The sequence below is a fragment of the Microchirus variegatus genome (genome assembly GCF_963457635.1).
Source record: "Microchirus variegatus genome assembly, chromosome: 2".
Classification (NCBI taxonomy): Eukaryota; Metazoa; Chordata; class Actinopteri; order Pleuronectiformes; family Soleidae; genus Microchirus; species Microchirus variegatus.
This window is the reverse complement of record NC_139803.1, coordinates 40,079,069-40,367,426: the sequence shown is the minus strand read 5'-3', so window position 1 is coordinate 40,367,426 and position 288,358 is coordinate 40,079,069. Positions and strand designations below refer to the sequence as shown.

The following is a 288,358-nucleotide window of genomic DNA, read 5'->3' as shown; positions in this document are numbered from 1 at the left end:
ATCTTAACGTTAAATTTTGGATGGACAGACTAGCACAGACAGGTGACCTCAGGTTTTTTCAACAACATAACTAATGTTTTTGTAGCGCTAGCAATATTAGCCTGTAACACACCCAGTGTGTGGCAAACACACCAAAACCCAAAAGGTTTATGTGACGGATAAAACATTTACAAAAGTCATTCAACAACTACATAACTAATGTTTTTTTGTAACGCTAGCAACATTAGCCTGTTAGCTTTCAGAAAAAGTGCACATACGTAACTAGAAGGTCACAAACAAAATTATGGTTGCGTTCAAAAAATTTCCGTTAATAAATTTAACGTTAAATTTTGGACGGACAGACTAGCACAGACAGGTGGTTTTTCCGACAACAAAACTAATGTTTTTGTAGTGCTAGCAACACTAGCCTGTAAGCTTTCCGAAAAAGTGTACTGATATACCTGTATTTTGTATTTTTTGGGAAGGTTACGAACAAAAAGTCGATCGAGTTCGGACGTCCATTTCCGTTTATAAATCTAACGTTACATTTTGGACAGACAGATGATCTGAGGTATCTGCGAAGCTCCGCCCATGTCAATGCATATTTTATTATGTACGGTGTGAGAAGTGGTTGCCAAGGTTACTATAACCTTTCCATGTATGTGTTTAGCGCAGCAGCCAATAGGTGGCGCTGTCTCCTTCTGAGCTGCCCTGGTCAAATTGGTCTCCTGTCACTGGTAAAAATTTCACCAAAGCTCAACAGCTGTTTTCACTCAAATCACTCGATTTACTGTACATCACGATGATAGTCTAATAGCCACCAGGGGGCGACGCTGTGCTCTATTTTAGTTATAGCGTTATAAAAAGTTTTCCTGAGGAGTTAATGATCTCGATCGCTTGTTTCAGCTCTTTTTCAATTGAACGTGACGTCAATTTTGTAAATTATGTTCCCGTTTTGAGGAAAATAGACAGTCGCTAGCGCCGAAAATCTCAAAGCTTCAAAACTACGTCTTCCTTTTTTTTATATCTGGTTTTATGTAAATTTGGACTTGACATGTAAATTGTCTTTCTTGAGTTTGTTCTTTTTCATACAGAGCGAGTGACAAAAGCCCAGGAGGAAAACAAAGCCTTCATAGTACTGTGGATTTCTATTATCTGTCCTTGAAGAGCGGCAGCAAAAACGGAGTAAAGCTGCTTCAAACCAGTTCTGATACGAGACGCAGACGCTGTCCCGCGTATGAACTTGAGCAGGCGAGCGTGGCGGAAGTCTGAAAGGTCACATAAAGGTCGGGCAAACAGTAAAAACGAGTTATATATATAACGCTTAAACGGACAGGTTTCCCATTACGATGATCCATGTCTGTAATGACAAGGCTCTTGGTTCGTCACAAAAGAACATATAAAACAGCGGTTGAACCGGTTTCCGTCTTAAATCCAGCTGCAGAGAGAGAGCGGAGCGTGACGCGGCGGCGGCGGCGGCGGCGGCGATTACCGCGCGTCTGCTGATTGAACGGTGGGCAGGAGGGAAAGTCTGTGCAGCTCGTTCAAAAGGCTTTTTATCAATATTGAGCAGCGGCCAACAGGTGAGTGCTCGCCTCTGAATGAGAACTGATTGCTGTACTTGTGCCATCAGCGGACGCTGCCAAGTAGGCAGACACATCTGATTGCCAGGAAAAGCTATAAATATGAAAAGCGGCAGACACACACAGGAGGTTTAACAGGTAGAGGCGATGTTAGCTTGCGGTGGCGCGTTGATAAATGCACCTTTAACGACGCGTCGTGTCCCATTTGCTAATGGCTGGGAAACGAGTGGCGTCGTGTTTTTTCGGCGTCATTGAGTCGAAAAATTTTCAAATTAGTAGCGGGAGAGTCATCCGTGGACATTTGAGTCGTGATGTTTTATAGGAAAACAAATTGGTTGCTTAATTAGCATCAGAGTGAAGTGAAGAGACAAAGGGAGTTGTTTTGCAAGCCCTAAAACGCAAGATTTCTCAATGCCACACTTGGGTTAGGCTAACCTAACCCACAAATTATGTGTTACACGTGTTACAGCGCCACATACAGGCCTGGCACGTACACTACAGCAGGGGTCAGCAAGTAATTGTGGCCGAGGGCCAATCTTTTTGTAAGCAAGTGAAAATTTGGGCCAAAACATGGTCTCTTCATCAGGCTAAGAGTCTTAAAACGTCTGCAGTCAGAAACAAAAACTACATCGGCTGCCTTAAACTAACAATAATGTGGACATTGTCTTTAATCACCAACTTGTTAGGAAAACAAATCGTTAGCCTAATAGCATAGTTGCCTGAACTCTTTCGGAAAACAAGAAAAAACTAATTTAGCAAGCACATTGGTAAAGTTAGGCAGATATCACAATTACCAAACAAGTAACTTTGGCAATTATGCTATTAGGCTAACGAAAAGCATGTGAGATTTGGCCTAGGTGCCTCTGCACGTGCCACAGTTCCTATAATTAGCTAATACCCAGAAATAATAGAATACACTGAAGACTAAAACAACAGTGTCAAAAATGTGACAAAATCCAGGCTGGTATATTATTTTGGGATGGATTTTATGCTCTGTCAACTTAAACAATTGGATATTTTAATGTTTTTGAATGGTAGGAAGACTTGAAGTGGTGCTCGACATGCTAACAAATAGCTAGCTGCTAAACCACAAACTGCAGAATCACTGCCTGATTTGCTAAGTCAGAGGTAAACAGGAACAACCAGTGTTTATGGGGCGGAGCTTTGAAACAAGGCACTGGGATTGATCAATTATGCTAGTTTAGCTAATGCTAGCATTTGACAAACTAGCCTGAGATTTAAGGTTCATTTACACTTAAGTATTCAAGTAAAGGAAAAATCAACAATTTTCTCATGATGCTCTCTCGACCCCAGAAGACCTTACTGGGTATGAAAAGTGACATCTAGTGGTGAGAGTGTAGATTGCAACAAACAGAGGACTCCACTCACCTCTGTCTTTCCCAAGCACATCAGGGAGCTACGGCAGCGTCCACCAGTTTGCACCGAGGCTACAACAAAACAAACAATTAACATTTTAAAGCAATTCTACGCTAATGTTAGCATCTTAACGGTGAGTATTTTCAATTTCTGCCAATAAACCCTCCTCAATGTTATGGACTGGACCCAGAAATATTTTCTCATCACTCTTCTACAAGCTTTGCTGCTTATTGAGCGAGGACACTGTTGTGTTGTGTTGAATTTCCCTCGGTTCCTGTGTTCTCTCATGTTTTATCCTGCGTTCATGCAGCACTTAATGGCCACTCAAAGCATTTAACACACACACACACACACACACACACACACGCATTCATCTCACAGAGTGATGCCACAGTGATGGAGGAGGGGATTTGGAGTTCAGTGTCATGCCCAAGGACACGCTGACCTGGGATTAAACCACTGACCTGAACCTTCAGTCGCTGAACCACTCGACCTCTGCTTGCCTTTTATTTCATGACACGCATCGATTTCTTTAACGACAACAACGTACAGATTAATCCAGAAGTAATCCCCGTCAAATGTCTTTAACCAGCCGCTGGAAATCTAAAGTGGTGTGGTGATCTGCAGAGACGCTGCCCCCTGCTGGTATTCAATCAGTGCGTTCACATGCATGTTAAAAGTCGAACTAAGACAATTATTCAGTTTTCACAATGTCATGTGAGCATGGATGTCAGAGAGTCGGACTAACGTACATTGGATAATGTGATTCATAGTCTGACTACTCCTGCATGTACACACTTAGTCGGACTTAGTCATCGTCTATTTTGTCCTGTGTCAACAGGAAACACGCGCTAGTCGATACATGATTAGCTTAAAGAGAGATACAGCGATACACGGCCAATAAATAAAGCAATTTTCCCTTGCATGTATACATCGACAAGTTGTCTGATTGCATAGTCAGACTACGGCCTTAGCTTAATTAAACTGTTTTTTAATACATTTATTTATGCTCATCTCACTTTTGTCTATTTAGCAACAGCGCTTCTGAAAGCCGGTGATTGTGGGCTTAAAAAAACTAGCAAACCTGCTCTAAAACAAATGAATTCATTTTAAAAACAAACAGTCAAAACAAAATAAACATACATTGGATAATGTGATTCATAGTCTGAATACTCCTGCACGTACACACTTAGTCGGACTTAGTCACCGTCCATTTCGCCGTTTGTTTTTCTGTGACGTACAGGTCAACAGGAAACACGCGCTAGTCAATACCTGCTAGCCAATACCTGCTAGCTTAAAGAGCTACCTACGGAGGTGGAGTCAGAGATACACGGCTAATAAATAAAACAATTTTCCCTTGCATGAATATGTATCGACAAGTTGTCTGATTGCATAGTCAGACTACGGCCTTAGCATGATTAAGACGTTTTTGCTCATCTCACTGTTGTCCATTTAGCAACAGCAGTGCTGAAAGCCAACGAGCGTAAAAAGCTAATCAAAATTAGCAAACCTGCTCTGAAAACTATTAAAACAAACTCATTTTAAAAACAAAAAGTCTAAACTATGATAACCTTGGAAGGGACATTAAATGAATCTCTTAACATGGTGAACAGAAGTGTGCTCCAGTGTTTGACCTCAGCCTGAACTCTCCTCTCACATCATTCTCCATCACATCTTTAACTCGTCGCACAGTTAAGTGACTTCATCATCAGAGCTGTTTTTCCAGCTGCAGGCGACAGATGTGACCGCAGCCTGAGGTCCGGTCGACGCCGTCTCACCGGGGTCGCGGCGGATCAGAGTGAAAAACGGACGCCGGGAAAAACCAAACGACCCCCCCCCCTTCCCCCCCGAGTTCAACAGTGACCTCACTTGTCCTCTGCCGTCACAGCAGCAGCAGCAGCAGCTGATCTGCTGCAGGCTCAGATCCATCTACGTCGTGGACGTGGCCGATCATACCCGTCTCCAATTACGTCCCATAAATGTCAGGCTGCCTCTTCAGCCTCGGGTTGGCGTTCGGGGGCCTCACAGGGCCACGCGTGTGTGAGCGGAATCGGCCCGCAGACATTTTCTAAGTCATTAAACGCGGCGTCTTTATCGGGGGAGCGAGGAGGCGGCGGCGGCGGCGGCGGCGGCGGCGGCGGCGGCGGCAGAAGGTCCTCCGTGACGGAGCGCGACAGAGCAATTAAAATCATCGTCAAAGAGGCCGCTGCTGCTAATTGACTCGTGATTAAAGCCGGAGCGGATTAATAACGCGACGGCAGCTCCGCGAGTGATGAACGCAAACCTACTGTAAACACACAGAGACACAGATGGAGGCCCTCGTCTCAGCGTTTTCGAGTGTCGGAATTTAACAACCCTCTTGATTTTGGTTCTCGCCCAATCACACGTGAAGTACGCGGGATTTTTTTTTTTTTACCGTCCCGCGGCACAAAATGGCCGTAATGTAAGCCAGCTGTGCACCGTGATGGATTTGCCGCCAGTAAAAGAGGCCAGATGCTAACACGTCTGGCCTCCGAACCCTGCTGGTCACCGACGGAATTTCACTCATTCGTCATTAAAGTGACACTTTAAGGGGACCGAATTACAGAAGAAGAAGACGGAAGATAAGTTTCCGTTTGGCAATTTCATAATAAACACTTTTGTTTTTCGATATTGGTTAAATTATCTGCGATGTATTTTCTACAAAAAAACTCATCCTGATGATCATGAGAACAGTGAGTGAAAAAAAAAATCAATATAAATGTGGACAGTGATGATTTTGAGAGAAAAATTATTGCTATAGGTATCAAATACCATAGGTGCAAAATCGCCAAAAAAACTGAACTTTCAATCCAAGATGGCAGCCTCCCTGTTGATTTTGGATCATAGTCATAATGTAATTTTTTCTCCGTCCCGACCTTCTACAGACGTGTAGCAATTTTCACGCATGTATGATAAACCTGCTGTTCAGGGTGAATTTGGAAAGTGGGCGGCGCATTTATATGCCCCTCCCACATCCAATTTTCGACGCACGTTCCTTGAACCACTTTCAGATGTAAAATTACACCAGGTCTGATGAGGTTGCTTAAATTCAAGTGTTTTGGGGCATGGGAAAGTGGCCAAAAAACGCTATTTATTTGACAAAATACTAAGAATAATAACGTTAAACCCTAAAAATGTCTATTTTTTTTTTTTTGCATGGTGTTTACAGTGGAAAATCCACAATTCTCTCTTAAACTGAAGCCCTTTTTAACCTAAATCTAACAGGAAATGTTATCATCACCTTAATTTACACATGTCTATTAAAAGTGTAAAATCCTAACAAAAATCGACTTACCTTTAAAAAGCAGATTACTCTGGGTAACAGATGGAAGGTGAGGACAGGAACATGCAGACGTCTACAGTGACAAATCTGTGAGTACAGAGCGACAGCTGCGCAGCTAATTAACTAATTAAACACAGGTGATGATGTTAGGGGCGGGGCCAGTAATCACAACAGTGATGATTTTAGGGGCGGGGCATGTAGAGGTGAGGGAAACACAGCTGCCTGAAATGAAAACACAGTTTTAGACAGTGAATTCCATCTTTTAGGATAAAAATAAATCATTTTTTAAATAGTAAGTAAAAAAAATGTATATGGTTTGATAAAGTAATATATATATTTAGAATTTGTTATTGTGACAAGTAAGTAAAAATTTCAGATAAAGCGTCAATTTTTGTCATTATTTAGCAAGAAGTTTGGCTTACATTCTCCAAATTTTGTCATACTATCAATTTTTAAAAATACATTTTAATATGTTAAAAATAAATAAATAAATATAAAATTAAATCAATCAATCAATCAATCAATCATTTAAACATAATAAATCATGTAAAATACTTTTTGTATTTTTGAGAGTGTAAGTCAAAATGCATTGTTATTCTGAGATAGCAAGTCATTATTTTGAGACGGAGACAGATCTTTTTAGATGCTATGTGCACACTTTGAGATACTGTGTCCAAATTTAGATCAAATAAGTCATAATTTTGAGAAAAGGAAGTCAAAAAAATTTGAGATAATATATTGTGATGGAAATTGGCTTCAACATAAGACACAAAAAAACACAAGGTAACTGTGACCAAAATGACAGTAAGAGCAGAAATGACTCAGATTCTCACACTAGTGTTTCACATCTTTCACAAACATCAGAATCCATTCAGTGATGAAGTGGAGCCTGTGCTTCACCTCATCACTTGCGTTCATCACTTCACAAATCACAGTTCAACTCTTTCACAGGCTCCAGATTCTCTGTCTCTTTATCTGCCGCTGACAACTGCTGCCATTCCGACAACTTCTCACGCCTTTATGTTCGCCGTGTGGTTTTCTCCTCAGAGCTGTGTTCCTCCTCACTCAGTCACATCCAATCTTCTTAGATGGATACCGCACGCCTGTAATGTCACTATTAGCGATGAAAGGAGCCGTTTTCTGAGAAGCACAAACGACAGCCATTAAGGCAGAAATGGGTTTTTAGAATTATGTGAGGATACTTGGAAGAAGAAGCTGAGAAATATACGCACTCAGGCAAACCTCAGTGGGAAACGATCTGGATTTAAAATGTTGGTCCAAAATTTGACAAAAACGTTATACTTTACTATGTCGTCCAAAATTTGACATTATTTAAAAAAAAAAATTTGGTCCAAAATTTAACAAAAACCTCATAGTATACTATGTCGTCCAAAATTTGAATTTTCTTTTGAAAAAAAAGGTCATACTATACTATGTCTTCCAAAATTTGTCAATTTTTTTGGAATAAAATGTCATACTATATTATGTCGTCCAAAATTTGACAATTTAAAAAAAATAAATAAAATTGGTCCAAATTTGACAAAAACGTCATACTATACCATGTCGTCCATAATTTGAAAAAAAATTTGAAAAAAAAATGTTGGTCCAAAATTTGTCAAAATGTCATACTATACAATGTTTGACAAAAACGTCATACTATACTATGTGGTCCAAAATTTGAAAAAATATTCCAAAAAAAATGCTAGTCCAAAATTTAACAAAAACATCATACTATACCATGTCGTCCAAAATGTGATTTTTTTTTTTTCCCAAAAAAAAAAGTTGATCCAGAATTTGACAAAAACAGACTATACTATGTTGTCAAAAAATATGATTTTTTAAAAAAAAAAACCTATGTGGTCCAAAATTTGACCAAAACGTCATACTATATCATGTCGTCCAAAATATTAAATTTTTTTCGAAAGAAAAAATGTTGGCCCAAAATTTGACAAAAATGTGTTTGACAAAAATGTCATACTATACTATGTCGTCCAAAATTTGAAAAACTTTTTGGTCCAAAATTTGACAAAAATGTCAAATGTCAGCTTATTATCAGTAAAACCCCAAAGAAATAAGTCAATGAATTCAATTTACAATTTTATTTTATTTTTTTATTTTTTAACCATGATTATCATTTTTGATATTTTGAGCAATGGAATAAATCAAACACGAAAACAAAACAAAACAAAACACTGGTTCCTCATTGTTGGATCTACAGCATCGAGCCAGAGGACGTTTCCTGTTTCCTGTGGACGCCGTCGGCCACGTCCACCAGCACCTGGACGGTCTGAGACAGACGACTCAGACCCTCGTCCTCCACGATGAGCTGAGGAGGACACATGGAGTCCTGGAAGGAGACGGAGGACAGAGTGAGCGGACGTATAAAAGACTCATAAAGAGGGGTCCATAAATGTGCAGCTTGAACAATAAAACCTCAGCGTTCTTATTGTCTTCACATTTCTAACCCTGTAAAGGTGTCTTTTGGTACTGAAACTAGAGTATAACATTTCATGCATTGTGGGAAATGTAGTTTATGGTCAACGCGCGCCTTAAAGCAGCATAGACCTATTTTAACACAGATTTTTAAGACTTAAATAATCACTCGCGGGCCACATCTGGCCCCCGGGCCTTGAGTTTGACACGTGCACTAGATTGTCCTTGTTGACCTTTGACACCCGGAGAAGGAAGACACTCGTCTACAATAACTGACATTCTCTTGTAAAGTCCCTGATTAAATCACTGTAATCAATGCTGCCGACTCTGCAGTGAAATGATTGGCTGCTAAAGTGCAGTAGATGACGTTGTCGTAAACAAACCTTGAAAATGGCTCGTCCTCGAACCTGATTGTGAATTAAACGCACTCACCTGCTCAGAAACCGCAACCAGGCTGCAGTTTAACGGCGGTAAACCTCCTGCTCGGAGCGCACGCGGGAGCTTTTGACGGAGGTTAAAGCACAGGAGGACACAGTGGATTTCACGTCAGGATATCTGCACAGCTGCTCGCGTTCACCACACGCCGATTGTTATCTTTTTAAATAATAAACGTGGCATTATTCTGTGTTTTTCCGCGTCAACAAATCATCCCTCTGGGACTGTGCGGGGGGTCAAACATTTGCAAAACCTGAAACCTCGTCGTTCCATTTGTAAAAAACCTGTACCAGTTTGAAAAACATGTTGTTTTTTCATTCTTTTAACAAAGCATAGATCTCTCTCAGGCTTTTCGGAGTTTATTTTTGATAGCAGGATTGGCCCCTTTGTGACTTATGTGGGGATAAACACGCACTGCAACAGTGGTTTCTTACTAACAGCGTTTTTATCATGGTACAAAACACACTTTCATCTAAAGCACAACAGGGTTTTTTGACTGAAGTCTCTTTAGAAAAGCACATTTGTTTTACTCTCGAGCTAAAGATACAGTTATGCTACCGTTTGCATTTTCGTACCATAACATGCATTTTTAACACTAAATTCTTGGGTTTCTTTATGATTAGTAATAAGTACATTAGCGTTTGACACACGTTTGTCATAAAAACTCAAAAGAGCGTTGTTTTGCCTGTTTAATTATTCACAATCAGGCAACAAAAAACGCCATGCTTGCTAACTAGCTTGACGAGGCATCATGGATGGAGAAGCTAGCTAGATTAAATCAACAAGCTAACTAACAGAAGTTAGCTCGCCAGCTAGCTAGTTCGCTAGCTAAAGATAGATTCTAGCAGTGCAAATGTCGAACATTAAACACAAATGACAAAAATAAAATCGAATTATTTCGTGAGCTATTTTAAATAAAACACTGTGTTTTAATTAAAATGCTCAAGATGGAGTTAAATGAGCATGTTTATGACGTAGATGTTGTGGTTAGCTAAGTGGTTAGCTCAGAATTGCATCATGATGATATCGTAATACATGATACGTGACAATATCTCACAGAATTTAAAAATAAAAGTGTTAATTTTGAAATACAATGACATAGTTCACAGTAAAACTAAAATGAATATATAATTTAAAAGCAGACATTAAAGAAATACCTCATTATAAGCTGATATCGAGTGGTGGGCCTCATGGAACCTCTGTTGTATTCAAAAACATTATAAGTGGATCATTTCTGTGAGCTCACAATTCATGAGTTGTGATATGTTTTGCTGATTATTATCAGAGATAGACCAATATCACAGTATATTAAAGAACCATCCACTGAAAAACAACTTCCAGACAACAATAGAACTCTGTACCAGAGAGTATTATTCCGATTTGGGAATCGACAAGACTAAAAAACACAGAATATGGCCACGTTTATTATTCTACCACATTTAGATATTTGTTTGTGTGTTTTTCCGTAAACGGCAGCTGCAGATACCCTGATCACTTCTCCAGTTCTTGGCCGACTGAGCAAAAGCAGGAGAGCAAAAGCAAGCAGACAAACGGCAAATGGTCAAAATTGCAGTTTTAATAAATTCTTTACAGCAGGAAGAAGAAGGAAAAAAAACCAAAAAAAACCTTTACATATATATATTTATATAAACTCAACCAAAAAAAAGTGGATTCTTAATTATACAAGAGTATCATATAAATATAAAACACAACAGTATTTCTGTTCCGCTAACATATTCAAGATATATAGCTCGGTCTAAGCCAGTGAATGGATTTACTGTGTGCTGCTTTGACAGTTTATAAAATATACATTTGACTTGAAACAGTATAAATTTCATCTCAAACAGCAGACTAATAAAAAAAAGACTCAAACACCGGACGGGAGTGTTTTTTGTTGTTGTTTTTTTTTTTACAGTGGACATTCTGAGCGCGGGACAGCAGAGACGTGGAAATGGACGGTGGACAAAAAAAAAGGACCGACGTAAATCAAGTTATAAAAGTATATTTCTTTCTTTTGAAATCTGGACAGACAAATGTGAAATAAATAATGACGTAACGCAACGTAATTCTCGTCAGAATCCAGCATTAACGTCAATCATATAAACGTTTTCTTGTATTTATTGAAATTATGTTACGCCACCATGTTGTAATTGTTGTAATTTGCTTTGGGACTCCATATTTATAAGACATTTCAGCGTATGCTCTGGGATTAACACAAATACAGAGACAATATTAGTGTTTGTTAATATCGTTCGTTAACCGCTGATGCAGAAAACTATTATTTTGCATTTAAATGTCTCAATTTATTGCTTTTAATTGCATTTATACGCTTAACGATTCGGTGAAATGAGCAGGATTATATAATCTGTAATCAATCATTTACTAATCCAAAACTTTCAAACGGACCGACGGTATTTTAACCCCCGAATAATTGAGTATTGATTACTACGCGAGTGCGTCCGATTTCACTGGTTTACAGACGCTTTAACTGGAAACAAATTAAAAAAATAAATTAAAAAAAGCAATAATTTAATAACCTGTTTACATTTATACAAACATGAACATGACACACACACACACACTCATTAGAAGGGTTTTGTACCGTCTAGTTTGGACACAGTGTGAGGGGTGGGGGGGTTTTTTGTGAAGCGACACTGCCCCCTGCTGCTCACATTACACATTGCAGACAGAGAGGACACAAAACAGTCTCTATAATAATAATAATAATAATAACAACAAAGTGGTCAGTCCCCGTTCAATAAAGAGGCACCGTGTCATTTATCTCACTGTCGGTGTGCGACAAATAAGATCTTTAAACGTCCGGGATCCATATTTCTAACTTTTCACATTCAGTCTCAGGCGAGGTCACCTGCTTACTCACGCAGACTGGAACACGACCTCTCCGTGAGAGAAGCTCTGGAGGCCACAAAGGAATCTCACTGGTTTGTTTAAAGCGTAGTGGGCGGAGCTAAAGGAACACTTGCTATTCTCAGCAGGAAAAGCAAACGTCAAGTCAGGAAAAGTCGGATCAATCACCGTTTGTTCATTCTGCTCCAAACGCAGATTCGACTCGTTTTGCGTTTGTTTAACGACGCTGCCACAAAGCCGGCGCTCGGCCATTACTCTGCGACCTGTAATCTGATTCAATCTGATCACAGAGGCAGAGGGCTGCAACAATTAATCGATTAACAAACAACCAACAAAATTAATCACCAACTGTTTCGGGAAGAGCGAACTTCTTCCGATAAGAAAAGTTCTATGGTTTCAGTCGGTGAAATTTGGGAGGATTTATTGTCAGAAATGGAAGCTAATACCGATATCTAGCTCATTTATACGCACAAGACGGAGATGAACTGACTGTGGGGGGCAGTATAGAGTCAATCGGTCAGGAAAATGAAGAAACAATTGTAAAAGATGTCGCCAGAGCTCGCAGAGTGAACTCTGTGGTTTTATTCCAGGGGCTGTCCTGCCGAGCGCGTTGTCAATAGTCGCAGCGCACATACGGAAATATCGAAAATAAAACGGCGCTAGCCACCGTTCTCGCTCATTAATGCGATAACTTACATTCATCGGTCTCACATTCCGCCGCAGTGAAATCCACTTGCGTTTCAGTCGATCACCGTAAAAAATAACCCCCCCCGCTTTAATGGTCGCTATGTTCGTCGATGCCTTTGTAGAACTTGGTGCTCCGCACTGCCCTCTAGAGGATGCATCCATACCAACGCAAAAGACGCACGGAGGTATGTAGGCTCGTGACGGAGATGACGTTTGGTACGGACGGACGTAAAATGGAGCGTAAATGGTCCTTAAGTTCTTTTAATGAGGGTCATGCTTTGAGGACGTCCGCCATCTTGTGCCACAGCCCGTGCAGACAAACGTCCATAATCTTTGCGAACTTCTTCAGCTAACCGACGACTCAACCTGCTTTGCAATGACGACATATTTTCTGCTAAACACAGGCCACTGTAGTTCCCTAATGGGTTTGCCGCAATCTGCAACCTCACCATTAGATGTCACTATTTACTACACAGTGGACCGCTCGAAGAAGAAAGGTCCAGTGTGTAGTGTGTAGTGATATTTAAACGTAAATATTGGTGCGTTTCCATTTGTAGTCCCAACTCGCAGACTTGGTGCAACCTCACATACCGCAAGTTCGCAATTTCAAGACAGCTGCCGCCACGAAAAACACTGCTACTTTGAACGTAGACACTTTTATCGCATCTGTTTCTCGTACACGCCTACTTCCTCAAAAGGTAAGGGATGTTAAAATACATAGTTGGTTGCAGCTCCACTGTTTACACAACACACCTACGAGTAACCTCATTTTCTATTATGAAACACCGACTCGTAAAAGTTCCTCTGGGGAGATGTTTGTCCCAGATCCTTCTTCTTCTGTTGTTCATATTTTGCAGTTAATCTACTGAGACGAGGGTGTTTCCTTAGCTCCGCCCACTCATGCCCCAACCAGAGAGATAAGTTTTGTGCCTCAAATGGTAACTCTGCATTCAGAGTTACGGTTTCACTGAGCGAAAAGGCTAAACTAGGCTAAGGCATCTCACTGTTCACCGCCTCCTCATCACTTTAGTGTTTTTTTTACTGCTCTAAATGAAGAGTTGTGTGTAGTGTTTTCTGTTAAAGGTGCTTGGCTGTGTGCTCTATATGGCTCTCTCTCTATATATATATATATATATACTGTATATATATACGACATCCAACCAGTGCTGCTGTGTCGTGTCGGCACAAGCCGCGTCTCAAATCAGGCTCCGCCTCCGCCTGAGGTCGCATTCGAAGGTCGTAGCTCGGACGTTCGATGTCAAAGTCGACGATAAAGACGAGCTATCATGCCTACGTGACATTCACGCTCTGTACAGTGTACGGCTACAGCTACGCGGCTAAGCTATAGCTATAGCTATGCTATGCTATGTGATCAGTGGTCACACGGTGGAGAAATTTTCGGTATAAGTACGAATCAAAGAGGTAAGAAAACCCTGATTCTGGATTCACCGCAGGCCGACAACAAAGCGTCAGGCTCCAAATCAACTGAAACGGCTAACAACAACAAAAATAAGCTAAATGGTCTTAAAACCATTGATTGTAAACATGAAGTGGGCGTCACCTCCTGCGACCCGGCTCCTATTGGACGACACCAGCTGTCAATCATTCATACATATTACGTGCTATTTTCCTCTTAAACATAAACATAGCTTAGAGAAAATTAGCATCACGTGCTATTGAAGAAGACCTGAAACTAGCGACTGAGACCATCAACGTCTCAGGAAAGTGGTTTATTATACAACTTTCATTATCCTCAACTGTACTGCCCCCTGGTGGCTATTTCTTGTTAGAGTTCCCTTTACTTTATTTACGTTGCGCGAAACATGCTACGTACAGCCGTAGCTCTGTTGCTAGGGCAACGACGGTTGACATCGACGGCACGCGACGCACAAACGGAGGCGGCCTCTGGAGTGAGACGCCGCGACACACTCGCTCTCGGGTCTTATTTAAATATCAGACGTGTGCTCACACACACACATTGTGACAGGTGTGTGTGTGTGTGTGTGTGTGTGTGTGTGTGTGTGTTTGTCCTCTAGGTGAGCAGGTAGCAGTAGAGGACGTAGAGCAGGGCCATGGCCGCACAGTAGAAGAACAGGAAATCTGAGGACAGCAGCGAGGACGAGGACGAGGACGAGGACGTGGGCGGAGAGGAGGACGATGAAGGCGAGGGGCGGCAAACGGAGCCGCCGTCCTCCGCCGTCTCACCCGCCTCGGCGGCTGCGGCGGCGGCGGCCGACAGGGCCGTCACACAGCGCAGCACAGCGGGCAGCTTACACAGAAGCACGTCAGAGCACACACACATGTCCATCTGGACGACACACACACAGAGAGAGAGAGAGAGAGAGGAGGGAAAATACATGGTTGTTAGAAGTGAGGAGACAAGAGAGCGACAACACAAGAGTGTAGAGTTACACAAAGCAGCGTGAGGGTTGGACTGAAATCTGAACTGTTTATCAGTCCGACCCTGACGGGGGGTGGGGACAAAACACCTGAGCTCAAAAGCACACGGAGAAAAACTCTGCTGCTGCTGCTGCTTTCATCTTTACAGAATAAATAAATAAATAAATAAGTAAATAAAAGAACATCACGCTCGAAGCGATAAAAGAGGAAAAACAAAGCGTGGTGAATTTTACCTCAGGGACGCCCAGCTTGCGGCAAGCGGCGACAAAGTTTTCCACGTTGAGTCGACACTTTGCCGAACTCAGTTTTGGCTGCAAAAAAAAAAACAACAACAAGAGAGTTTTACATAACGTCAACAACGACAGATTTGGAATAATCAACCCCGAGGGACAGTTTGAGGACAGGGTGTCAAACGTCCTCGCCCTGATTATATCAAACATGTTGTTTTTATGTGGTGGATTCAAAAGAAAACGGTAAATAGGGTGTTTAATGAACTGGCCTGAGCTGAGGTTTTCATGTTTTTCCTTAAAGAAAATTAAAAATGAAATCAAGACAGTATTATCATTTCTTCGTTCTTCATCTGGTCTGTGAGTGAGAATATGAAGCGACAGAAACATTATTTTAGAAGAAGAAGAAGCTTTGAACTTCTGCAGCGGGGAGTCGTGAAGAAGCTATTTTTAAACACTGTTGAAACAATGTTTTGATAATGAGGAGCAGTGCATCCACCGTTCCAGAGGGGGGCGCTGCGCTTCTGAGAGCGGGTGTGCTGATTATGTCACTTCCGGGTACTGGCCAATCACAAGACTCTGTCTTCTGGGTGAGAGGGTTGAGTCTGAAATATCGCGGCTGGGCAACAGTGTCAGAAAAGAGGATTTCTATCGGCTCGTTTACAGCAACTAGGAGGTTTTTGACCATAAAAACAAGTTAATGTATGCAAGTGGACCTCCATAACTAACATTTATGTGCGACAGGACCACTCTATGTGAGCTTTAAGAGATTCAAATTGTGATTGGGAACTTTGAACTGTGAAGGTTAGCATTGCACCCCTTGGTGGCACAGTTCCTGCTGGAACTTAATGGAAGAGAAGAAGACGTAGTTAACCTCAGTTTGATGCTAAATCAATCTCCTTCAGTGTCTACTGAGACTGAAGTGAGACAGTGCCACTCACCACTGCTGGAGAGGGAATGTGGATGATGGACACGGAGCGCGGTCGGATGTGATTGACCAGCTGACAGAGGAGGGTGCCGTCGGACAAAGCCTCGCCCAGATCCTCAGGCAGAGTCCTCTTCAGCCGGGACTCCAGAGTCTGAGGACGGGGGGGGGGGACACACAAAAAGAGTCAAACATGTACGTCCTCTGTCCTGCTATAAGTCCACGAACAGCACAGAAGACCTGTTTGGAGCTATTTAATTTAATAAAGAGACAAAGCTGATGAGGTCAACTGAGACTGGCTGATATACAGTACGATTTTATTGTCTATTGTGATTAAAAATGCATAATAATACAATAAATAATTGTGGTGAATTTCTATTATCAAGATACTCGTAAATCTTAAGCCTAAAAATTAGTAATATTTCACAAGACCAACTTCAAATTCAAAGTCAAAGTGCCACCAGGGGGCGCCAGTATTTTTCCAGTCATCCAGACCTCATGGTTTCTTTTGTTTTTCACTTTCAAATGTAATTTTAGAGACATTTGATTAGATTAGATTCATGTTTTAAAATGACAGCAACGCTACGATAAATCACATACCATATTATCTAATGCCTCCTCTAAAATATGTATTTATACTTGTTACTCACTGGCTGTACGACATCAAACAGCTATTTTTATTGTCTTAATGGTTAATATCGTTCTATATTGTATGTTCATAGATGTAAAAATGCAAGATTTTTGCTTCTATGGCACCTAATATGTATATATGTATATACGAATATATATATAAATGTATATGTATATGTATATATACACATACATATATACGTATATACACATATATATACACGCATACATATATATATACACACACATATATACATATATACACACATAAACATACATATATACACACATATATATCTATATATACATACATATAAATATATATATACACATCTATATAAATGCATACATATAAATATATATATATACACATCTATATATATGCATACATATAAATATGTATATATATATATACATCCATATAAATATGTAAGTATATGTAAGTATATACACATATATATACACACTTATATATATATACACACACACACACACACACACACACACATGCATATATACATATACAGATCATATATACATATACAGATACATATACATATACATATACATATACATATACATATACATATACATATACATATACATATACATATACATCTTATTTAATTAAGCGTGCGATACCTTGCGTAGTTGCGTGACGTCCGGCCTCTGCTCTTTCGGCGAGCGCAGCGTCGTGCGAGAGTCACACCTGCCGGATTCGCCCAGAGTGAAATTGGAGCCTGAAAAAGAAGCAGGAAGTAAAAACAGAGGTGAAGCCTTTACTGAAAGTGAGAACATGGGTATGTAGAGTGTGTAAAGTGTGTGTTTGAGCCGTGTTGTTTTTTTTTTTTATACCTGTGGGTTTGACGCTGCTGCGCGACGACGTGCGGAACAGGAAGCTGTTGGGTTTCTGGGCCTGACCGGGCGGAGGGGACGTCTTAGGAGAGGACGGGACGTCTGTGATAAAGGTCAACGTTAGCAACGCGGTCGTCATCAGCAAACAGCGAAGCTTACGTGAACAAAATCGTATTTAATTCTGTTGTAAATCAATGACCGTTCAGCTTAGCTCAGTTCAGGGGTTTTTTAAGTGTGATTACACAAGGTATACGGACACATGCACTGAATAAAAATCTACGCCTGATAAATATGTTTTGCACCTTTATTTCTCCAGTACACAGCTTTTCCCAAACAGGAAATGCCATTTTTTGCTGGTTGAAAACTACTCACTCTCTCTGCACCAAACCCCATAGAGAAAATCGGCGATTTTACCTCATACTTCACAGGAGTGATTGATTCATTCCACTGCTGCCTCCATAAGACTTTGGTGTTTGAATTCCTTCAAATGTCTTTACCCCATGTGACACAACCCCACAAACAAGGCAGCAGTAAACCAACAGTTCTTGTGTCCCCATGAGCTAAAAATCACTAAAATCTCTATGGACTTTGGTGCAGAAAACACAAACTTTGGTTTCTTGGTATAAACACCTCATGTATTTACACTTAAAAACCTGAAATATCACTTTAATGCAGCTGTGGTTCGTGTATATGTGTGTGTTGTACCTATTCTACTGCTGGAGCGTTGAATAAGCACTGAAGGAGAAGTTGTGCTCATCTGCTCTGCGCTCTGATAAAAACAAGAAAAAACATCTAAAACAACAACAAAACAACGACAGTAAAAACACAGTCAACAGTGACGACACGGAGGACAAAACTCACTGCACATCTCTGCCTCAGGCCTGAGTTGGTGCTGCTGTTCTCTGGTGAGGCACCACTAGGGGGAGACACACACCGAGTTTCATTCAAACATGTCCAACACAACTTCAAGTTCCCCCTTGATTTGAATAAACAAAAACCGAGGTGCTGCTGCTCATACTCACGCAGAGCTACTTCCTGCCTGTGGTGCCGCAGATATGTGACTTCCTGTTTTGGTTGATGACTTCAGCAAACTGCAAAAGTTAGGTTTTGACACGAAGAGCGTATAATTAGATAGAGACAGAGGCAGAAGGGGTGTCAATGTGATGTCTGTGTCCAATTTCTCTAAGAAGCCTATAAAATCAAGGCTTCATTTATTACGGTTTCATTTCAAATATCAACAGTTGTGAATTGATAGTCAAACCTGGCTTTCTCCCTCTGCTGCTGCTGCTGCAGACGCTCCCTCTCCTGCCAGATCTGCAGGGTTCCCGGCCTCCGCCGCTCCTCCAGCGTGGGACTGGAGGGGGACAAAGGAGCCGGGGAGGCCGAAGACGGTGGAACCATCTCCACGTGGAGGCTGGACCTGGAGACGAGACACAGAGAGTTCCACATTAGCACAACACTGAAAAATATCTGAGTGGTGAACATGTGGAATGTTGAAATGGATGTTTTTATTGTAATGGATTATATAAAGGTGGGAAATAATAAGCGAAGAAGAAAGTCAGCTCACTGTCAAAGTGCATCAGGGCAAATGGATCATTTCCTGAATTTCAAAAATTCATTAGAAATATTCCAAAAGAGGGTTGCAAATATTTTCAACGGATCCTTGTTCAGGGCGATGCCGACTATTATGATGGTAAATTTCAAGTCATTCAGAGATACTTTTTGTTTTTGAGAAGAAAGTCAGCTCACTGTCAAAGTGCATCAGGGCAAATGGATCAGTTCCTGAATTTCAAAAATTCATTAAAATTATTCCCTAAGAGATTTGCAAATATTTTCGACGGATCCTTGTTCAGGGCGATGCCGACTATTATGATGGTAAATTTCAAGTCATTCCAAGATACTTTTAGTTTTTTTGAAGAAAGTCAGCTCACTGTCAAAGTGCATCAGGGAAAATGGATAATTTCCTGAATTTCAAAAATTCATTAAAATTATTCCTTAGGAGGTTTGCAAATATTTTCGACGGATCCTTGTTCAGGGCGATGCCGACTATTATGATGGTAAATTTCAAGTCATTCCGAGATACTTTTTGTTTTTTTGAAGAAAGCCAGCTCACTGTCAAAGTGCATCAGGGAAAATGGATCATTTCCTGAATTTCAAAAATTCATTAAAATTATTCCTTAAGAGGTTTGCAAATATTTTCGACGGATCCTTGTTCAGGGCGATGCCGACTATTATGATGGTAAATTTCAAGTCATTCCGAGATACTTTTTGTTTTTTTGAAGAAAGTCAGCTCACTGTCAAAGTGCATCAGGGAAAATGGATCATTTCCTGAATTTCAAAAATTCATTAAAATTATTCCTTAAGAGGTTTGCAAATATTTTCGACGGATCCTTGTTCAGGGCGATGCCGACTATTATGATGGTAAATTTCAAGTCATTCCGAGATACTTTTTGTTTTTTTGAAGAAAGTCAGCTCACTGTCAAAGTGCATCAGGGAAAATGGATCATTTCCTGAATTTCAAAAATTCATTAAAATTATTCCTTAAGAGGTTTGCAAATATTTTCGACGGATCCTTGTTCAGGGCGATGCCGACTATTATGATGGTAAATTTCAAGTCATTCCGAGATACTTTTTGTTTTTTTGAAGAAAGCCAGCTCACTGTCAAAGTGCATCAGGGAAAATGGATCATTTCCTGAATTTCAAAAATTCATTAAAATTATTCCTTAGGAGGTTTGCAAATATTTTCGACGGATCCTTGTTCAGGGCGATGCCGACTATTATGATGGTAAATTTCAAGTCATTCCGAGATACTTTTTGTTTTTTTGAAGAAAGTCAGCTCACTGTCAAAGTGCATCAGGGAAAATGGATAATTTCCTGAATTTCAAAAATTCATTAAAATTATTCCTTAAGAGGTTTGCAAATATTTTCGACGGATCCTTGTTCAGGGCGATGCCGACTATTATGATGGTTAATTTTCAAGTCATTCCGAGATACTTTTTGTTTTTTTGAAGAAAGTCAGCTCACTGTCAAAGTGCATCAGGGAAAATGGATCATTTCCTGAATTTCAAAAATTCATTAAAATTATTCCTTAAGAGGTTTGCAAATATTTTCGACGGATCCTTGTTCAGGGCGATGCCGACTATTATGATGGTAAATTTCAAGTCATTCCGAGATACTTTTTGTTTTTTTGAAGAAAGTCAGCTCACTGTCAAAGTGCATCAGGGAAAATGGATCATTTCCTGAATTTCAAAAATTCATTAAAATTATTCCTTAAGAGGTTTGCAAATATTTTCGACGGATCCTTGTTCAGGGCGATGCCGACTATTATGATGGTAAATTTCAAGTCATTCCGAGATACTTTTTGTTTTTTTGAAGAAAGTCAGCTCACTGTCAAAGTGCATCAGGGAAAATGGATCATTTACTGAATTTCAAAAATTAATTATAAAATATTCCTTAAGAGGTTTGCAAATATTTTTAACGGATTATGCTAAGCTACATGAGGTGACGTAATGTTATTCTGGTAAGTTGCACACTAAAGACAGTAATGAGTCCTACATCTTGACTTCTGGACTGGATTATTATAACATGCACAATGTAGATTGATCTTAATATACAAAGTAAATGCGCGACCAGATTGTCGGAAAAGTTATACAGCACAAGTCAGACTTAACTACAAAGCTAGGTTTGTACTATAAACCATGTAAAAGTGTTGACTTTCTATTTTAAGTCTCCGTGCTCTATTTTCAGACGTCCCACAGGAAGAGCTGGAAGTGGTTTTGTCAGGAACATCCGTTTGTCCCGAGTGCCGTTTATGAAGCAGACGCGGCTGAATTAAATCCACTTAACAAACCTCAGTCATGAACAGTGGATGAGCCTTAATGAGGGCATGAGAGCTAAATAATGACAGTCATTTTGGCACGAGTACAGGTTAATAAAAGCCTCAAAGATCCAGGAACGACGAGGCGTTCGCCGTTTGTTGCTCCAGAAGCTGCGAACAATAGTCCTGAGGGTCCACATTTTAATATGCAGCCAACGGGACTCATGGGAAATTCACCCTGAAGAATGCGCTTATCTTAGTCGCGGGGCGGCGTGATACGAGCCGTGACCCCGAGTTTAGATGAAATACACCACCTTACAGAGATGTGAGTATTTAGCGTAGCGTGGGTCAGGCCGGTGTGTCAGCGCTGTTTCGAGATAACAAACGTCCACATTCATGAGGTTCGAGGGGGCCGGGCGGTGCAGGGTGAAGGGGAGGAAACACACACAGTGTACGCAAAGGGAACAGCGGCGTTATTGACTTTTCCCAGATCTTGTGAAGTGACCTTGTGAAGCACGGAGCCAAAGTAACAGTAAAAAAGTGATAAAGCCTCGTCTGTAAAAGCACACAGTTTCCATTCAGGGAAAACCAGCACAAGCAGGTCGAGTAGAGTCGGATAGAGACGGATCATTATCATTATTAACATAATTACTAGGTTTTAAAGGCTGCATTAAGTATATGTACTGCAACAAAAAAATTAAAGGAACACCCAAATAACACATACAAACTAAATATTTCAGCTGAAAACGTCTTCTAATAAAGATTTTTCTAATTCTTTGACATCAAAATAACATAAAATCCATCATTGAAATTACATTAAATTAGGTTAAAGCAAAAACTGGTTAATATGTTAACGTTTTTTTAAATCTAACACATTAAATAATACTAGATTTAACTAAATTACTAAATTAGTTGTCAACTATTTTGCTCATAATCTATTTTAGTGTTTCTTAAATGTGAATATTCTCTGGTTTCTTTGCTCCATATAACAAATAAATCCCTTAAAGTGAACAATTACAGTTTGCGGACAAAACAATGACATTTGAAAACATGGATATTTTCAACATTTAACGAAAACAGCCCTTTAAAAACTAAAAAAGTATCTATTAGGAAAATAGCCATTAGATGTTTTTACACAAAATGATTCAGGTCTAAGTGACGCTATTTTATTTTCACAGCTGCTGAGCTGTGGCTTTTCTGTCTGAGGGTTTTTCAGGAACGATATCCGGCAGGTCGCAAGGGTCAAACTCCCAGCTGACCAGACCTACTCTCTCATCCCCATTTCCTGTCTCCTCCTGCTCTGTGGCCCTCAAAATAAAGGCAGGATGCCAAAAAAAATCTGGACTAATTTGATCTAACTTCTAACAGAGTCTCTCTTTAAACTAAATGTAAACTTGCCATGGTACAAATAAAAAAAAACCTGTTTTACCTGCATGTTGTCGCGTCTTGTGTTTGGGACGTAGACGATGTCTCCTTCTGAGCCTGGGAATAAATAAATAAATAAATGACTCAATCGATGAGCTAACCCTGTTCTGAGGAAACAAGACGACAACAGTATGAATGACACGACGACAGGTACCAGAGGAGGTGAGGGCGGATCCATCCTGATCTCCTCCTCCTCTTCCTCCGTCACGCTGCTGTCGATGAAGTCCACCTGCTCAGCCTCGCCGTTCACTGTCCACGCAGGAGTTAGAGAGTTAAACGGAGACCATAAAATAATAATAAAATCTAAAAACACTGATGCTGAAGACTCTCCCTCGTACCTTTGATGGCTTGCAGAGGAGACGCGTCCTCCTCTTCCTCCTCCTCCAGGTTCCTCTGGTCTCTGCTGACCTCGGCCATGCGGAGGGAACGCTCCGAGAAGTCGTCTGCTGACTGAACACACACACATTCATTACACTCTGAATGCTTCTGTTGGATTGTTAACGGTAGACTGTACACTCTTAGAAATAAGGGTTCCAAAAGGGTTCTTCTACAAGGGCTGAGGTTCTACCTGGAACCATTTGCTTCTGAAAAACCCTTTCCCAAAGCCCTTGTAGAAGGACCCTTTTGGAACCCTTATTTTTCAAGGGTTCTTGGTAACACTAATGGTTCCAGTAAGAACCATTTTGATCCAGAGAACCCTTTAAGACCGCTTTCCTGAATACAGGGTTTTAAAAGGGTTCTTGGTGGAACCCTTTAAAAGGGTTCCTGGTGGAATCTTTATAAAAAAGTTTCTACCTGGAGCCAAAAAGGGTTCTTCTGTGAGGACAAGCCGAAGAACCTTATATGGTTCTGCTTAACACTTTTATTTCTAAGAGTGTAGGAGAACCCATTTTGGCTCCAGGTGGAACTTTGAACCCTTTTGGAGGGTTCCACCAATAACCCCTTTAAAACCCTTTATACAGGAAAGGGGTTTTAAAGGTTTCTTTAAGGGATCAAAATGGTTCTTACTGGAACCATTAGTGTTACCAAGAACCCTTGAAAAAACACTTTCTTTGGGAAAGGGTTTTTTAGAAGCAAATGGTTCCAGGTAGAACCTCAGCCCTTGTAAAAGAACCCTTTTGGAACCCTTATTTCTAAGAGTGTATGAGGACAAGCCGAAGAACCTGATATGGTTCTACTTAGCACTTGTATTTCTAAGAGTGTATTTAACTGCTGTATAATGCTTTTACAACTAAAACAAAAACCCTGAAAAACACAACAAAATACTAAAAAATTATGTTTTTTCAGATTTTGGTGGAGGTTAGACCCTTGTTTTTTGTTCTTCTGGACTTGTTTGCTTATTTTAACCATAAAAAGGACCAGAAAATGTTTTAGCCCATTTTCCCAGAATAACTTTCAACATCTGGAAGTTATATTTACAATTTACTGCAGGTTAAAATAGTGTATTAAACACTAAAGTTGTACATGAAATTTGAAATTTGAACAGTAGAACACATATTTAAAATCAAATTTGTTTGATTCTATGTCTCAATGTCCAAAAACAGGCCAAAACATTGGAAACTATGTACCGGCTTCCTGCAACAGCGCAAGTGAAATTACCGTAATAACCACAAGTTGGCGTTGACCTGCAACTTCTCAGCTTTTAGGAACCATTGGAATGTTTCCGATATCACAAACCATGGCGTAATTACCGTAAACTTTTCGTCTGTGATAAACACACAGTTAAAATGTATTAATTTATTGTAGCAGCAAAACTAGCGTGATTTTGTGAGCAGAGAACAGCGAAGCAGCTCTTGGGCAAAGAAAGATAATAATTGACAAAATGTTTCATCCAATCGCCTGCCAAATATCGTCTGAAAGCGAACGGCCCGTTTTACACCCAGAGCCTTTCACAGATGGTTCAGACCATCTGGTGTCAGGTTAGCACCTTACAGCGCAAACGCCGCCTCCCTCCCGCTAACTCTAACTCCGAGACGCTGTGAAATGTCTCACATTATTCTGTGTACACTTCTGACGACGTTGCTGTGGTTACGTTTGCAGCAGTTTTTATTTATGTTCAGCAGTTAGCAGCAGAATCATGTCATTTTCATGTGGTTTTTCCGTCTTTGTATGATGAGATCACGCTTATGTTACTGTGTTTTAGTTAGTGTGACATGATGCAGCGACTCTGTTGAGGTAATGACTTCAAAAAAAACATCTATAACTGGTTTGAATTAGTGCTGAACTGTTCACTTTAAATCATCTAATTGTGATTTTTCTGACAGATTTTGATTTGATTTGCGCTATAACTTTATAAGTGCAAATGTGTTTTATTTCCTCTTTTAGACATTTTTTGGTACAAACAATAACCTTGATAACCTCATTTCTATTTAAAATGTGAATTATGGTTATGTAAAGGATAGAAAATGGACTTAACTCTTAGAAAATAGAGCATTTAGGATGCTTTTTTTCCCCATTACTATATTACAACGTGTATACACCTGAGGAAAAAGTACTTAATTTATCATAATAAAGTTTGTAAAGCCTGAAAATGTGACCTATAAACACACACACACTGCCAGGATGTCCATATAAGGAGTTGTGTATTATTCCCACAGCATTTTTTACCAAGGGTTAACTGATTGTGAAAGGAATGGATTGTCACCGTGTGTGTGCGTGTGTGTGGTTTTTACCTCGTTCCCAGACCATCTTTTGCTGCCGCTGTCCACACTGTTGAACCCAGAGTCCAGTCCTCCAAACTGACTCGTGAACAGCTCGTGGTCTGACAAACTACAGGGACAATAAAAAAAATAAAAAAAGAGAGAAAACACTCAGTTTATCATCATATATCAGATATAATTTGTCTCTAGGGAACACGACCTACATCCACGGATCACTTCCTAAAAATCTGTGGTTTAGTTTGAACTGTGCTGCTCAGTGACGGACGAATTTGAACAAAAACATAACCTCTTTGTAGGCGGTAATGACTTAAACACACACGAGTAAAGGGAGACCATTATTCTAAAGGGCGGTGACTCGTGTTCGGACTGTACTCGTATCAGACCGTCAAATATTCTCTTATCTCTGTCCCTGGTTTCATGTTTTCATGAAAACAGCTCAGCTCATCGAGTCAATAAACTCTGCTTCCAGAAGCAGTTTCACGGCGTGAGTAAAGCGAGACGGCGTCACATTGTTTGGACAAAGCATAGAAGTGGATTCGTCTGCTAAAAACACACCTGGACATTCAGAAGCACTTTAAAATGTCATTTTAATCACAATAACAGAAGCATTTAAGCTGCTCTTCCTGCTGCTGTTCCTGCACCACGCAGCTCCAAGTTTCAGTAACGACAGCTTAAAAGAGGACCAACTCACCAGCTGTTGAAGCCCGTGGGTCTCAGGTGCCGCTCCAGGTCCTCCTGACTCCGCTTGCACGCCTCCATGTTGAGGTACTTGAAGATGTGGTATTTGCCCTTGGAGCAGATCTGCGCCGGCGGCATCTGCAGCGGGTTGTTGTCCAGCAGGATGCTCTGCAGGTGCCGCAGGTGGCGGTAGCACAGCGGCACGTGGGCGACGCGGTTGCAGGACACATCGAGCCGCACGAGGGGGAGCTCGGATATCTCTGCGCGGGGACACAAGGAGACGTTGTTTCCAAGGTTTCCATGGTAATTTAATCACAATTTTACTTTAGCCTCTACTTGGTCTTCATGTATGTAACTAGTGCTAAAGCACATTAACGCAATGGGGCGTTTCCATGACGGCTGACTGGAAAAGGATGTGCGTGACATCACGTTTATGTACCGCAGCACCGGAGTCCAGGTACGGTTTATCAGTTAGCTCCTTTAGCGCCGTTAGCATGTGCCTACAGCCGCGCATCACGTCCCGTCTTTTTTCGGTCAGTCGCCATGGAAACGCGACATGTGTTAACGCTGACGCCGCCAACGCCATTACCCGCCATTAATGTAACATTATTTGGCTCAGTCAAGCAAAAAAATTAGACCTGACTGAGGGAGCGTTTGTGTGTATACAACAGTAGCGCAGGGGCAGGTGGGGACAAGAAGTGTTTCTGCAAAAGCTAAAATTGAACCGTTATTTTTATTTATCGCTCTAAAACTAGTACTGGGCACGTTAACACGTTAACGCTGGTTAACGCCTTCAACGTTAGCGCATGACACGCTTCCATGACGACTGATCGGAAAAAGACGCGCGTGACGTCATGTTTACGTGACTCCCGATTGTTAAAAAAAGTCTCTAAAGTAACGCTAAACTTTGAAAACAGAGGCACACATACGCAGTACACAGGTACGCTGGTTTTTTAGTTTAATAAACAGACCGCTCCAGTTCAACTGTAGGCACGCTAACGGCGCTAAAGGAGCTAACAGAGCTAACTGGTAAACGGTGCCTGTACTCCGGTGCTGCGGCGCGTAAACATGGCGTCACACGGGTGTTTTTCCGGTCAGTCATCATGGAATTGTGTCATGCGTGAACACCGTTAAAACTAGTACGTACAGTATATGTTGTAAATCTTCAAGTTCTTATTCTTGCATTACAGTACCGTGGTATCTCGTGTGAGGAATCTAAAAATGTATAAAGTGAATTCTGAAACTGAATCTTGGCTTGAAAATAAGCGGTATACACAGTGAAAATCAAATTACAATAGATAGATTTTCTTGTTTTTCCTTCCTTCAGCCTTAGCTTAATAGCAGAAAATCAATATACTAGCTATAAATGGTCTGTAATGTTCCCTCAATTTGAAGCAGAAAACACAGAGAAAGAAGAACAACATCATTTCTAGTAAGAAGAGGCCACTGCAGTTCCCTGGTAAACTGGGGAAACTCAGCTTTGGGAATTAGGGTAATTGGACACTCCAAATTGATTGTCGGTGCGAGTGTGAGAGTGATTGGTTGTGGCCTTGTGATGGAATGGTGACCTGCACCCATGATTGAACGAATGGTACTTTAAATGTGAATATGTCCTGGTTTCTTCGCTCCTCTACGACAGTAAAGTGAAAAAAAAGAAGGCATTTCAGGACATGTGACATTATATAAATGTCACACTCACGAGAGCATTGCTCAGTTAGAGTGTATTAAAAACCTGTGAACGTGGCTCCATCGTTTGCTCTGCCACCCACTCGTTATTTCCATTTCCATTTCCTCCTAATGCTTTGGAGAATGAGCCTCTAATGGGGTGACATCCATTAAGTTAAGTCAGGAGCAGCTCAATGCTTGTACATGTAAGCGATCGATAGCTGAGAAAAATTATGCAATCGCCATCTAAGCTGAGGGGGCTACTGTAGTAACAGGAGGAGACGGACCGGGCAAGAGGTCACCGGGTTGATCGCACGCGAGCGTACCTTCGGGCAGAGCGGTGAGCTGGTTCCTCCTCAGGTTCAAGTCCCTGAGACACTCGAGCTGACCGAGCTCTGCAGGCAAACACTGCAGCTCGTTACAGCTCACGTCCTGACACACACAGAGAGAGAGAGAGAGAGAGTGAAAACACAGTGAAGCAGCAGCACTAATCTGAGAGCACTGACCTACTTTATTACATCCAGCAAAAATCATCAAAATCACAATATCTATATAACAGTGCGAGATCCAGCACCACAGTTATATGACAAAGTGACGTAAAAATGTTTTAATGTTGTCGACTCTTTCAAATGGTGAGTCATTCCATATAGCAACAGCGATATCTGTCAAAAAATAGTCGCAATATGATTTACGGAACGTTAAAATTAGAACTAGGGCTGCAACCAACTCATTATTTTCATTATTTCAAAGTACTTAACATGTCAGGAAAAGTCTCAAACAAATGTTACTTCAAGCCCAAGCACCATTAGCTGCGTTAGCTGTTAGCTCTGTTAGCTCTGTTAGCACCATTAGCTGCGTTAGCTCAGTTTGCTCTGTCAGCTCCGTTATCTGCGTTAGCGCCATTAGCTGCATTAGTGTTAGCTCAGTTAGCGCCGTTAGCGCCGGTTATCTCGCCTACAGTCGAACTGGAGGGGTCTAAATAACCAGCGTACCTGTGTACTGCGTATGTGTGCCTCTGTTTTTAAAGTTTAGCGTTACTTTAGAGACATCACGTCACGCTTGCGTTAGCGTTAGCGGCAGTTAACGTGCCCAGCACTATTAAAATATGTTTTAGAACTGTTCAAATTTCTAATTGAACACGCAAAATCTGCTGTTCATGCACAACTACAGTGGTCTTCCCTCTCAATAAAACTTCGTAAAACTTGTTAATACACTATTTAAACATGCAGTAAATTGTAAATAACTGCCTGATATTGAAAGTTATTCTAGGAAATTGGGCAAAAGCTTACTCACAGGACATTTCCTGGCCCTTTTATGGTTAAAATAAGCTAAATCTGAATAATAATAATCGCTTAATTAGTAATAGTCGCAGCCCTACGTAGCACAAAGAATAGCTAAAATGCAGCCTTTGCATTTTGCGAATTGCAGAGTTTCAAATTGAGATTTCAGTTTGAAAAAGATAAAAGACTTTCTGACTTTACTGGGAAAACAATAAAACTTGACTGGTGGAATGTGACTTTTCTTTCCCCTCCATCACCATAGTAATGTACTGTTGCTGAGAGACAGCGAGGTAGAGCACAGGGATGTACTGTTGCGAGTGTGTGAGTGTGCGTGTGTGTGAGAGTGTGTCTGAGTGTGTGTCGTACCAGCTGTCGGAGGTGTGTGAGGGAGTATATGGAGGCGGGCAGCGAAGACAGCTTGTTGTTGCTGACGATGAGAACTCGCAGGAGAGGAAGCTGAAACACCGACGGGGGTAAACTTGACAGGAGATTACGACTGCGGAGGGAAGCACACACACACACACACACACACACACAGTGACATCATCAAAGGTGTGTTCACCGACACACTCCTATTTAAATAGCATAAATAATCCCCATAAATTACAGTTTCATTTCTGCTCTACATGTGAAGTAAATTGGCCCGACAGTCTGCACTTGGCACATGCACGACAAGCCACCTGTAGGTTTTTTTTTTTTTTCTTCCTTTCTTTCCCGTGGTATCCTAGCAACAGTGAAATTATACCGTCGAGCACAGCACCGCTGAGTGTCAGTGTTGATGTAGAGGATTTTTTTTATGAAGTTCAAATTTAGTTTCCAAACAAGAGCCCGAGTTCCAAAAAAGGAGCAAAAGTCTGAGACGAGTTGCCGAGTGCTGACGTCTGCCTTTGTGGCGACTTTACCATTCAGGATTTATTCAGGTTCATTTCACACACACTCTTTCACCTGCCGTGCACCTATAACCTAAGATTCCAGCACTTAAGAATTCCTTTACTTAACTTAGACGATTCCATGTTGATTTAAAAGGGATTAATTGTCCACGACACACTGTAACCTTGACATTTTACGACCGAAATCTAGACAGTTCATGCTCGAGTGCAAACGAATGCTTGAGCCAAATTTGAAAGGATTTCCTCAAAACACTCTTGAGATATCGCTGAATATATCCTGAAAATCCCCTCACAGACACATTAGATTAAAAATCCCCACACATTTGACGCAAATGAATCGTGAAGAATAACGCAGGTAAAGTGTGAAAGCTGCTACATCTTTTACATGATTTTTGTTCTGTTTGACGTTATTTTTCTGCTTATGTGAACAGAAATTATGTCTGAGGGAACGTTTGTGTATAAACAGCAGCAAACAACAACACATTTTTAACCCCACAAACTGCTGAACAATCAGGTTTTTTGAGCAGCAGAATAAGAATTCACCTCTAAAACTTTTTTTGTGGACAGTTCTTTGTGTTTCCAGTCATGCTCCGACACGTTTGCGGTCTATTTTTGTAGCACATAGTTGCTGTGCTAATGACTTATTGTTGCCAGGCAACAAAAGAGCTAAATACCACTATATGTAGTGAGACCATTAAACGATGCAACTACTTTACCTGAGCTTTTATATCAAACTAGACTGAAAACAAACGTTGATTTACTGTACCACCACGAGCAGATTAGCTTAGCACAGGGACTTACCTGAGGTTGAGGTAGGTCAGGGCCTGGAGGTTTCCCAGGTTGGGCGACAGCGAACGCATCCCATTGTGGTAAAGGCTCAGCGTCTCCAGAGAGATGAACTGACAGAGATCCTCTGGGAGCTCACAGAGACGGTTCTTAGACAGATCTGAAAGAAACGTAAACAAACACGCACAATGAGCAAAAACTAGATTTACTCAGTGTTTGAATATGTGATTTTAAAAAGACACACAAAGAGTTTCAATCTTATTTAATGTCATTAAAATAGAATATTCAACAGGGACGGCTTGATACTAGGGGTGGGAATCACTACAGACACCACAATATATTATCACGATATTTAAGTCACGACATGATTTTATCACAATATTTAAATCGCAATACGATATTATTACGATATTTAAGTCACGACATTATCACGATATTTAAGTCACGACATTGTCACGATATTTAAGTCGCGACATTATCACGATATTTAATTCACGACATTATCACGATATTTAAGTCGCAACATTATCACACTATGTTAGTCGAGATACAACATGATCACGAAATATAAGTCACGACATCATCACGATATTTAATTCACGACATCATCACGATATTTAATTCACGACATCATCACAATATTTAAGTCACGGTATATTATCACATTTTTGCAAAATACTGAGTATTTGCGAAATCATATATTGCGATACATTGCTATTGGCACCATCTAGTGGACTGAAACGTCAATTGAATTTTTTTATGCTAATCAACAAAACATTTAATGTTTATTTGTAACATCAGTTAAACAAATTATATGCTTAAAAAAATCAATATTGGGCACCTCGAAAATTATATTATATTGCCCCGCAAAATATTGCAATATTCCACTGTATTGATCCCCCCCCACCCCTACTTGATACAACTTTTCTGTATCAGATACCGATATCACAATCTTGAGAATCTTCCGATACAGATATTAATCCAATAAAGTTGTGAAAAAGTGAAAAACATCTTCTGTACATCCTGCTGGAACAGGTGGTACAGACAAACCCCCATATATCATATTTCCTGTTACTGTCAATGAGCATATGGTGGCAACGTGAGAGCTTTGCCTAAAACGCAGATTAAATTAAGAATTTCACAAAAGAGACATCATCGTATTTGTTGTAAGAGAATCGCTGTCGTTTTGTCAACTCAAAGCTCCAGTTGAGCTGAAACAGTTGCATATTCCAGCTTTAAGATCATTTATTGCTAACTGGAATCATTGTCTCTGAGCAGCGAGCTCACACGGCTGAGACACAGTCTTGGAGAGACCAGCACTCGTACACTTTTGACCAAAGTGGGTGAGCGAGTCCCAAAATAGCCGCCCTTGGCTGCTTCTCACTTTTCTGTTTCCAGAGTTACAGTAAAGTGGGCCATTCCCATCCACGCTCAAGGACGCGGCGGGAAAACCACTTCAATCCCTAATGACAATCAAACATTCGGATTAACATTCCCGATCCAAGACTCCCAATCTCCTACACCATTGGTTCTCAAAGTGCGGCCCGGGGGCCAATGGTGGCCCTCAGAAACATTTCTGGCGGCCCGCAATGAATTACAGTTGATAGTTTTAATCCAGGAGCTACTAAGCTTGTTAAATGTTTATTGGACATTATTGGATACAGACCAATGAGTGTAAACAAAAATACTGGGTATTTACCTGGTTTCTATATATGGTGAATTTTAGTGTATTATTGGGTTATAAGCTGATAATAAGCAGGTAGCTACAGCCCCCAATTACTAGCTATTTACCCAGTAAATATATGGTAACAGAAATGTGTTCCTTGGTATTAACCTGTAATTAGAAGGTAAGAACAATGGCCAAAATACTGGGTAATTACCCAGTAAATTATAAAGCGTTATTATATTAACGCTTATATTACTTCATGCTAAACTGTAGAACTGCAATCTGGTCATTAAAATAATTACAAATGGGATTTCTTTCTGGGTTTTTTTTCCCTTTGGCGGCCCTCAGTCCAATGTTGGGTTCCAAAGACAAATTTTCACTTTGTGGACAATAAAGTATTCGTATTCGTATTCGTAAATTGGCCCTCAGGTATCAAAACTTTGAGAACCCCTGTCCTACACCTTCCACTTCAAAATACAACTTTTAACCACGAAGATACATAGAATAAAATGGGGGAAAAAAATTATATTTCCTGCTTTAACAGAGATTAACGCGAGAAAGTCATGACTAAAAGAAAGATTACTTTTCTGATTAAAGACATGCCACTACAGTTATCAATTAATATGTGGAGTATTTTCTTGATTAACCAATTGAGTAATTTGGTCAATAAAATGTCAATAAAAACACAATATATTGACATTTCCCAGAACTCAAAAACGCTGATATCCTCAAACAAATGAGCAAATTATGAAAATACTGTACATTATTGTTCTTTAAATGTAAATTTAAAACAAACTTCAAACTTTTAGAGCAGTTCCTCATATTTACCCATTTATTTAATGGGAAATGAGATGTTTTGGGGGTGTTTTTGGTGACTTATGTACTTGCCGTTGATGATTTATCAAGAAAAAAAACTAGTTAACTACGGAGGAAATATGGATTTAGCAAATTATTTTCTTCAACAAATCGATTGCTTTGCCAATGAAATATCAGAAGAATCCACATTTTTAGATTTTCTGCTCGAAATACGTCTTATTATTGGTGCCGTCAATGGGAAACTGAACTGCGGGCTCCTCCTCCTATAGCATGAGACTATAATCTGTGTCGTCCACATGCTTTTCCTCTGCTCATGCTCGGCGTTGACCTCATTCACATGACCTCTCCTCCACAGAGAAATCTGTATATTTAAACTCTGCAGCAGACCGATAGCAGAGACAATGAAGCCACAATAGGCTGCTTCTCTGTACTGGAGCGGCTGTGATTTCATATAAAAAGCACCATTAGTGAGCTGAGAGCTGAGCTTTAGCCAAGAGCAGGAGCAGGAACAGACAAAGGTCTGTCAATGGCAGACGGCCCGATGGCTGTTTATTGATTTGTGTAGGAAACAGCAGGGAGAGGAGGAAGAGGAGGAAGAGGAGGAAGAGGAGGAGGCAGTTCCTCTCTTTGTCAGAGCCTTTATGGGGGTCTTTTATTTTGGAAAAGCCTCAAGTACAAAGACATGTGGAAAATAATCTGGAATAATGGTTTGAGCGAGTGTCATAAAGTGACCATGATAATCATGTCACTCATTGTGGATTCAATAAAATGACAATATTAACTTCATCAGGGACGTAGTGAGTATTTTTGTGATAATTTATTCATTATTAAGTGTGAAGTGGCTGCTTTTTCTTTGTCTTGTATGACATGTTTAGGTTTGGGTTGGGATGGATTTGTTTTATATACATACATATACATACATATATATATATATATATACATACATATATATATATATATATATATATATATATATATATATATATACATACATACATATATATATATACATACATACATATACATACATATATATATATATACATACATACATATACATACATATATATATATATACATACATACATATACATACATATATATATATATACATACATATACATACATATATATATATATATATACATACATATATATATATATATATACATACATATATATATATATATATATATATATATATACATACATATACATACATATATATATATATATATACATACATACATATACATACATATATATATATATATATACATACATACATATACATACATATATATATATATATAAATACATATACATACATACATATATATATATATATAAATACATATACATACATATATATATATATATGTATATATATATATATATATATATATATATATATATACACACACACATATATATACGTATATACACATATATACATATACACACATATATACACATATAGATATATCACACACACGTACATATATATATATATATATATATATATATATATATATATATATATATATATATACACACATATATATTACTTTTTTAATAAAGCTTCAGCGTACAACGCATGGCAAATTAATTTTCAATTATGTGATCTAAAATTGTCCATAGATTAACTAATTAACCAACTAATTATAGTTGTATTATTTCAGAAGAAATATAGAAGTCATTAGCTGAGGAAAAAAACCTGAAACTGTCAGTTTTAGTCATAATCGACTCTAATAACTCAAAATGGTACTTTTCTACAATCCGTAGTGGTCAGGTATAGGTGAAGAAAGGTAATACATTAAAGAGGAATTATATATCGCTGTGTTGAAGAAAGCAGATGTATACACTGCACCGTTTATATAATGGTCCAAGAAAGAAACCAGAGCAAGTGTTTTATGTGTCTGCAGGAGCACTTAACATGGTTCTACTGTACTCTAACAACAGAGCTGCTGCTGCTGCTGCTGCTGCTGCTGCTGCTGCTGCTGCTGCTGCTGCTGCTGCTGCTGTACAGTAGAAGCAAAAGCCTCGTCTCTGTGTCTTCTCTGTCCCGTAGCTGGAGGGGGAGCTGTGTGAACAATAGGTGGGGGTGGAGATAGTAGTCTGTGTGTGTGTGTGTACGAGTGTGTATGTGTGTGTGTGTGTGTGTGTGTGTGTGTGTACTCTGGGGGATAGCGTGGTTGTCTAGTCTCCATATCCTCTGTTTTGCGAAAGAATATGCATACAAACGTGTAAGGAGCTCCTGTTTTGTGGATTGAAAGTTTATTTTCTAATGCATTAGTAAGACATACTGTATATATATATATATATATATATATATATTTATACACGTAATTTCCAAATCTATACATGCGAGCAAAGCCATTAACCAACTTCAGATCGACTCTTGGACTAAAATATTTACAGTACTTGACTGTAAGCACAACCATTAAAGGAGATATATGTAACATATGAACAGGAGTTCATCTGTATACAACATAGAATGTGGTTGCCAGAGCGGCACAAGTGGTGCTTTTCCACTACACAGTTCCAGCTCTAGTCGTTTTTTCTTTGCTTTTCCATCAGTGATGGTACCTAGTACTTTTTAGTACCTGTTCCAGCAAGGTTCCAAGCGAGTAAAATGTGACGTGGACAGACTGCCGGTTACTGATTGGTCAGAGTGTGGACACTGGAAGAGTCATGAGTGCGACATCCGACACAAGAATCAAACCACGGCGAACTCTAGATCAATTAAAAAGACTTTAAAACATCTTCATCTCCAACATTTAGCAAAGAAATGTCTAAAATCTGGCGTATTTAGCGACAGCACTGTCGAAAGCCGGCGATCGTGAGCCGAATCACAACCCCGTTCAGTCGTGTTTCAGTTCAGTGAACGAATCTTTTCTATTAAACTGAGTCTAATGATTCAGTACACCCCAAAAATAACTTGCTTTACAAGTCACAAGGTTGAGCGTGTCACGTATAAAACAACGCGTTTTCATGCACCCATGCTAGGATGACTCCGCCCACTTTGAGGGGGTACTATAGTGATGGAAAACGAGTAGAGTCGAGTTGTGCCGAGCTGAGTCGTGTTGGAACTGTATAGTGGAAAAGCGACATTAGTTCCAGTTGTGATCATAAGTCAGAATTTCCGAGTTCCTAGTTGGACGTTTCCACTGGAACGCCTCGTCAAGTTGGATTTCCAACATCTGAAGTAGAAGTAACCACACAAACCTTAACAGAGGTATCCCAGAGGCTTTTTCACATTAATTAAAGTCGTACTGTATGACGAGTAGCTAAAAATGTTCAGCCCGAGACACGTTCGAATACATGGTTTTTATCCGACATCGGGTCAGCCTGTTTTATTAGCTTTCGCGTGTCGGTAAAAGCCAGCAAAAATAAACGAGCAAATTTCGATTGTGAATAAAGTGGCTGCACCACTGCTATCGGTGGAGTTAGCATTCCACTTTAACATGTTCACGTTATCTCCGATGATAAAACACGACCGCATTCAATCCTTTTATTTTATATATAGAGCCTGTTTCATGTCGAAAGTGGCCCATATTTGGTCATCCAATACCCACATATCTATCCTAACAACATAAACAGCTTTCCCCCCCGTTTTGCCCACCCCCCCCCACCCCCCACGGGAGGGCATTTCTGCTAAAAACGTCCAGATTACCACAGCCAGAATGACGTGATCAACGCGAGCATCATCGCAAAAGCATGTGCTGTCGGACAGAAGCGGTCCAGTCTGCCAAGGTTCACGCAGCAGGAACCTGGCTGCAACCTTCAAACGGAACCGCTTCATGGTGCCCAGCCAACAATGTGAGCTGATGATGATGATGATGATGATGAGGAGGAGGATAATGAGGAGGAGTGATGGCAAGAAGTGAAACCTTCCTGTTTAAGAGTTGATACAGACACACAGCTGCTAAATGAGTCACTTACCAACTCTATTGTTTTTTTGTTCATTTTAGAATACGTGCAAATCAAATGATAATTGCTTTTAACACCTAAGCCTCAAAATGTCCGTCTGGACTTCTTTTTCCCGCTTATTTTAAAAGATCCGAAAATGTCCTGTGAGCTGCAACTAATGATTATTTTCATCATCGATTAATCTGTCCGTTATTTTTCGCGATTAATCAATGAATCGTTTGGTCCATAAAATGTCAGAAAATGTTCAAAAACGTTGATCAGTGATTCAGTTTTAATGATTTATTTGTTATGTGGAGCAAAGAAACTAAGAAAATATTCACATTTAAGAAGCTAAAACAATCAGAAATCTTGTTTTAATCATGAAATCGATTGATAATTGATTAATTGTTTCAGTTCTAGTTGCTTTTGCCCATTGTTCCAGAATAACGTTCAATATCTGGCAGCTATTTACAACTCACTGCTACTTAAGAAACACTGTAGTTGTACACGAACACCAGATTTTGCATGTTAAATTTGTGATATATTTAATGGGTCACATGTGTTACAGATCATCATCATTTTCTTTGTCTGTTTTCTTTGTTTTTTTATTCGTCTCAGATTAACGACCTCGCTCGTTCTGCCCGCTATTGTTCCGTTTAATTCTCGTCCTGTTGTTGTTGTTCTTCTTCTTCTTCTTCCTGTGTAATTTTGCCCGTCCGTGTCCTGTATTTACGCTTGTAATTTGTTTGTGCACACTTAAGTGGTAAATAAGAGGGCAAAAAAGTAAAAAGAACAAGCAACATACATCACGAATGCCTGTAGCACATGATTGCTAAGCTAGCCCCCGCTTTAAGGACTGACACATGACCTGTATTGATGCCATTAGTCTGTTATGATGACCACGCAGATATCATCCTGGAAAGAGTCTCCACACACAGGCCAGAACACGTATATATATCTTCATCTGTCATTGTCCCGCAACCGTCCAAACGTTTTTGAACGCGCTCGTGTCAAACTTGCCAGATTAGATCATCAGATTACAGAGTGCCGACTCCAGCGCTCGCTGCCTTACGTGCAGACGCTGCTCGACAGCTAATGGAAAACGCCTGCGATGAAATCACTGTTGCGATTCGGCCAGAAGTGCAACAGCAGACTTTTTTTAAAGAGGTTTAAAAACCAACAGCGGCAGCCGCCTGCACGACACATGTACGGTCGACTGTCTTTAATCCAACTTGCAACTGATTTTAAAGCTGCTGTGAGTCACCTTTGTCGTTCAAATGTGTCTTAAATGTGTTACTAATAAGCAACAAATTGACAAAAGGGAGAAGGGAGTTAGCCAACAGATGATATCACTGACCGCCGCTTTAATTGTGAAATCTAAAGGAAGTCAAACTAGTGGCGGGTCAAAATGTCGATTATGGTGATATATCGTCGTCCTTCCTCGTGCAATACGATAATCGATAAGCCAGGGCAAATATCGGTATTTTAAGAAACTATTTAAGGCACTCGAAAGTCACCTGAACGTTAAATGCTTCAATGCGCTTGACAGATATCGTGAAGTATTGCGATATGATTGTCTCGCAATATATTGATTATCACAGAATCGTCGTATCGCGATATTATTGGTATCATGGACCTTATCGTATCGTCTGTGATTCACGCCGCTAGTGCAAATTGCAGGATAACTCGTAACGATTTCGATACGACAATTCTGCGATAATAAAGTGCAACATAATCCTAAAAATCAATAATTTTGTCATTATCTTCTTCTTCGTCACATTAAACTCAATCCTGTGATGAGCGCCACCACATGGCTTCATGAGGTAGTGACGTTGGTGATAGATCTGTTTAGTGCACCATATTTCTTTACGGTAAAATATACGGTATAAAATATTTTGTCCCACTTTGTCGTCGATTTAAACTTATTCAATGTGAAATTTGTTCTTTCTTTGCCAGAGCTGCAACGCTCGCATGTCATCCGATCCATCCCAGTGAAATTTCAACACATCCAGCTTGATGAAGCCCATATGGACTGGATGAACGGTCCAAGAAAGAAAGAAAGAAAAAAGATCTTAAAAACATTAAGGACTGTTTCGTAAAAACTAAACACATCAAAAGTTACGAGGTTTACACGGCGCGACTGTGAGCAAACGGGAGTGTAAAACACGGAGGATTTCAAAGGATCAGCCTGTCCGAGCAGATCACTGCGTCTAATTAGAGGCCAAGCTGCGATGGAGCAGGATCTAACCGTCAGACGCTGACATCACTGCTGACCCGTTGACCTCGACAAGTTACAACACACCGCGATGAGGGGCTTTTATAACCCCCACCTTAGTCTTTCAACACAAAGAAAGCTCAATGTGTGCATCAAAGCGGGCAAAGAAAATCACAGTAAAAACAAGAATACACACAGGAACAGTGTCGTATTTCTGCTCATATGAGGCCTCGTGTGAGGGTTCCATTCACACTGACTGACATAATCTCAACAGTCTTCAATCTGGAGTTTTACAACAGCGGCTAACAAGTCTCCAAAGGTTTGTAGATCCTAAGGCCATTATGTATTGCTTTTTATTATCGATTCAACTACAGATTCTTTATTTGGTCCAGAAAAACGTCCAAAAAAGAGAAAATAGTACAATGGATTACAAGAGATTAGACAATTGATTTAGCTTCTTAATGTCAATACTTTCTGGGTTCTTTGATGCTTTTAAGAAGCAGAAATCAGAGAAGCTGTTTTAATTCATGCTTCCACATGAATCTCACTTTCTAAAGGAATTCTAGAAGATCTTAGAGCTCTTTGTGGAGCTCCGGATGTCACATGACCGGTCAAATACTCTCCCATTAACCCATCTCTGACTGTTTTATCCACCATCTTCACTTTTATGATGAAAACAGCCGGCAAAGAGACCAGTTTTCTGACATAATATTGCCCGATATGTGTGCGGTCAACTTTACACGTAACGTCCATGGGTTTCCCAGGGTGTCTGCGTCGTTACCTTGGTTGTGCGACGTCAACTTCCGGAGCACTAGTGCAGTGTCAGTGTCAATTAACACACTAATCTGTCTGCAAAACACAGTCGTGTTCTCGTTGTTGTTGAAGAAATCAGGTGTGGTTTTGGTGCATCTGCAGCGTCACATCATCATCGTAGAGTCACACACAGACACACACCAGTCAAGACACGCTGATAAACGAGTTCTCACACTGCGTTTCTCACACTAATCTGAGAACAGACATTCTCATTCACCCAGGTCATAGATGTCACAGGTGTGAATCTTCAAGAAACTCCTGATTCGATTCTGAATCCTCGCGTCCCGATTCGATTGATCGCGTTTTTCGATTCGGTACATAGAGCTGTGTTTTTGCGAGATTCGGTAGCTTTTATATGTGGAAAAAGGCAACGTAAGGACAAGCAAAATCCAAGACAAACATATATATATATGTTAAATAATATGATATTTATTTAAGCTAAACTTAGCTTAGGGTACGACACGCGATGGCTTAGTTGTCATCATAAAACCGAAGCCTTTGTTTTCTACTACGCTGTGAGGATGCAGGGCTTTTGAAACGAAACGGGCTACGCTAATCGAAAAAAGGAAGCAACGTCAAAGGTTTCTTGTTGGAAATTTGGAAAGAATTTAGAATCTCCGGAGGATAAGAATCACAATTTTCAAAACTAAATCCATTTGTTGAAACCTCTAATTCAATGAATCAGTAGTAACCACCTTTAGGGCCCATATACAGGAGAACAGGTTTAAGAGAATCTGCAAAATCTTTGTTAAGTATTGGCACAAAAATGGAATCCAAGACTTAAAAATCTCAAAAACGCCACCCTTGCTTGCATTTTCGTGCATACACTCAAATCCCAATTTTGGGAAAACAACCATGTCATAGCCCAACCTCCAACCTCTAACCTTTAACCTTTAACCTTTGACCCCTTAGCTCGACATCATTGTGTACAAGCTTAAGTGAATGCTCCACATTCTTATTCTCCATATATATGGCTTTTAAACTACAGCATTTAGATTCATTTTAGAGGGTTTCTTGAGTATGAAGTAGTTTCTTTTAATTACAGAAAGCCTTCAAGATCAAAAAAGAAAAAGGTTGTATGTATATATAAAGCTCTTCTTCCATGTGTGAAGCCCTAAATTCCTGGGATTGACCACAAACTTTCAGATGAGAGGTAAAACATCTTCAAGAAATCCAGTTGCTACTGATTTGGTGATTTTGGACGACAAGAGTCTGTTAAATCGCTCTAAACCCAAATCTGGACAGATTGATAGCGGTGACGATGATGCTATTGGATGTGCAGCGTCTCATGCAGGTGGACAAGCTCTGACACATCTGGAGCGGCATCCAAACTCGCATGTTTTCCGTTATAAAAGGCATCACTGACTGTTGCTATGTTTACTCCACCACCGTTCTTATACAGTCATGACTTTGACAAACAGCAGTGAAAGGAAAGTTGTGCTAACATAACCGAGAAAAGAAATCCCTTTAAATCCCTCTTAATTTTTTCCTCCTTTCTTATTGTTCTTAGTATTTTCCGCAACTAAGCAGCAACTAAGTGTTTATTTGGACAATGACTCATTTCTTCAAACCCGAAATCCTAATTTGGATGGGGTTATAATTTGGAAATATTCACATTTGACTCAATCGATTATCAAAATAGTTGATGATTAATTTAGTAATTGATTAAAGGTGCATTATGTAATAAATCTAAAGCAACTGGCCATAAAATCCTCCTAATATGTCACAGAGACTCAGGAATAATGTTCATATAACAAACTGAACTCACCAACAACAACAGTACAGACAAAATATTTGCATTAAAAAAAATATTTTGCAGACTGCAAATCATGTTTATGTTTTGAAATCATGTTTTGGCATGTGGCGCCACCTACCGCCGTCTACCAATCATTGCAGTCAGTAGAGTCTCTGCTGCCGAGCAACCACGGGTTGCCAGTTACGTCAGAAAACGAAACCTAAAAGACCTCGGTATTTTAAATTTGAATGTAGTAACTGTTTTTGGCCACATTCTTACATATGGCACCTTTAACCAAATAATCAGTGCAGCCCTACAAAATAAAGTGTATTTATCCATGAACATTTAAAGAAATAACCGACACAAGTGAAGCTTCAAGATGATGAGCAACAACTAGAAATCATTTTTTCCGAGGTTCCCCTGGCTGCACCTACAACCTGTTCGGTGTTGATTTACGGCCAGTGATGTTATTTTGAAGCCCAGAAATCTATTCCATGCTCCTTTAGCCAAGAGATTCAGCACTCCAGTTTAGTTTAACACTCGAGTGGAGGTAAAAAAGAGGGACCTCGGGCCTCCCTCTGTGCACCGAGTGCATCGCTCGCTGTGTTCACAAAGTGAAACTCTACACACAATCACATTCTGAAGGAAGAGGGGAGGGAGAGTCAGAGAGAGACAGAGTGAGTAATAGGGAGATAATACCGGTCAGGAGAACACGGACAATGGAGCTGAGGATCAGGAGGAGGAGGATAGAAAAACAAAGAGGCCGACCACGAGAATGCCAAGACAACAAAACCCCCCGAGAGGAGTGACTCGACAGAAAATGGGCGGCTCTCCACTCGCTTTAATTCACGGAGCTGAAAAAGGATTGCCGAGAAAAAAAGACTGACTCATAGGGGTGAAGGAGTGTCGACTGCCAACTGCAAAATCGGTCTAATATTTTCTGTAACGCGAATCGACAATTTTCAAAGTTTGACAAAGACCCTGCAGCCATAAACAACAATGAAGAAAAGCTGGATGTAAATACATCAAATGTCTATTTTCAAGCTTAGATTGGCCAACCTATTGTTTTTCTTTTTTGAGGATGACTCAATACCACGTTTTTGTGTGTCCTATACAATATAATCAACATCAAACATTCAATTTATACCTACATCAGGTTGATGCTCTTTTGTATCTGTAAAAACAACAAAAACCCGCCCAAAACGAAAGGATAATTGGCCAGTTTTCCGTCCCGATCTGGCCCTTCCAACAATCGTTGGTGTCGTGGGTGGATTAAAATGTTAAAAAATCGGTTACAAAGTTTGTTATTGTCTGTGGTTTCCCCCGTTTTTTTTGAAAAATCAAGTCAGATTTCAGACAGACGTAAGCTGTTCATAAGACATCGGTGCCAATGCAATTAGCATCTAGCTATGACTAGCTATTAAATTCTCCAGTTTCCAATTTTTTGATGGGAAAGGCGGAGCTGAGAAGGACATGAGGTATGTGGCAAACTGACAAGCATGACACCGGCTGTCAATCACACCATTGTCACGCCCCCAAAAGCTATAAATGGGACCGTGACTTGCAAAATGGACGTCACGCGGATGTTGAAGAAGATCTGAAACGTAAAGGATTTCAGGCACTTCGGCATGGGCTTCACTTTCTGAACCTGGAAACCATGTCTAATTATTTTAGGACCAGGGGTTAATGGTTGCTAATGTTGGCTGAATCTTGACAGACATTTTGTATCGGGTCCCCGTGACTTCCGCTTAACTTAACACAAACTAAATGCTAACACGCCATTAAAGAGTCAGCTTTTCCACAAGCTGAAACTCACATAACCTGGGTTTGTTTGTTGAGATTGTTTACTTTATGTTAACACATAATTAGCAAACAACAGCCTCTTTGTACAGCCATAGGAGGCCATGTTTGCGCATGAAATCATCAATAAAGTAAGCTACGACTGCTTCGCTTCGACAAGCTACACCTAATCCTTATCTTTGTTTATTTGAAGCCAAGAACAAGCACCCAAAGTCTGTCATTTGACCTGACACTGTTTGGGTTTATTTCACAACGTTGCCAACGACGACAGCGCGTCTGCTGCGAGACAGGATGTGGCGGGGCTGATTCTCGGTACTGTCTCGGTTACAGCAGCACTGCACTCAGACGTCGCTGAACACCGCAGCGGCGTCGAACTCCGAGAATCGGTTGCAATAACGGCGCCCGAGTAGATGAGCGAGTGAGTGATGGAGGTAAATATGCGGGTGGTGACGAAATACGGTCGGTGAATTCAAAATATGTGGAAGTTCTCTCAGTTCCAGGTTGGTTCTTCTTATTTAAAGTTCCAGGTCGTGACCTGTAGCGCCCCCTGTGGACCTCTGAGGATTCATCACAACACTGTGGTTCTGATTTGACCTAGTTTTTTCTCCCCAGTCACACACAAGGCTACTTCATTCAGTTCAGACTGCATCCAGGAATATTGGAGCTGCATGGTAAAGGAAACAGCAGCAGAAATCAAGGATTTTGTGTCAACATCCAGCAGTTCAGAAACATGTCTTTAAGAGTTACTATAAAATAAATTGTATGTTCTAATATTCTTCATTTTATTGCAAGGAATTGGACTTGACGATAGTTTCAAACATGTATGAGACAGTCAGAAAATGGAAGACATAAATTGCGATTTGCCCACAGCATCATTTGAAATTGCGATTCTGATTTGAAATTGCCTGAAATACTGCCACAAAAACAAAAACAATCTCTCAAAACTGACGAGGTTAGCATGCCTTTTTTATATATATTTTACAAAATAAACAAATACTTTAGCATTAATGCAGCGACAATTCTACAAGGATTTTTAAAATTAACAATTCAAAACCTTGAGTTCTCTGCGATAACACCCTTAAATGATGCAAAATGGATGAGTGAAAACACTGTGAATGAACTCGAGAAATAGACTCCGTAGACTATTAGGAAAGCGAGTAAGAAAACCTTGACATAAACAATCTTGATTCCAACACCGAAAGCATTACCGCTCAATGTCAGACTTTTGGTTACACTTTAAAGCGTAAAAGTAAACAAAGAAATATCCACACTTATGTTCAAATGAAAGATAGTACTAGCTCTTTTCACTCCGTCTTCCTACTCTATCCTTCACCTTTTTTTAGTATGCAAAGCTCAGTGTGTTCATGCAAAAAAAAAGGTGCAAATTCGACCGCGAGCACAGCTCAGTAATCCTGACGACAGCGAACTTATACAAACAACTTGTTAGGACTTGAAAAACACAAAAATTAACTATGCACAGTAGTAGTAGCACAACAAACAGAGTCTTGTCAATGTTAATATAACAGAGAAGAGAAATGTCAGCATTGATTCACGTCTGTGAGAAACAGAGAAGTAACGAATCTCTTTTTGTTTTAGTTATTTTTAACCTTTTGCTTTTCAAGAGGTAGTTGCAAGTAAGGCCTTACAGTTTATTTTATTACTATTTCCAAATCTTATCTTACATTTATCATCATCGCTCATATTTATCAGTCATTTATCTGCTGTAACTTGTATTGTGTTCTAACCTAAAGCACTTTTTTGTGTTTTGCAAGAGCACTTTTGACTTCAATAACTTCTGAGTGACTGTTGTTTTGGGGAAAGGGGATCTTTCATCATGTTTCCTGTTTCTCCATCACTCTGTCACTGTCTCAATTAGGGCAATAACGCCAAAAAGTTTACAGTAAATGCTTCTGGGACAACGGAAAAACCACTGCAACACTCATTAAAGCAACACTGGCCACTATAGCCACATGCTAGGTCCGTCAACATGCTTCTTAAGTCGTTTTTAAAGGAAAACGGCTGCTTTAAAGCAGACAAAGGGCCAATTCCAATTCCAATCTTAACCCTCAAGCTCAACCCTTAACAATCCGTTTGTCAGTCAAGTTATTAGGTTGTCAGTTAGTTATAAGATGATACTCATACAAATACCACAACCACGGACATATTCAGCTGACAGTTACCACACACCACGGCTTATTGAAAAGTAAATGATAGCAAACGATCGCTATTGACAAAAGATCGTAAAATAAAAATAAATGTTACGCAACAATGACGTCAGTAATCCATAATATGGGCCTAAACTAAGATAATACAATGGTTTTCATAATTTTTATATCTCTATTAAAGAAAATACTTAATTTGTAGCGTACTCGTTTCGCTGCTTTCGGCGTCATCTTTGTTATGTGAAAACACGCATTGCATTCTGGGTAGCCCTTGCTCCCAAGGGTGGTCTCGGAAAATCTCAATATTGAGGGCGATACAGCCCTTAAACTTGCCCCTCAACTTAATTTTTCTGAGAATCGGGACAGCACTTGCACTAGAGTGCAATCTCACATCTCACATTTATGAGATTGAGGGTTAAGATTGAGGGTTAAGATAGGAATTGGAATTCACCCAAAGTCCTTCTTCTACAAATGAAGAAGCGAAACATGAGCTTGCATTGGACGTCCGGCTCTCACAAAAGAAATTAATTCACAAATAAAAACAGCTTCTTCAAATAAGTTCTGACACAATAATAATGCAAGAGGAAGAACACTCTCCGCAGTGACTCGGTCAGCTGACGAATGGTTTCCAGGACAGGAAGGCTGTCAACTGTCCTCAACCAGACAGACATAACTTTATATCATCATTACTGCAGTTATAAAGGTGTAAAAGTGTGTGGAAAACGGATATATTCTGTTAAACGTTTTAACCTGAGACTCTGTACAACAACACTGGGAGCCATATGATGATGCTTCTTCTTGAATCAATTAGTCGTCAAGATGTCGCTCCAGAGAAATAGAAATGTCAGCACACATGGACACCAACACACACATTTACACACAAGCACAAACACACACACACACACACACACACACACACACATCCTGTAGCGATTAAGAGTTTGATTAAACCAAGTGTAGGTTATAGGGGTGGGCTAGAGTTATTGGAGTCGACTGTTCCAATAAAAACCACATGTGTGACGTGACATCACGACATCAACACACATTTACTCCATGACCATGAATACTTTCAATAAAAAATAATACAATTTACTATGCGGGGGGCATGAGTTTGTTTACCAATTTCTTTAGCGTTTAAGGCTGCAACTAGCAATTATTTTCATTGCGGATTGATCTGTTGTTGATTGTTGAGATTAGTCATCGGAAAATGTTGATCAGTGTTTCCCAAACGAAGATTAATCAGATTTACTTGTGTGTCTGTTACGTTGAGTAAAGAGACCAGATAATATTGACATTTAAAAAGCCAAAAACAATCGGTTTACTTATTAGCAAAAGCATTTACAACGATTAATAGATTTAGTAAACGATTATCCGACAGTAATTTTGTTTGTTTGTTTTCAACGTTTTTTCTTGAGATGCATAAAGCGTAAAGGGGATAAAAATACAACTAAGAGTCGATATCGGTATCAATATTGGCCAAAATCACTGGATCAGATACTGGAAAGGGAGGAACAAAGATCTCATAACAACATTCTAAAAAATCTCATGCGTCACCAGAAGCAAACAGTCAAAATATAAGAAATGGCGAGCACATTCATGTTTTGGTAACAGTTTAAAGACGTTTAAAGGATATTAAATGACTCTATTGGACTGACATTGGTAGGAGTAGATCTTCAAGGTTGTGACATCAGTATAGGACATTAAAAAAAGTGGTATTGCGCCATCTTCATCGTCTCTGATGGTTTTTCAGTTTGCGGTTAATATCCTGTATATGGCATTCTTGAACTTTTAGCCTTCCATCGTCTCCTCAATAAAAAAAAAGCTGATTAGATGACTAAAACATTAGTCACTGAATTCACCTTCTAATACCTCAGTAGGAACTGATTACCATCCATACCCAGACCTACTTCCACCCCTTCAATGAGGCCCCATGGCTTCTCTGCCCTGCACCTACTTCCTCAGCCAATCAGCCATCTGGACACCAAACACTGTGGAAGTTAATGTCTCTGCCGGGTTACATAAGGCACGGCCCCTGCTTCCATTATTCACCAGGCCGTCCACTGCACACCATTAGATTATTTGCACACACTCTTATAGTGTTACACTGTGTGTGTGTGTGTGTGTGTGTGTGGGGCCACAAACATGGAGGCAGGACAAAACCGTACTGAGGCCGATTAACTAATGGCTGCTGAGCCTGAAGGAGACAGCAGCTCCAAACACGACAAATAAAGAATGTGAGTGAAGTGGACGCCCTCGCATCCGTCTTGTCGGTCCAGATTATCAACTGTCGTAGTTCCAAAGCAAGTTTGTGCCAGTTAGCTTAGTAGAAATTGGGTAAAAAAATGTGTTGGGCCCGTAAACGCCATTAATGCATGTTAACGCATGACGCATTTCCATGACGACTGACTGGAAAAAGACGAGCATGACGTCATGCTTACATGCCATGGCAGCGGAGTCCAGGCAACGTTTACCAGTTAGCTATGTTAGCTTTTAGCGCTATAAATAACCATCGCACCTGTGTACTGCATATGTGTGCTTGTTTTTAAAGTTTAGCGTTACTTTAGAGACTAATTTTAACAATCGGGAGTCTCGTAAACATGAAGTCACACTTGTCTTTTTCCGGTCAGTCGTCATGGAAACGCATCATGCGATACAGTGCGTTGATGTTGACGCCGTTAAGGCGTGTCCAGCACTAGTCAAAATCAAACACAGGAATAAAATTTCAGATTAAATAGGGTGAAGGCGACATATTTTTGGAGTTACTAATCAGTAATTGTTGTGAATTGGGTAATCTGGATTACTGCACCTCCTTTGTGCTCTGTTTACGGCCTTGGGAAGATCTGGACAACGATGGCAGAGTTTGACCAATTACAAGAAAGTTCACAAAGAAAGGGCACCTCCTATTGGCTGTTCTGTTAAGCAGCTGCATGAACACATCCCTTCAGTGGAAAAGTCACTTTTCCAGCATAGGTAATGACCTAAATAGGTAAAAGAGTCAAGAAGACAGACGCAATAACACTCATGTCAATATGTTGTTCAAGTGGGAGGGGCTTAGGACACAGAGCCTCCATCCCAGAACAAGTGGACAATAGGAAAATTATAAAAACAACACCAGAAATCCATCAAGGCTTCCAGAACACTTTTACTTTCATTATAAAACATTGTTCCAGCGTGATAAATATGCACCAAGTGCCCATTTCAAGCTCATTTGTGCTTTATTTTTGGAATAAGTGGCAGCCCCCCCTCTGCTGCCCCCTGAGCTAGGACAGAGTCCCGTTCTCCACAACACTGATGTGGATAAACAGTTGGAGAGAGAGCGGAACTAAATAAAATTCGATGGTGGTCCGTGACCTCATGATTACAGAGAATGTGGACCCCAAGGCCAGACCGGCTGGTTTCTTAATGCCAGATTAGAAAGACAAAAAAACAAGACGAAACAAATCAACAAGCCAGATTTTTTCTTCCTGCCCATTTAAATTCACTTTTGCAAGTCAAATAACATGCATTTTATTCACATTTTAAGAAAACAAAGCTTCAGCTGTCACAAATAAACAACGTCCATCCTTGTAACCATGCTGCGGACCATCCAGCTGCCTGAAAGACCACAGACTGGACAGAAGTGCTTAAAGGATGTACTCCACTCTATTGAAAGCTTTGTCGGCAAGTGTAGGAAATAATGAGGCCATTTCTCACTTGATTTACAATGTCAGAACTTTTGTGTCTGGGGGACTTTATAGTCTCAATTAATAGTCTCGGGTCTTCTTTAAGGCAGAAGGTCGTCCATTTTTGTAAATTATGCACCAATTTGTTGTCAAACAGACCGTAAAGTACAGCCGACAATGAGGCGTGTGCTAGTGGGGAACTTTGTTTAAGATAGTACGAGTCAAAATCAAGTTTGTTATATAGTTTTTGACAAACTATAGCTTCAAAGATATTCGGATATTAGCTCCGGCAGACGGTTTAGCCTTCAAATGTCCACCGTTTTCAAAGCAATTAATCGCAATATTATCAAAATCGCAATACGGCCTACAGCAATTTTCAAATTGCAAGAGGCCAAAATGTGTGTCAAAATATCATTTTAGATTAATGATTGTCTTGATCTACACATATCTTAGTCTACAGGCTGAAGAGAACAGAAATGAGAAATAATTATCGTTAGCCTAATAGCATCATTGCCAAAGTCTTAAGTCAAACTTAACCAATGTGCTCGCTAAAAATTTGTTTTTTTCTTGTTTTCCCGAAAACGTTCATATATGATTTAGGCAACTATGCTATTAGGCTAACGTTATGTAAAAATTACCAATAGCAAATCATGTCGCAATTGCGATTAGATATTTATTCAAAATCGCTAAGCCCTACTTCAGATGGTGTGATTCACTTCTAGGCTGTTTATACTGAACTCAAATGGGTTTTTTCCAGGTTTGGCTTCAAACTCCGCCCACAAGTTTGAAGACGTATCCGAATTTCGGATTTAAAAAGGCGACGGCAGCCCTGGAGCCGAAACAGTAAACTACAAAAAAACTGGAGTTCACCAACAATGAGTATCGTAACAGCGGTGGTTGCCAGTGGCAAACAACTAGAGTCAGTATCCGAGGAACAATGACTATAGCAACGAACATGAGGTATTAACATGCACACACACACACACTCGCAGGCCATGTGTGTTATATTGTGTGTGTATGTGTGTGTGTGTTGGCAGACTGGTAGTGTTGCCCCACAGCCTCCGTGTCTCTCTGGTTACGTCCCCTTGGGGCCGTGGAGGGATTCCCCCCCCTCCCCACCACCAGCAGCTGCTGTGCACACAAGCAGGTTTTCAGACGGCGACACACACACACACACACACACACACACACACACACACACACACACTCTTGTACTTGCTGCATACTGAGGACTGAGTTGCTGATAAAGTGAGGACCAGCATTTCCACTTTATAAATCAACACAATTACAAATATCTACTTCATGAATGACATCTACAAAGAAAAAGGGCTGGAAAACCTTTTAGATTTTTTTTGGTCCAAAATTTGACAAAAACATCATACTATACTGCTGTCCAAAATTTGAAAAAAAAATATTCACCCAAAATGTTTGGTCCAAAATTCGACAAAAACGTCGTACTACACTATGTCATCCAAAAGTTCAAAACATTTTTGACCAAAAAATTTTGGCCCAAAATTTGACGAAAACGTCATACTATACTGTCGTCCAAAATTTGAAAAAAAAAAATTCACCCAAAATTTTTGGTCCAAAATTTGACAAAAAGTCATACTATACTGCTGTCCAAAATTTGAAAAAAAATATTCACCCAAAATGTTTGGTCCAAAATTCTACAAAAACGTCGTACTACACTATGTCATCCAAAAGTTCAAAACATTTTTGACCAAAAAATTTTGGCCCAAAATTTGACGAAAACGTCATACTATACTGTCGTCCAAAATTTGAAAAAAAAAATTCACCCAAAATTTTTGGTCCAAAATTTGACAAAAAAGTCATACTATACAATGTCATCCAAAAGTTGAAAAAAAAATTACCAAAAATTTTTGGTCCAAAATTTGACAAAAACATCATACTATACTATGTCGTCCAAAATTAGATTTTTTTTTTTTTTACCAATCGAGTATAGCATTTTATAGCAACCTAAGGAAGTGATTTCAATGAAAACATAGTGAGGACCAGCCAAAATGTCCTTACTTCGCAAAAATGACTTCACTTTGTTGGTTAAAAACCCTCACTGGTCCTCAGTATGCCGCAAGCACAAGAACACACACACACACACAGACATTAAACCTAAACACCCAGTCAATAAAAATGTGACTAAACACTCCCCGTGTATACACTGCCGATTCGTTTACACCCGACTGGACTTAATGAGCGAGGTCTGCTACATGCTAACGTAACAATAACGCAGGGAGGTCGCCTGTGCCACGAGAGAACGCCGTCTTTCATGAGCCGACGTTAACGACAACAACGTCCAGTTCATCGGTTCATGAAAGAGACCTTCCACTTTCACCAAGACCTCATCTTTTTTCATTATTATCATCATTTTCACTGACATTTACAACAAAGGGGGCTACTGTGCGACTAGACTCGGTAATAAAAGGCCCCGGCGTGAACAGGAGGTCGACTGGAAAGATGCAGAGCGTGAGGTGAAAAATAAGAACAAAGATGAAGAAAAAAAGAAGAAGTGAGGGTTTGTGTGAACAGGCGGACCACATCCGCTCAACACGGGAAACAGAACGTGGGGGGTGGTGACACACACACACACACACGCACACACATGCATTGCAGCGACCTGCACACACAACTTACTTAACGACACAAAACAGATGTAAACAACTGACACACCGAGATAAATCCATATGTTGAGCTCAGACTGCACACACTGTAGTTCTATTTCATCCTTACTGACCGCCAGAGGCGGTGCTTTAGCACTGGATGTCTCCATCTTGCGCATGCGCAGGTCGAGTGTTTATACCAACAAAGTCACCCATGACCCCTGATGACGCCGGCTAGCCTATATCTTCCGGTGACATCAGAGGATCTGTTCCTTTTCATCTTCTCGCTTTGCAGGTAGACGCATGTCAGCGAACTCTAGCTGAATTAAAGCGTTCATTGCCGCTCCGTCGCTGGTAGCCTTGTGACAATCTGTCGGAGCTGCGAGCTGCTCGCCCTCCAAGGGCTGCGACGAGCGGAGACGGGAGGTTCGTCGCGGTTCGCCGTGAACACCCCGTAATAGAAGTTGGATCAGCCAACGCTACAACTGGCTGAGTATACCAGGCGTCTTTCGCCTCCTTTGAGAATATGTCTTCTCTGTAAAATTAAGTCGGTGAAGGCGTTGTGCGCTCTCTCCCGACATTTCCGTGTGTTAATTACGGGCGCTAGCGGTTAGCATTGCCTGCTCGACCTAGCGTCTGTATAATCGGTACACAGCTGATAGTACCCGCTTTGTTGCGGTCATAATGTTGGTGAAGAAAGTGCATCTGTACTTCTCCTATATCTGTGAGTAATTGTACAACTTGTACCGTTTTTTATCTGTACTTTTCCATGTTATGAAGACAGCATTGCTTTAAGACACAGAGTCTGTGTAATCGCTACACAATTGGTCGTACCCGCCTTTCGTTGTAGTTGTATGTCGGTGAAGCCCCGACACCCGTACTTATGCTGTATCTATGAGTAACAGTACAACGTGTACTGCCTCTCTCCTTTTTTACTGTCAGGTGTCGGTGCAGGTAGCGTGTGTGCTCTCTCTTCGACATTTGTGATTTAATTACAGGCACTAGTGTCAGCACTGCTACTTAATCTAGTGTCTGCATAATCTGTACATTATACATGTCAGTGAAGCCAGTGTACTCGCTCCCTCTCCTGACATCTGTACTACTGTTATCCGTGAGTAACTGTACAGTGTGTACCGTTTCTCGCTTTGTTTTTTCATTCATGTGTTGGTAAAGACAGCGTGTCCGCTCTCTCTCCCGACATTGGGTTGTTGCGCTGGCGGTCAACATTGCTCGCTTGACCTAGCGTCTGCATAATCGCTACACCGCTGCTCGTACCCACCTCCAGTTGTAGCTTCATATGTCGGTGAAGCCAGCGTGCTCACTCCCTCCTGACATCTGTATTTCTGCTATATCCGTAGAAGCTTGACCTAGAGGCTGTGTAATCGGTACACAGCTGGTTGTACCCGGCCCACCTTTCGTGGTGGTTGTATGTTTGTGAAGCCAGCGTACTCGCTCCCTCTTCCAACTTTGTACTTCTGCTGTATCTATGAGTAACTGTACGGTGTGTACTGTCTCTCGTTTTTACTCTCCTGTGTCGGTGAAGACAGCGTGTGCTCTCTCTCTCCCGCCATTGTGATTTTAGTACAGGCGCTAATGTCAGCACTGCTTGCTTGACCTTGCGTATGTGTAATCGGTACATTATACATATGTCAGTGAAACCAGTGTATTCGCTCCCTCTCCTGACATCTGTACTACAGTTATCTGGGAGTAACTGTACAGTGAGTACTGCTTTTGCTGTGGGTTTTTACTGTGTTGATGATGATGATACACCGTTGGCTGTACTCCCCATTCTAGTCCCCTGTAGTAAGCAGACGTGTTCCACTAAGGCTAACTGCATTGGATACCTGTTTGTGAAGGCAGTGCGTTCGCTCCCTTTCCCATCGCAGGTGTATACTACTACCTCTAGTAACAGCCATATCTTGAGCTGTGTTGCTAGGCGGGATGGTTGTATTTGGCGCAGCAAGCCGACCTTTTGCTGGTGAAGGCAGTGCTCTCGCTCCCACTCCCAGCATAGGCAGGTGCTGTTGCCCTCCAGTTAGCAGAAGTGCGAAGAGCCCACTAAGGCTAACTGTATTTGTCTGTGCGACACCTGTTGGTGAAGGCAGTGCGCTCGCTCCCTCTCCCATCACAGGTGTATGCTACTAAACGTCAGTAACAGCCACATCTCGAGCTGCGTCTGCTCGGTGGCGACAGTCTGTATTGGCGCAGCAAGCTGGCCTTTGCCGGTGAAGGCAGTGTTCTCGCTCCCGCTCCCAGCATAGGCGGATGCTGGTGCCCTCATAGTTAGTGTGAAGAACCACTAATCCTAACTGTATTCGGCTGTGCGACACCTGTTGGTGAAGGCAGTGTGCTCGCTCCCTCTCCCATCACAGGTGTATACTACTTACCGTCAGTAACAGCCACATCGAGCTGTGTCTGCTCGGTGGTGACAGTCTGTACTGGCGCAGCAAGCTGACCTTTGCTGGTGATGGCAGTGTTCTCGCTCCCGCTCCCAGCATAGGCGGACGCCGTTGGCCTCATAGTTAGCGTGAAGAACCACTTACCCTAACTACAGCCGTGCGACACCTGTTGGTGAAGGCAGCGTTCTCGCTCCCTCTCCCAGCATCTGTTGCTTCTCCCACTCTACAGCCGCCGACTGGCACCATGCTTGGTGACCACTCCTGTGCGACCTGTATGGCCTCCCTGCAGCCGGAGGACGGTCATGATAGGTGCCCTCCGTGCCTTGGCCTCGAACACCTGAGGGAGGGGCTGTCGGAGGATCCGTGCATGAACTGCAGCTTCATGCCAACAGGGCAGTGCGGGTTGCCAGACTGGCTGAGGAACACCTGCTGGGTCATGTTCCGGAACCGGACCAGCTGACCCCAGCCCAGCGACTGCCACCAGCACAGCCTAATCGACCTCGGCTGCAGAGGCTGTGGGCGCGGGTCGAGGAGTCTAAACTGGCCTCCAGGGGGGACCAGCTGACTGAGGAGTTAAACTAGATGAAGACCCTCTTCATAGCCGTCCAGTTCTGGGATCGGTGCAGTGGATGCAGGTTTTTCCGCTTCCCCGCTGCCACGGTCGAACCGGAGGAAGATGTACTCTCCGTGGCGGCTTCAGCCACCGAGTTCACCAACAATGGGGCCAATGTGGTTCCCCAAGGTGCTGCCTCACACACCCTTGGGGTGAGCTCCCGCTCCCCAGCCAGCAGTGGCGGGTATAACTTCATGGGTGCCACCATTCGCATGGCCCCACAGGCTCAGCCGGCTCCCGCCAGTGCCTCTTCAGGCGTGAACCAGCCCAGCTCCCCCACTGTTTTGACTCGCCGCCAGTGGCTAGCTCAGGGGAGATTCAGTGGCTGATTATCGGCTTCTTTTTTCCAGCAGCAGCTCAGCTACTGGACTGTTTTCACCACAGGGCCCTTAGGTGATTCCACCTTAACCCCACAGGTACAAATTTCAGTTCCGACACCCCCAACCTACAGCCTGGTCAAATGACCATTATACGCGACCCGGCAGAAAAAAACCCTGTCACCATGGGGTTCTACTCAACTTACTTTCTCATGGAAAAGAAAGACGATGGACTCCGCCCTATCACTCAACTTGAGGGGACAACAGGTTCCTGAAGTTCACGAAGTTCCACATGCTCGTAATGCAGTGGTTCTGCGTACTGGCTTTTACAGGGGAATGGTTTACCTCTTATTCTTGAAGGACGCGTACTTTCACGTCCCCATAGCACCAGGCATTTTCTGCAGCCTGCTCTCAGGGCCGCCATTATCAGTCCAGGGTGCTCACTGCTCCCGTTCGGCCTCTCCCTTCACCACTGGTGCTGGCCAGGTGTGTGGCAGCAGCCCTCTTCCCCCTGCAGTCGCGGGGCATGAACATCCTCAGAGTGATTTTCACAATGAGCTGCCTGGTTCCCTCTCAGAGTACACTTTTCTAGGGGGGTGACTCCGGATGCTGTTGCCATGAGGGCCTGTCCATCACTTCGGCGTGTGGACGACATCCTCATCCTCCTTCTCCTCTTCAGAAGGGCCGCTGCTTGCGCTACACCCAGTATATGCGCCTCTTAGGCAAGCTAACAGCTGCCGCCACTGTGGCTCCCTTAGGCCCGCTGCCACTACGCCCCCTTCAGAGGTGGCCGAACAGTTTTCCACTTGTATGCCAAGTGGCACCAGCACAGGAAGCTTAGGCATCACAACGCTGCCTCCTTGGCCTCCTGCCTCCTCGGCCTGCTCTGGCCCCACGGAGGGTGAGATGGTTTCTTCTTCAGGGCATGCCCATGGGCGCCATTACATCCCTTCGGGAGACTGTCACACAGATGTATCCCTCACAGCTACGGGCAGTGCACATGGCACTGCAGCTCTTTCTTCAGTTCCTTCAGTAGAGGCATGTGCTAGTACGGTCAGACAATGTCTCAACCGTCTCTCTCTGACATAATTGCACACACTCTGATGTAGAGGTGGTATTTAATATCTGGGATGTTTTTTCGGAAGGGCAGAGGGGGATCTCTTTGCCACAGAGGAGTCGACGGCCCACTGCCCCCCTCTGGTTCTCCTTGACAGAGAAGGCCAGCCCTTCTCAGCCGCGAGGATGCTCTCGCACACGATCGCCCAGAAGCTCTTATCTATGCCTTCCCACAGAGCCGCTGATTCCTCAAACACTGCAGAGGGTCCTCCAGCATGGCCACAACCTGCTACTGGTGGCCCCCTTTTCTGGCCAGGGATGACATGTTTTCCTCTGCTGCACAGGCTCTGCTGCAGCTCATCGCGGCGTCTCCCCGACAGGTTGGATCTCCTGTCTCAGTTAGGGGGCCAGGTCTGGCATCCTGACCCTCATTGCCTCCAGCTCTGGGTCGGCTCCTGCAGGGCACGACCTCCGGGCAGAGTGTTCAGACACAGCCCAATGTACCACACTGAAAACTATGGAGCTTTCTACCCAAATGCAGTATGTGAACAGGTGTAAACTGTCTGCCCGGTGTTCCGAGGGGGGCGAGGGCCCCGTCTACTATACAACTACAACAATTCTGTAGTTCCTACAGCCACTCCCGAATGGCGGACGGGAGGGCTTATGTGGCGGGCTTTTCCTCTCGACACACTCAAGTTGATGACAACACCGTGGAGTGCCACAGACTCGTGTCCTTTTCCTTAAAGGAAAGCCTCAAGGCTACAACTACCAAGGGTACAGAGAATTCTGGCTTGGGGTCTGCCCCGGTGCTGCCCCCCCCCTTGAGTTGAAGACTGCCTTTCTCCTCACCATCACTTAGTAAGGAGTGCTGAGGAGCTACATGCTCTCTCTGTGAGGGACTCATGTCTGAGGTCGAACTCAGACTCAGATGGCTCAGGGGTCACTCTGTGGCCAAATACGGGCTTTTCCTCCTCAGGTTCTGTCATCGTCAAACCTTAATCCTGGCACAGTTTATCCTCCCAGCAGGGGAGGAAAGGTCATGACGGCCGTGCCCTGTCCAGACCTTAAGAGTCTATATAACTTCGACCGCGAGCTTGAGACGGTCAGAACAGCTGTTTCTCTACTACGGCGTACTAATAAGGCCGTGCTCCCTCCGAACAGTGACTCTCACACAGAATTATGGACATCATCACTCAGGTGTACAAACACGGTGGTTATCCCCTGCCATCCGGGGGAGGTGCCACTCTACTAGGGCTGTCACTACATCATGGGCGGCTCTGCGCGGCGTGCCCCTGGTGGGCATCACCAGCTACCCTCTCCAGATTCTATAGGGTGAATGTGCCGCCTCTACCCTTTACTCTCACTGAGGTACGTACTGGCATTCCTCGTGACTTTGTTGTTATGGTCATCCAGTGCTAAAGCACCGCCTCTGGCGGTCAGTAAGGATGAAATAGAACGAAAGTTACGTATGTAACTACGGTTCTATGAATCCTGGATGACCGCCAGAGCGTTCTGTCACTCGGAATCCTCGTGGTTTCGCGAGAAGATTCTGCAGGAACAGATCCTCTGATGTCACCGGAAGATATAGGCTAGCCGGCGTCATCAGGGGTCATGGGTGACTTTGTTGGTATAAACACTCGACCTGCGCATGCGCAAGATGGAGACATCCAGTGCTAAAGCACCGCCTCTGGCGGTCATCCAGGATTCATAGAACCGTAGTTACATACGTAACTTTCGTTTTTTCTTACACTTCCAAAAGGGGGCGGGGCTCTTCACTATCACTCTTCATAACCATATGCCATTATACGCTGCATGGTTTTGACCCATTAAGACCTGAGGCGCCCTCTAAAAAAAGACTCCCCTCAAAACCTCAAAGGCCTTGTTTGAAAACAACTTCATAAAAATCCCAGGGTTTTTTTTCCGAAAAGCCGTGCTTTATTCGTCAGCCACTGAAGCAGAGAAAACTCAAAAAGAAAGCTTGTTTTTTTTAAATAATTGATGTAATAATTTGTTTTTCAGACCAAAAACCACATAAGATGATGAGACAGGTGTATCAGAAGAAGACGCTCGGATCCTAGACAATAAAACAAACAACCTGCAGACGATTTATAATTTATTTTCCGACATCGTGGTGCCACATTGTCGCGTTTGTTTATCGTTTCCTGTTTACGCCTGTGCCCATGTGGAGACGCACGAAAACACAGCGTGATGAAAGACTGATTTATAGCAAACTTATGACACTAAAAAATCTTCTCTTACTAGAATTATATCAGTTATTTTATCATATATTCTTAAAATAGACTATTGACTATCAGACTAGCGTCTGAATACATCAACAAACTTGCTTTTAATGTTTCCATACCACCACAAATTATCTTAAAAAGTAATATTAAGACCAGATATCTGCTATTTTTACTGCTAAAATCGTGCATTTTATTGTATCTACCTTTATTTTTCTTTCATACTTTGCAGTGTACATGAAGTCTATGTTTAATTTTTGTAGTTTTTTGGCAGCAAAGATGTTTAGAAACCTCTTAAAGTCCTCAAGTCCCACACATTACCTTCTTAATCAACATAAATTATATGAAAATAAGGTTTATTGTGACATCCAATCAGTAAAAATAGCAGGTTTCGAGTGTTTTCTAGCCTCTTGTTCAACTACACGTTTAATCAGAAGACATTTTTTCAGATAACTCCATTTATCTGTATCATCAAATGTCATTTTAATCAAACGTAATAGTCAATAATGTGAAAAGCAGCCAATCAGACGTTGTGTGAACAAATGCGTGCGACTGTCGTTGAGATATCCGTCTTCACTCTAATCCCCAATCACGTTCTGGCGCTGGAATGAAAAGTCAAGGCTAATAATCGGCTTCATTAGGTTCCAACCTCTGAGGACCATGAATGTGTTTGTCGCTGCTCAATATGTAGCCACATATTTTCTCCTGCGGTCAAACTGACAACAACTACGACGTTAACGCCAAGTATCAGGGAACCACAATCGCGTGATATTTTAAGATGATTAAGTCACAGAGTTCCTGTAATCCCACTGCCAACAGCTGATTCAGATGAAGCGGTGATGTTCAGGTCTTTCCCACGCCGGAACCAAAGTATTCTCGGAGTTGTCGAAGCACCTCACAGCTGTGTTCCTCCACCACGTTTGACTTTCTTTGCCCCCAAAAATAAACTCAAAACCCTCAGCCGTAACGGACAAAACTGGAGCCAGGATGTTTCTCTCTCTTTTTTTTTTTTGGCCCATAATTTAAAGTCCGGCGAATCCAAGTTAACCACAGCTGTCGGGTTTTAACAACGGAGAGTTTCAGAGGCACCTATCAAGACTCCACTGAAGCAACAGCAAAAGTGACGTTTCCTAAAGAGTTGTAGGGAGAAACGCACGAGCGACTGCAGACAATGCTTTTCCGTGTTTTGACAGTAACACGAGGTCACAATCATCGGCGTAAAGTGTTAGTTCGCTGTAGTTTAATAAGACGCCGGCATAAATGTAGTCAACACCCTGCCCTGAGAACCTCACATTGGACAAAAATACATTTTAGCCACTTAAGAAAACCCTCACCTTAATAGATCTACACCAGCTTACTTGTACACCAACTTAAGAACATATACGCCACTTTATTTTGCCGTTAGACAGCCTTTTCCAACAGGAAATACACCAAAACCCATAGAGAAAATCACAGATTTTACACCACAGCATATACAGGAGATGCTAATCCATTGCTGCCTCCATTAGTAGCTTTAAAATATGATATATGTGAATTCTGTGCTTAAAAACTTGAATTTTGAACTCATTTGAATCCATATTAGTGACAGAAACGTACAAAACGAGGCAGCAGAAGCTCAGCATCCCCTGTTTCCCCATGAGCTAAAAACACTGATTTTGTCTATGGACTTTTGTATGAGATTTTCTTTTTTTTTGATAAATTGATAAATTGATGTAAAAAAAAAAAAAGGGGCCAAGAGTGTTAATAATAAATTATGATGAAATGTGATTTAATTAAAAAAAAAACATGACGGCACAGAAGAGGAGAAACCAGATAAAAGGTCTGGATGTTTGATCAAAGGCCAGAACCAGAACCAGAACCAGAACCAGGCCTGACTGTAAAAAACACTTTACAGGAACACGGCACATGGAAAGATCACTCGCCCTCACACACACACACACACCCTCCCTTCATTCATTCATTCATTATTCCTACAAGTCAGCTGCTGTGGTATATGAAGTGTGCGTGTGTGTGTGTGTGTGTGTGTGTGTGTGTGTGTGTGTGTGCGATCCCCCCCCCTCCAGCTCTGAACAAAAGCGTCTTGTCTCTCACATCCACAGGGGTCATATGAGACTGGAGGTCACTTTATTAACTCGGTGCCCATGCAACAACATTTCCATGACTCCTGGCTGCCACTGAACACACACACATGCACACACACTCACACACACACACACACACACATCAGAGCAGCCTTTGTTATTGTACAAAAGAAGAACTCAATATCTGAGAACTTACTGGAAAAGACTTCCCCGTCCGTATCAGACTCCTTTAATATCGAGGAGCTGATGTTTTAATTAACCTTTTTTCTACGTTTTCTGTGCAGGTCACACAGTCATTTATATTTAAGGGAAGTCACTGTGGGTCTGTTGTTGCAGCAGGAAAATTCTCAAGAACTTTATAATCTGGCACCAAAATACAGGTGTGGTGCACGTAACAATGTGTTGTTGAGATTTCCAAAAAAAAACTGATGTCATCCTACTGGTTTCTTTCATTTCAATGGTGTTGGCGTGACTCATTGAAAATGTGGTGCTGTGTGGTGTCACTGTTTCAATAGAGAGCTGCAGGGATCACATAACAGGCTGGCAACAAGCTAGCAGCAGCGGGGTCATTAAAGCTAGCATACGCAAGTTGGTTTTGAAACATTTTTGTTGACATTCTTCGGCAAAATTAAATAAAGTTGTCTAAAAAGTGTCTGTAGCTCTCGCAAATCATATATTTTTTAATCACATGACTGGGATTTTCATTTAAATTAAAGCCAAAAAATTGCCGCCAAAATTCACAGTTTCCACTAGCAACAACTTCCTGTGTTTACCTACCCTATCTTTGAAAGAATGGTATAACTTAATCACTTAATAATCTAGAAAATTTACTTTTTAAATCCATTTAAAACACAATATTTTAATAAATTAAGAGGAACGCTTTAAAAAGCCTCATAGGCTGCAATCAAAATAGTTATGTTGTCTGATTTTCCTAAAAATGAAAATTTCTGCTTTCTTTGCTCCATATAACAAAAAGTAAGCATTAAAACTGAATTATTTTGGTTTGTGAACAAAAACAAGACATTTGAGAACATCATCATTTCCAGACATTTCACTCTCATAACCGACTGATGAATCCATGATGGAAATAATAGTGAGTTGCAGCCCTAAAATGAATTAAAATTGCTGAAAAATGGGGAGGAAAGAGCTTGTGAGGAGTTCAGACCTGCTAATCTCTTTTAATCAAAATACAGTATATACAACAAAATTGTCACAGGGGAAAACATGGTGCAAACATCATGGCCGAGCTTCGTTTCCCTTCAATTGTGACCAAGTTTCTGGGAAACTCTCTCTAAGATGTGAGCCAAGGCTTCCTCCTCATGGAGTGAACTTTTGACCTTCCTGAGGGAAGCAGCAGCTCCAGTGGGAAGAAAAGGGGAAGCTGATTTAATCATACGGAGCCTCTTTTAACTACCGTATTTATATTTCCTATATTAAATAAGTAGATTTTACAGGGTCAGGCGTAGTTTTATTTGTCCAAAAAAGTGTTTCACACTTATAAAATAAGTTTAACGTCCTAGCATAACATTAAACTGTCCATATTAGTATGAATTTAATTAACTTCACATAATGTTAAAAAAAAACACTGTCTCTATAGGTTTGAGTGTTTTTTATGATAATTAAAACAAGTTTTCAAATTTTTCAGCTTCTTAAATGTGAATATTTGATGGTTTGAGAACCAGAACAGTTGAGAATGTCATCATTTCGCCATTTTCTTACATTTGATGGACCAAAACAACAAATTAACAGATGAATCATTTGTGATTTTTGATCGGCAAAGACCAAAAACAAACATCTGACGTGGTCGTACGAGTTATTGGAGGACTTATTGGAAACAACAGACAGACACACACAGAGCCACCGTTAAGCATCTAACTGATTGCAGCACAGATTCAGTAACATCCTGCCTGCTGTCAAACGTCTTGGCTAAAAACAACTGATCTCATTATAAATCAGCTCTGATAACAGGATGATGAGCTGCAGAAGAAGCACCAACACAGTGGACACTGCTTCACATCCAACCACTAAGCACGGAGAGTATTTTAAACTTTTAAATATCAACAAATGTCTGTTAGAGTCAAACCACGGTCCCGTGAGATCATACAACGTTGATTTAAGTCGATCAGATCAACACGACTCTCTATATAACTCAGCGTAGCCTCGTTTATCGCTAGCGCCGCCCTGGAAATTATACTACGGCTGGGAAATTTATACGGGAAAATGTTGCGATATTTTTTCCGTGGCGATATTATATCTCTTTTTAGTATCAAATCATTTTTTTACTGATGTTACGAAATAGACATTTAACTTTTTTGTGAATTAGCATAAAAATAATCAATATTGCATTAACATATGGCAATGTATCATTTCGCACTTACTCGAAGTATAACGCGATATTGTGATAATATCGTATTGTGACTTAAATACTGTGATATCATATTGTGTCTCCAGCGATTCCCACCCCCAATGTGTGATTTAAGATGTAGATATATCTACTGTTAGATACACAAAAACACAGATGTAGACATAGATAGATATCTATACTAATGGATATCTGTGCTAGGTTAACGCACGTTAGCGCACAATGCGTTTCCATGATGACTGACCGGAAAAAGACAAGCGTGACGTCATATTTACGTGCCGCAACACCAGAGTCCAGGCACCGTTAGCTGCATTAGCTCCTTTTAGCGTCGGTTAGCCTGCGTACCTGTGCCTCTGTTTTTAAAGTTTAGCGTTACTTTAGAGACTAATTTTAACAATCGGGAGTCACGTAAACATGACGTCATATGCGTCTTTTTCTGGTCAGTTGTCATGGAAACGCAACGTTGACGCCATTAACGCACATTAACACGCCTAGAACTACTATCGATACACATTTATAGATGTAAAGATTTGATATAAATACACATAATACGAGGATATAGATGTTGATAATATCAAAACGGATGCAGATACAGTTATTGATACACATATTTAGTTATATTGATGAGATGACGATGCAGACATGGATGTAGATCCAAATTCATGTAGACACAACTGTAGACATGGATATAGAAGATGTACAGATGTACAGTAGATGTACAGATCTGGATACAGCGATACATCAGAGCTTCACTGAGTTTCCTCAAACCTCTTTAAGGTTAATTTCTCATCTACTCCTGACAAGACTGTACCTGAAAACCACCGTGACGGGTCAGTGAATCAACCGCCACTGTCTCCATCTCACAAGTACACAGAGCTGAGTCAGCGTTTGACAGGAGTCGGCACTAACTACCAGGTTTCACTGTGAATCTGAAAGCTGCACATTACTCAAGACGCTACACACTCAACCGTACACATAGTTGCCGGTGCTGTGAAAACGTGTAATAAAGACGAAACGTCTACAACCGGAGCACAACCCAGGTATTAGAGCTGACTGAATAACAAGTGAGTCACGGTGAGGATGAGAGTGATGTCTGCAGAGAAGAGTGAAGGCAGAGGTTGATTCATACACCTTTGCAAATGTGTCTAAATTCTACTTCCTCGCTCGGAACAAACAACAATGACTTGTGAAAATCAAGTTCTGCGTGTGCTACTCCTACGACTATCTCGCGTTTTCCATTCAACCAAACAGTAAATATCATATTTCTACACAAGGAGCCAAAGACAAGCATGCTCCAAATGAAATATAGCATGAATGTGACAGCTTTTAAGTAATTATGTGATCAGATAACGACATAACTGACTGTTTTCAGCATCAAATGCCAACTTTTAAAGACTTTACTGACTCACTCAGGCAGCTGTGTTTGATGGTTACCCTGATAATGTTTCAGGACCGAAATTAAAACTTCGATCGCGTGATCTTGGCCAAAAGTAAACAGCCATTGTGATGTTTTGGATTATATTTAGACGTACGCAAGTACCGGGATCTCGGGTTCCTTCATTAAATATTCTTTTTAGCGAGACGATCCTGAAACTGAAGCGCACGTGAGAACACATGGGGTTGACTTCCTTCACAGTGTCGCTCTGGCATTATACCAATTTATTATTATTATTTTTTAATAATAGAGAAGAAGATAAACAGGGATTTATGCGATAGATCGCTTTTCGGCGGGCCAATTTAAACCTTTTGGCGGGCCAACTTTGGCCCACGGGCCACACTTTGGGCAAGCCCTGATTTAAGTGAGTCATTTGGAATTCGTCGACAGGATTTGGCATGCGTACTTCACATTACCATACCTCCTCGACCGTTTGCAATAGGTAGAAAATTTTAAAAACGGTACGATAGGACTCAGGACTTCCTGCGGGACGACCGTCCAATCACAGACAAGATTCACCAGGGCGTCACAGTATCGCAATTCCTAAAGGTGAAGTTTTTAAAGCCATAAAATCCAAATAAATCCAGGCGGCCTGAATGACAGAAAATAAGCTAATAAACACAACAACTGGCTGGTGACGATTGTTCCCTTCTTCAGAAGAGTAGTAAAGCTAAAGAGCTGTGCAGAAATTCAATGGTTCAAAGTCCAAAAAAATGTGAGTTTCTGTTGGTTTTCACAGTCACGTGACGACAAAGACTAACACTCCACAGCTGCGCGCTCTGCTCTGCTCTGACCAAAACCAAACCATGTCGCTGAAAGCTTCAAAAGGAACAAATCCGAGTTATTACAAGTCAATGTTTTTACAAAGGGATCTCTATCATCATGGACGACGTTGATCGATTAGTATCCGTGCCTGGAGCAGGATGAGGATTCTGCTGACACCACCGTGACTGAGGTTGTCGTGTCAGACTTTGACAAATCTCCTCCTGAACCGCAGAAGACAACCCACATGCTGACTCGGTGACACTCGTCATGATGATATACTGTATGAGCCACGCACCGCTAAGCCCCTGACTCCGACCTGCGCAGCTGTACGTATCCCCAGACTTGCCCCGGGAGTCTGGGGATACTGGATTACGCGTCTATCCAAAAGGGCATTACCGTGGGCACTGGACACAGTCATCACCTCCACAGTCATTAGGGTTGGGTTGCTCTAGAAGGCAGGTGTCAGGGTGTGTGTTTACGTGTGCTCAAGGCCTCGTCGTCCCACATGGGTCTAGACCTGGGCTTGTTATGAGCAGATGGTCATAGTTATCAAAACACGGGAAACAGGCAGCAGCAGCAGCAGCAGAGGGAGTTGGCTTTAACTGCTGCGTAGCCAGAGTGATTTCAGCAAACCTGGATGGAGTAATCCTCTGTCAGCAGCACGGCCACACCAAGGAAGTTCCCTTTAATCCACACCGTCACGCACACTGACTTGTCTATTTACGTTTCTCTGTTGCTGCCTTTGTCGATGACTATGTTTACACGGCTATGGAGACCAATAATCCGATGTTATTATGAATAAAAACATTTAGATTATGATGTTGCTGCTAATAGAAAACGATATTTATGTTCCTCTAATGATATTACGGAGAATTGTTAGCAAAAAAAGGTGGGGCAGCGTAGATCGTTTCAGCCATATTTGCACCAGTTTGGTACAATTATTTGCACTTTCATAGTCAAATATTGTGAAGGACACAAAACAAGTGATTCGTACTACACCAATTTTTTGGCTCTTTTTCATAATACAGTTCTAGCACAGCTCGACTCAACTTGAATGGCAAGGTTCCAAGCGGGTAGAGTCAAGTGAACGTGCTAGTGTTTGTTTGCAAAGAGTTAGCTAGCTCCCTCGTGTTGCTAGCAGATCTCTCGCGTGTAAAGTACAATCCAGGCCTCAATGTGTCCCTTTCGTCCTCTTTCTAGAATTTTATAGCGGGCTAAACTGTCTCACAAGACAGTTAGCTAGCTGGGGTTAGCTAGCTCCCCCATGTTGCTAGCAGACCTCTGTGGACACGCGTAAAGTAGTACGATCCAGGTCTCAATGTATCGCTTTAGTCCACACAAGCTAGCCAGATCGGGTTTGCCTATGCATTACAAACCCTACCATGGCTAGCTAAATTTCACTGCTAACACTTTGTAAAAATGCGAATCTTTTGATATTCCTCATTACCTTTGACAGCGGAAAACGCCCGCGTAAAGTCCGATCAAGGCCTCAATGTGTCCCTTTGGTTCTCTTTTTCACATTTCATAGCGGGCTAAACTGTCTCACAAGCTAGCTAGGTCGGGTAAGCTTTTACATTGAAAACCCTACCATGGCTAGCTAAATTTCACTGCTAACACTTGGTAAAACAGCTAATCATTGGTATCCCTCAATACTGTTGACAACAGAAACTGTGTATTAATTGTGTTACATACCAAACTGAACCAGTTTGCGGTAACAGGCCGATAGCAGCCAAATATATTACGCAATACGTTATGACGTCATAACAAAACAAACCCAAAACACCCCTGTGACGTGATATATTATAGGAATATATTGCGATAAAAATGTCATTTAAAGTTGTGCTGACTCGCAGGTGTCCTCCAACACTAGCTAAAACAAATATACAAAGGAAACGCTAGCTTATGAGACATTTTAAGGAAGTGGAACTCTTGTCTGTTTCTGACGGCTATTTCCTTATTTTATTTTTTTTAAGTTCACTTAGAGTCGACTAATAACTATCTTTAAAATGCTGGGTGGCTTTGTTTACAATGGAAAAAGTGAAACGCGTCACAACTCTGACACCCACTTTAACCAAACAGGGACTTGGGTTTTACAAAAATAACATTTTTTAAACTCGGCGCAAACTGCGTGATAACGGCGTCACTTTACTCAAATAGCACATTTTTAAACTCATTTATAAGTGGCGGAGCTGCGTTTAGATTACGTATACACTAGCCGAATTAAAAAGCAGGTCCTGGTGAATTTATAAACACCTCATTTTATATTTTAAAAGCCCCACGAGAGCAAGAGTCACCCGGATAACATTAAAGTATATGGTTTTTTTAATGGAGTCTGGTGAGACGTGGTCGGGGGGTTGAGGGGAGGATGCAGAAGAAGCAGGTGGCGATAAAACAAAAGGCGGTCGGTGTTGCACCCCCGAACAGCAGCTAGCTCGCCGCCGCCTGTAACTTAAAGAAATAACCGTGGAAGAAGAGACACCGACCTGCATGTGTAATGTCGGACAGGTCGTAGTTCCTGGCGCTGCGGGGGAACTCCTTGAGTTTGCGGTTGGACAAGTTGAGAGCCCCGCTGGCGGCAGCCTCCTCCAGCGCCTTCTCCACGCTCCGGCTGGCCGCGACAGTGGCCGGCAGCTGGGCTCCATCCCCAGCAGCCATCAAACGCACAGGTCGTCTGCCTCCTTCGACTACTTTGTTTGAGGCGTCCGCGCTGCGTTCATCGCCCGTAGATCCGCATACAACCTCCAAGCGGGCGTGACGTTAAACTTCAGCCGGGGGAAAGAAAAAAAAAAGTACACGCTTTAATCCCAGGAAGGCGAAGGTTTAAAAAAATAAAAAATAAATGAAAATAAATCAGTGAACGTGTCCAAACGTGGGTTGTGATTGCTTCCTCCACACAACGGGAGATGTTGCTTTCAGCAGAGAACGCGAGCGCTTCTAGCTGTCAATCGTACAGGAAGTCGCGTCAAGCTCGAACCTTTCGCAACGGGATTACAGGAAGAGGCTGACTTTCTTTCAGAGTAAAAGCATAAAAGTCAGCAAAAATATTAAATACAATTTTGTGGCCGAAAAATGGTGCTCATCAGAACACAGGTATCCAGGACAACACAGTTTTTTTTATATGCTGTTGGTTTGTGCAGTCCATTCATTTTCAATGGGCAACTTTTGCAATTTTTCATGGCTTTCTTCACCTCTGTAATTCAAAATGTTGAGATTTTTTTTTACCTTTTAACTTAATATGCAACATTTTTGTATTTCTAAATGTTCAAATAAGTTGAATTTTTATTACCTTTACTTTTGACTATCTTTGCTGCTAACTGGGGAGCTAGCTAACTGTCTTGTGAGACACTTTAGCCTGCTATAAAATTCCAGAAAGAGGACGAAAGGGACATATTGAGGCCTGGATTGTACTTTACGCATGTCCACAGAGGTCTGCTAGCAATATGGGGGAGCTAGCTAACCCTAACTAGCTAACTGTCTTGTGAGACACTTTAGCCCGCTATAAAATTCTAGAAAGTGGACGAAAGGGAGACATTGAGGTCTGGATCGTACTTTACGCGTGTCCACAGAGGTCTGCTAGCAACATGGGGGAGCTGGCTAACCCTAACTAGCTAGCTAGCTAACTGTCTTGCTGCTCTTTGCCGACTATATTTCCTGTTGTAGAACTAATAATAAAGTACTATCCTATCTCATCTAGTCTTAACAAAGAGATTGTGAATTTTTGAGGGGGTTAAAGTTGTATTGATTACAGGTCATTGGTCAATAAATAGGTTAATCCGATTGAGAACAACACTTCTTTACAGCCTTACGAGATTACAATTGAGTCAGACTATAAAAGCATTTTGAAAAATGTGAACCTTCGTTTAAATAGAAAACCATAGCCATAATAAATAAATTTTAGTTGTTTTTACGTGCTTGTGGATGATTTTAGCTGATTGTAAACACAGAGCATTGTGGGTGGCGTGGTGCGACTTTTATTTTGGTAGTCACAGCCGGAAGCGCGGTAGCGTTCTTTGTTACCTGCTTCTTGGTTTTTCAAAGGGGAGCAGCCAGCGAGAGGGGTGGGGGGGATGTGGGCGTGGCCAAAGTGGGAGTGTTTTTGACTGACACTGGAGGGGGCGGGGCCTCTGCTTGCATATTAATAATAAATGTACCTTGAATTTCAATGGAAACAAAACAAAATGCAAATAAGGGAAATACTGAGTCATTTTATGACAGAGTCATAATGTGTGTTTAATGAGGATTTAATTATCTGTATTTTATATTAAAATACTATTATATAGAGGGTTTTTTTGGGGGCTGATGTGTTATGTCGTAAAAAATTTAATAAATTAAAATTAAACCACAACAGGAAATATTTTTTTTATAAAAGAAGCTCATTATCTAATGAATCAAATCGTTAATCGCGCTTCTTCTTCATTACAGTCATAAACACGACAAGATTAAATTAACCCCGACATAATAAAGCAGTGTCTGCTGTCTGTAAATGTGTGTGTGTTCTTGTATTTGTTCCCTCTTGAGGACTATTTTAAAACCTAAAACCTAAAAACCTGGTCCTAGTGAGGCAGAACCTGGTTTCTGAGGAACGGGTTAAGTTAAGGACTATAGTGGTTATGGTTAAGGTTAAGGATAAGGCTTTGTTTGGTCCATACAGTGTCCTCAGAACAATAGCTGTGTGTGTGTGAGAGAGAGAGAACCTGGTATTCCTTATGTTGTGGGGACCTCATTTATTATGGGGACAAAAAAAAAATCAATGTAAATTACTACATTTTAAGGGTTCCCTTTGAAGTCTCTGGGGAATGAATGCAATGTCCTACGAAGTCTTGGAAACCAGTGTGTGTGTGTGTGTGTGTGTGTGTGTGTGTGTGTGTGTGTGTGTGTGTGTGTGTGTGTGTGTGTGTGTGTGTGTGTGTGTGTGTACATTCATATTATGTGCAAACGCAGCGTCAGCAGGGCAACATTGTCCCCCATGTGGTTTACAACCTTTATTCCTATTGCTCCGTTCTTTTCACGACCAGATGACTCCGAGTGCACACACACACACACACACACACACACACGCACGCACACACACTTTCTGCAGCCATTAGCGTCGTCCCCTCCTCTCCCTCCTTCATCCATCCTTCCCTTTAGCCCTCGTCTCCTCCCTTCCTCCCTCGCCAGCGTCCCATTGGACCATCTGTCAGAGTCCAGTGGTGCAGCTGGGACCTTAGCGAGTACATATACATATGTATATAAATATATATATATAAATACTCACTTTTAAAATCCATTAGCAGTCACTGTGCTCTGCTCATAAACAGGGTTAGTCGACTGTATTTCTGTCAGATTACGGTAATAATGAGATTATAATTCCTCCCCCTCACACACACACACACACACACACGTGCTGACGCTGCTGTTCTGCTGCAGTTTTCCAGGTTTCCTTTGTTTTGACTGCGTGTTATTAATCTACACACACACACACATAAAGTCTACAGAGGGTGATTATAAAAGGGGAAATAAATAAGAGTTGTTTTGTGTGTCATGTGTTAACGGGTGAATGAATGAATGAATGAATGAATGAATAAACAGCCGGGAGAAGGAGAGGAAAGAGATGGAAGATGTGTCTTAATAATACAATTAAAGACATTTAAGAAGACGTCAGGGAGATTTAAGTTTGATTTTGAGCATTTTTCACTTGCATTTCCTTTTATTTTGAAAATATTGGGAGATAGAGATTGTTTTTTCGTCGTTTGATCAGTTAATTCTGCTGTTAAAGACATTTTACTCACATAAATGACCCAATTTTGAACATTTTAACCCCAGGAATTCTCCGTTATGACGCCACAACTTTACCGATTTTGACAAATATCTGACGAGCTGAGCGTGTAAATATGATTGTATGATGATATGAAGAAGAAGAAGAGGCAAAAGCAGAAGAAGACAGTGATGAGACGTTATAATGACACTGAAGAAGAGTCTTTTTTCCCACTGAACCTTAAATGTTGTTTCAGCTTCAGCCTCAGCTTCAGCAGACATCAATGACATCACTGCTTCTCACGCTCTTTGTTCATCCCTCTCTTCCTCTGAGTTTTCCCTCTCTTCCTCTTCCGTCCTGCTCTTTCACCTCTGTGACCTGTACAAACACACACACATACATTTTCTCAGCGTTCAAATTCATATCACAACATATATTTGCATTAATGTGATGAGAAAACTCATTAACAGCATGTGAACGGCTGGGTTTTGGGATTCATTTACAACTTAGTTTTAAAAAGAATCCTGGAAATATGACTTTATTATGATACTTTTACTTTTATTCCACTAAAGAGAAAGTGAGGGTTGACTGAGGTAAAGGTCAGGAGGAGAGAGAGTGAGTGAGCGACTGCTGAAAGGACAGTTTGAGAGGAGAATGAATGGTATGTGATTTAGATATGTGACCAACCCACCACCAGCTGTGTGTGTGTGTGTAGGGTCTCACACACGCACACACACACACACACTGGAGCCTGTCAGTCATTAACACTGTGGTAAAATAGAATGTAAAGGAGACAGTTGTCTGAAATCTCACCCACTGCCCTGTAATAACATTCATGTATTTAACATGTATTCTTATATATTGATATATATATTTATTATTATTATTATACTGTGTGTGTGTGTATATGTATATATACAATCTTTGCTTCTTCTATTTTATTTTATATTATAATCTTTTTGAAAGTCTATGTTGTACTTTGTATTTTATTTTGAAAATAATGTGCTATATGTAGTAGCAGTAGTAGTAGTAGTAGTAACAGTAGTAGTAGTAGTAGCAGCAGTAGTAGTAGTAGTGGTAGTAATAGTAGTAGTAGTAGTAGTAGTAGCAGTAGCAGTAATAGTAGTAGTGGTAGTAGTAGCAGTAGTAGTAGTAGTAGCAGCAATAGTACTGTAGTTGTAATTGTAGTAATAGTAGTAGAAGTAGTGGTAGTAGCAGTAGCAGTAGCAGTAGTGGTAAAAGTAGTACTGTAGTGGTAGCAGTAGTAGTAGTAGTCGTAGTAGTAGTAGTAGCAGTAGCAGTAATAGTAATAGTAGTAGTAGTAGTGGTAGTAGCAGTAGTAGTAGTGGTAAAAGTAGTAGCAGTAGTAGTAGCAGTAGTAGTGGTAGCAGTAGTACTGTAGTTGGGGACCGTACCTATGTTCCCCGGGTTCTATGTTTCCCACTTTGTATGTGACAGGGGAACATAGGACCCTTTCTCTAACCCTAACCCTACCCTTTTTCAAAAAAAGGTTCCCATGTTCCCCTGTCACATACAAAGTGGGGAACATAGGACCTTTTTTGGGAAAAACGGAGAACATAGGACCCGGGGAACATAGGTACGACCCCCTGTACTGGGGGTCGTAGTACTGAAATGTACATGTATTTACGGTCACACTTGTTGCTTTTACTCACTGACGGCCGAATAAATTAAAAACATATAATTTCTACATAATTATTGGTTGCACAGATTGTTGTTTCATGTCTTTCATTTTAACCCAAACACCTTGTATGTGTTGCATGCAGCAGCTGAGGCTAATAAATCACACTCAGATTCCAGGGGAGAAAAACACCATCATAATACAGATTATACTGTTTTGTGCACCCAATAAATCTGTGAGATGAAATAACGTTAAATTACAACGTAAATGAAAAGCAGTCCATGCAGACATTCCTGTTTTTAACAGGTCTGCGGTCGTTTAACGAAGCTTCAGTGGGAGAAAATAAATACTTCAAAAGGAGCAAAGTGGGAGGTTTGATGTTCACGTTCACATCTTAAAAAACGTAAAAATCAAAGGGTTATTTTACAAATGCACTGATTCATCCTGTTTTCAAAGGTCGTCGGCTTACAGAAGTTTCACATTTCTGACATAAGAGGCTTTTATTTACATGTAAACAACGGCTGCAGACGAGGACTGTCTGTCAAAACATGTGTGCTGCAGATTTAAGACAGATAACAAGCAGCATGTGTTAGAATACAATGGCTCCTATTGCAAAATAAACCAGAATATGGTAAATAAAAGAAAAAGTAGTCAAATAATATGCAGGTATTTTGACTTATTAAAGATATGTAGTTCAGCCTGTGCTCCTGCAATTATTATTATTAATAATAATAATTGTTGTTTCCTGTCTTATTTTAACTCTGTCTATTTTACTGCTACTATAATAGAATTTCCCCAGAGTTGGATCAATAAAGTCTAATCTAATCTAATCTGATTGTATCTAATTTTATGAAGTGGAGTTTTTATCAAGAGCAAGGATTGCAGCAGAATTATGAGCAGACACTGACCCCGTGTGGCCAAAGTAAGAATTACAACTATATGGATGGAGAAAATCCATCCATATAATTATTTTTTAATAAGTTAAATGTATGAACATGAATACAGTGATTGTTTTGTTTTATTTTTGCCATGTAATATATAAATAATATTTGATACAATTAATACTTAAACTTTATCTTGTATTTTATTGTCTTTTAAAACTCGATTTATCCCATTATTTGTTTAAAAATAAATAAATAAAAATTAAAACACTATGTGTGAGTGGGAGAAAACGAAAGAGATGTATACGATTACACTCCTTTTTCATATAACAAGATTATAATTGATTATTGAATAAAAATATGCAGTAATACATGTAAATATATTGTATTAGGAAAATTAAAACAGAAAATGTAAAAGTATGTTTCCATTGATAGATAATTGAAATTAAAAGGGATGACATTTACAAACATAACATAAACTAAACTGAGTAGTATACTGTTTAAACGTGTATTAATAAAGTCATGATTAAATCACGGAATTTATAAAGAAAGTTCATTTTCAAGAATTATACATTTTAAATGAGAACAAACAAAACAAACGGAATTACTGTGTTAAATTCAGGTCATTTATTTAATTTAAATGTGACGAAAATAAAAGAAACATTGGGGATCGATAGTTTGAATGCGAGCACTACATTACCCATGATTCCTTTCAACGGAAATGTGCAACTTTTCCCGCATAGCGAAGTTTCTCGTCGCTGATTGGCTCTTGCTCTCTATTCAGTTTCCCCGGATAAAGATTAGCTATATATACGGGGACAGTGTAGGCGGGCGTTGTAGTCCAAGCTACTAGCAGTCGGTCCGCGGTTGTAAATCTTTTCGTTTCGGATCCGCAGCGGTGGGAGTTTATTACGCAGATTAAACATGGTGTGTATTTCGTGTTGTTTTAGCGATACATCGAGGGCAAATATACGTACGAGTTGTATGTTTGTCGCTGAGAAAATAACTGCCGCGTTTCATTCATTAGCTGTTAGCCGCTAGTGTTAGCTGTTTTATTAGCCTAGAAGCTAACGTTCGTAGCATTAGCTGCTAACTAGCTTTCTGGCTGTAGCTAGAGAAATGCTAACGGAGCGTTAAACTGTGTCCGCTGTTTATTCGTGGGTGATGTACACTTGTGACGGCTGTTGGCTCACGGGCAGTGTCGATGTTTTCCAGGCTGGTGGTAAAGCAGGAAAAGACTCGGGGAAGACCAAGACCAAGGCTATTTCGCGCTCCCAGAGAGCAGGACTGCAGGTTTGTGACTCCACGTTCATTCATTGACTGTTGGCGGCGCTCGCGCCTGTTAGCAGGGGGGTAACCCCGCTGGTGGCCGCCTCTCGCCGCCAGGCCACTCAACCCTTTGTTTCTCCGCGCCGAAGCCCCGCTCTAACCCCGCTCTCCTCTCGCCACAGTTCCCGGTGGGTCGTATCCACAGACACCTCAAGTCAAGAACCACCAGCCACGGCAGAGTGGGAGCCACCGCAGCCGTGTACAGCGCCGCCATCCTCGAATACCTTACCGCTGAGGTAACGCCGAACCGTAATTGTATTTTTTTCAGCGGGTTAAAACAAACCGTGACTCGTGAAAATGATGTTTAAAAAGTCTGGCTCAATTTCAGGTCCTGGAGTTGGCAGGAAACGCATCTAAGGATCTGAAGGTGAAGCGTATCACACCGCGCCACTTGCAGTTGGCCATCAGAGGAGACGAAGAGCTGGATTCACTCATCAAGGCAACCATTGCTGGAGGAGGTAAATAAAAACACGTTTGTGCTTTGAGGAGTTCAATATTTGTGCTGCTGTTATTCAGAAGTATCTGTATACGGAATACAGGGAATGCTTTATTTATATATACACAGTACTTGATTACAATGGCTAAATGTTTATGTTATGTTGTATTGTCAATATGAATAGTATGCATGTGAAATGATCTATAGTTTAAAATGTTATGTCAACCTCATGGTACTTACAGACTAAATGCATTCATTTTAAACAAGGCTAAGGCTAAAATAGATCTTGTAGTATTGGAAAAATGAGCTGGAGTTTTTTAAAAATGTACTTGTTGCACGAATTGGTGCTAAAATGGCTTGGAGGTAATGAATCTTTACTAACAGATGAGGGGGATAAAAGAATTACAAGGTGAAAATAGGCTGAAACACCTCCAGTATGGTTTGTAATCTGACAATGACTTATGTTATATTATTATATATCTATATTATTAATTTGGTCTATGAAAAGCACACGTAAACACTGGCATAGAAGTAAAGATATTCGGGTTTAAAGGTATTGAACGTGCATAACTTTTTGTTCAATTTGCAAAAGTAAAATCTCACTCAAACCAGTTTAGTTGAATATTGATATTTAGAGCTCATTGCAGCTCTAGTTGGCAAAATGCTGAATGTAACTGAAGCACAAATAGAAGCTGTAAATGTACAAGAGTAACCGTTTTGTCGCATTCTTTGTTTCATATCTTGCTGATTCACTGTTGCTGACTGGTGTGTTTACCTGTGTGCAGGTGTGATCCCCCACATCCACAAGTCTCTGATTGGAAAGAAGGGCCAGCAGAAGACCGTATAACCTGAAGTGCCGAGCTGCGGACGTCGCGTCGCGTGGTCGTTTGTCTTAGATTAGAACACCTGTAGGAGTCGTTTGTGTGGTTGAGCTTGCATTTACTCACCTGGGGTATTTTTTAAAAGTGGCTTCAGAGAAGCTCATTTTTCGTGTGTTTGGCTTTTTTGTTTTCTCTTGGTGCTGCAGTTTTTGTGTCTAATCTTACTTTTGTGGCATTCCCATGTTCAAAGTGGTGTTTTAATAAAGCTCTTGTTTGGGCATCTGCAGTTTTTTTTCCATTGCTCTCTTTCAGTTCTTGCTCGTTCATTAGCTTCTTCTTTCTGTCACTGCCATCCCCTTCCCCACTGTGGATTGGCTTCAGTCTTAATCTTTGCGGGTGGTGGAAGGAGTCGTCATGGCGACGAACGGAATCATTTTTTTAAACGTACAAACCATTGTTTGCAGTTGCATGAGTTGCACAGCATGTCGAGGAACATCGGTTTGAACGAGAGAACTTTGTCATTATTGGGTTCAGAATAAAGGCAACATTTTTACACATTGTGGTGTATGGCTCTGTTGCATGGATTTATCACATTTAGAGACATCTACAAAGGGCGTGTGAGTAAACTGCTTTCTAAAAACCAGTTTAACCAGTGTGACCTGTTTCCCAGCTCTTGCAAAAAAAGGAAGAGTTGGGAAGATTAGAATGTAAAACAAATTTGGAATCTAGATGTTTGACAAACACGCTCTCAGGGAACTTACTGACGAAATTATGTGTAAGTTTCAAACAAACTAACATTGGCTGACTGACTCTGCTGACCTTTACAACGAATCACCACTAGATGGTGTTGTAGCACCACCGCAAATCTACCTCTATGGTCTCATTGATGAGTTAGGGCCTGTGTTCTTTCTTTAATTTAATTTAAAAGGCTCACTTACACCTTGAATTTAATTCTACATCTTGAAGAATAATTTGAAGTAAAAGTCCATAGGGAAAATTAGTGTTTTCAGCTCTTGGGATTTAAGAGCTGCTGGTTTACGGTTGCCAGGTTGTATACGTTCAAATGAAGGATTTCAAATAACATCCTTAAAACTCCCCAACAGAAGCAGCAGTGAATTGACAGAAGCGTGAGTGCTGTGATGTAAAATCTAAAGCTAATCTGTCGATACATCATACAAGTACACTCTTTATTAAATTAAACTATCGCATTTTTAGCTAGGAGGGACGAGCGGTGCTTTTACGTTTTAATTTCATGCAGATTAAATCTTCAACATTTATCAAGGAGGAGGTGGAAAAAAGCAATAGTCACATATTTCTCATTAACAATGAAAGGGATGGAAATTACTTTCTTTGTGGAAGTGAAATCAGATGTGACGTCTTAAAAAAAAAAAGAATTAATGAATAGTTTTTTTCAGCGTGACACAGGCCCACACAGGCTTGTCCAAACCAATCAGACGCTCAGGAGACGTCGGCGACCTTAACCGGACAAATGAGTCCGAGCTCAACCTCGGTGCTGGATCTGCGTCACCTGTGAGGAAATAATGAGAGGAATAATGAGTAAAAAAAAAAAAAGGATCCACATGGGACAGCAGCAGAAGGGCTGGAGACTGTCCCAGCATGCACTGGGGTGACAGTAAATCCACGATGAAGGTGCTGTGATCTTGAAGACTTGTACTAATTAACCTTATAGTTTCACATTTACGCTGAATATTGTATAAGTCCAACTCTCGGAGGAGATTCTGATTCCCTTCACCACGAGTCGTCGTCGGTATTAACATCTCCACGATACGGACAAAGGTGGGGGTCACACCTTCAGGTGAAGGACAATCTCAACCTTCAGCATACCGTACTTTCTGGATAATACTATGGTTCCGACTTTGTTTTTGCAACACTTTGAGGTGAAGTGCCTTCTCTATTCCAACTTGACGAAGAACTTGACCGACCTCAACCCCATTGAGCACCTGTGGGACCAGAACTGGACCAGAGATGGTGAGCCAGGTCTCGTCTAACATCAGACCTCATGAATTCCCCATAAAAACACTTCAGAATCTTGAGGAAAGTCGTCCAAGAAGAGTTGAAGCTCTTAAATCTGCAAAAGCAGAACCAAATCCATGTTAAAGTCCTGTTTGTAGGACACGAAATTAAAAAATTGAGTCTCTTTTTGTATGTTTTTGTCAAACCTTAGCACTTTTTTTGCCTTATAGAGGTTCTCAAACTGTGGTGTGTGTTCCATCAGTGGTACGCCAGCTTCCTCTGGTCAGGGTATGTGTTCTGAGTGGAGCTGAGGAATTTTGTGTAGAAAATCTTGGAGATCCAAGATCTAGAGGTTCTAGTTCTGTAGAAGATCCAGAGGTTCTAGATCTGTAGAATATCTAGAGGTTGTAGATCTGTAGAAGGTCTAGAGGTTGTAGATCTGTAGAAGGTCTAGAGGTTGTGGATCTGTAGAAGGTCTAGAGGTTGTGGATCTGTAGAAGGTCTAGAGGTTGTAGATCTGTAGAAGGTCTAGACCTTTTAGATATGTAGAAGATCTAGATATTCTGTAGAAGGTCTAGAGGTTCTAGATCTGTAGAAGATCTCGAAGATCCAATGTCACTTAACCAGTGTGTGAAGTATATTTGAAGAAGAAGAGGACGATGAGAGGGCAAATTATCTTATTAGGACTAAATCTGCCTCCTGTGAAAAGGCCGTATTTACTCTATTTACACCACTGTTTTATTTCATTTTAAAGATAATGATCTCACCGACTCGGTCGCACACAAAGCGTTCGGATCACCACTGCGAGTCAAAATGTGGGTGATGAACTTCAGAAAGCGCTCTGTGGCCGATCCATAATTAACCTTTTAAGTCTTTAACGAGCGCATTTGTCCGCTCTGCGATTGATGATTTGTTTTGTGGCTCCTGCTGAAAAGCAAGAGTGCTAATGAGGCTTCCCCTGCAGCTCCAGCCGAGCGGGACACCATTCAACCATTAAGTCAATTAAGAGTGGACTGGAGGGGGGGGGGTGATGGGGGGGGGGGGGGGGGGGGTCGGCCTTTTCATTTGGTTCTAATTAAAGTGCAGGAAGTGAAGCAGCGGTGTTCACCTAGCTTCCTCTCGGCTGGACAGTGTCTCCGGTACTCTCTGGAAACCATTAGCACATCTGGCCTCACTGGATGGATTCAGCGCGTCGTCACAGTTACTGTCTCAAGTTTACACAACTTTTACTTTAGCAGATGCTAACGTAGCAAACATAGCCAATGCTAAAATGTGTCGTCGACAGACTTGCCGGCCGGCCACGGATTGGTCAGAGGGTGTCGTCACTGGAAGAGTCGTGAGCGCGACGTCCGACGCGGGAATCAAACGGAACAATGACGAATTGTTTTGATTGATCAGTTAATACGACTTGGAATACCGGATACCTGAGCGGCGCTACAGCTGTAACGCGGAAAAAGCGCCAAAATTGAACGAAAAGCATTTCATTTGAATGTCTGTAGCCGTAAAGAGCCATTTATACACATTTCCCGTGTAGCTTGTGTTCATTTTGTCGGTTGACGGATGATCAAAACTGAGCACTACCACCGTAGATAGTGCGGGGGCAGTATAGAACGAATAGTCCAATGAGTCAGGAAATCGACGAAGAAGAGTCTATACGGGCATTTAAATTCCGTCTATTTTGGATCAAGCACGCAATAAAATAACGTCGTCAATGTAACTTGGCACTCGGAACTGCCCTCTATAGGAAGTATTGTGTATCGTCCATACCAACGCAAAAGACTCATGGAGGTCTGTAGGGTCGTGACGGAGATAACGCTGCTATTAGCTAAACACGGCAATCCTGATTCTTTACCGATCAGATTCGCAAACTTTTTCACGCTAACAGGGTATCCTGTAATCTCGTACAGTTTATGGTCGCTCTCTCGCAAGAGTTTTGCGCATTCGGTCGTTTTGAAAGATCGTTCAGTCGTCACGTAGCCTGCGGAAGACAAAGTTCGCAAACTTTTTCCACGCTAACAGGGTATCTTGTAATCTCCCACAGTTTAACGTCACTCTCTCGCAAGAGTTTGGTGCGTTCAGTCGTTTTGACGGATCGCTCGGTCGTCACGTAGCCTGTGGAAGTTCGCAAACTTCTTCACGCTAACAGGGTATCTTGTAATCTCATAACGTACAGTTTACTTACAGATACCCTGTTAGCGTGTGAATCTGTGACGTCACAGATCGTTTTTTGGTCTGAGCAACCGTAAAGTTCGCCAACTCCAGCCCCAAATGACCGACAAAGCAGATTTAAAGTCAGAGTTTGACAAGACGAGTAAGAGAGTGAGAACATGAGGCAACCATTTGGACGTCTGGGAATTGAAGTGGGCTTTTTTTTCCTTCTTCTTCTTCTTCTTCTTCCCCTCCCCTTCCCCTTTTTTCTTGTTCAAGTTCACACTCGGGTCCATCTGGTGGCAGGTGGTTCAGAGCTGCTGAATAGGCGGCGGTCCAGACTCTGGGTCCTCGCCCTCCATCACACATGGCTAAGTTTATCAGAGCAAGACACAAAGACGGAATCGTCTCTGTCAGGGAAGAGACTTTTGCTTCACAGGCGTTTTTTTTTTTTTTTTCCAGCAAACGTTTGTCGACTCCTTCACTTTACACTGCTTTCCTGTTGCGTTGTGCTTGGCATTGTGTGTGTGTGTGTGTGTGTGTGAGCTCACACAGACGGGGTGGGCTGGCAGAGGTCACGGTTCGCAGGCCCGCTTGGATCCATCAATGGGAACAAAGCAGTGGGAGAAGGAGTCCGTGCCAAGTCCCCCCCCCCCCAAAAAAAAAAAATCAAAGACCAGGTTTAGGATTGGGATTCGCTCCAAAAGCCTGGACCCATTTTGGTGGTGCAGGGGGTCCGCGAGTGGCCGGGGGGGCGGAGGAGTTAAAAACAATAATCAAATCCACCACAGCGTCTGAGGACTGGGTCGGTTGAGAGAGCTGGCTGAAGCTCCTGCGAGGTCCGGCCCTGGCCCCCTTTGAAGTCTGCTTACTTTTGTTCTTTACATAACTTGATCTGATCTCGCGAAAGGCTAATTTGTATGCATTTTTTTTTTTTTTTCGGTGGAGGATAGGGGAATTGTTGCGCCACCCAGAATTCCACAGGGGGGAGCTGACAGGAAGGTCAACACGATTGGCCACAGGGGGGAAACGGGGGGCGACACAAGCACAGCTAAAAGCATATGATGAGCGTCTTTGAGTTATTTGTCGTCGGGGGCGGCGGAGGTGGTCTTCATTTTGCCGTCAGATTCCCGACAGGAAGAGACGACGGCGAGCGGAGAAGGCAAACGTGAAGCTGATTTACATACTTACTCTTCTAGTACTAGCTAGGTACTTAACTAAACTATTGTTGGCCTACAACTGAGTTGATAAGCTGGTATTAGCTAGCACTGAGCTAGTCGTAGCTAGCGCTTATTTTCTAAACTGATATTAGCCAGTGCTTAGCTTAACTATTGTTAGCCTACAACTTAGTTGATAAGATGATATTAGCTAGGACTGAGCTAGTCTTAGCTAGCTCTTATTTTCTAAACTGATATTAGCCAGTACTTAACTAAACTATATTTAGCCTAGAGCTGATTTGATAAGCTGGTATTAGCTAGGACTGAGCTAGTCTTAGTTAGCTCTTATTTTCTAAATTGATAGGCAGTGCTTAACTATTGTTAACCTACAACTGAGTTGATAAGATGGTATTCGCTTAGCTAGGACTGAACTAGTCTTAGCTAGCTCTTACTTTCTAAACTGATATTAGCCAGTACTTAATGAAACTATTATTAGCCTAGAGGTGATTTAATAAACTGGTATTAGCTAGGACTGGGCAAGTCTAAGCTAGCTCTTATTTTCTAAACTGATATTAGCCAGTACTTAACGAAACTATATTTAGCCTAGAGCTGATTTGATAAGCTGGTATTAACTAGGACTGAGCTAGTCTTAGCTAGCTCTTAATTTCTAGGCTGATATTAGCCAGTACTTAACTAAACTATTGTTAGCCTAGAGGTGATTTGATAAACTGGCATTAAACTGGCATATGGGTGGATGTGATTAACAATTGGTATCTTCCACACCTGCGAACTTTCGACTTGGCACCACCAAAAATGGGAGTTCAGATTCTTAAAGGTAACGTCAGGTGACATTTTCAGGACAAAAAAAATGAACGTAGATGTTTTTCTTCCTTCACTTTCTTCTCTTTTCCTAGACTAATTTTGTGATGGTTCTTGGCTCAAGTTCTTCTGCCGTTTGTGAAAATCAGCCAACCAAGAATCAGCTCACTGGAAAAATGTCAGTTTTTGGAGTAACCGGAGAATGAAATTGTTTCTTGCAACCATGCTGTAATAATTTGCTCGTATGGCATCATGTACCACGCCCGGGCGAGCGGCGTCAGCCGAGCAGGAAACTGTCCTTCCAAATGGAGATGAGGAAAGTGAAAGTGGCTGCTCAGACTCCTGGATTAATTTAAGCCATTTTCCTCCGAGAGAATGGAGCCGAGGGAGGAAAAAGGAGGGGGGGGGGGGGGTAACGGAGGAAGAATGGAGCCGGTGGGCGGGTGGGTATGGTTCAGAGTCCAGGGGCAGTCAGCAGGACATCCTGTTTGAGATTCCAAATACAATTTCCTCCAATCAAAAGGGGGGAGACAGTGGGCATAATCTCCCACAGAAGAGACATTGATTGTCACCCTGGCACGAGGCCAAAAGGCTGAGGAGGGAAAAAGGCCGACCCCCCACCTCCACCACCTCCACCACCAGCACTCGTCTTTCCTCATGGAGCCTGTGGACGACAATGAGCACCTCGAGGAAGTCATTAAAGCTCAAGGTTAGATGAAAAGTCTCTCCCTCCTCCTTCTGTGAAGGCAGCTTCACGCGTTTGACTTATGCGCAGAGAAGCAGGTGTGGAGCTGCCAGAGGAAAACATGATGGAGATGTTCATAAATCAGGAGCTGGAACATTGTTCCTGCCACCTGAGCACCGACGCCGTTCCCACAGGTCAGCAAGTTCCTGACAAACGACCTCAAGCTGTCGAACGAGATGAAGGAAAAACGGGCGCCAACGACTCAATAACGTAAAGAATAAAGAATTCGGTCGTGACATATCTTTGCCTTCGCGTGTGATGAATAGGTCGTGATAGCTTTTTTTGCCCTGATGGACATTCAAGAGAAGACGGGTTCCTGGCACTTTTGGTGTTTGTTTAACATTCCAAAATCCAGAAGCTACATGACGACTGAACGATCCGTCAAACCAACTGAACGCATCAAACTCTTGCGAGAGAGTGACCATAAACTGTACGTTATGAGATTACAAGAAACCCTGTTAGCGTGAAAGAGTTTGTGAACTTTGTCTTCCACAGGCTACATGACAACTGAACGATCTGTCAAACTCTTGCAAGTATGACCATAAACTGTACACAATACAAAATTACAAGATACCGTTAGCGTGAAAGAGTTTGCGAACTTTGTCTTCCGGAGGCTACATGACGACTGAACGATCTGTCAAACCAACTGAACGCATCAAACTCTCACGAGAGAGTGACCATAAACTGTACGAGATTCCAAGATACCCTGTTAGCGTGAAAGAGGTTGCGAACTTTGTCTTTTGGAGGCTACATGACGACTGAATGATCGAACCAACTTAACGATCTGTCAAACTCTTGTGAGCATGATCATAAACTGTACACAATACAAAATTACAAGATACCCGGTTAGCGTGAAAGAGTTTGCGAACTTTGTCTTCGAACTTTGTCTTCCAGAAGCTACATGACGACTGAACGATCGGTCAAACCCACTGAACGTATCAAACTCTCCAGAGAGAGCGACCGTTAACTGTATACGTTACAAGATTACAAGATACCCGGTTAGCGTGAAAGAGTTTGCGAACTTTGTCTTCAAACTTTGTCTTCCAGAAGCTACATGACGACTGAACGATCGGTCAAACCAACTGAACGCACCACACTCTCGTGAGAGAGTGAACTGTACGAGATTACAAGATACCCTGTTAGCGTGAAAGAGTTTGCGAACTTTGTCTACGGGATTGCAACCCCCTTGAATCAAAGGCAGTCTGAATTTCATGCTCATACCAAAAGGGCACATAGCTAGCGTAGTTCCCTGATGTAAAAATATATACGAAAACAAAGAGAGAATCAAGAGCAGTAAAAAAAAACAGAACTGGAACGGATCTGCACACAAAAACCCCAACGCCTACAAACTCCTCTGCAGTTCTTTTTAAACATCATTCTGCCGTCAGCGGGAACAGGTCGTTCCAGTGCAGACCTGTGGAGAAGAATGACGTGAAGCTTCTTCTTCTTCTTCTTCTTCTTCTGCGCCCACAATAAACGGAGAAGCTGGACGACTTCCAAAGCTCTCCGCGGATCAGACCACCCACCAGAGGATGAATCCCTGTAGACTCCTACAGGGGCTTATACTCAAAAATCATTTAAAATGTTCATAATAAACATATGCGTTGATGCCAGGTAATATATTCTTGGTTATATCTAGCTTTTTTCTGACTTTGTAAACCCGCTCACTCCTCTGCACCAAACCCCATAGAGAAAACGAGCAGCTTTCTAGTGGTGCAGGACAAAACTTCAAAATTACCCCTTTAAGGGATTCATACATCACATATATAACGTGATATACAAAAGCAGAGGTTGAACCCGACTGTGCCGTAACCGGACAAACGGCTCCGACGCTGCACTTCACACATGTGGCGCTCGCCAAGTCTTCTTCTGCACTCAGGTTTCATTTGGTTTGGACAGCTGTGGCCCAGAGTCGGGCTTCTTCAACAGAGACGATGGGAGCTTCGTCTCAGCGACAATGACGCAGACGCCGAGGCATCTTCTTCTTCTTCTTCGCCCCCCATTTTTCTTTTTTTTGCCAGTGAGAAATCCTCCACCACGTTTAATTTGCCGACGATGAATCCGATCACGCGTGAAAACACACACACTCGTCGTTGCCCGAAAAAGCAGTCACGGCCATTAAAGCGATGTGAATTACACATGTAACACACATTTCTGTATAGAAATCAAGCCAATTATGAACTTTAAATTCAATGTGTGCCAGTTGGAGACAACCATGCTTCATAATTGGTTAATTGTTTTAAGTTAAATTAATTCAGAAAATTGTGTGTTTTTTTTTAAAGTTTTTGAAAAGCTAAATAAATATAAAGCTAAATATAAGCTTATTTTAACCGGAAATAAAAAAAATAAGGTCAATAATGATAGCATATTAAACTAATTAAATAATGAATGAGTTTGTTAATGAATTAATAAACGACTGAATGAATTAGTTAACGAATCAATTGATTATAGCACTGAATAGTTTTCTTTATAATTTGTCATAGTTGGTTTATTTTTTAAGTTAAATTAATTCAGAAAAAGTTTTTGAAAAGCTTTTAAATGTCACAAAGCTGCTACATAAGTTTATTTTAACCAGAAAGTTAAAAATAAGTTTGACAACATCATGTTATAATCTCGTAGTATCTGGTTCACACACTAGAATAGCATTGAATACTTTTAAGAGCGTAATTAACACACAATAAACAATAATTAAATAAAAGTAAAAGATGAATTACGCTGACAAAACTTTTAAAAATACGCACAGATTAAGACATTGCTCTGTTTTCTGGCTCAGTAAAATCATCAGTCTGCAATATCCTCACACTACCAGTAGGGGGCAACAAAGCTGGACGTTTGGTATTCTACATGTTGAAATTTGAATTCGAGTAGCCAAGTAGCTTAGCAACTCCTCAGTACACTTTGTCCTCAAAGTACACAAGAAACTGTAAAGACAGAAGACGGGATATAAAAAAAAGGAACCAACTGTTTGTCCGCTGTTAAATTAAAGGTTTAAGTTTTGATTGAACTTTAACACAATAAATACAAGATCTTGTTGTTTTTTTGTTCTTCTTAAAAACCCGTTACGGAACCTGTGAATCCACTGATTTGACTTTGGACACCGTAGTAAAGTAAACTGCAAATTTAAAAGTTGTAACACACGACAGAAATTGTCTTTTTTTGTGTGGAAAGGAAAAGAAAAATCACAGATTTTTTTTTTGCTCCTCAGTCTGATTTGGTTTTAATTCAAGTCGGTAAAACATGGTTCGAGTGATATATCCATGATGTGGAACTGTAACTGTGTCATGAAGTGCTTTCACAAAAGTCTCATTCTGCTGCTGCTGCTCTTCTTTCTTTTTCGCCATTTCACACACACACACACACACACACACACGCCTGCAAATTAAATTCAATAAATAAGACATTTTTTCTTTTTTTTGTAAGGCAACGCTGACCATGCATTTGTCACAATGTACAACAAACCAGGGAACAGACATGGTAACAATATGCACATTCATTAAGAGCGACTCCTGTTTTTTTCCAAGGCTTTCTCTGTGATCTCCTGATCCACCGCGCTGGACACACACACACACACACACACACACACACACAGTAGCTGGACCCAGCCAGAGCGGGGGAGGCGTTTTTTGCATTGCATCCAAAAAGGATTTTTTTTTTTTGTTTGTTTTTTTATTATTCAAGAAACGTCAGAAAAATCAAAAAGTGGCGACAGAGACAGAGAGAGTGTGAGAGACAGAAATCCAGATCCAGATCCAGCAGCCAGCTGCTGCTCAGAGGCGTCAGGACTCAGGACAGGCCGGAGGTTTCCAGGTAACTCTGCAGTTTCCTGACTGTACTTCTGTCCAAGGAGCAAAGGTCGAAGTCAAATGTAGTGTTTGTGATGTGAAAGTGTCCCGTCTCCTCGATCAGGTTCACGATCTGGAGGAAAAAAAAACACGGCAAACAACAAGAGGCAACAAGAGTTTAGTTTTTCTCAAAATCGTCACAGAAAGCAGAACCGGGACCGAGATACAGACGTTTACGAAAAAGACGGCAAACGGGGAGGAAAAAGTCCCGTTTTTCTTAGCGCTAGGCACGTTAGCGGCGGTTAACGTTAACGCACATTAGCACACATATCGGTATCGGACACAAAAAAATAGTTTCGGGACATCCCTGGTATCGGACCGATACCGAGTCCCATCCCTAACATCAATGCCGTCGACCTTAACGCATGTTAGCGCATGCCGCGTTTCCATGACGACTGAGCGGAAAAAGACGCGCGTGATGCAATGTTTACGTGACTCCCGATTGTTAAAATGAGTCTCTAAAGTAACGCTAAACTTTAAAAACAGTCACACATACGCAGTACACGGGTACGCTAGTTATTTGTAGCGCTGCTCTTTTTGTTCAATAAACAGACCGCTCCAGTTTCCACAGTAGGCGCGCTAACAGTGCTAAGCGAGCTAACGGCGCTAACTGGTAAACGGTGCCCCGACTCCGGTGCCTCGGCACGTAAACATGACGTCATGCGTTAATGTTAACAGTTAAAACTAGTGAATCGTTAATTGGAAAGAGGACGTCTGCTGCCACCTAGTGGTGGGAGGATGAATAAATCTACACAGTGCTTCAAAGAACCGATTGCAGTATCGCGCACGGCATGAAATATCGCGATATGTTAGCGAATCGGTACTTTCTTACACCCCCGTTGACAAGCATGTCACGCAGCGCGCGATATGCTAACGTTGATTTATCCATGTGCGGAGTTGAGGTCCTTCATGTTACGGATGGGAATCGGTAAAGGTCCGATACTAACGATGTCCCGAAACCACTTTTTTGTGTCCGATACCGATATCAAAAACTCGAGTATCTACTGATACCGATATTATTCCGATCATTCTGTAATTTTTATACCATTTACGAACGTAAGAAGCTGTTGACAACACATTTGTGCCGAGTCATTTCAAAGACATAACTCTCTAATAGCCCAAACATGACTCAGCTAAAAAGCATTTGCCGATTTTTATTTACATTTTTCTTTACAAGCATGCGATACTGTATAAAAGATTATTTTCTTTTTTCAGATCGCTTTCAGAGCTTTTATTCTGAAAAAATAAGACGCTATTCCAAATAGATTGTGTTGCTGGAATTGACTGTTAATTTAAACTAAATGCTCAGTGTGAAAACTAGAAATAAAAACTCTGCCGTTGTCATGGTAACAGACAGGTCTGTGTCTGTAGAATAACTCCTTGTATGTGTGAAAGAAATGATGCAGAATAAATATCAACAGTACGAGTTGTTAGTTTAAAGCAGCTAACGTGGGTTTCCGTTTGTGACTGAAGACGTTTTAAAGCACTTTTGTCACTTTTTAACCCTTCATAACAGGAAGTAGAACAGATCTAGTCGCTCATAATGGAAACGCGTGTTCGTGTGAGCACAGAAGCGGTTTTAGGTGAGTTCTGGTCGTGTTCACACTACACCAGCTCCCCCATTATATTTAATTACACGGCAGATGTTGAAGTCACATGACTTAATCATTTCCATCTCTTGTAACAGGAAGTGGAGAACGGTCGGTGAACTCTGGGCTTAGATTAACTCTGATTACTGAAGTTTGCGCGCGTGCACGTGCAAGACGGGATTCCAGGGGGCGTCTCGTTAGGAGGCTATAAGATCCATTCGCGCCGTAACGCGATCGGACCTCGAGAACCTGAGCGAGGGAAAACATGCGATCTCTAAGGTAAAGCCGGGTTAACCGGATAATTTATCGCATCCAGATGACGGCGCAGATTACGGGAGGATCTGCGACAGTTTACGGCTCCTCCGTTAATCCCGCGCATCGCGGGACGACGAAGCAGGAATGCAGCTGTTCAATCTCAAAACATGAACTCCACTGAATTAAATCTTAAATATATTTACTTTAGCTTCGCGGCGACTGAAACGGAGCCAACGCAAACAAAAGGAGTCAAGAGATTTCTAATAAAATCTACTCAGATGAGGAGCGGCCACTTGTTTTGATTAAGATTATGCGGCATTTAAAGTAGTTTTTGAGTGTTTTTTTAAAGGAATTAAAGCCAATTTTCTTCATTTTCAGCTTCTTAAACGTGAATATTTGCCGGTTTCTTTGCTCCACAGAACAAAGAAGAAATTTTTCCAGGACGATGACTCGATTAATGGAGAAAATACAAACACGTACTGTACTTTTACAGGAGCCACCTTTTATTTTGAAACTCCTAAAACACCATTTGTCCAGATGTCGTCTCAACAAAATAAACCAAGCTGATCCTCCACACGGTGAACGTTCTGTTTCCACAAAGGAAATAAAATACAAAAAAAACTGTGCCGAGTGAAGCGTTTGTGCAAAACTCTTGTGTTTTTAGATTGTTTTTAACGGCTCAAAGTGACAATTTCGCTGCATAACTGAGGGTAAAATAACACACAGATTATGTTTGTAATTAAAAATAAACATCGTTGTCGTTATCGTGTGAGACGAGGACATCACAGAGAGACAGAAGAAGAAGAAGCTGCTGCTGATGCTGCGTGAGACACCAGGACTCGCATGAATTCCCTGAAACCAACACGACTGCCAACGTAAACACACACAAACGCACTCTGTTCGCTCTTTACTTGGCAGCCGTCAAGTGTCTGCATCATCCTTCCCTCACGCCCACCTACGCGCTCCTTTAAATGTGTGAAGTGCATTGTGGGAGAAGGTGGGAATAGTCTAGCAGCAGCAGATGATGATGATGATGATGATGATGATGATGATGAAGTGGCTAATGCTGCTTTTCCACGATACAGTTCCAGCACGGATCGGCTCGGCTCTACTGCTTTTCCATTAGTGATAGAACCTGGTTCTTCTTTTTATTTTAAGCACCTGCTCTGACGAGGTTCCAAGCTAGCATAGCCGATACTAAAATGTAGCGTCAACAGACTGACGGACACTACAAGAGTCGCAATTGCGACGTCTGACACAAGAATCAAAAGCGAACAATGCCGAACTGTAGATCGGTTAAAAAGACTTATGTTGCTTTTCCGCCACCTCGGCACAGCATAGCACGTCAAGGTTTAGTTCATTTTCCGTGACTGTAGCACTTCCTCAACGTGGGCGGAGTCATCATAGCGGGGCCCCGCTGCATGAAACTGCCGTGGACTTTGTTGTTTTCAGTGTAACTTAATCGTTCGAACCATAAAAATATAAGTTCAGTAGAGCTGAAACGATTAATCGATTATTAATCGTCAACTATTTGATGATCAATAATCCGTTTGAATCGCTTTTTTTTGGGATGATTAAAACAAGATTTCTTCTTAAAATTTTCTTTGTTTCTTTGCTCCATATAAACAAAGAAATCATTCAAACTGAACCATTTTGGTTTGTGGACCAAACAAAACATTCGAGTCATTTCCAGGTTTGACAAACACTGATCAATGTTTTTTTAACATTTTATGGACCAAATGATTCATTGATTAATCAAGAATAATGGACAGATTTATCGATTACGAAATGAATCATTAGTTGCAGGTATAAAGTTCTGTACTTAATGGAAATACGACCGAATGGCTTTCGCTAAATACACCAGACTCCTCTGTGAAATATTGAGATTTTAGACGTTTTCTTTGCTAAATGTTGTTAGATTAACGCATGTTTTCAGGGATTTTTTAAGTCTTTTTAACTTTAATCTACAGTTCGGAGTTGTTCGCTTGGATTCTCGTGTCTACGTTCAGTCGTATTTCCGTTCAACTCATCTTTGTGACTGATTCTAATGATTCAGTTACGCCGAAAACGACTGCTTTGAGCGTCGCTAGCTTGTGCCGCACTATGAGGGCCCCGCCCACATTGAGTCGTGCTAAAACAGTATTGCGGAAAAGTGCAATAGCATTATTTCCTGTAGAGGGCAGCGTTGCACCTCTCTCTCTCTCTCTTTAAAGCCTGTTGGACATTATTAGCAGAAGAAAAGGACAATGAGGCCACGCTGTAACAGTAATATCTGCTGACTCGTCTGAAAACTCCCAGTTACTGGTGGGTGTTAATGTCAGCATCAGGCTCTCGTCTTTTTGTTGCAGCAGCAGTTTTTTTTTAATGCGTTTTTCTTCTGTTTTTGTTTTTAGACACGTCATCTAAAGTAGCTGCAAAATCCACATTGAAATGAAATGATATTAAGAGTTTGAGCTCAGATTGAATGACTTTAAAGTCCCTTTTTATAGACTTCTAGGAAGGAAATTGATGGAAAAAGATGGATTAAACAAGGTTTTTAAAGTCTTCACCTTCTGGAATGTGAATATTTTCAGGTTTCTTTGCTCCGTACGACAAAGAAATCAGTAAATAGCTGTGATGCAATAACGTGCGGTGCTAGTAAAGGGCATAAAAGTCGCGTAAAAAGGAGATAAACAGGCCGCACATGCTGAAATGTTATATATTTACCGTGATTTCTACTAAAAAATGACACATTTCTCCAACTTTTTTGCAAAAAACAAATCGATTGAGTGTAAATTTTGACAAAAATACTGCGTTCATCCAAATCCCTGCACATTTTTAAGTGATAATATAGATCAAAGACATCAAAGAATAGATCAAAGACATCAACGAATAAATCAATGACATCAAAGAATAGATCAATAACATCAAAGAGATCATTTGCACAACGCTCTGGAGGTCGTCGTCGCCAAAAAGCTCTGACGCATAATAGAAAAGTATTTAGTAGCGGGAATAGCTCACCTGTTGCAGTATGTGACCTTCTCTTAGCGTCATGAGTCGTTTGTGCAGCTCCACCAGCTCGTCCAGGTAAGCCTACGACACAGAGCGACACGGTCGACGTCAGCTATTATTTATTTATTATTTTATTTACAACACATTTTTTAACACAGAGAGCACATGTTGACCTCCTGCATTCCAACACACAGGAGGGAGCACACGCTTGTGTTCGACGCGTCTCAACGAGTTTAATCTTTTGATTTATAGACAAGATTTTTCCCCAGAGACGAAAATACAGACGATTAGTAGTAAAAAAAAAATATTCTGCTCACATAAACTCCATTCCATGTGTCAAAAAGCTGTTTAATCCTGGATTTAAACAGGATTTTTAACCAGTGGGAATGAGTTTCATTGGCGTTTCATTCCCTGAAGAAATAAATCAATGCAAAACATACAGAGGTTTTATCGGCTCTGGCTGCGAGCGGCTTTAGTGAACACACCGTTAACGTAACCGTTAGCCATGAACGTTTATAGCCGAACGTTAACTCTCTAAAGCTCTGGACAGTGTCCAGTGTTTTTTTTTTTTATTTCATTCTGACTTCACTTTATAGAGAGTCTTAAAAATGTCCGGTCACCGTCGAGTTTGAACGAGGGACTCGAGGAAAAGATATAAAACGACAACGACCTGAACGCCGTTAACGTTGTTTTGTTTCAGGTGAGTTAGAGTCGTCACGAGTGAATAAAAAAACGCCTATCTTCAGTTCATCCCAATTAAAAAAGACGAGATATACTTACTAAAATTTAGTGTAAAAGAAGCTTTAGATCAGAGGTCTCAAAATTTAATTATTTAATAACACTTTTATTTTGAAATTCTATGAAAAATCATCACAAATATTTGTATATATAATTTTTTTCCCCCATAAAGTTGGAATTTTTTTTCCAGTGCCACATCAAAATAGAATATTCTGCTCACATAAACTCCATTCCATGCGTCAAAAAGCAGTTTAATCCTGGATTTGAGTTCATCCGAGTGCACAGATATACTTGTTAAATTTAGTGTAAAAGCAGCTTTCGGTCCGACGTCTCAAATTTGCAGCCGCCGAGTTACTTCTGTACTCACTTTTGATCATAAATACATCGTTTATTAATTGTTTATTAAGCGTTCCTAATCAAAACAAACACTTTTATTTTGAAATCCTATGAAAAATCCTCACAAACATTTGTAAATATCAGTTTTCCCCCCCATAAAGTTGGACTTCTTTTCTCGCAGAGACAAAAATAAAGAGAATGAATGAAGGAGTTAGTGCTCACATAAACTCCATTACACGCGTCAAAAATCAGTTTAATCCTAGATTTGAGTTCATCCGAGATCAAACCCCCCCAGATATACTTGTTAAATTTAGTGTAAAAGCAGCTTTGGATCAGACGTCTCAAAGTTGCAGCCACTTCGTGTCAAGTTATGAGTTCTGTATTCATTTTTCATCATAAAGGCATATTGTTTTTATTGTTATTAACTGTTCCTTATCAAAACAAAGACTTTTATTTTGAAATTCGATGAAATAGCCTCGCAAATATTTGTAAATTAGTGCTGGGCACTAGGTTAACGTACGGAAAAAGGATGTCATGTTTTACGTGCCGCGACACCGGAGTCCAGGCACCGTTTACCAGTTAGCTCCATTAGCTGCATTAGCTCTTTTAGCGGCGTTAGCGCGCCTACAATAGAATAAATACAATACAATAGAATAATACAATAAAGTTTTGCGTTCCTTTACTAATTTTTTACAATACGGAGCCACGTAAACATGACGCCACGCGTGTTTTTTCTGGTCAGTCGTCATGGAAACGCGTCATGCGCTAACGTTGACGATATTAACCGCCGCTATCGTGTTAATGCGCCCAGCACTATTGTAAATATTGTTTTTTCCCCATGAGGTTCAGGGGAATTGCATTCATATACTTTTTAATCGTGTTTTACACTGGAAAAACAACAGGAAGTGGCGGGTCACGTTACCTTATCACAGTCTAGGTTTTTGCTCTTGTCCTGTTTGCTCTGCTTGGTCGGACTCTTCACTTCCAGGATCTGACAGAGGAAAACAGAGTAAATCAGTCGTTCTGATTCTCTTCCCAGGCGTGAACTTGTGACGCGAACTGATTTTTACCTGGTTGTTGTTGGTCTTTAATAAAGCTGGAGCTTCGTTACGGGAGGGCGGTGAGGGCGAGGAGCTGTCGCTCTCACTGCCGTCACTTAAACTGACCCTGGACGGGAACAACAGGAACAACAAATGAGTGAGTTCATCAAAATACAAGATAGAAGGTTGTAGCACGCTAGCTGCTAACAAGCGAACGTCGCCAACCTGCGCTGGTGATGTGTGATGTGCGTGTGCGCCAGCCGCTCCATGTCCGAGTCCATGTCGTTGTCGTCGTCGTCCTCCGAGTCGTCGTCGTGGTCGTCGGAGTGAAGGTCCTGCATGACCGACTGCAGCGGGCCCAACACTGTGCCACAAACAAACACACAAACAAACACAAAAAACAACTTTGGAATCACGTATTTTTTACTTTGTTGTGACAAAATAAAACATGCGTGAAGCAGCAGACCATGCTGTGTAGTGGGAGGACGGGATGGTGCAGTGGAATTCTGCTAATTTCTCATGGCTGTTTCACATAGAACACAACAACGCTAACCATTTAGCACCTTTGTACTTACAGTTTCTCTTTAAACCTATCGTTTAAATGAGCTGATTAACAAAATAAATGATATTAAGTGCCGTTAGAAACATTATAAAGTGAGAAAATTGGTACAACTTAATGGCTAGACGATGAATCTGTTTCGTAGCATTATGCTAGAAACTAGCAAAAATAAGACAATGGGGATAAAATGAGTGCGTTTCCTGGAATATTATGTTCCAAATCAGAGCTGAAGCTGATAAAAACCTATGTACCTTAATGAATCATGGCAATTAAACCAATTCTAAGTGATCAAAAATCAGTTTAAACCCTATATTTAACAGGCGAGTCCATCCCTTGTTCGAGGACATCAAAGAATAGATCAAAGACATCAAAGAATAGATCAAAGACATCATATAATAAATCAAAGACATCATAGACATCATCATCACAACGCTCTGCAGCGTGGTCGTCGTCACCAAAAAGCTCTGACGCATGAACGTTCATGCAAATACTAAAGTACTAAATATATATATAGATATATTGTTATATGTACAGTATTCTCCATGCACATGTGACCACTGTGGGCGTGGCCTCAGTGTTACCTGTGTGGGTGGGGGCAGGGAGAGCCACCCGTTTCCTGATGATGAAGTCCACAACTAGATCCAGAGAGAGAAAAAGAAAAGAACGGCAAACACACAAGCAGACGTCACCGTCGAGGAAAGAAGCTGCCACGATTTGGGCCACACAGAACATTCTACACTCCATACATGTTATCATTATTCATTTATTTCACTATTTTTTTTATCCCTGAACTACATTTTAAAGCAGTTTTTCCTCTATATTCCTCTATAGAAATATATGACTTATGTAAAAACAACGTATTTTATTAGAAATAAATTTTCTCGTGTGTGACGAACTGTGATTTTTACATCGTTACTGTCAATATCATGTATTTATAGTGCTAATTGTGTGCGATGTTTCCCATTTGTTTTCACTTAAAATACTTTTTTTATTGGGACGAGTGCGATTTGATTTGCGATATAAATTTAAGTCGAACTTAACGATAAATCCTCCCTCTGGAATGGATTTAAAACAAGATATTACAAATATTACCACCACAGAAACTATTAAAATACTAACGGCTATACTCTTAATACAAGAAGGAGAATTAAAACGTGTAAAACATCTGTTTTTAAATTGCGATTTTGATCTAAACTATCATATTTTTTAACGTATTTTCTTTAATATAATATTATATCTCATAACATATATTACATGTATATATATATATATATATATATATATGCACATATATACATGTGTGTATATATATATACACATATACAGTATATATATATATATATATATTTATTAAATAATAAAAAAAATATTTTAAAATTAAAAATGTATATGAATATTATATAATATATATATATATTTAATATTATTTATTATATTAAATATTTTTCTGTTTTCTTATCCTCCAACAGTGACTCCAAAAAGCAAGCGAGCAACACTGACTATATGACTATAAGGATCATTTTCTGAATGAAAAAGAAGAAAAACTAAAATGTGGAAATTCGCTGGAATTGGAGTGTGTTCCAGACATTCACCTTGTCGTTTGTGGTGGCTGGGAGCAAAGCCTGAACTGGAGCTGGAGCTGGCTGGACTGGGCTGTTCCGACTGGGAGGAGGAAAAAGAGGAGAAAACGCATTTAAAAATATAAAATACACACACACTGTACAAAAGACACATTAGCCGATACTGGATCAACACGAATTTATTCTAACTCGCTGTAAAATGTCACCGAATCACGAGAATTAGCATTAAATGGTCTGTAATTATAGAGCAGTGTTGTCGCCATGGCGACCGTTGAACACTTAACAATGTACACACAGCACATTTTCTATTATGCATCATTTGTGCAGCGCTGTCACAAATAACAGGAGCAATTTTGGGGTTAGATTAGAAAAGCTGGGGTTCAAACTTTGTATAGCTATTAGCGGTATTTTTATATTAAAACATCTTGAATAATATGTTTGTTATTTGGATTAGAACGATGTGACAGAAAGTTGGTCAAATATGATATATGTTATGAGTATAACACATAAAACGAGTTTAAAACAAAGCCACGTTTGAAAACATCGCACTACGTCGTTGGTCTCGAGCGCAGACGTCTAAAGAAATGTCCATCAAGAGTTCATCGCTATTTAAGTCAGATTTTAAGAGCTCTGCTGAGGCCAAACTCCTGAACCCGACGAGTACATCGCAGTGACATTTACAAGCCAGTGAGAAATGCTTCCAAACACACACACACACACACACACACACAAATAAAAGCCAGGAAAGTGCATCATCGGCCTCAAACATGCGAGAAACAAAAGAAATCAAGTGCAGATGTGACCTGCTGGCAAACTAAGACGCACACAGCAAGAAAAACCCATGTATACAAACCACTACTACTGCATTGTGATCACACACACACTCTCACTCTCACACACACTCTCACTGGAAGTGGACTGAAACTTGGAAACGCACACACACACACACACACACACACACACACACGCACGACATTACATTCACCACATGTTCCAGAAAAACCCACAGACGTTTGTGTTTCAAGAGGTAAAAAAAAAAAACTGTGTTGTATTAGTGGGAAAAGCTGTGTAAGGAAATATGTTTACTTCTCTTGGCCAGTGAGATTACACACACACACACACACACACACACACACACACACACACTCGCACACACACACACGCCTTGCTGATCAAAGCTCCAGATAATAGAAAACAGAGGTTTATGTTATCGTTCATTATTATTGTCTACGATACAGCGGGGAAGTCACTGCACAGTGAGGGAAAACCACTGTGGTGTTTAGACGAAGTGTACGTTTAGTTTCAGTCACATTTATTAACTTAACTTGATGTTTGTGTTGTGTACATGTACATGTACATGTGTGCTTTATGACGCAGTTATTATTATTATTATTATAGTATGTTCTGATGTCTTACTACAGCAAATCCAGGAAATTTTTAACATTTTTATTCAAGATTTAACCAACCAGCTATTCAACAAACAAGTCCATTTAACAGCCATCCAACCAAACATCCGACCAGCCAATTATCAACCAACAAGCTGACCAGTCAATTATACAGTCATCCAACCAAACAACCAAACAATCATCCAGCCATCCATCAAACCGTCTGACCATCCAGATAGTCAGTACACAAACTAAACCAACCATTTAACCATCGATGCAGCCATTTAACCAGCCAACAGCCATCCATCAAACCAACCATCCAGCCACCCATACAACCAGCCATTCATCCATCGAAATCAACCAGCTATTTATCCAACCAACCATCCAATCACACAGCCATCCATTCCAAAACAACCAACCAGCCAGCACAGTTAACCAACAATAAAACCATCCATCAAACCAACCATCCAGCCACCCATACAACCAGCCAATCATGCAGCCATCCATCCATCCATAACATCCAACATCTAACCAACCAACCATCCATCCAATCATCCAGCCATCCATCAAACCTTCTGACCAACCAGTACACGCACTAAACCAACCATTCAACCATGAATCCATCCATTCATCCATCCAACCAAATCACACAGTCATCCAACATGCAAACTAAACCAACCAATCAACCATCTGCACATCTATTTAACCCGCCGCAAACCAAACAGCCATCCATCAAACCAAAATTCCAGCCACACATCCTTCCATCCAACATCTAACCAACCAACCATCCAATCACAGACATCCGTCCAAACCAACCAGCCAGCACAGTTAACCAACAATAAAACAAGCCAATGAAACAGCCGTCCGTCAAACCAAACATCCAGCCACCCATCCATCCAAATCAACCAGACATCCATCAAACATCTAACCAACCAACCATCCATCCAACCAGCCAATCACACAGCCATCCATCCAAACTAAACCAACCAACCATCAATGCAACCGTTTAACCAGCCAACTAACCAGTCATCCAACCAACCAGCTAAACAGCCATCCAACTAACCAATTTAGCCACCCAAGAACTTTTAAAAAACAAGTCAGTCAACCAAACATCCAACCAACCAGCTATACAACCAAATATCCATCCAACAAACTCATTCTTTCATTTTCAGCCTCCCTATCTTGCACTTTCAACAGCTCCATTGGAAACATCTTATCTGAGTGACGTCTTTGGCTTTCGTCAGATTTGTTTTTTTTAAGCCTTCACCGCTCACAGAGCACCATCAGCTCAACCGCTAACGTGAGGTGAAACTGCGACACAGCGTCAGCGTGAGGGAGTTTGAAAAGCAAAGTTACAAAAAAGGCAAAATCTGTGGCTGCAAACCAGAGAACAAATTGGGGAGAAGTGACCAAACATGAGCGACCTGAGAGAGAAGGGGGGGGAGAAAAGGAGGATAAAAGGCAGAGTGACTTCAATGGTTGTCACCTCCTGCCAACAAACAACACACATCTGGTCTGTTGGTTTATGGGACAGCTCCTTCAGAGCGCCATAAATCACACCACCACTCCTTTTTAGGGCCTTTGTCCTGTTTCACTAAAAGCCACCGAAGCTGCGCTCTTCAAGGACAATAAATAGTCTTTAGCTGTAGTTTACTGGCATCTTTTGGACGTCTTCTCTTAACTCTTGGCACAGTTTGGACAAACCCCGCCTCCCCCCCCCCCAACACACACACACACACACCAAAAAATAAGCCAGCAAACAAGACAGAGCTGACCAGCACTATTTGGTTTGCTTGTCTAATTCAGCGGGGGTTGTCCAAACAAAACTGTTTTATTGTGAATTAAGAAGCCTTTCAGTTTGACACTGGATTCTTCAGAGGGAGCCGTTTATGCCGCAGTGTTGTTGTTTGCAGCTCAAATGCTTTATTAAAGGATGTCGTGGCGATTGAAGGCCACGTTTATATAAGTTTATTAGTAATAGTTTGCGGAATAGCACAAATATTTCCACACATTTATGGAGCGATTCCACTGTAAAAGCCAAGGTTTTTTTACATTTAAAAGGTGCCATATGTAAGAATGTGGCCAAAAACGGTTACTACATCCAAACTCAAAATACCAAAGTCTTTTAGGTTTCGTTTTCTGACGTAACTGGCAACCCGTGGTTGCTCGGCAGCCGAGACTCTACTGACTGCAATGATTGGTAGATGGCGGTAGGTGGCGCCACATGAGGCCAAAACATGATTTCAAAACATAAACATGATTTGCAGTCTGCAAAATATTTTTTTTAATGCAAATATTTTGTCTGTACTGTTGTTGTTGGTGAGTTCAGTTTGTTATATGAACATTATTCCTGAGTCTCTGTGACATATTAGGAGGATTTTATGGCCAGTTGATTTAGATTTATTACATAATGCACCTTTAAATTCTCTGTCAATGTAAAACTGCTGCTATGTTTTGCAGAAATCACTACAAATATAATTTATAACACAAACGCTAAGAAGCAACTAAACACTAGGACTCTTTGAATGTAAAATCGTGCACCAACAGCCATGCAAATCCTTCACAATAAAAGCCTTTGTTGACAAAAGTAAGTGGATTCAGAAGACAGTATTGTGTTCGCTAATCTGATTATGTCGGTGTCTAAATGGAAAACCAAGACACTCCACACTGCTCACACACAAGCACTATATCACTACGTGTTATTACAATAAATATAACCATTAATCACTAATTCTGGAATTGTTATTTTAATTCCGACTGTGCAAAACTGTCTTTTTACACCTCCGCTAATGAGGAAACCAAATATTAAACAGTCTAAAAGACATTTCAGCACAAACCCCTCTCCATTACATACTTGGGTCAGGTCTAAACCTACATTATGCAGGTGACAACTCACTCACTCAGAAACCAGGGTTTTCATGCTAACAACAGCCAGCATGCTATGCTAAGCTATGCTATGCTATGCTTCTCTTGCTTATTCATGTCATCACCTTCCCTCCACCTCCACCTCCACATTTCCTCCTCTCTGCCGTTTCTGGCACCGGCGTTCACTGGAAAACACTGAGATCAAACACGTGGTCACATGAGAGTGGGCCGCTCTGTGTGTCGGTGCTCGGGGGGCCACCGGGGGGCCACCGGGGGGCCACCGGGGTTGCTAGCCTGGGGAGAATCAAACACCTGGCATTTGTCACCCCACATCCCCTTTACAAGCACCCCCCACCCTGGTCGCTGTATGAGAAAAACTTAAAAGGCACCTTCGGATTCTGTCAGTGCTAAGTATAATTTTCTTCCCCCCCCCCCGCTTGCCTAAAGATGCACAAAGACCGAACACTTTATACAAGCACTGGGAATAGGAATGAAAACACGACCGCATAAAAGAAAACTGCTCCGAGCACGGGGATTTAGACCTTTCTTTGACAGACGCTCACCCCCTTTTCTCGTCTTTTAAAAGCTAAAAGGATTAAAGGGGAACTTGCTTCCATTCACTGCCATGTCTCCCCTTTCTCCTCAGGTGTTGTAAAACCATAAATCTTCCTCGTCCTTACTCTTCTTGGCTTTAAAGCAGCCCCTTCTTCATGGGGGAGGTTCTCTGCGAATGTCAGGCTATTCACGAAACAGAACACTGTGGAGATCACATTTACTCTGACTTTCACTTTTACATTTATATTTAAATAGGCAAAAAAAAAAAAAAAAAAAAAATGCTAATCTGCGCGCGTAAAATAATCGACAAAACAAAAACAAGACGTCACTTCCTCTTTGGCCACCCAGACGACGGCAACAGAACTCCCACCAGGTTTATTGGTTCCCACCCCTTCTTGCAGTTTTCCCTGCCCGGCCCCCTGGAGTCCACCAGAGCACCATTAAAGACCATTCTCTCCCCGCAGGTCATTTGATTTTATGGTCCTTCCACACCGAGGAAGAACTGACCACCAACAAACCATCCCCCGGTTTAAGAAGTCTTACCAATCCCAGTGCAACATTTATACCAGTAAAAGTGAAAACTTAAACCTCCACAACCTCATACGTTGGCTCAAGAATCCAAATATTATCCTACTTACATCTGACTTGTTGGACTGGTCCTCCATATCGGAGTCATTAGGATCCACGAGGTCCTGGAACGGAGGAAGCGTCGGCACCTTCTTGCGCTCGGCGTCCTCCACTTCCGACCGCGCCTTGATCGTTCGCGTCGCTTGCGACCTGTCCTTCAAAAGTTTCTTATCCGGAAGCGGCGCGTCGGGAACCGACGTCTGCTTCCCCGACGGATCCGCAAATCCCTTTTTACGTTTTTTGGCCATATGATCGTCAGCGTCAAGCGCCGACAGACGTTTGTTTATTACCCCCGACCCGTGCGTGATACCCTCAGTCCGATGCTCCTTGGACAAAGACTTGGGTTCCTTGAAGCCCATCTTAGGATCTCTAAGTGGCTGGTTCTCTTTGGGTTTCCTGGAAGGTTCTTTGGGGGCTTTGCTGGTCTCCCAGCCAGAGTCTCTGAAGGCACTTTTGGGCTCTTTCAAGTCTTTCGGAGGCTTGTCCTTGTGGTCCTTGGATGGTTTGTACAGTTTGGAGAAGCTGCTGCTGTTGGTGCTGGTGGTCGTGGCAGTGGTGAGGAGCGTCGTCCCACTTCCTTTGGAGCCGTCCTGCGGATTAAAGACAACAAATGATTACGATGCTTTGGAATAAAGGAACTTTACCACGATTTTGGCTTCTCGCGATCATAAAAACATTAGAATCGAAGAAAAACGATTAATGCGCCGCAAGGCGGCGTGTATGTAAATCCCTATGCTAGAAAAACACCTTGAATGCACCAGTGTTACTGCAGCTGCAAGTGACGTGTGTGGATCAATAATGAGGAGAGAACGTGGAAACACGACAGAAAGGCAGCCTTTGGTTGAGAAGAAATGTAGGACAACATCTACATCTTTCTGCAGTGCTTTCAAACGCGTGCTCTTCATATTACTGATCCACGCATGTCACTCGCTAAAGGCCACATTACTGCAGCGGCAGCGGCACGTAACTGGTGCGTTCAAGGTGGTTTTCTAGCGTAGGAATTTACATACACGATCAACAACAAAGGGCTTGTGAAGCTTGTGAACATTTTTTTCATAAATAAAATATATCCACTGGACACACAAGTCCTCTGAGGCTGGAAGTTTGTGTAAAACACTTTGCTCCGCTGTGCAGCCACTCTTCCTCCCTCGCCTGCACTCTCGTATTTCACAGGGACAAGGGGGAGCTACGGTGGAGCTCTGAAGTACTCTGCCTGGCGGGGTGGCAACATTCACGGTGAAATGCTCGATATGTCGTCATTCCGCGGGAGGTTTAAACATCGCGTGTTTTATCTCCTATACTAGCACTAAGTGGAACCACTAAAACATGACTGAGTCTTGTTTTTTCACATTTTGGGGACTGGTATGGCCCCTTGAGTCCCAAATATCAGTACTAAAATGATTAAAAAGTTGATTTTGCACAATATGGGCCCTTTAATAAACAGACTGCTCCAGTTCGACAGTAGGTGCGCTTAAGGAGCAAACGGTTAGCTAATGGAGCTAACTGGTAAACGGTGCCTGGACTCCAGTGCCTTGGCACGTAAACATGACGTCACACGCATCTTTTTCCGGTCAGTCGTCATGGAAACGCGTCATGAGTTAACTTTGACGCCGCTAACACCTATGGACTTTGCCTTACGATCATTCCCTGCTCCAAAGCGACACAAACTTCAGTTTCCAGTCAGAAAAGGTTCCAGCTGCTGGTTCCAGGTGCAGGTTCTAGGTTTTAAACAACAAAGCGTACAGGCGGCTTAGATTCCTCAGTTTCCTCCCGACAGACTGAATCATGACGCAGTGGACTGTGCAAGTCGAGTCACGCGCGCGAATAAACGCAGACCAATTCTCGCCAACATTTAAGGGCGTTCAGGCAGAATTACTCCGACTCATCCGAGGCTACAGAGGGGGATTATGGCTGGAAGGAAGAAGGAAATCCCACTAAAAGTTCAACGGGCAAACATAATAGAGCAGCTGACGGCTGGTGTACGACGACGGAACAACTGTTTAGGGCAGTTCTCCGCTCTCGTTAGTTGGCGGAGTGTGGAAATACTTCATATGCCATCCTTCAAAAGTCTGGGCTCACTTAATGTCCTAATTCTTTGAAGGAAAAGCACTTTTTTCCCCAATGAATATAACATTAAATGAATCAGAAATACACTCTATACATTGTTCATGTGGTAAACGACTATTCTAGCTGGTACATATGTGTATAGAGGCCCATTTCCAGTGTTCTAATGGTACATTGGGTTTTCTAATCGTGTTAGAAGGCTATTGGATGATTAAAAATCTCATATTTTCTATTCCTTTTGCAACTCTTTTGATGAATAAGTGTGAGTTTTAAAGGAAAACCACAAAAAAAATGGTCCAGGTGAGCCCAAACTTTTGAACGGTAGTGTATATGAATGACGTTAATGCCATTTTTTCTTCTAATACCGTGATAGTGACTGTTTTCTTCTCTTTAAGGAATATACGACAGTGAAATGAGCAAAAACCAGGCCATGAGGTCAAAGGAAGATGAAGAGAAAGCACACACACACACGCCACCCTGCAGTTTGGCATTACCGTCGGTGAAAAGAGGTCCTTTCTTAACCCAATCTAAAGGCTTAAAGAGGAACCTTTAAAAAGTGGAGCGAAGGGCAAAAGAGGAAGTGCATTCGTTCTAACGACGATGAGGGGGGGGGGGGGGGGGGGGGGCATTTGTCCCGAGGTCTCACCTCAAGGTCCTCTTGTCAATATTTCATCAACGCCGTAAAGCCATTAAAGCAGTCTAGACGACGGGGGTGTGTTCCAACTCTGTGTCCGAGCGCCACTAAAAAAAAAAAAACCTTTTCATTTCTGTCTATCTGCTGCCGACCCCGCGACCTCGGGATGTAAAGCTGCCAAGCTCGCTCTAACCTCCTGAAGCCATTTCCCTACATAAAACTGCTTTAGTGCTGTGGATGTGACGCACACACACGCACGCACACACACACACACACACACAGAGAGAGTTGAAGACGTCACTGCAGCGGCACAAACCTTTCAGCGCCGTGACACTGGCAGGTTAACAGGTGACCCGGACTCGTGTCATAATAATAATAATATACTGGTTTAAAGCAGGTTATAAACACAAACAGCTCTTTGAGGAATCATCTTATGTAATCTCCATGTTATTCTATAATAATGAACAGGATCGGCAGTTTAAATTTACGACAATTTAAAAGCACCCTACGTAATTTAACACCGGTCCCTTCTGTGATGAATACGCTACTTGTAATTATGTTAAAATGAGTGTATAATCGTCTTGGAATAAAGAAATAAAGTAAATAAAGTTTGTGAATTTGAAAAAATATACATTCAAGACCCTTGAAAGTTTTTGAAAATGGCCCTAAATAGACATGGGGTATTTAGGTTACTGTATACATGTTTGTTATCTTTTACTATCTTATTATATTTTATTTAAAATGTACCAAAAACACCAAGTCAGATTTCATGTATGTGTAAACGTAGTTGACTTGATTCTGATTCTTGTTTGATACGACGCCACCTACTGTTTCACGTAAATATAAGTATATAATTGTGTAATTTATAACTCAGTGTTTCATAAAACAAAATAAATTGAATATTTGTCATATTTAGGACATTTTTAAGACCATCGAAATTTTTAACCCAACAAATCTGAAACGATTGAATTCCTGAAAGCTTCCTTATCACTATCCAATTACTGCATTTAGACACCAGTTGTTTTTCTAGTACATTTAGAAAATAGCTGCTGCAACAACAACAAAGTCTGACTCAGTTCAATGTAGACATTTTCAAAAAGTCCCAAGGATTCCAACGTATTGACGATTTCTAATTACGCAAAACAAAGGAGAAGTGAGTTGTTGCATTTACAGGAAAATGCTGCGATTGTGAGAAGAAAAATCAGTTGAAATGGTGATTTTAGCCTCGCAGCGGCTAAATACGCTCAATTCATGAAGTGTTTACGCTAAAACTTTGGCTCCGAATCTGAATAATTGACTTATGTGTAAAACAGGCCACGGATTAATGGAGAGAAAAGTAGGACCTTTAGTCAAATAGTTTATGATTCATTATAAAAAATATAAATAATAATGTGTTCTATTAGAGGAGCAGGAGGAGGAGCTGTGTGTGTGTGTGTGTGTGTGTGTGTGTGTGTGTGTGTGTGTGTGTGTGTGTGTGCGTGTGTGTGTGTGTGTGTGTGTGTGTGTGACCTCCTGTTCCCCTGGTAATCCATCACACACACTGTGTTTAGACTGGAAACTGTTTCCATGTGAAATGGGCCTCTTCTGACCCGGCTCTTAAATGACACCATTTAAAAAAAATAATAACAACAACAATAATAACAATAAAAAAAGGGTCTAAATATATCACATAAAGGAAATAATGTGTTTGTGTTGATGCGTGAAGTTGTTTATACCAGATTTTAGTCCAGAATATCAACAGCGTGAGCTTTTAACTTCAATTTGAAAAAGCCTGAAGAAACCTGGAAAAAACCTGACACTGACCTTTGACCCGAGGAAGCTTTTACTCTTCTTGGGGTCAGAGAAGGAGGACGTCAGCGAGCTGTTGGGGAGCGTGGGCAGCTTCAGGTGCTGGCCGAACAGCGAGGTGGAGCCTTCCTGCATTACCATCACCTGCCAGAGGAGACAGCCACGGAAACAACAGGATCAGAGACTTTCACTTTTTTTACGCTTTTATCAGCTTTAAATAATCGTATTAAAAGGAGAATATGACTTGGAAAATTCAGTGTGTTGAAAAAAGGATTTGTTGTGCGCGTTTCCATGACGACTGACCGGAAAAAGACGCCCGATTGTTAAAATGAGTCTCTAAAGTAACGCTAAACTTTAAAAGCAGAGGCACACATACGCAGTACACAGGTACGCTGGTTATTTGTGGCGCTGCTCGTTTCGTTTGATAAACAGACCGCTCCAGTTCGACTGTAGGCGCGCTAACGGCTAATGCAGCTAACGGAGCTAAGTGGTAAACGGTGCCTGGACTCCGGTGTCGCGGCACGTAAACACGATGTCACACGTGTCTTTTTTCGGTCAGTTGTCATGGAAATGAGTCGTGCGTTAACGTGCGTTAATGTGCGTTAGCCTAAAATCGAATTTCTCACAGTTAGATTCACCCGGATAATGTGATTAAGAGTCGAGCTACGACCTAAACTTGGTAGAAGAAGTTGGTACAAAGAAGACAACTGTGACAAAAACATGGCAACATTTAGTTTTTTTTGGACCGACGAGGAGACCAATTTCATGCTCCATCAGCTTAAATAATGAGATATTTCTAAATTAACCCTCAGAATTTAGGCTGCTTTTTTTCCTTGTCACCGTGTTAAAACACATGAATTTGTGACTGAATTTGTGAAATTTGGAACAAAAATAAAGGAAAAACATTCTATTTTGTGACTTCTGCACAATTATCACTAGTCCCGGTTAATTAAATAAAGAAAAGTAATCATAACTTTGACTCAACAACACACATTTTTACGTGACCTATAAGCATTCACACACCCAGGATGTCCATATAAGGAGTTGTGTATTATTCAAATGGCAATTTACAAAGATTAATAGTTCTTAATAGTTAATAATATGGTACAAATGTTTGAAATTGTGCACCACACATCAACAAATAGCCGCATGCTTCACCGTCTAACACTAACAAGCCTAAAGGGGGCGCTGTGTTCACTCCAGTTGTAGAGTGCTTGTATACAGGGTGATAAATCCCACTGTACGCCGTCTCCTCAGCATGTATTCTGAGAAAACTCGTCTTTGTTTTTGCTGGAACATCATGAGTCATGACGAGGCTGTGGAACAATGGTCCAGAATACGCTAAGTTCAGACAAACACAGCTGCCTCAGTGACGGTAAATGTCCCAGACAAAATATGAAACCACTGGTACTGCGTTAACATGAGCAGCTGAAGGCTGTGTCATCTTTACACAAAAGAACCCATGACTACAAACACATGATGGAAATCTTACTTTTGAGTCTTCTGAGCTGCGTTTGTGAGGATCCCGTTGCTGTGAAAAACAATGACACACAGAGAGAGATATGTTCATTATCGATGATTTAATTCAATAAAAAAAAAGAACATCAGGTGACAGAAGTTCAAAAAACCACACTAATATGCTAATTAGGAACGTAAAGGCTAAAATAATACAAACACTGTGCAACCTCATTAGGCACAACGCAAATGTTCCTAATGTTTTTTTGAAGAAAGTCAGCTCACTGTCAAAGTGCATCAGAGCAAATGGATAATTTCCTGAATTTCAAAAATTCATTAAAATTATTTCTTAAGAGGTTTGCAAATATTTTCAACTGGTCCTTGTTCAGGGCGATGCCGACTATTATGATGGTAAATTTCAAGTCATTCCGAGATACTTTTTGTTTTTAAGAAGAAAGTCAGCTCACTGTCAAAGTGCATCAGGGCAAATGGATAATATCCTGAATTTCAAAAATTAACTAAAATTATTACTTATAAGATTTAAAAATATATTCGACAGATCCTTGTTCAGGGCGATGCCGACTATTATGAGGGTAAATTTCAAGTCATTCTGAGATACTTTTTTTTTTTTTGTAGAAAGTCAGCTCACTGTCAAAGTGCATCAGAGCAAATGGATAATATCCTGAATTTCCAAAATTAATTAAAATGATTCCTTATAAGATTTAAAAATATATTCGACAGATCCTTGATCAGGGCGATGCTGATTATTATGATGGTAAATTTCAAGTCATTCCAAGATACTTTTTGTTTTTGAGAAGAAAGTCAGCTCACTGTCAAAGTGCATCAGAGCAAATTGATAATATCCTGAATTTCAAAAATTCATTAAAATTATTCCTTAAGAGGTTTGCAAATATTTTCGACGGATCCTTGTTCAGGGTGATGCTGACTATTATGATGGTAAATTTCAAGTCATTCCGAGATACTTTTTGTTTTTGCTGACGAGCCGCTGCCTGCCTGGCGCAGCATAAATCAGTGAAAATTAAAATTCCTCCAAAAAATTCGAAAATCAAGGATGCACACCATCGGGTCATGCTCAACCCATATCCAAAGTCTTAGGGCAATCTGACAAATGGTCAGCGAGATATGCCTGTCACAGACAGACACAACTTTCTTTTTGATAGATGGGCTTTGGTGTATCGGAATCAGCGGATTTGCAAAGCAACAAAAACAGTTTCAGGATGGTCAAGGTGGTCTGACAGCGAGATAAAGTGGCGGACGTACTCTCAGGAGACCTTAGACTAAAGATGATAAAGACTTTTTATGATAAGCTCTTTAATAAGTGGTTAAAAACTGTTTTTTCATCATTTCCAAGTCTGTGAAACACCGATCAACACTTTCTGACATTTTATGGACCAAATTATTCCTCGATTAATCGAGAAAATAATCGATTTGTCAGTTGCTGTTAGTTTCCATGGCCTTACACGGACAGATTAGCTAAAAAACACACATGAACTATTATCGAATGTGATCGTTCTGCTGACAAAAGGAGACATGAGGCTAAGACAGAGGGCGCAAGGCAAAGTAAATAGAGAGCACTTAGCCGCGGCTATAAAACCCTCCAGACTACGGGGGGGTGGGGGGGGGGGTGTTCCTCCTCTGGCCGAGAGCCAACGTACTGATTACAGCCGACAGCGGAGGAAGCAGCTGAAGGTAAACCGATGCCAATTTATCACGAGCGAAACGAGCGGCGAGAGTCGAGGGGTCAGCTGATTTACAGCGATGCGCTGCCGCCGTTCAGTCAAGACCTTTTTTTTTTTGTCGCATTGTGTCGGCGAAGACGGCGACTCTGACGAGAGCAGATAAGACGGGGGCTGGTTAGGTTACGTCGCTAACGCTAACGCTAACAGGAGTGACATTTGGCATATGCGGTCACGTTTTCCCCCCTTTTTCTCTACATCTGCTGCTGATCCAAACAAAAGGCGGCTCCTTCCTCCTTTCATGCCTGAAAGAATCAAATGTGGCACAGCGACTTCCTTTACCCCCCCCCCCCCCTCCCCTGACAAGTTTTTAATGAATAATTAACTTTATGTCGTCATTAAATCTCACAATAACACACCAGAGCTAGCTATAGCGCTCTGCATTCAGAGCCCCCCGAAGTGTTTTGATTCCTCAAAACTCAGAAAAACCTAATAAAAAAAACATCAATGAGCCTCGCTGCACTATTTTGACTTCATCCCACATACACCACCACCACACTGCTGCTGCTGCTGCTGCTGCTGCTGCTGCTGCTGCTGCTGCTGCTGCTGCTGCTGCTGCCAGAAATAATTACTGAATAAGCACTGAATGTGGATTTTTCTGTTTTCTATTACTGGACCTTGTTTTTAAGACGGTGGAGGGAAAAGAAGAAAAATAATGTTTTTCCTCAACCCTGTGTTTTTATTAAAGGGAAGATCAATGGCTTTGTGGATAATACAGCGATTTCCACCGGGATTAATAGTCAAATATAATATTTAGTATTTTTCTTGAACTCTTGAAATCTTAAAACTGTGCCTATAAAAGCCACCATTTCCCCTCAGTGGTTTCTAAAACCCTTTTTTTATGAACCCATATATATATTATCCTCAGTAGAAGTCAGGGAAGTTTACAGACACAGACTTGAAGTGAGGCTGTTTGAGATACTGACCCCCCCGCCCCCCCCTTCACTTGACACCAGGTAACAGATTAAAGCCACTTAACAAACAGTTCACTAATAAAAGTCTCCTCCAGCTTTATTACGCCGTTACACGGCCGTTTACGACCAGAAAATTAACTTTGTGTCGCTTTGTAAACTCCCCTGCACCAAATCCCATACAGAAAACTAGCGATTTTACATCACGACACGCTGCGGTTGTTGATCCACAAAAATGTGCTGTATTTTCATAAGATTAGCTACTAAACAAACTTTTTTTTAATTTTATGTAGTTTTGTATTCTACAAATAACGACTTAAACAAACATTTACGTAGAATTTTCTAAGAAAATTTCACAGTTGTATTTCCTAAAAAAAATTTACGTAGCTTTTATTTTCTAAGAAATTTATGTTTCAGACATTCTTAGAATATAAAACGAGGTAAAATTTTGTTTAAGAATAATGTCTGAAACTAAATTTTACGTGGTTTTATTTTCTAAGAAAATTTTACGTAGTTTTATATTCTAAGAATAACGACTTAAACAAAAATTTACGTAGGTTTATTTTCTAAGAATAGCGACTTAAAATACGTCGTTTTATTTTCTAAGAAAATTTCACAGTTTTATTTTCTAAGAAAATTTTACGTAGTTTTATATTCTAAGAATAACGACTTAAACAAAAATTTACGTAGGTTTATTTTCTAAGAATAGCGACTTACAATACGTCGTTTTATTTTCTAAGAAAATTTCACAGTTTTATTTTCTAAGAAAATTTTACGTAGTTTTTATTTTCTAAGAAAATTTTGTTTCAGACATTCTCATAATATAAAACTAGGTAAAATTTTGTTTAGGAATAATGTCTGAAATTTTACGTAGTATTATTTTCTAAGAATAACGACTTAGAAAATAAAACCACGTAAAATTTAATTTCAGACATTATTCTTACTTTGTAAAATGTTGTGCAAGAATAATGTGTGAAACTAAATTTTACGTCGTTTTATATTCTAAGAATAACGACTTAAACAAAAATGTACGTAGGTTTATTTTCTAAGAATAGCGACTTACAATACGTCGTTTTATTTTCTAAGAAAATTTCACAGTTTTATTTTCTAAGAAAATTTTACGTAGTTTTTATTTTCTAAGAAAATTTTGTTTCAGACATTCTCATAATATAAAACCACGTAAAATTTAGTTTCAGACATTATTCTTACTTTGTAAAATGTTGTGCAAGAATAATGTGTGAAACTAAATTTTACGTCGTTTTATTTTCTAAGAATAACGACTTAAACACAATTATACGTAGACTTAAACTTAAACTTCATTAATAAAAGTCTCCTTCAGCTTTATTTCGCCGTTACGCGGCCGTTTAGGACCAGAGAATTAAGTTTGTGTAAAAAGTCTCTCTGATGTTGAGAGAATGAAGTGAAGATAATAATCAGACATAGATTGAATCAGGTGAACCTTTTGTTGAGCGGTTTTCCCCCCCACGTTTTCACCGAGAGAGAAAGAGAGAGAGAATCCGCTCGTCTCATGCGGGTTCTCGCATCAAACCGACTCGGTTGAACGAACCTGAACTCGGAACTGTCAGGTATCACTTTCCGGGTATTTAAACTCAGCGACCACCAGGGTTTAAAACAGACGGCAGCAGATCTATTCATACATAAATGTAAACTGGAGAGCGTTTCTGTAAAATAGAGCTCTGACCTCCAGCACCTGGCACAACTGAGATAAAAGCCCTTTTTCTTCCTTGCAAACGTGTCTGTGCTGCATTAAGAAATGTCACTCACACCTAACCCCCCCCCCCCCCCCCCCCCCCCCCCGGGCCCCCCACACCACACCTACCCCTCCGGCTTTCAGCAGCTTCCTACGAAACTCCTCCGTCGGGTTGTTGAAGGTGAGCTTCTCGCAGCGGAGGTGGTTGACGGGCGGGTGGCCGTCCAGGTGCAGGAACAGGTCGTAGTCAAAGCGCACTTTCTTCGGTTCTTCCTGAGGAAAAAGTGGTGATTCACCCAGAAGAGGAAGAGGAAGACGGAGAGAGAGAGACAGAGACAGACAGAGATAGAGAGAGAGAGAGAGAGAGAGGAGATCAAATTCAGTTTATAAAAAGGTGTTTTTCACACTCGACAACCACAGTGTTCCTTCCTGATGATCGCCGTCATAGAAACTTCATCTTCTGCTTCTCCGAGGTGACTCACAAACACTTGATAAATGAACACGAGCAGAGATGAAGGTCGTGTGGATTAACCAGAGTCTGAAGATACTGAGGGAAAAACAGTGACTCTCTCAGGTGCTCGTGCATTTTCAGTCAATGCTCTGCACATTTTCACGGAATAAAGGTCGTTTTGTGCACATGAATTCTCCTTTACTGGTTTGAAATGTACTTTATCATCCAAAGAAAAAAATATTAACGGATTATTAATCGTCTACTAAAAGAAACACCATCAAATTTTGATAATTAATTGATCCGTTTGGGTGGATTTTTGTCAATAAAAAGACTATTTCCTGACTTCTTTGTTGTTTTTCACCATTTTGTGACATTTAAAGGTGCATTGTGTAATAAATCTAAAGCAACTGGCCGTAAAAATCCTCCTAATGTGTCACAGAGACTCAGGAATAATGTTCATATAACAAACTGAACTCACCAACAACAACAGTACAGACAAAATATTTGCATTAAAAAAAAATATTTTGCAGACTGCAAATCACGTTTATGTTTATGTGCATGTGGCGCCACCTACCGCCGTCTACCAATCATTGCAGTCGGTAGAGTCTCAGCTGCTGTTACGTCTGAGCTACAATGGCGGAGAAAACGAAACCTCTGTATTTTGAATTTGAGTGTAGTAACCATTTTTGGCCACATTCTTACATATGGCGCCTTTAATAGACCAAACATCCAAAAGGAAAAACATTAACTGCTTATTAATCATCTACTGAAAGAAACACCATCAAACTTTGATAATCAATTGATCCGTTTGGGTGGATTTTTGTCAATAAAAAGACTATTTCCTGACTTCTTTGTTGCTCAATGAGACATTTTGTGACATTTAATTTAATAGACCCAACAATACATTGGTTAACTGCAGAATAAAGAGAATTATTAGCGGCAGCACTGTTATCAGCTGCAGAGAACAGTCATCAATGCAAATGATCAGTTTCTGACACAAAGAGCAGAGTCTGCTGACTCTATGCTATGATTAGACTCATATCTGCACACAGCTGTTTACAAGTAAACGTGTGAACGTGCTTTGAAACGCTCTCATTTTGTTCGTAAAAAAAAAGAAGAAGTTTAAATCCGTGTTTAAATAAAGCAAATAAACACGATATAGTGCCGAGAACATTCAACACCCAGAAGTAATAAAAACAGAGACGACTCTGAAGGCTTTATATAGTCTCTCATGATATACTCTGTGATATTGCACGCACTTATTTGATAAACATGAGAAGACCGGAGCGCTTCAGACTCTGAGTCCATTTCATTTCCCCATATTCATATACATTTATTAATATCTTTCTGTTCTTAGGGACGTACCATATAGGTTAGATCACCTGAAATGACTCAAACGGCTGAATAGGCGGCTTCCTCCTTAACGTCAAAACTTGCGTCCTCTAGAACTATTTTTTTTTTTAATGTTTATTTAGAAAAGTATATCTACAGCTGCTGTGACATGAATATGAAAAATGTGATTAAACGCCCTCTGCAGTTGGGGTTATCGGCAAAAAGTCCAATATCGTGCATCTCTAGTCTTTTGGTCCATTAGAAAACCTCTAAATCAAAACATTCTTAATATGTATGATTTTGTCCACATGTCAAAATGAAGAGGGGAAAAAATATTTAAAAACATGGCAAATATAAGTGGATACCAGTGTGACTGAAAGCTGGTATTTTCACCCCCCTTTCACCACAACCGGTCGAGGCAGATGGCCGCACATCTTTGAGTCTGGTTCTGAACTGCTGGGTTTCTCGTCTCTCTATAATACCGTAAAGGTTTCTATCTTTACTATGCACATACTTCAAATGTCACCTTTTGTCCACAAACCAAAATGAATCAGTTTAAAAAAAAAAAAAAGACACGCGTGACGTCATGTTTAAAATGAGTCTCTAAAGTAACGCTAAACTTTAAAAACAGAGGCTAACATACGCAGTACACAAGTACGCTGGTTATTTGTAGCGCTGCTCTTTTTGTTTAATAAACAGACCGCCCCCAGTTCCACTGTGGGCGCGCTAACGGCGCTAAAAGGAGCTAATGCAGCTAACGGAGCTAACTGGTAAACGGTGCCTGGACTCCGGTGTCATTGCACAGCACTAGCCTAAAGGGGAAATTAGCTTCTACTCCTCACAAGATTTACTCATCTTTAAACACTTTCCTGAGTGGTTAATGGAACTTTTTTAAATTATATTCCAAATTTAGAGGTAAAAAAAATACTTAAAAACATGTATTTTCACCCTTTCACCACAACCGGTCGAGGCAGATGACCGCACATCTTTGAGTCTGGTTCTGAACTGTTGGGTTTCTCTTCTCTCTATAAAACTATTCTATGTTACAGTGCCTTGAGATAATGTTTGTTGTGATTTGGCGCCATACAGATTAAATGTAATTGAATTGCTTTTCACTACAGTTTTTCACCCATTCACGACGCAAACAGCCCTTTCACATACAGTGCATCTTCTATGACAAATCCCAAGGACACAAACCCACAACCTTCAAGTTGAAAAACCACTTTTTATACAAAGTCTGTGATATAAAAACAAGGAGAAAGAAGTTATGAAAACACACACAAACACTAAAAACATACCTTGTTTTTGAAGTAGACTTCAATAGGCAAGATGAAGCCGGCGTATCCGCACTCCTCCACTTTGTACGGCGGATCCTTGCACACTGAAAAAGGGAGAGAGAGGAAGTTTGTGGCGTTAAAAAAAAAGGGGAGTCGTTGACCTTCAGCACAAGGTGACTGAGCTGTGAAAAGAGAGTTTGTGCACAAAGACGAATCGCCTTCACCACATCACTGCTGTGTGGGAGGCTGCTGGAGGACAAACCATTATTATAATTATCATTATCACATTCTCAGATGGTTTTAACAAGGGAAACAACAGTCACTTATAACTGTGTGTGAACACTTAACGGTTTTCTTTGCCTTTAAAAGTCTCTTAAGTATCAGTCAATATACCATTTCCATTGGAAATGACGATGCTCTCGAATGTTTTTGTCCAAAAACCAAAATGATTCAGTTTTTAATGATTTCGTCGTTTATGCGGAGCAAAGAAACCAGGAAACATTCACATTTCAGAAGCTGAAACAATCGGAAAACATCGGAAATCGCACGTAAACGCATGACGCGTTTCTATGACGACTGAAAAAGACATATGTGATGTTATATTTACGTGTCGCGACCTCCGTTAGCTTCATTAGCTTGTTTAGCGCCGCTCGCAATGTTACAAATAACCGGCGTACCCGTGTACTGCGTATGCGTGCTTCTGTTTTTAAAGTTTAGCGTTACTTTAGAGACTCATTTCATTACAAATCGGGAGTCGTCATGGAAACGCGCCGTGCGTTAACGTTGACGCCGTTAACCGCCGATAACGCGCCCAGCACTTGAAAAAAAGCTTCAAACCGATTAAGCGATGACCGAAATAGTTGACGATTAACTTAGTAATTGTATTAATTGAGTAACTAGTGAAAACGGCCACTTTATCTCACCATTTGACAACATTTTTAAACTGGAAAATTAAGTTTTATTTTGCTTCCCATCTCCTGCACCAGACTCCATAGAGAAAATGACCAATTTTACATGATTCCAAACAGGTTCTGGGTCTAAAACGGCCTCCAATGACAGGATCCAATGTTTTCACACTGTGATTAGAGCTGCAACTAACAATTACTTTCATACATTGATGAATTAATTTCGATTAATTGAGTAATTGTTTGGTGCATAAAATGTCAGAATATTCAAAAACCAGTCATTTTGACCAAAAAAAGAAATATTCACATTTAAGAAGCTAAAAATCTGTTTTAATTCTTCAAACAGTTGCCACTATATGTACGATTTGATTTATTATCACTTAATTGTGTAATTGTTTCAGCCCTAATTGTGATACTTCTGTTTGAAGTCACAAATGAGGCAGCAGTAAACCAGAAACTCCTGTGCCTTAATGAGCTACACAACACAACACATACAACAAACTGCTGTTGGGTAAAGTGGCAAAAATATTCTCAGAATAGAAAAAAAAAAAAAAAGACGCTGAATAAATGTCAGTACCGAACACAGCCACATCACAACAACAACAACAACAAAAAAAAACCTGAATTATCCCCTTTTTACTCGGAGCTCCATTCTCCCGAGATCTCATTAAACCCCGTCTCCGTTGCGTCTGCTCAGGTATCGATACACAACAACAAAAAAAAAGAAAAGAAAAAACTGCCGTAAATTAGAAACCAGAGCCTTTTTTTAAAAAAAACAAAAAAAAACGTATAATTCCAGCCAGCTGATGACAAGGTGAGGCCCACACTCCCTCACCTCCACCCCTGTGGCCTCTCACAAAGACAAACAAGCACCAGTCGTTCCTCTCTGGAGGTGTGTGTGTGTGTGTGTGTGTGTGTTTGTCAGCCTCCATCCCTGTGGACCTCGCACAGAAAAGGCACCAATTAGGCCCACGTATGTGTTTTGTTTACTCTCCGTTTTTTGCTTCAAGTCTCTCATTGTTCAGATCATCCTTCAGCGAAGGTGGCCGCACTCTATCATTTCCACTTTCATGGCTGTGTGCCGCATGAATGAAAGACAATGTACGCCGTCGTGAGGCTGTGAAGAGAAAAATACTCTTGTTTTCCCCCCCATGTTTTTACAGGTTCTTGTGAAAAATAAAATGTTTCTTTTCTCCAGAATGTGAAAATAAACACTTTTGGGCTTTCTTTCAAGCTGTTGTCCCCATGGTGGTCAAGCGCAAAAAAATATGCATGTTTTTTAACATGGGAGCCAGAGAAGCTGCAGAAGGACGGGCGTGACACGATTAATGGACGAGGTTCTAATTGAGGAGCCATTTGTTTGTTTTTTTGTGCAGTAACTCCATCACACCAAGCTGAATATATTGACATTTAAGCCAGAGAAGTAGGATAATCCAGTGTGTGTCCACTCTAAAATAAGCTACATCATCCTGGATCATCTGGTAAAGAAGAGGTTTTTACCCAAGAATGACGAGTCTTTTTGGGGTTATTATCTTTGAAGGGTTAAATCAGTGAAGCTGCAGCAACTTCAGTCATCTCAGCGGCTCCCAGAGTTTCGGTTGCTTCGTAGCGACAGGGAAGGAAGTATTTTCACGCGTTTTTAAACGCTGCACGTGAACGCCACTTTAGCGTAGTCGGGGACTAATTCATAAACGAAGTAATAAGGCTCAGAAGGAGCATCGAAATAAGCAAGGAATGTTAACTGTAGAGGTAGGCTCCGTCCCAATACCTCCCTATATCACTACATGCAAATTAGCGTAGTGAACGTAGCGAACGTGCTAACCTACGTCAGATGTTGACAATTCTACCGGCGGATCCAGCTGTTTGTTTTTCACATCCAAACACTGACAAAACTACCCAGATGTAGCGGAGCTAGCTGGCGGCTGTTTGCCCGGGTGCTTCGAGAGCGTTTGCCCGTCGTGCAGCTCTGCGTGGCGGGCGTGCTCTCTCTGGGCGCTCGGCGGGGTAGCTGCTCGCTAGCAAGTTAGCTAGCTGCTCGCTAGCAAGCTAGCTAGCTGCTTTCATAAATCGTCACTTATTTTCTGACATTAGTGTTCAAAGCTCAACGGTCCTTTGGATGTATAACAAACCAACGTGTTTCAACACAATTCAACATCGTGACGTGCTTATTTGCGAAAATATATTAAAACGAAAACGTTCCTCGGCAGCTGTGGCCGCCATCTTTGTTGAAAAATATCAGCCGGCTCGCAAAGCATCATGGGTAATTTCATCTTTCACTTCGTTTTTAAGCCTGCATCAGAGCTCACTACATTTTGAGGGTTGATTATGAGGGAAAAATCACGCGCAAAATTTTGGGTTATGGCAAAAATGTAGGGTTAGGGGAGGTGTTGGGACAGGGCCGTAAAAACTTAAAGGATCCACATTGCAAAAGTGCTATTCCTTAATACAAATGAGCAAATAAAGTTCTCGGTGTCTTAATCTAATGAAGCAGCAGCTTCGGTGATGAATCAAGTCGTTCTCTTTGGCAAGAACATCGTCCCAGTGGCAAAGAGAGCAGCGCAGTAAAAGCCGTAATTTATAGAAAATCAATACAAACATGGACGGAGCCGTTTCTTCTGCCGCCATCATTACACTCGTTCAATTAATGTGAACATTTTTAAACAAGTGCTTTTAAGACAAAAGAAGCCAAAGATATTATAAAAAGGTCAAATAAGAAATGCAGCGTGTGGAAAAAAACCACAGAGTAAAATGCCAACGTTCTGCCAGCTTTGGCTCCGGTGATGACGGCGACCATGGAAACATCGCGAGTTATCCTCAGACTTTGGCATCAGTCGAGTCATTACTGTGCTTTCCTGTTTCACTTTAAAGCCCCGCCCCCCCGCCCCCTCACCCCCCCAACCCCTTCACAGAGCAGGAGTCAGTGATTGATGGCTCAGCTGACTACTCCGAGGTCGACATCACCACTGGGGCCCGAGCCATCCAAAACCCAATACCGCTGAACAAATATTATGGGTTAGAGTTAATTGTGCGAGCGGGTCAGGTTCAATTACAGCCGACTCAAAGAGCCCATTCACCGACAACCACCTTTAAATAAACCCGAGGTGGAGCGGGAGATGAGCTGAACCTAAGCCTGGTCATGGACGGGGGGGGGGGGGGGAATTCACACAACTATAAAACTCTCTCTACTCTACTCGACGTGTGCTGCGACATTTTTTTGCTTATTGGCATGGATACACGGGCAGACATGATGTCACGCTGAGATATTTTCACTGCAGCTCAAGCCTGAACAATAGAGCGCTGCAAGAATGAGTCCTTAAACCAGGGGTGTCCAAACTTCTTTTTTTCCTCCCCCCACCCCCCCCAAAGAGAGGCCAATGGATTTGACAATGGAAAAATACCTGAGGGTGAACTCGCCTTCCTGTAACTCTTGAGACCACAATTTGTAGGAACCGTAATTCTTTGGAATACATTAAAAACACACATCCTCCCACCCCTCCCACCATCGCTGCTCCCGTTAATACTTCACAAATGCCACAGTTTTCATAACTTTAGTGATAATTTTCATCATTTTTTTACCTCATTAACAATGCTGCTAGCATAAGAACGGTATAAACACGGCCCGAAATGGTGCTGTCGCTGCTACAAATGCCTGTACCAAAGTCATTTGTCACATAAGATGGTAGGAAACCTCACACGGGGGTTCCCAGACTGTGGCTGGCATCAAATTCAAGGACTTTCCAGGACCAATTGCCTAAAATTCAAGGACCAAACAAGCAGTTATTTTGTAGACATTTTTGATGGTCGTTGAATGCAACTCTGAACTCAACCTTCCCGTGCCTGAAACCCAATTTGTTCTACATTTGAGTGAAGGAGTAGTACTTCCTGTTTCACCGTTACCGCTTTACGACAGTTGTAGTTGCCGTCTACCATGAGACAAAAACTTTTCAAGGACTTTCCAGGACCACTAATTACGACACGTTTGTTCTGCGTGCAACATCATGCAATGCAGAGCGGCAATGGTGGCGTCGTAACAAACAAGGTAGACATTTAGCTAAATCAAGATAACGCTTTGTTTTTTTGTTGACCAATTCACTCAAATTCAAGGACCAAACAAGCAGTTGTTTTGTAGACATTTTTGAGGGTCGTTGAATGCAACTCGGAACTCAACCTTTCAGTACTGGAAACTCAATGTGTTCTACATTAGAGCGAAGGGGTAGTACTTCCTGTTTCACCGTAACTGGTTTACGACAGTTGTAGTTGCCGTCTACCATGAGACAAAAACTTTTCAAGGACTTTCTGGGACAATGCAATGCAGAGCGGCAATGGTGGCGTCGTAACAAACGAGGTAGACATTTAGCTAAATCAAGATAACGTCTTTCTTGCACAAAATTCAAGCACTTTCAATGACCCATGTCTATTTAGGGCACATTTCACAAACTTTCAAGGATTTCAAGGACCCATGGAAACTGTGGATTCTGAACTTCTCCTCGAGCTTTACCTCGATCAACTTGAAATTTCATCAAACCCATCAAGAGCTGCGGTTAATGTTACACTGCGTAGGCACTAGGGGGCGGCAAATATGTAAAACAAATAAAAAAACAAAACTGAAACACCCAGAGATGCTAGCAATCCTAGCTCTGATGGTGCCTGTAGTCACCGTCACATGACATGGTAGGAAACCTTACTAGTGCCCTCTGCTAGAACTACTACAAATGATCTATGATACTGCAGCATGAATCTCCAACTTTACGAGCAACGTTCGCAATAACATAAAATTCCAGAATAACAAATAAAACGTGCATTCTGTGCATTACAGTATTAATACCGGGTAAAAAACGTACAGTGAATAAGAGGCTGTCTGTGTTGGAACAGAAAAGTTAGGTCAGGTAACAGTTAAGATGAGGGAACAATAGTGGCGTCTCATGCAGACACGGGATAAAGGGAGTAATCTTGAAAAGAAAGTCAGGGAAGCATCTTGGCAGGGGTTCAGGAGTTCAGGTTGAAAAGGATACCAGTATCTGAAGGGTAGCGTCTGAGAGGCAGCCATGCACAATGCGACCACTGACCTGTAACTGAACATGTGCCAGCGGCCGGCGAGGCTTTCAAAGAGCGACATGGTTCCGCGTTTTGTTTATTAACGTGGCCCTGGTTTTAAAAAATCCAGATGCCAATCACAGAACAATGCCAGTCACTGCGTATTTGCCCTTTCTCCGCAGACTGGCTTGTAATGAGGCCAGATCTGGCGGCAGCAGCAGCAGCAGCAGCGGGTCGGAGCCGCGAAACAAAAGACAAGACGGGAGCGTTCAAAGATATGAGCTCCGACATGAGCTCCTTCACTGCGCTGATTTACTGTTAACGCCCCGGCTCCTTCATTCCTGAGGCCGCCATTCATCTCAACATCGGCCGCACAGCAAACGCCAGGGGCGGCAGAAGAATCCACAAACACATACTTCAATAAAGTGCTTGGTTGTAACTTTAATTAACAGCCAGATTTAATGGATTATTAGTCACTTAACTCACAAATATCTTCATCAGGCAAACACCGCTGCCACAGGAAGCTGTAAAGAAGCTCGGATCGATATTTTTTATATTAACAAGGGATCTAAAAAGATCATATAGCAAAATGAAAAGCCCCAAAGAATGCTAATGTTGCACACTTACAGAGGAGCGACTGTGTGCCAACAACATTCCACACACAGAATCTTTATTACACAATAAGCCGGGCGTGCAAAAACCTGAGTATTAAAGAATTGATCTGTTGATTGGCAGGGAAAACAAAACGCATGCATTATGTAACGCTGCACTTTTCTCCCCCCCCCCCCCCCCCCCCCGAGTGCAACTTCACTGCGTTTCTGTGGCGTTTATGGGGAATTTAACAGTCAATTCTGAGTTCCTGCAAACATTCATTTACTTGTAAATTCATCATTTGACAAGCGGCTCTGTGATTTCTCTTTAATGAATGCTAATATGTTCGGGTTTCTTGGCTCCCGCTCTGGAAGTCAACAAAATACGGGACATTTTTTTGAAATCAACATTTAATGACACAACCAGATTAACCAGCAATGCTAATAAATATTTGTGGCGACCCCCAGCATTGATATACTATTTACTAACAATTAATCGATTACTAAATCAATCGTCAACTATTTTGATAATGGATTAATCGGTTTGAACAAGATTTCTGATTGCTTCAGCTTCTTAAATGTGAACATTTTCTGGTTTCTTTGCTCCGTATAAACAAAGAAATTATTAAAACTGAATCATTTTGAGAACATCATCTTTTCCAGGTTTGACAAAGACTGATCGCCATTTTACGGACCAAACGATTAATCGATTAATCGTGAAAACAGTCGACGGATTTATCGATTACAAATGTCCTGTTGAATTACGCTCTAATTTTGCTAAATCGGCGAGCGCCAAAGTCAAGGGTGAGCTCTCGCAGCTTTCAATCGATACGTGAACACTTGCTTTTTAGTCGACGACGACAGTATCGCTCTTTGTATGCATTAATTATGAGCGCTGCCGCTGCTGCTGAAATGGCTCACATGGCTCATTAATATTGACGAGGAAGACGACTCGCACAGCTGACCGCTATCGAAAAAAGGAAGAGGACGCAATCGCGAAAAACCTCAAACAAATACACACAGACCAGAACTTAAGTTTCTCACAGTCCAGCAGAGACAAACGGTTATTGGCTAATCCCGCGAGGCAACACATTAACAGCGCTGCGAAAGCGACGGCGTCACTTGCTCTAATGCTGCACATTTCACATTAATTACAGAGGCTGGGTGTGGGTACTTAAACGGGTAGGAACCTGCGCTGCCAAAAATTAATGACGTCTGTCAGGAATACGATCGGGAACCATTAACACCTGTGTCAGGGTGGCAGCCTGTGAGGACCACGCCTGTGATTAAAAGGGTCTTGATTTGTTTGGTTGGAGACTCACCAGTGTTAGTTTTTAAGGATTTAAATATTAAAATTGAAGGCCCAGACCCCACATACCCAAAGGTTTCGAGCTCAAATGCTTTACTGGAGACAACACAACAACCGACTTTGCTTTATTACGTCTCAAATTGAAATTATTAAGGTTTTAACTAGTGCTAGGCACGTTAACCGCTGTTAGCGGCATTAACGCATGACGCGTTTCCACGACGACTGCCCGGAAAAAGACTTTTGTGTCGTCATGTTTACGTGACTCCCGATTGTTAAAATGAGTCTCTAAAGTAACGCTTAACTTTAAAAACAGAGGCACACATACATGCATACACACACACACACACTGAATATACACTGCGTTAACCGGCGCTAAAGGAGCTAACGGAGCTAGCTGGTTAATGGTGCCTGGACTCCGTTGCCGCGGCATGTAAACATTAAGTCACGCATGTCTTTTTCCGGTCAGTCGTCATGGAAATGACGGCCGTTAACGTGCCCAGCACTAGTTTTAACGATTGCGCCAACATACTGTGTTACAGTAACTCCTTTAGCGCCAGTTAGGCGAGCTAACCGGCGCTAAAGGAGCTACCTGGTAAATGGTGCCTGGACTCCTGTGCCGCGGCACGTAAACATGACGTCACGCACGTCTTTTTCCGGTCAGGCGTCGTGGAAATGACGGCCGTTAACGTGCCCAGCACTAATTTTAACGCTTACAGTAATTCCACTTAGCAACCGTCTCATGATTTAGGCGGTTACTCCTCCACAATTCAGCCCCAAGGCGAAACACCAAGTTAGAGAATGAATGCGTTATGAAGAGATATGTCAAATACTTCAGTAAACTATCACACGTGGGTCGGAAATTACAAACTCCGAGTTCCTACATTAGCCAAGACGGTGAACTGAACATGCCCCCAGACTCATGCCAGGTCTAGTTTGATGTACCAAGATGCAGTACAAAAATATGTCCGACACATTCAGGTTTCCGTCAAATGAGCCGACCTGTGTGTTATTATTTAGAGATTTCACAAAGGAAGCTGGCAGCATAAGTTCCTGGATGGAAATGTCCTGCCTTTCAGCAGCTCGAGTCAAGTTTCTTTGCAAAGTTGTACGCAAAGCCGAACGTTCAACGGTAAAACCACATTATCAGTTCAGCCAAGGGCCGGTGGGTTGGAAACGGTAGCGTACACTTTGGCCCCAGTGTAAGAGGAAACCACTGTTGTGTAGTGAGTGTGTTGTACTACAAAAAAAACACAAATCAGTGCTGTAGCTTTCCAGAAGTAAGTCACAATCCTACACTCTACATAAAAACAACCTCACACTTCAGTTTTCTCCACCGTCCTCGCAGGAGCCTCCCCCGACCCCGACGACCTTGCGCTAATCAGCGAACAACAAAAGACCGTCCAACACAAGCAGGGGCAAAGATCTCACATCTTCTGAGATTAAAGGCCAGGACGCGAGGCGACGTCAGAGTTTAGCGTTGGTCGTAGGCCATAGTAGGGAGAACCAACAGGTGGCAACAGGGGCCTGGGGGGCAGTTCAGGGTCGAGCAAAGGGTCAAGAGAAAGACATGCACTCCTCACTTCTCATCATGGAAAGCAGCTTTGATTTGGTAGAGCTGAGGGGGGGGGGGGTTGTCTCTTTCAGTCCCAAAAGCAGCATGAAGAAGATGCATACGTGGACCACAAGGGCTTTTAAGAAAAACGGTCCAATATTACCACTGGACACCATCACCTAGATCGTCTTTCCTGGTTCTTTCAAATCTGTACCATCATATGTTTGACCAATAGAAAGACTTCCCATTTTGAAAAGTTTGAGTACTTTTTTGCACCGGTGTGTTTTTATAGTTCTTAAAAGTAAAAAGAAAAAAAATACAATTTCATCAGATTGCCAACGCTGTAGGGCTGAAAGGAAAGGATAGACGACACTATAACAGCCTCTCTGTGATCAACAGTAACACTGTTTTTCTTGGTCTTTTTCTTTCTTGTGCGAATCGATTTCTTTTTCCTCGACTGTCACCAAGTGTTCTTTCGCTCACTATTCGCCCTGATGGAGTTCTCCCTTATATACAAAGTAAAGTCTTGAAACATTAAGTGAAACGCAGTTCCTTCATGGAATGAACGAGCGTGCGGATTCGTTTTGATAATTTGTCGTCTACAGTACGCCGTGGAACCTAAAGTACGTCCAAACGCCATGATTCTGATGCTTTTTACGTCATTTTCACAACAAAAACATCGTAATATTTCGGCTGAACCAAGAGATAATCACTCCAGACCCAAACCCTTTTTCTAAAGGTTTGAGTTTGTGCACATTGGCTTCTTATTAGCGGCTACACCGACATAAAAACACATCTGTGATGAGCTAATGTCCTCCACTCTATTGAACACACGCCAAAGCAAAAAGTACCATCAAACATATCAAATTGTGACTTTTCCCACAGTGAAAATGGTCGAGCAGAAACTTTGATGCTTGCCTTTTTTTTTTTTGTCCTACGTTCCCTCGAGGCAAGTCCAGCTCCTCCCCCCCCCCCCCACCTCCACCTCCAAATGACTCTTATTCTCAGCTAACCGCTAAACTGTGTGTGGCCAAAGGTGGCTAAGAAACTGGATCCACCTGGACCAGCCTTTTTTTTTGGTTCGTCCTCCACATGTTGCTGCCTCGGAGCCAACAGCTGGGGCTCAGACCTCACATGCACAGGCATGCTAGCATCGCCCGTACACAGCTGCGCTAAATCTGCTACCACACTGTTGATTTAGCTAAACTACGCTTGGAACCTTCACGTGGGCCCAATGAAAAGGTTATGTCACCAATCTTGATTTTTTTTTTTTTTTTTTCATAGTTACATCTGTGTTTTCAGGCAATTTTCACGGCGGTCGGAACTCGGATCGTGAGACTTCCAAGCTGATGTTTTGGTGATGTTTGAGCGTGCAGGAAGATGAATTCATCCTCTGAGCGTATGGGTGAACACTTTAATATGAAGTGAACACCCATAAAAAAAAGGATGGATATTTCCAAAAATTACACACAAACAGTCCATTTCCAATTTGATTTGATGTCGTTTTAGTAACGCTTATTTCAACAAGAAAACCAATTTTGTTTGGATATTAAAGAGACGAAAAGCTTTGGTCCCGTTTCTTCTCCAGTCTTTAAAGCTTTGAAATAGCACTGAAAGCCTTCAGGGGACGAACTTCTGCTGGTTCAGCCATGGTTTAGGTCCACTATTCTCTCGAGGTGTGGGTGTGGATCCTGTGAAGTGGGGATCCAGGTGAAGAGTGGATCCTGTGAAGAGTGGATTCTTTGACGTGTGGGTCCTGTGAAGTGTGGGTCCTGTGAAGTGTGGGTCCTGTGAAGTGTGGGTCCTATTGAAGGGCGGATCCTGAAGGGAACATCCTGTAAAGGGTGGATCCGGTGAAGTGTGGATCCTCTGAAGGGTGGATCCTGTGAAGTGTGGATCCTGTGAAGAGTGGATCCTGTGAAGTGTGGATCCTGTGAAGAGTGGATCCTGTGAAGAGTGGATTCTTTGACGTGTGGATCCTGTGAAGTGTGGGTCCTGTGAAGTGTGGGTCCTATTGAAGGGCGGATCCTGAAGGACGGGTCCTATTGAAGGGCGGATCCTGAAGGACATATCCTGTGAAAGGTGGATCCGGTGAAGTGTGGATCCTGTGAAGGGGTGGATCCTGTGAAGGGGTGGATCCTGTGAAGGGGTGGGTCCTCTAAATTGTGAACTTGTGGTCTGGATGGAATCACAGGGTAACCCCACGATACGATACCAGCATCAAGATACAAAGATTCTGCGATAATCAATATATTGCAAGACAATCACGTCGCGATATGTGTCAAAACGTCCGTGAAAAATTTCAAAGTGCAGGACTTATTCACAACAAAGTGTATAAAGTCTACGTACTGAACGTGGATGGAGCATCTCTTAACGTAGCTTTCTCCGACATTATCACACTGTAAACGCCTTCTTCTTCGGCCAGTTAATTTCCTGCCAAATTTCACTCATTCATTTGAAGCAGCGCCCCCAAGAGGAGACATCAAGTAGCGAAAGTAAAACTGGCAAGGAGCCAACCCTACTATTCTCTCACATGGCCAGATCTTGTAAAATACTTAGTATCGAAAGACTGATCACAATTTTTAGTGCAAAAATAGATTTCTAAAGCAAAAGGGTAAAACTAAACGGTTACATGAGTCAAATTCCACCTCCAGCCACTGAAATGTGAGGATAACCTACTCTTATCTTTTATTACCAGTTGAATTTGTGGATTTTGGATCATCTTATCCGACCATTTTATAGACAAGTTTGTCCACAAAGAAATGGGGGGATTTGAGTGATTGATGCAGTCTTCAACAAAAGAAGATCCGACGCCGCCTCGTTTCATATTGGCACAGCACCAGTAAAATAATCGGTGACATTTCCATTTCTAAATGTCAGTTGTGACACTCGTGGTCCGATACAGCAGGTGCGAGGCAGATAAAAGCTTTTTTTTTGGTGACATTTTTGAGTACCTGTCTTTTTCTGCAGGAACACTTTTTCCCCCGAAATGGGAAATTATCACACTGGGTGAAAACAATTTGTCTCGCACATGAATAAACGATGACAACCTGAGCTACGGCGGTCGGGTCGCCGACTCGCTGTTGAACATTTTTCTGATTTCTCCCTTCAGCAAATGCCACCGCGGCTGAACAAAGAAACACAGAGATGCAAAACGGGCAAATTCAAACACTGTACGTATGAGCTGCTTTAGCCTTTTTTTCTCTGCTTGAATTACCGACTGTAGATCAAATTGGAATTGATCATTTAGCGTCTTTATCTGTCAAATATTACTCTTTCTGTATCTGTTTTCTTAAATCCATTCATTCAAACAAAGCTTTTATTGTGAAATATTTGCAGGGCTGACAGATTATACACCACTGCATATCGAGTCTTGGTATTTAGTGGAATACATAAACATAAAAATGAATATTGGAATTGTTCATTTAGCGTCTTTACCCGTCAAATATTACACTTTCTGTATCTGTTTTCTTGAATCCATTCATTCAAACAAAGCTTTTATTGTGAAATATTTGCAGGGCTGACAGATTATACACAACTGCATATCGAGTCTTGGTATTTAGTGGAATACATAAACATAAAAATGAATATTGGAATTGTTCATTTAGCATCTTTACCTGTCAAATATTACACTTTCTGTATCTTTGTTTCTTGAATCCATTCATTAAAAAAAGCTTTTATTGTGAAATATTTGCAGGGCTGACAGATTATACACAGCTCCATATCGAATCTTGGTATTTAGTTGAGTACATAAACATAAAAACGTATATTGGAATTGGTAATTTAGCGTCTTTACCTGTCAAATATTACACTTTCTGTATCTTTGTTTACTTGAATCCATTCATTCAAAAAAAGCTTTTATTGTGAAATATTTGCAGTATTGACAGATTATACACAACTGCATATCGAGTCTTGGTATTTAGTGGAATACATAAACATAAAAATGAATATTGGAATTGTTCATTTAGCATCTTTACCTGTCAAATATTACACTTTCTGTATCTTTGTTTCTTGAATCCATTCATTAAAGAAAGCTTTTATTGTGAAATATTTGCAGGGCTGACAGATTATACACAGCTCCATATCGAATCTTGGTATTTAGTTGAGTACATAAACATAAAAACGTATATTGGAATTGGTAATTTAGCGTCTTTACCTGTCAAATATTACACTTTCTGTATCTTTGTTTACTTGAATCCATTCATTCAAAAAAAGCTTTTATTGTGAAATATTTGCAGTATTGACAGATTATACACAACTGCATATGGAGTCTTGGTATTTAGTGGAGTACATAAAGATGGTCATTTAGCGTCTTTATCTGTCAAACATAACACTTTTTTTATCTTTGTTTCTTGAATCCATTCAATAAAAAAAGCTTTTATTTTGAAATATTTGCAGTATTGACAGATTATACACAGCTTCCTATCGAGTCTTGGTATTTAGTGGAATACATAAACATAACAACTAATATTGGAATTGGTAATTTAGCGCGTTTACCTGTCAAATATTACACTTTCTGTATCGTTGTTTTTGTTTCTTGAATCCATTCATTCATACAAAGCTTTTATTGTGAAATATTTGCAGGGCTGACAGATTATACACAGCTCCATATCGGATATTGGTATTTAGTTAAGTAAATAAACATAATAACTTATATTGGAATTGGTCATTTAGCGTCTTTATCTGTCAAATATTACACTTTCTGTATCTTTGTTTTTGTTTCTTAGAATCCATTCATTTTTAAAGCTTTTATTGTGAAATATTTGCAGGACTGACAGATAAACAGCTTCATATTGAGTCTTGGCATTTAGTTGAGTACATAAAGATAAAAAACTTATATTGGAATTGGTAATTTAGCATCTTTATCTGTCAAATATTACACTTTCTGTATCTTTGTTTCTTGAATCCATTCATTAAAAAAAGCTTTTATTGTGAAATATTTGCAGTATTGACAGATTATACACAACTGCATATCGAGTCTTGGTATTTAGTTGAGTACATAAACATAAAAACTAATATTGGAATTGGTAATTTAGCGTCTTTACCGGTCAAATATAACACTTTCCGTACCTTTGGTTTTGTTTTCTTGAATCCATTCATTCAAACTAAGCTTTTATTGTGAAATATTTTCAGGGCTGACAGCTTATACACTTCATACTGTGTCTTGGTATTTAGATGAGTAAATAAACATTAGAATTTATATTATTTATGACCATTTTCAAATGGAAACGTACGTCCACGTCGCGTCCGTCTGTCTCTCTTTATAATACAATTCACCATGAGTGCAGTTTTGTCGGGAGAATTTACCAAACTTGTGTTTACGGTTACGTTTTAAAGTTAAAAGGGCACGCGGGTGACGCTAATGCAGCAAGATCAGGGCAGTCGCGGCGAGTCGTCGACGCCGAGAATGAAGCCGTTTGAAGTTCCGCAGGAGCTTATGCTTGCACTCAAGTCCTATCAGAGTTATTGTGATGATGGCTGCAGCATTTCCTGTGTCCCCATGAAGCAAAAAAAAAAAAAAACACTGATTTTCTCTATGGACTTTGGTGCAGACGAGTGAGCAATGAACCTCATACAACCATTCCTTCAAGGATCACTTCAAGATTGCACCCAGATTATTCGTTCTTCCCCAATTCCAGATCACGTCACATAAGGTAAACACAGTTTATTTAATCTTTGAGCTCCAGCCTGACTGAAATCTTTCCAGCTACGGCGTCAATAAGAAGACAAATGTTTTATGGCGGGACCAAGTGAGAAAGGAGAGCGAGGTTCTGCCAGCGGACAGCCCTCATATAAAGCAGGCTTCAATAAACCACTTCCTCCACCGTCCCTTTCATTGACTGAACTGAAGAGGGAGAACCGGCATTTACAGCTCAGTTCCTGTTATTTGGTGGTGGCTGCCTCGTCTATCTGTGCCTCCTCCTCCTCCTCCTCCTCCTCCTCCTCCTCCTCCTCCATCCTTTCATGCCAACAGCAGCAGCAGCAGCAACAACAGCTTTCATGGCTTTTGCTTTCTTTGTGTTCCACCAAGACAAGTAGGTATGATGATTACGGGAGGGGAATCGTAAAACAATTACTGGCAAATTCCGACAGCTCTTTGATTTTGGACAGACCCAGGAATAAAAGGAGGGGAAGGAGGGGGTGAGGGGAGAGGAGACATCTTAGGGACCTTTAAAACAGCAAGTCAGGTATTTTCAGTTCTGCTGGGATTCCTGCAGACATTCTTAGGGACTGTCCAAAGGAAAAACGAGGGTTTCAGGGAGTGAGAAAACCTTAAAATGCTTGCGTTTTCAAGTCATCGTCCCACCTCCCTCGACTCATCTTCATCATTATCTTCTACCTTTGAGATGACTTTCCTTTTCTCTTCTCAGTCCCTTCTGGCTTTTTGTCATTTAGGGCCAATTCCAATTCCTTATCTTAACCCTCAAGCTCAGCCCTTAATCTTAACTTTGCCCTCAAAACCAAGTGTTGAGGGTTATTTTGTCACTTAGAAATGGGACACCCCTTAAATGCAGATACGTCTTCAGACTGTAGGGGGCAGAATAACGCGAAAGCTGCGTCCAGTCTGTCAACTCCAAAAAAGAAGAAGAGGAAGAACACATTTACGTCAGGATTATTTATTCCGATCCGTTTGTCAGTCAAGTTATTAGGTTGTCAGTTAGTTATAAGATGATACTCATACAAATACCACAACCACGGACATATTCAGCTGACAGTTACCACACACCACCACTTATTGAAGGGTAAACCATAGCTATTGACAAAATAAGATCGTAAAATAAAAATAAATGTTACCCAACAATGACGTCAGTAATCCATAATATGGGCCTAAACTAAGATAATACAATGGCTTACGTGATTTTTATATCTCTATTAACAAAGAAAATACTTAATTTGTAGCGTACTCGTTTCACTGCTATCGACGCCATCTTTATTATCTCAAAACAAGCAATGCATTCTGGGTAGCCCTTGATCCCATGGGTGGTCTCGGAAAAATCTCAACATTGAGGGCGATACATGAGGGTTAAGAAAGGAATTGGACTTCACCCACAGTCTCAGTTTTTGGAATTGTACACATTATGACGTATACTTACATGCTACTAATAGATGCACGATATTGGACTTTTCTGCCGTTATATCGGTAGTGCTTGGGCCAATAACCGATACGGGTATATATCATTTCCCCCCCTCATTTAGTCTCTGATATTAACATAATATTTTCATACTCATGCCGTCACAGACGGTAGATTAGACATTTTCAAAATAAAAGGGTCAAAGAGGAAGTGGCGTAATTTAGCCTACTGTTGTAGTCTTTGGTCATATCGGCAGGTCTTGGCGCGTTGGCCGATATTCGATAATATAATTTTTTTTTAAGCCAGTACCGATGTCTTGCCGATAATATCGTGCAACGCTACTTGCTACAGCACCACATAGAGGCCCGGCATATGTAGTGCAGTTACATTTCCACGCGGATCAAGGAGAAATACGGCACTACGACACAATATTCTGCAACTTCATGCAACAATGTGACAGTCTGATGCACCTCCGGGCTGTGTATTCTAATCCTGAACAGGTTTTTTTTAATGTCATCTAATTGGCTGAATCATCATCATTTCACTAATCAAAGACAAGCCGAATATCCTACGGTAAAGTATGATGATGATGATGCTTTTTGAACATTTCATTCAAACATCAGAGGAGAAGCTGCCCGTGCAGCCCATTCACTCATTCACTCACTCACTCAGAGCAAAGTCATCTTTCATACCCTGTGAGGATATTGATAGAGCGCAATCATCACAGCTCACGGAGATCACACGAGCAAAGAGGGGGGTAAAAGAAAGCGCCGCCGCAGCTTCTGAGACATATTTCAGCCCCCGAGGATCTGTATCTTATGCATAGGTCACTGCGGTGACTTGACTTATGTGGTATGTGCACACAAGCCGCAAATTAAGCCGGCGCGGTGGATGAGGGGAGAGTTAAAAGGTTTCATGCGAGCGTTCCAGAGAGCCCAGGAGATGGCCAGAGGCGAACATGTTGGGCCAATCATTAAGGCATCAATCTGAGGGTGTGTGTGTGTGTGTGTGTGTGTGTGTGTGTGTACACGGCGAGGGGCTTATACCGTCGCCAATCTGGCTCACAGAACAGACGGCTCTTTCTCGAAGGAAAGGAGATACCCTTCACGCTCGACTATTGTTGCCTGCTTTGACTTTTGAAGGCCTTTTGAAAAATCACCAAAACAGGAGGTAAAAATTTAGCGCCGAGGAAAGTTTTCTGAGTCGCGGGAGCGGGGCGGTGAATCCATTACATCCGCGTTTGACAAGTCGCACACGGAGGGAACGTTTGTCCCTTTTTTTTTTTGACATCAGGTTTCACTTTCACGGGAAAACTCTTGGTCGTACACGGCACTTTGAATCGTTTTCATGCTATTACTGAAAAATGCCAGAGGAAAATAGCTGTTTTTAGCCACTTAGCAAAGGGCTCACCGAATATAAAAAAAAATTAGCATCACAAGCTAATCACAAGTTCGGTTTTAAGGTTTTTTTTTTTACATCATGTCTCACTTTCACGAGAAAACTCTTGGTTGTATGCGGTACTTTTAATAATTTTCATGCTATTACTGAAAAACCTCAGAAGAAAATAACTGTTTTAAGCCACTTAGCAAAGGGCTCACCAAATATATAAAAAAATTAGCATCACAAGCTAATCACAAGTTCGGTTTTTAGGTTGTTTTTGACATCATGTTTCACTTTCACGAGAAAACTCTTGGTTGTATGCGGTACTTTTAATAATTTTCATGCTATTACTGAAAAACCTCAGAGAAAATAACTGATTTTAGCCACTTAGCAAAGGGCTAAGTGTTAGCCCTTTGGCATTTTGTCTCACTATCACGAGTTCGTAAAAGTGCTACTTTTTTACGCCAAAGTCCATTATGAAAATTAGCGTTTTTAGCTAGCAGGCGTAAGAGTTAGGTGAAGCTGCGGTTTTTAGTTTTTTTTTTGACATCATGCTTCACTTTCACGACAAAACTCTTGGTTGTATGCAGTACTTTGAATCTTCTTCATGCTATTACTGAAAAACCTCAGAAGAAAATAACTGATTTTAGCCACTTAGCAAAGGGCTAAGTGTTAGCCCTTTGGCATTTTGTCTCACTATAATAAGTTCGTAAAAGTGCTACTTTTTTTACGCCAAAGTCCATTATGAAAATTAGCGTTTTTAGCTCGCAGGGGTTGGGGTTAGGTGAAGCTGCCGAGGAAAAGTTTTTGAGTGACGGGAGCGGGCGGTGAATCCATTTCATCTGGAGAAAATTGTCTTAAAGCTAGGTTTCACAAGAAAACTCTTTCAGGATGAATGAATTCTATTTTTAAGTGTGTACACTGAATCATTTTCATGCTAATACTGAAAAACATCAGAAGCAAATACTGTTTTTAGCCACTTAGCCAAAGGTCTAGCAAACCATCCCAAGTTCGTAAAGCTGCTACTTTCTTACACCAAAGTCCATTAAGAAAATCTGCATTTTTAACTCGCAGGGACACAGGGAGTTGTTGTTCTACTTTTGCTACGTTTGATCCGTTTGAGTCACTTTGGTGAATCCAAAAACGAAAGGATTTCAAAACACCAGAAAGTGCTGTGATGCAAAATCGCCAATTTTCTCTATTGACTTTGGAATGGAGGAGTGAGCAGTTGCCAAAACTTCAGTTTCCTGTTGGAAAAAGTTTGTCTAATAGGAAAGAAAGAGTGTAATCTTATACTTTTTTAAGTGGCCAAAATCAGTTTTCCCAACCGAAATTACCGCCGTTCACCAGGGATTATCTGTCGCGTAGTGCGCATCATGTGACCACGAGCTACACAGCTGAACAGGATTTAGCCGCCGCATGGCATGCACTCTAAGACATGGAGGAATTATCCACTTCTGCCCTGTGCGTAGAAGCCATGTGGAAGTGAGCGTCGCCTTGAATCAATTAGCTGGAGCTGCTGCAGTAGAACATGAGTTATTATCCCCGACCCCGACTCCGGCGGTAGCAACGGCAGCGAAGTACAGGTCTGAACGCACCTAATGTAATCCTGAATGTGTAAATCCAGACCAGAAACCACATTCAGAGGAGGTTTGGAGACTCATTCTTTTACACCAACAGCAATTAGTGCAATATGTTTGAAGTACATGTGATATATATGGCAAAAAGTCCAATATATTTCTTTAAAAAAATAGCTTTTTGGGTCGACAACCAAGACGCAACTTCGGGAACTTTGTTTTTGGTGAACTTCTGTGGCATTTAGAGTCAATTTCGGGGGGGGGTTTATGAGGATGAAGACGAGGTGTGAACCTTTCAGAATCTCACAATTCGATTAAAAACTAATTAAAAATAGACCTCCAATTAAAAAATAATTAAAAACTATGACCTTGTTGTCATATTTTTTGGAAAAGCAGACTTTGGCTTAATTATAATGACAAAAATGGCTGTACCGATCAAAACTGAAGCGGCATTTTACATTTTTTGGGGGGTTTAGCATCAGTTTTGAATCTCTGAGGATAAAAATTACAATTTTATGACACTAAACTAAACTCTAAACATCTTAGAAAGACAAAATAAGAAAGAGACTGTATAGGAAAAGCTCTGTGTCTGTGCAAATAAGGACGAATACACCGCTACACATCTTTTTAGGTGTAAAATTTGCAGAAAACGCTGTGATCTTACACCGCTCGGCTCATTTATCCGTCTTCCTGCACTGCCACAGACCACAAATCCCCCCCAAAAAAACAAAAAAACAAAACACCTCCTTTCACCAAGCTGCCCCCATTACACGCTCTTACATCTTTCCATAAAAATGACAATCCTGTGAAATATCACAAACACCTTTGAAGGGAAGCCATCTCTGGAGTGGATTAAACGGCAGCCGAGGCTCCAAATGAGGTGCTTAAGCAGCATGAGCCGCCGCCACCACCACACACCCTTCACTGGTTGCAAAGAGCTCCTTTACCTCCATTCAGCCGTCGCCATGGCGATGCCTCAACGCCGGCCCCGTTAACGGCGGGCCCGCGTGGCGATAATGAAGCACGGCGGCGGCGGCAGCTTTTACCGACTGCTTTCCGCCATTAATCTTAATGTGCGTCGTCTGGCAGCTTCTGTCGGCGCTGCACGACAAATCGCGGGAGGAGGGAGTTTTTACGCCGGTCGCTTCCTCATTGTGACAAACAAAAACTCAGAAGAAGAAATAGAACTGTCTGCGGCTCCAAATCCTTAATTGATATAATTGTGTGTTTTTAAAATAACAAAAACACACAGACGTGTGAAATACGATCACACCTCCCTGCTTTCACTTTGAAAACCCTGACAGGCCAAACTCGGATCCTCAAACCCAACATGACTAACGCTTTCCTGCTGCGGAATCACAACACAGTCGCCGTCACTAACCAGGTGGAGGTGCTTCACCACGCAAATTTCTGTTATCCCCCCCCCCCCCCCCCCGTTAGCGACATTTTGAATAAAAATAATAAACACAAGGTTAATTCCAGTGTCTAAAACTCCGGCTTCACAGACCGAGGAGAAAACAGCGAGATGTAAAAATGATGTTCCACTCCATTTAGTTCAAGATGGTTCCCCTTTCCTCCTCCTCCTCCTCCTCCTCCTCCTCCTCCTCGCACTAAATATCGGGTTTCCACGGCGACACAGCGTGGAGCCAATCACAGCGACTCACTCCCAAAGCTCCACAAATATTCCCGCTGTCCATAAAAGTTAGGAAGGAAAACAACGAGGCAGACGCTATTTGGGGGGGGGGGAGAACACAGGAGACTTTTACTGTAAACTTGGCTAAATTAACTGCCATAAAAGGTTTAATTTTTCATAATAATTCAATTTCGGGTCTTAACGCGACCGCGTTTCACGGATTTGTGCGAACCCCAGTGGATGAAAATGACTTTTCAGACTTAAAAAATTGAAATAACTGATCAGGAACATTGGCTGCATCACGGTTTCTGCGGCTTAAAATTGGAAAAACCAACAGGAATTTTGTTTTAAAAGTGTATACGACTGAATCTGAATGAAATGCAGACTATTTGACTGGAAAATTCCTAGATCTACTCCAACTATCAAATATTTCCTTCATTAATTAAGCTTTTTTTGGTCCAAGTATTGACAATATTGAAATTGTCATTGCCAAAAAACCTCAGAGAACTTGTTTTAATTATTGCAAAAAACAAAAACAACTCAAAACAACACTGACGTTACGAGCAGAATTACTCGTCTATCTCACGAGATGCAACATATGCTTTTGTTTTGTTTTTTGAGGGGTTTTTGAGGGCAAAATCCGAAAGGAATCATTAATGACCTGTAACTAACTGCTGTTCCTGCAGCTGTAAAGCACATGTGTGCGTGTTGGTACAGTATGGAGAGACCACGCCACGCAGCTAAGTTCACCAGGAAAAAAAAAAAAGCAATCATCACGCTAACCTCGACTCCTGCCTGTGTTTGCAATGCTTGGATTTCCGGAGGGTCGCTGGCCTGGTCTCAGGAGCCGAGCGAGGAGCAAATATCAGCTGCTGCTCCTTCACAAGCAGCTCTTACACACAACAAATCAGAGGTCAGGGTAAAAAAAAGGACGATAGGATAGCAATAAAATAAGTGGACAGCCCATATATTAGCTCTCTAGACCTTTTTGAAAGGTAGAAACCAACAGAAATCCAAAGAAATGTCATGAAAATCCCAGAAAATGTACATAAACAGGGTTCCCACGGGTCCTGGAAATCCTTGAAAGTCAGTGAATTAAAAAAACTAATTCAAGGCCCTTGAGGGTTATTGAAAAATCACCCTATATAAACATGTGGATGCCAAAGGTGAAGTTGCCCTTCCATCATAAGTTGCGTTTGCTCCTTCAATTTGAGGGAATTGGTCCTGGAAAGTCCTTGAAAAGTCTGATATTCAATATTCATTACAGTTAAAAAACACCAACAACAAAACTGACCATAAATGGTAGTATTGATAAAAGACAACAAAGTGTATTTTCATACTTCTCCAATGACCGAATGACTACTGAAGTTTATTCCCCAACATTTTTGAGGGTCGTTGAATGCAACTCGGAACTTAAATTTTCAGTACTGAAAACCCAATTTGATCTACTCTATTTGTGCAAAAGGGAAGTACTTCCGGTCACCACCGTGGTTGACATCAAATTCAATGACTTCTTCTTCAAGGAATTTCCAGGACCAATTCCAACAAATTCAAGGCCCTTGAAAGTTATTGAAAATCACCCTATATAGACATGGGTCATTGAAAGTGCTTGAACTTGGAGAAGCAACTCCTACAAGTTGCCCTTCCATCTTAAGCTGCGTTTGCTCCTTCAATTTGAGGGAATTGGTCCTGGAAAGTCCTTGAAAAGTCCGATATTCAATATTCCAATATTCATTACAGTTAAAAAAAACAACAACAAAACAGACCATAAACGTTAGTACGGATAAACAATGAAGTGCATTTCCATACTTCTCCAATGACAGTATGAGCATTTATTTCCCAACATTTTTGAGGGCCGTTGAATGCAACTCGTAACTCCAATTTTCGGTACTGAAAACCCAATTGATATACATTTGTGCAAAGGAGAAGTACTTCCTGTCACCACCTTGGTTGACATCAAATTCAGTGACTTCTTCTTCAAGGAATTCAATTCCAACTAATTCAAGGCCCTTGAAAGTTATTGAAAATCGTTTTAAATAGACATGGGTCATTGAAAGTGCTTGAACTTGGCAAAGCTGCGTTTGCTCCTTGAATTTGAGGGAATTGGTCCTGGAAAGTCCTTGAAAAGTCTGATATTCAATATTCATTACAGTTAAACAACAACAACAAACTAAAAATGGTAGCATTGATTAATAAAAACAACAACAATGAAGTGTATTTCAATACTTCTCCAATGACCCAATGACTAATGAAGTAAGAGAGCATCTATTCCCACAAGAAGTTTCAACATTTTTGAGGGTCGTTGAACGCAACTCGGATCTCCAATTTTCAATACTGGAAACTTTATCGTTTTATGTCATGAAACAAACACTCAATGTATATTTATTTCATAAGAATAACTAACCAGGGTTCCCACAACTTGGTTGACATCAAATTCAAAGACTTTTCAAGGAATTTCCAGGACCAATTCCTTTAAATTCAAGCACTGACAATTAGAGTAATTAGAACCCGACAATGTTTTGCGTAGTACTAGTCTATGTACGTCAAGCAACGCAGGGCATGAAACAGTAGGTGGCGTCATAAACAAACAAGGGAGATATTTACCGAAATAACAACTTAACTTAGAAAATCACGTCATATTGACACCCAGTAAATTAACAAATATAGCCAGCGACACAGAATTTGCGCTAAGCTTGCTAGCAGCCATTAGCAACAGTGGCTGTACGATAGTGACTGATGCATATCTGTTCACACCAACACCATCTACACAACACATCTCCATCAGTTTCGCGTACAAAAGCAACAACAACACAACAAACAGCATTTCAACGACGATTTCCAACCACCACAGCTCTGCGTGAAACATCATCAAAACACATTTTGCCTCATCAAACCGCATTTAAAATCTCACTTCTCGGAGCTGAAGTTTTTAAAAATGCACCACTCTTCTGTTCACAGGCAAAAAGTCCACCGTCTTCCCTGCTGCACAAGACAATGACTTTGCACAGGAGAAGACTGAAAACACAACAGATTACTCTGCCACTCTGCAGAACCTCAGGGATTACAGCAGGAGTCAGCGACTCTGCCGGTTTGATCATGTGATCGAGTGTGGACGCTTCCCTCTCACAGCACAGACAAACGGAAGAAGCCGCTGAACACAAAACAGCATCAGCTTTATACATTTACCTCTTTTTGGCTTTGGGAAACTTTCGTGCAGGTGAAAAACTACTTTCTCCACAAAGTGCTGAATGTTGCCGTGGTCTGGTCCTCGGACAAACACCATCCAGTCGTGGGTAAAGCCTTCCACTGTGGGTTTCTTCCTCACTTGGGCACGGTGACCAAGTTCTAATTTCACCTGAACAGCACCCTGAGGAGAGAGAGGTTGTGTTAGTGCTCAGATCAGACAAGAGTTCCATCATCAACGGCCTATGACGCGGTTAATCCTTTTACAGATGCTCGAAACAGCTTAGAAAAAACATTTAATGGCACTGTCCTGCACGCATAACTAAAAGAAAACGTTCCTCCATGCAGAACCCCATTCAAAAAATTGCAGATTTCTGCAGAAATCTTGCCTACATGCAGAATTCCATTGAAAAAAATGCAGATTTCAGAAACTATTGCCTACATGCAGAACCCCATTCAAAAAAAGGCATATTTAATCAACAATTTCCTCCATGCAGAATTCCATTCATAACTGCACTGATTTAATCAACTATTGCCTACACGGAGAACCCCATTGAAAAATCGGCATGCAAAACTACATTAATGACTGTACAGATTTACTACTGTCCATTCAAACAAACGCTGCCTGAATGTCACTTGCAAGCACTAAGATCCGTGTTCAAAGACTTGTGCAGACTGAATGCCAGTGTCCTGACTGCAGACCACCATGTGCACAACTTTGCTGCATGCACAGCTCAGGGGAAAAAAACCCCAAAAATGTGCAGATTTAATGCATAACTCCCGCATGCAGAACTCCATTAACGAAACTGCACATTTACTGACACTTCTACATGTAGAGCTTTGTTGAAAAAATTAAGCAGATTTAATGTCATCATGCTCTGCAACGTAGGAAAAGTCAAGGTAAATATGATTTTTACTCATTAAAAATTAGTGAAATACACACAGTGTTGTAACATTACCCGGATACTACAATGTTAAGGGAAGGAAAAGCCATGTAGAAAGTTGTCACCTTACCATAATTATATTTTTACGTACGCACATTGTGCAAAAAAAAAAATGCCGAATTAAAGCAAGGGAAGTAGTCATTCAAAGACATAATTTACGCATGAGAGAAAACGCCTAATTGAGCATGCACATTGAGAATAAATATTAAATTGCCAGGATTTTGAAGGGAATTTCGTATTGCACAGGAGCAGCGGGCACGCATCTGTACAAGCTAGCTGCACGGCGTGAAAAAAAAAAAAACCTCGACTCCTCCGCTCCTCCGCTGTGACAAAAACAGCAAATATGTCCGAACGCGGTCCCGTTGGACCGCGACACGCAGACGCTGCGGCGGGTTCACTCACCGAGTTGGCCATGCTGGAGGCCGCGGGTCCCCGCTAGTTCATGGAGAACGAGTTTTAAGCGAGAGCAGAGGTGAGGACAGCACTCCTGTGACGGCGGACATGGTCTTCTGGACCCGAGTGGGACTCAAGACTTTCAAAGGCTCGCCGGCTGTCAATTACCCGGAACAACCCGGCCAAGTTCCGCTCTACACTTTCAAAATAAAAGTTAAGACGTTCTTTGGGTACCGTGTTTTCTCTCACTATATAGTTCATATATCTATATCTTTGTTGACTAATAGTTTATCTGTTCATTTATTTGCTTGTTTGTTTGTTTGTTCGACATTTTAGAAATTCCCTGAATAAACAAACAAACGCACAAAAATAAACAAAGAATTAAGAACATTAACAACATTCGGATTGAAGTTGGCAATAATATTAAAAACAAACAAGAATACTGAAACCCCAATTTAGATAAGCATATGTATATGTATTTTATAATAGAAGAGTAATTTAATTGAAAAATACTGAGTACTAAAATGTGTTTTGCTATAAAAATACATTGTACAACTTAAACGAAGAGATTATTGGAAATTCACACTGTCACATGATGTAGTATCTGTGGTAGCGTCTACTTCATACTATTATATTTAACTGAAAATGTTATAAATTATATATATGTATATACATATATTACCACTTTTTATATTTGGTTAACACTGTATAGCATGTTGCAATCACAATCCAGTTTTATGTATCATAAGCTACCAAATAAAAGAAATAAATATTAAACATTCTACTCCCTTTGCGCCCTTTGAAATTTGCGCTTTTATTTTGAAACTGCGTCCCCTCCCATTTCCTCCACTTCCCTTCCTCATTTCCGCGACCTTCATAGCTTACGGGAGAAAGGCGCACGCGCAGCTTGGCGTCCCCCCCGCAGGGACCGTAGATTTTTAGCACGAGATGGAAAGAGCCAATAAGAGAAGGGCAGACACGCGGAGCAACCAATCAACTGACAGCAGCCCTCCTGCACTGGTGTTGCCTTCAGGTCCCAGCGGAAAACCCAGCACCCACAGGGGAAAAAAACAGTAAACGCCAATTTATCAACAGTTCGCTCACATACGTTATTATTGCATATTTTATACATGTAATCTGTACCTTTACAATGAACGGTTAATACTTGTTTTCTGAGGTGGGAGCATAATATACAACCTTCTGGAAATGTAAAATCAAAACTCCCCGAACGAACTAGTGCTTGTTTTATCCAGAAAACAATAATAGTTGTTATTATACCTCACTTCTTGTTCTTAAATTGCATTTACGTTTGAGTCACACACAAACAAACCGGTAATAATTAAATATAAATCATAACTTTAGTATACATTACCGTTTTTTGCAATATATTGCGACTAATATACGGTGACTGGCACAAAAATGAATGAGAAACGCCGTGGTGCGTTTGAGGCTCGTCTCAACGCTCAAACACTTTTGGCCCTCGCTTCACACCGTAGTTCCACACATCATCATGCGCGTTTACTGGAGCCTGATTGAATGAGGTAAAGTTTCTTCTTCACCATCAACATTTAAAACTTTCATTAAGTTTTAGCCGAGTAGCTAACGTGCCGCTTAGCATGCTACAGTACAGATACAGTCCACCTGCCTGTGCCGCAATGGTCCGTTAGCGTTAGCTTGTGCTAATAGCACCGGTATAGCTGTTATTAGCCGGTTCAGCTAACTTACTTTGCTAACTCGTTCACTATACTTCATATAGTTATATTTAAGACGTATTTCAGGACGTAAACGGTTGGTTTTTAACCGCATATTCGTGCGTAAGTGCTTCGTGACTGCGACATCAGGGCTACGTGTAGCTTGAATACGCGCTGCACTAAATCCCATTGAAATGTCTCTTAAATTAACCTTGCTCAACGTATTTCCGAAATAGTCTAATACTTAAATCGCATTCAAAAGCGTCTTCCGATAAAGGAGGACTTATTCTTGAATTCGGCTTTAAATATAACGCACCACACTGCACCTGTGATGACATAAAAGCAAAAATAACTGATGCATGGGCAGCAAACGCAGCCGTGTGGTGTTCAGGGAACCATGTAAAAGTAATGTAGAAGCAAACTACATTACAATAACAGTTTAATATGTATTATATATAATATATATTACTTTCATGTATCATATTCTTTTGTGGAATTTGCTGCTGTTTGCATTTTAAATGTTGTCTAACAATACTGTGATAGTCTATGTACATTTTTACTAAGTAACGCTGAAAATATATGTATATCTTAAACTGTTGGGAACATTGGCGTTTATCTCCAGATGGCTGACCTTTTTGAAGCCGACAGGTGAAAGGTCAAATATTTATATTTGCGAAGCTGGGACCAGGCAGCTGTTGACATTTTGTGCCCGAGTCATGATTATGACTCACTGTGTATCATGACACAGCACGTTATTAGCCACAATAGCTCAGCGTTATCGAGCTGTATTTAATGAAATGAGGATGAATGAATCAATATAAGAACAGGAGCTTGTACGGTTTTATTGCCCGCGGTGATAAAAATGATGGCACTTGCAATAACTTGATAGTGGTGAGGCAATGTGTTCATCTCTGAGAGAGTGTCCATTTCTCTATAGAGTATAATTTTTTTAATGCTGCTGAAATTAGCAGTAGGTATACCTGAGATTTTTTTAAACCTGTTTCAAAAACGGTTATAAACACTATTCCCATTGGCAGTGGTTCATCTTCCCAGGGGAGTTTTTTATTTTTTTTACCCCTCCACCCTGCGTCAACTGTGCGTTCAATTGTGGGAACATAACGAGTCACAGGAAGAAGAAAACAACAACAATGTTACAGTGGTTTCTGTTTTGTAGGTTTTAAAAAGAAATCGCAATCGCGCGGTCGCTTTGAAAACGACGCAGGAATTTGCAATTGCTGTCAAAATGACGACGACAAAGAAGAAATGCGCGCGTTGAATTCCCATTTTGCACGTTCCCACCGGTCAAAAACAAGTTTAAACCTGGGATTAAATTGTGTTTTTGACCTGTTGTGTGAAAGCTTATTATGTAATTATTGCCAAAATAATGCCAACATGTCCTCCCTACTGTTGCTTTAAGACACTAAAAACTATGCGTCCTATCTGGGATGCAAAGAAAACATTCAGTTTATTTAAAAAAACACATATACTTCAAAGTGATGTCAGTGTGTTTTCGGGATGTTTAAGAGTTTAAAGTTGTTGTTTTTTTGAATGGCAGCGTGCTGAGGCGACTGTCTGCTGTGGCCTTCTCAGGCCTTCCACAGCGAGCAGCAGTAAAGCCTCATTTGTAAAGCACTGATGGCTCAACACTGTTGCCCGGTCGCATTGTCCTCGCATGTATCGCTAAATGCAGAGCTGGCAGTTTGCAGCAAGTGAAGTGAAGTAAATATGCAAGCACAAAACAGTCTGGAACAGTCTGGTGGCAACGCCGACTGATTTTTAGCTTTTTGTGAACGAGGAGAAGACTTAAAAAAACACACACACACACATAAGAACTCACAGCTGCTCACGTCTTCTCATCCATGTGTTGGTAATTCACTGCAGAACCAGAACCTGTTTGCGATTAACACCCGTGTTCAGCACAAGCGCCAGATGATATTAATATGAAGCTCCTTGATGGAGTCGTGTTGAGAGCAGGTGCAGCCGACTTACCTGTGGGAGTGCGTGGCAGTGGGGAGCTGCTGGACAGTGTAGCCGGAGCAGGGTGGTGCTCAGTGCAGCAGGACAGCCTGGCTTATCAATTAGATAACAGCAGAGGGGGGTTGGGTAGGGTTGTGTATCTGGGGTGGGGAGGGGAGGGGAGGAGGGCGGCGGTGGTGGTGGTGGTGGGGCTCATATTCCCCCATGTTTAAATGCAAATGTCACAACAATGGACCAGTCTACATACACACTGCCTTTAACCCAGAGAAGTTGAGAATATTCTCAGCGAGGATTATTTATGTCTCATGTAAATTCACTTATTTCGAAATTCAGGAACTTTTGGCTTTGAATGCATATTTGATTTTTAAACAAAAACAACTCTCATTTTAGTGAGACTATTTCTTTTAAAACTGAGGTTTTCCCATCCCTGGTTTTAAGAGTAAGCGTGTCCACATGAACTTTCTAAATTCACATAGTCATAGTCCACGTGATAACACGGCAACATTGGCAAGTCAACAAGGTGGTGATAGTCAGAGTACAGGCAGTTTTCCTATGTGCGCTAGAGAACTAATCCACTGTTTCTGTCTAAATGAAAGGTCAAATGGCGCAGAAAAACTACTTTTTCACAAAGTCCCACCTCTGTGTGGACGGGGGGCCTAAATCTAAGATAGATCCACGCTGCTCTGAGTGATTTAAAAACCAATAAATTCTGCTGAGAAAGCAGTCAATTCTGCCTGCCGTCCACACAAATCTGGAGTATCTGAGCCCCGAAAAAAGAGGGCACATTTTGAAAACGCTGCTGCCTCTGGTTTCGTTTGGAAAATCAATCTTATGGTTGTGTTGTCGTCTAGACGGGCACGGAACATGGGAGTGCGTACGTGTTCGTGGTTCCGTTCATACTTATCGGGGTCCACTTCGGTCTATAACCTTCTACGCATGTGTTCTTGATCTCAGATCCCGTTCAGTTAGCGAGTCGTGTGCAGATACCAGTTAGCGATGACCCGGTATCATACTTGGTACTCCAAAACGCCTTCATAGTATCTAAATACTAAAGCCCGCAGACTTTGAAACAGTAAATAAAAAGTGGAAATGCTCAAGATGAGCATGACTCGGCAGAATACCTGTTGCACAGTTGGAGCGTTGGACTACTGTGTCAGACTGATAGTGGTAATGGACACAAAAGGTGTTCACTGCAGTGCTCACATGAACTCCAGCAAGTTTCCATGGTTACCATCTTCTTTGCTGTGTCAGTAGGATGGTCAGGCGGAAATCAAAATGCCTGGATCATGCAATGTACGTCTCACGGCAACTAGTGGCCGCATGGATGCCGAAAGTCTAGATTTTCTAAACCTAAAAATGATCTCGAAGGTTTATTTCCTTGCTCATATTTTATGCTACACACACATTTCATTCAGCAAAAGAAAACGGCAGAAGTTGCTCAGATGCCTTGCTCAGCGGGTGAGCAGCTGTGGCCGCGTGGACAGCTGGCGGTCACGCAGCATTGTGCGAACCCGGTGATGATGAGACCTGAGACCTGAGACGTGACTCTCGCCTGCTTAGCAACCGGCCGAAGGGAGCGCGAGAGCGGAGAGGGGGGTGTTTACTCGATGGAATTGTGAATAATTTAATGCAGAATTATGTCACGGGCTTCAGGCCGATAATTTGAGAACACATGGGATGGGACGGGATCGGCTTCCAAAAGGGTCCGACCCTGAATACCTCCAGGCAAACACCACCGTCCCCCCCCCCCTGAGAAAGCAACAGGTGGCTGCATCAGTGAGCCTTTGTTTCAGACGCTGACTTTAACACAGCCGATACGTGATATTCTTGATTCAAGACAAAAGGTGTCACCTCATTTAAGCTCCCCTTCGTAGTGTTGTCTGACATTGATTTATTGCTAAGATCAGAAAAATGATAATCACAATGAGCAAAATTACTAAAGATCAATAATACTTTCTCAATGGTTTTGAATCGTTTTTCTGTGTTGGGATTTGGTTTTCTGTTGTTTTGGAATCTTTTAAAACTGTCATTTATGATTAGAGTTTCATTGACTTGGCCTTCCCAACCCGTTTCTAACTAAGAAATAGAGCGATGTAAACAAATACTTAAACTTTCTCTGCGACGTTTGTCTTTGACGTTGACTTTGGTATTTTCCTCCCATAGGAAATGAATAGAGAGGGCAGATCAAAGCCAGCCCAGGTCGATCACACACAGGTCAAAGGCAACAGCGCCGTGAGTTATGTATGTGTGTATTATTATGGAAGCAAGAGAAAGACAAACAACCACACATTGCCAGAATACCCAGCTTTTCCAGCTGCATTATGTCGGGAAATCACTCCCCAACATTCATTTTGAAACTCTGTGTCTCTCAGGTATGACTGTCGGACATCATGGAGAGTTTAAAGACACGGTTTGATTTCCCCAGCCCCGTCATCCAAGCACAGGTAAGCAGCTGCTGACTCATGGTTCCAACAAATGGGAGTAGAATTATTATTACTTTTACTGCTTTAACTTCTGTATTTAAGTGTTGGTGAAGGTTCTCAGTCATCCAGGTCATAGTCTTCTTCAGTAGTGGTTAGAGGTTGGGAGGTTAAAACTCTGTTGCACAGGCCTACTGATCCGGCGTATGGTGATGGTGGTTCAGTCCAGGTCTGTCAGACTAGGGTTCGATCCCCAGGCAGAGCTCTGGGTAGGGTTAGGGTTAGGGTTGGGGTTAGAGGTTAGGAGGTTAAATTTCTATTGCACAGTCCTACTGATCCTGCATGTGGTGATGGTGGTTCAGTCCAGGTCTGTCAAGGCAGGATGCCAGGGTTCGAACCCCAGGCAGAGCTCTGGGTAGGGTTAGGGTTGGGGTTGGGGTTGGGGTTAGAGATTAGGAGGTTAAATTTCTATTGCACAGGCCTACTGATCCAGCGAGTGGTGTTGATGGTGGTTCAGTCCAGGTCTGTCAAGGCAGGATGCCAGGGTTCGCTCCCCAGGCAGAGCTCTGGGTAGGGTTAGGGTTAGGGTTGGGGTTGGGGTTGGGGTTGGGGTTAGAGGTTAGAGGTTAGAGGTTAAAGGTTAAAGGTTAGAGGTTAGAGGTTAGAGGTTAGGAGGTTAAATTTCTATTGCACAGGCTTACTGATCCGGCGTGTGGTGGTGGTGATGGTGGTTCAGTCCAGGTCTGTCAGCCAGGATGCCAGGGTTCGATCCCCAGGCAGAGCTCTGGGTAGGGTTGGGGTTGGGGTTAGAGGTTAGGAGGTTACATTTCTATTGCACAGGCCTATTGATCTGGCGTGTGGTGATGGTGATTCGTGCCAGGTCTGTCAGCCAGGATGCCAGGGTTCGATCCCCAGGCAGAGCTCTGGGTAGGGTTAGGGTTAGGGTTAGGCTGGGTCTACTGAATCAGTCTAGTGTTTCTCCTGTTCTGGATTAATGGTCACAGGCAGGGTCGGTGATTATTAAACTCTCTGGCTTCTCTGAAACGTCTTTTTTTTATCTTCCACCACCTCACCAATTCCCATCACAATCATCGTCTCCTGCAGGGAACCTACTTCCATTTGCAGGAAAACGGTGCTGTGAGTAATCGCTGCTCCCGCGACGAGCAAAAGAAAACTTTTCCACCTTGTTTTTTTGTTCTTTTTCAGACGGTGAGAAATCTTGTCGCCGCCGTGCTGAAGGAGAAAGGGCAAAATGGGCAAATCACGCAGTCGTCCCCTCAGGTGCGTGACTCGGCCAAAACAACGGGACACTTTAATTTATGTTATAACGTTGTGAGGAAATGGAGTTTTGAGAATGGAATGGAAACAGGGTGATGTATATTATCCTTGTGGGTCAATTTGGATTTAAATCTGGTGTCGTCGGTTGTGCGTCTCAGGGCCCCGCGTTGGACGCCCTGTGGCAGCAGTGCAGCGGTGACTCCGCTCTGGTTCGCGCGGCCTGCTGCGACGCCGTGGTGCTGCTGGTGGACCAGGGACACGCGGACCTGCAGTACGTCCTCAACAGCGTCCTCAACCTCCTGCCGTCCGCCAGGTACATGAGAACATGTGCTACAGGTTGACCGACAGCAGTGCCGTCCACGTATACACGTATTACTTCCTCTTCTTTTCTCTGTATTTCATTCCTGTTAGGGTTAGCTTTACTGCTGCCTTTTACCCCCACTGTGTTCTCTGATTAGCTGAAGTTGTTGCAAACTGTGACGACATTTTGCAGCGCGCTGGAAATCCGATCAGTGTCGTGCCAGAAGGGGCGATAAGGGGGATTTGCCTGCAAGTTATAATAATAATAATACTCTTCAGCAAACCAGGAAAATGATGTTTAACCATGCTCTTTCTACTGCCTTATTCCCACACGGGTGATATTTATGCAGACTTTATCTTCATCTCTGTTAAAATCACGCTAACGTTGTCCTGCCCTCCCACTCCGCCGACTGTGGTCCGTTAATGTTTTTTCGTGTCCCGACCACTGGAGCAGGAGATGGAAAAATCCAACAGCAAAGTGACCTTTTCAGTCCAACATGATATGGCTCATCTTGTGTGGAAATGTTGAGTCAGCACTTAAAGTGACCTTTTTTTCCAGTGGTTGTTCTCGGGGGGGGCGGAGGGAGAAGGAAAACATACCTTAATGCTGTAGACCGTGATTTCTTTTCACTCTATCCCCAACTGCACTGAACTAATCAGTAACAAATGAGTATTATAAACAGTATTGAGAGTCAGATGTCCTCAGTATTTTAGCTTCTTAGGCCAGACTCTCACTGCTCTTATCAAGCTTGTGAAAAAGGTCTGAAAAACCACCATCAAACAGCAGATGAAACAAGAATCTCTGTCAGGTTTAAGTCAGAATCTTTTTGTGTTTTCTCAGTTTTCTCAACCTAATGCAGTTTAATCTAACGCCCCAGACAAACGTCTATGTGGATTCACTCTGCAGCCAAGACGGCGCTCCCACGTGTCTTGGCCACACGAACGTCGCTGGTTTACCGCATCCTCAGTGCTCGTAAGAGAAGACGGTGGAGACCAAAAACAGAGCGAACGAGAGAGCGAATGCGGGGGAAATTAGTTGCGAGACATTAATGACGTTCTTGTTTTCGTGACCTTCTCTTTATTTTGTTTTTGGCTCCACAGAAACGTCCAGGGGCTGATAAAGGTCATCGGACGGCTGCTGCAGATGCAGGCTGACCAGAGAGACCGGGACTCGGCCTTTACCTGTCCTTACTCCATCAGGTCTGTCTTCTTTGGTTCTATGTTCATATTCTTTGTCGTAGGTTGCATTTTCGGGATAAAATATCAAATATATCGCAATTTTTAAGTCAAAATATTAATTTGTACTCTAACACAAGGACGAGCACTTGTATGAAGTGTTTAGCAGTTATTGAAACTGGCGTAGAGCATTAAAAAGTAGTACAATTGCAATAAATCGCACCCTTTGAGAGTTGATAACATAAACGTTTTGAATTGTTTAGCCCCGCAGCCCCACATTAGTGCGTCGGTTGATGCGTTTAATTATTTAATTACACAGCATGTAAGGTCGGTTCGTTCCTAACACGTTTTTTTAACCGTTCAAGTATTTTTTTGCAACGAATCGACTCATCTTGGACAATCCTATGGTTAGTAGTAGCTTGTTAATTAGCCGCGTGATTTGCCCTCTGGTTGCTATTTGTTTTGAAACGCTACGACTTGGTTTTCCAGTGAAAAAGAGAACAGGTGGATTGTGACGAACAATACAGATGATACAGATACTCTTCAGAGAAAAGGGGGGCGGGGGGGGGGGGGGGGGGGGCGGCAGGAGTTCTCTAACTGGGTTTATCACCCCAGGCTGATACAGTGTGTTCCTGCTGAAGCATGGACGCTGCTGCCTCCCCCTCCTCCCCCATCCTCTCCCCTTCCAGCCTTATTTCTGCACCTCTGCCAAGAACCTGGGGGCCTCCTTAATCAGTTACAGCGGGTGATAAAAAGACTGCGCTGCTTTGTCTGTTTATCTCTTTCTTTTTCCACCATCGTTCCCTTCCTCCCTCCTCACTCACTGTTTTTTTTTTCCCCCCCTCTCCTCTTTTTCCGCGCTTGATCCCTCTTAACCTCGCTCTATCCCCGTCCTTGCTCCTTCCTTTCCCCATTGTCCCCTTTCTTTCTCATTCCGTCTTCATCGCTGTCTCCGCTGTCTGCGTCTGTCTGGCGGTCTGAGCCCTCCCCCGGTGGGAAGATGAATGTGCGGAGGGCAGCAGGGTGGCGCCATTGGCCTGGCAGTCTGGCCTGTCATTGGTCGCCGGACCTGGCACCGCTGGGCAACTGTAAATGCTGCGGGATTAATGGAGGATGCACACTGGTGCCCATTGTTGACCGTCTGCTCGCGGGCTGCCCCGCGCAATCTGCCACCGAGACTCCGAGCCACTCGAACGCCCAGCAGGATCAGGGGAAGGTTCTGGGGCTCCGTCCGCCCCACACCGGCTCATTTCTCATGTGCCGTTGATGTGGCTTCTGGAGTGTTTTCACGGCCCTGGCTGTCCCCTGCAGGCTTTCCCACATGCTCTGTGTGCTCAGGTACACGGACAAGGTCATTAGCGCATTTTTTAAAATGCAATAAAGCTACCGAATATAGCTAGATAAAGCAGTAATGATTCAAGCCTGAGGCCTTTTTTCATGGAATCAGGAACAGAACATTTTGTGTTTTGGTTTAGAACGGGTCTGGATAGTTATCGCGAGTGTCCTAGCTTAAACGGACAAAGAAAAGGTCACAAGCAGACAATGATTTGAGTCTCCAGTCCTCAACGACTCAGCCGGCACTGACGTGGAAGCAAATACTGATAGATATTTTTGAAAAATGTCAGTTAATTAAAGCTGCCGTCAAGCAATACTATCAGACTTGACTGAGGGAGCGTTTGTGTGTCTATAGCAGCAGTGCAGAGGCAGCAGAATTCACTTCTGCAACTTTTTTCATGGACACATCTTTGTGTTTTCAATAGTGCTGGGCACCGGCGTCACTAGCGCATGAAGCGTTTCCATGACGACTGACTGCAAAAAGACGCCCGTGACCTCATGTTTACGTGCCGCGGCACCAGAGTCCAGGCACCGTTTACCAGTTAGCTCTGTGAGCTGTGTTAGCTCCTTTTTATCGCCGTTAGCGCGCCTGCAGTCGAACTGGAGCGTTCTGTTTATGAAACGTAAAGAGCAGCGCTACAACGAACCAGCGTACCTGTGTACTGCGTATGTGTGCCTCTGTTTTTAAAGTTTAGCGTTACTTCAGAGACTCATTTTAACAATCGGGAGTCACGTAAACATGAGGTCACTCACGTCTTTTTCCGTTCAGTCGTCATGGAAACGCGCCGTGCGTTAATGTGCGATAACGTAGTACTAGTTTTTAATCGTACCCCAACCTGTTAGCGGGTGTCTCGCTTTACTCGCACAACGTTTCTTTTGCCTCCGACTGTCATTATGCAGTACAGCTTTAGAATATCTCATTATATTTGGCAGCTTTATCTCACTGTTAAACTGCTTACTCCTCTGCACCAAAGTCCATAGAGGAAAATCAGCAGTTTCACATCCTGGCTCACAGTTGAGTTGAGCTGTTGATCCACTGCCGCCTCCATCATCGAATTTGTCTTATTTTGTCACGTTGCTGAACCGTGACGTGACCTCGGCGGTTCGTGTTGTCGCTGTAACCCGACGTCCACGGGAAGTTCGGTGTAACAACAGATATTCTACCTGGCTCATTTGTCTGTGCAGCAGCTTTCATTCAGCGGTGAACTTGGAGTTGAACCAAAAGGAAAGGAGGGGACGTCTCTCTGCCTTGACTTCCTGTCTTTTTCCCCTTTTGTGTGAGAGGCTGATGGATGGGCGCTGCATTGACGCTGGTGGTTTGGAGACAGCTACAGGGAACCTGAGGAGGACGGGGGGGTTGTGGAGATGGTCAGATAACACCATATTCTGTCTTGAACACAGGAATTCAGTCCATGCTGTATGCAGCCACAGGCGCAGACATGTTCCATGTCACTGAGCTTCCTTCCTACGCTCTAATATGTGATGATTGATACAGAACGCAGTGGATAAGTGGAGCTCATGTGTGTTCACCCTAACCCCCCACACACACACACACACACACACACTGACCCTGTTTGTTGACCTCTGGCCTGTCTGTGAGCCCGGACTCTTAACAAAAACACTGAGACTTCACCTTGGATTTGACCCCCAGTGTTTTGTCTGGACTTAATGGATTTGCACTTCATACAAGAATGATGGAGGATATCTTATGAGGAGAGAATTTGAATTGTTTGTAGTATCAAATAATAACATAGACAATATTAAAAAGGATGAACTCAAGTTCTGAAGTGACACATGTGGCTGTGACTGTGCTCCGCCAAAACTATGACGGAGAAGCTAATCCAGGGTCAGTCTTAGCTAGCATGGAAGCCCACACATCCCTCTCCCCAGCCACTGCTGCCAGCTCCTCCAGAGGGAGATCCTAAGGTGTTCCCAGGCCAGTCGAGAAATATAATCCCTCCAGCGTGTCCTGGGACGACCCTGGGGTCTGCTCCCGGAAGGATTTGCCCGAAACGCGTCCCCAGGGAGGCTTACGGGAGGCATCCTAACCAGATGTCGAACCACCTCAGCTGGCTTCTCTCGACGTGGAGGAATTAGCTTCCTGCGGCGGAAGCTAATTTCGGTAGCTTGTATTTGCGATCTCGTTCTTTTCGGTCATTACCCCAAAGCTATTTTTTTGTTTATTTCGGCTATATTCGGCTCATGCAATGTGCTAATCAAGCAAAAGCAAGGTAGATAATGACAAAGGCTGCCCCCTTTCTTATTATGTCATAAATAATAAACTGTCTTTATTTAGCGATTATATCTCTTGCCTAGTTGGAAGCCTGTCAACGGACACACGCGATTAAATGCCTTTCACCAGTCACTAATGTTTACCTGAGGTACACTGCCGTTCAAAAGTTTGGGGTCACCTGTACAATTTTTTGTGTTTTCCATTAAAAATCATGCTTTTATTCATCAAAAGAGTTGCAGAATGAATTGAAAATATAGTCAAGACATTGACTTATCATCCAATAGCTTTCTAACGGCATTAGCAAACACAATGTACCATTAGAGCACTGGAACTGGGCCTCTATACACCTATGTACATATTCCATTGGTCGTTTACCACATTAACAATGTATAGAGTGTATTTCTGATTCATTTAATGTTATATTCATTGAAAAAAAAGTGACTTTCCTTCAAAAATAAGGACATTTCTAAGTGACCCCAAACTTTTGAACAGTAGTGTATGTATATGGGAGGCCGTATAACAGATCATAAAGTCACTGTGTACAGTAGGTGTTGGTGGGCTTTTTTGTGTAGTCATGACTTTTTTCTGTACCGTCACGTTACAGGAACAGTCCTCATCCATACATCACGGCCCTGGAGAACAGAGTGGACTGCTGGCCCGCTCTGCTCCTGGAGATGGATGATTTCATTCAGCAGGCCGCTGACAGGTTAGTCTCAGCACTCAGAGTCTCTCTCTCTCACCCCTGAGGGTGCACGCATTCCAAAGGTGTCTGTGAAGAATGTTCGATTCATCATGGTATTCACCGTAAATGACAAATGCACGCTTGACGTGCTATTCATCAGGCTTATCACATAAATCTTCAGCCTCATAACAAAAGGCTCATCAAGTAAAATCTATGTCGGCTTAAGTACAAAGCAACTTTCTAAACCGTAAAACCCTCCTGCACCAAAGTCCATAGACAAAATCAGCGTTTTTAGCTTGCAGGGCCACAGGAGCTGTTGCTCTACCGCTGTGTTGTTTGCTAACTTTATGTTACTGAATCAAATGCAAACAAAGTGTTTTAAATACACAAAGTCACAAAATCATATTTGAATTTAAAGAATGAGACAGCAGTGGTAGCAACTACTCTTGCGTGTTGCTGTGATATAAAATCGCTGATTTTCTCTACGGACTTTGGTCTGGGGAGTTACAAACAACACAAACTGTTGGAAAAGGCTGCAACGTTGTCATTTCTGTCAGGTTAAAACTGCTTATTATTAACGTATTTATGCGTATATGTTATTATTATTATTATTATCACTGCAGCAATGAACCAGCCTACGTGGCCATGCTGGAGCCCTTCCTGCAGTATCTGTACTGCGAGCCTCAGCAGCAGCCGCAGCACGCTCTCCTGCGACACGGCCTCCTCCGGGTGCTGCTGCCCACACGTCCACGCGCCGCGTCGGTCCTCCGCGAAAAGGACGAGGAGGAGTCGTCCCCGGTGTCCGACGGCGTGCTGCACTGCCTCTGCCAGCTGGTTCCTCACATGCAGGTGACTTAGTGATGGTGGACGAAGTGGTGTTTAAGTCCATTTATGTGCTTTTTCAGCAGCATATCTAGCAGGTAACGCCTCTAGTTTCATAAAAAGTGAAGATAGTCCATAGCTTTGGGACAAACTAACGGATGACCAAACATCCAGAGAGACAGCACAGAGTTGTATCGCTGCCATAAAACGTGCACAAATTGAGCATCGATGGGAATCCAGAGACCACATAATATCTTCTTCTAATGGGACATTGATGCCCACAAGTGTTGATGTATTCGCTTTAAAGCTGCCGTCGCAGTGACATGCATTTGCTAATACAGTCCCAACACAATCCTATACTGCGATTTGGTGCAATTGGATCATGCAAAGGCAGTTTCATTATTTATTAATCGAAGGAAATTAAGAAGTTTCACATTTATATATATATATATATTTAAAAAAACAACACACCTTACTTGCATATTTACAAAAATATATACATTAGCGGTCGCATACTGTCAACAAACATCAGTCCCACAGTCAAAATAATGATTAAAACTAGTTAAGTTTCGGTTAATTCAATATAAATCCTATATATATATATTTATATATTTAACTTTTTTAATTTCAATATCCAAACAAAGTCAAAAATAAGTTCTTCAAGTTCTTCCCTTCCTTCTTCATCGCGGATCAAAGTTTCCTGTTCCTCACCGATCATTGTTGTTTTATTGGCCAACAAAGAATATTCAAGTGTAATTTCACTACGATGGTTGCCACGGTAACCTGCACACTGATCAAAGGAGGAAGATGTGCGGCATCCTCGTCTCTTTTCATTTCTCCAGAGGTTGGCAATTGTACGGTTGTAGGATAAAGGAGAGGATAAAGAAGTGTAGACGTGTGATTAAGGACGTTGAACTGTAGAGGGCAGCGTTGCACCTCTGGGAATTATTACTATTATTGTTAATTAGAAGAAGAAGTGGGACAAGAATCTGTCGCATTTACTTCCATCATCTCTTGCATTTCCCGTCCAGACGTCACCAAAGTCTTGCACTGCGCTCGCTCGAAGCCTCTCAAGCGACTCGGTGGACAGTTGTGTGATTACAACCAAACTTGACTTTGATAAATCCCATCCATTAGAACAGTGCAGGTTAGAATTGTGTATCCAGTGTATCTCAGTCCAGACGGAGGTTTGACATGATTAACACCTCCAAGTCACGGACACGACATCTAAAGATTGTCTGTGGCTGTCGAGGCAACGGTTTACCAGACTTCACTGGAAGGAACCATCTCTGGAGGTCAGCTCTGACTTGTCCTTGTGTTTTTACTGCATTACATCCATAATGTTGAAACACTCCTCTCCTTTGCCCTCATCGTCGTCGTCGACTTCTTCTTCGTACGGAGCCGCCTCGTCGATATTCTCTTGCCCCGTCGAAGACTCGTCTCCGTTTGTCGACGTGTCGGGCGTCAAAAAATCCGTCACGCTCGTTCTGGGGCCGTCGCTCGCCGCCGAAGATTTACTGTTCAGCTTGCCGCTGCGACTCTTGCGCCCTTTGCCTTTGCCGTGCTGCGTGTTGCGTTTCTTCATGATGGCCTGGGCCGTTTTCACCCACTTGGGCTTGACGCCGGCCCACTGCGGCCGCTTGGTGCCCGCGCTCTGCTTCTGCAGCGGGCACCCCGGCTTCGGCGGCTCCTTGGTGTCTTTGGTGGGCGGCGGTTTGGTCTCGACGGGCTTCTCGCACACCTCGTCCGGGCTGGGCACGCCGAGCGAGGGGAAGATGGAGCCGAAGAGCGACTCGAACGTCGGGTGCTCGGACGACGAGTTGGACGAGGTGCTGGAGGAGGATTTGTCGCTGTAGGCGAGCGCCGGGATTTTCACCACCGTGTTTGTCGACAGGACGTTGTCCCAGTCGAACATGTCGTAGTGTTGGCTCTTGAAGTTTTCCTTTTCCATTTCAGGCAGTTTGGATGTGCTGAAATGAAGAATAGTGTCCTCCTCATCTTCCCTTGACGGCAGTTTGTATATCCTATTTCCTTGGCTCAACACCTAGTTTGCCTTGTTATTCACTTTAAAGGAACAAAGGCGAAAGGTCATTAAGTCCCGCCCTCCAACAACTTAAAAGGATCAAAGGTGATTAAGCCCCGCCCACAAAGAGCAACTGTAGCCCAGCAACCATTGCTAGCGCTGACAATATCCTGTCAAAAATAAATGATTTGGACATTTTTATTAGTAGCAAAGCTGTTTTGTTGAAAATGAGTGTTTATTAGTTAAAAAAGGGACAATTTCTTTAAAAAAAAACGTAAATAAAGCAGAATAACGTAATAAAAATGAATATTTTCTGTATTAACCTTTTTAAATTTGGTTTCAAAGATGCATGGAACAGCATCAGGAATAATCACTGTAAATTATCATCACTATTCCTGTGTCCCCTGTTTTTTTTGGTTGCTATCTCCTACTTTTCAACCGTTCATACGTGGAAACGTTTGCCTCCTTCAGGAAATTCCTCCTACTATCCAATTTTTTTCTGCTGTTTGTTCATTTTATACAATATTTGCCCTTTTCACCCATTTTAAATGACTATAATCTTTGTCTGACTTTGATCTGAACTGTAGGAGGAGTTGGCAAACCAAGAAAATGGTGGACAATGCTGACTCAGCATTCCCACCTATTAAAGTTAGTGACTAAAAAAGGGTAATAAACTATAGTCAGAAGTACTCGACTGAATTTTCTCGGGAGATTACACATGTTCTAAGCCTAAAAAGCTTACATATTAGAGCTTTAAACTTCCTGAGGTGGTTATAGAGGACAAAATGAATGGAGTAATCACGGTGTCGTTGACAGGTGGACAGCGTGGAGGCCGTGCTGGAGCTGTGTGCCTTCATCAGCGCTCTGCTCCAGGCTCTTCTTCACCAAAGCTCCGAGGAGCGCTGGAGGAGCCAGAGAGCCTCGCTCCTCCTGCACCTCCTCTGCGCCTGCCAGCTCTGCCTCGGCCTGAACGGAGACTGTCGACCGCTTCTAAAACTGCTGCAGCAGCTCCTCCCTGCCTGCCAACAGGTGACAACAATATCAGTGTCGGGTCCAGGAGAATCCTAGTATATTCATGGAAATACTGACTAACTGTGACGCTTTATTGTTGTATTGTGAAGGAGCTGCCAGTGGACGAGCTTATCCTGGGGCTGGCCCTGCTCCTTCTGGAGGCCCCTGCAGCTCAGCAGAGCGGCCTGCTCAATCTGGGTAAAAACTGTCTTCAGCTAATGAGCTAATTATGGCGTTTTTGATGAAGCATTCCACCAGGAATGTGTCATTAATGACAAAAATCCAGTTGCTCTCAGTGAAAAAAAGAATACGTTTGCTGCCTTATCTTGCAATTTACCATCAAGGAAACTTGACGTTGTGAACTGCTCATTCTCACGCACCAAAGTCCATGAAGAAAAAAGGCATTTTTAGCTTTAGCTAATGCTGTGATGGAAAAATTGCTGATTTTCACTTTTGACTTTGGTGCAGGAGCTTGTTTCCTGTTGGAAAAGCTTCAACCTAATGGTGAAATAAATGCATGTTTGTGTCTGCCTGTCACTTTAATAGGTACGGGGGCAATTTGACAATTAAATGTCACATTTGTTTTGTCCTGAAATCATCAACACTTTACTAAAACACACTACTATGACTTTACCATACACATTGCATGTATAATATATATTTTTTTGTGAAATTGTACATTATGAGGTGCTGGAATCTCCCTTTGTGGCAAAAAAAAAATCCCTAGGACTGTATGTTGGTGATCTAGACTGCATTTTCTGGACTTTCTCCATCCATGATTGTCTTGATAATTGAAAATTCATCACATTCAGTTTATTGTGAGTGCTTTTTCATGTATTTTCTCTCCTTTCTCGTCTTTTTTTCAGCTCTGAGTCTGGTTCCCGACGAGGCCGAGGCGTCGCCCTGGTTGAGCCCGGTCCTGGTCCTCCCCGTCCTGCAGCTGCTCACGTGCTCGGCTCTCACCGAGCCTCTGGCCGACCGCAGGACACACAAACTCAACCGCAGCCTCGCCGACGGCCTGCTGCGCAACATCAGCCGACAGACGCACAAACCTGCGCAGGTAACGACACCTTTTCTTCTCTGCGTTTATCCACACTTTTGGAAGCACAAAAGAAGGGATTTACCATCTTGGAACAATCGTCCAATGCCTAATTAGCCTCTGGGGGATTTTATGCCAGTATATTTTGGGATTCCCTTTTTTTGTCACAATTAACGAGCGTTTTTGGCTCATTTCTATTAAGACGTGTGAGTGCAGATAGATGAGGACACAGGTGGTGTTAAAATATCTCTTCACAAAGAGCTCAGGGTTGGTTATAAATACAGTTAAATATTGTGCCATGTGTAAAATGGGGGAATTTATCTCTATTATGTTTAAATAAAGCTGCGTTTGTGTTTTAACCAGCTGCTCTGGACCTGTATCGTATATCCTGAGTAGCTAAAACATGAGAATGTATAAATGTTTGGCCTTATTATAGATAATTATCAAACCTATAGTATACGTTTAAAAATAAAGAAAGGAATTTGTGAATAAGCATCTTTTCTGTCTTCTGCAGACTGCTGCTTCACCATCGCCACTCCCACTCAGTCCCTGGTACAGCGAGCTCGCCGCCGCTCTCTCCGTGCTGCGCGCGGTCACGGCCGATCCGGCGCACGCCGCCGCCTGGCTGCTGTCGGTCGGCTCGGCGGTGTCGTCGATGACGTCGTCGTCCGGCCAGCGCGTGCCCGGCTCCCTCACTCTCATCGTGAGCCATCTCATCGCAGGGTCGAGCGGCGACGAAGACGACGTCTGCCGGCTGGCTCTGGACGCTGTCCAGGCGATCGCTGCGGCCGACCCCTGCCAGGTAGATGATCCTCCTTACAGCTCTGCTCTTACTTTCTAGTCACCGAAAAAATATATATTTATAAAGATAAACCCAACATAAAGTAAAAACTCATAACATATGAACGTAAATTATCTTGATCTTTTAGTCAAACACCTGACACAGATGCAGGGGCAGAGTAGGACTTTTATTGTCTTTAAAGGGAACTACTCAATAAAAATAAAATGTATTTAGGTTGAAGTGGCCCTTTTAATATGCAGTGTGTAATAAAGCCAGTAGGTGGCAGCAGAGGCCGTCATTCGCGACACATTACCTCAAAACACGGTCCCCTTTCCGTTGCTGTTAAAATTCAGGTCATGATAGCGTTGCTCAAACATGCGCATGCACCCGCTCAGCCACTAGGTGGAGCTTTCTCTCTGTCTGAGTTGCAGAAGTGCAACTTCTCGCGCAGATTCGTTGATTTTTTATTACACTGAAAGTTATTACTGATCGATAATACTTAAACAAGTTGTTTAAGTCAATTAAGCAATTTGTTTTTATTGATTTTACAAAACATCCGATAAAAAAATGAATAATATAAAGTTTTTCCGACATTCAAACAACGTTTTTTTTGTTTTCTTTTAAATCAGCAGCACGTCCAGTCATATTCACGGGTAATTTAAATTAAGAAACCTGAGTAGAACGATCATCAAACGATTATTGCAAAAGCTGTGGCTGGGTTTAATCAATGAGTAATAGTCGTAATACACCATTTAAATTATAAAAAAAAAAAAAAATGGGTTGACATGATTTGACAGCGAAATAGGTTGTGATCCAATTCATCCAACTTTATTTATAAAGCACTTTAAAAACAACAGCAGCTGAAACAAAGTGCTGTACATCAGAGATAAATAAATAAATAAATATATATAATACGACACAAATAAACAGGTCACACAATAAAACGTGAGTGATGATCATAACAAAGTATTAACTCTGCGTCAAAGTGTTCCACATAATCTACTCAACAGTTTGACAATTGTTGTTGTTTTTCATTTTAAATTAAATTTTTTTTTAGAAACCATCACTTGTTCACCGTCAAATTAAAACCAGGAAGTAGAAATTGAGGAAACTACACAGTGTTGTTTATTACAAATAAGGTGAAGTTGACTTGTTGTACATTCTTAAAGAATCTCAATCTTAATCTGCTGTGTTTCCTGCAGCTCTATAAAGAAAGAGAGAATAAAAGAGAGGAGTCTAAACTGACAGACTTCTCTCCTCCTCCTCCTCCTCCTCCTCCTCCTCCTCCTCCTCCTCCTCCTCTGGGACTCTAAATAGAGTCACAAGCTCCAGAAGATGATGTGAAATATCACATGGTGTTATACGGCCTCCTCATTACTGGGCCTTGTTAGACGCCTCAGAATATTCCCCCCCGCTGGTCTAATTGCTCCCACGGTGCCACTTTGTGCAGCCCGTTGCCGTGTGCCGGTGGAAGGTTATCGGCATATTTGAATCCCATTGACTCTCACTTCCTCTCTCACACATCTGCCACAAACAGCCCCGAGCACCTCTTATGTCTTTGTTATTATATTATATATATAGATATATTATTGTTTATCATATATTCATTTCGGGGGGGGGGAGGGGGAATGTGTTTTGTGATAGAAGGATCAGCGGAAACAACAACGAGGAAAGCTTTTATTTCCTTCCCTCTCCTCTACGTCTGTCAAACCATGCAGGTGAAGCGGTTGCTATGCAACAGCCTGAGATGCGGGAGCAGCTTTATGGTAATTTAAGGCTGTAACGCTGCAGTTACAAGTGTCCAAAATAACCCAGACTGGATTATATTCTGTCCTCAGCACGAGGACGTGGAACATGACTGTGACTCAGACCATGAGGACAGCGGGGGGGGGGAGGGGGTGGACACAATCGTATCTGTGTCCTCAGCGTCATCCTGCTGGATTATGTTCAGGTTAGATGATGGATGGGTGAATAGGTTTGAGAGACAGGTGATGAAATGATGGACAGACGTGAAGATAGATAGATGGATGTAGAGATGAGATATGAGAGATCTCTCAACTCAAAGGTTCAAGACTCTTAACCCCCGTGTTGCTCCTGACTAGAACTAGCAACTAACGATTATTGTCAGAATCGATTAATCTGTCCATTATTTTCACGATTAATCCATTAATCGTTATGTCCATTGTCAAACCTGGAAATGTTCTCCAATGTTCTTGTTTTGTCCACAAACCAAAATGATTCACTTTTTTAATGATTTCTTTGTTGATGTGGAGCAAAGTAATGAAGAAAATATGCACATTTAAAGGTGAAATAAGTAGTTTATAGTGACATCTAGAGGAGAGGCTGAAATTTACAACAACAAACTGCTCCTCTGCTCACCCCCTCTGGTCAAATGTCGTCCACGTCGTCTTTCTCCGTGGTGCGGGCGTACGGTCAGGGGCTGGTGTTCCTTTATCCGCTGTAAAATACGCGTGGTCCTCCATTCTAAACGCGTAAAAAGATCCGCTCGGGACTTCCGCTACAAGAAAAAGCGACGCTTGATTTGCGTTTGTCCTTACAGGCTCCGGTAGAAACATGTCGTCTCGCTGCTAACGGTGGCAATGCAGCAGCGGCCCGCGACCATGTTATTTAACATGACTTTTTGAAACACTACGAAAATGAAACAAAAACTATTATGTCGCGACTAGACAATGCAGGAGCACATAATGTGTATAAAAAAGTGGATTTTGGGTTATATAAACCCATAAATACTACACTGTGTCCCTTTAAGATGCTGAAACGATCAGAAATCGTTGTTTTGATCATGAAAAAAAGCCTCAAACCGATGCATCGATGATCAAAACAGTTGACGACTAGATGGGTAGATGATGGACGGATACAAAGATGGGTAGATGGTCGGACACGTTAATGGATGTATAGATGATGTTTCCTGGAACAGGCTCCACTTCCTTCTTTGTCCCTCGACTTGTCCTTCACCCGTTTGTCATCTTCATGTTTTCTTCATGTGTTCTTCAGGTTCCCTCCCTCGTCCCCGTTCTGCTCTTCAAACTAGGGAAGGAGACGAATCCACTCCGGGCTCACGCTGTGATCCGCTGTCTGCCGAACCTCGGGACTCACAAGGTGCTTTACCGAGGGGGCGACTCTGCCCTCTCCTGTCCTGGTTTTGTCCAAACCTGACAGAGATTGAGAGAAGAATTCACCAACGGGGCTTCAATTTTTTTTTTTTTTTAAATACAACCCTCTTATGACGTAGGAGCCACAAATCACTTTTTGGCATCAAAATCCATCACTTCTTCATTTAAAAACGTCTGTAAATTATTTTGATTACAGTTGTTTCCAAGCATATGCAAAAAAAACAGACACAACTTATTATATTTGCACGTAAGGAGAGGTTTAATCTGGATTATGCCTCATATAAATTCATATATATAATTCACAGGTGGCTGCAGACTTGATTTATGGTTATAGTAGATGACAAAATTTATAGTCGCACCCTGGAGGAAACTACTAATAGCCCCTTACGCACACACACACACGTCACAAACGTTATGATATTGTGTCATAAAATTTCACACTCGTCATTAAAAACCATGCACTCTCCTTTTATTAACTGTTTTAATACTTAACTTGGTTATTATTGACATAATCCCAACCATACACCACCACTAATGTTCAATTCCATATCAGATTATAGTTCACCCTAATCTCTGTTTGTATAGATATGACCGGTTTGTTACAAAAACGTCGTTTACCCGTTAACATGTGCTTCCTTGTTCCAGCTCTGCGTTCCCCTGGTGCTTCAGACTCTGCACATGCTCGCCAGCGCCCCCAAGCTGAGAGCTGTGGTCATGCGCCTCATGACTGCGCTCTGGAAGAAACAGGTCAGCTTCATATTGGGGGGGGAAAAAAAGAGATGTTATCCAGATAAATATGTGTTTTACAGTTTTAAAATAATACATTTTACAGGTTAAAGTGTGAAGTAATTAGTGTCACTTACTCTGACACTTGAACAATGACACGACTCTGGCTTTCTTAAACCTGGAGTTAAACCCTGAATAAGGACTCAGAAAACCCGGTTTATTCAGTACATGCGTGATTATTACATACACGTTATGAGAAGTCATTGACTCATATATACGTAACTATATTTACTATATTCTATACTACACTGACTTTTTTGTCCAATTTTGGACGTCATTCTAAAGTATGACTTTTTTTGTCAAATTTTGGAAAAAAAAAAATTCAAATTTTGGACAATTTTTTTTCAAATTTTGGAGAAAAAAAAATTCAAATGTTGGACAATTTTTTTTTCACATTTTGGACAAAACTTTTTTTTTTCAAATTTTGGACGGCATGCTAAACTATGACTTTTTTTGTCAAATTTTGGACAATTTTTTTTTTCAAATTTTGGACAATTTTTTTTCAAATTTTGGAGAAAAAAAATTCAAATTTTGGAGAAAAAAAATTCAAATGTTGGAGAAAAAAAAATTCAAATGTTGGAAAAAAATTTTTTCAAATTTTTGACTTTTTTTTTCAAATTTTGGACAAAACTTTTTTTTTTTCAAATTTTGGACGGCATGCTAAACTATGACTTTTTTTCAAATTTTGGACGCCATACTAAAGTATGACTTTTTTGTCAAAGTTTGGACGACATACTGAAGTATGACTTTTTTGTCAAAGTTTGGACAAAAAAAATTGTCCAATTTTGGACGACATACTAAATTGTAGTAAAAAAAATAGATGTAAATTAACTTTCACTGACATAATTTCAATCCAAATGTCAGTGATCGCAGTCAGGCATAAAAAAAACAAACAAATATGGTTGTGGCCCTGAGTCTTATGCTGAGTACTGTATATTTGTCCCTGGTCCCAGGACCGAGTTTACCCGGAGCTGCAGCGTCTGCTGGCTCAGCAGGACAGCCGGGCGGCGGCGGTGATGGGGAAGGACGCTCAGTGGGAGCAGATTCTGGCCAGAGCTGCCTGTCTCAGAGACATCTGCAGGGAGAGGTCTGTATATATGGATAGTCAAATGGCTGAAAAGCTGCTGCCAACTAGTGGTTGGATGCTTAGAAACACCACAAACCCCCCATTCAGACTATTTACATATAGATACAGCAATTCAAAAACTTGACTTGAAATATTTAGCCATATTTAGTCTTATTGACAAGTATTATTGTCTTTCACCACCAGGCCGTACCAGCACGGAGGCGACATGTTGGGCGCCATCACGCACACTCTGAACCAGTGCAGTACTAAACCAGACCTGGCAACCCCAGCGGCTCTGGCCCTGCAGGGACTACAGGAGCTGTGTCGGGCCGAGGTGGTGGACATCGTCTCCACGTGGAGACGTCTCGGTCCAGAGCTCAGCTGCGACTCGCGTCCGCTGATGGTCAAAGGTGTCGCCGAGCTTCTGGCTCTGGTTCCTCAGCTCGCTGTTAAGTCAGAGGACTATGAGGTAACAGAAAAAGTCACTTTTTATTGTAAAGTTAGACCTAAATGTCTTATTTTAAACTGTTTCTTTTCACAGAAACTCAAAGAGGAAGTGGTCAGCTTTTTGTGGAATTACGCTCTTAGTAAGGTGTGTGTTTACACCTGTTTTAAGGATGTGTTTTAAAGTGTTGTTGTGTTATTATTTGTCACTGTAACAGTCATGGCTTCACCCATGATGGTTTTTGTGTGTGTTTTTGTGTGTTTTTGTGTGTATCAGGATCCAGACGTGGCCAACTGCGGCTACAAGGCTCTGGCAAATTTTCCTGAAGCCGTCCACAAAACAACGCTCCTTCCTGAGGCAGTAAGAGTCAAGAGTCTTCTATTTCATATGCACATAGAACAAAAAAACAAGTGTTTTACTGTGTAGTTACATTCAGATCTAGGCTAAATCTATCGATAGAGCATTAAAATGAAGAGAAAATCACTGCAACTTTGCCAAATAGAATGAAATCCTATGAAAACACATAGGTCCTGGCACCATATATGGTTATTTATTAAAATAATATTGTAATTAGATCAAATTTATCATATTTTTTCCATATTTTTGTCTTTATTGTTGACTCTGATAATGATAAATTAAATTAAAACACGTCCTTTTAAGGAAAAACTTAACACGCGTCACTCAGAATAAACAGAAATGAGGACGTTTAAATGTTGCTTCATCTGTCTGATGTGAAGGCCAGGCCTCCTGTGAGTCCTGAAGATGACGAGGAGGAAGAGGAGAAGGAGAAAGATCTCTCTGTACCAGGATCTTCTTATGTGAAGCTGATGAATCTGACTCCAGTCTCTGTTCTCCCAGGTGATTCTCGTTTTTTCCGACCTTTTCAGTCAGATGTGTTGGTTTTTGAGAGTTCCTCGCTGATATTTAATCTGGATCCTTAGCGTTCGAGCTCTTCCTGACGTCGCTGGTGAGGCAAGAGATGAGTCAGATGCCGCGCGGCGTTTACTTCTCCGCCCTCAGGGGAGGAAACCTGCGATCGGACCAGGGTAAAACTGTGGCCGGGATCCCGTCGTTCATGCTGAGGACCTACGAGAAGAACAAGCAGCCTGGACTCAAGCCGGGACTCGCAGGTGATGAATCGCCTCTCTAATGTTGAAATGTGCTGTTTGAGGAGGATTTGACAGATTTTTTTACTGTCAATATGTTAAGAAACAGCAGAACTTGCATCTCTACGTCCTTTAGGAACCTAAATCCAGGGTTTTTCAAAGGATATTTAATCTTGGGCTATAAAGAAAATCATATTTTCATCAGGCAAAACCTTTTTTTTTCCCTATTATCCTCTTTTATTATAATCTAAATTACTGCATATTGTACAAAAATGGCACAAACTTGGTCTAAAAAGTTACAAGTTTCTTAAATCTTCTCTTAGACTCAGTTAATCTGTTTTTCAGAATAAAAGCTCTGAATTCTGAATGACTTTGTCATCTTTTGGAATAAATCCAGACAATTTGACCACAGACCTATAGTATTTTAGCTATTGAATATTGGGCTAAAACATCATATCTTAATCAGGCTAACCTTTGTTCTATTCTATCAATCTTTTTTTCTTGTTATCTAAACTAGGCAAAAATGGCAAATTTAGAAGATTTCTTGGTTTAAAAAACTAACTTGAATTTGCCACACACTGTTCCCAGTGTCTTAAATCTGCTCTTTGATCTGTTTTTCAGATTAAAAGCTCTGAATTTTTTAATGACTGTCATTATTTTTTTTATTTTTTTTTGAAGAAAGCCAAACAATTTAAAATCCCATTTAAAAAATAATAATAAATCAGATTTTTGAATGAATTTACCAATGACCTATTATTATCTCCAACAATCCAAAAAAACGATTTAATATGATGGTGTGAAATATTCAAAAAAAACATAATATCTTCATTTTTTTCTATGAATCTTATTTATTTTAATCTAAACTATACAAAAATTGCAAATTTAAAAGATTTCTTAGTTTAAAAAAAATTAATGAATGAAAATTTGCCTCAGACTGTACCCAGTGTCATTTTTTTCTCAGAATAAAAGCTCTGACTTCTGCATTTAAATCAGATTTTTGGATAAATCTACCGAGCCTCCTCTTGCTGACCATAATCTTATATTGTTTTTTTTTTTGTTTTTTTTTATAAATAAATAAATAAAAATAGTAGAGGAATAACTGTGTGTGTGTGTGTTATAGCTGGACTGCTGCTCAGTTACGAGCTGCCCGTGCAGACCGACCGCGCCGGCAAACCCATCGACCGCTTCCTCGTCAGCCGCAGCCGCAGCTACCAGCAGATCCTGGCTGCTCTCATCCATGAGGTAGAACACAGCGGTATATAAACCTCACGGATTAACATACAGTGAAATCTAACTCCTTCACTCTATTGTGTTCACGCAGGTGAACATTCAGCCGTCTGAATGGCACAGAGCTCTGCTCTTACCGCAGGCCTGGAGGGGCTTCATGAACCGAGTTTTCCACGCCGTCTTACAGGTTTACCTTATTCTTGGTCGTTTTTGATTCTATATCTGCTGTAATTATTGAATGTTTGCTTCATCCAAACCTTAAAAAGCCCTTTAAAAGTATATAATAATGTGCTCAGGGTCGACGTGCTGACCTGGAGATGCAACAGAAACAGGCCAGAGAGAACGCAGAGGAGCTGCAGTACAAGCAGCACTGTGCCTGGATGTGGTGAGACTCACTTTGACACACACATTCAATCAGTGATTTAAAGGCACGGTATGTCATTTCTGCCCATAACAAAGACCTAGTTTGATGGTGTGTAGTTTTGGGCGACGATGGCGCTCAAATCTGTCTATTTTCCTACATCTGTCCTTCCTCAGGGCCAGAGATCAGCTGACTGACGTCATCAAAGCTGCCACAAAGTGAGTTCTCTACATTTTTGGAAGATCTAAAATACTGTTTTTTATCGGTATCCCAAATGCTCTATGTTCTTCTTCAGGGACAGTCCTGTAGTCCAGGGTAACTCCATCCTGGCTTTGAGCAGTTTAGCCGCTGTCCTGGCTAAATATGAGAGCAACCTGCCGGCCGACAGTGACGGCAGCCTCGGGGTAATCCTTCATTAGCGCTTCCTTCTTTGTCCCTGGTGTCATCATCATAACAACAAAGTTGTTGACTGAGTGACTTTGACTGTTTCAGGCCGGACCAGAGTTTGTGCCCACAGCCAGCTGGTTGTCCATGGTCCTGGAGACGCTGCTCAGCATCATGTGCAGCAGCTACAAGGCCAGAGGACAGGTTTTCCCCTGGTTCTTACATGTGAGTCGCTCTCTCTTACTTTCTTAAACTGTTTTTACCAGTTAAAGTTAGTTTCTACCTAGTTTTTACTAGTTAAAGTTAAGTTTTACCCGTTAAAGTTAGATTTTGGCTCGTTTTTACTCGTTAAAGTTGGTTTTAGCTAGTTTTTACCAGTTGAAGTTGATTTTTAGCTAGTTTTCAACAGTTAAATTTGGTTTTAGCTAGTTTTTACCAGTTAATGTTAGTTTTTAGCAAGTTTTTACCAGTTAATGTTAGTTTTTACCAGTTAAAGTTAGTTTTTAGCTAGTTTTTACTCATTAAAGTTAGTTTTTAGCTAGTTTTTACTCATTAAAGTTAGTTTTGGCTAGTTTTTACCGGGGTCGTACCTATGTTCCCCGGGTCCTATGTTCCCCGCTTTTCCAAACCCTTTTTTGAAAATGGGTAGGGTTAGGGTTAGGTTTAGAGAAAGGGTCCTATGTTCCCCGGTCACATACAAATCGGGGAACATAGGACCCGGGGAACATAGGTACGGTCCCGTTTTTACCAGTTAATGTTAGTATTTAGCTAGTTTTTAACCAGTTAAGGTTAGTTTTATCCTAGTTTTTACCAGTTAAAGTTATTTTTTTCACCTATTTTTTACTAGTTTAAGTTACGTTTTAACAGTTACAGTTAGTTTTTGGCTGGTTTTTACTCGTTAAAGTTGGTTTTAGCTAGTTTTACCAGTTAAAGTTAGTTTTTAGCTCGTTCGACTAGTAAAAGTTAGTTTTAGCTCGTTTTTACCAGTAAATGTTTGTTTTTAGCTAGTCTTTACCAGTTAAAGTTAGTTTTTACCAGTTAAGGTTAGTTTTTAACCAGTAACGGTTAGTTTTATCCTAGTTTTTACCAGTTAAAGTTAGTTTTTACCAGTTAAAGTTAGTTCTTAGCTAGTTTTTACCAGCTAAAGTCAGTTTTTAGTTAAATTTAGTTTTGACCTTGCTTTTACCAGTTAAAGTTAGTTTTAATTCATGTTTTATAGAGTGGGTTCTTTAACAAAAACAGCTAATGCTGACTGTGCTCAAAAACAACAGCTCACCTCATAAAATCCACGCCAGCTGAAGTGAAAACTATCTTAAGAATATGTTTTATCCTATTTTCTAGCAGGAAAGTCTCTCCCACACCAAATCCCATAGAGAAAATCATTGATTTTACATCAAGGCACACAGGAGGTGTTGATCCACTGCTGTCTTCATCAGTATGGTTAAATGTGTTATTCTGTCTCTTGGGTGTTTAATAACCTTAATAATTACACAAGTAACACAAACTTTCCAAACATGGCAGCAGTCGACCAGCTGCCCCTGTGTTCTCACAAGCTAAAAACAGTGATTTTCTCTATGGACTCTGCTGCAGAAGAAAATCACTCTCTGGATTCTGTGTTCCTCAGCGTTCCTACTCGGGCGAGAACACGGCGAGTGCCATCGCTCGCTCCTGTGCCAGCCTGGCTCTGTCCTTGCTGGTGCCGGTGCTGGTGGTGTGGCAGAAGGACGGCGTGGCCCAGGTTCTGTCCTCTCTGAGGGCCGGTCTGCCCGGATCGCCCACCGCCGACGACTCCCAGGCCGTCCAGTTCCACTCGGGCCTCGGGCTGGGGATGGTGCTGTCCAGTCTGCACCACCAACGCCTCGGGTTAGGTTTTGTTTATCTGAAGAGGAGTGAATCAAACGCACTGATTTATCACTGACTGTGTTTGTGTGTGTTATTCAGTGACGTCTCTGTTCAGAAGGACACTGAGCTCCTCCTCAGCTCTCTGGACGCTCTGGAACGTTGCTCCTTCAATCCTGACCTGGAATACAAGTCAGTGCTCCGTCTTCAGCCTTCATGACCTTTTTCTTCTTCTTTGTCTTATTTATCTTTATTTCTTGACGTTCTCCTCCGTCGTCCTCCCTTTCCATCATCATCTCCTCTGGTCTTCCTCCTCAGCACTGGCTGTATGTTGGGTCTGGGTCTGGTGCTGTCAGCTCTGTGCAGCAGTGGACAGAAGGAGCAGCACCTTCACGTCACGGGAACTCTGGACAAACTGCTGTCCAAGCTGCAGGACAGCGGCGGACATGGACGCATGCTGCAAGAGGTTGGACAGTAACAGTTAATATCATATTTTTATAGCAACACAGACACAGATTTTAAAAAGGTTAATAACAGTGACAATGTTGTTGTGGTGGAACGTGTTTGTGCAGGTGTTGGCGTACACCGTGGCGTGTGTGAGCGTCTCAGCCTTCAGTGGAGGCCTCATCGATGCTGCTAAAGCTGAGGAGGCCATGAGCACGCTGCGTACTCTGACTGAGGAGAGCCAGCAGGTCAGTTATATTTAAACCTGATAAAAGACTGTACATGAATGAGTGTTAGTATTCATTTTTGACGCCTAGTTAGTTAGTTTTTACCAGTTAAAGTTAGTTTTTACTCAGTTTTTACCAGTCAAAGTTAGTTTTTACCAAGTTTTTACCAGTTAAAGTTAGTTTTTACCTAGGTTTTACCAGTTAAAGTTAGTTTTTACCTAGGTTTTACTAGTTAAAGTTAGTTTTTACCAGTTAAAGTTAGTTTTTACCTAGTTTTTACTAGTTAAAGTTAGTTTTTATCAGTTAAAGGGAGTTCTTATCAATTAAAGTTAGTTTTTATCAGTTAAAGTTAGTTTTTATCAGTTAAAATTAGTTTTTATCAGTTAAAGTTAGTTTTTACCTAGTTTTTACTAGTTTAAGTTAGTTTTTATCAGTTAAAGGTAGTGTTTACTTAGTTTTTACCAGTTAAAGTTAGTTTTTACTCAGTTTTTACCAGTTAAAGTTAGTTTTTACCTAGGTTTTACCAGTTTAAGTTAGTTTTTACCAGTTAGTTAGTTTTTACCTAGTTTCTACCAGTTAAAGTTAGTTTTTACCAGTTAAAGTTAGAGTTACCTAGTTTTTAATAAGAGTGTGTGTCCAGACTCCAGGTTTCTCTCTGGCTCTTGGTTTGGTCGTCCACGGTCTGTCGGTGTCCGGTCACGGTAAAGCAGAGGACATTCACCCTCGCCTGCTCGCTGCTTGGATCAAAATCCTTCTGGCTGAGGTATGAAAGCATGAACATGAACACATGAACATGTGGTTTACAGATATGTAAAAACATCCACCATCAGGATTTGAGACGTCTCTGTGTTTCAGGGTTGTCCCACGATGCAGCGACTGGCTGCTGTCAACGGCCTGGTGGCTTTGGTGGGATCTGAGAGTTACCTCATCCAGGTAAGACATGTTTTTAATTTTTATTATGAGCAAAGGAATGGATTCTTCTGCCACTTTGTACTTAAATATGTCGTAGAAAGTGTCAAACCCTCTGTTTTAGTGCATTATTCACCAAATATTGTCAAATATTGTCATGTGGACCACTCACATCCGCTCATCGTTTAACTTTGTGTGTTGTTGTTGTTGTTGTTGTTTTGCAGCTAAAAAGTGAGCTGGAGCTTTCCTCTCAGCAGCAGAGCAGACTGAACGAGGTCATTCGAGCCGTCACGCAGGTACGTGACACACATTTTTAAAGTGATTAAAGAGGTTTTCGAGTTAAAACTGTGAAATAATGTCATTATTGTTCATTTTAAACACTTAAAACACACAGTTTTTACAGAATCCTGACCTGATACAGTCTCAGGAGAGCTGTTTCACCAATATAATGGCTTAAATTCAAAATAGCAATAGCAGGTTTATATAAAATGTGGGTATTTAAGCTCCCGAGAGGATAAACCTTGTTCTTTTTTAGTCCAAAATAGTATGAAAAGTGTACCCCACTTTAATTATTCAAATTATTTTTACCCTAATACCACATTTTATTCATGTAACTGGCCTTGAAAAACCTGGAAACGTTACAGAACCTGTTTAAAATGTCAATAAACAGGCCTGAAAGTGATGAAAATTCCCTTTAGTCGTTGAAAAGCTGTGGAAATCGATGGATAAAATGGGTCAAAAGTGTGTTTTTCCTTCCTTTTCCAGGTCATCACCTTCTCAGGAGCCATTGGTTTACAGTCAAACAGCGCCTGTTTGGTGGCTCATCTCTATTTGGCTCAGGTGTCCACCAGTCACAGTCACACAGCAGGTACTCACACACACTACTGATGTTCTACTTCATCGACATGAACGCGATCTGCAGCTTCTCTTCTGTCATATTTGCTCTCAGTTCCTCAGGATTTCAGTTACCTGTCAGAGAAAAGCGTCATCAGATCCGTCGCTGATTTCATCTCCGAGGCTGGAAAGAAAGGTTTGTTAGCTTTAAACGTATCTTAGCGTAGCTGCAATGAGATGAGGAGTTTGACTCATTTTGTGTGTGTGCAGGTCCAGATTTGTCTCCTCCTCCTCTGGTGAAAGCTGCTCTCGCCTCTCTGGCGTCAGTCGGAGCCAGTTTCCAGTTCCCGCCCATAAACTGGAGCGCTGCGCTGTCTCCGCTCATGAGGCTCGGCTTCGGTAAGAGATCGTCACGTGGTCACGCGTGTCCGTCCGTCCTCAGATAGACAAAGTCAGAGCACCGTGTTGGATGTTTTTCTGTCCGTCTCTTCACAGGAGAGGACGTGCAGCATCAGTGTTTGGTCCTGGCTGTGGGTCAAGCTCAGTCGTCTCAGAGCGCCGCTCTCTTCCTGGGCTCCTGGCTGTCGCCGCCGCTCGTGCACAGTCTCAGTGTGAGTTTCCATGAGGACGATTAGAGACATATATTAATGATCTTGAAGTGAAAAACCACTACATAGTGAAATCACTTAGTTGGATCACATTTAAACCTGTTTATGTATTTAGGGTTAATGTATTTAATGGGCATTCACTCGCCTAGTTCCTCTGTGTGTGAATATATAAATATGTGTGTGTATATGTTTATATTTATATACGTATATATATATATATATATATATATATATATATATATATATATATATATATATATATATATATATACACACATAAATATGTGTGTGTATACGTTTATATTTATATACGTATATATATATATATATATATATATATATATATATATATATATATACGTATATAAATATAAACATATACACACATATTTATATATACACACACAGAGGAACTATATATATATATATATATATATATATATATATATATATATATATATATTTATGTGTGTGTATATATATATAGGTAAAGTTAGTTTTTACCAGTTAAAGTTAGTTTTTACTTAGGTTTTACCAGTTAAAGTTAGTTTTTACCTAGTTTTTACCAGTTAAAGTTAGTTTTTACCTAGTTTTTACCAATTAAAGTTAGTTTTTACCAGTTAAAGTTAGTTTTTACCTAGTTTTTACCAGTTAAAGTTAGATTTACTTAGTTTTTACCAGTTAAAGTTGTGACGCTACGCTGCAAATAGCCTACCCTTATTTTGAAAAACCAACACCAGAGTCACCACCTGCCTGTCTAGCTGCGGCGCGCGGAAGACGTATATATGTATATACATGTATATACATACATATATGTATATATATAGGTAAGCGTTTTTACCAGGTAAACAGTGTATATTTTCCTGCCCTTCAGTCTCAGACCCGCACTCACCTCTACACGACCGTGGGCCAGTGGATGAAACACGTGGCCGAGGACAAGCTCCAGGTCTTCGTGGAGACTCTGGGTCTGCAGCATTTCCAGGAGGACGTCCGACTCCGGCGTCTGCCGCTGTGCCGCTCTCTCCTGCAGGGCCTCGCTCAGGCGATGGCTCTCCCCAACCCGCCCAGCAACTGCTGGACCATCCTGTGCTCCACCACGGAGAAGATCTTCAACCTCCTGCCCGACGGGATCCAGGTACGACAGTGTGGACAGTAATCCTGTCAGTAAAGCTTTCTTGCTTCTTTCTTGTGACGATATGGATTTGTTTTAGGACGACGAGGTGGATTTGTACACGGGCGTGGCCAAATGTCTGTCTGAGATGTCCGACACGGAGATTGATCGAGTCGCTCGAGTCACAGAGGTACAGTACGATGTTTTCTCCCCATATTGGTGGAGTTTGTGATGTGAAAATCTGCAGTTGTGAGGTTGTTTAGTCCTTTAGTTGTTGTTTCCCTGGTAGTTTTTCCTTACCCTGGTCGAAGGTCTAAGGACAGATTACCAACCCTGTGAAGTCCCGTGAGACAAACTATGTTTTGTAAACTGTGGGCTATATAAATAAAGATTGATTGATTGATTGATTGATTTAGTCCCTTTAGCCCTTTAAAATCCTTCATAATAATAATTTATTAATATAGATTTATTGGGTTTGATGTAGAATAAGCCTCTACTTAAGGACTTACAGCAGCCAGAAAAGACAAACCTTCAGAGTGTTCTGATTTGCTTCATTTCTATCGTTACAGCATTATTTATTGAAATTATTCTTATGGAGTTTACATTGTAGAAAATGATGACAGTGGAAATACACTGCTAAAAAAACCCAAAAAAGTCAAGAGAACACCTTAAAGGTGAATTATGCAATAAATCTAAATCAACTGGCCATAAAATCCTCCTAATATGTCACAGAGACTCAGGAATAATGTTCATATAACAAACTGAACTCACCAACAACAGTACACACAAAATATTTGCATTAAAAAAACCACCATAACTGGCAACCACGGGTTGCCAGTTATGTCAAAAAAAGAAACCTAAAAGACCTTGGTGTTTTGAATTTGAATGTAGTAACTGTTTTTGGCCACATTCTTACATATGGCGCCTTTAAATCACACATCAAACATCTCTACTGTGTCAACAAAATAAAGATGAGCAGTATCTCTATTCTTTATGCTACCACTGGAGGGCAGCAGAGTCCAAGAAAATGTCTTATTTTCTCAAGTAGGATTTAAAATATAGAAAAACTTGCAAAAATGTGTCATTTATATACATTAAAATGATGTGTATGTATATATAAGATGCTCATGTGTTGTTGTTTTCAGGGTCAGATGGAGAAGACGTGCTTCACGCTGTCATACCTCACCTCCCAGGGCAGAGTTCCACTCTTGAGTCTCAACGACATCATCGGCGGCGTGCTCCGCGGTTGGCCGAGCCGCACAGTCGGCTGGCTCCTCCTACAAACGTTCTATCAGTGTCGCCTGGCGACCGGCTCCAACACAGGTGAGGACACCAACGGACTCCTGCTGCGTTCAAGCGACGCGAAGAAAATCACGCGTCTTTGAGTTGACGTGAGGACAGAGGTTTGTTGTTTTCTGCAGGTGTGACCAAAAGAATGGAGTGGCTCCTGGAGCTGATGGGACACATCCGAAATGTTGCCTACAGTGTCACGTCTGTGTCATGTGGAGACACCAGAGTGGTGAGTTTCTCTATGGAAGGAAATCTGTCATCAAATTTTTAATTTCTGACGTTCAATAAAGAAATAACTCTTTTAATTTAATTTTGTTTACTGTTAAAAGCCTTTAAATTCAATTTAAATTAATTCAATAAAGATACGTTTATAAGCCTTTAAATTGAAAATCCTTTAAATGACTAAAGTTCAATAAAGAGAAAATGTTTTTAAAATTCTTTAAATTTCTAACGTTTAATAAAGAGAAAACTTTTTAAAATTCTTTAAATTTCTAACGTTCAATAAAGAGAAAACTTTTTAAAATTCTTTAAATTTCTAACGTTCAATAAAGAGAAAACTAATCTCTTGCAATTTTCAATGTCTCATATTCTCTGTTAAAATTTTAAAGCTAAAACTTTGAGCTTTATTTTCAATAGTATATATTCAGTTTGTTGAATATTTGCTTTAGTGGTGGTGGAGACATAAACGGAGCAAAAAAAAAAAACTATAACTTATCAGGTACAGTATAACACCAAACACATGCTAATATGCATTTGGTGTTATACTGTATGCACTATAATATATATATATATATGGTATATATGACAGTGTTTGTTGTGCTGCCCCCAAGTGGCCAAACATGGCAAACACACAAAATAATCCTTATCTTTATTTCCCTGCAGGCCACAGACTTCCTCTTCCAGGTCTTTGCCGCCGCCGTCGTTTCCTGGGGCGACCACTCCATGCCCGTCCTGCTGGGCGTCAGGACCCGCTGGTTCCCGTGGCAACCGGGCCCCAAACCTCACGCTCTGCAGCACAGTCTGTACGGTAGGGAGTCGCTCGCTGACCGCGCGCTGCCCCAGTGCCTGCTGGGATTGCCCCACAGCCTGGCTCTGCTTGTCGACAAAGAGCCGTGGAGCGGCCAGAGACAGAAGGTGAGTGTGGAGTTCAGGGCAGGTCACCTGACGTTAGTTAATTATAAAACACATATATAACTCCTTATAAATTAAATAGCAGCATGCTACAATCAGGTTTTCCCCATTATTTGTTCTGAATGCTGTTTTTAAACACTTAATTCCTCCTGAGTTGATATTGACTCTCTGGTTGTGTATTCTCTTTGGCAGAAGGTCATTTTTTTAAAATTGTAAATCTTTATTTTAATCAATATCTTCGATTTTTATGTCCCTTTTTTGTGCGCTTTGTGTAAAACGAAAATAATACAATCACAAACGTATGTGGTGCATTATTTGATGCAAAATTGGCAACCAAGGTACAAGAAAAGCCATATAACACAAAGACTCCCTAACTCCCAAAGAGTCCTTAATTTGAAAACCGGCTCTGTCAAGCAAAACTATCAGACCTGACTGAGGGAGCGTATGTGTGTATACACCAGCAGAGCAAGGAGGGCAGGGACAAAGACGGTTTTATCTCGTCAAACTCCTGAACAATCGGGGGGGTATTTTGTGAGTGTTTTCAATCATGTGCAATATTGCCGTTGCCTCCATGTGTCTCGACATGAAACGACCCACTTCCTGTGTGCAGCGGCGGAATGTCGCCACGTGACACAAGTTCACACAACGGCGCTAAAGTCAGCAGCGTTGTGTGAACTTATTTGAAAACGACGTTTATATTTAAAGGTTACGTACTACAGCTTTAAATCAGAATCATGTTTTTGTGTGTTGAGACAATGACGGTATGTATATATTGTGTGTGTGTGTGTTTCTGTGTCTGTGTGTGTGTGTGTGTGTGTGTGTGTGTGTGTGTGTGTGTGTGTGTGTGTTTGTGTATCAGTTCATAGACTGGCTCCTCAGCATCACAGAAGGTCCTGACCAAAGTGTGTCACCCGCAACCGTGAGCACAGCCAAAGGTGAAAAACATAAACACACATCACACGCTAGTCATGCTATAAGTCGCCATAGTAACGCACTCCATTGATACCATTCATACACATTTTAAGGCTACAACTCACAATTTTCTATCACCTTCAAAAGATATTAGGACTTATTCACATTTAAGAAGTGGATTATTGTTCTTTATGTTCAGTCTTGAATGTTTTCTAAAGGCCGTGTTTTTCCTGAATGCTGCATTAATTGAACTACACACAAAAACAATGCGACCCAAGTCGTACTTTATCAATGTAATAACAGTCAAACATTGTTAATTAACAGAAAATATATACAGAAGTACTGTAGTCCTCTTCCACTTCCATCACACACTCCGTCAACACAGCAACAAACAAACATGAAGGGAAAAAGTCATTGTCGTTTACTCTGTTTTTGTGTTGTTGTTGTTGTTGTTGTTGTTGTGCTTTCAGCTGCTCTGTTGGCGCTCAAGTCCTCCGCCGAGTTCAAGAAGAAGGCCGTGTGGACCCGAGCGTACGGCTGGTAGAACCACAGAGGACGTAACCACGGCGACGCATACAGTACACACACAGTACAGCTGCCGCTGCGTCTGTCCTGCCCGAGCTTGTCGGACACGGATACAGTGACGGCACGAGGATGAGTCGAGGCTCGCAGCGGCTTTATGAGCTCGGGTGGAAACGGGCGTACAAACTGAAAACTGCTGAAACAAAATGGACAAATCAAAATTCAGATTTGTTTTTTAAGTCCTCAACTTTCAAGTTTCTATCAGTCCTGAGTGATGACATCACAGGTGGACAGTCCAAGTCTAAACTAAGCATCCGGTGACCTCAGAATACATTTCTTTGGGATATACTAGATCTTACCTTTTAGCACCAATATTTTTGATTTACCTGTAGCCACCACTACAGTATTTACACATTTAATGGTTTTACGTGTTATTTCATGTTTTCCCCAACTATTTAACTGTAACTCATACAAACACAGGATTATCGTACACAGCTGTACATTAAAAACAGAATTCTGTCCTTCTGTCCACTTGAATACCAGTTTCTGAACAGAACCCGCGGGACTAAATCATGTCATCTTCTTTTTATCTTGTTGTTCAACTTGTCCAGGTGGCGCTGTCTCTCCTTCAGCAGCTGCCACATGGTCACCGAGGCTCCTGAAAAGACGGATCACTGCTGTCAGTCAGAGTGTTGTGTCTATGCTAACGCTGCTAATGCTGCTAACGCTGCGTTCACGGCACCTGTAAGTGTTTGTGCACATCTACAGCTATGAAAGGTCATATGTGTAAATCAGTGTTATACATGTATTTAGACATGAAATGATCATGATGTGTCATTAGAGGTGAGGAAATCATGGTAAAGTGTGGCTTCGCCGTCACCACATTCACAAAATAAAATGTCATCATTGCGTCACAAACTCAATGTTCTGTTTTTTTTGTTTTTTTGGTCCACCCATGTCATAAAAATGTATATTTTATTTCTGAAGAATAACAAAACAAAGTGCTAACGTAAAACTTTGATTTATTAATAATTAAGAATAATCACTAAAACTAAAGATATCGTAAAAATAAAAGATTAACATATAAAACAAAAAAGGGTAAAGACGAGCAGCTAGTTCGACTAACAATACTAAAAAGTCCCAGCACCCATCTCTTAACGTCTCAACCAGAGAAGAAAAATGAGGGTCTGCAGTTAAGTTTGCGACACATTATTTTGGATTATTTTCTTCCGGAAAAGGAATATACATGGGAACATCCAAGGCTAGCTAGCGTTCTTTCTTCCCTGCTTGTACACTTTGTCGTAATGTTTTCTTTTCACACTGCTCTCATCATGTGATAAATTCCCTGACGCTGCTCTAAAGCGGAGACTTTTTACCTCGAAATTTCCACTTTTTGCTAACATGCTAGCATTACCCAAATAAGTCAAATTCGGGCAGATTTTCAAGCGATTTAGTCATGACACATTTCCAGTGTCAGACCTGATGATGAACGTCACGAACAATCCAGAGATGTACGATTTTTTTTCTATTTTCCTGCCTAGTCTGACTACAACGTACTCCTGTTGGCGAGAAATGTTCGACGGTCGAACAATAATCGGTCAGGGATCAGACTTGTCCCCGAACAAGACACGGTAAGAATCCAGACCGCTGTTTTTGATAATCTGACACTGTGACTATTGTGAAAGAGATTATGTGGAAATTTGAAGAGGGAGCTGGCACAAGAGGGGAGTTCTGGAAAATGGCCAGATTGACTCATGTGGAGACGTGTGTTCTCACACAGTCCATCTGGGTGTTTGTTTTAGGTATTTGTAGGACAATGAACGCAGGGATAAGTGATCTTACCGAGAGCGAGAACGGGCAGGTAGAAGAGCAGGATGAAGGGGGGATGAATGGGGATAGAGTTTGGTCCTGCTGCCTCGAGTAAAGGCAGGGCCTGGTACAAAGTGACACCTGAGAAGATGAGAGAGAAGGAAATAATCCATTAATTATCCTTAATACGTTATCTTCAAATGCGACTATTTACCACGTTTAATTGTATGCCCTCCTCATGTAGTCACAACATTTCAAAAAGGTTTATGCTAACTTTTTTGGTCGATGCTAATATATCATCACTTTAGTCATATAAAGGTAGGAATTGGTTCAAATTTTCTTTGAAAAAATGTGCAATTTAACTATGTACTATATTCGTGACATTACTCTAAAGGTGCAATATGTAATAAATCTAAAGCAACTGGCCATAAAATCCTCCTAATATGTCACAGAGACTCAGGAATAATGTTCATATAACAAACTGAACTCACCAACAACAACAGTACAGACAAAATATTTGCATTAAAAAAAATATTTTGCAGACTGCAAATCATGTTTATGTTTTGAAATCATGTTTTGTCATGTGGCGCCACCTACCGCCATCTACCAATCATTGCAGTCAGTAGAGTCTCAGCTGCCGATCAAACACGGGTTGCCAGTTACGTCAGAAAACGAAACCTCGGTATTTTGAATTTGAATGTAGTAACCGTATTTGGACACACTCTTACATATGGCACCTTTAATATACCCCCACTAGCTAGGTGGCATTTATCTGTGTGGTTTATCTAGTGGTTAGGGCTTCAAGCTTGAGACCGAAGGGTAGCCGGTTCGAACCCCGACCTGTCCGCAGCTGAGGTGCCCTTGAGCAAGGCACCTAACCCCCTCACTGCTCCCCGAGCGCCGCTGAATGCAGGCAGCTCACTGCTCTGGGTTAGCATGTACTTCACCTCACTGTGTTCTGTGTGTGTTCACTAACTCACTGATGGGTTAAAATGCAGAAATTGGAAATTTCCCCACTGCGGGGCTAATAAGGAATCTTAATCTTATCACGAAGTTCACAAGTACCATTTGTAGGCACCGAAAGTGCAATCAATTCTTTAAACCCGTACTATAAATCTGTCTAAAAAGTGCTTTAAAGCATGGATCATTGACTACACCATGTACTAACGTTAACTTTTGCTACTATAACAAGTAAAAAGTTGTTTCTCCGAGAAATCAAGGAATTACTAGCCTGCTTTTCAGGCTAGTTCTAGGACCTAAAACTTAAACTGATTGGTACTAAAGACATTTTTGTTTCTAGTTCTGTCCAGAACCACAGTATTTACTGAAATTGGTTGTGAATACCTTTGGACCATTTATATACTTTTGCTAATTTTGTTTGGTTGCCATTAACAACAGTGTTCCCTCACACATGGACTTAAAGTGAACTGCACTTTTTTAACACACACTTCCTGACATTTTATCATCACTTCTGCTTTGTCAACTCATTTCCTGTATCCACACCACTTCCCTTGCACAACGCCCGCCTACGTTGCGACACGTGACGCGTAGCTGGTACTGTGTGTTTTGTTGTTTTTTAAGGTCAGTGGCATAAGTGAAAGTTGGTATAGTCACCTTCTGTGGCGACTGACAGGACGTACAGGGGGATCCAGAGCGTATAGCGGGTCCTCAGCATGGTGGCCGACGGCGTGCCCATGACGCGCAGCAGCTCATGCGGATATCTGTCATCAAACAGCACACGTTTAAGTTATGATTGATGTATAGTTTTATAAATATTAGTGCCCTTTCTGTATCTCTGACACCGAATTCAGTTCAGCAAAAGTCTGTTTTCTTGCTCTACCTCTTCATATACCTGAACATAACCTGTGCAACCAGTTGGTTCACATGGTGCCTGACAAGATCTAACAGGAGAAAGTTTGCCCCCACTTTGTAATATCAGAGAATTTGCTAATTTATACAGTATTATACTCCATTATAACACATTCCCAGTTGGAACCTGAGGTTTTAATGAGCTTAGACTGATTAGTTTTGCTGGGAACTAGCGGTGGAGGAAAATAGTTATACTATAACTATTTTATTTTTATATATATATATATATATATATATATTGAAATATTGAAATATTTTGTGTGGCGATATTGTCATTTTTTTTTAACTGAACTTTTTGTGGATTAGCATAAACATCCATTGAAGTTTCAGTCTGTTATATGGTGCTAAATGCTCGCTCTCACTAGCGCTGTTGTGCGAGTAAATCGTGATATATGAAATATGTTGTTAAATATTGTGATATTATCGTATATCGTGGTGTCTCCACCCAAGAAAGATCAGTGTAAACATGTTAGTTTCTTGTTTGTCTTGCTAACTTTTGGTGCTAATGCAAATTCTGAATGTTAGCATAGCCATTAGCCAAGAATGTTCGTAGCGAACCTTACTTTTTATAGTGTGGGACAGTGTTCAATTTCATTTCATAATTTATATCAATTGGAAATGGAACTAAAGTAAAATATATAAAATAGTAAGTGTTGTAACATCATCATTAGTGATTTTCTCGTTCTTCTGACTTGTTTTTAGCGCGTACTTAGCATCACAGTTCATGCAGGGATGAAAAAACATTGGTTTCTGGATTATAGTGAAGAGCTGGAATTATTGATCAATAATGCTAAATGTGTGAAATACATTTCAAGACAGAACTCTGTAAGTGATTTTTGTACCGTAAAAGGTCCAAGATGTTCCAAAACAAGAACTGGACACACACGACTGGTTTACTCTGGATCTCCTCCAACATGATGATCAGGATCAGCAGCAGGTTCTTCTCCGTTACCTGAAAAACAAAAATGTCACGCAGAGCCGTTTACTTCTTTACTAAACCAGCGAGGGGATTCCAGCCAGGTTAAAGGTCTCGATGACTCACTTGGATGAAGCGAGGAAGGAGTCTGGCTTTCTCGATCCCGTCTGCGATGTGGAAAAGCTCCAGGATGGAGAGCAGCTGGCAGAGGCTCATCACGAAGCCCACAGAGTGGAACGTGTCTGCTAAGGCGTCTGAGAAGTTCAACAGCATATATATATTTTTTTATCAATCCAGCGCAATCCAATGTATTCCTGCTTCCCTCAACTGTGTCTACTGTAATTTACTCTGTTAAAGGGTCACCTTTGCCAAAAGTGAGGAACCTGGCGATGGTGTTGGACAGGATCCATGTGTGGCCACAGAACTGGAACAGGTTATAAGAGAAGATGTAAACAAACCTGATGCTGAACCTGCAAATAAAAGCAAAAAAGTCTTGGATCGCTTCATTGGTAAGTTGACACTTTTCTTTTTGTTAAAGGCGCCATATGTAAGAATGTGGCCAAAAACGGTTACTACACTCAAATTCAAAATACCGAGGTCTTTTAGGTTTTGTTTTCTGACGTAACTGGCAACCCGTGGTTGCTCGGCAACTGAGACTCTACTGACTGCAATGATTGGTAGACGGCGGTAGATGGCGCCACCTACTGCCATAAACATGATTTCAAAACATAAGCATGATTTGCAGTCTGCAAAAGATTTTTTTAATGCAAATATTTTGGCTGTACTGTTGTTGTTGGTGAGTTCAGTTTGTTATATGAACATTATTCCTGAGTTTCTGTGACATATTAGGAGGATTTTATGACCGTTGCTTTAGATTTATTACATAATGCACCTTTAATTATGAGTGGACCTTTTGCACTGTTTGACTTGTTATTTGATGTTTAGTTCAAGAAAACCTCCCCTTTTTTTAAGTTGATGCAAATGTCAAATATCGAGGTACTATACGTGCATTTGTAGATGCAAAAGTGCGATTTATGGCAGGAAACGAAGAAGAAAGTAGCAAAAAATTTAACTTTTTGGGCTTGTTGACAACCTGTTGTAACATATCGCTCACAAAAAAACAGCAAAAAGTCCAAATAAATAACTGTAATTTTGTCAATTCCTCATCAAATATCGCATTTTAATCCACGGCTTCACTTAGATTTAAGAAATGCTTTGTTGCAACACAACCACACGTTATTAATCCACACAAAAACTTAGATTTTAACATCTAATCTCATGTTGAATTGTTTTCTGTGCAAAGATTTAGGTAGTTTATTTTCTGGGGGGATTGGAAACGAACTCATTCCTTAACACGCCCTAAAAAAAACACAACATTCCTCCCACTGTAAGAGCTCGCACAATGCTGCAGCTCCCACTCAAATACTCACGTACATTTCTCCTGCGGTCGTCTCGCTTTTGTCGCTTCAGTAAAGAGGGATCAGCAGCAGCTCAGAATCCCAGTGTGAGTTGGAGCAAAGACATTGTGTGTTTTTCTCTCTCCCAGGTGAAACTAAATCAGCTTCTTCTCAGTAAAACCCGAGGACCTGCCTCTTACTTCATCCTCCCTCGCGAGTGACGGCAGAAAAATGCCGCAATATCTCTGTTTGCTTGTGTTTCTTCAGGCTGATTGGAGCTGTCATAACTTTTAGAGAACGCAGGAAGTTGACATTCCATGTGTGAAAGTTTGACATTGAGTAGTCCAACCCCCCTGAGAGACCGACGACTATGAGCTGAATGTCAAGAAGAAAACAAAGACAAACCCGTACTTTCATTAAAGCTCCACTATGCAACATTTACTTGCAGTTACTTGCCATATTAGGATGTGTTTCATCACTTTAAAGTAAAATATCTTGTTTTTGCAGCCTTGTAATAGGTGCTATAAGTCAAGTTAATATTCCCGTAAATGTCTCCCTTGTTTGTTACGACGCCACCTACTGTTTCATGCCCTACATTGCTTGACGTACGTAGACGAGGCCGCCGCGTAACAAACGTGGAGTCGTAATCACTACCGGCGTTGTGGACACTGTTCACTGTTTCTCCGACATTGACGTGAGATTCCGTGCAGAACAATGAGCGAGTAAAGTTGGCGCAAATGACGACTTGACGCCCAGGAAATGAAAATTCCGAGATCATAGTGATCAATCTTTAATTTGACCACAAAAACCTCATTAGTTAAGTAATGATAGATAGTTAGCTAAGCAGCTAGTAATATATAAGTTAGCTAAGCAGCTAGTAATATATAGATAGTTAGCTAAGCAGCTAGTAATAGATAGTTAGCTAAGCAGATAGTGATGATAGATAGTTAGCTAAGCAGTTAGTAGTGATAGATAGTTAGCTTAGCAGTTAGTAATGATAGATAGTCGCTGTGTCACCAAAGAAAAATCACAAAGACTGACTTTGACTAAGATCCCAAGGACAATCAATTGTCCAAAGGCTGAAAATCAAGGATTATAGTAATCTCAATCTTTACTTTGACCACAAAAACCTCACTAGTTAATCCTTCAGTTTAAACGAATGTTTGCACTGATTTTGAGAGAATTTCCTCACAATTTTCTAAAATGGAGAAACCAAAACAATTCTCATGGTGACTAGTGCTTCTCAGTAACACAGTATGCAGTGCCCTCTAGTGGTGGACAATAAAAGCTACACTACAGAGGGTTAAATTCAGAATTTCTCCAGAACATTAGTGATTCCAACACACGGAGCAGCATTTATTCTTGGGTTATGTTGTCTTTAAAGTGTCTGTAGCTGACGACGTGGCATTTCTCACAGGCACAGAGTGTCCAGTTAAAATGAAGAGATCAAAGAGGATGTAAAGATATGATCTATGAGACGAACGGTCAGTGGCAGGTGGAGAACGGATTAGTGCGGGTTCTAAAAGTCGTTATTAACACCATCATATATCCTCTCTGAAATTACAGATGATTTTCTGGATCAAATGCTGCGCTGGACTCAAGAAACCTGCACAGTGTGACCTTTCTGACCAGGCCAGCACAGTAAAGCTGTGACATTCTGCAGCACAACGGTAGGACACAAAATGGACGCAATCTGTCAGTTGCACATAAAACGTCTTGACGTTATGCTACAACATATCCAGATTATTATAATGTGATCTTTGTGAAGGTACAAAAACACTATATTTCCTTCCTTTTCTTTGAAATTCTCCACGCTGCACCTTTAAAGGCTGGACAGCTGGCATGAGAGCGGACATAAACCTGTGATACACTGGTGTTAAGCGGGAACTCCCGGGGATTTAATATCATATCACTCACATACTGGATTTCCCATGGTGCAATTTGATAATGTCTCGGGTTAGAGCCTGGCTCTTTCTGACTCTAATTAAATCCTTAATGACATTATAGATATTATAAAGACATGAATTAGACTTTCATGTCACTCAGAGAAAATGTGAAAATTCCATGTGTTGATTAGCCCATCCTGATAGATAGATAGATAGATAGATAGATAGATAGATAGATAGATAGATAGATAGATAGATAGATAGATAGATAGATAGATAGATAGATAGATAGATAGATAGATAGATAGATAGATAGATAGATAGATAGATAGATAGATTAGTAATGGTAGTTAACTAAGCATTAGTAATGATAGATAGTTAGCTAAGCAGTTTAGTAATAGCTAAGCAGTTAGTAATGATAGATAGTTAGCTAAGCAGTTTAGTAATAGCTAAGCAGTTAGTAATGATAGATAGATAGTTAGCTAAGCAGCTAGTGATAGATAGTTAGCTAAGCAGTGAGTAATGATAGATAGTTAGCTAAGCAGCTAGTGATAGATAATTAGCTAAGCAGCTAGTGATAGATTGTTAGCTAAGCAGTGAGTAATGATAGATAATTAGCTAAGCAGCTAGTGATAGATTGTTAGCTAAGCAGTGAGTAATGATAGATAGTTAGATAAGTAGCTACTAATGATATATAGTTAGCTAAGCAGTTTAGTAATGATAGTTAGCTAAGCAGTTAGTAATGATAGATAGTTAGCAAAGCAGCTAGTGATATATAGTTAGCTAAGCAGCTAGTGATATATAGTTAGCTAAGCAGCTAGTGATATATAGATAGTTAGCTAAGCATCTAGTAATATGTAGATAGTTAGCTGAGCAGATAGTGATGATAGACAGTTAGCTAAGCAGTTAGTAATGATAGATAGTTAGCTAAGCAGTTAGTAGTGATAGTTAGCTAAGCAGCTAATGCTATAAAGTTAGCTAAGCAGCTAGTGATGATAGATAGTTAGCTAAGCAGCTAGTAATAGATAGATAGCTCACTATATATTACAAAAATATTCTACATTTCTGGAATTTACATGTCATGTTTTATTTATTTTTTATTATTTGGCTCTAGTAAAGAGTTTAAAAGAGACATAATGTATTGCTGCATCCAAACGGCAGCCATCTTTGTAAAAGGTTAAAAGCAGATGAGCCGAGTTGTGTAAAATGTCTGGATAAGTCTATTAGCGGCTAAAGAAGACGTCCTGCTGTGTCCAGATGACTTCCACAAGCTATTTCATGACTTCACAATATAGTTACATACAGTATATGACCTAAGTGTTCATGATATGTTTTTACATTATATATATATGTTTGCCGCCATGGAGATATGTAGACTCAGACTATTCAGGGTTAAATTTCATCCAAAAAATGAGAATGCTAAAGCTATTTTGTAGCATTGATATTAGACCGTGGTCATGTTTAGTTGTTTTTATTATTATCAGTGTTTATTTTATAGTTGTGCTTCTACTTTTATGATTTTAACTTTTGTAACTTTATTTTATGTTTTCGAGATGTTCAGTAGCCTGTCACAGTGATCGCAGTGAAAAGGCCTGGCGTCTTTAGCGGTGCACTCCTCTCCTTAACCACTTATGTCGCCTTCTTAATCCTTTCTGGCGAATGATGCGACATGACATGATAAACTGCCTGCTGTTTTAATGTGGACTCCAGAAGTAACTGTATCTCCTCCAAGACCTGCAGTCACCAGGCCGCCGCTAAAATAGTGTGCTAAATATATCCTGTTTGTGCAGCCGCGTTAAAAGTAACTGTTCTCCAGTCAACATGTAGACCAACATATGAGGTTGTTCATGCTGCTGGACTCAGTGAACTCCACGTTAATACACTATTTATTCTGAAAAATGTATGTCGAGTTTAAAGTCGACCTTTTAGGAGCTTGTGAGGGACATGTGGACATGCTAGCCTTCTCACCCCATTTATCCAGAAATGTTATTTTATGTGCAAATTTGCTTGTTACGGTTAAGATTGGATCGCAATAATTTGGTCACCACATTTGGTAATTATCAAAATCATTAGAGTTACTGTTAATACACCAGTATGTAGAAGCTCTTTAACCAAAATGATATTTTTAATGCTAAAATATAATTATTATTGTTATTAAGGCTGAATCGATTCATCGGTTTATGTGATTTTTAAACAATTTGAACAAGTTTACTGATTTGTCAGCTTCTTAAAGGTGCCATATGTAAGAATGTGGCCAAAAACGGTTACTACATTCAAATTCAGAATACAGAGGTCTTTTAGGTTTCCTTTTCTAACGTAACTGGCAACCCGTGGTTGCTTGGCAGCTGAGACTCCACTGACTGCAATGATTGGTAGACGGCGGTAGGTGGCCAACAACAACAGTACAGCCAAAATTTTGCATTAAAAAAATATTTTGCAGACTGCAAATCATGTTTATGTTTTGAAATCATGTTTTGGCTTGTGGCGCCACCTACCGCCGTCTACCAATCATTGCAGTCAGTAGAGCCTCAGCTACCGAGCAACCACAGGTTGCCAGTTACGTCAGAAAAACGAAACCTAAAAGACCTCGGTATTTTGAATTTGAATGTAGTAACCGTTTTTGGCCACATTCTTACATATGGCGCCTTTAAAGAAACACCAGAAAGTTCCTTTAATGTCTGAAGACTTATTTACCGACCCCTTAAACAAGTGTCAACTTAAAAGCAGCAGCCGTCACATAGTTTCAGCGACTGGAGCAGCTCATGTGGAGTTTTTGGACACATGTAGAGCAGAGTTTCATCCACTCAGGCTTCAGGAGTCATCTCTGGTTTCCTCATTCACTGTCTACAGTATAGTTATACACTGCTGACAGTGGGAGTGGGGGGTGAGTGGGGAGAGGTTTTGCCTCCCAACAGCAACAGTCATCATGGACTGGTGGTGAGAAACATCAGCATGCCCAGTTATTCATTCCAATTAGACTGAACTCTCTGGCAGACGTCCTTACACTGACCGTGGTGCTGCCACCCACGGACATGTCTCATTCTATTCTACACAAGTGTAATAATCTGAAACAAAATGTTCAGAAAAAAAGTAAAACTCAATTTTACTCAATTAATGAGATGATTTACATTAAAAAAATCAAATTTTGCCTGTTTTTTTTAGAATTACCACAATAATTCTTCCAAAAACATCTTAATTGGCTGTTTTTCCTGAATTAACAGGATACTTTATAACAAAATAAAAGCTCTCCATCCCAAAACAAAGTGGATTAGATTAAGTATGGGGCGCATATTTGCTGCCATAAGATTCTTATTATAATATATTATAATTATAAATAAAGTCTTTGATTTTATGACCTTTTAATAAGTGTCTTAAGATGTATTATTATATAATTACAGTTAAAGGAAAAGTGAAACAAAATATGTGTCACCTCACTCAAGTTTCAGAGACCTGGGGTTATTTTCTTAACCTAAAGTTCTCTTTTAAGTCACCTTGCTTATGTTTCAGAGAACCGTAGTCATGCCCTTAACCTCAAGTTCTTTTTCAACTCACCCCGCTCATGTTTCAGAGAACTGGGGTTATTTCCTTAACCTAATGTTCTCTTTCAGATGTGTCACCTCGCTCATGTTTCGGAGAACTGGGGTTATTTCCTTAACCTAAAGTTCTCTGTTTGTGTTACCTTGCTCATGTTTCAGAGAACTGGGGTTATGTTCTTAACCTTAAGTTCTCTTTCAAGTCACCTGGCTCATGCTTCAGAGAACCGGGGTTATTTCTTTAATCTTACATCTGCCGCCGTCTCACTTTACTAGCGTTGGTGTTGCGTCTCCGCCTTCCCTCAAGCAGTCCTGGTGTAATGTGAAAAGTTGCAGAGTGCAGCTTTAACTCGTTATCGGATAAACACTGTCCTTATGGAGTCCTCAGAGGAGAATAATGACACTCTGAACTTGATTTATTTTTGCTGCGGAACCTCAGGCGTCTGTGAAAGTGAAGGGGCCCCTGGCCTCAGACTGGCCCCCACTGACACAGACTAACCTGCAGAGATCCACAGCAGTGGAACGTGGCCAGCAGCTCAGTCCACTCTGAAGTCACTTGTTGCTGAGTTGTTGTCACTTGGGTGTTTATCTGCCAGACTGTCTCCATGTGAGGTGACACAAAACCCCTGCACACACACACACACACACACACACACACACACACACACACACACACACACACACACACACACTCCACATTTTTACAGTGGAGCCTACATTTGAGCTGCACATGTATTTTTAAAAACAGCCAGTGAGGTGAGTGTGTGTGTGTGTGTCTGCACAGACATGTTATCATGTTATCCACTGATACCTCAGATCTGCTCTAAATATACTTTTCATTAGATGTGTTGTCACGGCAACCAGGATACAGAGCAAAAAAAAAACATGTCATATGATAATATAACAAAAACATAATGCTACTGTTTTCCCTTTTCTCAGAAAGACCTTCAGGGAATTTCTTCACATCTGGGACAGATGCTCACTCGGACTTGATTTTGGTGGTCAAAGGTCACAAGTCAAGGTTAGTCATAGCAAACTTACACTTAAACTGCATAAGCCTGATTTTTATTGCGTAATGATCTCTGCATTCATTGTTACATACGATAGTTTTCCACCATAATTTTCAGAGATACATTCAGTTTTAAAACATTATTGCACCATGTTGTTTTGGGTTGTTTTACCCTGCAGCTGCTACAGCTGAGCCCGGCCCCTGGGGCCCCCCAAACTTGATTGAGACACCCCTGGATTTACCTGAAATAATACAAAAAAGGGGAAAACCTGTAATTGTTTGCATTGCATGTTCCACTTTCCCAGAATTATGCACTTTGGTTTGTGTTTATACTTTTACATTGGTATCAATCACCTTTAATGAACCCATGTTTAAATGCTGGTCCTCCCAGCGTCCTCTAAGGGTCCGCAAACCCCAGCTTGAGAGTCCTGTGGCCCAGACAGTCGTCGGTAAAGTCTCCGCTCTGTTTTGGATGCGCTGCTTTGGGCTTCATGATGCGCAGAACTGGAATGTTTGGAGCGCGTCCATGACCGCGCTGTGCATGCGCGCTCATCCATCTCTGTCGCTTCTTGTCTGTCGGAAACTCAATGTAAACTAAACGCGGCCACTTCAGCCATGGACGCCGAGCAGAGCTGCGTGGAGACGCCGGCGACTCTGCAGGCGGTGAAGTATGTGCTTCAGAAACCGGCGCACGGACACGAGGATGCCGCGGAGGAGACGGAGGAAAGCGAATACGCCGATTTGGAGTTGGGGTGCGCGAGGACAGGCGGGACAGCAGCTGGGAAAGACCGTCGCTTTGGCGCAAGAAACCAAACGTCTGTCCTTACTGAGGAGAACAGCGCAGGAGCTCCGTGCGCAATAACGCGTGACTTGGCGATAAAAAGGGACATTGAAACTATGAAGAAGGACGACTCTGATGTTGGAGGACGTGCAGAGGCTGTTGATCCATCAGTTCATCATGTGAAATCGGAGGAGGAGGAGGACAAACGCGCGCGCGTAATTACGCATCCAGATGATTCTGGAAGCGACAAAACCCCGAACACACAAGAAGGAGAAGAGGAATTACACTGTGGGGACTTTTATCTGAGCTGGAGGAGCGAGTCTGACGACTGTGAGGAGGACGATGACGTCAGCGTGGTGCTTTGTGACGACAGCGTCCCGTGCGCAACAGAGGACGAGTCCCATTACATTACGACGCACGAGATCCAGCTGTGCGAGGCGGACGACGACGACGACGACGACGACGAGCCCCGGGTTGGCTCCTCCACCAGCTGGGAGGATGACAACCAGGTGTACACGTTTGTCGATTACGCGGCGGCTCTGGACAGGGATGGAGCGAAGGTGGAGAGCAGCAGCAGCGGCAGCGGCCATGGAGGCGCAGCAACAGTCAGCACTCTGCTGGAAGGTGATCTGTGCGAGGCGGACAAGATCTCCAGTTCAGACGAGAGTGTGTCAAAGATCCAGCAGCAGCAGCAGCAGAGCAGTGGGCAGATCCATCTGTCAATCACGGCCACTTCTCGGGCTATAAATGACCCTGGCAGCATCCAAGATGAGGGGAATATTCTTTATCATGCCAAGCGCTCCGGAGACATGAGTCGTTATGTGTTGAGGGGGGTTGACACGAAGGCTGAGTCGCTGTGTGACAAGGCAAAGTGTTTCATAGCTCTGCCCCGACGCGTTCACTTCGGCGGGGGGAGGTTGAGGGGGAAAGAGGTCACCGGGGGTTCCAGCGGTGCGTCCAGCGCCGTCAGTGAGCTGGACGACGCCGACAAGGAGGTGCGCAACCTGACAGCCAAAGCCTTCAAGAGCCTGGCGTATCCTTACTTTGACGCATTTGGTTTCAGCTCCTCCAGCGATTCCTCGGCGTCAGAGCGCGGCATCAACAGGTGGTCCACGTTCGTCGACCTGAAATATGGCAACATGAACGCGCCACGCCAGGGCCAAAGCATCGTCTCCCGCCAGAACTCGTTTGAAATCGCCAAAAACTTAGAGAATATTGGTTATAAGGGCATCGCGCTGGCGAGCGTCAAACCGCCCACCAGCAAACTCTTCACCCTGCGTGGGGACCCCCACAGCGCGTCATCATCCACCAAGAAAATAGAGCTGATGGGGAAATTCAGCCAGGGTCACAGTGGAGTGATTACACTCACAGAGACGCTGAATTTTCGGTGCAATGTCAACTCGGGAATGCCCGGCGCTGAAAGACGCACGGACTTTGCACAAAACGCCGCAGGATCACGTTCCACGGATGAAGTTACCGACAGTTTCCCAAGCGCGCAGAGGAGAGAGGCCAGCAAGCCACCGCCGCCGCCTAAAAGCATGGAAGGCACTCACAAGAAAGCCATCTTCGCCTCGAGCCTCCTTAAAAATGTGATTTCGAAGAAGATGCAATTCGAGCAGGAGCGCAAGATGGAGAGAGGGGAGATCAGCGAGCCGCTGCAGGCGCCTTCTCCGTGCTTTGTGCACCACGAGAGCGACGGTGTGCACAGGGGTAAAGCGGGCAGGGAGCTGCACACGCACAGCTCCAGGGTCTCGGAGAGCAGCTCTGACTACACCATCATGCGCTTGGATGAATTAGGGGACATCTTGGACAGCGGCTCCTGTGATACCAAGAGCGACTCTCAGAGACGCGACGCACCAGAAACTAATTTGGAGCCGCCGGCGAACGAGGTTGGAATTGACACTTTAAAAGGCGCAGTGGACGCGTCTAAAAACACGCTCCTCCGCAGCCAGAATAGCGCGTTCAGATGCTGGAAGGACGAGGAGCTAGAGTTTCAGAAGGATCGTAAAAGCGATCAAACCCGGGAGGAGAAGCCGCCGTCAGTTTACAACAAAGCTGGCGAGGGGGACCAGGGCTCAGCGGAGAGCGGCAAAGCCACCAAAATGTCGCATTTGTTCGTGCCAAGTATCCAACTGCCGCAAAGTGACGAAGACGAAGCCGCAGAGCAGCTGCAGAGCAGAGAGGACTCTCTGTGCGCGGCTGAAGGAGACGCCAAGCTGCGCCCTGACGGCACTCTGTGCGTCGCAGACTCCGGGAGAACCACGTCCAAATCTCCCGAGATTAAAATCAATTTAAGGAGCGTCAGGGACAACAAAGCGGAGCCGTTCAGCGTCTCCAAGCTGCGCGCTCCGAACATCGGCTGCAGAACAGACGAGTTGAAAAGCCAAGCGCTGGCTGCAGCTCTGAAGGGTGAGTCCTCTGACAAAGTGCCACATTTCATGGTTAGAGACATCAGAGATAACAAAGGCAAACTGCAAACGCCCATTCACCAAGTGAGGGACGTGCGTAAACTCTGTAAAAGCTCCTATCACTTTGTTTCTCTGGACAACAACGACAACAAATCACACTTGGCCTCAGCTGAGAGTCACCAAGAGCACAAGAAGCAGACGACACATCGGAATCTGAACTCTGTGTCACCTATTGTGATCAAATGTCAGTCTGTGAACACAAATAGTAACGCAAAGCAATGTGGGACTTTTGATTCGTCTAAACAAGAAACATCAGAGTTCGACAGATCGTCTCCAGAGGGCGCCAAAAGCATTCCACTGCAGTTTGCAGCAGGGAGAGCAGCCGTTAGTAATTCCTCAGAGGGAGGCGTTGGTTCAAAAACTGAGAGCAGATTAGCTTCAAAGAAAGTGGACAAAATATCAGACGTAACGGAGAAGAAGCCGGAGTCAAAAATGGCAAAGCTGGGTGCTTTGGAAAAACTCCAGGCGGCTGTGAAGACCATGGAGCAGCTCTACGTGTTTGACAAGAACGAGTGGAAAAGGAAGAACAGGCCTCTGCTTCTAACAGACAGCCACGTGCTGCCACTGTTAGCCAGGGAGGATCATGGACGACCTGAGGAGGACGGAGCCAGCGGGTTGAACATGGACAAGAACATCAGAGGAGACTCATATCCCAGCACTGAGAAGATGCCACCAACGACATCATCAGTGGCCGCAGCAGCAGCAGCAGCAGCAGCAGCAGCAGCAGCAGCAGCAGCAGCAGCAGCAGCGGGAGCGCTGGTCAGTGGTGAGAACCTGCCAAAGCGTGACAACAAAGACCTTTTCAAGGACCTTCCCACGTCCGGCAGCTTCGACGACAGGCTCTTCGCTAAGGCGGCGCAAACCACTGGCTCCGCTTCAGGCAGTAAACACATGTTCAGCCTCAGCTCCAGCCTCAAGGCTTCCGCGTCCACGAAGGCGACTCAGCCAAACACCGTCACGCAAACACCTTTCAGTGCCAAACACTTTCTCCCGAAATCCCCCAAACAGCCTGGGTCCTTAAAAGTCAGCCGGCCGAGGTACAGCCGGAACGAAGGCGCCGAATGGAAGGAGGTGGACAGATCTTCACAGGACAACGAGGACTACCTAACCATTCCGCTTAAGTCCCAAACCAGCAGCAGACAGCCCGCAGATAAACCCGCAGATAAAACCTCATTGTTTACATCTAACGCTCACTCGCAGCCTACCACTCCTCCTGGATACTTGGGATCTGGTACCAGGGGCCTGGAAGACCACAGCCAGACCCCAAAGCACCCCAGCGTGGTGATGGAGACGTGCTCTCCGGAAATCCATCCTGCTACCATCTACCACTCCCTGCCGTTGGGCATGCCCGCCAATCAGCCACAAATGTACTGCTTCTCCCCGGCAATCACCCCTGCTCCCGCCATCGACCCCTTCCAGGCCACGCAGAGGAAGATGCTCCTGGATCCCACCACCGGGAACTACTACCTGGTGGACACTCCCGTGCAGCCGGCCAGCAAGCGTCTCTTTGACCCAGAAACGGGTCAGTACGTAGACGTGCCCATGCCGCAGCCTCCCATGACCCCTCTGCCCATGCCCATCTCACCTCTGGCTCTCAGTCCCGGAGCATACGGACACACTTATATGATCTACCCGGGATTTATGCCCACGCCGTCAGTGATCCAGGCCCGGACGCTGGTGCAGTCGCAGATGTCGATGCATTCGGAGGTGGAGAGGGCGGAGAATGCGCCGTCGCAGCAGCCCGAGGCCATGTACGTGGAGAGCCCCTTCTACATGGCCACGGGGAAGTCTCCGTACGCAGCGTTTGGTGCTCAACAGCAGGCCACCACCGGCAGGCCAGTGCAGGGCTTCAAGCAGCCGCTAATCAGCATCACGTCCCAGCAGGGGCCGCGGATTATTGCCCCGCCTTCGTTCGATGGGACCACCATGAGCTTTGTGGTGGAGCACAGATGAACAGCAGCTCAGGTGAGACGCGTCTGTCAATATTTAACCCAAAATCAATCAGCTCAGCATATTTATAATGTCATGACATGACATTTTAACATTCCAGTGACCATTAGCATTTCGTCCAGTGTATTCACACTTGCAGTCCAGTTCATGCTAAAATTAGCTTCTGTGTCTCCCCGGCATTCCACGCATGTGCAACTGATCCCACAAGTCCATTCCAGTGTATCGTCGTAGCATGTTAGCATTAGACATGTTTGGTTTGTGGGATCACAAATGTTCAGGTTGCACATGAAGGAAGGCAGCATCATGGTTCCCATTGTTTTGTTGAGTGTTTTTAAATAGGATTTTGTGAAGAGTTCCAAAAAAGTACTTATATATCATAGTTTTATATGTGCTGTGCGCTATGTTTAAAGCTGCAGTATGTAGCTTTTGGTTTGTTTTTATTGTTGTCGAGTGAACAGAAATGATGTTCCATTATTTGTTCCCTGCATCCCCAGGTCATAAAATACTCCAATCTGTTTGGAGTCATTTTCGCTTTGCTAGCAAAATGTCGCTCTACTTCATTTTCATCTAAAATAACTCTATCCCTGCCTTGATCTTATAGCCGGTACATAGTTAGCTTGCTAGAGGTTGTGTTCGTGTGTAGTGTCGTTAAGCAATACTTGTTTCTCGTGAGACCCGAGACTTCGTGAAGCCTCCTGGTTCTGAGGAGACACTTCTGTGTCGGTAGCCTTGAACTTGCAAGGCTGGATATCTGCTAACAGACAGTAGCGGGAGTGGCGACAGCCCGCAATCTCCCCACAACAAGACACTTACGCACCACAACTTAAATAATAACCCTAAAAGTGATTTCTTCATAGTAAAACTACTGCGTCTGCGCCCCCTCGGCAGTATCTGGTGAAGTCTGATTTCACGGCAGATGTAGAGGATTAGATTGATATACACGTCTTCATTGGTGTTTGAAAGTGTGCAAGCGGCACCTCGGACATGTAGTGAAAGGTCAGACGGTGGCAGGTGTTTGTTATGTGTGTGTGTGTGTATACGCGGAGAGCTTCAGCTGCTGCCGGACATCGACGGGGCTGCCTGGCAGGTCAGAGTCGCAGCAGGGTCAGCTGGCTTTTTATAGGAGCAGTCATTTGAAGACAGAGAGAGAGAGAGAGTGCGAGAGAGGGGACGGGTTCATGTGGCCACTGATCGGCAATTACATAAACACAACGTGTGGCATGGCAGCACATGACCCCTGGGGCGGAACATTTGGAGTTCCCCTTCTCAGCGGCGCATGACACGCCCACATACCGCAAGGGATCAGTTTTGTTTATAGAGTAAATAGTCTGCAGTGTGAGCGGCTGGTGAAAAGAAACTGAAAGGTTGCTAATTTAAATCTTGAGTGTCAAAGTATGGTGAGCCGATCCAATACTCGGTGTCGGTATGAGTCAAAATCACTTGATCAGATATTGGAACAGCTTGATCATTAAAAGGTAACTGTATTAGATGGATATAAATATCAGTAGGGATATTGGCATTAGAGCTTAGATCGGGCCCAAAAAATCAAGCTCAACCTGAGCCTGAGCCCGTTGTGTCCGAGCCCAACCCAGCCCGACATATTAACTGTAATTACGAGCCGTAAATGTACACGTACGTCCATGTCCTCACTACAACAGGAGCTCGTTGTACCTGCTGCCACAGTCTAATTTACAACAATAACAGAGCCGCTGAGATCCGCTTCCATGAACGCATATGTTGCTAGTGATGATACACTTCCTGGTTTTTAAATGATGCGTTCACGGCCGCAGGTTTTTACACCTTCACGCAATACGACGTGCTATAACATACCACGCGTACGCAACGAGGGAGAAAAAACACAAATGCTTGATCAAGGGCCCGACCCGGCCCGGCCCGGCCCGAGGATAGTGGCGGGAAATATTGGGCTCGGGCAGAGAATCTAAACTCTAATTGGCATTAATGTTGGACAAGGAAAAGTGACATAAGTACATCTCTAGTGTCAATAAGTGCTGGGTATGAAACTTTCTACTACTATTGTGGGTTAGTTGATGCCAGATTTTGGTACCCAAGGCTGCAAAGTCTCTGTCGGCTGTCTCTGCGTGTTCTGTTCTAGTAATGGCGATAACGCTGACCTATTATCTCTTATCGCTTTACTTACCAGGAAATTGTCCTCATTTGCATTTCCTTGTATTCTTAGAGGGAGTGGTACATTTCCTCATTGTACCTCATTGTGGTACATTTCCTCATTGTACCCATTGTATCTTAAGCAAGTTTCCATGGTTAGCATCCTTTAACCGAAAAAGTTCAAGCCGCTAAACCGGACTGGTCACACGGCACCCAGAGGACATCGACAAAGACGCAGGTGTAGAAAGTATGAGTAGGCCCTATGAGCAGCAGCATTAGCTGCAGGAATTACTGCAGATTGTCCACGTGTCCGTCCATTCTTGTGGACATTATATCTGCAGAACATCTTGAAGGAATCCTTGGCACAGACATTAGCTTGGACCCAAGGATGAACTGACCGCTGTGACAACCACTGTTGCCTGCTTTTAGTCTACTTCACTCTTCTGTGTCTGTTATCTGATAATCTGTTAAATCCAAATGAGGAAATTGTAAGTGCCCCAGTCAATGCGCTTCAAACCAGAGGAGCAAATATATTTAAAAAAATATGTATACGCTGTATAAAGGCCTGTGTGATGAATCACAATATAATGGTGGCTGCAAAAGAATAAACATGAATCATACAGGACAGATAAGAAGGTTTGGGTGTGTCCTATCACTTCATCAGATTGAGAAAGACTTTGGATTGTGACTAACCCAAGGATGGTACGCATTATACAATCACATTGAGACACAAGTGTAAATATGTTATATATATATATATATATTGGACTTAAAAAAAAACAACTACTGTCAGAAAGATTTGAATAATTCCTTGAATTCCCTGCCATGTTTGTTATGCTAGTCTCCCATGCTGAACTGACTGGTTTCTTCAGGTTTCTGTACTTTTGCTTTCACTTTTGACATGACTGTTGACATGACTGTTGACATGACTCCTCCCAGTATGTTTACAAGTGTCAAACCAGGACACAGTTTGTGACTGTTCATCGCTGAGGAGACGGACACGGGGAAGGACGGCAGGATTCAAACCCACCACTCTCACCATACGAGAACAAACACAGGAAGGAGTACTTGGAGGGTTTCAGTTGCTGACTCAAAGAAAACTTTTGGAGCTAAGTGTCCTTGATCTGGATCTGTCTGTGGTGTAATTGTTTGCGTGTTTCATTCAAGGATAGATCATGGCTCAACGATTAAAGCAGGGCCTTACTTGTCCGGTCTGTTTTGACATTTTCAAAAACCCTGTTGTGCTGTCGTGCAGCCACAGCTTCTGCAAAGGCTGTCTGCAGACCTGGTGGACAGACAAAGTGATTCATGAGTGTCCAGTTTGTAAAAGAAGTTCAGAGAGTGAGCCACTGGATAACCTGACCTTAAGGAACCTGTGTGACGATTTCTCTCAGGAGGTAACTCTACATGAGAACGTCGCTTCAGTGGATCTCTGCAGTCTGCACTCTGAGAAACTAAGGCTTTTCTGTTTGGATCATCACCAGCCAGTGTGTCTTGTCTGTCGTGACTCAAGAACACATGCCGAACACAGATTCCGGCCCATTGACGAAGCTGCAGAGGAGTACAGGGAAAGCCTCAGGGAATCCTTGAAGCCCCTGCAGGAAAAACTTGAGCGCTTGAGTCAAGTTCAAGTTAACTGGGATCTGACGGCAAAGGGAATTAAGAGGCAGGCACAATTTACAGAGACGTGTATTAAAGAAGAGTTTAAGAGGCTTCAGTGTTTTCTACAACAAGAAGAAGCAGCCAGGATCACTGCAGTGCAGATGGAAGAGGTAAAGAAGAGCAGCAAGATGGCGTTGAGGATTATGGGTCTGAGAAGAGAAATCTCAGCACTTTCAGAAGCAATCAGAACCACAGAGCAGGAACTAAAAACTGCAGATGTTGCATTTCTACTCAACTACAAGGCTACAGTGGAAAAAGTAAAGCAGCACCCCCTGCAGGGTGATCCACAGTTAGCTCCTGGATCTTTGTTAGACGTTGCAAAGCATACAGGCAACCTCACCTACAAGATATGGGACAAGATGAAGGACATGGTCACCTACACCCCTGTGATTCTGGACCCAAACACAGCCGAAAGACATCTTCAGCTTAGTGAAGATCTGAGAAGTGTAAAATTTGACGAGAAAGAAAATGCACTTCCCAAAAACCCAGAGCGGTTTGATTGTTTCGTCACAGTCCTGGGATCAGAGAGTGTTCACTCAGGGACTCTGAGCTGGGATGTGGACGTTAAAGATTGTGCAAACTGGTCAGTGGGCATGATTACAGAATCTTTTGACAGGTGGGGAGATGCACCGAATGGTTGGTGTGAAATATTTTTTGACAAAAATAAATACAAAGCTTTTGCTCCACCACATACAGACGAAGAGCTCTCTGTGAAGAAAACAATCCAGAGGATCAGAGTTCATCTCGACTGGAACAGAGGAAAGCTGTCGTTCTCAGACCCGCTCACAAACACCCACATTTATACTTTCTCACAGACTTTCACCGAAAGTTTGTTTCCTTTCATCAACACGATAAGCGAGACACCAGTGAGCATCGTACCAGTGAAAATGAAGGTAAGGTTTGACCTGTAGACGAGTGATCGAGTCATGTTCATGATCATCTTGAGGATCAAACCTAATTTGCTACCCAACAGAAGGATTTACGACTAAATAATTTCCCTGATATGATAAACTTATCTTACTGGAACTTTTGTCTGTCAGAACAAATAACATTTTACCGTGTAAAGAGGAACACGCCCTGTTGTGGATCTGCTGGGACCAGATTATGGAAAAAAACAAAATACTTTTTCAGTCTTTCTCTCTGGCCTGGAATAAAAGAACTGATAGACATTTGGGATCACTGCTAACTCTGATGCATAGACTGGATATATATATATACAACTGGATGTATACAACTGGAAGGTGAAGCCAATGTGGAAGTGCCTGAACCTGTATTCTCTTGAACGGCCACCAGAGGGCTGAACATTTGGAGTTCCCCTTCTCATCGGCGCATGACACGCCCACATTAATCAATCTTTATCAATCAATCTTTATTTATATAGCCCACAGTTTACAAAACAAAGTTTGTCTCACGGGACTTCACAGGGTTGGTAACATCCTCTGTCCTTAGACCTTCCACCAGGGTAAGGAAAAACTACCCTACACATGCTGCAGCGATCAGTTTTGTTTATAGAGTAAATAGTCTGCAGTGTGAGCAGCTGGTGAAAAGAAACTGAAAGGTTGGTAATTTAAATCTTGAGTGTCAAAGTCTGGTGAGCCGATCCAATACTCAGTGTCAGTATGAGTCAAAATCACTTGATCAGATATTGGAACAGCTTGATCATTAAAAGGTAACTGTGTTAGATGGATATAAATATCAGACGATGCTCAATGTAGGGATATTGGCATTGATATTGGACAAGGAAAAGTGACATAGGTACATCTCTAGTGTCAATAAGTGCTGGGTACGAAACTCAGTACTTTTATTGTGGGTCAGTTGATGTCAGATTTTGGTACCCGAGGCTGCAAAGTCTGTTAAATGTCAGCTCTCTCTGCATACCTCATCTTGCGTTCCTTTCCAGTAAATTACCAGGAAATTGACCTCATTTGTATTTCCTTGTATTGTTTGAGGGAGTGGTACATGCGTGGGATACTGGCGGACTTCCTCAATGTACCTCTAGCAAGTTTCCATGGTTACCATCCTTTAACCCGAAAGAAGATCGAGCCGCCAACCTGACTGGTCTGCGTGGCATTAAAGGGATGGCGATGTTCAATTCACGTGACCCCTAGAGGACATCTACGGCGATGCACGCGTAGAAAGTATGAGGAGGCTGATTGTCCATGTGTCCGTCCATTCTTGTGGACATTATATGAAGGAATCTTTAAAGATTTGGCATGGACATTTGCTTGGACCCAAGGATGAACTGATCGCTGTGACTTCATGAACCTTAAGAGTTTCCTGTTAAATCACATTGAGACACAAGTTGTGTAACTTGTTTATATTTTGGACTTAAAAAACCCCAACTACTGCCACAAAGATTTTAATAGTTCCTTGAATTCCCTGCTATGTTTGTTATGCTAGTCTGCCATGCTGACAGACTGGTTTCTTCATTTTTCTGCATCATCACTGTTGACATGACTCCTGCCAGTATGTAAGTGTCAAACCAGGACACAGTTTGTGACTGTTCTTCGCTGAGGAGACGGACACAGGGAAGGACGGCAGGATTCAAACCCACCGCTCTCACCATACGAGAACAAACACGAGAAGGAGTAACTGGGGGTTCAGTTGCTGACTCGAAGGAATGGCTCAGCGGTTAAAGCAGGGCCTTACTTGTCCGGTCTGTTTTGAAATTTTCAAAAACCCTGTTGTGCTGTCGTGCAGCCACAGCTTCTGCAAAGGCTGTCTGCAGACCTGGTGGACGGACAAAGTGATTCGTGAGTGTCCAGTTTGTAAAAGAATTTCAGAGAGTGAGCCACTGGATAACCTGACCTTAAGGAACCTGTGTGACGATTTCTCTCAGGAGGTAACTCTACATGAGAACGTCGCTTCAGTGGATCTCTGCAGTCTGCACTCTGAGAAACTAAGGCTTTTCTGTTTGGATCATCACCAGCCAGTGTGTCTTGTCTGTCGTGACTCAAGAACACATGTCGAACACAGATTCCGGCCCATTGACGAAGCTGCAGAGGAGTACAGGGAAAGCCTCAGGGAATCCTTGAAGCCCCTGCAGGAAAAACTTGAGCGCTTGAGTCAAGTTCAAGTTAACTGGGATCTCACGGTAACGGGAATTAAGAGGCAGGCACAATTTGCAGAGACGTGTATTAAAGAAGAGTTTAAGAGGCTTCAGTGTTTTCTACAACAAGAAGAAGCAGCCAGGATCACTGCAGTGCAGAAGGAAGAGGTACAGAAGAGCAACATGATGCTGTTGAGGATTATGGGTCTGAGAAGAGAAATCTCAGCACTTTCTGAAGCAATCAGAACCACAGAGCAGGAACTAAAAACTACAGATGTTGCATTTCTACACAACTACAAGGCTACAGTGGGAAAAGTAAAGCAGCGCCCCCTGCAGGGTGATCCACAGTTAGCTCCTGGATCTTTGTTAGACGTAGCAAAGCATACAGGCAACCTCACCTACAAGATATGGGACAAGATGAAGGACATGGTCACATGGTCCCCTGTGATTCTGGACCCAAACACAGCCGAAAGACATCTTCAGCTCGGTAAAGATCTGAGAAGTGTAAAATACGACGAGAAAGAAAATGCACTTCCGAAAAACCCAGAACGGTTTGATTGTTTCGTCACAGTCCTGGGATCAGAGAGTGTTCACTCAGGGACTCTGAGCTGGGATGTGGACGTTACAGATCATGCATCCTGGGCAGTGGGCGTGATTACAGAATCTGGTAACAGGTGGGGAGATGTACAGACTGGTTCCTGGGAAATATGGTTTTACAACAGTAAATACAAAGCTTTTGCTCCACCACATACAAACAAAGTTCTCCCTGTGAAGAAAACAATCCAGAGGATCAGAGTTCATCTCGACTGGAACGGAGGAAAGCTGTCGTTCTCAGACCCGCTCACAAACACCAACATTTATACTTTCTCACAGACTTTCACGGAAAGGTTGTTTCCTTTCATTAACACATTAAGCAAGACACCAGTGAGCATCGTACCAGTGAAAATCAAGGTACAGTTTGACCTGTAGACGAGTGATCAAGTCACAATTTGCTACCCAACAGAAGGATTTACGACTAAATAATTTCCCTAATATGATAAACTTATCTTACTTGAACTTTTATCTGTCAGAACAAATGACATTTTACCGTGTAAAGACGGTCAAGTTCAGACCAAAACTCAAGGACAGACGATTATGGGACCAGATTATGGAAAAAACACTTTTTCAGTCTTTCTCTCTGGCCTTGGATCAAAGAACTGATAGACATTTATGATCACTGCTAACTCTGATGCATAGACTGGATATATACAACTGGATGTATGCACCTGGAAGGTGAAGCCAATGTGGAAGTGCCTGAACCTGTATTCTCTTGAATGGCCACCAGAGGGGGGAGACTCCCCTGGTTTGTATGTAAGTCTATTTTCCTGAGCAGTCTCTATGTCTTGTTTTATGTCTTCTTCAATAATACGTGATGTCCATTTTTGGTCAATTTTGGTCCAGTGAGAGGGATGAGATGAGGACATTGTCACCCACCTGATTGGTACAGTCCAAGGACTTGTTTAGACAGATTTGTAAGCATATCCGATTTGGGCTGCAGTCTAAACATGGCCTAATAGTTTCATGGATTCAGGTGTAGTTGTAGTTTTCTATTTCTCTCAAATGGTCCCTCCTGTTGTCAACAAATCCAAGATGGCTTTGGCCAAAGTACTCAACTTGAGGCTTCGCTTAGCTTAGCTTTAGCTAAAACCATCAGTAACTAGCATTAACATCGTCATCATCACTACCATCTGATATCATATCAGATACCTCATCATAAAAATCCACTTCATTGGAGTGGTTATTGTGACAGAGTTGTATAATTAATGACGGAGCTTAAAAGAGCTCACAAAATGGCCGCCGACCTACTGTGTGCTCTCCATTACAGGAAACCCCTTCAGATTTCTTTACTTTCTTCCTAAATTAATGTAATTTTCTACTTAAATACCTTTGGTTTCTTGTCCGTGTTGTGTTCAAACGAGCTAACAGAAGCTAACAGTCTTGTTGTTGTTGTTTTTTGTCTCCTACAGGCCTGAACTCTGGGTGAAAACTGGATTCTTCTGGGCTCCTGTCTCTTATTTACATCGCAGTTCACTTCTATTTCTATTTGTACATACTGTTTATAAGGTCAGTGTTTCTTCAGTGCTTTGTTTTATCTAGTCACGTCACAAAAATGTGATATAAAGGGATGATTCAGGTTTGTTGTATGAGGTACTAGCAAGTAGTCGGTGCTAACTGCGTGCTATCGGCTGGCAAAGGATTTTAGCCGCTTAGCAGAAGGTTCACGTATTAAAATCTACACCAGTGTAAAGTCTACGATGTGTTTGGCACATTTTCTCACCGTAAGACAGACTTTTCTGTCTGGAAAGTGAAGTTTGTGTCGCTTTGTGGACCGATCACTCACCCACACCAAAGTCCATAGAGGAAATCACTGATTTTACATCACAGCACACAGGAGATATTGATCCACTGCTGCCTCACACAGTGACATCAAATGTGTGCTTTTGTGACGTTGGTGTGACTTTTGAAGATTCCAGTTTACCCAAGTGACACTGATTTATGAAAAAGAGGAAGCAGGAGAGCAGCAGCTCCTGTGTCATCATGAGCTAAAAACGTTGATTTTCTCTATGGGCTTTGGTGCAGGAAAGTGGGTACTTTACTGAAGTACCCACCGAAGTTTCCAAGTTTGTCAAGTTGTGTTGTTTTTTTGTGGAAGATAAAATCAGACTGGGCTATGGTGATAACAATATAATGATTTTCTCTTTTATTTCTATATATAATAATAGTATATTTATCCATGCACTTTTCCTGCATCCAGGCAGAACCTTGGTATTTGTGTGTATTTACGACAAAAAAAAGTAAAAAGTAAAATATTTGTTGTTGTTTTTTTTCACTGGGATGTTAAGTTCTGTCCAGCAGACGATTTTCCTGATGACTTTGTTGACTTCAAAGTTGTTGTTTTGTACATAAAGGTTGACAGACTGTGGACCTGCTGGACAGTCCATAATTATGTTATGTTGTTTTGATGTTGGAAATATGCAAATGTACTGTCATCGTTTTATTTTAACTCAAACACAAATCAGACAACTTTTATCTTGGAATGTCTGTATTTTTACTGTTTATTAAGTTTATTTTAAAGGTTTTTGAGTTAATGTTTATTTTTTGAATGGTAGGATTTGCTAAAATTAAAGACTAAAAACACAAAAATATGGTTAAAAATCTTAAATTAAATAGGCAAAAATAATTTCACTGTGTTTAATTCACTGTACATGCATGATTTGCTCCTTTTTTTTTAGTGCAATAGTAGAAAAACTGCAGCTTTAAACATGTTTTTTTTTGTAAAGAGGAATTCTGTTTGTGTTTAAGTGTAAATGTATAAATATATATTTTTGTTTTCCCTCTGCTGTCATGAGGGCCTGATACCTCACTGAAGGATTCTGGGATTTTTGTAGTTTCTTGTGTGCGAACCTTGTCGGACACAGACGGACGATGATTGACGTGAGGACGTGGGACGAAGAGCTGAGGACGATGTGAGTTTGGAATGATGGATGAAGGAAGAGAAATGTGAACTCAAAATAGAAAAATGTGGACAGTTGATAAGAAATGATTTGATGGCAAAATGATTTGCAAATGTACAGAATTAAGATGTTTTGGGATATTTTGTTAGCTACTGTTTCTAAATAGGGTTTGTGCATCTTGGAAATTCAATAAACTTAAAAAACCCTTTTGCAAAACCTGTTTGTTGCTATTAATGAAAAAAAAAACACTATATCACACCATTTAGAGCTTCTTTTTTTGTACGTCATCCTTTAAATCTACATAGAAGTCAATAGGTATTTAAATTGTCCGGTGTATTTTATATTATACATAAAAAGCATCAGGAAGTGTATATTCCTCCTTGTTTGGGGTCCAGTATTGATGTGATCTGTATGAACTCATTAGCTGGTTGTGTTGAAAAGAAAAAATACACACACACACACACACACACACACACACACACACACACACACACACACACACACACACATATATATATACATACACATAAACATACACAGAGCCTGCTGTGCAGCCCACTTAATTTGAACTGCAATTTATAATCTATTTAAAATCTATTGTGTGTTTATATTTATTTATTACTTTTCAATATCTGCAAGGTACTCAAAGTGCTTTGCATAAAAATAAATAATATATATATATATATTTTTTTAAACACTGAATAAGTTATCAGGAGTAAAATACTAATAGAACAGTAAGAAAAAACAATAAACCAATACAATAAGAATGAATAGGGGGTCCAGTAACAGCAGGGGGCAGTGTTTCACCACAATGATGCTGCCTTCAAGGACCATTCATGTACTGTATGTACTTCGTTGTTTCATGCATAAGAGAGATGAGATTACAGTTATAATTTTGACTTTTTCTCTCAGAATTCAGATTTCTTTCTCAGAATTACATTTTATTTCACTACAATATTTAAAGCCAGAATTCTCAATTTTCTCAGAATTGTGGCTTTCTTTTGTTATTCTTACTTTTGTTTAAAAAACAACACCATGCATGTGTCCCTAATCATATTAGAGATTATATAGAAGTTATTGTATTGTTTATTTTGACCCACAATGTTTTAATTAACATTTAAGAACAACATCTCTTTAATATGTATGTTCAATGTTTAAATTTAGTTCTTCGTTTGGCTTCTAGCCTAATTTAAAACGCCTCAGTGTACTTGAACGCATCATCATCATCACAAACCGTACAGGTGGGCTAGCCGCTAAGTCGAAGAACTTGTTCATTTTTTTTAGCTATTTCGCTCGTTTAACGTGTGTAATTAGATGTTCGTGTGTTTGACAGAGTTAGTGTGTGGTGAAAAGTGACGAACTGCGAGAAGTAAAGTGAGTTTAATTCTGTCGTTAGCTAGCAGTGCTAACAGGCTAAGCGCCCTGGCGCGCGCGCAGCTAGCTGACAGGAGCGAATGTTCCAGACACACGATGATGATGATGATTCTGTGAAAGAAGAAGAGTTGACATCCGCTTGGACCCAAGGTGACTGAATGAAGAGTTTCCTGTTCAATTCGAAACTCACAGATGAACTTTTAAAGACATTTTTGTGCACTTTGAACTTCTTTTCAGTCAAAAAAAGTGCGGGACAGACGTAAAGGATGTTTGGGTGAGTCCTTTCACTTCATCACACTGAGAAAGATTTTGATATGTGGCTAACCTAAGACTGCTAGGCATTATACAAACACATTGGGACACAAGTTGTGTAACTTGGTTATATTTTGGACTTGCAAAAAAAAACCAACTACTGCCACAAAGATAAGAAAATAATTCCTTGAGTTCCCTGCTAATGTTTGTTATGCTAGCCTGACATAACCTGTACTGACTGGTTTCTTCAGGTTTCTGCATCGTCGCTACTTTGGTTTCCTGTGATAAATTCCCTGTCATGACTCCCCCCCCCAGTATGTTTACAAGTGTCAAGGTCAGGACACAGTTTGTGACTGTTCTTTGCTGAGGAGACGGACTCAGGGATTCAAACCCACCACTCTCACCATACGAGAACAAACACAGGAAGGAGTACTTGGAGGGTTAATTTACTGACTCGAAGGAACTTTTTTGGAGCTCCGTGTCCTTGATCTGGATCTGTCTGTGGTGTGATTGTTTGCGTGTTTCATTCAAGGATAGATCATGGCTCAGCGGTTAAAGCAGGGCCTTACTTGTCCGGTCTGTTTTGAAATTTTCAAAAACCCTGTTGTGCTGTCGTGCAGCCACAGCTTCTGCAAAGGCTGTCTGCAGACATGGTGGACGGACAAAGTGATTCGTGAGTGTCCAGTTTGTAAAAGAAGTTCAGAGAGTGAGCCACTGGATAACCTGACCTTAAGGAACCTGTGTGAAGTTTTCTCTCAGGAGGTAACTCTACATGAGAACGTCGCTTCAGTGGATCTCTGCAGTCTGCACTCTGAGAAACTAAGGCTTTTCTGTTTGGATCATCATCAGCCAGTGTGTCTTGTCTGTCGTGACTCAAGAACACATGTCGAACACAGATTCAGGCCCATTGACGAAGCTGCAGAGGAGTACAGGGAAAGCCTCAGGGAATCCTTGAAGCCCCTGCAGGAAAAACTTGAGTGCTTGAGTCAAGTTCAAGTTAACTGGGATCTCACGGCAGAGGGAATTAAGAGGCAGGCACAATTTGCAGAGACGTGTATTAAAGAAGAGTTTAAGAGGCTTCAGTGTTTTCTACTACAAGAAGAAGCAGCCAGGATCACTGCGGTGCAGATGGAAGAGGTACTGAAGAGCAACATGATGTGGTTGAGGATTTGGGGTCTGAGAGCAGAAATCTCAGCACTTTCAGAAGCAATCAGAACCACAGAACAGGAACTAAAAACTACAGATGTTGCATTTTTACACAACTACAAGGCTACAGTGGAAAAAGTAAAGCAGCACCCCCTGCAGGGTGATCCACAGTTAGCTCCTGGATCTTTGTTAGACGTAGCAAAGCATACAGGCAACCTCACCTACAAGATATGGGACAAGATGAAGGACATGGTCACATGGTCCCCTGTGATTCTGGACCCAAACACAGCCGAAAGACATCTTCAGCTTAGTGAAGATCTGAGAAGTGTAAAATACGACAAGAAATTAAATGCACTTCCGAAAAACCCAGAACGGTTTGATCATTACGTCACAGTCCTGGGATCAAAGAGTGTTCACTCAGGGACTCTGAGCTGGGATGTGGACGTTAAAGATTGTGGATCCTGGTCAGTGGGCGTGATTACAGAATCTGGTAACAGGTGGGGAGATGCACACAATGGTTGCTGGCTAATAGAGTTTGACGACAATAAATACACAACATTTGCTCCACCACATCCTGACGAGGAGCTCCCTGTGAAGGAAACAATCCAGAGGATCAGAGTTCATCTCGACTGGAACGGAGGAAAGCTTTTTTTCTCAGACCCGCTCACAAACACCAACATTTATACTTTCTCACAGACTTTCACCGATGGGTTGTTTCCTTACATTAGCACGGATAGCAAGACACCAGTGAGCATCGTACCAGTGAAAATCAAGGTACGGTTTGACCTGTAGACGAGTGATCGAGTCATGTTCATGATCATCGTGAGGATCAAACCTAATTTGCTACCCAACAGAAGAGCGACACGCCCAAGTTCAGACCAAAACTCAAGGGCTGACGAGTAACTGTGTTATTGTGGATCTGCTGGGATCAGATTATGTAAAAAGAAACAAAACACTTTTTCAGTCTTTCTCTCTGTCCTTGGATTAAAGAACTGATAGACATTTGGGATCACTGCTAACTCTGATGCATAGACTGGATATATATACAACTGGATGTAAGCCAATGTGGAAGTGCCTGAACCTGTATTCTCTTGAATGGCCACCAGAGGGGGGAGACTCCCCTGGTTTGTATGTAATTCTATCACAAAATTAGCCTACTGTTCACTTGAATTATAACATTACAAACATTTTCCTGAGCATTTTATAGTCTTTATGTCTTGTTTTATGTTTTATGTCCATTTTTGGTAAATTTTGGTCCAATGACATTGTCACCCACCTGATTGGTACCATCTAAGGCCTTGTTTAGATGGACTGGTAAGCATACCTGATCAGAATCTGATCTTCCCGGCCAACTGTTCACATTATGAATTCTAAGTGACCAATTCTGACCGGTGTGTCCATTATCGTCTCCCACGTGGATTTCTATCGTTATAGGCAAAATACAATATCTCGGCAACATGGGGGCTTTTATTCTGAAAAAAACAACAACACATAAACACTTAATGTTGCATTAGTGTTTGACTTCCTGTCCAGCTCATTCTGAATTCTGCTAAATCAAAGCGTTGTGTTCTGTTTTCCGGCATAAATAGTTCACAATAGAATCACATTCGAAAACCACCTCCGTATGTGGTTTGAATCAGGTCAGTTTTTTTAGCTGTAAAAATCAAGCTAGATATAATCTATATATTGCGTGTAAATCCGATTTGGGCTGCAGTCTAAACATGGCCGAATAGTTTCATGGATTCAGGTGAAGCGGTTGTTTTCAATTTCTCTAAAATGGTCCCTCCTGATTTCAACAATGCTAGCGTTATCATCATAAATAAATAAATGAAAACACTGAATAAGTTATCAGGAGTAAAATACACAATAAAAGTAGTAAGAAAAATAATAAAATAAGAATGAATAGGGGGTCCAGTAACAGCAGGGGGCAATGTTCTACCACCATGATGCTGCCTTCAATGACCGATCATGTACTGTGTGTTCTGTTGTTTCATGACAGAAGAGAGATGAGTTTACAGTCAGAATTTTTACTTTTTCTCTCAGAATTCAAATTTATTTCAATACGATATTTAAAGTCAGAATTCAGAATTTTCTCAGAATTGTGGCCTTCTATTATTATTATTATTATTATTATTATTGTTATTGTTTAAAAATCAACACCATGCATGTGGCCCTAATCCTATTAGAGATTATATACAAGTTATCTTATTGTTTATTTTAACCCAAAATGTTTTAATTAACATTTACTTCGTTTGGCTTCTAGACTAATTTAAAACTTCTCAGTGTATTTGAACGCATCTGACGCGCATCAATGACGTCATTAAGGCGCCATCATCACAAACCGTACATGTGGGCTAGTCGCTAAGTCGAAGTACTTGTTCGTTTTTATGTGGAACGCGTGTTTTACGCGTGTAATTAGATGTTCGGTTGGCGACGTGTGTTTGACCGAGTTATCGTGTGGTGAAAAGTGACGAACTGCGTGAAGTCAAAGTGAGGGAATTCTGTCGTTAAATGCAGCCGCCGGTTTGCTAGCAGTGCTAGCAGGCTAACCCCCCCGCGGCGCGCGCGCAGCTAGCTGACAGGAGCGAATGTTCCAGACACACGGTGATGATGATGATGATGGCTGATGATGATTCTTTGAAAGAAGAAGCTGCTAACGGAGCCGACGAGAAGATTGTGAGCAGCAGCGGAGGAGGAGGAGGAGGAGGAGAAGCAGGAGGAGAAGGAGGAGGAACCGCTGCTGAGAATCAAACTCTGTCCAAAAGACAGAGGAAGAAGCTGCTGAAGCAGCAGAAGTGGGAAGAAGAGAGGGAGCTGAGGAAGTAAGTGTCATCATCATCATTATTATTATTATTATTATTATTATTATTATTATGATTTAGTTTCACTGCATTGTGCTTATAATTAAGTAAAGGACTGTCAACCAATCATCTTAGTTCCTTAAAGCTACAGTAACAGTATGATGATAAAATACTCTATTAATTTATATACATAAAGGCTTGTATGAAGTACCTCAAAGGGGATATTAGAGTAAAAGTACAAGTATCTTACTAGAAAATAACTTATGTTGGAGTCACTTTTATATATAATATTACTTGAACAAGCGTCTTAAATTATATGACATTTACTGTACTTAAGTAGCAAAAGTGATTTTCTGATATTTAAGGTGCCATATGTAAGAATGTGGTCAAAAACGCTTACTACATTCAAATTCAAAATACTGAGGTCCTTTAGGTTTCGTTTTTCTGACGTAACTGGCAACCCGTGGTTGCTCGGCAGCTGAGACTCTACTGACTGCGATGATTGGTAGGCGGTAGGTGGCGCCACGTGCCAAAACATGACTTACAAACATAAACATGATTTGTAGTCTGCAAAATATTTTTTGTAATGCAAATATTTTGTCTGTACTGTTGTTGTTGGTGAGTTCAGTTTGTTATATGAACATTATTCCTGAGTCTCTGTGACATATTAGGAGGCTTTTATGGACAATTGCTTTAGATTTAATACATAATGCACCTTTTGATGTACAGTGTAAAGCAGCTCATTAAGACTAGAAAAGCTAGATATAAATACAGACCATAATACCAACTCTTCTTCTGATTCCATTTGGTAGTAAAACGATAGTTGGAGGAGTAAAAGTAGCTAGACATATATTTAACAAAGCAAAGTACAGATAAGTTGGGTACAGTAACAAAGTATTTTTACTGACTAACATTACAACACTGTATATCACATGGTGTTGTTTTATGTTCTATTTTCAAGTTAAAAAAAAGAAAGGAAAAAAGGCATATTTACCACTTACATCACTATATTATTTATTTATTGATTAATTTAAAAAGGGTTTTATTTGTGCCGCTTTTTGAGCGGCTTGTCACATATTTATATTTTTGCTCATTAAACGCAATAATGACCATAAACAAAAAATATATTGTATAATAATTTTAAGATTTAGTACATTTTAAATGTGCTTATTCATTACTGTTGGTGTCTACATTTTTAAGGACACAATAAAAGGTCATGGGAATATTTTTTAGAAGGCTCGGTGACTTAAAACGAGCAAAGCCGTGTTGCTAATCATGACATCTCTTAAGTGTTGCTTCTCGTTGTCACTGCAGACAGCTGCGTAAAGAGAAGCGTCAGCAGCGTCGCCAGCATAAGCAGAATCAGAATCAGGACGAGGAGAAGGAGCACGGCGGCGGAGACGGCCAGAGCGCGAGGAAGCGTCTCCGTCGGGACGTGACGCCCAGCTCTCTGAGGCTGGTGGTGGACTGCGGCTTCGACAGCCTCATGCTGATGAAGGTGAGCAGCAGCTGTTTGGAGGAGCTAACGTGGAGCGTTTTCTGAGCGCTAACCATATTTTTTTTCCCCCCGTGCAGGACGTGCATAAACTTAACAAGCAGATCCAGCGCTGCTATGCAGAGAACAGACGGGCGCTTCATCCGGTTCAGGTTAGTGACCACAGTGCTGGTTTAACGCATGTGCAGAGCGGGGACACGGCTAACGGCTAAACTGCTTCTCTTACCTTTTTTTTTACCAGTTTTACCTGACGAGCCTGGGTGGACAACTGAAAGAGAGCATGGATGAAAAGGACAAAGGATGGGTGAACTGGAAGGTAAACACGGCTCTAATACTTAATAATTTCTGCTTTTTTTGGTCTGACAATAAAGGAAATGTAAGTATATGTGGTGTTAGTAAAACATATTTTGCTCTAAGATGGAGATGCACTACTGGTCGGTTAATTTTTGACTGATTTCTTTGCTATATGAAGCAAAGAAAACGGGAAGATATTCAAATTTTAAGCATCTGAAATGCCAGAAAACACTGGGAAATGATCAATGTTTAATCAAGTAGCTAGATCATTAGGATTCATAGACTTTAAAAATGATAAATACTTCACTAAGCACACACCATTATTCAAGAGTAGAATCTCTGTGTGGACTTATTTTAAGATTAAAGAAGGAAAACGGACACATTTAGGTTCACTTTTTGACTTAAAATCCAATAAAATGCTTTTTTCTTCCTTTATGGCGGCTGAATATTCAGCAGTAGGTTTGTAAAATGTCTGGTTATTTGCTCTTAAAGTGGCATAAAGATTAATTATACTGGTAACGGTGATGGTAGAACTTTTAACTGATATGACATACTTCCTTTTTAAGTCCTCTGTCATGGAAAATAGCATCTCAACATATTTATCCTCTTTTCCCCTTTGCCATACTTACTGTTCAACCTGACATCTAGCAAGATAGCTTGTATGCACACAGGCTGGCCGGAGCCTGGATGCCAAGGTCAAACAGCTGCATACACACCTCTTAGAGTCACAACACTATAACTGCAGTATTTTCTTATCAACCTCAGAGCCATCTTAGACTTGCCTCTTGAGCTGTTGTCTTCTGTTGCAAATAATAAACCAATGCTTCAGCACGTTGCTTTTGCTCCAACTTTATTTCCTCATCAGACGTCTTGCAACAAAATTTTGCCACAACATCCTCGAAGAAAGAACTACAGATGGATTTAGTCAGATTCACCTGGCTATGAAGATAAAGGAAAGTGTCATATAAAAAACATACACAGCTCACAGTCATTATTGTCCTTGTTTTCAGGACATCAACGTTAAAACCGAGCACTACAGTGAAGTCATGGCTAAGGAGGATCTGGTTTACCTGACGTCGGACTCTCCCAACGTGCTAGAGGAGCTGGACCAGAACAAGGCGTACGTCATAGGAGGCTTGGTGGACCACAACCACCACAAGGTATGTCCCACTGTCCACTGGCTGCTGAGACACAGTGACAATGTATGTGATGATAACATCCAGTTTTTTCTTCTTCTTGCAGGGAGTTACGTTTGAGAAGGCGAAGGAGCTGGGGATCCATCACGCCCAGCTGCCGCTGAGCAGCTTCGTCAAGATGAACAGTCGGAAAGTTCTGGCAGTCAACCATGGTGAGTCCGTCTGACGAGTATGTGAGTATAAGTGGATTAGAGGGCAAACAAACCTCTAAAACCCCATTTTAATACAGGAAAAACATCTCTTTTAACATTATACAGGCAAGTAGGTGCCATTTTAAGCTAATGTAAAGGTTAAAGGTTGTATAGATCGCCATGTTGGCAGGAAAAGCTGCAGCAATGTGACCGGCGTTAGTGCTGGTTTTAAGACATCAGAGTTCAAGGTGTCTTTTAAATCCACAGATAATGGACAAAATCTGACCCTTATACTGCCCCCTGGTGCTTTTCACTGGTATGGAAACCTTATTCCAGACCTGCTGTATTCCAACATCCTCAGCTTTCTAGGGCTGTAACGATAAACAAACTCACGATTTGATTTGTGTCACGATTTTTGACCCACTGTTCGATAAATTCCACTTTTTTTTCATTTTTTTTTTCAACATTTTATTTAAACAACATTTACTTATGTAACAACTGAATGTAACATTTAATAACAAATATTTTGGAACACTGTGAACAGATTTGAACATAAATAAATAAATAGCCAAAGATTTCTCTCTTTTCTGTAACAAAATAATACTGTTGAAAAATACAAAGTAAATGATCAATCGGACTGGGATTTGTTCCCAAAGCATGCTGGGAAGTGTAGTTCTTCATGAGAAGTTGTTTTGTTCCAGTGGAAATCACTTGTTTTGAAATACAGCAAAGGTAAGACAACATTTCCGCTTGTATTTCTTCAAAGTCAGTTGTTGTTTTGCTTTTATTTTGGGGCGATTTTGATTTCGATACGCATATCGTCACAGCCCTACAGCTTTCTAATTATTTTAATACCTGATGCTCCTTTTATAGCGGTGATCCATCTCTGCTGCTTATGAACTCAGCCCTTGAAGAGGCCAGTTGCCTGGTATGAACGGCTACGTGAACAGCGCCGTTTCCTGTCAAAATGGCTTCTTTTCACCTCCTACTGTTGCACGATAGGATTGCGTGACATCATCTGCCGCAGCACAGTGGGCTTTTTTTTGTTTTACAGCTGGTTTCACTGTTGTCGTCTTTTTGTCCTGCAGTGTTCGAGATCATCCTGGCGTATATGGAGAAAGGCAGCTGGCAGGAAGCCTTCTTCACCGTCCTGCCTCAGAGGAAAGGAGCCGTGGCCGTCGTCGACGACCAGGAGGGAACGACCGCTCAGGAGAAACATGACGACGACTCGGACTCAGACCCAGACTCACAGGAGCAGACGGAGGAAAAGACTCTTTAACGTCGGACAGAATAGGAAATAATAAGAAAATGTGTTCTCCGTCTGTTCCGTTTTGTTTTATTTCAGATATTTATTTAAAAAATGTGCTCCGTGCCAGTTCCATTGTTTATTTTAGTTAGACTGTTCATATAAATGATGACAAGATTTCAGTTTTTTTGCAGAATATAAAATGGTCATCATATTCTAAAACTGGAACACAGGTTTTACTTTGATTTTGATGTTTTTGCTTGGACTACAGATGTCTAACCTGTGCCAAATGGACCTATTTCGTGCCAGATAAAGTCAACACTTGACCATTATTCCCACTTGTCCTGAAATTCCTGGTATATCATGGAATTTTCCCTTTGATTTCTATTTATTTACATGCTGTGCCAGTGTGAGGTGACATGCAGCCACAGGGGGGCAGTAATGTCATACACTGGACGCTGGTAGCGGAGCCAATCGGTCTTTTACTCTCCTCACATTTTTGAAAGGTCACAGCCGGAAAATAACCGAAAATGGCGGTAAGTTCGATATATTTCGGTACATTTTAGGGGTAAAATGTGTTAAATTAATAAATATAGTGCGAGTGACGGTCCTGGTTGCCCTTAACTACAACCGGAAGTTGTGGTTTCCGTGGTAACAAGGTAAGTTGACCGGAGAAGTGCAACACTTTGAAGCTGCCGCCTATATGCGCTTTTTCACCACAGACTCGAGAGCAAAATGTCTCGAAAAGCACTGAAAGCGTTGGTTGAAGTAAAGTTTACAGCGGTAAGATTTACACTTGTTTTGTTTTTGCTAATTTCATCGTCAATAAGCTGCTCAAGTTTGACAAACTCCAGTCCTCATTCGGAAATTCGTCATTTTTAATTTCATGGTGTGGTTAGCAAACATACGCGTTTATTGGCAGCTAAGTAACAACACTACACGAACATTCAAGAGTCATTTAATAATTCGGCATATATCTCATGCAGGCAATATGTGTTTAAATGTGTTATATCTGTATTTGTGTTTAACTACATGTAATGTAGAGATATTTTATTCATTTTAAAAAATGAATTATAATTGTTGTCCTTGTTTACACTTCTTCTCAACTGATAATAATTATTATTGATTCATTTTAATTTTAAGGTTGGAGTGAACCCTATTCTGGTTTTGTCAAACTATGGGCCATTTTTTTTCTTTTCACATTTTGGACGACATAGTATAGTTTGACGTTTTTGTCAAATTTTGGAACAACATTTTTTTTGTTTAATTGTACAAGTTGGGACGACATAGTATAGTATGACGTTTTTGTCAAATTTTTGACCAACATTTTTTTCAAATTTTGGACGAATTTTGGACCAAAACATTTTTTTCAAAAAAATGTACCAATTTTGGACGACATAGTATAGTATGACGTTTTTGTCAAATTTTGGACGACATAATTTAGTATGACGTTTTTGTCAAATTTTGGACCAAAATTTTTTTTCAAAAAAATTGTCAAATTTTGGACGACATAGTATAGTATGACGTTTTTGTCAAATTTGTGATCAACATTTAAAAAAATTTGTTTTTTCACATTTTGGACGACATAGTATAGTATAAGTTTTTGTCAAAAAAAAAATTCAATTTTTTTTCAAATTTTGGACGACATAGTATGACGTTTTTGTCAAATTTTGGACCAAATTTTTTTTTTCAAAAAAAATTTACATTTTGTACGACATAGTATAGTTTGACGTTTTTGTCAAATTTTGGACCAAAACATTTTTTTCAATTTTTTTTTTCACATTTTGGACGACATAGTATAGTATAAGTTTTTGTCAAATCTTAAACTGAACATATTTCTTGCATGTTGGTCCATTTTTCTTGTCAGGTTTCTTGTCCTGGGGTTCATTTGCCAACCAAGGAGGACGTGAACCTCAGCATGTGCTTCATGGGACAGTACCGTCAGTCTGAAAGTCTCCCTGCTGTCTTCCCTCTGCTCTTTCATGAGAAGATGACCTTTGAAAAGGCAGGTCCTTACTCTCTATTTATAATAAACACAGAAATAGCCAGAAAACCTCCTGTCCAGTCCATTAAATATCCTGCATATAGCTACATGAACTGTATTTGTATTAATCTACAATATTTGTGTATATATAAGTGTGTTTGTGTGTAGATTTTCAGGCATGCAGTAGACCCTGGAGACATAGCTGTAATGCTTGAGCGTAAGTCGTGTTTATTACTCACGTACAGTTGTATAAAAGTGATTCATTCTTTCATTAATTCTTTCATTGTGTCTCTTGCAGTCAATTTGAATTATTTTTTTTTTATTGCCCCTATTTATTGTCGTTGCCCAGTCTTTTGAAACAAGATAAAACCTTTGCAAAACATTATCTTAGGTAAAGTTTCACTCACATAATGAATTTCCATCCTATCTAAATCATAGCGGCTTCAATCTTGACTAAAAGGTTGCAAAGGTTTACAATTCCACACCTTTGAACTAGACATTTCAAAGTTTTTTTATATTAAAAAGATGTATTTTTTAATCGATTTAAAAGTGGTTATTGAGCGTTATTTATTTTTTTTAAGTTGATCTTTGTAAGGTGTTTTTATGAATTTGTCCCTGTAAATCCTTGTATAGATTAGATTGTACATTTATAATAATAATAATACATTTTATTTGCCACTTTACATACAAATGTAAATATAAAAATATAATATTATTTCAACGTGTCATGTCTTTCTTCTCAGACGAGACGGTCAGAATTGAACTGGTGCAGTTGTCCCCTCCAGGTGAGACTCTCTATATTCACAGTCACTGTTATAATGTCCTTTTTTTATTGTATTAATTAAGTAATTTATATATATATATATATATATGTATGTATGTATATTGCAGCTGGAGACACTCTGGCCTGCTTTGAGGAAGATGCTCGACAGTTCTTGTTCCCGGAGCCCAAACTGGTTCCTTCGTTCTCCGGAGTGGACCGAGAAGTTCTCATGACCCGAGCTCCTTACTTTCCAGTAGGTGCAGACCTCTGATGCGTCACCTTAAAGGTCATGTGTTTTTTTATTGTAAAAGCAAAAAAACAAGGTTGTGTGAGATACTTTGGACATAGTCAGTGTGTCTTAAATATCGCACGAGCATGTGCACTGCTTTATTAAAACCAACAGATGATGTTTTTTGAGCGATTCTGTAAACTGCTGCTCACTCTCCCACACCAAAGTCCATAGAGAAAACCATCAATTTTTATTCATGGCACACAGGAGTTCACTGTTGCCACCATAAATAAATTAAAATATACTATTATGTGACTTTGGTGTTTAAAATCCTCCACTCATATTTACCCAAGTGACAAAAAGGTAAACAAACGAGGAAGTAGTTCATGTAACAACTCCCATGTCTCTGTGAGCTAAAATCTCTGACTTTCTCTATGGACTTTGGTGCGGTAGAGTGAGCTGTAAGTGATACAAACTTGAGTTTTCTGTTGGAAAAAGCTCTCTAACGTGTCACTAATGTGTATGTTGACAGTTTCTATCATTGACACCATCTTTCTGCTCTGTTGTTGTCGTGTTGTCTTGGTTAATAGAACAAAAACATTACCGCTATCCATTTTATTTTCATTTATGTGAAAATAAACCGCCGCCTCTGTTTCTTTCTCTCAGGGAATCGCTCCGAGGTTAGAGTTCTCCACCAAAACCACCATCACTGAGTGCTCGGCTGACGCCCGGGTCAACATTTACCCCAATATACTCACGGTAAAGATAGTATTACATTTATTAGTTGTATATAACATATATGTATCATTAGTCATTAGTAAGGCTGAAACAATGACTCCATTAATCGATTATTGATAGAATTTTCAAGATTTTTCCCACTTCTTAAATGTGAATATTTTCACCAGAGGCCCACGGCGAAGAGGAAGACCAATCGCTCCCGCCGATTCAGGACCTCCTCGCCTCAGAGGAGCCGACCTCAAACCCCCGGAAGGACGCAAAGTTTCAGGAAGAATCGAGACAACAACGGCACCTCCACCTCCAGCTGCTCGCTGCCTCCCATCATCCCCAGATCTCAGTCCCTGTCCCCGCTGAGAGCTGGAGGCTCTCATCATCATCATTATCATCATCATCATCGTCGTCGTACGGTCCCAGCTGACATGGATGTGTCCTGCACCTCCCAGCCTGTACGTACACACACACACACAGCTGTATTTAAATTGGTTATCATTTCTAGCCAGCAGATGGCAGACAAGAGCTCTCACCAAATATCTACCTTGACATTGTGTGTTCCATTAAATGTAATGGATTTACTGGATTTCTTTTCCTATTAACTTTTTCCTATTAATTTAAATATTCACTTTCAAGTGACTTAAATATTCTACATTTAAAATATTACTCTTATAATACTCTGCTCCATTGATATTTGTCAGTATCGCAGTCACATGACCAACAGAGCTTGGTGTGATTGGCTGTGACAGCCAGATTTGATCTCTGGTAGCCCTGATGTTCACATTTTACCTGTTGAATTTGAGCACTTTGACTATAAATTCCTATAAATGATAATAAAATTATAAAATAATTGTATCTACATTCATTTTCTATATTAATAATTGTATCTTCATTTATAAAATGATAAAATAACTGTATCTCCAAGTGTTTTAATACTGAAAAATCAGAGGAAAAATTTAATATTAAGAGTCTGAAGAGAATACATGATTTCTGTCGTTTTAGTCAGGCTTCCTTCTTGTTCAGAACCACAGGTGATGAGATGATGATGTAGAATGAGACTATGCGACACAAGGCTCTCCACCAAACAAAGAGATCTTTATTTGGTTACAAGTCAAGTGTCAATTCCAAGCACTGCAGATCGCCTGGGAGAGCATCGGCTAGATTCCCTGAGCAAAAGCACACTTAACAAAGGTTACCTGCACCTCCTCCTACACCATCCTATGCCCTCGGTTAGCCATTCAACCTCCAGGGAGCACATCTAAGGACAAAATCTACAGACTTCCGTCGTAAACTTAATAATAAGGCATTGTAAACCCTAGTCACAGAGTATGTAAACACACAGACTTATAGTAACATATTTGCTGTGTTGAAGTGTCTAATACACTTCATTTCAATGCTGGGGGCCCACGGTTGATGTAGTGGTTAGCACTCTAGCCTTTGCAGCAAGAAGACCCGGGCTCCTGGGTTCGAGCCCCGGTTGGAACAACTTTGGAACAAGGGCCTTTCTGGAAGGAGTTTGCATGTTCTCCCCGTGTGTGGGTTTTCTCCGGGTTCTCTGCTTCCTCCCACAGTCCAAAAACATGCGATATGGGGATTAGGTGAATTGGTCACTAAATGAGTCAGTAGAGATAGGCACAGCACCCCCGCGACCCTCCAGTGGAGGAAAAAAGCGGTAGATAATGGGTGGATGGATTTCAATGCTAAAGGTGTTTAAAATTCAAATGATTGAATTATCATCAAAATACCCTTTAAGTCATTTTGTTTATAAAACCGCATAAAAATAATCTTTGGGCGGCATGGTGGTTAGAACAGTGGTTAGAACACAGCGAGAAGGTGCTGGGTTCGATTCCCTGGTCTGGGACCTTGCCGTGTTGGAGTTTGTGTGACGACAATAAAGATGATTTCCATTAAAATGCAGCGTGTAAAAGTGAAAATGTGAAAATGTGTGTCTACTGTCTGACCTGTGTTGTGTGTGTGTGTGTGTGTAGACATTGGACTCGTCCCACAGCTCTACAGTGTTGACCAGCTCCTCCTCACCTTTGATCAGGTCTTCATCCACAGGTAATTTGAGTTAAACAACTCAATCATAACTGCTCATAAAATATAAAATGTAATGGAATGTGACCGCACAGTAAACTGTAAAAAAAACAAAAACAAAAAAAAGATGATGACATTGCGATGATGAAATACTTTATTATCTCTGTGCTGTTAACAACTTACCGTCATTAAATTCACTTTTTGTTTCCTTGTTTGTTTTTGTCTTAGTGCGATTCTCTCCCACTGAGAGAAGAAAGTCTTCATCCAACGGCTTGGTACAGACTTTTCTGTTTTTATTCTCTCTCACTCAGGACGTCACGAGATGTCGTAAAAGTTAAAAATGTGTTCAAAATATAAATAATACGCCAGTGTTTCCCAAAGTGTGGGCTGTGGCCCCTCAGTGGGACATTGAAGGTACTACAGGTGGGCTGTGATCAGCCTTAAAAAATGTAGTAATTTATTCTTTTTCACTTGGTTATTAAGCTACAAAACAATCTTATAATTGTATGGTTTAAATTAAGGCTGACTAATTGTCAACTATGTTGATCAAGTTTATTGATTTTTCCCCGTCTTAAATGTGAATATTTTCTGGTTTCTTTGCTCCAGAATCCATAACTGGTTCAGTTTTCTGAGTAATAATAGTGAATAATTTTTATTATAAAATCATAATAATGGGATGCTGAAAGTGTGACACCGACAGGATTTAAATGCTACGTTTGCGGGGACAATGCTGTTCTAAAATCTCTGCAGCTCCCTCCCTCCTCCTAACAAATCAAAGAAAAGTCACAAACGCTGTCTCTGCTTCCTTTGACAGTTTGGTGGAATATCTGAAGACGACTCCAGCTCCTCGGAAACACGCAGCGATCGCCGCGATCCTGAACCTTCTTCACGGTCACAAGCCCGACACGTCAGCAGGTCCGTTTATTGACTACTGTCGGTTGGAATATAAACATTCTCTGCTGTAAATCAGAAACCTCACCTGCTTCTTTTTATATATATACATTTATAAAACACAATCTAGTTTACTACTGAGCCCTTATCACAGAGACACAAGATACACCTTTGTCAATTACTAATCTGTATAAACTGGCACAGGGAAGTGGAGTTTACTCGATGAATGTTGTCATTTATTTATCCTTGCATTCCGTTGATACCATTACCTGCTGATAATCACCCCTTACTGTTGCCTAGCAACAGTGATCTCACAACTTTACGAACTTTTAATTCCCTGAGAATGTCATGTCCAAAACTTCCATTTTAACTTCTTGGTAAACACATATGGATTGCTGTGACGGTAGTCGTCTTTCATCTAGTATGCTAGTATGCTAGTATATGCCGATGTGTCCCCTGTGATAGAAAATGTATGAATGAATCTGTGAGTGAATAGTTGAGTGGCAAAACTGTCTTTGAAGGGTCATCGAGACGAGAAAAGAGCGACATAAGCTGTTTATTTACCATTGATGACCACGCAAAGCTGCTTTACCCACATTCACGCATTCATTCTCACGTTGACTGTGATTGTCCAGGTCTCCGTCCAGCTCTCACAGAGAATGGGAGGAAGTCAACGAGCGCGTGCGAGGACTCCTCACGACGCCCAAAGCCGTGCGCCGACTCCTCTACGTAAGTCAGGAAATGCATTCAAGGGTCCTCGTGCAATATGATAGAAATGTTAGCTAACCTTCCCCTTTCTCACAGTGGACTTTTGGGACCTTGTCAGTTTGCGTTACAGTTATTACGCAACGGTTTGCGCTATCGGAAAAGTTCCAACTGTTTCTGAAAGTTGCAGAGAAGTTGCACGTCAAATCCATCCAATGTGGTTATTACGGTAATTTCACTCGCGCTGTTGCAGGAAGCCGGCAAATTAGCGTCTTTGTCACCGGAGAGGAAATAGTTGGCCTGTTGCTCAAACAAATATATACATATATTTATTTATACTGTTCAAATTTCAAACTTAACACACACATTATGTACAACTACAGTAAATCTTTTACTTTATTGTTAATACACTGTTTAACATGCAGTAAATTGTAAATAACTTTACTCACAGGACATTTTCTGACCCCTTTTATGGTTAAAATAAGCCAATATATAAGTTTCTGCTTGGTCGATTATGTATTTGGTGTAACAATTGCTTCTTTGCAGTAAATCTGAAGGGGTATCATTGTGCTCATATGAAAGATCTGTACTTCAATCGTATTTTAAGTAACAGAACTTGCCTGATGCAGGTGCTTCTATTTTTATTTGATTTGCAGCCTCTTTTCTGCAAAGAAAGTCAATTTCCGAAAAGGTCCACACCGAAAAAGATGTACTGATACTAACTCTCTAGAAATGAAAGAAGTCGCTGCAATTATCCAGTGAATGAAAACAGTAATTATATAAATCAGAATTTAAAGTAAACTAACATTAGTGAAGGTTAAGCTTTTGTAGTTTTTGAAGGCAGAAAATAAATGGCTCCAGGAATGTACTTTAGCATCAAAGACTGTATAATAATGATAACGATGATGTAAAATGATGACTGTTGTTGTTGTTGTTGTTTCAGGGAGCCTCGGTGTCTGAGGTGGACACAGTGTTGGCCAGAAGATCTATATCTCCAGGTCCGCCGTGCTGAGAGGTCAGGTCTCCACGTTTTATATGTGACTCTCATGCTTTGTTTTGGACGATAAAATAGTCAAGATTGAACATTTATTTTTGATGAATTATTCATTGATTTAGACACTTAACGGTATGTTTGTAGAGGGTGTGGAAGCAAAATGGTATAGGGAAAGGTCAAAGGTTCCAACTAATAATTGTTACAACTATAAACTCTATTATAAATAATTATAAGTTGTAGATTAACTGCGCTGTCGTCCAAGACTTTTGTCAAAACTAACTCATCGACCCTTTATATCCACGCCTAACCCTTAAAAGTCCACTTTGTAGAATTTAAGTGAGTGTATAAGAGTGTATAATCACCAGAAAATGTAAAACTTCTGTACCTCATTAGTTTTTTACACATACATTGATGTGGAGTGTAAAGCAAAAGCTGTTTCCAGACAACCCAAAACATACAAAGGCCTCTTTGTAAATGCACACAAACATATAGATATAGATAGATATCATTTTTAATGGAACTAAACCACACAGAGCATTAAATCCTTACACACTGGTCCTGTAGGTATGATATTATAGTGCGATATTGTTTCCGATTCTCCACCATCCTCTCTTTCCCGAGAGTCACATAGCAACACTCGGGTTATCGCTGTTTTTATGTGATCAAACATCTGCCGTTCGCTTCTCCTCTAAAAAAGACAAGGAAAAGACAGCGCATCACTTTTACTCCAATCTTCAAATATCACGACTCTAAAAACCCTGATTTTTAAATGGCACACGTGCAAAAACTAACGTTTCATGTAAAGGAGGAGGGGGGGGGGGGGGGGCTTTTGACGTCACGACACGTCTCCGTATCGTTAATCTGTCAGCCTGATATTGCCGATAAATCACCCGGAAAGCCTATTAAAAGCAAACTGTGGCTGTGCAGCTCGGCGCAAACGTCGCCGCCGTATATCAGGAAAAATGGCCGCTCCGCTGCCGTGACTGTGAAGCATTAAGCACCGGCTCCAGCGGGAACATTGTGATCTACTGCAGGAATTGTCTGCTGAAACAGAGGCGTTGTCAGGTGGTGGAGGCCGTGGTGGCAGTGCAGGGGTTTTTTTTACGTGGTCAGTTTTAACACAAAAATGTGGAATAATTCCATAAATAATAGAAAGCAGAGGTAGGTGATTCCAGATCAATTTTAAAATACCTAGCAGCTGAAAAAGATCAGATTTTCGGGCTTTTTCTGTCTTTTTGAGGGCTGTGTGGACCAGTTTTCAAATCAGATTAGTGTCACTTCAGTATGTGTATATATAAAGATTATTGTCTATGGTGTAGTGTGTCTTTTTCGTGAATTTGACCTTATGTTATTCTACTTTTATGGTTTCATTGACATCTAGTTTATGTTTCGACTGCAGTGACTGCTTTTTGTGACCTATAAAGCACTATGTAACTGTGCTGTGTTAAATAAAGTTTATTTTTTTACGATATGGATGTTGTGGCGGAGCCGAGTTCGAGCGAGTCGCGGCCGAGTAGCTTTTGTCAAATCTCCTTTCGTAAATAAAAGCATCGTCGGCATAGAGAGTGACACAAAATTAGCCATGACATTAGCACGCTCTTTGAACATGATCACTTTATTGATATTATTCTGAAAATAGATTAAGTTTGACCAGAAATCAATCAAAAACATGTGCATGATGATAACTTGGTTAAAGATGTAGCAGTTTGCAGCTGCTCATTTTTCTGTGCAAGGCTTTTTTTAAACATTGCAGCGTCATTAGCTTTTTAAGCTAGCTATTAGCTATTTTTGGACAGACGACGTCACGTCTTGTAACCAAATTACCTTTAAAATGAGTTTTTGTCCACTGACAAACATAGTATTGTGCTGTGAAGTATTGTGCCAGTTTAACCCTAATCTGAATAATAAGTTTATAAAGCTCTCTCACTCCTGAACCAAAGTCCATAGAGAAAATCAGCATTTTTAGCACACGGCGGACACAGACCTTCCTGGTCTACTGTAGCTTTATTGGCTAAGTTTGCATCATTTATGTTCAAATGAAAGAAGGATATCAAACACTAAAGTCGTAAAGTAACACAGTGGATTCACTTTTAAAGGCAGCGGTGAGTCAACAAACTTGTACGTGCCGTGTTGTAAAATCGCAGGTTTTCGGAATGGACTTTGGTGCAGGAGAGTAAGCGGGTTTTACAAAGTGACCAAAACGAGTTTTTTTCCAGCCAGAAAACATATGTGCACATAATATTCTTAAGATATAACTTTAGGGCAGCCATGTTTTCCCCGTCCTTACGCTCCGGTTGTTCGGACACTGCGTTGTTTTTGTCGTCGTACCCGTTGTGTAACTCATCTCAGTGCATTGATCTAAAGGTGTGACGCTGAGATAAATAACTTCTGTTCCCTCTGCACATCGCTTAATATCTTTGTCGATGTGCGGAAACGAAAACCCAACTGCTGAATTGTATCAAGAATATGCCACATGTAGATTTACTACGTAATTACGCTGAGACATGGCTTATGAAACCCGCTTTAGTTCAAAATCAATATCAGTTTATTGTTGGCATGATGGGGAGGAAGGCAAAACATACACCTTTGTCAGACCATGACAATAACTGCAAATATTTAATAGTGACTCAGGCTTTTTCATTATCCAGTCGCCCGTACAGCAAATGTTCCAGTGTTTTTCCAGGCTTTAGCATTTTTCTGTTTGAAGGGACACTACTTCTCCAAGTTTAACAACCCAAGCGCGGAGCGTTTTGATTTGAATTCACCACCAGCGATTAAACAATTCTCTTTCAAAAACTGCTGTGGCTATTTTCTCAGGATGATATACTCGTCTTAAAGGAAAGACTCTGTACTCTGCGAGGTCTTTGCTCACTCAGCAGCCATGTTGGCAGGGAGTCACTTCACATCGAAATGAACCAGGGAGCGACGGAGGGGGGGGGGGGGGTGGACGACACTGCGACACATTCACTTTTCCACACATTGCAAGTTCTTTTCACGACACGAGGACAAATGCCGTGACCTGTCATGTTATGGCCGACGTTAAGTCTTCATGTTGCCGTGACACTCTTTCTAAATGCTTGTCTGCACCTGCTTCTTTGTGAGCCCTAATCTTTGCACTTTGCACACGGCACTGCACTTCACAGTGGCTTCTTTTGCAGAGGCCAGCCCCCAGTTTGAGAGCCACTGCTTTAAAGCTGCAGTAGGCAACTGTTTTTTTTGTGGGTTTTTTTTGCCATTATTGATCAGTAACATCATGGAAAAACCTTTGTGAATCGAGTGATCAAAGAGTTTGTTTACAATCAATTACAGGGCGGATTTGAGAGAGTGAGGGAGAGCGCCTCCTACTGGCTATTAAGCAGCTGTGTGTAGAAAATTGCTAAGCTAAACCATGAAAAAAGAGTCATTAAACAGGAAAAAAATGCCCCGCACATTCACGTACGTCTCCCTGTGCTGATCTGGTGGGAGGGGCTTAGAACAGATAGCCTTCATTTCAAAACGTTAGCATTAGCATTGGAGATTAGACTATTTTTTTCAAGCGATCCTGCCGACGACAGATTTATTGGGACTTATCCCAGTGTACACGCATATTTGTGTATGCTTTTTCGGTTTCCAGGTTAGCGCGCGGCTAGGTTTTTAATATTTTGATGCCTTTCCGCATCGTACCTACCGCTCTTTGACTTAAAAACATCCGATTCTTTAAAGTGACGGTACATAAAATCAATCTCCTTGTCAGGCCAACAAATGTACCAGCCTGAATATTGCTATGTTTTTGTCGTAACACCTTCTTTTAGTCCGACTGAGCCAACTTATTCGACCCCCCGAGTTACATTTTATGGATCGCTAACATTGCTAACTAACCCATCGTCTCAGCGCTCTCTCAAAAAACAACACATATTTCCCAGAACGACAAACTATTCCTTTAACATACTCAAAGGTCTTGTCGTCTTTGACCCCGAAAAAACGTCTAAAAACAGCTTCATTTTTGTTAAGACGAAAGCTTGCCATGCGTCTGTGCGGCAGCTAAGCTACATAGCATCTGAACGTAGTTCAGTCGTACAACGTAATGTGAAAAATGATGGCGTCGCATTTTGTTTTTTTTAAAAAGCACATAGAAATACACTCTTTGATTACCAGGTTATTGACATAGAAATCCAGTAGCTGACAAATAAACAGGCTCTGGTTTGAGAAGGAACAATCAGCTGAATCTAATATACGTTGCCTCACATTGTCTAAATACTGATACTATTCATGATTATTATTATACTTTTGCAAAAGCATCAATACATGATCGGGATTTGGTTCTGGGAGGGAAAAAAAAAAGAGAGGGGGGAAAAAATCACAGTGTTCATTGACTTCAAAAGTCTTTGTTGACCATCTCCAGTCTCTTAGAAAAATCGGTCTGCAGCCAGCGAACGCCATTCCTTTATCATATTGTCTCATGCAACTTCGGTGAAAAAAAAAACAAATCTTTATATATGTTTGGCACGGTTTAAATATACAGATAGATATACAAGCAGTGCATCATGGGAGATAAACGTTTACCGACAGCCACGCGGATATCATTCAGACATTTTAGAGACATTTAAGTGGGATGGTTGAAAAGTGTTGTATGAGGTACTGACGTGCACTCTTCTGCACCAGTGTCCATGGAGAAAATCAGTGTTTTAAGCTTGTTGGTCCACTGCTTCCTCGTCTATTGAGTTTGTATCACTTGGGTAAATCTGAACAAAGGATTTTTCAAACACAGAAATTGCTAAATGACACATTTGAACTCAGCAGTGGATCGGTAACTCCCGTGTGCTGTGATGTAAAAATCGTTGATTTACTCTATGGGTTTTGGTGCAGAGGGTGAACCTTTTTTCTCTTAACCCTAAGTAAACCCTCGGTAAATTGCCGTAGGAATAATAAGACACAACTCCTTATATGGACATCCTGGGTGTGTGTGTATTTATAGGTCACATATTCAGGCTTTAAAAAATGTGTTTTATATCGCATTTTTAGTAGCAGCAATAATTGTGCAGGTCACAAATTAGACAAAAACGAGCCAAGTGAACTTTGAACTGCGACGTATTTCCAAATCTCGCAAGTTCGGGTGTGTTTATAGAGTTGGTGAAAATGAAATCAGATTGTCTCGGTTGTGCTGAAAACAAAGGATATAAGACGCTCTATATTGCACATTCTTATAGCTTCTGTATCTACTGTACATTTTAATATAGTAATGGACAAAAAGCAGCCAAAATGCTCTGTGTTCTAAGGGCTAAGGCAACGAAAACTCAAAATTCCCCTCCGGGAAAAAGCTGTATTAACAGCGATAAATAGTGGCAAACATATTCTTAAGACAACATAACACTGTTTAAGTGTTTTTAGAGTGAGTCTTTAAGTGGTTAAAATCAGTTTCTCCTTGTTGTTGAGGAGTATCTCGTCCTCAGCGCTCGGTCCACGCGTTAATACCTCATACAACCACGCCTCGTAAAGCTTAAACTACCACTCTATCGTCACATGAGTGAGCGAGTTATTTATGTCGGACTGGATATACATTCAAAAAGCAAATCCTCACACACACACAAACACACGCACACACACACACACACCGACCTACTTTGAAGTGCGTCTTTGCAAGAAAGAGGACACCTGCTCTGAAGACTGACTTTTCTTAATCTTGGCACAATTTCAATAAGAGGGAAGCACTTAAATCTAGTCATGGTGGTAAATGCCCGACGTGAAGGGTGATCGTCTCCTACGTGGAGGCTGCTATAGTTGATGTCTGAGCTTGGATGGGTCTGACTGGAGCGTGTTCCTCTCTCACGTCATGGTTGGCTGATACACGATGGAAAGCTCTTTGCTCTGCACCCCCTAGCAGCGCGACACTTTCTCCGCGCACACCTCTGTCCCCGTCGTCCCCGCGGCGCTAAAACTGCGAGGTTTCGGTGAAGGAGATGGCATCCGTCTTGTCGACGGTGAAGCCCCCGTTGACGTAGGATTTCTTCTCGCACTCCTCGTCGTCCGCGGTGGTTTCCAGGGCGAAGGGGTTGGTGACGTCCGCCTCTGACGTCAGATCCATCCTCTCCAGCTCCCTCTTGGAGAGTTTCTGAACAATGCCGGCCCCGTAGGCGTCGCCCAGCACGTTGATCATCGTCCGGAATCGATCCCTGAAACACAAAGTTTGAGTTGAGAAGAGTTGAGTTCAAACTCTTAAAGGGATAGTTCGGAATTCTGGACATAAGACCTATTTTCCATCTCAGCCGGTGTGATGGAGACGTCTGGAGACGTTTTCAAGAAATTTAATTCAGTTCTTCTAGTTGCCGAGTTCGCTGATGCTATGGCTAGCGCAAGTCAATGGTACGAGCTAGCATGGCATTAGAAACACTCATACCGACTCCACAGTGCACCCGAGGCAAATCAATTGTAACGGCAGACTATCGATGTGCATATCTGTGTTGATAGAATAATATTTGAAACAAAACTAGCCTTGCATCACATGAATTTTTGAGGGACTACTTTCTCAGCAGCAGCAGAATCAGTCCGCCTCTGCCGGAAGTATGACACGCTGCTGCTGCTGAGACATAAATCCTTCAAATTGCAAGGTTGGTTTTATTTCAAACATTCTATCTTTATGTACATCGATAGTCTTATGTTACAATTGATTTGCCTCGGGTGCACTGTGGAGTCACTATGAGTGTTTCTAATGCCATGCTAGCTGGTACCATTGACTTGCGCTAGCCATAGCACCAGCAAACTCGGCAACTAGAAGAACTGAATGAAATTTCTTGAAAACGTCTCCAGACGTCTTCATCACACCGGCTGAGTTGGAAAATAGGTCTTACGTCCACAATTCCGAACTATCACTTTAAGTAGTCAACGTAGGAGAGCATGGCAAACTTACAAGAGCCAGTCCACAGCCACTATCAGAGTCACATCGCTCGCCGGTAATCCCACAGCTGTTAGGACGATCACCATGGTGACAAGGCCGGCGTTGGGGACTCCTGCCGCCCCAATACTGGCAACAGTTGCTGTTATACTGCAACGAAGAAAAACCGTGTCACAAATCATTCATTTTGCAGGCAGCCATGTTTTCCGCGTCCATGGCGAACCATCCCATTTTTTGACCTGTGTAGGGTTAGGGTTAGCGTTCCCGTTCGCCTGTACCTGATGGTGACGATCTGTCCCACGTCCAGAGCGTAGTCGTTGAGCTGCGCGATGAAGATGGCGGCCACCGCCTCGTAGAGCGCCGTGCCGTCCATGTTGATGGTGGCGCCCACGGGGAGGACGAAGCGGGTGATCCGCTTGTCGATGCGATTGTTCTCCTCGGCGCATCGGAAGGTGACTGGTAGCGTGGCAGAGCTGTGGGGGGAAGCGTTAATCGGTATGGCTCTTTTATAGAAAATGTACAAGATAGGATTTAGCACAAAGATCGGAGGGTTCTGACCTTGAGGCGATCATGAGCGCCGTCACCAGAGCTTGAGCCATTCCTAGTGTGAACGTCAAAGGGTTCTTCCTCACGATGATGAAGTAGATGAGCGGCAGACAGACGGTGGCGTGGATGGCGAGACTGTTGACACAGAAGCACAACGTTAAACAGTCTTAATTCCAGTTTAAGCTATCGTCAACTTTTGCCTTTGCAGCTAGAAGTCCCTGGTTCACAAAGGAGTTTGCATGTTCTCCCTGTGTGTCGTGGGATTTACGGCAGGTTCTCCGGTTCCCTTTTGGGGATTAGGCCCTGTGATGGACTGTCGACCTGTCCAGGGTGTGACCCCCGCCTTTCGCCCTGTGTCAGCTGGGATTGGCGCCAGCAAACCTCATGTAGATGGATGGATATCCTCAGTTACCCTGGAGCTAGTATGTGTTAAAATGGTTTGCCATACTAGTCATCGGAATAAAGATATCTCTAGTTAACCGCTACGTTGCCTCATCGAGAAAACCTTCACAATAGATTGTTATGTGACGATGTTTCTCATGACTCTCCCTATAAAATTGTGGAACATGTTGACATGCTACTTTACGGCACGTAAAGACTTTGATAGTATTGTTAAGTTGTAAAATCAAAGATTGTTGCTTCGGGTCACGCTGGATCATAATTCTATGAGTTGCTCCTGACGTCGAACGAGAACTCGAGACACGATGTCCTCATAACCTTCAGCCAACGACCTTGTCTCTTTGCACCGCAGCCATTTTGTACAGTGGCACAGAAGAAGAAAAACCACAGGTGGAAACATAAAAATGAACGATGGGTTCGGCTCCGTGTAGCTTCCTCTGCTGTTTGACTGTCACACTGTTATGACTGTATATGAACCGCAAAGAGCCGTCATTAATGTGATCAGTATTTAAAAGTGAAACGTCAAAATGGCTGCCGTGCAACGCGCCCGTTCACTTTCATCACAGTTACCGTCTCATAGTTTGAACATAAACATTACGACCAATTCTGGATTTTTCTCTTTATCTCAAACGATTAAATTCCTGGAAAAATAGCGGAATTGTAAAACTGTATTTTCAATTTTTAAGTATAAGCTACAAAACAGGATAAAACAAATGAAATACTCCACTAACACTTGTGTGTTTATTTACTGTCTCTCTAAACCTTCTCTACATAAAAAGACATGTTATCACAGGACCTCTCTGACTAACCCTGTGACCTAACTGAGCAGGGGGGGGTTTTTAGTGCACTCTCTAATGGTGTCACTTAGATTTAGAGGTGTGAGCGAAGCTTTTATTACTTTATCTGCAGGCTGAGCAGTTTTAAATGTCCTTGTCCCTTATCAGTGGCCACACAGAGCTCATTTTTTACTGTATAACTGGGGGGAAGAACTGGCCCAAATGTTAACCATAAATCCCAGCGTCTGGAACAGGCGGATACAGAATAATGGGCCGACGTACCCACTTAGCACCGTCACCATGTACAGACCCATCTTCCTGAAGATCTCCCAGTCTTCCACCTCGATGATCTTTGCAGCAATGAGGAACAGGATCCCGATTGGCATGTAGCTGGAAGAAAAAACACACCTGGAGTTCAGATTTTTAGGTTCGAACATGAGTTGACGCTAATATCGGGATTACTTGCTTGGACTGCTGCTGAAATATTTGCGTTTTACTCAGTAAGGCCACCGTAGTTTCTCTTATTCACTTGAATGGGGAGTGTGAAGCAAAAGGTATTCACTTGGATCGCAATATGCAGCTTCATGCGCACCTGATTGTTAATACTAACAAGCATAAAATGTCTCTTTATGCAGATGATTTAGTTTTGTATGTCACTGACCCCCCAAAAATATCCACGTTATAAAATCTATTGACTAAATATGACTTATATCAAGTCATGTTCTCACTCTCGTGGGACTCTAACATGACATTACTTTGTACCCATAAATAGATTCAGGCTAGCAATGTCAGTGCTGTGATAAAAAAGAAACAAAACTCTGTGTTGGACACATTTGGGGGAACTCTACATTCATGAAATGACAACATTTAAAACATAGACTTGTAGTTCTACACATTTAAATGTTTCAGATTCAAAAACATGTAATAATAGCTAATATCTCTTGTTCTTTTGACAGTAAAGACGATTTGATAGTCTTTGGCACTCTAGATATGGCATGGTCAAGAAATCCCCACAATTCTTAGACAAAAAACCTCTTAAATCCTTCAAACTTTGCCTGAAAACCACTCTCAAATCAAGATATTTTGGGTTTTTCTCTTTTGGGGTTGTCAATTTGAATATATTTGATAGTATTTGATGTTTTCTAGACCCAGCGATTATTCCAGTCTAGATCTAATTTGGACATTTTGATCTTGCGTGTCAAATTTCATGAATATAAATATTCCAGATTTAGCTAAAGGGATAACGTTCACCTGAAGTCCATGGTGTGATGGTACAATAGGTTTTTCGCTCTTGACTTTCATTTGTCCTTCAGGGGCCACAACTGCATTCCTGTAGCTCGGTGTTTTTTCATACGTACCACATAATGATGTGGACCAATTTCATGGTCGCGTCGTTCAGGGCGTCGAAAAATTCCAGAAGGATGCGTCCCTTTTCGCCCATCTTCCCGATGACGAGTCCAAACGCCACGCAGAAAACGATGAGTCCCAGCACGTTGATCCCGTCGACGTACGCCCCAACGATTTTATATTCTTTAGTGATGTTCTGCGGAGAGAGAGAGACAGAGGAAACAAGGAGGCAATTCATCGAGTTAGGTCTATAACCAGGCCAGGAAGCTGCTCTCACAACCATGTTAGTTCACTCTAAAGACCCTTTGATAAGCTGTGCAAATGTTTTCACAGCCCACTGCTCAGTGGGTACTTATGGCTCATTATTGGCTCCGCTGATGCACTCGGAGCACACGCACGTTTGCCAGGTGCAGAAACGTGAAGCGTAAAGTGCAGATGATGACGATAAAGATTAGAAACTGGACAGGACGCTGGTAAACTTTGGTTAAAGTTCATCCTTTACTCGCGTATCAAACAAATATTGTAACCCAAAGCGATTCTTACTTGGGGTTGTTTAAGGTACATAAACATAGTGTTACATGCAGGTCTAGCTAGGGGCAGGTGAACTGAGACATTTGTTTCGCCTCTTAAAGGGATAGTCTAGGTTTTTTGGAATCGTTTGAGACATTCAGTTTGTTTACATGCATGCTAACCCTCTTACAACCATCATGATAATCAGGCCGTCTGGATTTATTTTGAATATATGGCTGTAAAACTATCAAAAAAATATTCAACGAGTGAGTGCTTTTTTCTGCTAATTTTTCCAAGATAACTTTCACTTTCCATATCTGGCAGTTATTCCGTTTAGGAATTTCGGTACTGAGAAGCCGACGCCACAAACTTGGTCTTGTGACGTACTTGGATTGGTAGCAGAAGGGTTAAAAGTCCAATTTTAGTCAGACTAAGGCAATAATTTGGTTTTCTTAATGTCATGTAAACACGTTAGTCTGACTAAAATCAAGCTTGACTTAGTTGGACTAACATAATGTATTCTGATTCTGATAGCTGGATAATGCGATTCATAGTCCGATTACGCTTAGTCGGACTATGAATCCGACTAACCGAATGTAGAAGGAGATGAAATCTTCGGACAATAGTTTTAAGCTGGGAAATGTTGTCTTAAGATGTCGTAGACTTAAGCAGTTGTGGATTTTTACTGACTTTATGATGCGCACACTCCACCAAATCCTGTCACCGACGACAGGATTGGTAGCAAAAGGGTTAAAAGTCCAATTTTAGTCAGACTAAGGCAATCATTTGGTTTTCATAGTGTCATGTAAACACGTTAGTCAGACTAAAATCGAGCTAGTCTTAGTTGGACTAACATACCTAGATAATGCGATTCATAGTCCGATTACGCTTAGTCGGACTGGAGTTGGACTTGGCGTTCTGCACAAGCACCAAAGTTTCTTTGACCCGGATGTAGATGGAGATGAAGTCTTCGGACAACAGTTTTTAGCTTTGAAATGATGTCTTAAGACGTCGTAGACTTAAGTAGTTGTGGATTTTTACTGTCTTAACGATGCGCACACTTACCTCTACTACCGCCATGACGGTCGTCGTGAGAGGTGGAATTGTCGTCGTGTTGACCGTAACTTTTGGAGGCTCCAGCTCTTTGCGCTTCGTCTTGTACTAATTGAAATCGAACACAAATGACAAACGTTGGTGTTTATTTGTTTCCAGTTTCATAGTTGTATACACTGAGCAGACGTTGTGAATGTGTTACCTGCTGAAAACAAGCCTGCACCAGATTTTCCGGGAACATGTTTCTGTTGAAGGAGACAAAAAGGAAACAGTTAATACTTCACTGATTAGATTACTTCCTGACACATTGTACGTTGCTTTCAACAAAACAATGTTGACCTCACATTTTTTACACACAATCTTATCCTTTTGAGGAAATGTAACGTTTTAAAACAGCACAAAGTGTTCAATCTCTTTCTAATGCGATGTCCTGACTCTCATTTTAGTTTCGTAAGTTGAATTCATTCGTCAAAAAAAGACACAATTTACTCTTAAATGCACAGTTATAGTAAAGTTGTTTTTATTTATTGTGTCCATAATAATAATCTTGGGTCAAATGTCTGGGAAAAACCATGTTTTTCCACCTTGACTGTACATTTTTTGTACATAGTACACTCTTAGAAATAAGGGTTCCAAAAGGGACCTGGAACCATTTGCTTCTGAAAAACCCTTTTCCGAAGAAAGGGTTTTTCAAGGGTTCTTGGTAGAACTAATGGTTCCAGTAAGAACCATTTTGATCCAGAGAACCCTTTAAAACCCCTTTCCTGAATAAAGGGTTTTAAAAGGGTTCTTGGTGGAACCCTCCAAAAGGGTGGAGCCAAAAAGGGTTCTCCTATGAGGACAAGCCGAAGAACCTTATATGGTTCTACTTAGCACTTTTATTTCTAAGAGTATATCTTGATTTCAGTCACATGACCTGGAGGGTTCACCTGATAAGGTCCAGGAGTGTGTCCACCGTGGTGACGTTGGGCGTGGTCCCCGCTCTGTCGATGTGGTCCGCCGTCTGAGACACTCCCGGTTTGATGGTCATCACCAGGATGATTCCTGGGAAATTGAACGTCACACAACCACAGCTTTTTTTTATCAGGACCGATACAGCGTGTGTTTCTTTACTCGGCTGGAGAATGTGAATGTGAGAGGGAGTTTACCAAGAATAACTGCGATGATGGTTGTGGAGAAGTAGTAGATAACGGCTCGCAGGCCAATCTTTCCCGATACCTCAGAGTCCAGGGCTGCAACACCTGCGCACATTAAAAAAAAGCACAATTCATCCATTCATTATCGGCCATACCATTTAAAGGTCGTGGGAGGGGGTGCCCTTTTACTAAAAACCACAAAGTGCCTACTATCAATTATCAAAACACCATTTTTTTTTTACCTTTTTACTTTCAAAGAACAAGTAAAACAACCTATTTCACCCTATTTCATCACGTTAAAATAAAATAAAACTTCAACCTGTTGTAGTATTGTGCCTAAAATAGTCCTATTTTTAACGTCATCCAAAGGTAGGGACTATTTTTGGACATTTCCAGAGCAAAAAAAATGCACACAATGTTAGAGAAAGGGAGTGTGGAGCCAGTCTGACTCCATGGACTATTTTAATCTACTGTATCTCTCAAATCCATTGTCCTTTGTGTGTCCTGTAGGGTAAAGGTTGCGTTCATACTATAGTATATTTAGATTTAGATTTTATTTGTAAGGCTTCAACTTTTCTAAAGACCGTGTTGTGTCTCTGCCAAAGACAGTTAATTAAATAGAGATAATCTTTAATATCAGCTGGATCCTAAAGTTTTAAAAAATGCAGGTTATTGCCCACTGAAGGTAACTTTTGAGTGTTTAAATGTGGTTATAAATCAAAGAAATGACAAGGAATTATAGGTTATATTACAATAATGGAGGTTAAAGTTCACAAAAGGGCACAAGAATGTCTATAAAATGAAGTTTTTGCCTCTATTTTTGAGCATAATTTGAGCAGATTCTACTTCAAATTCTTTGCTAATCTCTTAAAAACTGATATAAACTCCTACTGAAACACTGAGTGACGTGACATAAATCAAAGTTCAATTTTCTTTGAGCAGTTTTTTATCCTCTAGTCACTTTTGGTGCGATTGTGTCTCCGTCTCCAAGGACCATGTTGTAAATCCATCTGTGTTTAGTGGTGCGGTGTTCTCCAATGTAAATTTAACCCTTCGTAAACTTGAACGGGATAACGAATCGTTTATAACGTGACATAAATGTAAACGTTTGAATCGCTCTGGGGCCTAAGCTGAAGAAAACACAACTCTTCTTCAATGAATTGTTGGACGTTGTTTTTTCTTCAGCAGTCAGAATAATAACGTGCCTTAATCCCACTCACTCCAGCAGCGAGCCTTGATATGCTGCTGTGGACTTGGAAGAAGGGATTAGTCAGAGTCAGAGTGGATGTAATGCGGCTCTGACGTCCTTCAACAGTCACCTGTAGTATCAGTTATTCCACTGCTGGATTTTAAGAATGTTTGTGTATTTGCATATAAAGCAGGGGCTGAAAAACCTTTCTTTTACTTCTCTTTCAAACCATTTCCATCCTCTATTGGCCATCACTGGTCCTTGCAAAGTGAATCATCTCATCTTTTGCTGCGTCCTCTAACGTTTTTGTAAGTCATTTTTCTCATTTACCCGGGATTTTTGAAAAACCTAGACGTGTTTCCAACAAAAATTACCCGCAAAAAAAACATCCCCTCGACCCCAAACTTTCACCCAAACAAGTCTAGTACCTTCTCACGACTAGAGACTTTTCAGATTACCAGGAACTCTAGAGGGGCGGGGGCTGTGTGCTGAAGAACACTGATTGGTGGAACACATTTTACAGCTCATTAGCCTAATAGCCAGAGGCGCAGTTTGTGAACAGGCAAGGCAGGCAACTGCTTGGGGCCCCGAGTCGATAGGGGGCCCCCGACACTCGGAGTCTGAGGGCTGTTTTTACTGAAATGTGCAGTGACCAGCCGCCTCCCCGTCCCCCTTAAAAAACAATGGGCAATTTGCAATGACATCTCAGTAGGAAACGTCTCTAAAGGGGCCCCACCTCACGTTAACCTGTGTGAAGTTATCGTTCTGCAAGTTGGAAAATGAGGATTATTTACATATCTTTTTTACTAAGTTTATATAGTTTTATAAAAGCTATTTACAGTATTTTATTGTTCTTTACATTTATATTTTCACATACTTTTTAATTATAAGGTTTTTCCATGTTATTTCATTCATTTCGGAAAAAAAAAATTATTTTGAACTCGTACATATTTCGTTGGTGTCAGAATATTTATAACATAATGGTGATGAACACTGGTTGGAAGGAAGGGCCCCCTGGGAATTTTTGCTTAGGGCCCCTACAGACTCTAGAATCGCCTCTGCAAAAAACTTATTTTTTAGCTAGCACATTGGTAAAGTTAGGCAGATATCACAATTACTAAAAAAATGACTTAGGCAATTATGCTATTAGGCTAACAAGCTGTTTAAGCCAGTGCAGCCTCAATCCACCTTTAAAAAAAACTTTCGAATTAAAACACCTGCTGGACTGGAGATGTAGTGCATTTTCCCCTAGGCATACAGAAAACACAATATTACCGGGAATTATCTTCCCCAGATAAAAACCTGGTAATAAAAGTTCCGGGAAATATGAAGTGATAACAAGAAGTGAAATATCTTCAATACATGTAGTGAGTAGTAAATGTCTGAGCAAACGCCAGGAAAGACGTGGGAGGCGTGGAACCAAATGCACTATGATCTCATCGTCAACTGCCCCATAAAAAATAACACTAGATTCTCAATAATTATTAGTTAATTTTTAATCTCTCTGACCATTCATTGACAAATATAGTTTAGTTAAGTGTGCATCACGAGCTTCTGAGAAGAAGATGTTTAATTTCTTCTAGTTTATTGTCGTGGAAAACTATAAAAAAAACAAACCGACCTAAAACTATAATCGATATAATACCATGGCCGTTGTTAACTAAACTATTATGTAATTCAAAACACTCTGGATATGCATGGACACTACTGTATATTACCCATAATCCACCACCTGGATGTCAAGGCCAGTCTACTTCTCATTAACTCACAGTTTAGACAGTGAACATCAGGAATTTGCGGTGACTTGTTTTGTTTACTTGGTAAATAAATCGCATTTTTTGCATGAGCCGGATTACACAGATCCTGAAAACATTTAATCATTTAAGGCATAAAAAAGGTGTTAGCTAGCTTTTCATTACCTGTGATCATGCTGGAAATGATGAGCGGCAGGATGACCAGCTTCAGCATGCGCATCAGGAGCTCTCCTGGGAAGCCAAAGTACTGCTTATGGAGGTTTGAGAGCGAGGCGTACTCTCTGACCATCACCCCCAAACTGATCCCTGAAAGACAAGGAGTCGGGTCACGGGAAAAGTCAAAGTCACTCTCCCTGCACCAAAGCCCATTGAGAAAATCAGCGATTGTTTGATTTTCTCTATGGACTTTGGTGCAAGAAAAGAAGTTTACAAAGCCACACACTTTTATGTCCTGTCGTAATATGTAAACATATACAGTACAGAACATTTTTGTTGTTGTTGACAGAAACCCAAACTATCCCTTTAATTTGATTTTGGGCCGTGTTTTGTCATACAGAATTGATGAGGCACAGAACATCATCTACACACAGCAGACACACCAGCTCTTATGATGCTTGTAAAAGATTTTCAATGACACAGCAAATTGCAGCTGGGTGACACGTATAAAGGCATCAAAACATGACCTAATTTACACTCACTCACTCACTCATGCAATCTGACTGAAGACTCTCCGTGTAAACAGAGCTGCTCAGTCCACGTCTGTATGTGCCAGACCAGCACCTTTAATATTTAAATATATCATATTTAGGTTCAACCTAACCATGTTCAAGCCCAGGAAATAACTTTGTTTAGTGTGAAAAAATATGGTGTAAAAGTCTGAATCTTATTGGACACAAAAACCTTCAAACACAACCTGTTTTTTTTTTTAAATGGTCAACAGAATCACACTGTGTTCTTTTTATAATGTTGATGACTCACACTGACTTGATTTTATTACAGTATGAGACTTTGATGAGTTTAAAAAAAAACAAAGTTAACCAGGAAATGTTTTGCAGTGCAATAAAATAGGTATTTCACTAAACTGATAGCCTGATTAAATTATATCAAGGGAGATGCTAACTGTAAATTAATTTAAGGTAAATGAACAACATAGGTTAATAGCTGTATAATCATAAGAGTATAATTTCTATACTACTGTACAAAAACGTACAGAATGTTTAAAGAAATGCCTGAAATTGTAAGCAGTTAATAACAGTTGTGTACATAGCAACCATTTACCTAATATTTCATCAGACTAATTCTGTGCGGTAAGCTAGTATGAGAATGGACGTGAACTGACTAGCTTAAGTTAGCCTATCACCTGTGAGGTAAGCTAGCACGAGAATGGACGTGAACTGACTAGCTTAAGATAGCCTATCACCTGTGAGGTAAGCTAGCACGAGAATGGATGTGAACTGACTAGCTTAAGTTAGCCTATCACCTGTGAGGTAAGCTAGCACGAGAATGGACGTGAACTGACTAGCTTAAGTTAGCCTATCACCTGTGAGGTAAGCTAGCACGAGAATGGACGTGAACTGACTAGCTTAAGATAGCCTATCACCTGTGAGGTAAGCTAGCACGAGAATGTACGTGAACTGACTAGCTTAAGTTAGCGTATCACCTGTGAGGTAAGCTAGCACGAGAATGGACATGAACTGACTAGCTTAAGTTAGCCTATCACCTGTGAGGTAAGCTAGCATGATGATACTGACTCCCTGTGAAATTCAAAGGCCAAATTAAAGTACAGACCACAACTAAAGTTAGCCAAACTATTACCTGTGAATAAAACTAGCAGACAATGATGGACCCCTGTTTTATTAGTGAATTCCAAAAGTCCAATTATAGCATAATGTGCTGCTAAAGTTAGCTAAACTATGACCTGTGAGATGAACTAGCGGACGTGACCGACCCATGTTTTATTAATGAAGCCCAAAAGCCTAATTATAGCATAATGTGATGCTAAAGTTAGCCAAAATATCACCTGTGAAATAAACTGGCAGACGTGACTGACTTCTGTTTTATTAATGAAGCCCAAAAGTCCAATTACAGCATAATGTGCTGCTGAACTAAGCCAAAATATCACCTGTGAGATAAATTAGCGGCCGTCACCGACCTCTGTTTTATTAATGACGCCCAAAAGTCAAATTAAAACACAGTGTGCTGCTAAGGTTAGCCAAACTATCGACCCCTGTTTTATGAACGAAGCCCAATTAAAACATAATGTGCTGCTAAATTTGCATAAAATATCACCTGTGAGACTAGAACTAGCGGGCGTGACCGACCCTTGCTTTATTAATGAAGTCAAACAACAAATTGCAGCTGAATTTAGCCAAACAATCACCGGTGAGGCAACACACAAGATCCTGTTGCTATGGAAAACAAACCCATGTCCATATAGTACAGCAAAATTTTGCTAAACAACAGAGAAATTGCTGCATTTTATATACTATACATATTGGTTTTCATGGTTTGTTTCCCTGTTGCTATGGAAAACAAATTAAGGTGGACTTTCATTTTTTGAATTTTGCACCTTTGGAGGGTTCTCGCAAAAATGCTATTGCTGTGTCATCAGTCCCTCTCAGCTCGGGGGCCACTACCAATTGCGTTCTTCGTCTAAACTGTTGCAACGCCCCTCAATAAAAACCATTAAATGAGAGACATTTGAATCCCTTTTTCGAGCCTGGATGTGTGAGTGAGTGCGGACGTTTGCCGCCTCAGTGCTGAGACATCAGCCGTCACCTCAGTCTGGTCACGTTTGACTGAGACAGATCCAGACACAGAGGGGAGGACACTGCTCTCTGCCTCTGGAGGACAGAGGCCAACGTCTCCCGCAACACCACACTACAACACCACACCACTCACCAACTCATCCTTCACCTTCTGTCATGAATCGCAAATGATCGCAACACAGCAAGGTGCTGCTGGTGTTTAGTCAGGCAGCGCAGAGCTGATTGCCAAAGGAGGCTGATTTATTTCAAGCATGGGACAGCGGCAGAATGCAAAGCTGAATGGTGAAACCAAGAGGGATGGACAGATGTGTAAACAGCGATGAAGATAAGTGGGGGGGAAAATGGCAAGCGTGTCTCATACATGAGCCAGACCACGTACCGAGCACCACTGATAAAACGGTGGCGAGCAGAAGCCAGTTCTTCTTCAGCAAGCCTTTGAAATTCACGCCTCGCCGCTCTTTGTTGCCCATCATGTCCATGGTGCTGCGTTTTCAAGGGGGTTGGATGGATAAACAAAACCCAAAAAAAAACGACCAGTGGGACCCCCTGTGGAGACACAAAAGAAGGGTTCCTGTGTGGCCGGGATGTCAGACGCAGATGAGGCTGAGCGGACGATGCAGCCGTCAGACGCTGCTGAAAGCCTGTGTTGGTGTGAGGGTTGGAGGGAGTGTGTGTGGAGAGAGAGTGAGAGAGAATGAGGGAGGGAGGGAGAGAGGGAGGGAGACGGTCGTTTTCTCCCTCCTCCACCCTTCCCCCACACAAGGTGTCTTTGACATTTTCTCCTTTTGACTCTGGCCTGTGTGAGAGCAGGGGGAATTAGGATTAAAACAGACTCACAGACATAAAGGAATCAGCCAAACAACAGGTATTTAAGCCACTGCACCTGTACCACAGTGAAGAGGTGATGTGCATGAGAAGGTGGCTTTTATGAATGGGTTATTGATCATTTTTGGTGAATGATCCCTTGCAACATCACCGCAAAGACCTGACCTAGCGTCACAGGGACGCAATTATGGGCAATAAAAGATGTAAGAAAATGTTCTTTGATGTCTTTGATCTTTTGTCTCACAAACCATATGTTTACAGAGATGGAGGAACGACGCGGGATTACAAGCACTTCTGACGCATTTGTTTCACAGTAAATTGATCACACACCATCGCACTGTTTAATGTTTTGCTTGTTGCTATGTTGTTTGTGTATACGTACAATGTTGTTATTGACTAGGACAATAATTTGGTTTTCTTAATGTGATGTAAACACGTTAGTCTGACTAATGTCGAGCTAGTCTTAATAGGACTAATACAATAATTCAGTTTTCTTAATGTCACGTAAACACGTTAGTCTGACCAATGTCGAGCAAGTCTTAGTCAGACTAATACAATAATTCAGTTTTCTTAATGTCATGTTAACACGTTAGTCTGACCAACGTCGAACAAGTCTTAGTCAGACTAAGACAATAATTCAGTATTCTTAATGTCATGTAAACACGTTAGTCTGACTAATGTCGAGCTAGTCTTAGTCGGACTAAGACAATTATTCAGTTTTCTTAATGTCATGTAAACACGTTAGTCTGACTAAAGTCGAGCTAGTCTTAGTCGGACTAATACAATAATTCAGTTTTCTTAATGTCATGTAAACACGTTAGTCTGACTAATGTCGAGCAAGTCTTAGTCGGACTAAGACAATAATTCAGTTTTCTTAATGTCATGTAAACACGTTAGTCTGACTAATGTCGAGCAAGTCTTAGTCGGACTAAGACAATAATTCAGTTTTCTTAATGTCATGTAAACACGTTAGTCTGACTAATGTCGAGCTAGTCTTAGTCCGACTAATACAATAATTCAGTTTTCGTAATGTCATGTGAACACGTTAGTCTGACTAATGTCGAGCTAGTCTTAGTCCGACTAATACAATAATTCAGTTTTCGTAATGTCATGTGAACACGTTAGTCTGACTAATGTCGAGCAAGTCTTAGTCGGACTAAGACAATAATTCAGTTTTCTTAATGTCATGTAAACACGTTAGTCTGACTAATGTCGAGCAAGTCTTAGTCGGACTAAGACAATAATTCAGTTTTCTTAATGTCATGTAAACACGTTAGTCCGACTCCTAAAATCAAGCAATTACTTAGTCGGACTGGAGTCGGACTTGGACTTGTACCAAAATTTTCTCCCCGAACTTTGACCCGGAAGTAGAAGGAGAAAATCGATAAGTTGTCCAATTGCCTACCTTAGTCGGACTAAGGCCGATTAAACTGTACATGTAAACGTACATCAAATTTGTGAATTATGTAACGACTAATTCACACCTGTCTGTATATCCAACACGTTATAAATCTTAAATAAAAGCAAATTTGCTCGGGGACTCCAAAAAAATTAATCCAACCACAGAGAAACTTAACATGCTAATAAAAGCTAACCCGATATACATTTCTAGGTTTTTTTTCCCCCTGACGTCACTCCGAGTTCCGATGTAAATGGAACGCAGCATAAGACAACCTATTGCTGCTATCAGCCCTGGCTTCTGATTGGTTAATAGCAGCCATTTTGACAGATCTCAAAATTCAGCTTTATCCTCCATATGAGGGTCACGGGAGAGCCAATCTTTTACCATATACTATATTTATTTATTTTATTACCATTTACTATTATTTATTAATATGCACAATATTTTTTTTCTTTGCAAATTTAGCTTGCATTGTCAATATGTGTATTGTCTACCATACTATAGTGTTTTATGACTTGGTTATTAACGTGTTAGTCTGTTTGTGGTCTGACATTCATATGCATATTTCACTATTTCATGGAAAGTAGCTTTGTTTGTCTGAGGAGTGACCAAAATTCATATATTTTTTAAAGACGTCTTCTGCTGCCACCTGGCGGCAATGCGTCTACAACACAACAAGCAGTGTTTCCGACAGAGAAGTTTTATTTTGAAGGCAGCGCCCGGAAGTCACACTCTCCACGCTGCGTGGCAGACTTGACCGCGGCAGGAGAAGACTGTGAAGCGGCTGGTTCGGGGTGGGCAGAAGCAGAAGCAGAAGCAGGCAGCGGCTCTTCTTCACTCTAGGCGTGGATATGAGAGGAAGGCGGATGTGTTAACCTGGTAGTCAGTGAGCCGGTGAACAGGCCGCCGCACAGCAGCATCCATCGGAGCGGGGACTGTCTGCCACTACCACCGGCCCGGCGGAGTGGCTCTTTAGCTCGCTAACACGAACCCCCCCCTACCCCACGCCACTTCAGCTGTCTTCAGCGCCGGTGAACGGAGTGTGAAAAGCGGGGCCTCCGGCTACTACGACTCGGTTTGCGGCTGCTCTGGAGAGTTGAGCACGCCGGGTTTTTTTTTTCCCGGAGCCACATCCTGCTGCTCCTGCCGAGATGGGTGAGTAGACAGCTAGCTAAAAATTAAGCTAACTCGGCGCGTTTTTTTAAACGCTTATTTGAACCGAATGAAAACATGTATGTAATGTTAGAGAGTTGACGGTGTGTGTGTGTGTTAATGTTGGGGGGGAAAGGGGAGGCTGACACTGGGGTAGTTTTCTGCTGAGTGTGTGGTTGTTGTCAAGAGGAATTGGGCTACACTGACTGAAGCCCCGGGCGCGTGAATGTGTGTGTGTACGCGCGTGTGCGTGCCTTTGCTGGGGTGGGGTGGGGTGGCTCCCCCTGACTCCTCCATCCCAGCATCCAACCGTTTCACCGGGGCTATCACCACCGCCTCTCACCGGTGACACTGCTGGCTGGCTCCACGGACAGGAAGGAGCTTCTCTGCGGCTGAGGACCCCCGAAATGGCTCGATGGTTCCAGGCAGCTGCTACATGAAGCTCCATCCTGTAATGGCAGAGCACGTCTGTGTGTGTGTGTGTGTGTGTGTGTGTGTGTAGCTCTCCTCCATCTCCACAGCTGTTATGCAACAGGATCCAGCAGCAGCAGCAGCAGTGCACTGTATGTTGCTGTCTATACTGCACTGCTCTCCATACTGTTTGCACTGTTTGGTGCACAAGTGATTGACAGCTTGAGCTGCTTTGCCACTGCATCAGCAGACTGAATGAGATGCACACACATATTTAAAGGCCCGCTGTGCAGATCATCTCAGCGTAACCTCCCATTAGGGTTGGGCAATGTTTCAGTAAGTAAATAATATATTGCAGTGTAATATTCCTGCAGTAGTAAATGTCCACTATAGCACATAATATCGTCAAGAGCGTCGATTTAGGTGGAAGTCCAGCTGCTCATGAAGATACTGTACGATATTCTGGATGACTGAGAACATCAGGACATGTCAGAAGATGTCGATCAGTGTTTCTCAAACCTGGAAATTATGTTCTCAAACCCGAAAATGTATTTTTCTTCATTATATGGAGCAAAGAAACCAGAAAATATTCACATTGAAGAAATCTTTTTCATCGGTTTCTGATTTTTCCGCTTCTTAAATGTGAATATTGTCTCGTTTCCTTGCTCCGTGTAACAAAGAAATCATTAAAACTGAATACATTTGGTTTGTGGATTAAAACATGACATCATTTCCAGGTATTGATGATGAAAGTAATCATTAGTTGAAGTCCTAATAGCTCTGCAGTCAGTACAGAGATAAAATATACACTGGAGAGGCAGACATTAATCTAAGAAGAGAAGAAAAAATCTGCATCATAAATTTGACGCTAGGAAAACCCGTATCGGTCGACCTCTCTGTAAAGGTTGTGCTCCAGACGCCGCTGCTTGTTTTTGTCATGTGATATTAAGTAATGAAGTGATGTGTGGGTTGTGCAGTGAAACAACTGGGTCACTGCAACTGTGTGTGTGTGTGTGTACAAGCCTTATGCAATCACATCATCACCTGTAGGTATGATGGCACAACGCTGGATTGGCATTAAGAAAAAACCCTCCTGCTGTTACTGTAAACGTTTCTTTGCTTCCGTCCTCCAGTGATGATCGATGAAATATAGGAGGAAGTCGTGTGTCAGCCTCTGGAGTAATTAGTAATTTGTCTTTTCTGGATCAAATCCAACTGTCAGTCCTAATCAGGTTTTTGCTGAGAAAGTAGAGTCTGAGCTGAGGAAGCAGGGAAGCAGCAGACGGAGTGAATAAGCATTACTCTAGTCTGGAAACACATGTAACGGCGTAAGGCCCAGATGTTGTCTGTCCATGAATGACACACCAGTCCAGTTTTTGGATCGGGGCTGTAAATAGATCTGTATGGAGCATCGATCCAGTAAATCAATGTCATGCTTTGCTGGAGATGTGAAGCAGTTGTTAGAAAATGCAGGGTGGGATAGAAGGAAAAAAAAAATCAATACTGCAATGTATCATCATCCTGACTCTTTGATTCACTGACGCCAAATATAACATTTTAGTAAGAAAGAAACTGTCATAACTGGGGATGCATGATATTTTTGGACCGATAATTGATGCCGATATGTACGTGTTTTTCCCCTGTTTTAATATCACAATTCCTGTCAAAATAATTCGATATTTATTCAATATCGTCAGCCCTAAACGATACCACTTCTGTGTCCGATACCATACCGATATTAGTCCGATACTTAACTATGAAGCTGTTTTTTGCTGAGTCATTGAAGACATTGGACATATTGGATAGATACTACTGACCGATACCTTTGTTTGACGATATCTGATAATACGTTTTAAAGCCAATATTGGTCAGTCGCGATATCATCCTGCTAATATCGTGCATCCCTCGCCCAAACGGGTTTCCACGCCTTTTTAATTCACAAGCATCGAAACTATATGCCTCCTAGCAGTGATGCTAATAACAGGAATGAGTTTAACGGAATCTCGGAAGCAGTTTTGGCGACTAGTTAGCCTTTCTGTCAATAACCAATATCTGTAACTGAATTTTTGGCTTGTTTTGAAACATAACTAGGGATGCATTATTTTGCCGATAAATCGGGAGCACTTGGACCGATAATTGATGCCGCTATGTACGTGTTTTTCCCCTGTTTTAATATCACAATTCCTGTCAAAATAATTCGATATTAATAAAAAATCGTTCAGCCCTAGATGATACCGCTTCTCTGTGTCCGATACCATACCGATACAGTAATTTTAGACCATTTATTTAACAATGAAGCTGTTAACGACACATTTGTGCAGAGTCATTTCAAAGACATGCTGTAGTTTCCCAAACGCGACGTATATAGGTTTTTGGATCATGTCGGATTTGACTTTATCTGATAAGCGATCCAGTGATTTTGACCAGTATCGGACCGATACTACTGACCGATACCGATGTTTGCGATACCTGATAATACATTGCAAATCCAATATTGGTCAGTAGCGATATCATCCCGATAATATTGTGCATTCCCTTGTCCAAACATATTTCCACGCCTGTTTGATTCACCAGCATCGAAATGTTATGATTCCTAGCAGTGACGCTAGTAGGAGGAATGAGTTTAACGGAATCTCTGAACCAGTCTGCGATATCTTTTGGGCAATTACCAATATTTTGGTGCTTCCTGTGTAGACGGTGGATGTGAAAGCCAAGGCTTGTCTTTTCTTTTACTGGTCTCACACTGTGATAAGCAACATAAGATGTAAGAGCTTGTGTTGTCGCTGAGAAACGATATCTGTAGCTGGATTTCTTTATAAAAGCTGGTGAGTTTTTGGCTTGTATTGAAACATAACTTGTGCTCTTTTCTTGTCTCGTCTATCATCCTGTATTAAAAACCACTGTCACCTTGTCTTTTGCAGACAACCTGAGTGAAGCCCTGGACAAGCTGAAGCTAGCGTCCTCAGACAGCACCAGTGACAGCGTGGAGAGCTGTCTGGACTGTCTGCTCAAAGCACTCGCCAACAACAGTGAGTTAAGCCCAGACACTACTGTACAATAAGCATGTCGTTTTTTAACCATTTTCTTTTGCTTTGCATTGGAAAATGTTGGAAAAAGACATGCTGATGCTTTGTTATCAGATTTATTTGCTAAGTGCATAGTGTACGCTGTAGGGTTGAATTCCGTGCTCGATACTTGAAGTGGTACCAACCAGATGATGTTATTATAATCGAGTACTAATTCATGTTGTATAAATAGGTGCCAAATTTCACTACCTGAATGTGGATTGAGTGAAATCTGAGCACCTCAGGTTTGAGAGAGGGAGAGAGAGAGAGTAAAAAAGGCACCAATAGTTACCAATTCAAATATGAACTGTGATTATCATGTCTTATCTCCTCTGAAGAACATGTTTAGCACAATGAGGTGATGGAATTCTACTGCAATTAATGTATTTTAATGCTATTTTAGTGATCCGGCTCATCTGTGCTTCTGAAAAATCGTGCACATCGACTGCGATTTATGCCCTTTCTGTTTTCCATCCACAGACACCGAGGCCAGTGTGAAGTTCCAGGAGATGGGCGTTCTCCCCCTGCTCCCCGGCCTGCTGAGCCCCCAGTCTTCCTGCACTCCTAAAGTAGCCAACGTGATCGCTGAGGTGGCCAAAAATGGTGAGGTTTCACTTCCAATTCCACCCACTCGAGAACATCCTGTCTTTCTTGTCTCTAATCTCACAGTCTCTCCTGCTCACATCCTCTCGTGTCTCTGCCATCAGAGTTTTGTTTGATAAATAATGATGAGAAAGTGTTTTGTTTCTAAAGCTTCGTGTGAATTACGCGTTTGACTGACGGGTCATTTAAGACCGGGGGCTGTTTTCCTCCCTGATGTTTCACTGTGCGAGGACATGACATGTTATAATGCGTCAGCGCGGGCACAGCAGAAGCTTAAAAGCGCAGAGAAGCAGACGTGAATAGAGGTCGGGGCAAAGAAAACGTTAGGATAATGAATGGGTTCCAGCAGCTTTGCGAGACTGCAGCTAATGATCAGTCCGCAGCAGTTTGCCAAGCTTGGCAACGACCCGCTGGCATTTATCTGTCACCACTTCAGGAAGTGTCTGCAAGGAACCCGAGTGACAGCTGGGCTAATGACAACTGCCTTTTCTGTCCGACTGTTTTGTCTGTCAACTGAGCTGATTGTTTTGAAGTGGAGGTCCACAGACTAATTGTTTTAGCCGATTAATCAGCTAGGATCGGACGTTTTACAACCTCTTGACATTAGCGGACGCTGGCTCTGCTCTGCATGGTTCTACTACTGGATAATAGCATGTCTAGCAAAAATGATGGATCACATATAGAATCATTCAAAGGCCATTTTACCTCAAAATGTGTGTGTAGGACACGATAAGTTACTTAAACAGCTGTTTTATGCTTATGTGACTAATTCACGGTCTACAGCTTGTTGAATTTTGAGGCGCAGATATGAGTTGCATTCAGTGACCCTCAGAAATATCAATACATTGGCAATGCGTTTGAAAAGTGCTTTAAAATGCTTGAAATGACTGCATTTCCTGACCAAACAGTTCGCTCATTAGATGCTTTATAGCAAAATGTTATTTCTTATTTATTGGAATAGAAAGAATGAAATAATCATATTGGGTGTATAATATATTCATGTTAATTACCTACAGCTGTAAGGTGCTGGAAAAGCGTTAAAAATACAAATTATGTAGTCATTAGATCATTGGAGACGTATGGAAATACACTTTGTCTTTAAACTATGCACTGATGGATTTTTAGTTTTGAGTGTTTTTAATATTGTCATCATTATTGTCATGTACATTTTCATGCAATATCATGACATTGGCTATTTTATTCCCCTTAGTGAAAGAGGGGAAGAAGGCTTTTTGCTTTTTTATACTTGAAGTGATCAGTTGACCTCTGTATTCAAGTGATATTTCAGTTAAGTGTAGTTGTATGAGGTACTCGTAGTCAGAATTTCACATACAGTTGACTGGCGATGCACGCCCTCTCTGTGTTTAGCACCGCAACGTTAAGCTTACGCCATCGTAAAGAAACAGTTTGCCGCTTTATCTCACAGTCAGACGGCCTTTCCCAACAGGAAGCTGAAGTTTATGTGGCTTTATAAACTGCTCTGTCCTCTCTGCACCAAAGTGCATCCAAGAAAAATCCCTCTTTCATTTTACATCTCGGCAAACACAGGAGTTATTGATCCGCCGCCGCTGCCTCCGTCTGTAAACAAACCAAAAGATATTTAGCTTTGTGTCACAGACGAGCAGAGAGACGGGGGATTAATTCACATTTAAAGAAGCTGAAATCACACTTGTTTTTATTTAAAAAAGGAAAACACATCTAAAATAGATTAATGTCCTATCAGAATAGTTATTTAGCAGTTATTGGTGGTGCCTACAGCTATTCCCTGAAGATGACTGTGACCTGGATGAGGGAGAACCTTCACAGATGTTCTTATTCATATCTTGATCATATAAAAGATCCCTGAGGTCTAGGTTTGCATAATTAAGACTTCATATTCTGATCTCTTCTCTGATGTCCTTGCTCGTCCGCAGAGTTCATGCGGAGTTCCTGCGTGGACGCCGGCCTCATCCCTCCTCTGGTTCAGCTCCTAAACTCCAGCGACCAGGAGGTTTTACTGCAGACCGGCCGAGCTCTTGGCAACATCTGTTATGACAGCCGTAAGTAGGAGTTTGCTTTGTGCGTTTGGGGAGCGACGTTTTCCCCTCACGAGACCTGTCATCACACACACACACACACACATGGTAATAAACGTTGCTACGGCAGGCGAGCGTTTAACAGAGTTAAGAGTTACACGACTGAGCTCGGGGAAATTTAGCCGAGGTTTGAGTAAGCACGCGATATCGAACGCACTCGCACGCGGAAGTGATTTCCCCCGACGCTGCTTGTTTTCACTGTGTTACAGGAGTCGGTGAAAGAAATATCCGACAAATGACAGATATTACTGCATGTACAGTATGTAGTGTTTCACAGTAGGCTAATACTTGTTTGAGTTATCTCAGTATTTGTAGTCCTGATTGTCTGCGTGATGTCACGACCTGCTGTTTGTTAACCTCACAGGTTTTTATCGTAACTGATCACATATTTAAATACACCATCAATGATTTGATAGATCCTTCTTGGACTATGACTTGGAACATGTTCTAGAACCCTTTCTTTAAACTACCTGAGTAAAAAAATGTGATTAAATTCAATTTGTAATATTTGAATTTGAATAAATTCTTTTAGATGTAATGCACAGGGTTCCCACAGGTTCTTGAAATCCTTGAAAGTTTGTGAATTTGGAAAAAAAAAATGTTTTGGAAAATTGCTCTAAATAGAGCCGAGTCATTGAAAGTGCTTGACTTTTGTGCAAGAAAACAAGTTAAGTTGATATTATGGCTGCCACAAATGATTATTTTGATGCAGCTGCTCTTATATAACAATCATTAGCTTTCAGGTTGAAGTGTTTAAGGTATATGCTAACTAAAAATGAAGACGATTAAGACGATAGTTCATTAAACCTGTAATGAAATATGCTTGTAGCAACAAACATAAAGTGCAAACCGCTGAGTAAACGGATAAGGCACTGTTATAACGTTACAGAAAACGCATGAAATATGTGTGCTAAGGCTAACGAATCAAATCGTCATAGCTAATGTTAGCGTTTGCAGCTATGAATATGAGTAAGTAGTTGGTTAGCGCTCTGTTTACGCTAATGTTAGCAGCTAACTAGCCCGTTAGCTTGCCGAAACTACTAAATTAGTTGTCGACGATTTAAATAGTCAACGTAATCGTGACTAGTCGACTAATCGTGGCAGCCCTAGTTGATATATCGGTAAATGTCTCCCTTGTTTGTTTACAACGCCACCTACTGTTTAATTCCCTGCGTAGCTTGATGTACGTCGTACGAGTCGTAAATTACTAGCGCCGTAATATAGACGTTATCCACTGTCCCTCTTTCCGCTGTTGACGTGAGATTCCGTGCAGAACAATGAGCGAGTAAAGTGAGGCAAAGAGAGAGGAAATGACCACGTGGTGTCGGGGAAATGAAAATTCCAAGATCTCTGTCTCAAAATGACAAAGACTTTGACCGAGATCTCAAGGACAATCATTTGTCAAGATTCAGAGCTTGTTGCTAATCAGTAAAAGTGGACGACATCAGGGGCAAAGTGGCCCTCACATCTTAAGCTGTGACAGCACATTAGGCCCTTTAATTGCTCCTGGAAAGTCATTGAAAAGGTGTGGGAGCCCTGATTGCACTAAATATGATTCAGTTGGAAATTTTCAGCACTTTTATTTGTTCTCGTGGTTCAATTTCACTTCAAATTAAATTTTTGAACTCATATTTTTGTATATGCCACACATCCAGGTGCCAAACCAATCAAACATCATCTTTCCATCTGTGTTAGATTGGTTTTGCCTTAAGTGTGGCACAGAAATGACAGTATTGCATGACACAGTTACCACACGGAGAGTATTCACGATTATTAACTTACATTAACTAGCTCTGCATTTGTATATCACATGAGAATCACATCACATGAGGCTCTTTTTGATTTATTTTCCTTTTTCACAGCATGTCAACAGCAGCCTTGCGCCACATTAATCCCATTTACTTTGATGCATCTGTATTATAGTGTTTATCTGACAGTATTATGACTGTATTTGACAAAGGAACAAGAAGAATTCTCTGTACAGTTGGAAGGTTTGAGTCGGACCTTTGTCGGCTGCTGGAGAGGCTTCAGTCGCAGCTGTCGGTCCTGGTGCGGCGTGAGTTTTTGTGGTCTTGGTCAAAATCTGGGTATCTGAGGAATTTGTTGGGAGGTGACATTTGTTGGAGTGGAGGGGGGTCACGGTGCGCTGGCACGGCTTTATGAAAGACGCTCTGGGAGAGCGCGGAGAAGCAGCTGCTCGCTGGCTTGTGATGTATAATATATGACTCTGGCTCGGTCGCTCCTGAAGAATAAATGAAAGCAGATCTTCTGAAACCACTTTCATTTAATATTAACTTGGTCAAATGTTGGTTTTTTATCGTGCATCGTCCTGTGTTTGTCTTAGTCGGCTGAAGTCCAGGCATTTTAGTCTAATCTAAATGAAAGAAAATAACTGAATATTTAATTGTGTACTGATGTGTTCTGCTCCCTTTCAGAACCAGGAACAGCTCCGCTTCAGTGTTAAATGTGCAAATGATTAAACGGAACGAGAATTAAGGGATTATATGACACAGCAAACCTTCAGTCAGGGCTTCATGATTTAGGGGAATGTAATCAGATTGTTTTGTTTTTTTGGATATTGTCCTCACAGTTTGATTTGGAGCAATAAACGTGATGAGATTAATTCATCATGTAATGGATTTAAAACACACTAGAGCATGAACACACCACTGCAAGGATGAGAAAAATCTGAATTATGTCCGTCGTGTTGATCTCATTTTTATACACCTAAACCACGCCAACAAACAACTTGCATCCTTTGTTAATTGCACTGTTTCAAACTGTAGTTGGATTTTTTTTAAAGTGGATAAAATATAGCTGCACTTTATCTCAACTGACACCACCGAGTTATTGGATAAACCACCATGACTACAGCAGTCTCCTGAGCTCTGTGATTATCTTGAGTCCAGCTCCTGCCTTTTCCTGGAACACCATGTAGAGTCACAGCTGCACATGAGCTGATCGGAATATCACGAACATGACTTTTCCTTGTCGACTAAAGAGTCCAGGCGGCCGTGAGCGACACACACTGAGACTGAGATGACTGACTTTTCCTGGTGTTTCGTTTGGCTTCTGTTCTTAGAGACGATTGTGTTGAAGTAGATGATCAGTTTTTATTTTTAATAATCAACACGGGCTGATTATTGTTACGAATCGGAATGGGAATCGTTCCGATACTGGTCAAAATCGCTGGATCGGATATTGGATAGGTACAAAAGTCAAATCCGATGCTATCCAAACATGCTGCTTCACGATACACGGGCTGTAAAATGTAGATAAAAGAACTAGCAAAAGCATTTTCGCTGACTCATGTTGGTGGCCATTTATTTGGAGAATTATTATCTTTTAAAATGACTCGGCAGAAAAGTGTTAACAGCTTCATAAATGGTCTAAAAATTACTATAATTGACTAGTACCGGTGTCGGTAGATACTGGAGTTTGTGATATCGGTACCGGACTCACAAATATGGCGTAGTCCAGTTCCTAGTTACAAATTAATAGTTTTTGTTCTCACAACAAAAATGTTTAGTTTTTTGAATCATTTAACAGTTATTTTTTATTATAAGCAGTAGGAAAAATCAGCTCCACTTAAAGCCCCGCCCTTTTATTGCTCTCTGCATACAGACCCCTCTCGATTGGTTGGACCCTTTAGATTGACTGTCAGAACCACTAGAGTGAGCACTAACTGAACACTTTAAATTCAGACTGTAACGCTATTTTAACACAAATGTTAGCTGTGAAAAGTCTCGCTGAGCGTAGCTTTAATGTCATAATTATGACTTAGGTGCATTTTTCTTTTGTTTTGTAGCCTTAGTTTGCACTGATTTACCTGTTTTACTCTGCTTATGTGTGTATGTTGAAGTTGTGGTTCTCTATTTATTTATTTATTTATTCATTTATTTCTTTTAATTTTAATTTTAATTTTGCGTTGTGGTTGATTTTTGTGTCCTGGCCTCTTTGTTTTGCAGATGAGGGCAGGAGTGCAGTTGACCTGGCAGGAGGGGCTCAGATAGTAGCTGAACACATTAAGTCCCTCTACCAAAATACTGAGCCGGAAAATGAGAAGCTCTTGACTGTCTTTTGTGGCATGCTGATGAACTATAGCAATGATAATGGTAATGAGCACCTCTTTCCCCTGAAGATCAACTGTTACTGTCACTAATCTCAACTAATCAGCGAATGTTCTCTTTCTTGCACACAGACAGAACACAGTAGAGTTCAGACTCTTCCTTCCTCCTGATCTTTCTTCCATGCTCTCTGTTGCTTTTTCCACTTTCTCTGAGGTAATCTGCCGTCAGTAATGTTTGCTAAGAGCCAGCTCACAGTGTTGTAGTTTCCATCAGACAGTTCCTTCCTATGAGTTTAGCTGTTGGATGGAGTGACGGCGCTCCAGAGTCTGGTGGTTTTAGGCTCTGGATAATGAATTTAAATGACTTTGTACAGTAACAACGTGGTAATAGTATGATCATTATCACTACCAAGCTGTTGCCTGGATATTAGATTCAAGAGATTCAAGATTATTGTTACGATTCACTTAAAAAGTAAAGAAATAGTAAAAACACACCAATTAAAACTATAAAACTCCCAGAAAAAGACATGAATCAGGTAGTGCTTTGTAAATAAAGTGATATTACGGCAACATAATCTCCTTATTAACACTTTATTACCCTGTTATTACTGAAATGAGACGGTTTTACCAAGTATTTGGAAATAAATCGCTGTTTTAGGTGCACGTAATCTCTAGATTAGTCTGGACGTCAGGTGTGAACGTGGCAAAAGTTCTGTGTTCGGGACACTCGGAGGCATACGTTTGGACGTAGCTAGAGCTGAAACATTTAATTAATTACAATGTATTATTTATTTATTTATTAATTAATTAATTAATTAATTAATAAATAAATAATTTGATTAATTAGTTAATTTATTACAATAATTACTAAATGAATCGTAATCGATGCGAAAATCATCGCTAGTTGCAGCTCCTTACGTAGCCTTGGTCTCGTTACTTATCTAATTGCGACTTTTTCCGCGCAGGTATCACAATTGCGATTTAATTAGCGATGTTATTTTTTTTACTTTCAAGATTCTGTATTAAATATTTATTGTCATAAATTTGAAATGTGATTATTAGACCATTATTATTGCGTTAATGACACTTTATGCTAGCTATCTTTCACGTTTTCATTTGCACAAATCAGTAGAATAATACAAAAATATGACGCTTAATCAACATTAATCCCTATTAATTAATTAGTGGTAACTTAACATATTCAATATCAGCATGTTTAAATATTATAAGAGTGTTTTTGCTGGTCTGTTGGTGTCTCTGTGATAACGAGGCTCGTCGAGGAGCAGCACGTATGTGACCTGAGCGACTCTGAGACGCTGCCAACGACTATTGTTGGCAAGCAGATGATGATGATGATGATGATGATGATGATGATGTTTGGTTGGACACAGTGACAGTTTGGCCCCGGTGATGCGAGTCTTGGCATCGGCACAAAGCTGACTCTTCATATCCAGCTAATAATGAAAAAAACACACTGAATAAAACTGTGTCGGTTCAACGGAATCAATTCAGCATGCGCGTAATGTGCTTACAGGGTTATATGGATCATTCTTATTGGATTACTTATCTTATACATTACGTTTAGAGTCAGACACTTTGAGTTATTATTATCGCTAGCTTCAGTATTTCTTACTTGTAGGAGGTTTCGTTTGGCTTCTGCTGTGTTTAAGAGGTGGTTATGAAGCATCATTTAATGCAAAATGTCCATTTATGAGTCATTTTAAAATGAATTCCATTATGCACTTAAAGAAAATGACTCGCTTGTTTAAAGGCACCGTATGTAAATGTTGTTATTAAGTGTGAATTATGTAAATACCGTACGGTCAGCGTATAAATGGCTCCCGCTGCGTCGCGCTAATGCAATTAGATTCAACAGCTTCAGTTTCCCAGAACGCAGACCCTTCTTGCTCTTTTGTTCTGTGTTTTAAAATCAAAGTTTGCAGCAGAAATAACATTCTGTTTTTATATCTCAAATGCCACACGAGGTTCTTTTCAGTCTTTAGTTCCTGCTTTTATTACCTGCTTTTCTAAAAAAGCTTTGGTCTCATCTACACTGGAGGGAAATGGTTTTTCCGGCATTTCTTTTGACATTTTTGACTGATTTTTACTTCCTGCTTTTCGTGGTGTTGTGGTCGTGGTTCTTCGGCGAGGAAAAGTCGTGACGTAAAACATGACCTTTTTTTCCTCCCTCCATCCACTTTGTTCTGCTCATCTACCCGCTGTCGTCTCTCCGCTGATTCATTTTTAACAGACATGAAGCTGAAGTTTGTCCTTTCTGCTCTTCAGGTGCTTCTTCCTCCTCAGACAAATCCACACTTTTGGGATTTTTGGGGGGGATTTAAATAACGCACTGATACTGTTTTTTATACTGCATTAACATTCTGACTGTGATGTGCATCAGGCTGGATGTGAGCGAACAGTATAAGATAGAAGGAAGTTGTCAGATCCAGTCAATGACTCATCAGATTCAGTACTTTGTTTAATTTACTGACTAGTTTTTGTGTTTCTGAACTGCACAAACAACATTCTGTTTTCAATTTAAAGAAGACAAGTGTGTCATTTCTTCATAGTCTCACTTTAAGTGAATCCACATAGTGCCATCTGCTTTAAACGGAGTGTTTTAAATGTATGTTTGTGAACTCCTCAGCTTTGAACCCTCTCTGTCTCCGTCTCTGTATATCTGTGTGTGCTGCAGATTCCTTACAAGCCCAGCTGATCAATATGGGCGTGATCCCCACTCTGGTGAAGCTGCTCGGCATCCATTCCCACAACACAGCCCTGACAGAGATGTGTCTAATTGCCTTTGGGAACTTGGCCGAGCTCGGTGAGTACATCTGCTTCACTGTGGATCTGATAAGTTTGGAACTTTGAGCTCTCCATGTGTTAGCAAAACTGCTCGGTGGCCCCTGAAATGTCTGAATGCGGGAATGCCAGACTTCTGCCAGCTCTCTACACGGGCTAATACGAATTATTATTCAAGCAGATTATTTATTTCGTGAAGTTACATTTTGATTTGGGCTCTTTTTGGCACATCAGAACCAGGACTATTGTTAAAAGAAACTGAGTCTTGTTTGATGGAGGAGGAAATGCCTGGTCTGTACGGAAGAGGATTAGGGCCACACAGGAAAAAAATATAAATATTATAATATCGGAATTCTGACTTGAAACTCCAAATTCTGACTAAACCCCGAATTCTGACTTTAAACTCAGAATTTCTGAGTTTATTCTCAGAATTCCGGATTTAATCTCAGAATTCCGACTTTAAAACTAAGAATACTGACTTTATTCTCAGAATTCTGACTTTATTCTCAGAATTCTGACTAAACTCATTATTTTGACTATATAACCCAGAATTCCGACTTCAATCTCAGAATTCCGACTTTAAAACTCAGAATTTTGACTTTATTCTCAGAATTCTGACTTTAAATTCCGAATTCTGTCTTTAAAACTCAGAATTCCGACTTTATTATCTTTAAAGTCAGAACTCAAATATTTTTTCCCTGTGTGGCCCTAATCCTCTTCTATAGGTCTGTGTCCTGTTGCTGTTTAATAATAAAAATGACAATACATTTAATAAATTTGTTCATTCATTCATTAAATAATGATGATGATTTCTCGCAATATTATGACTTTATTCTCCAAAGATTTGGTTTTTTTTCTCTGTTGAGTTTGGCCCTAATATTCTGTTATAGGGAAATGCTTGCACTCATGTAGATAAAATGATGATGATGACATGATGACATGTCTTGTGTTTCCAGAGTCCAGTAAAGAGCAGTTTGCCTCCACTAACATCGCTGAGGAGCTGGTGCGTCTCTTCCAGAAGCAGACGGAGCACGAGAAGAAGGAAATGATATTTGAGGTCCTGGCTCCGCTCGCGGAAAATGGTAATTTTCTTCTTTTCTTTTTTTTGTCCACACTGGTAAAGGTCCAGTGCTGCATTCACACACAGAAAGTGCATTATCTTATCTCAATTTACCCTTTGCTCCAAATAACAAAGAAATCATTCAAACTGAACATCGTCATTTCCAGGTTTGACAAACACTGATCAACGTTTTTTAACGTTTTCTGACATTTTATGGACCATAATGGCTAGTTGCAGCTCTAACGTAATTTACAAATCCAAGTCGAATCACCATGCTGTGATGACGATGCTGGGTTTTATAAGCTCCTCAGGGATCACATTCACAGTGTTTAATCCCGGATTAAAAACACTGCGTGGTGGATGTGTGGATGAAAATCACGGCCACTCACTGTGCAGTCATTTATCTGCTCAGTGTGAGTCGTGTTTTCCCCCGACTCGACTGCACAGTCATGACAGAGGCCGAGCTCCGGTGCTCTGAGTCAAACACCAGTGTGTCGGTAAAAGCAGATTACTGCCTCTCTTGTTATCGCCCTCCCAGACGCGCTGCTGTGCTCCCACGTTGTCCGTCTCCACGACAACGTCCCACTGAACTCCACTCTGGAGAAACCTCGCTCTCGCTGTCTCTGTCCCTCAGCTCGTTTATCTGTCACTCTGCGCGTTGTTTATTGGTTTTGTAGACGAGCGACAAGAGAACGCCGCTTTGTCAAAGCTTTAATTGTGAAACGGGGATCGTCTAAGTGTTAAATAGCTTCAATCCCCTGAGAATCTCATCCCATTTTCTTCAAAAATTGAAAGAAAAATATATAGAATCAGAATTCTGAGATTAAAGAGTCAGAATTCAGAGGTTAATTTCAGAATTTAAAGTCACAATACTGAGATTAAAGAATCAGAATTCTGAGGCTTAATTCAGAACTTTAATGTCCCCATCTGAGATTAAAGTCTGAATTTAAATTCAGAATTTGAAGTCACAATTCTGAGATTGAAGAGAGTAAGAATTCAGAGATTATATTCAGAATTTTATTGTCACAATTTTGAGATTAAAGAGAGTCAGAATTCTGAGATTAAATTCAGAATTTAAAGTCATAATTCTGAGATTGAAGAGAGTCAGAATTCTGAGATTAAATTCATAAATTTAATGTCCTAATTCTGAGATTAACGAGAGTCAGAATTCAGAGATTAAATCCAGAATTTAAAGTCAGAATTCTGAGATTGAAGAGAGTCAGAATTCTGAGATTAAATTCAGAATTTAAAGTCAAAATTCTGAGGTTAAAGTCTGAATTTAATGTCAGAATTCTGAGATTAAAGAAAAAGTCAGAATTCTGATACATATTAGAGTCAGAATTCTGAGATTAAAGTCAGAATGTAAAGTCACAATTCTGAGATTAAATTCACCAGTCAAATTTGAAGCCTATCAAGCAAACTCTTGGACAGATGTTCCTGCATTTCAGATCAATGATGGACGATTAGAAATGTAGTGTACAGTACTCTGCGTGTTGTTGTTTATTGGTTTTGTAGACGAGCAACAAGCGAACGCCGCTTTGTCAAAGCTTTAATTGTGAAACAGGGATCCTGTTAAATAGCTTCAATCCTCTGAGAATCTCTCTCTCCCCCTCCATTTTGTGCCAGATGTGATCAAGCTGCAGCTGGTGGAGGCCGGTCTGGTGGAGTGTCTGCTGCAGGTCGTGGCTCAGACTGTGGACGGCGAGCGGGAGGAGGACATCGCCCAGCTCAAGACCTCCTCTGACCTCATGGTTCTCCTGCTGCTGGGAGGTAAACGCCAGGGTTTACCTTCTAATAGCTGTGTCTAATCTCATCAGCTGTGCTTACAGAACTAATAATAATAATCCGTGATGTGATTTAACTGTGAAATTCACATCCAGCCACACTGAGCACTCATAACTCCATATATGGACGCTTGTGTAACGGGTGATTAAAAAATTCATGCGCGCTTCAAGCTGTCACTGCTGAAGCAGCAGTGAAGGTTCTGCAGCATCAAGAGAGAACACACACACACACACACACACACACACACACACACACACACACACACACACCCACACACACACACACACCCACACACACCCACCTTGCTTCATCGGACTTTTCACCTCGTCACTCACACACAACATGAGCAGAAATATCCTGCGTCCAGCTCCAGTGATGTAGGGAATGAATAATTTACACGTACGTGTAAATGTTTTATTACAGCTGAATATGTGCATCATAAATATTCACTCGCTGGCCTCGTTGACAGCTCAGGCTTGATAGAACTTAGTTAGGCTCAGTTATTGGCAATTAATATTAATGTAGATCACATGAATTAAAATGATCTGGGTTTGGAAATCCTGTGGGACATGTCATTTTTAAAGCCTCCAGATTCACGTTTTTGGCAGTTGCCATTTTTAGTTTTCATTTTCATTTTTTTTTTTTACTAGAAGTTCACAGATGTTGCCTGCAACCGGTCTCCTATTGGACAGTAGCAGCTGTCAATCACACTGGTGTTCATCCACACATGTGGAGTGCTTCGTCATCTGTTGTCCTCTAAATGAGACAGAAATTCACAAAATCAGCATCATCTCAAGTCTGGAAACTAGTGAGAATTGTATTGATGTTGTAAAACATCTCAATTGAGATCCTAGGGATTTCCATTCAGAAGGACTTCTTTTTGCAACAAGTAGAGTTGCCCCCTGGTGGCTATTCAATGTCTTGCTTCTTCTAGGTTGGATTCAATACAGAGTATTAGGGACACATGGGTTACACAAAAAATATGAAGTCAGAATTCTGAGATTAAAGATAGTCAGAATTTAAAGAAAAAGTCAGAATTCTTAGATTATAGAAAAAGTCAGAATTCTGAGATTAGTCAGAATTAAATTCGGAATTTAAAGTCAGAATTCTGAGATTAAAGAAAAAGTCAGAATTTTGAGATTAAAGTCAGAATTATGAGATTAAAGAAAAAGTTAGAATTTTGAGATTAGAGTCAGAATTCAAAGTCAGAATTCTGATCTTAAATTTGGAATTTAAAGTCAGAATTCTGAGATTAAAGAAAAAGTCAGAATTTTGAGAGTAGAGTCAGAATTTAAAGTCAGAATTCTGATCTTAAATTTGGAATTTAAAGTCAGAATTCTGACATTAAAGAAAAAGTCAGAATTTTGAGAGTAGAGTCAGAATTTAAAATCAGCATTCTGATCTTAAATTCGGAATTTAAAGTCAGAATTCTGAGATTAAAGAAAAAGTCAGAATTCTGAGACTAGAGTCAGAATTCTGAGAAAAAAAAATTGAATTCTGAGAGAGAAAAATGTCAGAATTCTGAGATCAAAGTCAGAATACATGTGGCCCTAATACTCTTCCGTAGCTTCAGCTTAAACAAAAAAAAAAGGTCTATCCGTGGTTGCACTGAGTCACTTTAAAAAGCAACAATGGGTTGAGTCACCCTGACACAACCTTTTCACATCAAGATTAGCACTTTTTTGTAAACAGGAGGTGATGTGTGAGTCAGTGTATTTATTTAAAAGAAAATAAAAGACCGCACAACAACCCTTTCATTATTGTTCATCTAAACAGATGTTGCAAAAACAGCGATAAATTAAAGAGTTCTCAACTGAATCACTGTGTTTTATTGACAGCTTTGTGGATCATCACCGTCTTCTTCTGTTGTAACATTTGTCCACTCTGCTTCTTTAGACGAATCCATGCAGAAGCTGTTTGAAGGAGGAAAGGGCAGCGTCTTCCAGAGAGTCCTGTCCTGGATTCCGTCCCACAATCATCAGCTGCAGCTGGCAGGAGCTCTGGCCATCGCTAACTTTGCTCGCAACGGTAAGATTTACTCCACTCCGTTAAAGCTTAGACGACAGAGCATAGACAGACAGAAAGAAGTGCTGCTGCTACTTTTGTCATGTTTTTTGCTGTTACTTATACCACATTAGATACTGGTGTCTATTAACAATACTAGGATGCTAATAGTGTTATCTCATATTGGTTGTAGATCTTACGTAATACTATTAATTGCATATGGCATCTGACTATTTTTTTTTATTTTAATTTCTGCAGACATCTCTTGAGTTTCTTATCTTAACGGCGTCAAAATTGACACTGCACACACTGATGCACTTAATAAATCACCTGTCAAGTTTGAAGCCTGTCGAGCAAACTGTCGGACAGTTGTTCCTGCATTTTAGATCGATGATGGATGATTGGAAATGTAGAATATAAAGAGAAAGAGAAAGAGCTCCTCGTTTTTAGCTGACCGTAGCTGCAATAAATCTAACAGAGTGAGACATCTGTGTCATATAACGGCTGTGATCTATGAGCCTTACCTTACGGGTCATGAATCGACTCCTCTCATTGTGCGTATGTTTGTATAGATGGGAACTGCATCCACATGGTGGACACTGGCATCGTGCAGAAGCTTCTGGACCTGTTGGACCGACATGTCGAGGAGGGAAACGTCACCGTCCAGCACGCCGCTCTCAGCGCCCTGAGGAACCTGGCCATACCTGGTGAGCTGCTGCGTCGTATCGCATGTGTTTTTTGATTGAGTTGATTCTCTCCTTTACGGTTAAATTTAAAAGTATTACATAGTGCTGGACGCGTTAACGCTAACGCACGTTAACGCATGACACGTTTCCATGACGACTGACTGGAAAAAGACTCGTGTGACGTCATGTTTACGTCATGACTCCCGATTGTTAAAATGAGTCTGTAAAGTAACGCTGAACTTTAAAAACAGAGGCACACATACGCAGTACACAGGTACGCTGGTTATTTGTAGCGCTGCTCTTTTCCTTTAATTAACAGACCGCTCCATTTCGACTGTAGGCGTGCTAAAGGAGCTAATGCAGCTAACGGAGCTAACTGGTAAACGGTGCCTGGACTCCGGCACGTAAACATGGCGTCACACGCGTCTTTTTCCTGGTCAGTCGTCATGGAAACGCGTCATGCGTTAACCTAGTGCCCAGCACTAGTATTACAGTACCTACAAGAATTTCTGTCCTGAAACCAATGCGATGAAACCGACAGCCCCACAGTTTTCCATCAGAGCCAGCGACGTCTCTGAAATGCCTGACCCCAGTTCTATCCTCAACTCACAACCAATTATATATAGATTATGTCATGTCATGACCCTAAAAAAGCCTTTTTAAAGTTATGATGACAAGTCAAAATGTCCTTTTCCATCAACGTTTCGAGTGCACCCACTCCAGGATTTGTCATTTTGATCCACTTAGTCCCTGGTAACTGAGGTTTCTTCCATTTTGATCTAACGTCTAAGGGTAGAGGCTGTCATGTTTCGGATTAAAATGAACTTTAAACTGTGTCTGAATGGTCGGTTCTTCTGATTCTGAAAATCTGCTGCTTCTCTCGTTTACAGTGGTAAACAAATCTAAGATGCTGTCAGCGGGCGTGGCCGACGTGGTGCTGAAGTTCTTGCAGTCGGAGATGCCTCCGGTCCAGTTCAAACTCTTGGGAACACTACGTATGCTCATCGATACACAAGGTAGGAAACAGGTGTCGTTTATTTGCCTCTTTCTCCTCTTTCCACCGAAGCACATGGACGAATCCTCGCTGAAGAAACGCAGCTTATACAGAGCGGGTCGTTGAGTTTCCAGCCCATGTGAGGGATATTTTTATCATCCCCCTCCGTTTCCCTCTGCTCTCTTTCAGCTTTCATATAATCATTATAAAAGATTCTGAGCAGCCTCAGACTGTTGGAGTCTTCATTTCTGAGTCATTATGACACTGCTGCTCAAGAAGGTGCACAAAGCAGACAGATGGATAAAATCACTCAGAAATATACAAAAAAAAAAGAGCTCCAGCTTGAGTGTACATTTGGAGGCATAATTTGGATTTTTAGCGAGAAGAGACACCCAGAATACACACACACGCATATATATAACTGTGTGATCCTGTGTGTGTGTGTGTTTTGGTTTAGCCGAAGCCGCGGACCAGCTGGGAACCAACGGGAAACTGGTGGAGAGACTGGTGGAGTGGTGCGAAGCCAAAGATCACGCAGGAGTGATGGGCGAGTCCAACCGGCTCCTGTCCGCCCTGATCCGACACAGCAAGAGCAAGGTGAGGCGTCAAAATAACGCACAAAATAAAGTCATAAAATTAGTGCTAACGCGCGTTAACACATGACGCGTTTCCATGACGGCTGACCGGGAAAAAGAGGTGCGCATGACGTCATGTTAACGTGCCGCGGCACCGGAGTCCAGGCACCGTTTATCAGTTAGCGCCGTTAGCTCCTTTCGTGATGGTTAGCGCACCTACAGTGGAACTGGAGCGGTGTGTTTATTAAAATATTCACATTTAAGAAGCTAAAACAATCAGAAATCTTGTTTTTAATAATGAAAAATCTTCAAACCAATAATCAAAATAGTTGATGATTAATTTAGTAATCGATTCATCGTTAAAGCTCTAAAAGTCGCTGTCTGTTTTTCCCCGATTCCAGGAAGTGGTCAGGACCGTCATCCAGGGAGGAGGAGTCAAGCACTTAGTCACCATGGCGACCAGTGAGCACATGATTATGCAGAATGAGGCCCTGGTGGCTTTGGGGCTCATAGCGTCGCTGGATTTGGGTAAGAAATGGAAGAAGCAGCAACATTAAGACACAAAATGGAGGCAACGTGAGAGTTTTTATTATTTATTTATAATGGAAGGTTAGTTTAGTTTATATTTACACCCATTTGATTTGGTTTTTGTGGTTTTCTCGAAATAGTTAAAGGTCTTTTTGCAATCCAATCAAATCCAACTTTATTTATAAAGCACTTTAAAAACAACAGCTGCTTCTGCTTCTAATGAAGAAGAAGCTGCTGTTTTTGGCTCTATATGGCATCAGATTAGGGAAGTGTAAACATTTACAGATAGTTAAAAAGTTGACAAACATCCATTACGTCTCCATTTTTCTCTTCTTGAGTTGGTTGAATTCAATGAAAACCTGCCAAATTAAGATAAAATGTATTAAAAGCACAGCTTTTTGTGACTCATAGTGTCGGTGTAATGGCAAAATCCAGTGTGACTCAGTCCAGTGTCCCCTGAGAATTGGAGCAGTATATAATACTTTATACGTTATATCTGTGTCTTTGTCGCAGTGGCAGCAGAGAAGGACTTTGTTGGAGCCAGCCTGGTGTCGGTGCTTCACAAGCTGCTGTCGGATGAGAGAAGCGCTCCAGAGATAAAGTACAACTCCATGATCCTCATCTGCTCAGTCATGGGCTCAGGTAAAAACACACGTGCACATTTTTCACCTTTAAAGCTTTATGAAATGAACCGTTCATGTTCCAAGGTTAAAAACCTGTGTTAAATCTTCCATTAATCATCCCCCATTTTTAACACACTGCCGTTTTCCTCCTCCGATAACTGTTTGATGACTCATTCTGTCCTTGGGGGAGTTACACGTTTTATTTTCAAAGCTTTGAATTCTGCTTTCTCACTATGAATACACAAGTACTTGCACTGTTAGATTTGATAAATCCACAGACGACAAAGAGCAGAGCCTTCATTTGAATTTAACATTTGTGGCAGTTTCAGGGTCAGTCCTTGATTTTTTTGTACATTGCTGTAATTCTGCTGTTTCATTACGCAGAAAATGATGGACTTAAAGCACTTCATTGTGGAAAACCCCATACTTTTATTCCCAAGGCTAATTTAACTTCAAAAATAAATACATTAATACCAAAATAAAAGCTCATATAAGATGATTTTGCCAGTCACAGGCTTTTATTGTGAAGTACCCGGAAGTAGTATTAGGGTTCATTGATGACAACTTGAACAAAGATTACAGAGAATTGTGATGCCCACGTAAGACATAGGTCGTGATTATTATTTATTTGTATTTACTGTAATAAATACAAATCAACTTATTTAGTATTAATCGCCCCAAAATCACAAATCTGGACATTGGACTAATGTCCTGCAACTTTCCCAACAAGTGGAAATTCAAATGTGCACAACAAAGATTTGTGGGTGCTGCTCTCACCTCAATTTCATACTGGAATTAAATGTAAAATTTGGTTGAAAACTGGTTGAAAAGACTCAATTTCGCCCACGGCTTCACTTCCCAAATTTTTTTTTGGATGCATGGATGGATAGGTGGTACCTAAACATACCCAAATATCAATAAAAATTTAATTATATTAGTGCTGGGCACTAGGTTAACGCACGTTTCCATGACGACTGACCGGAAAAAGACGCGCGTGACATCATGTTAACGTGCCGCGACACCGGAGTCCAGGCACCGTTTACCAGTTAGCTCTGTTAGCTGCATTAGCTACTTTAGCGCCGTTAGCGCTCCTACAGTCGAACTGGAGCGGTCTGTTTATTAAACGAAAAAACCAGCATACCTGTGTACTAAACTTAAACTTTAGCGTCACTTCAGAGACTCATTTTAACAATTGGGAGTCACGTAAACATGACGTCACGCACATCTTTTACCGGTCAGTTGTCATGGAAACGCATCATGCTAACGTTGACGCCATTCACGCGCCCAGCACTAAATTATATACATAAAATTTGACCTCACACTGTTCAACACAATCACATAGAATTCATTTTAATGGCTAAAACAAGTAGTAACAGTGAAACTCGGAGTCATCCCTCAAATGTTGGACTGTACCATTTTTTCACCTCCAGTTTTCTTTCTTTCTTTCTCCTCTTTCTTTTGTATTTTTAGAGCCTCTTCACAAAGAAGTGCAGAGCCTGGCGTTCATCGACGTGGTTTCCAAGCTGCGGGCTCACGAAAACAAGACGGTGTCGCATCAGGCGTCGCTCACCGAGCAGCGGCTAACTGCTCAGAGCTAAATGACTGTGTCCAAAATATAAAAAAAAAAAAAACACCACCACCACCACGACCCCACCCCCACCTTAATGCCTGCCTGACCAACCACCCACCCACTCATCCACCCAGTGACACCTCATGACTGTTCCCGCCCCCCGTGCCCCATTGTCATGTGCCAAGGTACCATGTCGCGTTAACTGCCAGCCAGACGTACAGACATGCCTCCGCCCTCTGCCCCGCCCACCTCCACTAGGGTTAGACTGATGTCGTTTGTACTTAAAATCACAAACCTGAGCGCTTTCCCCCCCCCCCCCCTAGAAGAAGTTTTAAGGAGAAGACTTCACCCTGAACGAAGCCACTCCTCTGACTGTTCTTCGACGACCATGTGACGGCAAACCTCTCCTCTGAAAGCCATAAGAAATAGATTTATTTCAGCACGGTTAAGGCAGGCTTCATTTCTTGGTCGTCCTCCCCACAAACGCTCAACGCAGTGATTTCGGTCTAACCCTAACCCTCTCCCTCACTTTTACTTGTGCATGCATCTTCTGCTACAAGTCGCTCCACAGGAGCTCAGGCGCCATAGACAGCCTAACGCAATAGATTTAAGAGACGACACTCTTTTACGACCTTAGCTGTGAACTCATCTGCCAGTATCTCTCATCAGTGACCGTGCACAAAAGAACAAAAGAAAAAAAAAAGCTAAACAAAACATTTACTGTTGTGATTTTTTCCGTTCATTTTTCAGAAAAAGCCGACACCCATGACGTGCCCACCCAGTTGTGTCCCCATGTAGCTCAAGTATAAACTGAACTAGGAACTGTGCATGTTTTAGTCCCGTTGAAGGTGTGCCAGTGTTCATTTTTACCCTCTCTCTCTCTCTCAGCCTGCTCGCCTCTGCCGTCATCTACGCTCTCGTTTTTTCTTAGATTAACAGATTTTGTCCCTGGTCCGACAGCTCTGCAGGTTTAGAGGCCGCCACATGTTTACATGCCGTCGCTGAAGGGAACTAGGCCGGAAACCCTGCGCTATTCCTTGGAAGAGATTATGATATTTTGCCATCGCATGCACAAAAACCTGACCACATTATTTATTTTTACTCCCAGTTTTAACGATGTGTGGTCGATCAGCCCTTTTCCACCTCTTCACACAGGTTAGCGACTAGCTTGGTTCGTTTGTGCCATCTACAGTTACGGTGTAGAACCAGAAATGCTTCCACACGCCACTTTTCAGATGCTAGGTGTTGTGATGTTGCGCTAAGGAGGACGGTTTGCCTTGAATCTGCAATTTCCGCTCATTTTTCTAAAGCCAAGATGGCATTAAAAATGACTAAGGTTACAGCGCCCTCTGATAAATGGCCTGATGCACTTTTAGGCTGTGTATTTTCAGCTAACGCCACTTTAGCTTGAACGGAGATCCAAACTTTTGGTAAAAAAAAAAAGTGGCTGCAAACGATTTAGAAATGGCGGAAAGTTGCTGTATGTGCACATGCTAAGCTAACGTGAGCGATAGCTACTTGATTATGCCGTCTTATGGCTAGCTTCGGGCTCATTACCTGTCTGTTGCTACCATTAGCATTCCCAAGGGGTAATTTATTCACCGACAAACTACTAAAAGTCACTGAGCGAAGAGAACGAGGGTGGGTCAAATAATCGAGTGGGGCAAGTTGGGCTACATTCTGAAAATTTGTGTCGGTGTCACATGATTTAAAGTTGTCGATCACGTGTTGCAGTGAATGTAGTTGGGTCTAAGTGAGCAGCCGAGGTTGTGTTTTGTTTGCGGAAGAAAGAAAGTGCGAGTGTCATGTGTTCAAAAATCTCACGAAATTAGCGCGTAAAGAGTAAATTGGTCCTTCTCAGGGGGCCCGGACAGTTACCCTGTCGCTACGCCCCTGCTCTCGTCCTAATTCTGTTCAGAAACGCAAATCATGGAGCGTAATTTTAACAGAACAAAACAAAGATGCCGTCATTTTCTCAGAGTGTGTGTTTTTAAGTGTATGGTTTGTGAATATGCGGCAAACGGAGCAACGTCAATTAAACGCAAACACGGATCACTGCATCACTGTGTTTGTGCTGCTGGAACTTCGACTCCTCCCAACAAGCACCACACGGCCACAGCAGCAGCAACAGCACCCCCTAGAGGACAAGTGTCTCTCCTCCATGTGACAGTTGGTTCTAGTCAGAAAGGATTTCTGTTCACATGTCCCATCACTGTACCAATTCCCTGTTAACATGCCACGGTATGTTTCCTGGTCTGGGCCCACACTTATCCTTGTTTTTGTTTTAATTAATTAAGTAAGGTATGAAAGGTTATTTATCAGATCCGTGCTCTTCTGAAGACACATGCCAGTGGAGATGTATCCATAGTAACTGCATAAAATACTATAAACTTAAATGTTTGTTGTAAATGTCATGAGTTGTACATTTGGAGGATTGTAACTCAGCAGATAATTAAAAGATGATAGCTGGTCATGGCTCATGTCGTCTCGTTTTTTTTCCCCAGCTTAAATGTTACTAAAACTCATTTGTATTTCTGATTTTCACAGTAAAAGTATCATGAGATTTCAATTTGGCCTGAACACAAACCCCATTTTGCCTTGTGAATGTGTTAAAAAAAAAAATATTTCAAAATTTGGCTCAAATGTTTACATAGACGGTATATTTTTATTTAGCCAAATTAGTCTGGTTTGTACGAGCAGCGACAGACTCCAAATCTGTGTCCAACAGCAGCGACAGATGACGTGTAGGAGGTGATATGCATAAACACATTTGTAGACATGTTTGTGGAGCCAAAACAATGAAGAAAAATTCACTTAAAAAGACCTGAGAGACCAAAAAAAAATGTTTTCTTCTTTTTAAAAAATCACTTTTATTAATTGAAGTGATATTAAAATCAGTCAAATTTGAGCAGGACATGAGACAAAGCAAATGAGAGGATGTGGCTGCAGTAAACTGATGAGACACAACATTAAATTACATCCACGCTAATTCTATTTGTCTCAAAGTGTGGGAATAATAGCAATGACTGTGTAAAGACTTTCTTTATTTTGGACTAACGCAGATGCTGTAGTTGGAGCACAGAAGAAGACGAAAGCGAGGACACAAAAAAGGCAAAAAAAAACAGGTAGGTCAAAAACATTTTTGTTTTAGTTAATGCTCTGCCAGCTTCGAATAATTAATTATTTTTAATGTCATGTATGACAGAATTGCGAATAGCACTTAGCATGCGAACAACTAGCCGCCAGCTAAACCGAAACCGCCCACCTAGCTTTAACACGAGTGGACACACTTCAACAATTAAATTCTCCGCTAGTGTTTGTCAAGTTGGGGACTTGTGAACATTTGTCAAAATTAAAGGCGTATTTGTATTAAAACTGCCACAACTGTAGCTGCGGTGTGAAATTGTGTGGGAAAAGCTAGCAACGGCTTTACGTGCTAACAACTAGCCGCTAGCTAAACCGGAAACGGCGTAAATGCTAACAAGATGGACAGGTAGACACACTCCATTCAATTCAATAATTTTAAGTGGCTGAATTATATAATTTCATTAAGTCCAACAATATGTCCAATAAATACATTTCGCGTTGATGTATAATCAACTTTTTAAGCAATACAATGAGATTAAATGAGTTCTATTATGTTTTATTGTTAAGAAATTCATTTTTGAACAGGCTTTTGACACGGCACCACTTTCCCCTTTTGTCCTCTCCACTTTCCTAATACAATAGCAAAGTAAAATCATAATTGTTGGCTTAATATATGCTTTGTATTTGTATGTACTGTGTTCATTATTAGTAACTAGTGTACACTGTACACTTTTTATACAATTATAACTCGAACCAGTGGCCAGAAAGTCTAAGTGATTTGTTGTCTTCCATTATACTGTATGTAGTCAGTCCAATTATGTATCTATAATACATATTTATTTAATAGTCACTATCAAATTAAAACTGTAGCTGGGATGTTTGAATGTGGAAAAAATGGCAACAGCAGGTCCTCTTTTATTTTTATTTTATTTTAATGTACTGATGGTTATCTGGACGTGAAAACAGCGTTAACATTTAATGTGCAGTCTCATCAATGTACTGTGACCATTCAGATTATCCTGGTGAAGTGAAACAGATTGAGATTAATCTCAGTGTGAGAGGCCTGTACAGCAGGACTGCAGAAGAATCAGAGAAAGGGACATTATAAAACAAAATAAAATGTACAGTAGCAATAAGTATCAAAAAAACAACAACACACTTGATCCCTTTTTTAAACACTCACATTTCATTTTTTTCCCCCCAGATTGTAATCCAATCTGAAAACCACAATATCGAATGGAAGTGACTGAAGAAACATACTTTGATGATACAACACTGCAAATAATACAAAATGACACAGAAGAAAACCAGTGATGCATGCTTTTGAGTGAGGAATCCCTCCAGAAAAAAATACTGTTGAAAAATGTGATAATGGTAATACTATTTTTTTATTTTATTTTTTGGAAAAAAGAAAAATCTGGGCTGGATTTTTTAAATATTTTTTTTTTACACACAGCAGTGGTTCTCAAACTTTTTATACCAACTGAGACGCACTCCAGTCAAAATCCCTCAGCTCCAGTGTGATCACATACAGAAGAACGGTAATTCTGATTTTAAAATGTAATAACCACAGTATGAAGACAGGGGGCGTAATTTCAAATTATTGGAACACTTATTTTTTAAGATACATATTTTTTAATCCTGTCATAAATAATAATAATAATGGTAATAATAGGTAATTCTAACCCAACAGTGACCTTTTCATGTGCGCTGTGATTTAACTTATTTAATACTATGAATTGGAGTTTATCAATAAAAGTGTAAGAATTCGGGTGCCGTATAAAATTACAAAACAACACTTTTTAATTCCATGTAAAAACATTTCACAACAAAATCTTTTTTTTGTGTCAATTCATTTTAAATTTGCGAGTTGCGAGTGTAACACATAACTTTATGTACGTTAAGATTATTCTTTACTCTCCCGTAAAAACCTGCAGTGTCATAAATTTAAGGGGTTAGCCGTTTTCTAATTTTTCTAATTACCTCATTAAGTGTGCGATCTTTATTTCGTACAAACATTTGTACGAACTCTACCAAAATGTAGTTATTTCGTCTTGCCACCTTTGCAAATCCTTCTTTTATTATTATTTCAATGACTAAACGTTCTCTATTTCTATAATTTGATAATGTTCTATTTTTTCTCTCACCATTTTTAGGTGATTTAAACTATTTTGTACATCATAACGTTTGGCTTGTTCACGACATTCTTGCTGCCACTTACATTATTTTCGCTGCTTTTTTTAAAAGTCATTCTCTATTTTATATTGAATTTATATCTAGTTTCTCGTTACTTCTTATTAGTAGTCGTTGGTTCCCTCCTGGACAAAGTCACATTACCTTTGTTATGTCGTCGTTTTTACCACACTTATACCGTATGTTAAAAAAAACACCCTGGTGTAAATGCAGGCAACTCCTCTATAATAATTTTTTCAGTAAACATTGTGAATTTTTTTTTACTTTTGACACAAATATCGTCAAAAATATTTAATGTGGGCAGGGAAAAATTAGATCCTATTATGCTAACTCCTGTACTTAAACACTATTTCACAGTCTGAAACGATGGAAACGGCAAACTCCAACAGTGAAAAATACAGATCTAATATAAAAAAAGACGTATCAAAACCTCCTAGCGCTCTACACGAACAGTGGCTATCAAAACTGGAACGGCGTGACGGTCTTTGCGTGTAGTGTGTGTTGTTTTTGTTTTTTTTGTTTAATCTTTACAGTAGTCGCTCACATATACAGTGTTATTTATATACAGAGCAGTCTCTCACACATTAGTGCCTCGAAGAAGGTGCTGGTTCGGTCCAAAAAAAAAACCCACGATGGTGCAGGTGATGAGCGACGTCGTCTGACGCTCTCCCTTCACGGCGGTGTGTTCAAAGACTGGCGTAAAACGGGGGAAAATCCAGTGAATTACACACAGGTTTATTTCATACGATCCCCTTAAATACGACAAATAAAGCTACTGTCAGTTTGAATTTCGGCAAACTTCTCGCTAGTTTTCTGTGGGAAACCCATTTGGTACTGGTCAAAACCATTGGATCTGATATCAGACAGAAACCAAATGTAAAATCTGATTAGGGATACAACTAACAAGTATTTTCATAATCTACTAATCTGTCGATCATTTTCTCGATCAGTTGAGATGATTTCTTTGTTATACGGAACACATTAAAGAAGCTTCATTTCTTAAAAACACTCAAACCGATTAAAATCGACTCTCAAAATAGTTGAGGATTCATTTAGTAATCGATTAATTGAATAATTGTTTCAGCCCTAAATCCGATTACTACGGAAGAGGATTAGGGCCATACAGGAAAAAAAAATATGAGATCTGACTTTAAACTCAGCATTCTGACTTAAAAACTCAGAATTTCTGACTTTATTCTCAGAATTTCTGACTTTATTCTCAGAATTCTGAATTTATTCTCAGAATTATGAATTTTAAACTCAGAATTATGACTTTAAACTCAAAATTATGAATTTATTCTCATAATTATGACTTTATTCTCAAAATTATGAATTTATTCTCAGAATTATGACTTTAAACTCAGAATTATGACTTTAAACTCAAAATTATGACATTAAACTCAGAACCCAATGCAGTCTGTGTGGCCCTAATCCCTTTCCGTAGATTATGGACTGTAAAAATGTAAATATAAATCAGCAAAATCATTTAAGCTGAGTCATGTTTGGGCTGTTTTAATTCTTATTTTTGGGAGAACAACATTTGTTGCACAGTTGGTAGAATTATGTCTTCGAAAAATTGACTGTATCTCCTCCAAAATCTCAATACACGATTGTTATTATAGCTTTTTAAACGTAGAGCCATTTAGCACACGTTTTAAATGAAGTAAATCACTGACAGCAGCTTTAATTAGATTAAAAACAATTATAATATAGAGTTACCTGTTTGTGCTGAATCTCTGCTTCACATTAGGTAAAGAAACTGGGAAAAAGACAAAGAGAAAGAGGTGAATTCTTTTTAAAGAAATAAAAAAAAAAGGTTCCACTACGTCTGTGGGTTCAATCATTTAAATGTACAGGATCAGACACAGAAGACACTAAAGAGACACGACAGAGAAGAAGGTTCAGGATCACACGACAGAAACAGTCAAACTGTCTTTGGTTTTAAAACGCGGTCACTAACTAACTATGTGAATGGACAGAGGGAGAAAAGGCCAAACAAAGACGGGGAAAGAAAGAAAAGGACTGTTGTCTAAAGAGAAAAAGTCACATGACTCCAAGAGTCCTCATGATGAATGCAAACCACAACAAGTGTGTGAAGAAGCTCAGTGTGAGGCTAACACTGACACACACACTCACTCAACATGATCCAAGTTAGAGTTTAAAATCTGTATTATCATTTTCACCATTCTTTAATCTGTTGATTCATTATTTGATTGGAGTAGAATAGTTTACATTTTCCACCATTTTCTAGTTCTTCTGCAGCACTTGAAAGTGCATTAACCTTCACTTTCTGAATGGTTTGTTCTTCATTTCACAGCAGAGGAGAAAACAAACAAAGAGACTCATGTTCAGCTGCAGCTGAGCAATAAAACAACAGCAGTAATTATCAGTAATTATCGCAATAAAAATGGCCACTTAACACTGAGGCATGAAAGTAAAAAGGGGTCGTGTTTACCCCGCTGTTTTTATTCTCTATTTTTAGGTGTTTTTAGATTCCTATTTTGTGCTTTCCGTTGTATTTTCTTAGATTTTGTTGTTTAATTTCAGTGTGTTTTTACTCTGCTCTTGCTCTCTTCAACCTTTACGGTGGTTTAAACCACCGTGAATGTTATTTTGTGATAAATAGCTTACGAGTTGACACTTTTAGACACTGAAATATCAGGAAATGTCGAATAAAGCGACGTTTTATGATATTTTATGTTATGTTAAGTTAAAAGTAAAGGAATAAAACGTCCATACTGCTTCAGAATAATACATCTAAAGTAGTGCTAGGCACGTTAGCACATGACGCGTTTCCATGATGACTGACCCACAAGAAGATGCGCGTAACGTCATGTTTACGTGACTACCAATTGTTAAAATGAGTCTCTAAAGTAATGCTAAACTTTAAAAACAGAGGCACACGTACGCAGTACACAGGTACGCTGGTTATTTGTAGCGCTGCTCTTTTCCTTTAATAAACAGACCGCTCCAGTTCCACTGTAGGCACGCTAACGGTGCTAAACGAGCTAATGCAGCTAACGGAGCTAACTGGTAAACAGTGCCTGGACTTCGGTGTCGCGAAAGGTAAACATGACGTCACGCGCGTTCTTCACCGGTCAGCCATCATTGGAAACGTGTCATGCGTTAACCTTGTGCCCAGCACTAATCTAAAGTCTAAATTTATATCAATTATAAAGCAGGAAATCATTTTTGATATCTATTTTTACATCAATTATCCGTTTGTGAAATAAAAATAAAAATTTAATTACTTATTTCAAAGTACAAATTTGAAAAATGTGTTAATGTATTGTTTTGAAAAGTGTAAACGTTAGACTTGAAAGAGTATTAACATATGATCAATAAATCTTTTTTTCTTCTTCTTTTAGCTCCACCCACTGGTGAGGTCACCACAGAAGAAGTAGGCTAACAAGAAGTAAGCAATTCATTTATTACTTCATAAAATGATATAACCTCAAAACATGGCACTAGTTTGCCTCCATACAAATATTTAAGTGTATATTATATTATCTTAAATGCGTCTCTGTGTTTCCAGGTTTGGATCTTACGACAGGACAGCTAACACAACACACACAAAAATAGAGGAAATCATCGTCTAGTCACAGCAAAACAAATCAGCGAATGAATCCGTCACACCCACCGGCTACAAACACACACACACACAGCACACACGTGTTGTGTATATGTGTGTGTGTGTGTGTGTGTGTGTCTCATGTGTAGTAAGCCGATGCTTTCTTGCTGGAGTGAGGTGGGAGTCGACGCATGGACAGAGGAGGGGGGACCCTGATGCAGCATGGAGGAGGAGGAGGAGGAGGAGGAAGAATGAGGCGGTGAGGTGAGTCTGAGGCAATCGTGATGGTAAAATGACACCAAATGTCCTCCCTGTCCTGCCTTATCATTTTAATTTATTTTAATGAAAAAACACGTATTTTGTCTTTCTTATTGTACTAGGTAACAATAAGAGTACCCTTCTAAATTATTTACTAATGGTTTATAATGTGTCCTTTGCACGGCGGCCATTTTGGCGGGAAAAACTGAGGAAAACTAAATGGAACTCAGCCATCATTAATTTGATTATTTACACACCTGTGATTTTACTTCTCTTACTCGACAAAATGGCTGCTGAGCAAAGGGCCCATTAATTAATTTATTATATATATTGATGCAGTCTCACTATTTGGCAAGCTCCCTTTACTGCTTACTAGTCTATACACTGCACAATAGTGCTCCTACTATAAACTCATTAGTTCAACACAGCACTGTGTTTTATTTTTTAGCCTTTAGGTAGACTTTGCCAGAAAAAACTGGTATATGCAATTAAAATGCCAATGAAAATCTCTGGGTAGCCGGTTGACAATGCTAAATTAAACAATACCAAATCTCTGACTTAAATCTGACTATTACTCTCAGAATTCTAACTTTAATCTCAGAATTCTAACTTTAATCTCAGAATTCTAACTGTAATCTCAGAATACATGCTGTTTTTTAGTTTAAATGAGAGAATGTATGGATTTGTAATATAATAAATTAAATGTAATAACGGAAAAAATTAAGGCTACATTCTCACTGCTACAGCAAATACTTTAATTTTCCTTGTGAAATTCACATACATTTCAGAAGCACTACCCTTATGGTGTACATTTTCACTTTCTCGTGTTGTGAAATGCCAACAGTAAAAACAAATGGGTGTCAAATTAAAGGACAAAAAATGTGCACACATGACGAACATGAAGAGCAGAGGGTTTACTCACCAGCTCGCTCGCACAGCCTCGATGTCGCTCACCAAGTTCTGGGCCAAACAAATCCCAAAAATCTGTAGATGAAAGACGACGACAAAAACAAGATGAAATGGCAACTTTTATAAATACATCCGAATAACTGTCGTTTCCATGTTTTCTGCAGCACCGCGACCGCGTTTAAAAACACATGAATGAAAAGAAGTGGACCTGAAGTAGAGCGACTCCGATGAAGATCCCGGCCACTAAGGTGAGGTTGTCCTGCAGCCACTTCTCAAACTGTGGCACGCAGCCTTTCACGTTGATGTAGTCCTGCTGCTCCGAGTCCTGTATATCAACGTAAGATCACTCATGCGTTCCATGTAGTTAAATTAGTTAAATTGTCGATATGTTACTTACGGGTTTAGCTCGCATGTCATATCCACACTGAGTGTTTATAACATCCTCCTGGAGAATTAAAAAAAAAATGTTATAATATCTTACATTTAAAATTAAATCTACATGAGTATCAGATTTTTTACCGCTGGGTCTTTGGTGCAGCAGGAGAAAGGAACGCCACACTTTTCTCGACTTGGATTCCCGTCAGTGCAGTTGAAATAGATGTTCAGGTTCCAGTCGTCAGCTCCGAACGCGCCGCAGCACTCCCACTAAAGTTGGTCCGAAAAGAAGAAAACATCGAACAGTTAGTGCTGTGGTCGGAATTAAACATTTTTCTATTTGCTGACCGTTAGCAGAAATAACTGCAATTTAAAGTCATTGAGAATCAGCAGAAAACGTAATTTATTGACTATCTCAAATTAAGCTAATGCGGCTAACAATAGAGTTGTAATTAATACACTTCCACGCTAAATAAAATCTGGGAAGTGTACTTTTAAAAATAACAACTTTAACTTCTTGATAAAGACCAAAGAAAGAAAAATAAGGACTTTAATAAAACAGACTAGCACTAGCTAACAGAGGGCTAGCAACACAGAAGCTAGCTAGGAACTTCAAAGTTGTATTTCTACAGCAGGTTCACATATTCTTCATTTTGAATTAGGTTCTCAAAATTTCACTCTATAACATCTTGTCAATATTTTATGTTAACTACGTGTCCACTGGGTTTTATTCCTGGCTGCACATCAGCGTTTCACTGCCAAGATGGTGGAGCGTCTCATTAGCAAATTGTCTTCAAATTTATACGGTGATGCATTTAAATACATTTATAGGCAAGACATTAAATAGCAGTACGCCGAGAATGCAGTTCTTAGTACTGCAGACATATAAAACAATACAAACATATTGGAAAATGTAATTAATTTTATATAGTTTCCCCAGAATTTCATACCTAGCAACACTTAGCGTACTATAAATGAAACATCTTCTTAGTTAAAGGTGAGCTTTTGAAACTCATAAAACTTTTAGTAGCACTTTACAGTACACTTCAGTGGAATACTAACATCTGTTGAAGTGTCAGCCGGTCATGACATCACCTAAAAAATTATGAACTTAAATGATGAACATTTAGAAACGGCTAGAATTGCTATTTGACTGCAACGAGGCTCCAATTGGACAATACCAGCTCCCTCTAAATGGGACTAAAATTTAAAAAATGACATCATGCTCTGTTGGAGAAGACCAAAAACTAGTGATTGATATAATAAACCGATCATTGAAATGTTTGTTAATGTTAAAAAGCAAGTAGTAGAAATAAGGACATTTTTCCATTGCCCCTGGTGGCAACAAAATGGTATGATTATGTCCATTTTTAAATAAATGGACAATCATTAAGTCATGAAATGTGTCTGAAAGCTTGGAAATAGTAGGTAGACTTTGTTTTAATATGATTTAATAGCAATAGAGACAAATTATTTTGATCATTTTGGTGTTTTACTTGGGTATGGGGACATGGGTCTTGAACGTTTTGCAGAATCTTTAACGGCCTCAAACGTCCTACAACGTCATATTTTCCTAAGACTAAGAAGGAGAAATTCCACGGTATGCCTTCTTACGTATTCCTGAGTGAAATCGATGAGGTTCTGCAGGTCGATGTCGTCTCGGTACGCGCGGATGTTGTTGTTGATGAACAGGTTGAGCTGGTCTTTAATCCAGTCCTTGAAGACGAACGCCAGGATTCCCGTCGTCAGCTCCAAGAAAAAAATTATTCCCAGAAACACGGAGAACTACGGCAAGAAGAAGGGGGAGGGGCGGTCAGGGAGTCAGTCGTGGAATGGATCTGGGATCTTTCGTCGTCAAACATTTTCACACCATCATGGAACATACAAACTTGAGCAGGAAGGTGTTCTCCCTCAGCGCTCCGATGCATCCGGCGAAACCCAGAATGAACATGACGCCTCCCACCACCATGAAGAGCCAGACCGGGTCCAGACCACCCAGGTCTGTGATGGACGAGATGTTGGACAGAACTCCCTGCAGCATAGAGACGGAGCAACGCGGCAACAACCACTCAGTCAGTGTGAGGCCGGGCAGCTGTGGGCTCTCTTTCACGAAGTCGCCCTCGTGTTTGCCAACAAGGTCACAGTGACATGAAACAGCATGGAGCTCAGAGGGGAAACGAGGCCGCAGCAGAAAACAACTGGGAAAACCTAAAGTATCGATCTATCTAGTCGTGAAGAATCATTCTTGTAGATTATTTACCCTCAAATTAATTTATTTGAACATACTGGACGTACATTTGGAACCTTACATTGTTTTCTTCTTATCTTTAAAAGGATATAACGTTGCTCACATGGCTTAACCTGAGGACTCTAAGGCCTTCGAGTACCAGAAAACAAGGAGTTTTCATTAAGCACACATAAAAGAGTTATTATTATTGTTATTTTAAAATGGAATTGCCCTTATATAAAGATACTTATATGTGTTTAATTCAAATTCGGACGATGAACCCTCTGAAATTGTACATACTGGACCTTTGAGGCTCCAGGTTCACTCTTAGAAATAAGGTTTCCAAAAGTGTTCTTCTACAAGGGCTGCGGCACCATTTGGAACCAATGGAACCAATTTGTTTTTCAAGGGTTCTTGGTAACACTAATGGTTCCAGTAAGAACCATTTTGATCCAGAGACCCCTTTCAAACCCCTTTCCTGATTAAAGGGTTTGGAAAGGGTTCTTGGTAACACTCAGGGTTCTCGGTGGAATCTCAATAAAAGATTCCACCTGGAACAAAAAAAGGGTTCTCCTATGAGGACAAGCCGAAGAACCTTATATGGTTCTACTTAGCACTTTTATTCCTAAGGGTGTTGGTTCTACAGGGCGTTCAACAAGCTCCATTGCTCTGAAACTCTGAGCCTGGTCTTAATGAGAATGGAATTTGGAAACAGCAATTTTACTCAAAAGTACTGTTTCCCGTTTGATAAAATACACATATAAAGACAAAAAAAGGCTGTTACAACACTGTATTTAACAGCTCTGTACCCACCTTCTCACTCCATGCCCACAGTCCAATTGCAACCAGGGCCATGCCCAATAGCTGAGAGAGAGAAACAAGACAAATCACAGCCAAGTCAGTTGAGTATGAATGTGTTGATAGTCGGTTAGCGAGGTGACCGTGACCCAACGGTGATGTAGCTGCCTGCTGTGCTTCCCGTCCGTCCTTGGCTTTTGTTTTGATTTCGCACAGACGGGCGTTTATTTACGTCTCAATACTGTCGGCCGTTCTCGTTAATCACTTTTAATGAAGCTGAAGAAGCTTGTGTTCCGGGGCGACTAAACACTGAGCCACACAGCGGCTTTTTAAAAACACAGCCTCTCGTTACTGTTGAGGTGACACATGCGAGTCAGAGTGAGCCCCACTTTGGTCACTTCACTAAATTAAGATTGGAATAATAACAGCAGGAATCACTAAACTGTGTTTCCGTGTGTGGGTGAAATGGGAGCAATCGACTATTAATTGATAAAATGACGGTAAACATCATATTCTTAATTTGTGGACAAAATGGTACCTTTGAGAAAGATGTATTTTTGAACTTTTTATGCCTTTTTTGGACATTTTGCCCATCTATTAATCAATCAAAACCTACATATTAATGAACCAAAGCTTGGCCCTGGTTTAGGGTTTGAATTAGGGTTAGGGTTAAGAGCTGGGGTTATAGACATTTAAAAGAATAATTGTGGGTCTGTGTACTTGCATGTTTATCTTTCAGAAGGCCAAAAACAAAGTAAACAACAGGAAGTGAGGGTTATTTGGGAAAGTTAGGACTTTTTGTCTGGTTCTTACAACCTTTTGTTGGCTTTTTAAGGGATAAAGACCTGGTTTTTGGGTCAGGGTTAGGTTAAGAGTTGGGGTTGTAGACATTTTAAAACAATAACCATGGGTGTGTGAAGTTAAATGTTGATCTTTGAGAGGACCAAAGAAAAGCAATGATAGACAACAGGAAGTGAGGGTATTTTGGAAAAGTGAGGACTTTGTCTGGTTCTCACAACTTTTAAGGCCTTTTAAGGGGTAAAGACCTGATTTTGGGTCAGGGTTAGCTTAAGAGATGGGGTAATACATTTTAAAACAATAATTATGGGTGTGTGAACTTACATGTTTATCTTTGAGAGGATCAAAAAACTATAAACAACAGGAAATGAGGATGTTTTGGGAATATGAGGACATTTTTGTCTGGTCCTCACAACTTTTAGGGGCTTAAGACCCAGGTTTTTTTCCAGGTAGGGTGACCACTCGTCCTACTTTTGTATTTGACTCAGTATTCATCTGATCCAAACGGCTGGGATCCAAAACAAAGAAGGGAGGCTGGGTCTGTGGCAAATGAGGCTTATTTTTGAAAAAGGAAAAAACGCAAATAAACAAAGATTAGAAAATGCAGCAACAACAAAAAAGAGCTGAAGGAGTTTGTTTTGTTGTTTGTTTTTCGTCATTTTTGAAAAGAATAAGCCGTCGATTGTTTGTATATTTTCTACTTTCCATAGCTTTTATAAAGCGCTAGTCGTTAGCGTGATCTGTCGTACTGATGTACAGCAGTTTAAACGTTTAAACGTGTTAACAAAACTTAAAATCCCATTAATTATGTGTCCCAAACTTTCTCCCAGAACTTCTTTTTAGATTTCCGAACCGAAGCGTCCTTAAATTATTTAACAACGTTGCATCCACTCGACTCCTGGTGCCACAGTGTACGACTTAATGTACAAAAATCCGAACTATCCCTTTAATAATTACTTCTTCTTCATCTTAGTAGTAGTTATTTTACGGACATTTACTCCTGAAACCTGGTTGTCCATGACAACAGCAGTGTTTTTATTTGTATTTTTTTATTTAATTTAGGTTGACTGTCAATCCTAGCCACAGAATCTATGAGGATAAGTTCATATTTTTTTCAAAATAAAAGCTTTTGAGCTCGAAAGAATAAAATATAAAAGACTAAAAAGGAAATTTGCGGATATAAGCAAATCATTTCAGATCCGATTGTAGTAGTAGTTATTTTACAGCAGTTGTATTTTTATTTTAATTTAGGTTAACTGTCAATTCTAGCAACGGAATCTATTTGGATAGTTGATATTTTTTCAAAATAAAAGCTTTTGAACTCGACATGAAATTGGAAAAAAAAAATTGTGAAGAGAGGCAAATAATTAAAGATCAGATTTGTTAAAAGTGCCATATGTACGAATGTGTTACTACATTCAAATTCAAAATACCGAGGTCTTTTAGGTTTTGTTTTCTGACGTAACTGGCAACCTGTGGTTGCTCGGCAGCTGAGACTCCACTGACTGCAATGATTGGTAGACGGCGGTAGGTGGCGCCACATGCCAAAACATGATTTCAAAACATAAACATGATATGCAGTCTGCAATATATTTGTTTTAATGCAAATATTTTGTCTGTACTGTTGTTGTTGGTGAGTTCAGTTTGTTATATGAACATTGATCCTGAGTCTCTGTGACATATTAGGAGGATGTTATGACCAGTTGCTTTAGATTTATTACATAATGCACCTTTAAATCATCCGGCCCGGGGGCCAGACACTGATACTGGAGTGGGCCAGTTTTGGCCCACGGGCCACCACTTGCTGACCACTGCCGAGTGTCCACACAAAGAACGTGAGACCAGCATGTGTGTGTGCGTGAGAAAGCCGATTACAGCTCAGTGTTGTCAGCTGAGCTTCAGCTGCTTTTATCCAACTGAACCACAGTCAGTATCAACAATAATAACAATAATAACAAGGTGGATGATGATGGTGGTGATGATGGTGACCCGGGCCTTCCTCCACGATGAGAACAATATAACGGGAGGGAGAGTGTCTCTTACCCAGAACAGGATGTTGAATCCAAAGATGAAGTATTTGATGCAGCAGCTCACTTCGTTTCCCTTGTACTGATTCCCGGACATGTTTGATCATCATCAGCAGTGTCTCTTATTATGGTCTGTCTCTATGTGTGGACGGAGGAGAGACAGAGGCCTGCCGCTGCCGCTGCCTCACAGGCTTTGTGTGCGGGCGAGAACAGGTTCAGCGCCCCGGGGAAGCATCGCTCCGCGTCCGCGTCAAAAACACAACAAAAAAGCCACCCCCGCTCCCGCTAAAAACCCGCTTCACCGCCGCGTCAGCTCCATGCTGCTGCCGCCGGAGCTCCGGCCGCGCTCCGGCTCAATGATAACGGTCCGATTATGACAATGACACGGGAGGATTAACCTGTTTCACAGCTGCGAACATAAACGATTATCTGGGACCGTTCGCTTTTCTGCGCACCACAAGAGAGGCTGCGCCGTTAACTGACGCTGCTCGTCACTGATTGGCCGCAGCGAGACTTTGAATGACGGAGACGGCGGCCAATCAGAGCAGAGGACGTGTGGCGCACTTCCTGTGACGACATAGATCAGAGGTCTCCAACTGAAAATGACCTCAGGGGTCGAGTTTGGTCAGTAGCGTGTAGAAAACGAGAAAAGGACAAATAAAAAATAAGATTTATGATGATATTTCACGTCATTTCAAAAATAAAAGTGTTTGTTTTGAAACTAAAACATTGCAAAATAACTTATTATATAATTTGACAGTTGGCAGGCCACATGAAATTAACTGGGGGTAGCATAACTTGACATAGATAATGCTGATTATGCTAAATATATTAATAATAGAAAAATAAATAAATGAAACAATGATAGTATTTAATAAAATAACATAAAAGGAGTAATTTTATTACATTTTCGCAACTTCTTTGACAAAATAGTTCTCTATTACTACTACCACTATGCTATAATAATACCTATAATACCAATAATAACTCACTGCAATAAATAAAACAATAATAATATTTAATGAAATAACATAAAAGGAGTAATTTTATTAAGTTTTCACAACTTCTTTGACAGATATCCCCCTACTACTACTACCACTATACTATAATAATATACATAATACCAATAATAATTCACTACTGTATTCATAATCTAATACATTACTATTCTAGTACTATTCTATACAATGGTACTATGCTCTTCTATAATAATTATAAATACTAGTGACTACTCCACTGTGCTTTGATATGCTATACTATAATAATAATAATAATAAAAATGACCATACGAATTTACTTCGTTTACTACTTACTAAATTACTATACTATTCTCATAATAATAACAATAATGTGTCTATTATTATTTCAGTTGAATTGGGTGTTGCAGTTACTAATTGTGTCCACTGGGGGGCTGTAGAGCTCAATCACAACTGATGTTGTTGAGTAAAGCACCAGCACGTCCAGTGAAAACTTTCAAAATAAGAGATAATAATCAATAACTGACACAATACAAAGACAGATTAGTAAAAGTAAAATATAATACATACAAATCTCTAATCATAACATTAATATTAATATTATTTAGTGCTGAATCTTTGTTATTTTGCTCTAACAGTGTACTGGGGTCAGATGTGGACAGTGTGTCCTTGGTAAAGCACCAGTAAAGGTTCACTCATGTCTCCTCTGTCCAGACAGTACAGACTCTGTGTCAGCGCTTCGTGCAGAACCAGACTCCCACTCTCGTCCTTGTAACGCAGCTGAAAACCCACCACGTCCAGCGGCTTCGCGGCCACAACGGCCGACACGTCAAACACGTCGAACCCAGACTCCGGTCTCCGGTCCAGGCTCAGCGGCCTCTCCTCCACGTCCGGGCCCTCGTGCAGAGCTCCCACCCATGAGGCAGTGACACTGTGCAGAGTGACTGTCACGCTGAGTGGATATGGGTGCAGGGTTTTTCTGAACAGCACCAGCTCTGCGGCCAACATGGACGGACTCGCCGTGCTGACGTTAAACCAGATCCAGCCTGGAGGAGCTTCATCTGGACCTGAAAAATATAGAGAAACTTTTTCTTCTCATTTATCCTAGAGTGCAGCGTTTCCCATTTTTATATATGGGGACCAACTTTTTAAAGTGCTACTAAAACCCTAAACCCTAAAGGTGGAAACCAGTTTCTCAAATTTAACCCTTTAAAACCGAGCGTATTGCAGACGACACTTTGCATTACGGTAATTACGCCTTGGTTTGTGCTATTGGAAAAATTCCAGCTGTTTCTGAAAGGTGAGAAGTTGCACGTCAAAATCAACATGCAGTTATTGTGGTAATTTCACTCGCTCTGTTGCAGGAAGCTGGCGAATCGGTGTCTCTGTAGAGGAGTTCAAAAGTTGGAAAAAACGTACACAATCTGCACATAGTTTCCATTTTTTTTGGCCTTTTTTGCACATTGAAACAATGATTCAAACAAATGTTATTTTATATATGTTTTATACTGTTCACATTTCAAATTTAACACGCAAAATTTTGAATTTTAAATTAATACACTATTTTAATTTGCAAATTGTAAATAATTGCTAGATATTGAAAGCTATTCTGGAAAATTAGCAAAAGAAAACTGTCCCTTTTATTGTTACATAAGCAAAAAAGTCAATATACATATCCAGCAAATGCATTAGGTGGCCCAAAATAAATCTCCTGCGACCCATGTTTGGTCCCCGACCCAGTCTTTGAGAATGACCTGCCTTTTTGCACCTTGTAAACAAACAAATTCATCTTCATTAAATGGTGTTTTAGTGAGAAAATAATGCAATAACACAAAGTAAAGTCGTTCTCGTCAACCCTTACCGTCGACGCTCCGCAGACTCTGCACCAGCGTCCCGTCTGTCCTCCCAAAGTCCTCAGCCTCCAGTGAGTCCAGATGCTGATAGACCCTGGTCATGTATGGATGCGGCTTCACCTGATGCCTCACGGACACTTTATCAATGTGCAGCATTTCCAAAATGGCTTTGTTACGCTCCGGGTCGTCGTCGTCGTCGTCCTTGTCTCTGCGACGTTCCGTCAGCGAGAAGCTCGTGACGATACCCAGCAGGAGGACGATCATCAGAGCCACTCCTCCAAACATGGACTTTATCTTATTCATATATATTTATATTTATAACCGGTCTGATAGGATTCTTGTTTCTCTTCCCGTCAGAGTGGAAGTTTCTTCTCTCTCTGGTGCAGTCGTGCAACAGTCGGGACGCTGCGGTATAATAGGTTTGCAAGGAACCACAGGAGCCGTCAGGACTAAGTGAAGCAGGTCCACTCTGAAGCTGAGGAATGTTCTCTTCCTTTTCACAAACACTCTGCTGTGAAGGAGCACAGTGTGGATGCAAACACTCTGCTCTGACTTCAGTAAGACAGCAGATAACCACAGTCTTGTTATATAACGCTAATTCTTCATCATTGTGTATCAAATAAAAGGCTTAAATATTTCTATTAATCATTAGTTTCTAATATAACTAAGTTATGTTGGTAAAATATGAAGCAAATCATTCTGTTTTCAATAGTTTTGTAAGGTTCTGGGAGCAGGGGAGTTCAAGAGATGACAGGGGCCACAGGGAAAAGAGACTATTGGTCCTCATGAAGGGATTTCTGACCTTGATGTCATTACGGTGTCT

At 41.2% G+C, this 288,358-nt stretch overlaps 13 protein-coding genes across 14 annotated transcripts; 7 read left to right on the top strand and 6 right to left on the bottom strand.

The window, feature by feature from the left end:
* Nucleotides 1-14,698: 14,698 nt before the first annotated feature.
* Nucleotides 14,699-68,223, bottom strand: lrch4 (leucine-rich repeats and calponin homology (CH) domain containing 4; the record flags this gene model as incomplete). Its single annotated transcript, XM_083910308.1, has 18 exons — nt 14,699-14,974; nt 15,300-15,377; nt 16,235-16,372; nt 17,491-17,588; nt 17,704-17,805; nt 18,409-18,472; nt 18,565-18,619; nt 18,726-18,794; nt 18,965-19,123; nt 22,950-23,002; nt 23,100-23,194; nt 23,284-23,395; nt 25,618-25,714; nt 26,297-26,543; nt 28,275-28,380; nt 29,595-29,724; nt 30,920-31,064; nt 68,052-68,223. The coding sequence occupies 18 exons, from the start codon at nt 68,221-68,223 to the stop codon at nt 14,699-14,701; spliced, it is 2,196 nt and encodes a 731-aa protein (XP_083766434.1).
* A 6,423-nt stretch (nt 68,224-74,646) lies between these two features.
* On the top strand, nt 74,647-76,767 carry LOC310939114 (histone H2A.Z). Its single transcript, XM_083903781.1, has 5 exons — nt 74,647-74,752; nt 75,041-75,118; nt 75,277-75,390; nt 75,483-75,612; nt 76,376-76,767. Exons 1-5 carry the CDS (start codon nt 74,750-74,752, stop codon nt 76,435-76,437), a joined length of 387 nt encoding a protein of 128 aa, XP_083759907.1. The 5' UTR covers nt 74,647-74,749; the 3' UTR covers nt 76,438-76,767.
* Nucleotides 76,768-87,037: 10,270 nt separating this feature from the next.
* mllt3 (MLLT3 super elongation complex subunit) lies at nt 87,038-139,350 on the bottom strand (the record flags this gene model as incomplete). The annotated part of the gene is made up of 13 exons (XM_083903502.1): nt 139,236-139,350; nt 115,018-115,100; nt 112,066-112,209; nt 107,595-107,633; nt 106,118-106,246; nt 101,628-102,206; nt 96,197-96,266; nt 95,186-95,239; nt 94,271-94,409; nt 94,076-94,172; nt 93,928-93,996; nt 91,941-92,012; nt 87,038-87,169 (listed from the first exon to the last, which is right to left on the bottom strand). The coding sequence occupies exons 1-13, from the start codon at nt 139,330-139,332 to the stop codon at nt 87,038-87,040; spliced, it is 1,704 nt and encodes a 567-aa protein (XP_083759628.1). The 5' UTR covers nt 139,333-139,350.
* Nucleotides 139,351-146,627: 7,277 nt separating this feature from the next.
* Nucleotides 146,628-177,937, top strand: focad (focadhesin; the record flags this gene model as incomplete). The annotated part of the gene is made up of 42 exons (XM_083885842.1): nt 146,628-146,681; nt 147,864-147,938; nt 148,094-148,248; nt 149,337-149,435; nt 153,584-153,685; nt 154,285-154,510; nt 157,323-157,535; nt 157,628-157,715; nt 158,384-158,577; nt 159,071-159,358; nt 162,353-162,457; nt 163,117-163,218; nt 164,211-164,344; nt 164,528-164,792; nt 164,865-164,915; nt 165,045-165,128; nt 165,506-165,626; nt 165,710-165,898; nt 166,995-167,116; nt 167,196-167,288; nt 167,398-167,486; nt 167,639-167,680; nt 167,758-167,866; nt 167,955-168,071; nt 169,471-169,709; nt 169,788-169,877; nt 170,004-170,151; nt 170,258-170,377; nt 170,997-171,119; nt 171,212-171,289; nt 171,490-171,561; nt 172,031-172,133; nt 172,215-172,295; nt 172,370-172,498; nt 172,595-172,710; nt 173,582-173,842; nt 173,919-174,008; nt 174,964-175,141; nt 175,240-175,337; nt 175,991-176,242; nt 177,099-177,174; nt 177,622-177,937. The coding sequence occupies 42 exons, from the start codon at nt 146,628-146,630 to the stop codon at nt 177,693-177,695; spliced, it is 5,445 nt and encodes a 1,814-aa protein (XP_083741968.1). The 3' UTR covers nt 177,696-177,937.
* Nucleotides 177,938-178,001: 64 nt separating this feature from the next.
* hacd4 (3-hydroxyacyl-CoA dehydratase 4) lies at nt 178,002-187,523 on the bottom strand (the record flags this gene model as incomplete). Its single annotated transcript, XM_083907245.1, has 7 exons — nt 178,002-178,331; nt 179,516-179,623; nt 181,097-181,203; nt 182,194-182,303; nt 182,394-182,521; nt 182,631-182,737; nt 187,519-187,523. The coding sequence occupies 7 exons, from the start codon at nt 187,521-187,523 to the stop codon at nt 178,249-178,251; spliced, it is 648 nt and encodes a 215-aa protein (XP_083763371.1). The 3' UTR covers nt 178,002-178,248.
* Nucleotides 187,524-190,217: 2,694 nt separating this feature from the next.
* Nucleotides 190,218-205,820, top strand: cUnh4orf54 (chromosome Un C4orf54 homolog). Its single transcript, XM_083909821.1, has 2 exons — nt 190,218-195,306; nt 204,133-205,820. Exon 1 carries the CDS (start codon nt 190,708-190,710, stop codon nt 195,292-195,294), a length of 4,587 nt encoding a protein of 1,528 aa, XP_083765947.1. The 5' UTR covers nt 190,218-190,707; the 3' UTR covers nt 195,295-195,306; nt 204,133-205,820.
* LOC310941969 (zinc-binding protein A33-like) lies at nt 198,591-200,143 on the top strand (the record flags this gene model as incomplete). Its single annotated transcript, XM_083907233.1, has 1 exon — nt 198,591-200,143. The coding sequence occupies one exon, from the start codon at nt 198,591-198,593 to the stop codon at nt 199,986-199,988; it is 1,398 nt and encodes a 465-aa protein (XP_083763359.1). The 3' UTR covers nt 199,989-200,143.
* On the top strand, nt 201,698-209,184 carry LOC310941960 (uncharacterized protein; the record flags this gene model as incomplete). Its single annotated transcript, XM_083907221.1, has 3 exons — nt 201,698-203,092; nt 207,562-207,675; nt 207,784-209,184. The coding sequence occupies 3 exons, from the start codon at nt 201,698-201,700 to the stop codon at nt 209,182-209,184; spliced, it is 2,910 nt and encodes a 969-aa protein (XP_083763347.1).
* Nucleotides 209,185-210,751: 1,567 nt separating this feature from the next.
* On the top strand, nt 210,752-215,844 carry trmt10a (tRNA methyltransferase 10A). The gene is made up of 7 exons (XM_083885806.1): nt 210,752-211,214; nt 212,508-212,691; nt 212,769-212,840; nt 212,930-213,004; nt 213,993-214,142; nt 214,225-214,330; nt 215,398-215,844. The coding sequence occupies exons 1-7, from the start codon at nt 211,000-211,002 to the stop codon at nt 215,586-215,588; spliced, it is 993 nt and encodes a 330-aa protein (XP_083741932.1). The 5' UTR covers nt 210,752-210,999; the 3' UTR covers nt 215,589-215,844.
* A 13,951-nt stretch (nt 215,845-229,795) lies between these two features.
* Nucleotides 229,796-242,712, bottom strand: slc1a1 (solute carrier family 1 member 1; the record flags this gene model as incomplete). Its single annotated transcript, XM_083903603.1, has 12 exons — nt 229,796-230,036; nt 230,771-230,905; nt 231,034-231,228; nt 231,314-231,436; nt 232,759-232,866; nt 233,835-234,019; nt 235,399-235,494; nt 235,589-235,631; nt 236,316-236,430; nt 236,535-236,627; nt 239,631-239,771; nt 242,613-242,712. 12 exons carry the CDS (start codon nt 242,710-242,712, stop codon nt 229,796-229,798), a joined length of 1,575 nt encoding a protein of 524 aa, XP_083759729.1.
* A 2,564-nt stretch (nt 242,713-245,276) lies between these two features.
* rap1gds1 (RAP1, GTP-GDP dissociation stimulator 1) lies at nt 245,277-270,831 on the top strand. 2 transcript variants are annotated; one of them, XM_083903271.1, is made up of 15 exons: nt 245,277-245,615; nt 248,945-249,052; nt 249,569-249,691; nt 251,605-251,730; nt 255,735-255,881; nt 258,531-258,659; nt 259,594-259,719; nt 261,324-261,467; nt 263,379-263,510; nt 264,059-264,193; nt 265,063-265,188; nt 265,624-265,763; nt 266,143-266,269; nt 266,783-266,911; nt 268,363-270,831. In XM_083903271.1, exons 1-15 carry the CDS (start codon nt 245,612-245,614, stop codon nt 268,488-268,490), a joined length of 1,824 nt encoding a protein of 607 aa, XP_083759397.1. In that variant the 5' UTR covers nt 245,277-245,611; the 3' UTR covers nt 268,491-270,831. The 2 variants fall into 2 exon arrangements, with proteins under 2 accessions (XP_083759397.1, XP_083759398.1); XM_083903272.1 differs by lacking the exon at nt 255,735-255,881.
* A 1,584-nt stretch (nt 270,832-272,415) lies between these two features.
* LOC310942980 (tetraspanin-5-like) lies at nt 272,416-285,142 on the bottom strand. Its single transcript, XM_083908454.1, has 10 exons — nt 284,722-285,142; nt 281,896-281,946; nt 280,741-280,887; nt 280,470-280,640; nt 279,000-279,125; nt 278,878-278,925; nt 278,689-278,805; nt 278,494-278,555; nt 275,462-275,501; nt 272,416-274,435 (listed from the first exon to the last, which is right to left on the bottom strand). Exons 1-9 carry the CDS (start codon nt 284,800-284,802, stop codon nt 275,489-275,491), a joined length of 816 nt encoding a protein of 271 aa, XP_083764580.1. The 5' UTR covers nt 284,803-285,142; the 3' UTR covers nt 272,416-274,435; nt 275,462-275,488.
* Nucleotides 285,143-286,330: 1,188 nt separating this feature from the next.
* On the bottom strand, nt 286,331-287,820 carry LOC310941951 (uncharacterized protein; the record flags this gene model as incomplete). The annotated part of the gene is made up of 2 exons (XM_083907210.1): nt 286,331-286,749; nt 287,544-287,820. The coding sequence occupies 2 exons, from the start codon at nt 287,818-287,820 to the stop codon at nt 286,331-286,333; spliced, it is 696 nt and encodes a 231-aa protein (XP_083763336.1).
* Nucleotides 287,821-288,358: the final 538 nt, after the last annotated feature.

Bases quoted from the DNA above. Each gene is read 5' to 3' on its own strand.
- LOC310939114 (XM_083903781.1), top strand. The intron at 75,119-75,276 runs GTTTGTGACTCC...CTCTCGCCACAG, and splicing joins CCCAGAGAGCAGGACTGCAG to TTCCCGGTGGGTCGTATCCA. The intron at 75,613-76,375 runs GTAAATAAAAAC...ACCTGTGTGCAG, and splicing joins GGCAACCATTGCTGGAGGAG to GTGTGATCCCCCACATCCAC.
- cUnh4orf54 (XM_083909821.1), top strand. From the start codon at position 190,708: ATGGACGCCGAGCAGAGCTGCGTGGAGACGCCGGCGACTCTGCAGGCG.
- trmt10a (XM_083885806.1), top strand. From the start codon at position 211,000: ATGATGATGATGATGGCTGATGATGATTCTTTGAAAGAAGAAGCTGCT. The intron at 214,143-214,224 runs GTATGTCCCACT...TTCTTCTTGCAG, and splicing joins TGGACCACAACCACCACAAG to GGAGTTACGTTTGAGAAGGC. The intron at 214,331-215,397 runs GTGAGTCCGTCT...TTTGTCCTGCAG, and splicing joins AGTTCTGGCAGTCAACCATG to TGTTCGAGATCATCCTGGCG.
- rap1gds1 (XM_083903271.1), top strand. The intron at 255,882-258,530 runs GTAATGAGCACC...TGTGTGCTGCAG, and splicing joins GAACTATAGCAATGATAATG to ATTCCTTACAAGCCCAGCTG. The intron at 265,189-265,623 runs GTAGGAAACAGG...GTTTTGGTTTAG, and splicing joins TATGCTCATCGATACACAAG to CCGAAGCCGCGGACCAGCTG.
- LOC310942980 (XM_083908454.1), bottom strand. From the start codon at position 284,802: ATGTCCGGGAATCAGTACAAGGGAAACGAAGTGAGCTGCTGCATCAAA. The intron at 280,641-280,740 runs GTATGTTCCATG...TTCTTGCCGTAG, and splicing joins ACACCTTCCTGCTCAAGTTT to TTCTCCGTGTTTCTGGGAAT. The intron at 278,806-278,877 runs GTAAGTAACATA...GTTGATATACAG, and splicing joins ATGACATGCGAGCTAAACCC to GACTCGGAGCAGCAGGACTA.